The sequence below is a fragment of the Miniopterus schreibersii genome, assembly GCF_964146895.1.
Source record: "Miniopterus schreibersii genome assembly, chromosome: 10".
Lineage (NCBI taxonomy): Eukaryota > Metazoa > Chordata > Mammalia > Chiroptera > Miniopteridae > Miniopterus > Miniopterus schreibersii.
The window spans coordinates 1,074,524-1,352,205 of NC_138110.1; the positions used below are offsets into that span (position 1 = coordinate 1,074,524).

At 55.4% G+C, this 277,682-nt stretch overlaps 10 protein-coding genes and 1 pseudogene across 23 annotated transcripts; 3 read left to right on the top strand and 8 right to left on the bottom strand.

The window, feature by feature from the left end:
- Nucleotides 1–22,651: 22,651 nt before the first annotated feature.
- Nucleotides 22,652–23,317, top strand: BHLHE23 (basic helix-loop-helix family member e23; the record flags this gene model as incomplete). The annotated part of the gene is made up of 1 exon (XM_081149082.1): nt 22,652–23,317. Exon 1 carries the CDS (start codon nt 22,655–22,657, stop codon nt 23,315–23,317), a length of 663 nt encoding a protein of 220 aa, XP_081005208.1. The 5' UTR covers nt 22,652–22,654.
- A 19,688-nt stretch (nt 23,318–43,005) lies between these two features.
- Nucleotides 43,006–57,662, bottom strand: SLC17A9 (solute carrier family 17 member 9). Its single transcript, XM_081149873.1, has 13 exons — nt 57,483–57,662; nt 53,013–53,210; nt 52,512–52,651; nt 50,797–50,896; nt 49,494–49,624; nt 48,936–49,032; nt 48,683–48,779; nt 48,018–48,105; nt 47,293–47,327; nt 46,797–46,912; nt 46,076–46,131; nt 45,879–45,908; nt 43,006–44,235 (listed from the first exon to the last, which is right to left on the bottom strand). Exons 1-13 carry the CDS (start codon nt 57,539–57,541, stop codon nt 44,072–44,074), a joined length of 1,311 nt encoding a protein of 436 aa, XP_081005999.1. The 5' UTR covers nt 57,542–57,662; the 3' UTR covers nt 43,006–44,071.
- A 5,636-nt stretch (nt 57,663–63,298) lies between these two features.
- Nucleotides 63,299–69,644, bottom strand: GID8 (GID complex subunit 8 homolog). 4 transcript variants are annotated; one of them, XM_081149778.1, is made up of 5 exons: nt 69,380–69,644; nt 66,832–66,961; nt 65,462–65,658; nt 64,961–65,158; nt 63,299–64,191 (listed from the first exon to the last, which is right to left on the bottom strand). In XM_081149778.1, exons 2-5 carry the CDS (start codon nt 66,947–66,949, stop codon nt 64,018–64,020), a joined length of 687 nt encoding a protein of 228 aa, XP_081005904.1. In that variant the 5' UTR covers nt 66,950–66,961; nt 69,380–69,644; the 3' UTR covers nt 63,299–64,017. The 4 variants fall into 4 exon arrangements, with proteins under 4 accessions (XP_081005904.1, XP_081005905.1, XP_081005903.1 ...); XM_081149779.1 differs by having other exon boundaries at nt 68,780–69,390; XM_081149777.1 differs by having other exon boundaries at nt 68,852–69,389.
- Nucleotides 69,645–69,767: 123 nt separating this feature from the next.
- DIDO1 (death inducer-obliterator 1) lies at nt 69,768–128,849 on the top strand. 7 transcript variants are annotated; one of them, XM_081149771.1, is made up of 17 exons: nt 69,768–69,857; nt 89,494–89,662; nt 91,052–91,164; nt 92,004–92,826; nt 93,461–93,782; nt 95,833–96,045; nt 97,329–97,542; nt 106,333–106,792; nt 106,890–107,049; nt 108,018–108,134; nt 108,244–108,348; nt 108,470–108,602; nt 109,061–109,589; nt 109,998–110,151; nt 110,778–110,867; nt 111,531–111,726; nt 118,828–128,847. In XM_081149771.1, exons 4-17 carry the CDS (start codon nt 92,006–92,008, stop codon nt 122,052–122,054), a joined length of 6,741 nt encoding a protein of 2,246 aa, XP_081005897.1. In that variant the 5' UTR covers nt 69,768–69,857; nt 89,494–89,662; nt 91,052–91,164; nt 92,004–92,005; the 3' UTR covers nt 122,055–128,847. The 7 variants fall into 7 exon arrangements, with proteins under 7 accessions (XP_081005897.1, XP_081005902.1, XP_081005898.1 ...); XM_081149772.1 differs by having other exon boundaries at nt 69,771–69,883; XM_081149770.1 differs by lacking the exon at nt 69,768–69,857 and adding an exon at nt 79,158–79,308.
- On the bottom strand, nt 94,056–95,816 carry LOC308562509 (large ribosomal subunit protein uL15 pseudogene; annotated as a pseudogene). The gene is made up of 2 exons: nt 95,784–95,816; nt 94,056–94,658 (listed from the first exon to the last, which is right to left on the bottom strand). The product of its transcript is annotated as a large ribosomal subunit protein uL15 pseudogene (transcript).
- A 499-nt stretch (nt 128,850–129,348) lies between the features above and the next one.
- TCFL5 (transcription factor like 5) lies at nt 129,349–141,149 on the top strand. 2 transcript variants are annotated; one of them, XM_081150332.1, is made up of 6 exons: nt 129,349–130,012; nt 131,434–131,620; nt 132,070–132,232; nt 133,650–133,893; nt 135,735–135,876; nt 140,375–141,149. In XM_081150332.1, exons 1-6 carry the CDS (start codon nt 129,360–129,362, stop codon nt 140,495–140,497), a joined length of 1,512 nt encoding a protein of 503 aa, XP_081006458.1. In that variant the 5' UTR covers nt 129,349–129,359; the 3' UTR covers nt 140,498–141,149. The 2 variants fall into 2 exon arrangements, with proteins under 2 accessions (XP_081006458.1, XP_081006459.1); XM_081150333.1 differs by having other exon boundaries at nt 133,653–133,893.
- A 201-nt stretch (nt 141,150–141,350) lies between these two features.
- Nucleotides 141,351–162,409, bottom strand: COL9A3 (collagen type IX alpha 3 chain). 2 transcript variants are annotated; one of them, XM_081150329.1, is made up of 32 exons: nt 162,263–162,409; nt 161,663–161,731; nt 160,439–160,474; nt 159,735–159,806; nt 159,042–159,095; nt 158,001–158,036; nt 157,709–157,732; nt 157,411–157,464; nt 157,023–157,076; nt 156,692–156,733; nt 155,518–155,574; nt 155,123–155,176; nt 154,462–154,515; nt 154,123–154,176; nt 153,675–153,728; nt 153,220–153,273; nt 152,484–152,537; nt 151,467–151,520; nt 151,316–151,369; nt 151,069–151,113; nt 150,908–150,961; nt 150,773–150,826; nt 150,240–150,293; nt 150,045–150,116; nt 149,058–149,093; nt 148,529–148,573; nt 146,939–146,971; nt 146,619–146,765; nt 146,470–146,524; nt 145,875–146,057; nt 142,801–142,878; nt 141,351–141,942 (listed from the first exon to the last, which is right to left on the bottom strand). In XM_081150329.1, the coding sequence occupies exons 1-32, from the start codon at nt 162,338–162,340 to the stop codon at nt 141,752–141,754; spliced, it is 2,055 nt and encodes a 684-aa protein (XP_081006455.1). In that variant the 5' UTR covers nt 162,341–162,409; the 3' UTR covers nt 141,351–141,751. The 2 variants fall into 2 exon arrangements, with proteins under 2 accessions (XP_081006455.1, XP_081006456.1); XM_081150330.1 differs by lacking the exon at nt 153,675–153,728.
- Nucleotides 162,410–165,365: 2,956 nt separating this feature from the next.
- Nucleotides 165,366–173,042, bottom strand: OGFR (opioid growth factor receptor). Its single transcript, XM_081150331.1, has 7 exons — nt 172,878–173,042; nt 170,276–170,344; nt 169,683–169,761; nt 168,713–168,791; nt 167,839–167,905; nt 167,128–167,276; nt 165,366–166,620 (listed from the first exon to the last, which is right to left on the bottom strand). Exons 1-7 carry the CDS (start codon nt 173,001–173,003, stop codon nt 165,636–165,638), a joined length of 1,554 nt encoding a protein of 517 aa, XP_081006457.1. The 5' UTR covers nt 173,004–173,042; the 3' UTR covers nt 165,366–165,635.
- Nucleotides 173,043–173,995: 953 nt separating this feature from the next.
- Nucleotides 173,996–181,081, bottom strand: MRGBP (MRG domain binding protein). Of its 2 annotated transcripts, none has more exons than XM_081149203.1 (5): nt 180,867–181,059; nt 180,607–180,728; nt 178,850–178,931; nt 178,482–178,556; nt 173,996–177,433 (listed from the first exon to the last, which is right to left on the bottom strand). In XM_081149203.1, the coding sequence occupies exons 1-5, from the start codon at nt 181,012–181,014 to the stop codon at nt 177,186–177,188; spliced, it is 675 nt and encodes a 224-aa protein (XP_081005329.1). In that variant the 5' UTR covers nt 181,015–181,059; the 3' UTR covers nt 173,996–177,185. The 2 variants fall into 2 exon arrangements, with proteins under 2 accessions (XP_081005329.1, XP_081005330.1); XM_081149204.1 differs by having other exon boundaries at nt 174,004–177,891; nt 180,867–181,081.
- An 18,386-nt stretch (nt 181,082–199,467) lies between these two features.
- NTSR1 (neurotensin receptor 1) lies at nt 199,468–222,349 on the bottom strand (the record flags this gene model as incomplete). Its single annotated transcript, XM_081149435.1, has 4 exons — nt 199,468–199,726; nt 200,737–200,827; nt 202,880–203,081; nt 221,657–222,349. The coding sequence occupies 4 exons, from the start codon at nt 222,347–222,349 to the stop codon at nt 199,477–199,479; spliced, it is 1,236 nt and encodes a 411-aa protein (XP_081005561.1). The 3' UTR covers nt 199,468–199,476.
- Nucleotides 222,350–258,254: 35,905 nt separating this feature from the next.
- SLCO4A1 (solute carrier organic anion transporter family member 4A1) lies at nt 258,255–270,482 on the bottom strand. Its single transcript, XM_081149236.1, has 11 exons — nt 269,622–270,482; nt 269,181–269,271; nt 267,778–267,899; nt 267,315–267,426; nt 263,604–263,758; nt 262,169–262,364; nt 261,919–262,084; nt 261,645–261,817; nt 261,320–261,384; nt 260,807–260,955; nt 258,255–259,137 (listed from the first exon to the last, which is right to left on the bottom strand). The coding sequence occupies exons 1-11, from the start codon at nt 270,433–270,435 to the stop codon at nt 258,973–258,975; spliced, it is 2,208 nt and encodes a 735-aa protein (XP_081005362.1). The 5' UTR covers nt 270,436–270,482; the 3' UTR covers nt 258,255–258,972.
- Nucleotides 270,483–277,682: the final 7,200 nt, after the last annotated feature.

The following is a 277,682-nucleotide window of genomic DNA, read 5'->3' on the forward strand; positions in this document are numbered from 1 at the left end:
CTCAGAACATGGATGGTGGGTGTTAGGAACAGAGGACCGCAAACCATCCCCTCTGGCTTTAGGATTAGTTTGCTGTGGCCTCAAGGTTCCCCGCTCTCTTTGAAATAACAGGGAGCACATGTTGGTTTTGATGATCACAGAGTGCATGTTGTTGGTTCTTCCTCCTTGTTTGTGATTTCTTTTTCTAAAGTGGGAAAGACTGAGAAAATGCTTGAGGCTTTCTTTGGCCTTTGAGTTCCTCTGAAGTAAAACTGCCAACCTTGCTTTTGCAGGTGGGGCAAATAAGTAACGAGTTGTTTTAATTTTGCTTTGAGTCAGGTGTTCTCAAATGCCTGCCCCAACCTCAGGAACTGGCCAGCCACCCCGAGATGTGGCCAATCTCCCCTGCTGGAATTTAAATGGCTGGTTTGGGGGCCTCCCCTGCGGGAAACCAGGGGCCCAAACCTTCCCTCCCAACTTGAAATGGACATAGGGCCTACCTAGTGTTGCCCAGCGGTTGAGCGTCGACCTAGGAACCAAGAGGTCATGGTTCGATTCCTGGTCAGGGCACATTCAATTGCCAGTGAGGGGCGTGCTGGAGGCAGCAATCAATGATGTTTCTCTCTCATCAGTCGTTCTCTCTCTCTATCCCTCTCCCTTCATCTCTGTCTAAAAATCAATAAAACATATTTTTTTAAAAATGAGCATAGGAACACCACAGTTCAGGTGAGTGCTGCACATCACCAAGTCCCCCCTCAGGCGGGACCAGAGCTGCGGGGGCCTCTCCACTATATCTGGGCTGCCCCCACTCTGGTGGTGCCCCCTGGCCCCTGACCCTCAGCCCCCAGACAGGACCTCCAGCAGCTGGGAGAGCAGGCCCACCCCCAGCTCTCCTGGCCCAGGGGTGCCTGCTCGCCAGTCCCTGGCTCCCAGCTGCCAGGGGCCCTTAGGTGGTCCGGGCTCAGAGTCTCTGGCAAAGGAAAGCCGAGCTGGGGAGCCCTGGCCGCAGGAGAGCGCGTGGCCTGAGGTGATCAGCAGCAACATTGTCATCATTACGCTGCTAATTAATTCCCCGCTCACTGGTTTCCTGTGGCTCATTTGTGCTCGGGCTGATTTGATTAAACTCATCTCTATGCTAATAAACCTGTTTCCATTTGTCGTAGTGGCTGAAGGAAAAGGGTTCGATATTTACATATTTTGCCATTTATCAGAGAAATCAGAGCATCTGAAATAACCTCTCTCCTGTTTGCAGGTTGGTGGAAAGGATCCAGGTCAGGCACTTCCTGTGGGCAGCGCCTCCTCTGGTGGCCCAAGCCCTGCCCAGTGTGGCGGTGGCCCCCGCACGGCTCCTGGGCAGGGCCTCCGCCTCCCTCCCTCTGTGGGGAGTCGTGTGCCCACACCCATCTCTGCTGACAAGTAGTGCATTTCTGGGAACAGGGAAACCCCGGCTTTCACATGCCCCCAACCCTGGGCACCGTGTCACAGGGACCAGAGCTAATTTCCCTTAAACCAGCCTCCTCTTGGCTTCGACCTCATTGCCTCCAGCTTCCTTCGAAATGTAAATTGCTTACCCAGCTAAATTTTCTGTTTTGTTACGAGGGGATGGCTCTGCCTCCTGGGACTCTACATCTCATCCTGAGCTCAGTGTCAGGCCCATCAATAGCCACAGCTCACAGGCTTCCTCCTCAAGTCTATACTTTGGGGTTCCAGGTGCCTGGGCGCATCTGTTCTGCCCACCTGCCTGAACCCCAGCTCTCAGGAATAGGAGGAACCAGGCATTTTCAAATCATTTTCTCAAGGGACCGGGCGGAGGAAGGGTGTCCTTCTCTGTCCCCTTGGGCCATTGCTGTCAGGAGCAAGAGAAGAGAAGAGGAAGGAAGGGGGAAGGAGAGATCAGGAATTAGGTGAGGAGACTCAAGGTCCGGCTGAGGCTGATGAGGAGACTTCTGTTTCCAGAGGCACCGGGCAGAGCGGGTTGGGGAGGCCCCGGGGCGCCGGGCGGCGGGGCGGGGACTCCTCGTCTTCAGCACCGTGGGGAGTGCCGCCGCGGGAGCCCCCGGGCGCCAGCACCGCGGGCAGCGGGGGCCGCGGGGCCTGCGGGGGCCGAGGCGGGCCGCCTTCCCCAGGTGAGGTCAGGCGGGGACTCTGACACGGGCCCTGCTGAGTGATGACAGCTGGGCTCCCATGGGGTTAGCGGGAGCCTCTTGGGGCCGGGCGTTTTAATCAGCCTCTAACCAGCAGCTTTGGAAAGCCCTGTGCTCCTGACCAGGAGCAGAGCCCGCTGCCCGTAGAAGCTGGGTGTGGGTGCCCGGCAGCTCCGCTGGGTGCCAGGGGGCCTGGCCTGCTTCTGGACCCCACATCAGGCTCTGAGTCCCAGGAGCCAGAAGAGGCGTGGTTGTAGCTGAGTGAGGAGGTTTCCTCCCTATCTTATCGCTGTGGTTTCCACGCCTGGCCGCCCACCATGGCCATCCAGTGAGTTTTGTGAATCCCAACAGTTACATCCAGCATGGCGTGACTGACTCCAGGCTCTGAGCCTGGGACACATCTCATCTTCCCTCCTAGGGTCACCTTAAGAAGAAATCAGCTCAAACACCAGCTCTCCCCAGGAAGAAGGGACTTGCTTGACTTGCTGTGCCAGGCCCCAAATGGGTCCACCCCTTACTGCCCTCTGGGCTCCTCCCACCCTCCCTCAGCCTCCTTTCAGCAATGCCAGGTGCTCCATCAGTAGTCCAACCCCACCTCCCCCCACCTCCTGACCCCTAAGACACTCCCCAGTGAGTTCCAGGAGGGAGGAGGCGTGCAGATCACTTTGGGGCAGGGAAGGGTTAAGGAGCTGGTGCTGCCCTGACTACCCTGGCCACTGTTCTGCAGAAATGTTCCCTTTCCTGTTTCTTCCCATGTCGCCACCCCAGGAGGCCTGGGCGTCTAGGCTCCAGAAAAGTAGATGGTTTCAGTGGCCAGGAAGTGGGGCCCAGATCCTGACAGCTGGGCATCTGCCCTTATCCTGGGCACTGCAGGCTGCTCACTGCCTTGCCCCTCCTTAGCCTTTGCACCCAGCTGACAGGGGAGCTGCAGGGGAAGGGGGGCTGGGCTGTCACCCCTTGATGCTCCTTTGCTGCATCTCCATCTGGGATCTGCCCAGCCCCCACTCCTGGCTGTGGATGCTAGCATCACTCTCCCCTGCACAGGGGGTGCAGGAGGGGACAGGTGAGGAAACAGACATAGGGAGGGATGTGGATGGAAGACAGAGTCAGCACCAGGACCGGCTGATGCCTCTGTCCTGGGCCCCACACCCTGCCCAGCTCCACAGCCCCTAGGGATCAGCTCCCAGCTGGTCAAGGGTGCCGATCAACACTTCACTTTGTGCCTGGAGGGCCTGCCACCCACCCCCCCAAAACGTCAGCCAGTAAGTCCAAGGAATAAATAAGTGGAGTGAGAGAATGGATGGGTGGATGAGTGGGGACAAAGGCCAGGAAGCGGGCATTAGACACGAGATTCAGCGTGAACACAGAGCTGCCTGCCCCTTCACCATGCCCAGGATCTTCCAAATTGGAGCCCAGTGCCAGGAGCAGGGGATAGCCGGACACCCTAGAGTTCCCTGCTATCCCCAGCAGCCATGCTCCCCTCCACTTGAGCTCCCCCACAGTATCCCCACATCCTCACCACCATCGACACAAGTGGTCATTCCCTTGTGTGTCACCCCTCACTCTCCTTAAGTTCTGAGAGAAGCATCCCCTTCAAAGCAGGGGCCACTTGTCTGCTAGGTTGGGGGAGCCTGAGAACAAGCCTGCCCCCTCACAGCACACAGAGCTGTCTCCCCACCATCCCAGGGCCCACCTGGTCCTCTCTGGTGGGTGATATACCAGCTCTGCGGGCCTCTCAGGACAGTGGAAGCCAATGTCTCACATAAACCCCAGAACCCTAAATTCCGTATGTGTGGTCATGCTTTGTCCACAGGGTCATGGCCCCATTAGGTCAAAACCCTCCCCTACCTAAAGGACATCCGGGGGCCATGAGTTCCCAAAGCAAAATGAAGGATGTGTCCACCTGCACTGGAGCAGGCAGGCCTTGGCCTGGGCAGTGCTGGCAAATCGGCGAGAGAGCTACACGCCCCACGTATCAGAGAGCATCTCGAGGGTCAAGATTTCACTCGTGTTCAACATGCTACAATAATGTGTAGCATAATCCAACCAACTTGAAAAAAAAAAAAGCTAAAAATGGCCTTGTAGCTGAGCAGGCCTCATTTCACACGAGATAACAGAGCAGTGCTGGGGGATGAGTGGCTCCATGTTCCCCGCCAGTCTGTGGCCATGTGGCTCACCACCTGTGGTCCCCTGGGGGGCTGCTCCTGCAATAGTGACCTAAGGGCTACGAGAGCCTGACAGCGGCAGAAAGCAGTGAGGTAGCGACCGTCCTCTTGCCCACGAGGTCTGAGGTCCAGGAACTGCCCAGGTGCTGCCACCTCAGGGGACAGCAGGGGACAGGACAGCACTATGAATGCAGCCATCTTGGCTGAGCCACCCTACCCGCCCCCCCGGTGCACAGCTGTGCCCAGCTCAGGCCTGTGAAAGCGCAGCTGCTTCAGAGTCATGAGCAGCAACTCCCCAAAATGTATCAGCAAGAGAGGACAAGAAACAAAAGGACAACAGAGGAGAAACATCCTCTCAGGGATGAGAGGACCCTGCCCAGCAAAATGCAGCAGCCGGTGCCCACCGCCAGCGGCTCCTCTCTGGAGGAATGGGGGCGTCAGGAGGCAAAGCTGACTGGGCCAGGGCCTACAACAGAGTCTGAGGTCTGGGGGACCTGCCCCAGCCTAATCCCAGAGACTCACAGCACAGGTCTACCCCAGACAAGGACCCAGGCAGAGAGAGAGGAGCCCGGGGGTGGGGGTCCAGGAGCAGGGAAGCAGCAGGGCATCGGGGCAGTCAAAGGACCAAACCGAACAGGAGCTAGGCCACGGGCTGAACGCTGACATAAGGAGAGCCCTCAGCTGTCCCCGTCCATGCGGTTCAGGCAACGGCCGCTGGCTCACCGTCCAGGTGGTCTGCAACCTCACTGCTGGCAAGGCCCAAAGAAAACCCCCCGGACTCCACAGGATGTGCAGACAGGGTGGAGCAGCTGCTGGAGAAGCCGGGTGCCTCTGCAGTGACCCCTGAGCCAGCCGCCACCTGGAGAAAGTGCACTGGGGCCAGCTCCAGGTCTATTTCGGTCCATCCAAGCCGTGCCTGCGCCGAGTTATTTTAGCATCTCTGACGATGGCGCGGGACTTGTTTTTAACTATGAAAAGCCGAGCCTGCGATGAACAATGGCTTCTAAAATTATTTCCATTCTGACAGTTTGGGGAAGAGCTGATTCCTTGGCAGAAGACACGAAGATCCTCACTTTCTCATCTTCGCTTCAAGCCCACGCCGATCTCCCGGAGAACACCCACGGTGGCCGCAACGGCGCCAGGCAGGCGGTGCCCCTCCACAGGCTGAGCCAAGGGCAGGGCAGGAGGCAGTGCAGCAGCGGGCCAGCGGGCCACTCCTGCGGGGGAGGGGGCACTCACCCACCTGCAGGAGAGGGGTGGGCAAGGCCACAGAGGGCGGGAAGAGGGTGAACACACCCACAGACGGCAGGAAGAGGCCCCTAGTAACAGACAGAAACCTGGGTCAGACTTCAAAGCTGCCCCACCACCTCCCTGGCCCCTTGGGGCCTGCGGAGCCCAGGGCCAGGGAGGGGCATGTCCTTCTCCTGCAGACCCTCCGCATCTGGGAGCTGAAGTGGGCGCTTATTGCCACTCGCAAGTTACTCCCTACTACTTATCTGTACTGATGCCCTTGAGACGCTTTTTCTAAATGACTGTTTTAATTCTCATAAATTGCTTGCGCCTCTCCTGGTGACGGCAGCCCTGCTTCTTGGGGTGGGCGCCATAAGTACGGGGCACAGACAGAGGGCTGAGGGTCGGTTTCTGAACCAAATCCGACCCAGACACTGTTTCTGGACAGAACCTGCTGAGGAAACGCCTCAGGTCCCACATTTGGGGAAACACATGAAAGTACTTAAACCTGTCTCTCCTAAGCTCTGTTCCAGAGCCAAGAAGGGAGCTGAGGGCCCACGTGAGCACATTTGACAAGATAAACAACACATGGGGGGTGTCAGCCCCTTGGCAGGAAATCCACACGGAAAATGCAATGGGAATGTCTCCTTGCCAGGGGCCTGGGGCCTGCCCGGGGTTTCTCCCCATCCTTGCAGGAAGACTCGGGGGTGACAGTGGATTTCCCCTAGAGGTACCTATCTCCCTAGGGTGGGCTGGCTTCCAGAAGCTTCCTGCCCAGGCCCCACCCCCCAAGAGTGAGGCTGCAGTGACCTCCAGCTCTCGCCCACCAGCTCCAGCCTGTCTTCTCGGTTCTGCAGGGCTGCACCGTCCTGGGCTGCTGACCCACACAGGACAGGATGTCAAAGCCAGGGTGCAGCCTGCAGTCTCAGAGCCCAGCTCCACAGCTGAGGCCCTAGGTGTGTGGTCTCTGTGTGGAGTTCTGCCTAACCAGCACCACCCCACCTGCCCTCTCTAATGACCAGTGGTCAAGCCTGGGTGTCTTAATCTCTATGGTCACCTTGTCTTCATGCACCTGACTCTGGTCCTCCGTGGGGCAGGCACCTCGGCCTCAGCTGAGGTGGCTCAGGTTAAGGTGCGCCCACCCAGCATTCTGCCTGCCCTGTCTGTCTGGGCCCTGGATCCTGCGCCTGGCCCTCCACCTGTTCAAGAATTTCCACCTGCAACTAGGCTGCCTCCTCCTCAAAGAGCCTACGATGGGAGATGAGGTGAAGGGAGAAAGAGGGGGGATGTTAATCACAGTGGAGGAAACTCCACACTTTGCCTCTCCCTGGTGGGAGGGGCCGGGTCCTGGCAGTTGCCAGAGGACAGAGGATTTGGGCTTAGAGCCACCAGCCAGGAAGGCACCTGTTTCTGAACGAGTTCCCAGGCAGCCCAGGGAGGGACATGGGCACACATGGTGGACATCTGGGATGGGCGTTCAGCTGCAGACGAGGCTGCTCTCCCTAGGGACACAGCCTCGCCCTGCGGGAGGAGGGTCAGTTGTCCATCAATGGGCTGTGATCAGCTCAGCCGTTTATCCAATATCAGTTCTCTTAGGTCAGGAGTCACTTTCTGCCCAAAGCTTTCTAAGCCTCGGCGCCCCCCCCCCCCCGCCAGGTGCCATCAGAAAAGCAGTCCCACTTTGTACCACCTGCCCAGGACCCTCTGTGACCTCAGGTGACCTCACTGAGTCCTCTTAGAACCAGTCCCCCCCGAAGGATGCAGGTGCCAAATGGGGTTGCTGGGTCCAGGCTTTCCCCCTCCAGGGTACAGTGACGAAGAAAGTCCCTGGCCAAGTGGGTGATGGAGGCCATGTAGGGGTTGGAGATGGAGCTGAAGACCTCACAAACCAACGAGAGCAACAGCGCCTGGGGTCTTCATGCCTCCCACCCACCCTTCCCAGGACACTGCCAGCACAGCCTGGGGTCAAACCAGCAACTGAGTCTGAGCCTCAGCTGCCAAATGAGCCAGATGGCACATAAGCAACAAGACAAGGTGCCTCCCAGGCGGCTGAGACGAGGAGAGTGACTGGGACCACAGGCCCTTGCCCATCTCAGCCCCATCAAATCAGGGACATTTGGAGGCCCTGCTGAGCCAGCACTCCTGGCACCCTGGCTACTAATCCACCCTTAAAACCTGGACCCGAGAACCAGGTCAGGGTGGGACACTGCTGACAGCGAGGGAGAGAGAGGCCCAGGATGGTGAGGTCCACCCACTGCAGGGAGGGCCAAGCCACATTCATCCTCAGAGTGGGCGGCCACCCACTCCACCCCACCCGTGCCAGCCACTGCCTGCCTACCTCCTGCCCCACCCCCAGGCCCCCTGCCTCTGCTGGAGCTGCTGGAACTTCTCCCTGGGGTGCTGCAGCCCTCGGCGGAGGATCAGCCCGTCTGCCCCGTGGGGAGTTGAGTAACTGCAGTTTGGACGTGGTTTCCTCCTTTATCTGGGATTTTCTTTTCTTTCTTTGGCAGATGAATTCCTCGAATTGGAGAGAAGGTCACTTGCATTTAAGATGCCAGATTAACCACAGGTGGGGGTGGGAGGGACTCAAAAAAGAAATGACAGGGAGGTTGGACTAAAGTGTTCCCACTTGAGAGAACACAGGAAATACTGGGGGGGGGGCAGTGACAGCCAGGCCCCTCGCCCCCTGGGGGCTCTGAGTCCTGGCTCAGACCAAAGGGCCAGAGCTGCTGGTCGGAGCCCTGGAGAGAAAGGTGCCCTGTGTGTGAAGGAGGAGGCGCTGAATGGAGGAATGAATGAACAGGTGAACCCTGGAGTGAGGGAATGAGCGCCTGGGGCGCAGTGGGGTCATGCCCCGCTGGTCCCATCAGCAGCTGCCCCCCCAGGCACTGGGGTATCAACAGCCAGATAGATACCCGCAGCTCCCCCAAAGACGGGCTGAGAGCCACACTGGTCATGAAAGTGGGCCTGCCCTGTGGACAGGCCCCCTAATGGCCGTGCCCCACCTGCTGCCCCCCGCAGGGAACCGGCCTCCAGCCTTTGGGGGAAACGTGGAAACCCCCGAAATGCGGGGCCCCCCTACAGCGAGGCCCACCCGCCCCGCCCGCTGAGCGCCGACCCGGGCTGCCCTCTGCTGGCCACGCCGGCTCAGCGCACGCCGGGCGCGAGGAGACGGCGCTGAAGGCGGCTCCGGAGGAGTCGGCTCCCTTCCGCTCCTCCGCGCCCGTTGCTGTGGCGACGGGGGCGGGGGCGGAGGGCGGCCCGGAGCGGCTGGGAAGCGGGAAGGAGCCTCCGCCGGCCGCCCGCGAGCCAAATTCCTCAGCTCTGCCTCCCAGCGCAGCCCGCGTGACCCCGCAGCCGGGGAGGGCGGGGCAGCCAGAGCTGGGCTCCCTCCCTCCTCTCCCCGCCCCCTCCCTCCCCTCCTCGCCCCGCCCCTCCCTCCCCTCCTCCTCCCCTCCTCTCCCCGCCCCCTCTCCCTCCTCGCCCCGCCCCTCCCTCCCCTCCTCTCCCCGCCCCCTCCCCCTCCCCTCCTCTCCCCGCCCCCTCCCTCTCCCCTCCTCTCCCCGCCCCTCCCCCTCCCTGCCCCGCCCCGCCCCTCCTCGCCCCGCCCCGCCCCTCCCTCCCCTCCTCTCCCCGCCCCTCCCCCGCCCCGCCCCTCGCCCCGCCCCTCCCCCTCCCCTCCTCTCCCCGCCCCTCCCCCTCCCCTCCTCTCCCCGCCCCCTCCTCCTCCCCTCCTCTCCCCGCCCCTCCCCCTCCCTGCCCCGCCCCGCCCCTCCTCGCCCCGCCCCTCCCTCCCCTCCTCGCCCCGCCCCGCCCCCGCCCCGCCCCCTCGCCCCGCCCCTCCCTCCCCTCCTCGCCCCGCCCCCGCCCCGCCCCGCCCCCGCCCCTCCTCGCTCCGCCCCCTCCCTCCCCTCCCCACCCGCCCCGCCCCCTCCCCTCCTCTCCCCGCCCCTTCCCCGCCCCCTCCCCTCCTCTCCCCGCCCCCTCCCTCCCCTCCTCTCTCCGCCCCCGCCCCGCCCCTTCCCCGCCTCTCCCCGCCCCTTCCCCTCCTCTCCCCGCCCCCTCCTCGCCCCGCCCCCTCCCAGCCCCGCCCCTTCCCCTCCCCTCCCCGCCCCCTCCCTCCCCTCCTCTCCCCACCCCTTCCCCCTTCCCCCTCCTACCCCCAGGCTGGCTGCCACCCCGAGACACCACCAGCCCGGCTGTGCTTGGGACACAGCGGCAACACGCCCCCCTCGCCGGGTGGTGCTCCCTGAAGCTCTTGCAGGCCACATCCCCTCCATCTGGACCTGGAGGACTGCAATGATCACCCGCAGCCGCCACTCGGGGGAGGGCCCGGGACTCAGCCAAAAGCAAAGTCTGGGGAGGTGGACACAGAACACCCTGAATTCCAAGCCAGGCACCCAGCCTCCTCCTGAGGCTGCTTTCAGGATACACATTGGGGAGGGTGGCAGTGACCCAGCCTGGACAGGAGCAGCTGCCGCACTGTTTGAAGCCCAGACCCCAGTGGGGTGTGGGCAGCACCATTAATATACATGCAGCTCATGGCCTTGGGGAGGGATGTCACCACACACACTGGGCCGACCTGCAGCCTTCAGGACATTACTGCCACCAAACCCACCTGTCACAGAGCAGGGGTGGGTGGCCGAGCTTGGGGCTGGTGTCCAGGTGGCCCAGGAAGTCCTTGACCCTGGTGCCACCCAGAGGGTCAGCATCCACCAGGTGTTTCTTCAACAGGAGAGGGCACCTGGCTCTCCAGTTATCATGTAAGCAGACGGGAGTTTCTGGCACTAAATAAAGGTATTTTTGTAAATTAATACATCATATTCTCTCCTGCAACAGAATGGTTTGTCCCTGGAGGTATCAGGTTAGACATGACATAGAGTATAATGTGTCATTTGCATATGCAGATATGTCTAATTATTCAACTCACAATTAAAGGCTTGTGTGTCAGCAAATGAGACTAATTAGATACATTTATCGGTGATAATCAGCTCTTTACAAACAAAATAGATCTCCCTTCGCTTCCTTCTCAGGGAAATTGTACAGGAGGGCTGGCTGGTTGCTGAGGGAGGGGCCTGCTTGGAGGTGACAAGGGGGGGCCCGCAGCGCTCTCTGCCCCATCTGGCCTGGAGCACAGACCCACCCACTGCACTGTCCTGGCCACAGAAGGTATCCACGGGATGCGGTGCAAACACAGGCGGAGAGTAGAGGTTCCCAGGTTTGCAAAGCTGTGGGGCGGAGAGGACAGCCTCTGGGCCAGAGAAGGTCAGGAGAAATCCAGAGAAATGCAGGTCCAGGGAGGGCTCTGTCCCCTGGAAGGAAAGGCAGGTGTGTCCTCACAGGGAAGCAGTGGCCTGCAGGGGTGTAATGCGCATGGTGTCCTGGGTTCTGGAGCCTCACTCTGGGTGGTGTCACAGGCCCTGGCTTTGATGCCTGAGCTCTTTCTGGACTCCTGGGACCATCCCTTCGAGGCGCCAACAAAACACACAGGGCCTGCAACACTGGGACCAAAGACCCCTGGCCCCCTGCTTCCAGCCCTCACATTGGGGGGTACATCAAGCAACAACCACCTGCATCATTACAGGGCAGACCAAAGCTGCCCCACCCTAAATCACAGTCACTGCACACCTCCACCCCACCTGCTCAGACGCCCTCCTCCCTCCCTCCCACTCCCAGCCAACTGTCTTCCTACTGTGCCAGGCCCCATCTGGGGACACTGATACCTAGGAACACAGTAAATAAACAGAACAGGGCCCAGGACAGGAGAGCTGCCCTTTGGGCCAGAGTTCAGGTGTGAAGGTCCAGTGTCAGGTGGGGTGTCCACGCCCAGCGTGGGGCACCACCACTTGCAGGTTCCTGGGAATGGAGAGACTGCATGCTGACAGACGAGAAACTCAATAAGCACTCACTTCCTTCCCCTTCCCAACACCTCTTCATAGTCATCCATTTTGGAACAATTAAAGCCTTTCTTTGGAAAAGACATGGCACCCAATTTCCTTGGCTGAGCAGCTTTTAAGCAGCGAATTAGCAGTTGTGAGAACAAGTCATCCCAACGGTTCCTGCAATGATGAAGGCGTGACCACCACAACCATCCTGCCCATCCTGCCTGAGCCCTGAAGGTTTGTCTCCTTCCTCTGCCCCTTTGGGGGATGGAGGAGAGAAAGGCCGAATGAGTCAGGGGCAGGGAGAGGAGGGATCTGCAGGTGGAAGGGCAGCAGGGCCTGTGCCCCCTGGAGCCCCTCCCCAGGTGGCCACATGAGTTCTCCCTCGTTGAAAATTGCCCAGGCTCAAAGCTCATCTGAGGCTGCTTCAGATTTGACGCTACCTCAGCAGGTTCCTCTGGAGTTGATGGAAACCTAGTTAGGCAGCAGTGTGGCACCAAATGTCCTAATTACCCCAATGCTGAGGGACGGGAGTGTCTTCACTGCTGGAGCTCCCAGGCCCCCTGGTCTTGCACCCTTCTTGTTTCCCAAGCCGACCTGTGGTCATGTCAAAGATGATGCCTGTCAGAAGCCCTAATTGCTTTCAGAACCCCTGATTAATTAAGCATCACGAAAGGCACTTACAGAAGAGCCAGAGTCCTCCCTGCCCTTGCTCTGTGCCCTGGACTGGAGGCAAATCCCATCACAGACCACATCACTCAGCAAATGGGACAGTGCCAAGCACCTAAGCCCTGACCAGGTCAGGAGCTCGGCCTCCAGGAGCTCCACCTGCCAAGATGCATGGAGAAGCAGCCAATCAATCTTGGGCTTCCTATGAGACATGGGCTTCCTACCCTCACATGTGCCCACGCACAGGCACAGGCACATGCACAGCACTCTCAGTTCATGGGTTCAGTAACCCCTCCCAGTATATCTTGACTGAGACGTGCATCTCCACTTGGACACCTGGACACAGACCCAATGGCCCTCCCCTTCCTGGGACATTACCCTGCAGCTGTCCCCTCAATGTTACCTCTCCCAGGGACTCTCACATCAGCCAACCCCCCATTACAGATGGCCACCCAGCTGAGGCCCCAGTTCCATGTTCCCCACTTCCCTGCACACTCTCACACTACCTTGCCATGCCTGTGCCCTCACTGTGCCCCTGGAGTGGCTCCTGCCAAGAGGCAGCCATGGTCAGGAGCTGTGGGGCCCAGCACCTAGGCCAGAGTTCTGCCCTGGGCAGCCTGAGCCAGGTGAACTCAGCCCTGACCTTAGGGTAGTTATGAGAAATAATAATCGGATGGTTTCTTCATCTTAAAATGGGCAGTAAGATTAGGACTCTGAGAGCACTGGCCTGTGATGGTGATGAAGGATGATGGTGGTGATGGCAGTGAGGATGATGATGATGGTGATGGAGATGGTGATGGTGGTGGTGATGGTGGTGTTGGTGTTGGTGATGGTGGTGATAGTGGTGGTGGTGGTGCTGGTGGTGGTGGTGGTGGTGATGGTGGTGACGGTGGTGGTGACGGTGGTGATGGTGGTGGTGGTGGTGGTGGTGGTGATGATGGTGATGATGGTGATGGTGGTGGTGGTGATGGTGATGGTGATGATGGCGATGGTGGTGACGGTGGTGGTGATGGTGGTGATGGTGATGGTGGTGGTGATGGTGATGGTGATGGCGATGGCGATGATGGCGACGGTGGTGACGGTGGTGGTGACGGTGATGACGGTGGTGACGGTGATGATGGTGAGGGTGATGGTGATGATGGTGAGGGTGACAGTGATGGTGATGATGATAGTAATGGTGATGATGATGATGGCGGAGACATTTCCATTTGTCAGGTCCAGTTGGGAGGACAGAGCCCAGGCCTGAGTGTTTAATTAGGATACAGTGTCAGTGGTGCTGAAAGAGCTATGGAGAAAAAAGGGGGGTGGAGGGTGGGAGAAAAGAGGAGCCACAGAGCGTTGGGGGGCAGGAACACTGGCTTCAGCGATGAGTGGCCTCATTCCAGGCGAGCTCAACGGCCCTCCCGTGGGCCCGAGCTCCTGGTGGTGGCCATGCCTGGACTCCTCGTCTTGGCTCAGGAGAGGCTACCACAGATGTGGAGGAGGCGGGTGTACCTCAGCAGGAAGGCAACCTAAGCTGCCCTGTTGGCCTGCTCCCTGTGTTCTTGTCCTCCTTGGAGGGCAGTGCCAGGAGCCCTGGGAGTCCTGGCTTGGCTCACAGGGTAAGATGGCCTCTGGGGGAAGTGTCTTCTTTTCAGGGTCCCTTTGGAAGCCATGAACATGGAGGGGCTGGCAGACAGCTGGAAGGAAGCCCACGTGGAACAACCCCCAGGTCGAGAATGAGAGAGTGAAGGGCTGGCCCAAGGAAGGAGTGGACCAGAGAGGCAGGGCTTGGTCAGGCTTCAGAGCCTGTGCGATCAGTCATGTCGTCTGGATTGGACCTTCCATTTGTCCACAGAGGAAGCCACAGGGCTGGGAAGATCTGTGACCCAGGAGAGGGGCAGAGAAACAGTACGAGCCACACGTACTAGTTGTTGCTGCTGGTCCAGCTCAGGCTCCCTGCCTGGCACAGCCCCTTCCCTAAGGGCCAGGACAGAGGACATCACAGATCTGGAACCAGCTCACAGCCTCATGTGGCCATGTGCACCTGTGCTGTGTCCTGCTTGCGGGTGTGCATGTGTCCTGCTTGTGACCCACAGGCATGTCCCTCGGGAGAGCACACTCTGTCTGCACAGGTCAGGTTGCTGCCTGTCTGCCCTCAAGGGGCTTGCTCTGGGTTTGGGGCTGTCAGCCTTTTTCCAGCTTCAATGTGCTTTGTTTCTTTTTCTTGTTTCATTTCTAATTGTGGGATTTACTCTCACCTGAGGATATTTTTTCCACTGCTTTTCAGAGAGAGTGGAAGGGAGAGAGAGAAAGAGAAACATCGATGTGAGAGAGACACATCGATTGGTTGCCTCCTGCATGGGCCTCGACTGGGGCTGGGGATCGAGCCTGCAACCGAGGTACATGCCCTTGGCTGGAATCGAACCCAGGACCCTTCAGTCCACAGGCTGACACTCTAACTACTGAGCCAAACCAGCCAGGGTAATGTGGGACTTTACTCTCAAAACAAAAGATGCTCAAAATCATGCCAATCACAATTGCATAAAACCCAGTATTCTACCCCAAACCACACCCCACATTCCTTGCTTTTGGATTTCATGTCTGAGCTTTATTTATGCCTACTTGAGTCCACATGCAGAAATGTCAGCTGTCCTGACAGAGTGCACGGTGCCTTCTGGCTCTGAATGAATTTTGTCTGATTCCTGAGCCCCATGTGGGGCACATGGCGGAGAAGGACCAGATGTAGCTGTAACTGGCTCCACTGTGGGACCATCCTTGCCTGGGATTGGGGTGAGCCAACCCCATGGGGCAAGGGAGTGGCCCATCCAGCCTCCCCGCTCCTCCTGCCGCAGTTACACAGAGAGATGGGGGTAGGGGGAGAACATTGTTTCGCTTATTTCCTGCCAGTGACTACATCCAAATGTACAATTTATAAACCACATTTGCACTGTCCACTGCCACTTGCAGTGATTGTGCTGTGATTATTGAACACTTCATAAATAATAACGTGACATTTTATGCTTGGGTGTCTGATTAACTGGCCATTCTTAGTAGACTGGGTCTGTGGGCAGCTGAGGTTGCTGAAGACAGGCCGGTTCCACATGCCCTCAGGGACCAGGAGTCAGGGCCCCCAATTAAGTGCCACTCAGACATGGGGAGCCTCCCCAGGCCACCATCTGAGTCCCTGAAGTGCCCACCTGGCCACACTGTGTCCCAGCCTGCTGAGTGGACACCGTGGATGGCCCCAGGAGCCACCAGAGGAAGCAGGTGGGCCTCAGCCTCCCTATCTCACAGCGCGAGCCCTTCCTACACACCCCTTCCCCAGGAGACAGCAGGCCTGCCCCTTACCCGTGTGAGAACTTCCGTTCGTGATCAGGAACACAAGGTCCGCTCTGCCTGAACCAGCTGCCCAGAAGATGCAAACCTGAACGCCTCAGCAGTGCCTGTCCCCGTGTCCCCCTGGGCCTGCACGGGCCCCACTGCCCAGCTGCCAGCAGCCCAGGTGGGGAGCCCCACACAATCTTTACTGAGAGGACAACAAGCCAAGCCAGGTGGCCTCACATCTGATCACTGCCCCTCATTCTGGAGTCTTGGTGACAATGCATGGAACCTTCACACGCACTGGGCACCTGCCACGAGCCAACATGTACAAAGGAGTTCATTCTCCAGGTCCACCCTGGGAGGCCGGACCACTGCCCCCACCACGCAGACAAGAGGCCCAGGCTCAGCAAGGGGTTGTCAGGGGACCGGGGAGCATGGGCAGGACAGAGCTGGATGGCCCAGGCTCAGCTGTCCCTAGGGCTGGTGAGCCCCCTTCTCTTCTGCCACACCCAGCCCACCAATGCCGGTGCAGTCCCTCCTCCAGCCTCTTCATTGTCCCAGGTCCCTTCCCACCGGCCCTGTTCCAGGCAGAGCGACTAGCACCCCCACCACCCTGTCAGTAATCACCAAACCCCACACCCAGCTCAAGGGTCACCTCCTATGGGCGCCCCCTGGCCACCCAACTTGCCCGGCTTCTTCCCAGCACTAGTTATATTGCCAATGTGCCTCTGGTCACAGGAGGACTCTTGCTGACCATTGGGGGCTGTGACGCTAAGGACAGGTGAACAGGGCAGCAGATGCTGGGTGACTTGGCTCTATAAGCATGTGGCCTTAGTAACGTACAAGGAGCGGTGGCTGTGCCCAAACCAGCTGGGAGGTCTCAGACAGGACCATGTGACTCAGCCTGCGAGCCCAATGCCCCTGAGGGGCCACCAGCAGAGGGCACCCACGCCATTCAGGAAGCCAGTGCTCAGCTGCTGAGGGCTCTGCCTGGGTGGCAAGTGAAGCCTTTCCTGGGGGCCCGGCCTCCGAACCTGAGGGTTAAATGTTGGCAGAGGCCACGCAGCTTTGGGAGAGCAGGGCCAGTGGTAAATGCTGCCCCAGGAACTCACACCTCCCTTGGTTTTCCCAGGCTATGGGGCTAGATGGCAGATTGGGGACCACAGCCCATACCTCCAGTCCAACGCTCCCTCCCCTCGCCATGGAGCCCCCAAACCTGCGACAGGTCACGCAAGCACCTGTGTTCATGTCCCTAGCAACCCAGGCTGCTTCCAACACAGCGTATGCTCAACAGTTGGAGGTCTCACCGTAAAATGGCGAGAAGGCCTCTTTGGTGAGAGGCCTGCACTTGATTAAGGGAGTAGCGATTTATTTTCTTCCCTCACTGGCCCCGACCATGAAATATTTATTTCTCTTTGCCGCACCTCAGTGCCGAGCAGCTTTAGACCAGCGCCCCTCGGGACGACCTCAACAAGAGCAGGGGGACAGCTGTGGCAGGCGTGTGCCCAGGCAGCCCCGCCCACAAAGCTCGGCACCCTGCCCCCGCACTGTGTCCTGCGGATGTGTCGGGGACAGAATGTGTCCTGTGGCCCCCGTGTCCAGCCCAGGCCGAGAGGTGACTGTGGGGGAAGGCAGGGCTGGTGTGTGCACAGGCGTGTGCAGGCCTGGACCTGCAAAAGGAGACTAGAGACTCGAAAGGCTTGGGGTGGGGGGATCTGAAGCGTTCGGAGCCTTCACCAGAGATGGTAGAAATCATCACAAGCGAAGAAACAGCCAGGTCTCCACGGGGCTCCTGCCCGGGGCTCCCCGTGATGGCAGTGGGGCAGCCCCTTGTGCTGAGCAAGTGCCCTATCTATTATGAGAATTGAGCTTCTTAAAAATGCAGAAGTCAATCTTCTTAAAGATTGTTATTGATTTTTAGAGAGAGAGAAACATCGATGTGAGAGCAAAACACCTGACCAGCTGCCCCCCCACGCATCCCACGAGGGATCAGGCCAGAGATCAGGCCCGACTCCCTCCCCATCTGAGGACTTTGTAACAAGGAGACAAGGAAGGACAAGAAAAATGGAAATTCTGCCATCAGAAACGGTGCCTTCATTTCATGCCACATTAGCACAGCCTGGAGGCAGAGCTGGAGAGTGGGCTGCGGGGGCTGCGGGGTGCCCTCCGCCAGTTGCGGCCCCAATTCCACAATTTCGGATTAATTCAATCTCCACAGGGCGACCAGCAACCCAACACCACGCCTCCCCAAACCTCCATGACTGTCTCTCTTAAAAGGGGAAGCAGGAATGGGGGGTGCACATGCAGGGGCACATCGGGAAATTAGGAAAAGCAAGGAACACACATCCTCCTGCCTCAGAGAAGAGGCCGAAGAGCCGACAATGCCCGTTAGTGTCACCAGGCAGTAGCTTGGTAAATTCCTGTATTAATAACTGCTGGGGGGGGGGGGGGCTGGAATCCTCCGTCCTGAGGGGAGAGGTCCGGGCTGACTGGTGCTGATGGTTTGATTTTAGGGGAGAATGTTGAGACTGCTCAAAAGGCACGTTGTACGGACACAAAAGGTCATGTGCTATAGGTTCCACTTATATGAAACGTCTCAACCAGGCAAACCCAGAGATAGAGAGTGGATGGGTGGGTGCCAGGGGCTGGGGCTGGGTAGTGATTGCTAGTGGGGGCGCATCTCCTTTGGGGGTGATGGGAAGGTTCTGGAAATGCAAGGGGTGGTGGTTGCACAATGCGTGGACGTGCTCAATGCCGCTGAATTGCACACTTTAAAATGAGTGGCTTGTGCAGAATGTGAATTATATTTCAATAAAGCCGCTAACACACACAAGCCATGTGCGGGAGACAGAGAGTGAGGAGCCATCCTTCCAGGGGGACCTGCGGGCGGGCGCCTGTGCTCCACCTGCGTGGAAGCCTGGCAGGTGGCTGGATTTCTTCCTTTTGTTTAAAGATTCCACAGACATTACTGCTTAAAAGACCCTCTCCTGACCAGGCCACTCTGAGCACCCTGGGACCAGGCCTCCAACCTGGGCTTCTGGGTCCTACAGGGTCCAGTTCTGGCCAGAACCCCCACCCGGCGTTCTGGCCAGGGGACCTGGGCTGACCACACCCCCTGCTCAAGGGCTAATGGGTTAATTCTTAGTAATTTCAGCACAAGAGGCCCTGCATTTTATTTTGCACTGGGCCCCTCAAATTCTAAGCAAGTCTTGCCTCCTCCCAGCAGGGAAATTAAGGCCAACCTCACTCCTGGAGTTCACAGAGCAGCAGCAGCAGCGAGGCCGGCTGTGAGCAAGACAGTTTTAAATCCATGTGTAACTCGGGGGATCCAGAAAGAGGAACCTACTAACGGCTGCATCGAATCTCTCATTGGCTGAAGCTTTAGCTACAGGAAAATGGGGGTTTCTTCCCATGGGGCCCTGACAGCTGGTGACACTATGATGACACCATGTGGATGCTGGCCAATGCCCCTGCAGCATGGGGACGCGAGAGCCCCAGCCGGGTTCCAGGGGTACCCTCCCCTTGAGTCTCATCAGGAGGCGCGTGTATGTTTGCGTGCGTGCAGTGGCACTAATTAACGTCTCCACGCTGAGCTAATTTTCACATCATTCTAGAGCCACGCCTTAGGCAAAACACGAGAAATAATTCTGTTGTCCACCTGTTTTTAAAAGTTGCTCACATTTGCCTAATCTGGAAACTGGGGTGGAGTCGGCCGTAACTGTCTTCCATGCCCACCAGGTGGAGCCACTGTGGTGAGCTGCCAGGGGACCCTCTGACCCAAGGCCACGTGGCCTGCGGCATCTCCTCCCCGCAGCCCTGCAGCCTACGCTTTGGAAGGTTGCGGTCATCTTTTATACACGTGTGCAGCCCTCATGTTCCCAGTCTTGGCTGGTCTTTCCCTCCTAATTGAGCAGAACTTGGGTCGACAGTAAAAGTGTTTGTCTGGTTGACACTGTCCCTTTCACTAGGATGGACCAGGGAAAGGGCAGTCACAACGGAAGAGTGCTGAGTGCCAGCTGGATGGGTGCCAAAGAATGTGGCATTGAGCCCAGGCACTGAGTGGGGCTCAGCCCAACCCCATCCCCAAGGAGGCATAGCAGGGCAGGGAGCAGGGGAGTTTGCTGCCCAGGGGACAGGAAGTTACAGGAGTGGTGGGGCCCATGCCAACCAAGGTGTATACCACCTCCGGTCTCTGCTAGGTCTGACCAGGAGATGGAGACGAACCTGTGCAGCTCTGCCCCCCAGAGAGCGGGAGGGATAGAAGCAAGATGACAGCCCTATGCTCAAACAAGATATCACCCAATGCAACCTCCACCAGGAAGCCTTTCAGGAACTAGCCCAGCTAAGCGCCTCTCCACCCTCCCACTACTCTCCCCTGGAGGGATGCTGCTGCCTTCCAGACTGGCCTAAGGGGCCTGCAGGGTGTGAAGGAGGGAGAGGAGAAACCCTCAGGTAGACTGGGGCAGCTTTAGGGACCAGCCTTCATGGCAGCCTCGGCACAGGCCCAGACCTGACGCTCACTGGACTACATTGGCCTGGCCTCTTGGTGGAAGGTGGAGGAGGTTCTGATGTCAGGATGTGTGTCCCTGAATGGGGTGCCAACCACCCACACCACAAGGGCCAAGAGTGGAGAATGTGACTCAGGACAGAATTTCCAGGCCAACACAGCACAGAAGCTGGGAGGGAAATAAGGTGCCTGCTTCTTCTGGGGGAGCTGTGCTGGTAAGATGTTTGCCTGCATCATTCTGGGGTCACACCTGCCTGAGAGTAAAGTCAGCACAGAACAAAGCAGAGCTGAAAGTTGGAGAATAGCAAGTCCTCGTACCATCATCCAGGCACCTAGATCCAGCTGTGACTGAAGCCATCTTTGGTTCACATAACAGAAAACTCTAAAGGTGCCTTTTCTCCTAAACCAGTTTGACTTAGGATTCCTTCAGTCGAAAGTGATCCCAGCAGGTCGTGGCTCAAAGGGAAGCCAGACAGACATGGAGTCGGCACAGGGAAGCTGAAGTCACCATTGAGTCACTGCTCTGCACACAGATCTCTGGGTCCTGGTGCCCTCACCCTGCTCACTCTCTGCTGCCCAAACCCACAGAAATGGAGGAGGGGAGGTGGGTCCTGTCAGAGGCTGATCCTTGTGTTTGGGGGTCTGGCAGGAGCAGGAGAACTCCTTTGTCCGCCTGACCTTGATCAATAGCAAACACCCACTTATGGAACAAGTGGGCCATCAGTCTCCCTGCCTCCAGCACGGGCGTTTCTCCTCCTGACCCTCAAGACTCCTCCAGCCAACAAACTTGCTAACCAACGTCACTCACATCTTAACAGTGCCGTAAGCCATTGCTTACTGCCTGAGATATTTCCTTTTTAAGGTTTATATGTATTAATATTTAATCTCAACCAAGCACAAAATCATCTGTGCAAGATTGTGGGAGCCGAGGGAATAAGAATCGGTAACAGACAGGTTCCATCTGCTAATCAATGTGTCTCCAGGGTCCGGGGGCTGCTCCAAGCACGCACAGGTGGCACAGAATCTCCCAGCCAGCCAGCAGGTGGCGGCATCTGACCAAAAACAATGGTGCTGCGGCTCCATTTTCAGGATCTGTACCAGGCTCCCCAGCACCAGCAGGTGGGTCCCCCGTTCCACCAATCCCTGCACACATCCCTGCCTCCGCCCTCTGTGAGCTGCTGAAGGGTCTTGGTTACCTGGCTGTTGGGAAACTGGCCCATCTTTGCTAGATGACCAGGCCCCACCCCCACACTGAGGACATGAGGCCCTGGGCTGGGACCCAGATATTGGCTTTAATTTAATCTCCCAGATGATGGGAACCTACAACCACCGCTGGGACTCTGCTCCAGGCCATGTATTGGAAACCAATCTTATCTGACTCCATCTGACATTCCCACATCAGGCAAATGCCCGTCAGGCGCCTCCCTGGTCTTCAAATGCGCACCCTCAAGCATACCCTTCCCCTACACCCCCAACCCCACAGTCCTGAGTCCTCCAGGTAGGAGGTCATCGGACCCCAGCCCCCCACAAGCCCCAATTCATGTAGGCCTCAGGGTAGTGTGGAGCTGATCCGCTGTCACCCCCACAACTCTGCCAGGCCTGGAGGGACAGTCAAGAGGAAGTGCCCCACGTCCCCTGACCGCGGCATGGAGGATGCTTCCCCGGGCGCCTTCGGGGACGGCCTGCCCTCCGCACCTGGCTGTGCTGCGCTGGGCGCCCAGGGCCCGGGGCGCTCCACACGCGTGCGGCTCGGGGGTCCGGATGTCCTCTGTGCCCTGCATCCCCTGCTACGGCCCTGCCAGTGCCAGAGGCGGCCCCTGCAAGAGGGACCGAAGGCCAGGCGGACTGAAGCGGGGTCCCTGTGGGACGAGACCGTTTACGGTGGCCACCCCGAGGGGCATCAGGAGGGATGCAGCCGAGGCGGGAAAAGCTCTCTTGGGTCTTGCGGCCCCCACTCCATCTCCAGTGAAGCCTCCAGCCCCCGGTCCCTGCGCCCCCCACTCCTGCCTGTGGGTCTGCACCAGTGGAGCCGGCTCCGGAAGCGGCGGCCACCGGTCCGCTCCGACGGGGCAGCGAAGCCCCAGCGGGCGCCCCCGCCCTGAAAACAGGAGTGAGGTGAGTGGGCGATGCAGCCCGCCCCACGGCCCAGCCCCAGGCGCTGCAGCGAGGAGCAGGGAGGGGGGAAGGGAAGAAGGAAGAGGGAGGAGGGGAGGGGAGGGGAGGGGGAGAAGGGGAGGGGAAGAGGGAGGAGGGGGAGGGGAAGAGGGAGGAGGGGGAGGGGAGGGGGAAGGGGGAGGAGGAGGAGGAGGGAGGGGAAGGAGAAGGGGAGGAGGAGGGAGGGGAAGGGGAAGAGGAGGAGGAGGGAGGGGAAGGGGGAGGAGGAAGGGGAGGAGGGAGGGGGAGGGAGGGGGAAGGGGAGGAGGAGGGAGGGGAGGGGGAAGGGGAAGGGGGAGGAGGAGGAGGAGGGAGGGGAAGGGGAAGGGGAGGAGGAGGGAGGGGAGGGGGAAGGGGAAGGGGAGGAGGAGGGAGGGGAGGGGGAAGGGGAAGGGGAAGAAGGAGGGGAGAGGGAGGGGGCGGGGAGGGAGGGCCCGGGGGTGGAGGCGGGGAAGGAGGGCCGGGAGGCGGGGCTGAGGATGGCCAGGGCGCGGCGAGCGCGGAGGCTCGGGGACGCCGAGAGCAGGACGTCCGCGGAGCCCGGTGCAGCACCGCCGCCCTGGCAGCCGCTGACCCGGTTGAGTTTCGGGGGCGGCGGCCCTCGGGCGCCGCGGCGCGGCCATGGCCGAGCTCAAGGCGCTGTCGGGGGGCGCGCGCCTGGCGCTGAGCCCCGGCTACGCGGCGGCCGCCGGCCTCGCCCGCGGGGCGGCCCAGGGGCCCCAGGCCGGCCTTGGCTGCCAGGCACCCGACCTGGGCGGCGACCGCCCCGCAGCGCCCGCGTCCCGCACCCCCGCCCCGGCGGCCGCGAGCAGCGGCGAGCAGAGTGCGGACGAAGACGACGCCCTCGAGCAGCGGCGGCGCGGGGCGCGGGGCGCGGCGGACGCGCGGCGGCCCCGGGAGCAGCGCTCGCTGCGGCTCAGCATCAACGCGCGCGAGCGGCGGCGCATGCACGACCTGAACGACGCGCTGGACGGGCTGCGCGCCGTCATCCCCTACGCGCACAGCCCGTCGGTGCGCAAGCTCTCCAAGATCGCCACGCTCCTGCTCGCCAAGAACTACATCCTCATGCAGGCGCAGGCCCTGGACGAAATGCGGCGCCTCGTGGCCTATCTCCACCAGGGCCGAGGCCTGGCCGCGCCGGTGGCCGCCACGCCCCTGACGCCCTTCAGCCAGGCCGCCGCCTACCCCTTCCCTGCGGGTGCCTCGCTGCCCTGCCCGGACAAGTGCGCCGCCTTCCCCGGGACGCCTTCGGCGCTTTGTAAACACTGTAACGGGAAGCCGTAAGGGCCCCTCGCCCCCGCTTCCACACGCGTCCTCCATCTCACACGGCCCACGACGACTGCGTCCCCCGCCCCGATCGGACCCCGACCTCGCTTCCAGCCCGTGCGCGCCGAACAGCCTGGGCCCACGGGAAACGCAAAGCCCGTCGGACCGGGAACTGAGCTGCGAGTGGGGCACTGGATTCCACTCCGGGCGTCCGAAGCGTCCATTGGGTACTTTCCCAACGCCCCCAGCCATGAAGCCTGGGGACGCGGCGCAGGTGGCCAGCAGTACTCTTCGGGCCGCCGCTTCTCATCCTCGAAACGAAATCCAGGGCTACAGCGGAGTGGGGACTGGCGCGACCCCAGGCGGGTGGTCCCCGGCAACAGCCTGTCGGCCGCTGTTCCGAACTGCCTGGCTCTGGGTGGGCGCGATACAGCCAAGGGGACGGGCGGCGCCTGGCACCTCCCGCTTCTGCCGGCTCCACGACCCTGCGCCCCCACAACCCATGCGCCCGGGCTTGGCCCCGCAACTGCCGTTTGCAAAGGAGCTGGACTTCGGACGCAAGAAGAGCTGGGCAGTGGCTTTTCGGCTTTCCCAAGTCTGAGTTTATGTTCATTTTCTGGCCTAACTAGAGGTGCTAACCTCCAGAGGTGAGTGGACACCAAGACACGCTGCCTCCAAGTCTGCGCAATTTGCCCCCTAAACAGTTTCTGCAGTTGGACGGAGACTGCCTTGCGCCCCTCTACTTCAGGCGGCTGCATAGAGGAGTTCGCACCGCCTGAGCCCCCCTTGGCCATAGGGTGCGAAAGGAGGGCTGGTCTAGCCCCCTAGCCCCAGAGACCGAGCAAAGCCCCCTCCTCGCCACCCCCACCCCCACCCCCTGCACTTTTGGGGAAGAGGCTGGGCCACGGGTGAGCACGCTGATGGGAGCCCTGACCGTGGGAATGGTGAGGAGCCTCTGTCTCTTATGTCCGTGTGCAGATCAGAATTCTGCCACCATCGGGGTTCACGCACCCCGCACAGCCCCCCCCCCCAGTGCCCTGGGGACTGAGCCCTCTGCCCAGTTTGTGCCCAGGCTTCTCTGCTACAATATCTGGCTTTATTAACCCAATTTTCTCGGCTGTGGTTAATACTATGCTAATGGGAGAGGACTGCCGCCCTACAAAGCCTATCTGTAGCATTTAGCTTTAATTAATACAAAAGCCCTTTTATATTTGCAAAATGAGGTGTGTGGTTGAGTCGTATTCATAAAGATGTATGTTTAATACTGGTTTCTGCTCATTTCCAGTTTCATTTTTCCGTTGTCTTTTACCCTAACAGACTAGTTTATTAGTTTTGCACATTCATAGAGCTGAGTTTTGGAAACTAAGTTTCAAATCTTCTCTGGGCAGCTAAGGGCAGGACAACTGCAAACCCCAGGTCATTCATGCTGGGAGTCATTTCTAAGTGATCCTGACCAACTTCACGAGCTACCTACAGTCTGAAACAGAGCTGCTTTTTCTGGTTGAGACTACACGTGTACTACATCGTTTGTACTCAGAATAAAGTATTTGATTTCCACTTATTTGTTTGAATATGATTGAATCTTAATATCAAAGTAGTGTTCATTTGTGACAACTCATAATTTTAGTTTTTAGATAGTGTGTCCACTTGGGCCACGTGTTTGAAATCAGAGCCTGAAGCATCTCTGAGATGTGGACACTAATTTATGTGAAATAATAAGAAAAGGTGAAGGAAAAAATCTCTTGGGTGAAAAATAATTTTTAAAGAGAACCATTTAACTAGTCATAAACCCTTTAAATAACTTTGTTTAAGTAAAAGTTAAAATGTTTTGAATTGCAAAGCTGTTTATCTACTGTCCCCCAATGTCAGGATGCCTTTCACTTGGGTTGAGGGGATCATTTCTCAACAGTGTCACTAATCAAGCAAGCTGGTCCCTTAAAATATCACTGCAAACTTCGCATTCTGAGACAGCCTCAGCACAAAGGCACTCGGACCACTGGGGAACTTCCTCAGCACAAAGGCCTGGCCCTCCATGGTCCAAGTGCCCCAAATACGACCACGCAGAGGTGCGTGTTTCAAGCTGAGACCCTCTGGCAACATTGGCTGGGGGCCCCGGCCATCTGCTCGAGGGCTGTACCCCTGCAGGGGCAGTGGCCACGGCTGTGGGTCAGCTTGAAGGGACCCACCGTGTACCTGCCCACCCAAGCCCACACTTCTCCATCACTGTGGAAGGAGTGGCAGAGAGAGCTTCACGTGCGACCTGAATTTGAAACAGCCTTTTTGAGTCGCTCATTCTTAGATCCATCTCATGTAAGGCAGGTGCACCTGCTGCGATGAGGACATGTCCCTGGGACCGAGATATTCACACAGCCCTTTAAACCAGCGCTGTCCCCTACAAAGAGAGTGCCTGCCATGTGTGGAATTTTACATTTTCTAATGGTAAATAGAACGAATTAAGTAAAAAATTGAATTTCAACTATTCATTTGAATGATAACTTTTATTTATCGCAACATATGTGAAATGGTATCATTTCAACATGTCATCGGTATTTTTAAATTATTAGGGAGGTAATTTACTCTATTTTCACACAAGGTCTTCAAAATCCAGTGTGTCTTGCACTTTAGAACCAGCCCCATGGAGGTACCCAGTGGCCACATGTGGCTCATGGCCACAGCAGCGGACATTGCAGCTCTAGCCTGAAAATGCAAATATATGAAGTTATGGTCTTTCCTTTGCTTTAATAAAAATTAACTGATTCCAGGAATAAATTCTAGAGCTGGACAAATAGGGAGGGCATGTGCTGTTACTCTCGAGCCCTGGCTTGCCGAGTAGCCAGGGCTGGGCAGTGGCAGGAGCCACATCCGTTTCCTCCCCAGCAGTGGTGGTCGTATGTCCACTGGTGGTCGTGTGTCCACCGTGTGCCATCCAACATTATGCTGGCCAGCCACACTCGAGCCTGGGTGCCAGAGTAGGACCACTCTGGGTCCTTCTACTCTGGCAAGGGGCTGTCTTGAAGCCAACGTGGCTTCCTCCTCAGTTAGGCACCTGGATGAAGGGCTTGGCCACAGGGGCTGCTGCTTGCGCACCGAAGACCAAGCCTCGCTCAAGCCCAGGTTATGAGTTAGTGGGTGCTTGGGGCAGGCAACCTGTAGGCGCCCCTTGGTAGGTCAGGAGAGGCAGCAGCCCGACCACAGCCCTGCACCCCATCTTCATTCACTGATGGACATGCCTGCTGGCCCCAGGGCACCCCAGCTTGCCAGGTGGAAATGGAGTACACAGATTACTAAACAAGGTGGTTAAGCTAACGACTGAACCAGGACAGGCATGGCCACCCTTCCCCCTCTCTTCAAAACAGCCCACTGCAGGTGGATATCTCCCACACACCTGGGGTTTGATGCCTTGTGGTCAGGGTGGCCTCTCCACCTGCTACTCTGCCTGCACAAAACCACACTGTTTGCTGAGAGTCTCCATCTGCTGGTGAGGTTTGGTTCTGATGCTGCCCTGGAACCTTAACACTCAGAGATTTGTGTTTCCTCCAGGTGGGAAATTCGCTCCCCCAAAACCACATCCCTGGTTTTCTGTAATAGGATTTGGCATCCAAACTCGGGACAGGGGCAGAACTCAATCCAAACCTTGCTCTGCCCCCAGGGGTGCCCACAGCGTGTCATCCAGCCAGCCTGCACTGGATCAAGTGGACCAACCACATTGCCTCCAATGGTTTGCTCTTCTTGGTTTCACCCCCAAGACAGGGTTTTCTCTGCACTTACGCAGATGTCAGCAGCATCCTTGGGGAACTTGGTTTTGTCTTATAAGGAAGCTAATGAGTGTCCTAGTCCAGATGCTTGCTTTTCCAAACATGTGTCTCCTTCCCTTGCAGGTTGGAGACGTTAAAAGAAGAGGCACCTGCTGGTAAAGAGAAAGCCCTGTTTTCCTAAAAGGACAGGTGAGGTGCACAGCAGCCTGGCTCCACCCTCAGCCCACGGAGCGCATGGTGGCTGGAAACCAAGCAGAGGCTCCTGAGCCCGGGTTAATCGGGCTGAGTGATTACAGCAATTTATCATGTGAATTTGCTTGTGATATGTTTTTAGTCTTTGATAGCTTTTAGCATCCCATTTGAAGGGATGGAAGTAGAGGGATTTACAATGTATTAAATTACTTCTGCAATTACCTCTATGGCCTCCTAACTCTGGATGTTATGCTACAGTTTCCCAAAGGAAGTCTGCTACATAAAATTAGAAAGGTAATACGTATTTGCAAACGTAACCCTAAAGGGGCAGACCCCATGTTGCCATACACGCAGACAGCAAAGTGGTTCATGCTGGTCCCAATGTGGGTGCCCAGGGCTTACATCTTCATATGTGTGAAGGCCGCATCGAAGTACAGCTCTGAGGGCGCAGGCGGCCAGAATTGTTCGGCACGGCCACGGGCACGGCAGCCTGGTAAGACGTGGGCAGGGGCGTCTCCGAATGAGCCAGGTTTCTGTTCTCCCACGGCCGTCTCGTGGTCAGGATGCACGGGCTCCGGTGGCCTCTGTCCCCTACGACTCTTGGGGTCTCCTGAGGTACCTCCCATCCAGTGCTGCCCCCGGGGACAGGAGCAGGATCCCAGCTTGAGGGTTTCGCAGAGCAGCTGCCCTGAGCGTTAGGACGCTGAGCCCGCCCAGCAGCCAGGCTTCACCTCCAAGCCCGTGTGGTCTGAAGCGGTGACCCCACAGTCAGTCGCTCTCCCAGAGGCCTGATGCGGCCTGACAGGAGCCTGGTTTCCCCTGTTTCACATGGACGGCCCTTGTGGCCTTAATGAGGCCATGGCAGTCTGGAAACTTGGCCGCGAAGCCTGAGACACGAACGGGCCGCAGTGCTCTCTGGGGGCCGTGAGGCATCTGACAGGACGCATGTTTGTTGCCGTCGTTGCTCTGTATTTCCACTGGCTCTCTGCACCCGCCGGAAGCCACGTGTCCCCAGCCCTCACAGCGCTTTCCTGCTTTTTGACCACAGCTGGCACCGAAGTTACAGAATCTCTGGGAACGACGGGTCTCTACCTCTCATGCAGGGGACAGAGCCTTCCGTCACACCCCAGAGAGCACTGGGCAGGGGTTCGGGGCCCATCCCAGCCTGCACCTGCCCAGGGGTTCAGCCGACCAGCGAGACAGCTCAGGTGACCAAGCCTGTGGAGTGGAGGGCGGCCAGGTCTCTTCTGCCCAGTCCCCCAGGTGTCTGGAGGGTTTCGTGTAAAGCAAAGTGGTAGGGGGCCTGCTCGGGAGTGGAAACACCCACGAGTTTTAGTGGCGGGGATTCACAAACCCGCCATCTGTGAGTCAGTTGGTGCCATGGGGCCGGGGGAACCAAATGTTGATGGGAAAAACCACCTCTCCAGCATGTCACCCACTGGCCCAGTGTGGCAGGGCCAGCTACCTAGCGGCCCTTCTGGTCTCAACTACTTGGGAATTCCATGAAGACACCTTCATTACAAACATCACGGAGAAGTAGGGAGATGTTTAGTTTATATTCGGGAGTCTGGGTTGCCAAAGTAAATAAAAAGCTGCTTGCCAACTGCCTGCGCTCGGACAGAACTGCATCTTACCTCCTTGAATCTCCTTCCCGCTGGGGGTCAGCAGCCACCCAGAGTGAGTGCCGTCCCCCAGGGCTCCCCTCAGCTCCTCCCACCGCCTCAGCCACTGGCTGTCTCCTCCCCAGCTCTGTCTCTCTCTGTCCCTGTCTGTCTCCCTCTGTTCCCCTCTATGTCCCCCTCTATCTCCCTCTCTCTGTTCCTGTCTGTCTCCCCCTCTGTCCCCCTCTGTCCCTCTCTGTCCCTCTCTGTCCCACCACCACAGCTGCTTTTGAGACGAAAAGCGAGTCTGTAGTGCTCCCCTCTCTGGGTGACCCTCTTCCCCTGACCATCACACATGCTCCTTAAAAGATGTCAGCTGTAGGGGGGTCACTGTCCCCATGTGCTGCTGTTTGAGGTCAGGCCTGGCTGGTCTGTGAAGGAAGACTGATTCAGGAGAGCCACTGACCGGCACCGTCAGCCCAGCCAGAGCCAGGCCGACCCTGGGCGAGAACAGACATGGGCCACCGCTCTCTCTGCCGAGAGTGTCACCTGCACTCACGTGTGTGTGAGCACATATGTGCACATATGCACATGAGCATGTGTGTGCATGTGTGTGTGTGTGTGTCACGCTGTATACAGTTTCCTTCCCTGAGCAGGTTCCCAGGTCCTCGGCCACAGTGGGGACAGGGAACAGCCCAGCATCCGCAGGAGCCCCGCTGCAGCCCTTTCTCCCTCACCCCACCCCTGCTCCAAGATCGCTCTGAACCCCTCCCCTCTGTCTTCAGCCTGGCTGGCCTTGGTATTTGACTGAAGTTGGTGGGATGACTTCCCTCCATTTAAAACCTGGAGATCTGGCCAGTTTGGCTCAGTGGTTGGAGTGTCGGCCTGCAGACTGAAAGGTCCCGGGTTCGATTCCGACCAAGGGCACGTACCTTGGTTGCAGGCTCGATCCCTGGCCCGGGTCAGGGCACGTGCGGGAGGCAGCCAATGGATGTGTGTCTCTCACATCGATGTTTCTCGCTCTCTCCCTCTCCCTTCCACTCTCTGAAAAGCAGTGGAAAAAATATCCTTAGGTGAGGATTAAAATTAATAATAATAAAATAAATAAAAACCTGGACAGTCTGGGTAAACAGCTGACTTGGTTTCCAGGGTGAAGTCCCAAACCCTTTGGGAAAGCAGAGGTGGGCCAGCAGGATAAACGGTTGGTGGGGCCCCCTCTGCTCCCTCAACCTTCTGTGGGCCCTGCCTCCCCCGGGACCCCCTCCACCTCAGCCCAAGGCCGAACCCTGCCCATGACGCAGGCCCGTGCTGCCTGAGCTGCTCCGAGGTGACGAGACCGCTCCAGGCAGACGACGGGCAGCACTCGGGGGGATTCCCTTGGTCTCGGGGGTGTCCTGACAGAGAGCTACAGGAAGCAAGGACAACAAATGTGGCCGGAGTTGGGAGTGACTCTGCAGAGGGGGGACAAGAGCTGGACAGGAGGAGAGGGAGGGTCCAATTTCTGAGCTGTGGTCATTTCCTGGCTCCCAACTTCTCTCCCCAAAAATGCCTTCCCAGTCTGGCCAGCGTAACAGTAAACCCGGAGCCCATCTGGTTTCTGAGGGGCAGGGGGAGGCCCTTCCTGCAGCAGACACATCTCCAGAAGACCCGGGAGCTGGCAGAGTGGCAGGACCCTTGGCCAGTAACTGAACACGTAGGACAGGGGTACAGATGGGGTTGGCGCCCCTAATCAGTGTGTTGTTGGGGGTTTTGCTCTCATTTTCTGCTTAATAAGGCTGATTTAAAAGTAGTATTAAGGAGACACGCCTCCCCTAAACCTGTTAGTTATCCAGACAGGTGTCTCTCTGCCACCGCAGGGGACACGTGGTTAATACAGTGTCGGAAAGAGCTTCGCTGACAGACGGGGACATGGGTGAACTTTCACAGAAGCCGACTTCATCGGGCAGCCTCATTGCCGCCCTCACAACTGCTAAGGGATCATTTCAAACGGACCCTTGGCTTTCAACCGCTGCCCCTTCCACCCACCACATAGGTGAACGGAGAATGTTTCCAAAATAATTACAAATGAACAAGGCCAGAGGCGCCTCCAGCCCCGACTGGCCTTCCACGGAGCGCTGGGGCCCAGGCGGAGCAGGCTGCTCTGAGCGGTGGGCGGGCGCGGGCTCGAGGCTGCGCCCTTTCCTCCCCGGGGGACCGTGATGATGGGCAGCGGGCACGGAGCCATCCTGAGGCAACGTGCAAGGTCCCAGATGAGCTCCGGCTCTGCAGCTGCTTCATCCACGTCAGCCGTTCTCCAGCCCTGACAAGGTCAGTGGGCTCTTTGTGGGTCACCACAAAGTTGGTGGCATTTTGCTAAAGATCACTGGTCTCCCTCAGGCCGCCCAGAGAGCCTGCCGGTGGAGAAGATGCAGGGGTAGCCAGACATCCTTTCACGATGTGACTGCTTCCTCTGTTTTTATTGCGGTAAAACATACTTAACATAAAACTTACTGTTTTCGCCATTTTTAAATGTACAATTCAGCAGCATTAAGTACTTTCACAGTATTGTGCAGCCATCTATTTCCAGGACTTTGTTACCTCCCAAAATCTGACTTTTAGGTTGGGCTGTTGGGGAATAACTTACCCACTGTCCAGAGCGCGCGCTTGACCGCGCCAGCCCAGGAGGCCGAGCGCGGCGGCCCGCGGCCAGCCCCGCCGTCTGCAGTCTTGCCCTCGCCTGCTGGCCTAACCCACGAACAAGGATCCATCATCTCCCCTGTGCTTTTGCCTTTTCCAACACACCTTCTAAGGGGACCCATTGCGTATGGAGCGTGTTGAGTTTGGCCTCTCAGCATTAACCTGGGACTCGGGCGGAGGAGCTACGGACAGACAACCCTGTCATGAAAAGCTGTCCAAGAACCTCGCAGCGAAAAAGGAAACGCTCACGGCAAACGAGAAAGGCCTCGGACTAGTGGAGGCCACCAGGCGCAGCTGGTGGGAGGAGCGAGGCTGGCACACAGCCTGCAGCCAGTTCATCTTCTGTGTGAAACTGAGATGAGAGAGACGTTTTCCTCCTGGGTCCTGTCTCCGCTCTTTCTCCTGTTTTGCTTTCTTTCTTTTTTATCTTCAACCGAGGGTGTGCCTGTTGATTTTTAGAGAAAGGGGAAGGGGTGGGGGGAGAGAGAATCAATTGGTTGCCTTCCATCTGAGCCCTGACCCGGACTCGAACCTGCAACCTGGGCATGTGCCCTGACTGGAAATCGAACCCGAGACCTTTCTGTGTACGGGACTATGCTCAACCACCTGAGCCACCCGGCCAGGGCTTGCTTTGCTTTCCTGATAGAGGAAAAGCATGGGGATGTTTTTAACAAGAAAGTGAGTTTCAAGGCTGTTGCTGGGGAAGCCACTGATGTCACAGGCACACAGCCACCTAGAAGTGCCTGATCAGAGACCCGTGCACCATTCCACTCAGCCCCTGCACCCATGCTGGCCGCAGCCGCCAGCGGAGCCGTCTCCATGGCCAGGGACGTTCCTGATCCCCTAGTAGCAGCTCCAGGATCTGCCTGGTGCTGAGGGGACACCACAGACAAGGCTGTGATTACAGTTCCTCATGGGGCAACCCTGAGTAAATCTTTGTAATTTTCATTTTACAGAGATTAATATAGATCTGTGCCCTGTTGTTGGCTCCCACTTTAATCCAAAATCGCTCATTAAGGGGAGACCAACAGACGTCGGTGGGCGAGGCCTGTGGGCTGAACTGCAGACTGGAGGCCCCAGAGCTTGGTCCAGATGGACGGAGGTCTGAAACCTTGACCTGCTTCTCTGCACATCATATATATTAAAGCCACCAAAATTCCAGGGATGGCAAGGCCCACAGATACTCTCCCAGATGCCTCTGAATCCAGAGCCTGCCTGGAGGCCTGGAGAGGACAAGATGACCCTGGCTCCTCCTGTCTGCTCCACATGGAAGCAGCCACTCTCAGGTTCTGCTGCAGCCGCAGGGTCCTGGGGCCGGGCCTGGCAGTGCCCACTGGCAAATCCCTCCTGGAAACCACTGGGCTTCCCCACTGCCTGGCAGACACCCCCAGCTGGTGTCGCTAGATTAAAAAAAAACAAAACAGCAAGTAATCTTTAGTCAGGCTCTGTCCCAAATATTGCAGCGGGCATACTTGTCCTGAAAATGGGTTTGTTGTTTGTCTGAAATTCACATTTAACTCAGCATCCTGTGTCACTGTTTGCTGATCCTGCCACCATCCCCAGCCCTGCATCCCTAGCCCCAAACTCCCCAAGTCACTTGACTACAGTCATGTGGCTGCAAACACCGCCCTGGCAACCCTTCCTCCAAAGACCCAGTGGGTATCCGGGTGGCAGGGCTGACTGTAGGACTTGCAGTCCCAAACCAGAAATGAAAATACAGGCCCTCATCCAGAATGACTAAGTCACCGGAAGGTGACAGCACAGCATTAAAACAAGGCAGGCCCTTCTGAGCCCAGGGCCTTGGGCAACTGCTCAAGCCACAGCCCGTGAAGCTGGGTAGGAGGGATGGGGTGTAGCCTGCACCCCAACCAGGCTGCACACCACACCGGCTGGGACAGACAGGAAACTACGGCGACGAGAAAGCTGAACTTGGTGGACACAAAGTGTCGAGGGCACCCACCGTGCCTGTCTTGGCAGGTTCCATTTCCCCGTGGGCCCAACAAGTCTTCTTTGCGAGTGTATCTCCCAGAGGGGCACAGGAGAGGGTCCACCTCGTGGAGACCAGGCACAGGCTCGGGAGCAGGGGGAATGGCTTCAGGTTGCAGGCCCACCCGCGGGCCCTGGTTCCAGCTTCCTGACACTGTCACGTGCTCCCGTCCCTGCACTGGGGAAACGCGGCCGCCCACCTGTCCTCCCTGCAAGGACTCAGTCAGTGCAGGTAGCCTGGGGTCCAGTGACCAGCGACGGTCCGGATGCATGCTGGGAGCTGGTCCGTGTGAGAGAGAAACTGTGTCCTGCCGCCCAGAACAGGATTATCAGTGGGAAAGTCATGCACATTGGTTTCTGGGAACCCGATCCTTCCCATACTGTCAAGGGACCAAAGCAGGTCATCTGTAGGAGGTACCACATCCGTTCAGAGCCCAAAGGTGGCAGATATGTGTGTTCCCCGGAAGCAGAGTCTTAACACCCATTCCACAGACCAGGACACTGAGGCTCAGAACAGTTGACAGCTCATCCAGACCTCTGGCCCCTGCCAGACAGGCGGAGGCCAGGCTCCGGGTCCGAGGTCTGAGTGTCTTTCCAGTTCCAAGTGCTACGTGGTCGTGAGGCTCCAGCACTCCCCCTCAGAGTGTTCCAGCACAGCTTCTGCTTCATTTCAGAACAATGGAAACTTAAATACCACAGAGGAAATGTTATTATTGCAGTTTTTGTATGGGACCCAGAATGGCCACTCCTGTGATAGAAAGTCATCACTGGTGTTACACCCATCCATTCATCAGCACGAGCATTTATTAGAGATGATGTCGGGGGACTGATAGAGCCTGTGCACCTGCGTGCTCCTCTCTTGAGTGCTGGGGCAGGGCACTGAGGGATGGAGGCTGGGATGACAGGGGGACCCTGTTGGGGACCCGGTGAGATGCCTTGCTGAAAGCTGGGAAGGGCAGTCATACCCACTCACCGAGGGCCTCTTACATCTGGGCTCAACCGGACACTGAAAATGGGGCAAAGGGACAGATATGGCCCAGAGGCCAGAGTTCACTGCCCTCGAGGACAGTCGGCAAAGCCCAGCAGAGGGAGGAAATCAACCTGCTCTAGAGAAGGAGGTTCCTTATATGGGACCCTCGTGAGGACACTGACATCTGACTGCCAAGACTGAGACTGGATGCATCGGAACTCACGGAAACGAATATCTAAAAGTTGGACTTAGCCCCTGGGTTGTTTGTGGGGACACTTTTATATGTAGGAGCGGAGCCTTTTAATGACTATCTTTTAATCCCTTTGAGTAAACCATCCCAGAGTGGTGGTTTTAGACATAGCTGAGGTTAGGCTTGTGCTGATTCCCGCAGGTGTCCTGCCCAGCTGTTCTCAGCTGGGATCCCCCACTCCCCACCCCTACCCTAACTCCCCACCCCCGGGTCCCCTCGCCCTCTCAGTCTGAGGAGAGGTCTGCCTTCACATGGGGCCTGGGCCGACCTCTCCCTCTGCCCAGGAGGGGATGTGGCCTCTGTGGGTCCCCATCGGTCTCTCGGATGTGTCCACGGCCTGTGGGGGCAGAGTTTGCTAGGAAGCAGATTCCAGTAACGGAAGCAAAGAGCTGTGGCTGCTGCTGTCCTCTGTGTAAGCTACCAGCCCGCCATGAGTACTGATGGGACATGCTTTGTGACGAGGCTCCGCTCAGGGCCTGCTGCAGAGCAGCGCTGCTCAGAGATCTCTCCCGCTTTGTTGAGTGTCAGGACTCACAGTGGCGACAGATGGACGCTCGCCTTCAAACCTTTGTGCCTGCCGCCCACACAAAGGAGCCCGGGCTGTTTTTCCCATCGCAGGCTTGCCTCAGGGCTTCTTCTAAATCCCATTCAACAAGCACTCTGGCTTTTTATCAGTCAAATGCCTTAAGCACTTTGTCAACTTGGACATCTGGCCACACATTTAAAAAAATTTTATTTGCTAAAATATTTAATAGTGTGGCAGGGGTTTCGCTTGGAGACTCGAGCACCCACTGCACAAATGGACACCACAGAGCCACTGATGCCACACTTGCCACACTGTCCTGGGCAGAGCAGGCCCCTGCTGGCTGAGGAGCTAGAATCTGCTCCACTCTGCTGGAGGAATAGCTGCCGTCACCCTCCCTGTACCGTGAGCAACCTCAGGCCAAGGGAGGATCTGGGGATGCCAAAGACAGTTGTCATTGGAAGCAGGGACTCAGCAGAGCCTTGTGCGTGCATGCCCACAGCAGTGCTGTTTGACAGCTATGCCGTGCTGTTCAGCTCCAAAAAGTAGCCAAAAGGTGGAATCAACCCAAAAGTCATCAGCTGATGACTGATCGACACACTGGGGTCCGTCCACACACTGAAATATTACTCAGCCGTGTAAAGGAGTGAAGCACTGGCCCTCGCCACACAGTGGGGAACTTGAAAACATGATCAGAGAGGGTGGGTCACTGGTGAAGGCCTTGAGCCTGAGCCTGGTCCCCAGCTCCTGTCCAGGCTTTGATGAGCACCCTCCATATGAAGAGGGAGACAGCGGCCTGCCAGGTGCAGTGAGGACCCTGGGGACAGCCTCCCAGGTGACCCATGGCAGGTTGGCTAGGATACCTCTGCATCCCTGGATCCATCCCCAACCCTCATGCCAGAACTTTCTGGGGAGCTGGAGGAGTGAGAGTCAGGAGATTCCAGACCTTTCATGCAGCCTACGAACCCCAACAGACAGTCACTCTTGCACAGGTGCCCAGAGCCTGGAGAGTGGGGCGTCCACCTGCAGCCCCACACACTCAGCCCCACACACTTGGTACAACTGGTCCTAGAGCCTCGAGTGCCCTTTACCCATCTCTTCCTGTATCACTCACCAGATACCAGTTGGATGCCACCTCCCCCAGGAAGCCACCCTGACTTCCCCTGGCCCAGGCCAGCCCCATTTCTCAGTCCCACAAGCCACCTAAGACTGCTTCCTGAGCTGGGCAGGACCAAGTCAGGGTGATGCCTGGAGTCAGCACCTCAGACAGGGCCCAGGGCCACAGAGCCGGGCAAGGACGCTAGAGGGGGTGATGGGGTTATAACCCCAACTCCCAGTGGAGATGACAGCCAGATGTGACTTACTGGCCCGCGGAGGGGGTGACCCCCACTTGGCCAGGCCAGAGGGAGAGACAGGGAGGCCAGCCAGGGAGTGCGGGCGGCACAGCCAGGCAAGCCCATGCCACCCAGCAAGAGGCGGTGTCGGTCAGCTCTTAAAGGCAACATTTGTTTCTTCTCAAGGGGACTGATCCTTCTTCCCTGCCCTCTGCATGAGTTTTCGTGTCCCTACAGAGGCACCAAGTCGACACAAAACACGCCCTCCTGGCGCCCGCCTTCCCGCTCCTGTGTGGCTGTGTCTCACCCGCATCGCCCCCACCCGCCTGCCTCAGCGCCCGTGCCCCATCCCAGGGACCCTGAGCAACGCCAGGACCCGAGCCGGTGGTCTGAATGCTGTTGTTCCTCTTACCTTTAGATGTTCAGCAGCATGAATATTCTTATTTTTTATTAAAACTAATTTGGAGTTCTGGCTCTCTAAGGGGCTTCTAATCACCAAAAAGCGCCTACGGCAAGAGCTGACTGACAGGCCTATGTGGCCACTTCTAAAGAACAAATTGGCCATTGGCAGAGCCATAGACAAAGGGAAATGCCAGGGGCTGGTTATTTATGAGCTATTAAGGAAATGCTATTAGCATCTGCTTCCCACGTGGGCAGAAACACCTGTCAGACATCAGGAGATGGCAGAACGCACACATTTAATAGTTACTTTGTTTAAAAAGTCATTAAAATTGAATGTCAGCGAAAACTTAGGAAAACATTTGCTCTTCAAACACCTTTGAATCTTGCTGGTGAGCATGAGACATGGCCGCTCTGCCCGGACAAAGATATGAGTTTGTAAAGAGGGAGGTGACACCCCAGACAGAGTGAGTAGCAAGGGAGGAAAGGCCTGGGCTGGGTAGAGGTGGCAGTCCCCGCCTCGGGGGCAGCTGGGCTGGACTGGGCTTCACCAAGGCCCTCTCCGCTCTCCATTTTTCTGCAAATAAACTGAATGGTCTCACTAAGCCTGGAGAGCGGCCTGTCCCTAAGGCTTAGTCAGGGGCTAGGCCAGCCACCTAGACTACGCCCACCCGCCAGGCAGCATCCCACTGCGTGCTGACTGCAGAACTGGCCGCCCTCTGCCCAGTGTGCATCTTGCCGAGAACTGCTTGGAAGCTGCCAATTAGGGCCGATTCTGGAGACAGTCCTTGCTGGGTACCGGCAGGCCAGATGGGGCTAGAGCAGGGTGATAATTAGGGAGTCAGATCAGGGCCGGCCCCTCTGAGGGGTCACCTGCTTCCCAAGTCCCTCTGCTCCCAAATAATAAATGGTTCCAGGGACAGAAGTTGGCCCGAGGCCACATGCTGCCTAATTTTAAGACTCAGTAGGGATGAAATATTGAAGATGAGGAGGGTCTGCACTAGGGGTGGCGGCAGGAAGCCCCGTTGCGGGCAAAGGCATCACCCATCCCACTGGATGGAGGGGAAGTACCGGGCGGGCCAGACACACATCTCTGATCGTCACTGGACAGAGGGGAGGACAGAGCCAGGGCTTCAAACTCAGGCCAGGCACGGGTAGAAACGGGGGAGCCACATTATTATGGTTGAATTTTCCCCCCCAAAATTTGTATGTTGAAGTCCCAACCCCCAGGACCTCACAATGTGACTGCATTTGGAAATATGGCTTTATAGAAGTGATTGAAATGAGGCCAGTAGGGTGGGCCCTGGTCCACTATGACTGTGTCCTTATAAGAAGAGGAGATTAGGACACAGACATGCACAGAGAGATGAACACGTGAGGACACAGTACGGCTCATCTGCAAGACCAGGAGAGAGGCCTTAGGAGGAACCAACCTGCCAACACCTTAACCTCAGGCTTCCAGCCTCCAGCACTGGGAGAGAATTTATTTCTGCAGTTTAAACTGTCTCATCTCCAGCAGTCCATCCGGCAGCCGTAGGAGGCTGAGATGCCACCATCAAACCCACCCATCCTGACAGCACATGGCTGGTGCACATGGAGGTGCCTACTTCTGTTTAAAATGCTCATATGGGCAGGTGAAATAGAAGACAGGAGGGAGAGGGGATCAAAACTATGCAATGTCCCCGCTGGGTGTGGCAGGCTTTGGGTGGGGTAGAATGCAGGCTCACACATGGGGACCCCACCCCCAGGCCCCCGTTCCAAGCCTGGATGCTGAAGGTCCTCCGGGCCAGAGGGAGGGGAGCACTTGAACCACACAGGTGTGCAAGCTGGCAGGTAATGCTACACAGTAAATGGTTTGATGGGACAGGTTGTATTTCAAGCTGCACGTCCCTGGCACGTTCAGTGGCATCTCTGCCGTTGACACTGTCCTGGCTCTTTCCTAAAGTAGCTCCCAGGTCCCCTGTGCAGCTGGGCAGAGGCAGGACGCTGTATTTGAGCAGGTAGGGAGTTGGTTTCAGTGAAATTCTCTCCGAGTGACAACCACAAGCCAGGAATAGATAGCTGCGAAGTGGTCGGGGACCCTCTGAAGGTGGTGCTGACCAGAGCCAGTTGCTCCTGCTGACATGCTGGCGTAGCCACCGCCCAGCACTTCACTCCAAGTGCCCCCGCTACCAAGGGGTCCTTCCTGGGGCTGTTCTCCCCAAGCTAACAACCCCTGTTCTCCCTCCAGCCTGTCCCAGACTGACTCAAACACCTACTCCGGCACCCACCTGGTCGGGGTGCCCCTCTCATTAAGCCCTTGATCCTGAAGGAATCTTCTCACCAGCTCTGATCCATTGCTGTTCTGCCTAACAGATCACCTAAAGGCTGTTCTTTCCTGTCTGCCTGTCTGTGTATTCTTTCAGCTGGTCTCTGTAGGCCAAGCATTTGGGGAGGACTCACCCGGCATTCTGTCTCGGGGTCCCTTGTGCAGTGAGCAGATGGCCTCTCCCTGGCTTCGTGCACCTGGGCTCCTCATGTCTCCCTAGAGGCTTGACTGGGCTTCCTCACAGTCTGGCATTGGGGTGCCCAGGATAGCCAGGTGGAAGCTAACCTGCCCCAGGAGTGATATTCTGGTCTCCGAGCAGTCACAAGCCCACCCAGATTCAGGGGGAGACCAGTCTCCACCTCTCAAGGGGAAGAATTTGGGGACCAGGACCTCAGTATCCTCTGCAGATGTGCTTCTGGGGCATGCCTGCAGGCCTCCTCCCCACCAGCTTCTTTCAAAGTTGGGAGCTTCTTTTGAATTCCAAAGGCCAAAGGGCCAAGATTGGCTTTAATTAAAATGCACATCCTTTAATTAAAGGCTTTATAACACAGGAAGGACATCCACTGAAATACAACCTGTGACACACTCATTTCCCTGCTCTTAATTACTAATTAATGAAGCTATTTCAATTAATAGCTTCCTCACCTTTTTGACGGCCCTGTGCTGGGGTGGATCCAGCAATCACCAGCAGCCACCGCATTGAATATTCATGCTGCAACTTCAACGCTTTTCAATTAAACATAATAAAGTGAATCCTGGTCAAAAGTGTACCCAACGCACAGCCCACGTCCCCCTTTGCAGGAACCAGCTGGATGGGACTCTGCTGCAGACAGGGGGTCAGACCCTGTCCATGGTCCAGAGAGGCATCCCAGCCAAGGGCATCTGCACCCCCAGGTGGTCCCTGCATGTCCTACCAGCTCTGGGGAACAAGCGCCCAAGGGGACAGAAAAGCAGAAGTCCTCAGGGGGCAGCTGGGGACACCCAGGGCACTGCAGTCCCAGAGCTGAAAGACAAAGCCAGAAATGGGGGGGGAGGGCAGGGAGGGCAGCCCAGAAAGATGGAAGGGCCATTAACATGCTAATTACGAATATTAAGTGGTCGTTAAAGAGCCTCAGTTAAAGTAAGGACAGAAAAGTGTCACAGTGACTAGGAGGGTACAACCCTACATGTGAGCAGGAGATTGGGGGAGGCCACCCAGGAGGTCTGCATGGGGCTATAGGGGTCTGGGGACAGGACCTCGGGGGAGCCTGGACCAGGTACAGTCCTGGTGCTGGAGGGTCATCGGCAAGAAGCAGCTCTGAACACAGCCACCCCTTTCTGGCTGCCTTGGGGGACAGCCCCACCCCTGAGGACCCACCCTGGGGAGGGGAAAAAGGAGACCACCCCAGGCCCCGCCCTTCCTCTGTCCCTCTCCTTATTTAGGTGTCTAGCCACGCGCCCTCCCTCCCCACACAACCTGGCCATGACTCCACCATCGCCTGAGAGGTGCCCCGAGCCTCGACCACCTCCTCCCTGTTGCCTTCCTGCGGGGCTAGGGGGCATCAGCTCCCACTAACTTGGGCAGCTCCCAAAGGTCCTGGGAGGAGTCTGGGGCCTGGGGCCAGAGCAGGAGTGGTTTCAGCCCTGTTGGATGGCGCCCTCTGTTGGTCAGCTGCAGGGTGACAGCCTTGCCCTCCAGAGGCGCCTCCAGGTGTGTTCACCAGCACAGGGCCCCAGGCGGCAGGGCCCCTCATTCCAGACCTGAGGGACAGGCAGGGTTTGGGTTTGGTGTTGGGACCCTGCTGCTTTATCTGACATCAACGCCTGCACTCAGGGTCCCCACTGACTGCTGGGATCCTGCCAGGGCTGCCAGAGGTGGGGGTATGTCTGAGCCTGACTGCACCAGATTGTACACAGGTAGGCGGGGCCAGCGGGTGGGGCTGTCCTCCACCGATGGAACACCCCTCTGTTACCAGCACCCTCCCCACTGGCAAACACTCCCCCAGACTCCACAGAGCCCTGGCCCAGGGTCTAAGATCAGCCTGGAGAGGGTTAGGGAGACCCCATCCAGCTGCAGGGTGACATTCTGGACCAAACTGGCCTTGAGGGCAGGAGGCTGGGCCTGTCTGCTGTGCTGGCCCTATACCCCTAAACCCCATATGCAGCTTCTTCCCTCTGTCCTGTGAGGAAGTGACAGAAGTGGACCAGACGTGGGGACAGGAGGCCTGGGACCACAGTTTCTACATATGCCTTTGGTTCCCCTTCCGCATAGAGCCCACCAATCACCTCTGGGGTCCTGAACCCCTCCAGGGGCTCTGGGTTCCCATGGGGAGGGCTGCCTCTCTCAAAGAGTTTAGTTTGTTGTGGATTAAAAACAAAAATGTTGATTGCACACCCAGGTTCACAGCTGTGCAATTCACAAAAGCCACGAGGCGGGAGGACCCAAGTTTCCTTGCGTAAGTGATAGGCACAATGCGGGCCATCTTCAGCCATAGGAAGGAAGGAAGCCCTGACACCTGCGACAACATGGATGGACCTAGAGAACATCGTGCTCAGTGACGTGAACCAGTCACAAGAAGACCACTTATAGGAGGTGCTTAGAGTTGTCAAAATCAGAGAGTAGAATGGTGGGTGCCAGTGCCTGGGGGGTGAGTGTTTAATGGGGACAGAGCCATTTTGGGAAGATGAAAGGTCTGGTGGTGGCCGCACAGCAGTGAGAATGCACCAGAGCACTGAGCTGCACACTCACACAGGGTCGCGATGGTGGCCCTTATGTCGTGTGTCCTGGGGAGTTTCCTAGACTGGGCTCCAGACTCAGGACAGCAGGTCACAGAAGTGGAAGCACTTGAGGTTGTCAAGGAAACCTCCGGTGGAGCAAACAAAAGGCCTTCATGGGAAATTAACATTCTTACTGCACCTCTGCAAACAGGCCAAGCCAGACTCATTTCGTGATCAAGAATCTTCCCTTCAGCCCGGCTGGGCATGGCTCAGTGGTCGGGGTTCGATTCCCGGTCAGGGCACATGCCCGGGTTGTGGGTTCGATCCCCAGTTGGGGGCGTGCAGGAGGCAGCCGATCAATGACTCTCTCATCATTGATGTTTCTATCTCTTTCTCTCTCCCTCTCCTTTCCTCCCTCTGAAATCAATAAAGATATATCTTAAAAAAAAAAAAAGAATCTTCCTTTCAGCCTGGCCAGTGTGGCTCAGTGGTTGAGCATGGACCTATGAAACAGAAGGTTACCAGTTCAATTCCCGGTCAGGGTTGGGGGCTCCATCCCCAGTGGGGGTATGCAGGAGGCAGCCAGTTGATATCTCTCTCCCGTCGATGTTTCTATCTCTCTATCCCTCTCCCTTTCTCTCTAAATATCAATAAAAACATTTTTAAAAAATTTCAAAAAGAATCTTCCTTTCAGATTCTTTCTGATCAAAAGTGGGGAGACTGTGGGGGAAGTTTGTGCTGAATTAGAAACCACGAGACGTCCCCGCAGGGCCTGGGGCCTGGGTTGTGTGACTGCGGCCGGGGCTGCTGGGGTCTGGGGGAGCTGGTAGCAGTGTCTCCTATTCCCATGCACGGACGAGCAGGCCCGGCCCAGTGCTGACATTCAGTGCCCTGTCTTTAACTGTCTGCTCCTGGGATTTTCCTTTGACCTATTTGTAACATTTAACTGGTTTCCTCTTGAATGAGTTCAATAAATCTTTTTTATTTTATTTTATTTTATTTTATTTATTTTATTGATTGAGAGAGAGGAAGGGAGAGGGAGAGAGAAATATCAATGAGTCATGGATCAGCTGCCTCCTGCATGCCCCCTGCTGGGGATCGAGCCCGCACCCCAGGCGTGTACCCCGACCAGGAACCCAACTGCCATCTCCTAGATCCTAGGTTGATGTTCAACCGCTGAGCCACACCAGCCAGGCTGAGTTCAATAATCTTTAACAAGTATTTATGTTTTAAAAAATATGCTTGTAAAGTAATAGTCTTCTTTTAAATAAATTAAGTCATCATTTAAGTATGGCTTTGGTATGGTTTCCCACATTTTTGTATATTTTTTCTTTCCACATACATCTGGCGACACCTATTATTCATGAGACAATGGCTCCTCTGTCATAAAGGGAAGGCAGGGTCATCTGGTTCTACGGAACGTCTGAGGCAGGCAGAGGTGCCCAGGCTCCCCTCACAGTGGTCACCAGGTGCCAGGGGAGCAGAGCACATTGCTAGTGTCCAGGGATCCATGGGAGGGGGATGCCATGGATGGGGTCCCCCCAAATGGCCAAAGGGCTGGTGCTCACTGCCCACCCCACCCAACAGCCTTCCTCTAGAGCTGTGATCCTTGCCAGGGGCAGCTGCCCTAGGGACACTTGGTGATAGCAAGAGACAGTGTTGGGGGCCAGGGACACTGCTGAACACCCCACAATGCATAGCAATGAATTCCCACCACAGAGGATGATCCAGCCCCAAGTGCTGAGACAAAGCAAAGCAGGTTTTGTGTGGACTGCAGTCCAGGCCCTCTGCGACAGGCACCATTCACAAGCAAGCCTGTGGCAGGGTCATGTCTGACTCTACACTAACTCTAGTCACCCATGAGAGTCCCACCAATGCTGAGAGGGGCACAGTGCCCCACTGGCAGAGGGGAAACTGAGGCACAGCCAGGGCCGGGCACCTGCACTGGCCCCACCTTCCCGCTCCACCAAGGCTCACTCTCCTCAGTCACAAGCCTAGAGTCAAGAGCAAGAGGCTCTTAAATGGAGCCCCTTGCACCGAGGCTGATGGTGCGGGTCCTTGGGGGACTTGGGGTCGGGCAGCTAGAGGTCCTCGTGGCTGGGGCTCAGGTCCACCCTCTGGGCCTTTCCAAACATCAGGAAGGTGCACAGCCCCAGGCTGCTGATGGCGGCCACCAGGTTGAACAAGGACGTCCAGGAGCCCGTGGTCTCGATCAGGTAACCACCCAGGCCCACGCCCACAACACCTGTACCCAAGAGAGGTGACAGGCAGGCTCAGTGACAGGCAGTCCCCGGAACAATTTGGAGGAGAGCAACTGGGGTGGGGATCCCTGGAGGAGAGGCCCGGTGGGGGCCTGAGAGAGAGAAGCCAAATTCAGTTGTCTGAGGGCCAGCCTCAGTCTCAGAGGGGCAGCGAGCTCAAGCCATCCAGGAAATCACCCATCCCAGGTCCCTCTGCGTCCTTCACAGGGCACAGGGCAGCAGGAGGGGCTGGGCTAAGGAATGAGCTGTCATTGTCATCCAGGCACTTTAACCTGTGGGGACCAGGAACCTTGGGGATTTGGCTCATCTCTATGGGTAGGGGCTGGGGGGGAAGGTGAACACTACAGTGGGGGATGGAGGAAGATGAACACTACAGTGAGGGTATGGGGGGAGGTGAACACTACAGTGGGGGGCTGGGGGGAAGGAGAACACTACAGTGGGGGGATGGGGGAGGTGAACACTACAGTGGGGGATGGGGAAGGTGGATACTACAGTGGGGGGATGGGGAGGTGGATACTACAGTGGGGGGATGGGGGGAAGGAGAACACTACAGTGAGGGGATGGGGGAGGTGAACACTACAGTGGGGGATGGGGGAGGTGAACACTACAGTGAGGGGATGGGGGAGGTGAACACTACAGTGGGGGATGGAGGGAGATGAACACTACAGTGAGGGGATGGGGGGAGGTGAACACTACAGTGGGGGGCTGGGGGAGGTGAACACTACAGTGAGGGGATGGGGGAGGTGAACACTACAGTGAGGGGATGGGGGAGGTGAACACTACAGTGGGGGATGGAGGGAGATGAACACTACAGTGAGGGGATGGGGGGAGGTGAACACTACAGTGGGGGGCTGGGGGAGGTGAACACTACAGTGGGGGATGGAGGGAGATGAACACTACAGTGAGGGGATGGGGGGAGGTGAACACTACAGTGGGGGGCTGGGGGAGGTGAACACTACAGTGGGGGATGGAGGGAGATGAACACTACAGTGAGGGGATGGGGGGAGGTGAACACTACAGTGGGGGGCTGGGGGAGGTGAACACTACAGTGAGGGGATGGGGGAGGTGAACACTACAGTGGGGGGATGGGGGAGGTGAAACCACAGTGGGGGATGGGGGACATGAACACTACAGTGGGGGGATGGGGGACGTGAACACTACAGTGGGGGATGGGGGGAGGTGAACACTACAGTGGGGGATGGAGGGAGATGAACACTACAGTGAGGGGATGGGGGGAGGTGAACACTACAGTGGGGGGCTGGGGGAGGTGAACACTACAGTGGGGGATGGAGGGAGATGAACACTACAGTGAGGGGATGGGGGGAGGTGAACACTACAGTGGGGGGCTGGGGGAGGTGAACACTACAGTGAGGGGATGGGGGAGGTGAACACTACAGTGGGGGGATGGGGGAGGTGAAACCACAGTGGGGGATGGGGGGAGGTGAACACTATGGAAAGCAGTTCTATTCTCTCCCTGGTCTAACTCTGAGGTCTGGGGTACTGTTGGACCCCCCTGAAGGGTGCCACACCCCACCCTGCAGCCCGAGGGTAGTGGGAGGAAACAGGGGCAGGGCAGCCAGGAGGCACCGAAGGCACCTCAGGCAGGGGGTCCCAGCTGGCCTCTCACCTGCCAACGCCCCAGCTGTGTTGGCCACACCTGTGAACGAGAAGGAGGGCGCTCAGAGGAGTCCCACTGTGCCCCTCCCGTGGCATCCCACCTGGGAGCAGCCCCTGAGGGCTTGGGGCGGGCATCAGGAGGCTGGGCGAGCAGTGCCCAGGCTGGGGGCAGATGCTTTGTATTCACAAAGGGGCTGGGGTCCTCACCAAAGAGAACGCCAGCGCAGGATGGGGCCAGGTCCTGGATGTTAACAGAAATGCCACTGTGGGGAAGAGGAAAGACATGGGCAAGTGACCACAGGGCAGCGGCCGCCCCACAAAACCATCAGTCCTCTGAGCACGTGGAGCCGAGACCATCAAGGGGGTGCTTGGGGCCCAGCCCAACCAGGGTGCTTTGGCTACACTTGGGCCATCTGAGCCAAACCCCTGCTCTCCCATGTTGGTGGTGACACAGTGCAGGGACCCACTGCCAGGATGAAACAACCAGGAAGGCAAGCTTGTCAAATGCTGTCCACACATTTGAAAAACGACCTTTAATGGCCAATTTCCAAAACAACTCCCCGTGAAGTTTCTCTGATGGGGGAGGTGAAACCACAACCGGGTTGATGCTGGGCACTGGGGAGGACTGGGAACCCCAGGATGGACATGGACAGAACTGGCTCCTCAAGGTTGACACAGAAGAAGCTACTTGGAGATTGGTGCCTCCTCTCCCAGCCCCTCCCCCAGCACGGTATTTGTTTCTCCAAATGGCCCAGGTCCAAGCTGGCTGATAGCCAGACAACCCTTTACCTCCATGGCTCATGTGTGGGGACACCTACCCCTTGCCCGCCCTCCACACACCCCGAGCTCTGAGAACCCAGAACTTGCAGTGCCAGAGGCGCCCAACGGCAGATGGGCTGCTCTGGTGGGCAGGACATGGGGCCCTTACCTGTGGTTGAAGGTCTGCAGGCCGATGGAGGCCGATGCAAAGAGCACAGACTTACAGAAGCTCGAGGTGTGACCCAAACACAGGGCAAAAACACTGGATAGGCCCAGGCCCATCACCTGCGGACAGACACTGGTGTCGGGTGAAGCTGTGCCAACAAGGGTCAGGGGGAAAGCCCTCCCATGCCTGGACCTCCCTAGAGGACGTGTGGAACAGGCTCCAGGATAAGCCATCCCTGCTGGTCAAACCTAATGTGGACAGACTCCATTAAATGTGAGCAAACCCAGGCCCAGAAATGGACGCTGGGGCTCAGAGGGACACAGAGAGCCACATACACAGCTCAGAGAAGGGCGCCGAACCGGCCTGCAGTACCACCCAGGGCACCCTCCAACTGTGCTGTTACACCAGCTCAATTCTGGGTCAGGTGCTTTGGGGACACAACCCTCGGGTCCCAGGAACAAACAAATGTCCAGAGACAGCCATCCCACAACCTCCCTACCTGCATGAACTTCCGCACAGTGATGGTTCTGTAACCTGGACAGAGAGGACACCAGGACGTGTTCCCATTGGCCCGTTTGCATTGATACCTCCCCCCCCGCCCCCCCCATGGCACACACAGAGGGGAACCCCCAGTAGTGCTGCAGGAGGGAGCAGGGGAGAGTAGGGCCGGGCTCCAGGCTCAAGCTGTGGTGTTCTGTGTTGTGGGAGAGGCATGTGCACATATGTGAGTGCTTGTGTGTGCATCTACTCTGAGGTTCACCTGCACTCACAGGGGCCGAGGCTGAGGTTGGGCAGACCCATGGAAGGAAGCCATCCAGACAGTGACAAGTGTGCACTCTCATCCTGGCTCACACCTGACCCCACCAGGTGCCCTTTCCATCTTTGAAGAAGGTCAGGGGCTGCATCCAGCCCTTGGAAGGTAACACCACAGTCACAGGGGGGCTCAGATTCTCTCACTGCACCCCAAGCCCACCCTTAATGGGGAAGCTGAGGCTGGGGAGTCACCTGCTGAGTCAGGCCGGGAGCCAGGCTCCCATGGGCCCACCCTGTGCTGGCTCTGAGGGGCCGAGAGTCTCACTCTCCCAGCTTGGTCCTGGGGGGGGGGGGGGGGCATGGCCTTTTCCCATTGCTGTGGCTGCCCTCCCAGGAGGGGTGCCTCCCAGCCTCCCATGGTGAGGTGAGGCTCGGGCATGGCTCCCAGCCGTCCCTGTCCCCAGGGCTCACCCTGACTGATAAGGTGGTCGGAGAGAAACCCGCTGAACAGACTGGCTGGAATTGCCACCAGCCAGGGCACCACGTTGAAGACCCAGCCCTGCAGGGAGGGAGGGGGATCTCAGAGGAAGCCAGGACAGCCCCCACATGCACCCCCACCCTGGGGGTCAGGCCTCCTTAACCCTAACCCATACCCACAGTGCTGGGCCCCCAGCACAGTCTCCCCTGGGGTAAAGTCTCCCAGGGCAGAGTGGGGGTAGAGAGGGACGTAGTCCCGGCCTAGGAGTGTGTACAGCTCAGGGGGTCCTGGCCACCAGAACCGGGAGGGTGGCCAGTTTGCCTGGGTGTAGTGAGCCTAGCTGACCAGCAAGTGACATCCTTGTTCACATCAGGCCTCTGCCTGGCACCTCCTCAGGAATGACCATCATAGACGGCCAGCCAGGCCCAGGCCGGGGCTCTGTGCAGGTTCACAGCCCTAGGTGTGAGTGAGCCAGTGTGGGGGGTCAAGGCACAGGCCAAGGCACTGGCCCTGAGTGTGGGGGAGTCATCTCGGGGCCATAGGCCGGCAGGGTGTCAGGACCGCATAGACCTGGGGCGGCAGGGGCCCATCTGCACATCCGGCGTAGCGCTGGCCATGTGTGGGCCTCACCCTGCAGGAATCCGGGCCGCACACCCACCTCAGAGCTCGGGAAGGTCTCCTTGAAGAAGGTGGGCAGCCAGGACAGCAGTGTGAAAAAGGAGCTGGCTGCCGCGAGCTGGGAGAGGACAGCCGCCCTGTGGGGACAGGTGCCACTCAGGCCCAGGGTCCCAGCCCAGGGGCAGACAGAGGGCCTGGGAGACCCTGGCTCTGTGATTAGTCAGTGCTGGAGACATGCAGGGTCCCCAGCCCCCACCCTGTCCCACAAGGTGACCCCCGTGCATCCGGCTCACCAGACAGAAGGCTTCCGGAAGAGCTGTCTCCAGGGGACCCTGGTGTGCCTGGCCATGGGCAGGCCTTGCGCCAAAACACCCAAGGCCAGAATGAGATCTGGAGGGAGCAAGGAGTGCCCCTGTGAAAGCTACTCAGAATCAAGGAACTGCTGCTCGGAGGCACTGGCGACTGGGGGCAGCTCCCTTAGTCCACCCTCCCCTCTGTGGCCAGTGCCTTTGTGAGTCCACGTTTGTGTCTGAACAAGCTTTCCTGATTCCCCTGACCCCCAGCCCCGAGTCCTCCCAGCCCCTCTTCCGTCGTCTGACATGTGACCTCCCTGCCTCTGCCTTGGCCCTGGTGGACCCCTCAGCACAGAACGTGGTGGTAGCCATGGCCCAGGGTCCAACACGGGCGTGTTTTCTGAGGCTCTAGTCTGGGGCCGAGCAGCAGCCCCTAGTCCCCTGAGCTGGGGCTGCTCTGTGACTTTCATGTTGGGTGGCAGCAGGAGGGGCCCAGCGCCAGGCCCTCGCCCCCCTGGCGGCTGCATTTGTGGGCTGCGCCTCCCCGGCCGTGGTTACCTTGTTCGCTCAGCAGGTACCTGTACACGTAACACACCCAAAGCAGGGTGAGGCCGCCAGAGAGGTAGAAGACGCTCTGCCAGCCGTACCAGTTCAAGAGCAGGGAGCCCACTGCCCCGGTCACAAGCGTCCTGGAACAACAGAGGACCATGGCCCTGACCCTCAGCTTCACCCAGGCAAGGAGGCGCCTGGACAATCACACCCTGTGCGAGCTGAGTTCTTGAAAAACTAGATGTGCCCTCTCCCAGCCCACTGGTTAAAGACTGCAGTGTTCAGGAGACACTCTGACGAGATCAGGTACTTTGAGGGTGGTATGGCCATAGACTCAGGAGACACTCTGGATGACACTTGGCCACAATGCACTCAGGCACAGTCACGTGGCTTAGACATGGCACAGGGGCCCTGTGTTGCTTGAATGTCTTGAATTGTAGGCCTTCAAGGGAGCCTACAATTTGGGTGTGGGTCTTTCTAAACTAAAATCCCAATACCCCTGGGACCCTCGCCTCCCTACACGTCACCAGGTGGTTTGTTCAGGGTCTGCTTCCCCACTGCCCCCATCTGCCAAGGTTTGGCCAGGAAACAACAAAGGAGAAAAAACCTGGGCCCAGGATTGAGGCCACTGGGCCTGCCGGGGTCACTTCCTCTCTGAGGCTCCATTTTCCTGCCCCTGCCACAGGCCTAGGACACCAAGATGAAGTGGGATTTCAGATAGATAGAAATATTTCCTAGTGTCCCATATTGCTTCTCTGAATGCCATACTGCAGTGGGTGCCCTGGGTTCTTATTTGGGCAGCTCCAGCCCACCCATGGGCACCCCTCACTCCTCTGAATTCTTGCCTAGACCTTGGAGCAGTGGAGTGAGGGCCCTGAGCCCGGAGGTCATGAAGCCCAGTCAGGACATGGAGATGTCCTTCCACATGGAGCAGCAGGGTGGCCAAGGGAGGAAGGGCACAGGGTTATCATGCCCCAAACGTGACACGTGCTGTCCAGGCCAAGGGCAGGCCGCCTCCCCCATAGGAATATGTGCGCCGCCCCCCGCCCCAGCTCCACCAGCACAGATGACGGGAGCTTGGTGAAGTGCTGCTGCCTGGCTCACATGCCAGAGCCCAGAGCTCACTCACCTGCCCCCAGCACCTTTGCACAGTGATCGGGAGTGGCAGCCGAAGCCTCCATGGAGCACAGAACCAGCTGGACCCATGTCACCCTGAGCAGCAGATGCACTCACGTGGCCTGTCCCACCACCTATGGGGCTCTGCCAGGGACACATACTTTGTCTCCCCTGGGCCCCTGAGGCTGAGACTCACCCAAACTGGGAGCCGGCCCCCACAGTGCTGTAGGTGAAGGCTCGCTCGCTCTCACGGACCTTCTGGGACAGCAGGCTGGTCAGCGCAGGGAAGTAAACCCCTGGAATAAGCAGAGAACACAGAAGCTCCCAGGTGCTGGGTCCTGGGTCAGCAGGTCCAGTGAGGACAGCCAGTTGACAGTAAGAGCCAGGCCAGAAAGCTCCCCATCAGTGATTATTCAACCTTGGGGTGTCCTTCATGCTCACATCACCCCAAGGGACCAGCAGCGACACTTAGCTAAGGAGACGCTCAGCTTGGGTGAGAGGTGCCAGCGGGAAAGATTTCTACCACCGTCACTGGACCTTGAGAGCCCCACTAGCTCTATAGTCCTGGCACACACGTGTGACATGTCTGATCACACACACTGATCACACTAGCACACGCTTTCTCTCACACATTCGGTGCACATACAATGTGAGACCTGAACGGCCCTGTGGAACCACAGTGCTGGGTCCTGGATGTGATGCTGCCCTGTAGCTACTTGAGGTGTCACCACAGGGAAGTAGGGAGAGAGCATAGAACTTCCTGTATGTTTCTTTGCAACTTGCTGGGAATCTACAATTATTTCAAACACTAGTTTTTAAAAAACTGCATTGGGGACTTCAGCTCTTGCCTGTTATGATGTAAGAGGCTAAGGACCAGAATAAGATTTGGTCCCTGCTTTCCCCTCAGGGCCCTGGCCCTGCCCACACAGAGTGCCTTCACCCAGGGTGACAGTTGCCCCTGGAGCCCGGTCTGTCCCCCATAGTAGGCCATAGAGAAGTCCTTTTGCCTCTCAGGAGGATGGGAGAAACAGCCTGAACTGTGGGTCACTCAGAGGGGTGCCTACAGCCCAGCCCTGAGACCTTCATCAACAGGACTGTGAGTACCAGCCACAGGCCACATGGGGACCATGTGGAGTGGGTTCATAGGAGCACAGAGGCTAGTCCACCAGGACCACCCATGGGCCGGACTGGTGGGGCTGGTCAGAAAATAGGCACAGGCCAATTCCAGGAGCACAAGGTTTCCCAGGGCCCATGTCCTGCCCCAGGATAGGAGTGGGTCACCAGGGGTCACTTCTGGATCAGGGAGGGAGATGTGGTGAGGAAGAGGTCAGAACCCATGTGCTCAGATTGCCTCCAGGAGATGGACACTGTTAGGTGCCAGGCTGGGGCAGGTGGAAGCTCACAGGCTGTCGGTTCCCTGGAGCGGAGGCTGGATACCACCTGGGGCCACTGAGGTCTTTGGGGGCTCCCTCCAGAAGCCTAATGCAACCAGAACATGGGACCCTGAGTCCCCACCATGCCCGTCAGCTGTATAAAGCTGACGGTTATCACACAGCAACCTGGTTGCTGCCCGGGTCCCTGGAGTAGCCTTTTTGGCAGGAGGATGTCTGACGTTAGAATGTTGCCAGACTGTGAAATGTTTCTAGAAATGAAAATTGCTAGGTGCCAAGGCATCATGAGGCCAAGCTGCCCACCCATCACACAAAGGAGCACAGAGGAGCACATATGCATGCACAGTGCACTGCCTGCATGAACACATACATGTGCACACAGGAGCATGTGCATGCACAATGGACTGCCTGTGTGAATATGCACACGTGCACATACACACATGCACACACATATGTGCACATACCTCCCGTGACAGTTGACTGCCGGCAGTGTGAGGGAAGCCCTCTGAGGTGTGCCTACCTTGAAGCAAGCCGGTGAGGATGCGCGAGAAGGTCATGAAGACCAGGTGGGCACTGCCCAGGTGGGCCAGCAGCGGGGTGGCAGCGGTGATGAAGCCCCAGGCAGAGGCTGACAGCAGGATGACCTTCTCACCCCCGATCCTGGAGGGGACAAGAGGGCGGTGATGGTGGAGCCTTGTGGCCAGGCTGAGCTGCAGGATCAGAGATCCTGCCTAGGAGACACCCGGGTGGGGGGCCTGGGCCATCCGTCTGGCGCTACACCCCTTTGCGGAGGAAATCAAAGGTGAGAACACAGGGTCCAATCAGTCCGTCCATCCCCACACCCCAGAGCCCTCACTAGGATTCCAAGCACCCGACGGGGAGCTGTGCACCTCCAAGTCCCCCTGGACCTCAGGTTTCCCAGCCCTGGCTTCTTCTGGGGGGCCTCTCCCCACAGGAATTTCCCAGGAGGCCCTCCCCCAAGAGCTCCCCAGTCCAGTGTGGGGAGTGGGGAAGCGGTTACCGGTCCCCCAGGTGGCCGCCCACGATCTGAGTCAGGCAGTAGCCCCAGAAAAAGCTGCTGAGCACGATGCCGGCTTCCTTCTTGTTCCAGCCGAAGTCCTTGCTCATGGAGACGGTGCAGATGGGCATGCTGACGCGGGCACAGTACAGAAGGCATGTGCCCAGCAGCAGTGTCCCCGTCCATGCCTGGCACTCGGGCCTGCAGGAGAGGAGGAGCCAGTCAGGCCCTGGAGGGGCAGAGTCTGAGGGAGGCACCTGGCCACCTCACCAACGTCTAAATGCTACCTGTTGATTCCCAGGAGAGCAGATAGATTCTAGGAACACTGCTGACAGCAGAGGCTTAGAGCCACCGCATGGCCACTGTAGGGTGGCTTCAGTAAACTGTGGTTGGGGTGCTGCTGTCCAGGACTGGCAGCTGTGGACCAAGGGGACCCAGGAAGGCAGTCAGATGGAAACTAATGGCTGGTAACCCATCAAGGGGCAGCAGGCTGGGCAAAAGGACACCTGCTGTGAGGACCCAGTGTCCGTGGGAGCCCTGTAGGTCCTGGGACACTGGAGAAGCTGCAAACACCTGAACGCACTGTGGACTTTGGTTTGTAACTGTGTGTCAACACTAGCTCGCTGACCTCAGGTGGGTCCAGGGGGACCGAGTGGAACAAGTAGACAGAACCTTCCCAGCAATTCTGTAAACCTATGATTGTTCTGAAAGAGGAGGCTTCCTTTGTGTGGGTGGGAGGTGGGGGTTGGGGAGGAGGCTCCCTGCTCATTGGCATGTCTTTGTGCTGTGGGGACATCCTGAGAGTGGGGGTGGCAGCTGGGGGTTTGGGATCCTGCCTGCACCTGGGCTCGCTCACCTGCCTGGACTCAGGGCAGGTGGCCAGGTCCTCTTCAGGGTGAGAGACTGCAGGAAGCTTGGGCTGTGGGATGGGCCTGGCTGGGTGGATGAAGGGGGCAAAGGCATTAGTGCAGTAGAGCCTTGAGGAGGTCACGGGAGGAGAGGGTCAAGGGTGAGAGGCCAAAATGCTGGATCGACAGCCCATGTGGACATCAGAGTCATTCAGGGAAATGACAGGGCTCAGCAAGGAGAAGGTGGGGGCCATGAGCCAGGAACCAAAACAGTTAGGTCGTCCAGAAGTGAGGTCAACAGGAGCCTCAGGGGTAGTCGTTAGAGCAGAGTAGGGAAGGATGCCTATGAGGAGGGACACTGGACTGTCCGCTCACTCCCCAAACGCCCATTCAGACCTCTGTCTGAACCTGGCAGAAGGCTGTTGGGGGCTGTCTGGCTGTCTGCCAGAGACCAAGTGGGGTTCACGCGGCAGACACAGCGACTCGATCTATGGTAGACACCGGGCAGGTTTCCCACCTGCGGACCCCTTCCAGGCTCAAGCTGTGAGGATGACTCAGGAGGACAGTCCAGGGTGAGACCAGGACCACCCCAGGAGGTCCAGAGCCCATACCCGGCTGTGGATGAGGCAGAGGGGACGTGGGACCTGGGACAGGTTGCCTGGCTTCCTCGAGCCTCAGTTTCTCCATGAAGAAGAGCCCATGACCCCGCCTCCTTCACGGTCCGGTAAACAGCAGGGCGACCCAAAAGTACCCAGCGTCCCAACGGGCCACTGTGGCTGTCTGGGGAGAGGCATGGCAACTGTGTCCCTCACCTCCGCTGCATGGGTCCACTGCACTTCTCGGCAGTGGGAGAGCGAGACGGGAGGGTGCAACCCCCCAAGTCTCCATAGGTGCACACCCTCCCCGCTGCTGCCCCTCAGAGGCTGCTGTGCCCCACCAGCAGACAGCTAATTCCAGGTTCCAGACCACCACGGGAGTGTTTTGGGGTGAATGGAGTCTAAGTTCCAAACAACTGACCTACTGTCCCCAGCAGGTCCATGCTTGCAGACCAGGCCCTGTCTGGAGCTGGGAAGCTCCTACTGGCTGTGCAGTCTTGTGCACGAACTCTCTAGGAGGAGACTTGGGGACTGCTGGGGCCCCTGCATGACTCGGGGAACCGTCTCTTCCCTGGGCCTGTTTCCTCATGGGTACAGTGAAAAGATTGCACTGGATCTTGGATTTCAAGCTGGGTCTGTAGGTGCTCAGCGAGGTGCCATGGGTGGGGCTCCAGGGCACCCTCTGTCACTACCTGCTTCACATACTGGGACTTCCTACCTGAGCCCGGGAAACAGGGTCCTGTGCTGAAAGTGCCCACAGTTCTGTGATCTGGGAGCCCTGCTTGGCCACGCCTCTGCGAAAGCCAGGGCAGGTGCTGTACTTGGAATCAGTCCAGTGACCCCTCAGCATCTCCTGGGAAGGGACCCTCGCCCTCATGTCCCAGCCCTACTTCCTGGTTCTTAAAATGCTACTCAGAAGCCAAGACAACAAGAGCAGCCTCACGGTGGCAGACAGGACAGATCTGGGGGCCTCCCCTGCCTGAGAGGACAAAGTGGAGGGGGGACCCCACTGACGCTCCCTCTGGTGTTCACAGAAGGAAGGGTGTGAGGTGGTGGGGCAGACTAGGCATCCAAAAGCCCGAGCTCCCAGAAGTGCTTCTCCCTGCCCAGCTGCATCTCTGTCATGGGACCCGGAGGTTCAGGGGCTGGGAGTTCCCGAGGCTCTGAAGAGTAGGCTGAGCTGAGGTGTTGGCATGGGTGCTCCCCCGGGAGTTGTGTGAGGCAAGGTGCTGTCTCCTTTCCCCTGGGCCCTGGAGGTCCCCACAGCCCCATTTCTAAGCTAGCAGACAGTGGCAGGTAGGTGGGCAAAGGGATGTCCTTCACAGCCCCTGGGGACGCAGTACAAGGAAGTCTGGCTGGAGGAGGTGACCCAGACCCAGAATGCTCAATCCCTAGGGCAGGATTGGTCGGAGAGGCTGGAGCTTCACCTTGCCCCCTTTGACCTGCCCACCAGCTCATCAAGAGGCCTGTGCCCCCAGCTCATCAAGATGCCTCCGGTGAAGAAACTAGAACAGTGTGCTTCCTGAAATGGGCCTTGTGCAAGCAGCATCCACAGCTGAGCAAACGTGTGGTCACATGGCCCCTTGATTCAGAAAAGGGAACTGTGCAGGCGCCGAGGGCCAGGAGGGCAGCAAGCCCGAGAGGACATGTGGGTCCAAGGCTGCTGGTCACTCCCACACCTGGGGTGTGGTTGGAGAGCAGCCCTGCCTCCTGGGTGGCCGTGAGCACAGATGTGGCAGTCCAGGCAGAGGGCACGCAAAGCCCACGGCAGTGAACAGCAGCACTTATTCTTACTATCTGTTCAGGGCTGCGAACAGCCTGCTCTCCGCTGAGCACACTCCACCCAGAACCCCACAGGCCCCTCCAGGATACCTGCCTGCCTGTCAGTCCTGGGACCCAAGTGCTGCTTTTACACCCAGCAGCGGGAAGTGGTTACGGCAGAGCCAGCCCAGGCTATTAAACCGTCATCTGAGAGGGAAGTTTGCAGAATATTTCCTAGCCCTGGGCCACAACCCTCTGCCCACCTGGCTCAAGCCCAGAGCTAGGCCCCACCTCAATAACTAGCAGGGTGCAGAGGGAGGAAGTGAGGGAGAGGCACCTCTAACAGTCCCTAATCTAACCTGAAGAGAAGCCAGGGCTGTGACTGTGATGTTGTGGTCACACTCACACTGTGGCCAGCCCCTCTCCTCCCTGCTCCCTGTGCCCTGTCCCCAGGGAGCCACCTGGCTTTGGACAGCTTCTTATGATCGTCAGCCTCTCCTACTTCCCCAATAACTTTGCCTTCATCTTGACCCCAACACTGGGGGACTGTCCCTTAGGGCCTGCCTGCAACCCTGTGCTGGGGGGCAGGAACAGGAAGGTGCCATTATCCAGCTGGCAACAGAGATGCCCCAGGTTCCCTGGGGACTCAAAGCTGGAGGAGGAGAAGCTCTGGAATTTCAGGGCCTGACGGGGCCCAGGTCCGGCTGGCTTGTCCTCAGCGCCCAGAACCAGAGCAAGCACTGAGCATCAGAGGCCTGGGGGCTTCCCTGGGGGCTCCCATCTCCTTCCTGTCTACATGGTAGTGGAGACAGATATGAAAAAGAGTGGGTGACCTGCCTGGGCCCTTCCGCCCCCACTGCCAACCCCTCCCCCAACACCCTGCAGGGGCCTTGCCCACCTGGCATGAGGTGGCAGGACTCAGCCACCTGGCTGCAGGCTCCAGCGTGTGCCCCTGTGACCAATCCCTGTTTGCCCTGAGGGGGTGACTCTGAACTGCTTCTCTGTGCTTTCAGGTGTGGTCCTACTGTGTGGTCCTACCTGGCAGGGTCAGTTCTAGGACCTCAGAAGCCTGGAGAGGACTCAAGTGGCAATTGCCAGCCCTGGGGCTGGATGGAACGAAGGAGGGTCTGGGCTGGTTGGAGGTACTTGTGTGCCCCTTCCTCCCAGGGTGGTGCCTGCCACCCAGGAGCAAAAGAGGCCCTGCAGCAGGATGTCTCTGACCAGGATGCACCCCGCCCCCACCCCGCCTGTGCCCGGTGCGGCCTCACCTGGACCACTGGGTATCCTCTGCTGCGTCCCTGCGGGCCTCGTCTGCGGGCGGCTGCATCGGCAGGATGGCAGGCTGTGGCACAGCAATTCTGTCAGAGCCCAGCTCCCACAGGCAGCGCCGCCCAAGTCCACGTGTCAGTCCCAGCGGCGCTTCCGTTCTGCCCTCCCAGCTCCCAGGACGTGTCACCCCAGATGGCCACTCAGTGGCGGGGTGGGGTGGGGTGGGTGGTGGTGGTGTACGACACAGCAGGCGGGGCGCCCCTCTGGGTCCCCGCCCCGCGGATGTCAGTACGCCTGGCCGCGCACACGCCTCGGCAGGGTCAGGCGCTCCATCCCCTCTGCTCCGAGCTCCCTCCACACACCACACCCCGCCCCCTGCCGGTGGCATGGGGCTACCTGCAGCTCCCCGGACAGATGGGGCTTTGGAGGGCCTGGGCCAGGTTGCCATCCTGGTCCCCAGGTGCTGGTCTTGGACACATTTCTGAGCCGGGGAGACTGCTCCCCATCTATAAATGGGGATGGCTGGTCCCTACCTCACAGGGCTGTGTGTCCATCAAATGAAAGTCAGTAGTAGTTTTACCTGGGCACAGGGACAGTAAGCTAAAGTGTAACCAATTTTTCAAATAGATCTTTGAGGGTGGACTCCAGCCTGTGACCTTGAACCAGGTGCCAGTGCTGAGCCAACCAGCTGAATCCACCCAGCAGATGCTTGCTGAAGGGGCCTGAGTTCTGCACAAAGGTGTTCTGGGCCTGAGCTGGAGCCAGGGCTGAGGCCCAGGGTCCTCACTTGAGAAGCCTCCGCAGTGGGTCTCATGCCCACGTGAGGTGCACAGCCAGGATGGAAAGGCTGGGACGATGGGGTGCACGGCAGTGACTGCTGTCCTGGTCACATCAGGCTTTTTCCAGGTGCTGCCACCTGCTCACACACGACCACCCACCTCAGTCTGTCCTCCACACAGCAGCCTAGGGACTAGGCTAAGTACTACCACACAGAGCCTTCCAGTGGCTTCTCCTACACTTGGAACAAGGCCTCAACTGTCCCAACACCAGAGTGGCTCTCCCAACCTTTCCTCCGTGTTTCTGTGCCTTGAACAGCGTGCCCACCTGGCATTCTTGCACCCTCTGTTCCAGGGCTTCACATGCCTGGCTCCATTCACACTTGCTGACCAGGTGGCTACTCTTCCATCCATGGGACAGAAGGATGGTGGTAGAGAGAGGTTTATTCCCCCAAGGCGCCCTAGCCTACAGCCAAGAATTTTGAGCTATTGCTAAACTCAGTTCCACCAGTATCCCATTCTGTGCCTGGTAATTTTCCTTTGTCCATTGCACCAGGCTCTGTGGTGGTCACTTTCTATAAAAACCCAGAACCACATTGTCGTGAACATGTTATTTGACTACTCAAAGTCCTTTTCCTGTTGGAACTGATGTTCTGGGTGGGGAGAGAGAACAGAGGAAGAATAAAGGGAAGCAGGGAAGGGTTGTTTCTGCAAATAGGCTAGGCTGGGTGGTATCCCCAAAAAGATGTGCATGAAGGCTGTTCAAGTGAAGGAGGAAGCATAGCGGTGGGGGTGGGAGGGGCAACCCGTCAGGTGCACAGGCCTGAAGGCACGCTCCACTGCAGGGGCCTGGTGGAGACGCGGAGGACAAGGCCACTGCAATACCCCGTGCTGGGGGGATGGGGACTCTGGCCAGGGCGGAGCAGTGGGCTGAGAGGAGCTGAGTGCATGGCTAGGGTGGGCAGGCTGTGAAAGAGGGCCCAAGATGAGCATCTGACACCTCCCAACACCGAGCTTGGCAGGGCTTCCTGTCCTAAGGCAGAAGGTTTGGCTGGCAGCCAGCACTGCTAGACAGTGTCACATTCCAAAGGGAGCCTAGAAACACTTGGCACTGGCCATGGCCAGGGTGGACACAGTCTCCAGACTCCTAGCTTATCCCGGGAGCTACCCCATACCCAGTGCCCTTGAGGTTCAGGTAGGGAATGAATGGGGATTGTGTATGGAGAGAATTACAGTAGAGGGTTAACACTTGGTGTGCAAGAGGGCAGAGGGTGGAGACGAGGCTTCCTAGCAAGGTGCTGGTTCTGCCTCCTTGTTTGGGGCCCTTCCCTTACTTTCCATGCTGCCTAGAGACAAGCTATAAAGGCTTATGGCTAATTCATGCCTTACTGTTCACATAACCACCTTTGAAGGCTCCAGGGCCACACACACTGCGGCTTTTTGTAAAATGTGGACCCAGCAGACCAGGGTCTGTGTCTCCCTCGGTGTCCTTCCCCCATCACCTCTCTCCCCTTTGTATTCCTCTTTATCTCCACCCCCCACCCCACAGATGCAGGGAAATTAGGACCATGATCCCAGACCACCCCCGCATCCCAGGGACCTCACACCTCTGGGCTGGGGTGTGGGCAGTCCACCCGTTGCAGAAGAGCAGGCCACAGCCATTTACCTTAAGGGCCATGCACACCCTGTGTTCTCCATCCACATGACGTCACCATGAGGGGGGGAAAGGCACCTCAATGGCATCCCAGGATCGGAGCACAACATCAAGCCAGGCAGGGCCCACATGCTGGCACTGAGCCCCTGCTGCTGTGTGTAGGCTTCATGGAGAACCATGGGCTGCCTCTTGCAAGGCGCGTGAAGAATGAATCACCACGTGGGACAGCGGTGGAGGCTCGCCTGCCCTCTGTACTCATCCTGGGTCCTGCCTTCTGCCTTCCACAGCTCCCTGCTCAGCACAGGGTCCTCACTTCTGTACTTCCCCACAAGGCACTGGGAGCTGTCACCCTAAGCCTCTGTCAGGTGTCCCACAGCTGCCTTCACTAGGAAAGGTGTGGTCGGCCCAGGGGGACATGGGCATGAGAACCACAATGAGAAGGATCTGGGGCTGGCTGCAGTCTCCCCCCTATTTGAATGTTTGGAAATTTCATAAGTAAAAATACTTACTTGGGATATTCCAATTCAGCTTAAAATCATATGGTGGGCAGGCCATATAGTGCTACTTCTTTCACAAAAATGAAACTTAGGTGCCAGAACTCTATAGAACAGACAACAGATTCCAAATGAGACACATGCAGACACGCACACACACACGCATTAATACACAGACACACGCAGATGAGACAAGATAAAGAGCTGCTCGGAGTGGGGACAGGGCAGCAGGCAAGCAGAGGCCGTGGAATTCCTTTCCTCCCAGCCTTTCCACTTACCCACCAAGTCTCAATAAAAGGTCATATAGCCCAGCGGGCGCAGCTCAGGGGTTGAGCGTTGACCTAGGATCTAGGTGATCAGGGTTCGATTCCTGGTCAGGGCACATGCCCAGGTTGCAGGCTCGATCCCCAGTCGGGAGTGCAGGAGGCAGCCGATCAATGACTCTCTCACCATTGATGTTTCTGTCTCTCTCTCTCCCTCTCCTTTCCTCTCTCTGAAATCAATAAAGATATATTTTTTTAAAAAAAGGTCATATAGTACTTTTTTTTTTTAATCCTTAACCGAGGATATTTTTTCCATTGCTTTTCAGAGTGGAAGGGGAGCAGAGAGAGAGAAACATCGACGTGAGAGAGAGGCATTGATTGGTTCCCTCCCTCACACACCTTGGATTGGGATCCAGCCTGTAATGGAGGTATGTGCCCTAGGCCGGAATTGAACCCAGGACCCTTCAGTTTGTGGGCCGATGCTCTAACCACTGAACCGAACCAGCTAGGGCCATATAGTGCTTAATTCTTATTCTTACTAGAATATCTTCGTGGAAGAAAGAGAACTTTCAGATGACCAGTCTGAGAAAAACGTGAAAACTTTTACTACAGAATTAAGAGGAGGCAGCAAAATCAATCTATTCTGCATTTTTGAAAAGGTACTGGGCGTGGACACACCCTCAGGAATAGAGTAGAACTGCAGGACCACTGCATAGAGTGCCGCGGCAAGCCAGGCCATGGGTTTATCCAGCTTACACGACCAATGCAACAACACAATCTACTGCAAATTTGAAAAAACCATATTGCTGAAACAAAAACACACCTTTTCATGTGAAAAGGTTGTAGAAAAGCACACAGGCAGTGTCAGAGGAACATGTGTCAAAAACTACACCTCTCCTGAGGACAGGCAGGTGGCCGGCGGTCGAGCCATGGGATGCCTGCTGTATCTCACTCAATGTTGTCGCAGCGGAGCAGACCACCATGTCCACCTGCTGCTTTTCATTCACACAAGACTTGCCAGCAACGAGCCAGGGGGAGTCCTGCCCCGTTATCCTGGATGTCACTGTCCTTAACATGAAAAGTGTTCAGCTCTTTCTGAGGCTGCCAGGTCCTCCACACTCCAGAGCTAAGTATACAGAAGCAAGAAAATAAAGACGGCACATGGCCTTAGGAAATCCATCCTCAGCATGTTTTCTCGACATGACTTCAGGGCAGGACGGGAAGAGCCACCTCTGTGTCCTTGAGGCCTCGCACAAGGGTCGTATGCCAGGCAGACTCCATCTCAAATCCCGGTAAATATGTGCCTTTTTCAGAATCAGGAACCTTCATTCAAATGGCAAGACACGTTAGCTCTCACTGGCTTTGCATTATCCCTGTGGTTCAGAAAGGCTCCAAACTAGGAGGATTCCTGCCAGGAACAGAGATCCAGAATGTTCTCCAACTCTATTTCAGGGCACCTCCACAAGAAAGCGTAAAAAAGAAGTAAACTACCTCTGAAAACATTACACGCCCATGCACATAATGGCGAGATCCATGAGACAGTGGAGCAGATCACTCTACATGGCTTAGCTTGGCTCAGAGACTGCGAAAGGCTGGCACACAGCAAAGTCTGCGAAGCCGCTCGTTTTGAAGGACATTCCAGTCCACTAGCAGGTCAAAGGACCAGATCTCTTAAAGGTACAGAAAGCAAGACCACCACCTGAGTTCTCTGTCTCACCAACGCCTGGCTTACACTGTCTACAGCGTCAGCTAATCAAACTCCTTACTTGATGAAACACCGTCGTCTTACAGCTCGTGACAAGCCCACTGGGGCTCCAGGAATCTCTGAGTGACTCTTACGCTCAGGACTTCCATTCACACCTCTGGCCCTCAGATACGAAGACGTCAGATTTGATGGTGTATGAGTCACACACATGAACCATCTTACATACACTAGTAAGAAAGGCGATTAGGAATATGCTGAGTTGCTGGTGCATATCTAAACTGTAATTCGGTCTCCACCTCTCCCCTAGTATCTGCCCTCTAGCTTCAGCTATGCTGAAGTATTAATGACCTGAATGTGCACCCCTCCCCCACCTGTGTTTACCCTCGTCTCAGAGGAAATGGCCCTAATAGCACATCTGAGGTGACTCGGATGGTCAGAACTGAAACACCATGGGTGGCATGTGGGCCAGGCAGAGGCTAGGATGTCCACGGTGACTGGGCATCTGGCCTCTGTATCTGTCTTACAGAACCACTGGGATGTCCACACTGACCACTGCTCCACCCACCAGAGACCTTTGCTCAGTCACAGGGCACTCACGTCTCACCAACTACACTGGCCTCCACTTCCAAGCTCCCCACCCCCAGGCAGCAAATGTGAGCACACAAAGGGGATGTCTACAGAACCAGCTGATACGAGATGATGAGACCCCGACAGGCTGAAGTGCAGGACCCCCTAGGTCGGCCACACTCCCCTAGCCAAGTCCTCCACCAAGTCAGGGCAAGGCAACCCCAGCACAGCGCCAGGTACAGTGGTCCTCCAGCTGCAGGACCAGACGATGGCACTGCCATCACCACAGGCTGGCAAGTAAGCCCCCAAAACAGGTTTGTTTGAGATGATGATTTAAACTTTTTAGAGGCCATTTTGGTCATTCTTAAAATCAAAGTGAAACTTTTATTTTCAATAGAACTGCCCAAAGAGATGGTTCGCTGATCTACCAGGAAAGAGTCTCTGACCACATACAGCAACAAAATATATATTTGAAAAATTAAAACACACACAGCCCACCCCTCACACACACACATGTCCCCCAAAGCCACACAGCCCAGACCAAAGGGAAAGCAAACCAAACTCGGTACCCTCATACACAAGAAGTCTTTGAGTTAGGATTTACAAATTTATATAGTCTTTGCCATGGAAAAACAAACAAAAACCCAGGAAAAGGGCAACTTGTACAGAGACGGGAATGAGGAGCACGAGTCATCCACCCACAAGCTCTCAGAAAGCAGGACAATGATCTGTGCTTCTCTTAGATTCTGGGGGACCTGGAGGGTCACTGGTGTCCCTAAGAGGACCACCCAGAGGCCAGGGAACCCTTCAGGAGCAGGATACGAGCGCCAGGCACCACTGCCACCATCTTCAGGACGGGCCAAAAGTGTGCAGTTGGTGCCAAGCTTCCGAAGACAAGGTGTCTTTCTCTGCGAGCTTTCCAGCACTTAAAAGAGCCATTTTCCCCTTTAAAAGGTGCTGGGTCCAAAAAGAAGTAAAGTGGGGGAAGGAGTCTCTACTGCAGTAAAAATCTCCCAGTCACAGCCGGACACGCCAGCAAGTCCCATGCGGTGACGCGCGGGGTCCCCGCACAGGTCTACTTGGGCTCCTCAATGACGCCTTTGCTGAGGTCTGTCATTTTGGGGTACTTTACTTTCTTCTGGTCCAGCTCATTCTGAGCCCAAAGGAGCAGCTTCAGTAACTTTGCCAGCTTGGGTGTTGACTCGCGGTTCTCGTAATCCAGGACAGCCTGGTTCACCTCGCTCCACACCTGGAAAAGATACGCTCAGTCAGCCCCACACAGGCAGCCAGGAGTCTGTTACAATGCATATCTTACCCTCTTAGAAACCAACTTCCCACGAGAGGCCTGTTACTATTGAGACACACATGAGGCCCTCTGAGGGATGCACATACACATTCCTGCCCAGAGGGAGCTCAGGGACTGGTCTGCAAATGTCACACCTGGCCTGGATGGCAGTTCAGTGCCATGAGCCATGATGGAGGAGACTTCCATAGAGGAAAGAGCAGACCGGGGGTGACAAGCTCCACCCTCGAAGCCTCAAGGGAACCTTTCAATGGCCTGAAAAAATTGCACTTTCAATAAACACAGTGGGCCCTCTGCATGCCTGGGTTTCACCTTCACCATGGATCCGAGGATGCGGAGGGCTGGTTAGATGCACCATCACACCATTTTACACAAGGGACGTGAGCCTCTGCAGATTCTGGTAGCCATGGGGCGGGGGGCGGGGGGGTGGGGGAGTATAAGGGGGTAGAGGTTCTGAGACCAATCCCCGCGGTACCGAGGAGCAAGTGTACAACAAGGAGGTTCCTGGGGAATCAAAGTCATACATGGTGCCCAGAAACCCCAGTGGTTCAGGGTCGCTGTGCTCTCGGGTACAGTCACAGAGCTCTCTACACCCAGCTCCACAAGATGAAGGACCGAACACCAGGAAGAACTGGTGCTGTCAAACCAGAGTCATAAGCCCAGACACAGCATGCCCCTCATTCTATACGGGAGTCACCCCATGCTGGTTCTTTACCTTCTGCCTCTGCATCATATTCAGAAGGTCTCCAAAGGGTGAGTCCTCAGGGTTATCAAAGGCCAGCAGGGCCAGCGTGCGCTCCATCTCCGTGAGGCACTCCCTGCTCTCCTCCCCCTGCTCAGCCAGCTGCGTCTGCGCGAACTCCAGTGCTGCCTCTGTCTCCCGCTGGCGGATCAGCTCAATCAAGTGCTGTTGCTAGTCAGGGGCCAAGACACACAGGCTTATACATTGCACCTGCGCCAGCAGCCCCAGTAGCACCACACTGCTCTCTAGTCAAAATGACATCTTAAAGGGCACTTTTCTAACATCTCTGACTAATTAAATTTGCATTTTTTAAAGCAAGAAACCGCTTCTGAAATACAAAGCAAGACAGCTAATTCAAACCCCTTCCCCACATAAATTAATGTTCTCTTAACACAGATTCACCTATCACTTCTGAATCATCACAAGTCACCTATCGAGGGTCCATAAAGGAGATGCCCCTCAACCAAAACTCACCTGCAGGTGGAAGTAAAGGTAGCGATTGGTGTCTAGCAGCTCTGGGTGGAGGCTGTTGATCAAGGCAATCGCCTCTTGAATCTGACCCTTCAGGATCATCTCGCGGATTTTAATTCGCTCGTCAAGGGTTTCTAGGTCCACACTAGGCTCGATCCCGGACTCCATTCGAAACTTCTCTGCAGCTTCCTTAAAGCCCTCTGGAAATGAAAACCAGCCTCACTGCTCAGAAAGTCAGCAAGACCATTAATGCATACTTTTTCAGGGCTGTAAGCCCCCTTGCCTTGAGTAAATAACCCCCAAGAGAACTGCACTTCCTTAGGGGTTAGGTATTAATATCTTGGTGAATTCCTAGTTATGCCCTTGAAATACAGAAAATGAAATCCGACATACTGGCACAGACTCCCTGAAGGTGGCTGTGACCCCAGGTCCAGCTGCAGAGCAGCTGCAGGTCTGGTCCAGGTGAGGCAACAATTCACACAGCCTCAAGGATCCAGCCACACCCTCCTGTCTGTGAGTCCACAGCCCTCCCCACTGAAGTAGCCCTTCTCTCTATACACACACACACACAGAGCTACAGGCTCACATTTCTGCCTCACCTGTCCAAAAAACTCAACAAAGACTACTAGTAGGGAGGGGACTACTCAGAACTACCAGAAAAGAGACTTATCCCTTAACCGTCTGGGCCTCCTACCATGCGCAGAATTGCCCTTTTTCTTCCCACTATCACGAGGACTGAGTGTCAGCTACAGACCACTTGTTTCCCTCATATGCTCTGCCCCCCCGCACCCTCATTTAAGCTGAGCACCTTCTAGAAACAGTCAAGTATAATTTACCAGACTGACCAGGAGAGATCAACAACTCGGGCTTTAAATGTACTTCAGAATATTCTTAATGATCCTGATTAACTGCAAAAATGTCAAAAGCCAAGAAACAGCTTTTTGCCTTCAGTAGGTCTCAGAGACCGGGCACAATGATCTCATCTCCAGAAGAGGATATTTTTAATGTGATAATATACAAATTTGATAGGTTAACATTGCATTTTTATAAAGCCAGAACAAACCTAACTGCACATGGATCCTCAGTGGTAAACTCTGAGTGTGTATACAAAAAAGGAGCATCTGGGCCCTGGCCGGTTGGGCTCAGTGGTTAGAGAGCCGTCCTGTGGACTGAAGGGTCCTGGGTTCAATTCTGGCCAAGGGCACGTGCCTTGGTTGCAGGCTCCATCCCCAGCCCCTGGTTGGGGTGCTTGCAGGAGGCAACCAATCGATGTTTCTCTCTCTGAAAAGCAATGAAAAAAATATCCCCGGGTGAGGATTAAAAAAAGAAAAGGTGGGGGGAGCATCTGTAGCATCCTGATTGCAGGCTGTTACCTGTGACCAGGTAGTTCATGATGAGGCGATTCATGTCTGCTCGCTGCACATGTAAGTTATTGAGTTTTTCCATCCACTCATCTTTTGTGATTTCATCAGGTTTCTCTGTGTAACTCATTCTGATTTATTTCTACGGGGAAAAAAACATTTTAGGGATTGGTGAAGAATTCTCTTAACAACTGTGATCATTTCAGAAATAAACACAGTGATGTAGTAAGAAGCAATGGAGGTGGAAAGATACTTTAAATCTCAAGAACAGCACATACAAAGGGCTTGCGACCTGAACTCAGGGTTAGGGACCAGGCAGAAGACTTGGTGTTCAGAAGGTAGGATGAATGCAAGAAAGAGCCAGGGGTCAAAGAACCAAGAGGTCAAGAGGTCATCTGGGGTCAGACTGAGTCAGGCTGACTGAGGAGGGAGTTTAGATATCTCCCCTAAGTGCAAAGGGCAGCTGCCAGAGGTATGAGCTAAATAATTATATGCTGTGACATATGTGCTCAAAAGGAGCTCACAATCGATCACCAGACTGATAAAGACTAAGAATGATACCACCAGCATCACAAAGACCAGTTGTTGTCCAGAGCTCACTGTTGTCAGAGCAGGCCGAACTTTGAAACATCTGGCAGCCCTTGTGAGGCCGAACATGTGTGCCTCTACAGCCCTGTGATTCCACTCCTGCTAGACCAGACCTTGAAAACTCACCACTGTCACCAGACAGACAAGCCTGTTCACAGAAACACTGTTCAAGATGACAGGAAATAGAAGCCACATGCCAACATCCATCAAACAGCAGCACGTACCTGCCACTGTGTTCCTGGGTCCACAACCCCAGGCCGCAAACCCTTGGGAGGGTTTGTTAGGATCCAGAACTTTTCAGACCACACAAAGCCTACACGGCATAGTCTACACTATATGACACGGCATCCTCACAAGGTCAGGTCAGCACTCCATAATCAAACATCATCTCTTCTGTGAAACGGGTATTTGTGCTGAGGGGAACAGAGGCCATTCAACAACCCCTGCCAGGTCAGGTTTCACCATCAAACAGGTTAAATACAAAAACAAACACTTGGTTTTCAGAGTTATTTGGATTTAGGTTGCCAAGATGGGATTTTGATCATGTGTTCACACAGCAGGATTTACTAAAGTGGTTAAAATAAATGAAGACAGTCACATGGACAACGCTTAGAAACCAGCTGATGAATACAGCAAGTTACAGCAGAGGCCTAAGTGTGGCAGATAGTTCAGTAAAGGACAAAAACAAGGCCAACCACGTAATGTGCTTCCGCAGTAAACACACATGAAATGGGAAACTCAGGAGGTGCTACTGAGGAAGGAGGGTGGGGCAGGTGCCAGCCCTGGGAGCACTATTCTTATCTTTCGTCACTGACATACACATTAGGGACACTATTTTATAGATAGCAAAGTACATGTTCAATACTTCAATAACTTTTTTAAAAATTAAAACAGGGAATGTGGGCTTTTGAGAATTGAGCAGGAAGATCAATAAGGAGCCACCCAAACAAGAGGGATCCAGGGCACAAGAGCTGGAGACACCCGTGGGCCTTGCTGCTGGACTGAATGTGGAGGGATCAGTGGAAAACTGGAGAGTTCAAGCTGAGCCCTTGAAGGACGGGGTCACAGAGGAGGAGGCAGGACTGGGACAGGAACAGGTTTGGGGAGCAGGGCCAGTTTGGGCTGCCCATCAGACATGCAGCTGGGGAACTCCAGAAGGTACCTGGATTACAGATCTCGAGCTCAGCGCTGGGAACATTAATTAGGGAAACCGCCAGAAAGTATGGACAGCCAAGGGTAGCACAGATCAACCAGGGAGAGAGCGTGGGGAGGGAAGCAAAGGGGCTCAAGACAAAATCCTGGGTTCGTGGGAGATGCCAACACTCAGAGCACCTGACACAAAATCAAGAGATGCTGTTCCTCAAATACACACCCATCCCTCGTGGCCGCTGCCACCTGCGTAACTCTGATCAAACTCTCCTTCCCACACGGGACAAAAAGGCACCTGTCTCTGAGTTCCCACTGGGCAACCACACCGACTGTACCGCTCCCCAGGGGCTAGAGCGACTTCCGAGAGCGACCCCTTCGGAGAAGTCAGCAGCTAAACATCCAGCAGACAGAATTAAACATCCAACGCCGACGGGCAGCACTCGCTTCCCAAGCAGCAGTGTCAGTCCTCGCTGGGCCGGTGTCTGCCGGAAGCAGTTATAAACAACCTGGCAGAGACACACGTGCCGCGCGTCTCAGAATTCTGGTTCCGAACGCCGACCCGCCCCTGGCGGTGTTCTCCCGGTAGGACGACAGCGCCCTGGCAGCTCCGGCTGGAGCAACGGGCAGTTTGACTTGCAAACTCAGGAAGCGCCGCCGCCGCCGCCGCCGGAGAACAAGCCCCGACCTTACACCTGCTCGGACCTGCGACCCCCGAACACCCTGCGCGGGTCCGACCCCTTCTCCAGCCCCCGTCCCGCCGCGCCTCGCCGCGCTCCGCCGGGACTCTCGGCCTGACCGCCTGGGCCCGCCGCGGCCATCTTACCATGCGGATCCCGCCTCCCGCGCTGCGCAGTCTCCGCGGCCGCTCGGGGGGCCGGGCAGGGAGGAGGTGGCAGCGCCTGGCAGGCGGAGGCGGAGGCGGAGGCGGAGGCGGAGGCGGAGGCGGAGGCGGAGGCGGAGGCGGAGGCGGAGGCGGAGGCCACGGCGGAGGCGGGGGCGGGAACGGGAGGGCAGACGCACCGGCGGCCGCCCCCTCTGCCTCTTCCCGCGAGATCTCGAGATCTCAAGCAAGCAGCCAATCCAGTGCTCCCGCGACGGGGCGGAGCGCGGAGACCTCCCGGAAGCGCGGAACTACAGCTTCCGCCCTTGCGCAGAACGCTCTTCAAGGCTCCCTAGCTCTACGGGTTGGCGCGAGAGTCAAAAGGCATCGTCCGCCTTGGGGAAGATGGCCGTCGCGGAGGCGTCGTTTTGAGGGAACTTCGCGCGGGGAATGCGGCCGCTAGACTGAGTCCGTGGCGAAGGTGCCAGCGTCCCTTCCGTCGTTTGTGTGAGCCCGGAGGGCACGGGGCGGGGGCTGGGGACAGGCGCCGGGGTTCCTCGCCGCCTCGAGGCGGGGTTCCTCCCGACCTGTCGCACAGGCCCGGGAGGAGCCGCCCGTGCGCAGCCCGCAGGAGCTCCCCGTTCCGTGGGTGCGGCGGCCAGGGTTGCCGACCCTGTCGGGGAGCGCGCACCAGCTCGCTCCGGATGAGTCAGCTCCCGCCGGGCTGGGGCGGGCGCGCGCTGCGGCTGCGGCTGCGGCTGCGGCAGAGGCAGCGGCGGGGCCCCGAGCCGCGCGGGGGCGCACGGACACCTTGGCGGGGGGCTGCCCGTCGCTAGCCGTCTGCTCGGAAAGAATCAGACTCCGAGCAGGGCCGGGTTTCCGCGTCGCGGGAGAGGGAGGTGGAGCGATTTCAAGCGCTTCGGGGAAGGCAGCGGAGTGCAGCCCCGTCTTTCGACCCTTTGAAATGAGACGGCTCCCTGAGCTCGCAGTCGGGTTCCATGGCTTCGTGTGGTTGCTCGGAGGTGAACCGAGCGCACAAATGGTGTCGGACTCCTTAGAGAGTCCGATTCGGCAGATAGGTTCGACAGTGATGACCGGTCTTATTAGTCGAGTGAGCGAATCTGCAGGTCCCAGGTTTTGACACACATCTGTTTAAAACGCAGATGCACTTGCACCTTCGTTAGTAATCCTTTGTAACTACTTAACCCTGTAAACAATTTTAGGTGTCAACTTAATGGTGCGTGACGGGGGTGCAGAGTTTTAAAATTGTTTTCAAGTGTACACAAGCAAAAAGCTTGAATGCCAGTGGTGCCCTAAGGACATAGCGTATTCCTTTCTAAAGACTGTGGGTCATAGGCGAACAACCCCTCCCCATAGTAGCCAACCAGTTACTGAGTCTACAGGTTCTGTCTAGCGACTGGCTGCGTTATTGAGCCCAGCGTCTGCCCCTCCAAGGGGTCCTGCCAGCTCCGATCTGAAACCCACACTGTAGGCAGGCTGGTCTCTCCTTGCTCCGCCCTGTTCACATCCGTTGGAGACTCCACAGTTGCCTTTGCAAAATGAGCACAGCTGAAAACTCATCACTCCTGCCCTTTCCCTCTACTGCAGCCACCTGGCCTGTTGGAGGTTCTCTGGGCTCTCATGAGCAGGGCCTGTGTGTAGCTGGCTCCTGGGGGTGGGAAAGATAGCCCTAAACAGAACTGGAAGTAGTGTGTCCTTTATACTCACGTGGTATCCCAAAGTATCCCTTTATGGCTGTGGTACACAGTTCTGTCGCTGTCATCTGGTAGTGCTTAAGGAGAGCTGAAGCGCCCAGCACGTGGTGGGGGTTGCTGTGAAGGAGTAAGTCAACAGTGACGCCCAGATGTGCAGCCTGGTTGCTGGTGTTGGCACCAACGAAACAAGAACCATCGCCATGAGTGAGAGAGGAAAGGAAGGGGATGCATTGGGTGTGGGTTTCGTTGACTTTGAGGTGCCTAAAGCTCCAGAGAAAGATGGGGACTGAGAATCGATATTCAGAGAAAGTCCATAGAGAGGAGAGGGTGAAGTCTGGAATCCAGGAGAAGAGCAACATGTAGCCATTAGCCAAGGTTGCCTCATGAACAGAGAAGGAACAGCCAGAGCGGTTTGACAAGTCTTGGGGTTAGCAGCTCTCCTGGAGGCACGGAGCATAGAGTTTCTAGAAGATGTGATTAACAGTGTCAAATGCAGCAGGGTGGTCCAGTGTGACATTTCACCTAAAACTATCCACTTGGCAGTCATTGGTGCTGGAGCAAATTCAGTGACATAGCGGGGGTGGAAAACCATAGATTGCTGTGAGCTGAGAGGAGAATAGGGGTAAGGTGGAGACAGCTCACGTGCTGAACTCACTCAGAAGCCATTTGGGCCATGCAGTACGTGTGCATCCAGTGGAGATGTTAGGGGAACAGGTGAGTGGATGTTAGGGGAAAGGATAGAGGTAAAGGTAAGAACAGCCAGGTGTGGCTGAGGTCCCCTATGGAGCGTATGTGGAGTGCAGTAGAGGCCTTCTGGGCCAGAGCCCCGAAGACACCAGCATGCAGCGAGGAGTCGGGGGACCAGCAAGGAGGTGGGTGGGTGGGTGCAGGGCCACATTGGTCACCGTCTGGGGCAGTAACCAGGTTGACCCAGCCTGGTGGGATCACTAATGCTGAGCTTGTTTTGTTAACCCTCACACTAGGATATTTTTTCCATTGCTTTTTTGAGAGAGAGAATGGGGGGTGGGGAGAGACACTTGGATGTGAGAAAGACATCAATTGGTTGCCTTCCTCACGACTCCTCCACCCCCCCTCCCCCCCAACCAGGGCGGGGAAAACCTGCAACCCAGGTATGTGCCCCTGACTGGGAATTGAACCCAGGACCATTCTGTCTGTGGGCCGACACTCTAACCACTTAGCCAAACTGGCCAGGGCAACGCTCAGCTTCTTGACAGGAAAGAGGTGGGCCTGTGGAAGAGGAGCAGCCAGGTGCTCCCCAAACCCAGGTGGAGTCTCCATTGGACAGATTAGTGATTCTTTAAAGGGGGTGCTAATGGTTTATTAGTCTTAAAAGAGAGTTAAAGAGTTTTTAAAAGGGGAAAGTTTTCAGAATAAAATGCATAGTCCTCTCTCAAGTCCTAGGCTGTTCAACAGCTAGGTTATCAGCCAGGTTTTACAGAACCACAACATTTTTGTGGATGTTCCTGTCTTACTCTCAAAACCCAAAAGCATAAGTCAAACCTCTACATGCTGGAGTCTCTGCATCAAAGAGACTTGACTAAAACAGAACCTGATTCTTCAGATCAGGTGTAAACTGATGGGTCGCTGCTGTGCTGCATGGTGACCACAAGTTGGCAGTAAACACCCAGAAGTCAATTCCCATTGCCTTTGCTGTCACAGGTTGAGGGGAGTGAGGGAGGGAGCATTTTATTACTAGGTGGTTCTGTACATGCTTAATTGCCATGCAGCCTAGCTGAACTAAGTCCCCGGGAGACATGTTGAAAGGTGTTTGAACTGGTCACCCTCCCCCTGTATCTTCACCTGCATGTATTTCCCTTATGGATGATGCCACTAAGTCCCAAGACACCAGTTATGTCATAAGTTTCTTTGCATGAATAAAAGCAACAGTGATATTTTAATGTTTAACTCTCCTGCTGAGGTGGTAACATAAACTGTGTCCAGAATAGTGCCACCTGGAACAAATGGGGTAGCCTGAGGTGGGATGGACAGTCCTGCTGCTGCAGACCTGCAGGGGCACAAGCAGCACTCCTGTGCCCTTCAGACCCGGCTGGTGGAGGGTTTGAGATGCACACAGACTGGTTTGAGAGTTGACCTTTTTTCCCCAATTTAAATTATACACACACATGCGCATATATACATATAAATGCACATAATATGTATGTTCAAGGCCACATCTGCATATGCTTTAAGGGTTCTTTTTGCATGACTGGGATGCTATAATCGGATGTCCAGTCAGAGGTGGAACCACTGAGTGAAGATGAGACATTTTTCAGTTAATGTCCACGTTTTCCTGTTTTAAAACACTTGCAAAGTTTTGGGTTTTTTTCCACTTTAAAATCCTCTTACCTTCAAGCTTTAAATGTTTACGTTGTGTTGTAGCGAGAGGAATTTTGTGTCTGACAGGCTCCCAGGATTTTCCATTCCTCTGCACAGCCAGCCTCCCATCTTTGTGGACAGTTGGGTGCTCGTTTCTCCTTGGGTTCCTACACTTTGGAAGCAGTTGGTTCCATTTGGGACTCAAAAATACCCTGCTCCAGAAGGGTGATTTATGGGTATTGACTTTGTTGAAATGCAGAATGAAAACCTTTTGGGTATCCTTTTGAAATCCCTAATACCTCAGCTCTGTTATTCTTGGTGTTTCTGCCAGATATACCTTTCTTGTTTTAGAGAGCCAGGCTAAAGCAGGAATGAATTTATACAGTATTTCTACTCTGGACAAATCCACAAGGCCACTGTAAGACCTGACTTTAAAGTCTCACTTTTTACATATTTTCATTTTGGGGGAAAAAATCATCTCAAATTGTAGCCTGTATAATTGTAGGTGCACCCCTACCCCTATGGCCCCCTGAGGCCAGGGCTCATGGATGGAAGATAGGCAGCTGTCTTGTCTGAGTGACCACCCCTCACCGCCTGGAGGTTCCCACAGCTTTCCCTGCTCCCCAGCTGCATCAGCTTGGAGAGGCCTGTGAGCTTGGTTTCCCCTTTCTGTTACACACACTGATTAGCCTGTGAGGCAAGCTGCTGTGCTCTTCTTAAACTGCTTTTCTGTCTCTGCCTGTGAATGGCACTGATTTTCCTAGCTTTCTTATTTGCTGTGTTCCTTTAGAGACTGTTGAGATGACACCAACCAGAAAAGAAATGCAGTTTTTAATGCCTTGTACTTAATAAAGTTGACTTTATTTACTTTTCACTGAACTCATAGGGAAACTTAGACATCTCAGTTACAGGAACCATCCAAAAGGTAAGTGACCAGCACTGTCGTGGGTGCATGAGCTCATCTTGTCTCAGTAGCAGGGCTAGAACTGGACTCCAGCTGGGAGGTACAGATACTCAGCTTTGGTTTCTGTCTGAGATCTCTGGAGAGGGCGGAGATGCTGAGAACTCCCGATTTAGTGCCCTGACTTCTATGCAGTTTTTGTACCTTGTTTAGATACTGAAGTGGCCCAGGGGCCATGTCCTGTTGCTTTTCTAATGAAGTCCGTCATCGAAAGGTTGTTCAGGTGATGACACCACCCCTGATGCAGCAGCAGCTGCAGTCAGTGTAGAAAAGTTCCTTGGTATGCGCACTCTGCTTCCCTCCTCCCGCCCACCTTCCCTTTCCTGGTCTTACACATTTATTTGGCTTGAAAGAAGTTTGGTGTGGCTCTTGTTTGCTCCTTTGAACACATAGCTCTGTCACACCTGTTAACATAAGAAACATTCAAACCTGTGAAGAACCTTTGTGAGTTTATTTGAACCAAACTGTCCACACATGCCTGGAAGCAAAATCTCAACAGATTGAGATAATGCTCCAGAGAATGGCAGTTTTGCACCTTGCTTTATAGGTTACAATCAAAGGAGGATACTTAAGTGGGTTACGTGAAATCTGTTGGTGTTAGTTAACAGTCAACAATTAACATGATAACAATGATAATGAGGGGATTTGTGGTCTCAGCAATGTGCTTTGAGGGCCCAGGAAAAAAAGGGGAAATTACTTTGTTTTGCAAAGGTATGTTAATCTGGTATGTTATCTCATGCAAAAAGGCTACTAGGGGCTTAGTAAGGTGAAGATTTTCCTTTGTTACAGGAAAATACTGTCTTAGGACATGGCTATCCATCCTCGATTGCTTTTAAAGTTTTAATTTTAGACCATCCTTTGTGGTTACTTTAGGTCTCTGTGAATTTTCGAGGCCACCATGCAGGCCTTCCTGGAGCTTGTCAGGTTTAGCATGTGGCCCCTTTTTGTCCGCATATCCCACAGCCCACTTTCTATAGGTCTTCAGTATTGGACACAAAGTTTAACTCCTACCTTTTCCTTACATTACTTTTGCTTTTCCCTGACTTACCTACCAACCTCGGCTCTTGAGCACTCTGCTTATTAGATGAGACAGCTGGTAGCTTGGGAACAGCCCCCAGCACCTACTCCACTTAGTGATGGGGGCACAGCAGTGGAACTTGCCCTGCTGTGGACAGAGGTCTGGGTAGCAGTCGCAGCCTGCTGTCCTTTTTACACGAAAGCCACAACCCAGTGCTTTGTGCCCTTTTGCTTTTATTGTGAAACCTTACAGCTGTTAAACAAACATTTAACCTTTTAAAAGCAAAAGGGTTTATTAGGCTATTGGTAGCAAAAAAAAAAAAAGACAGTCACTCTTGGGGCACCAGTCTAAGCCACCCGCAGCCTGGCTAAGAGGAAAAGACAAAGATGCCTATCTGTCTGGTGTTTTTATGGGTTTGTTTTTTTTAATCTTCACCACAGGATATGTATATTTTTAATATATCTTTATTGATTTCAGAGAGAGGAAGGGAGAGTGAGAGAGAGAAACATCAATGATGAGTCATTGATCGGCTGCCTCCAGCCCCTGAGTGGGGATCGAGCCTGCAACTCAGGCATGTGCCCTGACCCGGAATTGAACAGCATTCTCCTGGATCCTAGGTCGATGCTCAACTGCTAAGCCATGCCCAGCCAGGCTAGGATATTTTTTCCATTGCTTTTCAGAGTGGAAGGGAGGGAGAGAAAGAGAAACATCGATTGGTTGCCTCCCGCTGGTGTCAGGGATGGGTATCGAGCCTGCAGCCGAGGTATGGGTCCTTGGCCAAAATCGAACCCGACCCTTCAGTCCTGGGGCCAACGCTCTAACCACTGAGCCAAATCTGCTAGGGCTGCCCTGGGTTTTGCTAGCATTTTTATACATTAGGTGGGGGGAGAAAAATGTGAGCCTCTGATAGTACTTATGTTTGCTACAAACAGCAGGGGTGGGGAGGGGTAGTGGGAGCAGGACAATTTCTGGGGTTCGCTGGTGGCTAGCTGTTGGATAATCACAGAAATAGCCACTTGGAAATTCTAAATTCTGACAGGAATGTAAGCAGACTTTTGTCCGAGTTGGTCCACAGCTATAAGTTAGCTGGCCTTATGTACAATATAAAAGTGGTGAAAGTCAGTTTAAAAAAAAAGTGATTAAGTTTTTGTTGGCTATAAAAGAAACAACACTAGATTTATCTGTTCCTAGGAATTTATATTTTCGCTCTGGAGGATGGTGGGGATGTATTTTATAGTATTTTCATTCACGTATTTAATTCCACAAATGGTTAAGAGCACAGCCTCTGGTTATCAGGCACCCTGGGGCCCTGAAATAGGCTTGATTGCAAAAGAAGATGTCTGTGTTGTAAATGAGAGGGGTGGATGTGCTTGCGCCCCTTCCCTCCCCATCATCCAGCCTGGGGCAGCCGGAGAATGACTGGGAAACACAGTGCTGAAGTTCTCCACCAAAATGTGCCACTGCTTTCTGTCCACCAAGCCTTGGGCCAGGGTGAGCGTGAGGTCTGAGCCCTATAGCCCATGACCCTTGCACCAAAGGACATTGGCTGCCATGGCTATTCTGGAAGAATCGTGTGGGTTTTCCCAAATTGCTGATGGAATTCAGGGAAGCGGAGCGAAGGGGTCCGACCTTGGCCTTTCCCACCCCCTTGGGGTGGTTGCTGGGCTGCTCTGTGTCACTGACTTCCAAATGAGAGTAACAATAAAACTACTTGTGGCCGCCTCCTTTTAAGTTGTCTTTGGAAAGGGGTGAAACCTCCGAGGGAGAAGGGAGGGTTGGGACTGGAGCACCTGGCCTCTCAAGGTTGCACTTGACCTTGAGGGTGTTCTGCTTTAGGGTTTTCATTTGAGAACTGTATTCTGCCCAGGACCCTGCTTTCCAACGGGCTTTAATTCTGGGGTAAGAAGAGGCTGAACACCAGGAAGCAGTTTGTTGAAAGATTGATGGGTCCCAGGTCATGTTTTACTGCTCTGATAGACTTGAGGTTAAGGACCTGATGTCTACATGTATTGGTGATGTGCTGATCATTTTTTTCCCACAAAGCCTCAACCCCATTGAGGCATGGAATCCTATTACGCTTCCTGTCCCCTCTGGCCCTCCGAGCCGCTCCTTTTGTCAGGAGTTGGGGTTTTTGTCATGTATTGGGGTATTTAGGGAAGAATTTGAGATAACTGGAGACTTCTTTTTAAATTTGGGTTAGTTATTAAAATAAGTTTGTTAGGAGGAAGTATTCCTTAGTTGGTAGAGTTCAACGAAAAAATACCTAATCTAAATTCCAGAAATGCCTCTTTCACCAGTGAGAAACAGCTCCCATGAGGAGTTGCAACAAGTGGGCTGGAATTACCTGAAGAGGTCAGAGCAGGAGGCCTGACTACTCCAACAGGAGGGGTGCCTCTCAGCCTGCAGACTCTGTCAGCCTGCTCTGCTGGGAGAGATCTAATGGAGGGATGGGGAACAGTCCAGGGGCTGTGAGGGTCCACCTGAACTGCAGTGACAAACGGGGCTTCCTGCTGTTCCTCTCCTTTCCTTCTGTCCCCTTGGTTTCCCACTGAGCTTCCTCAGGCTTCCTCCTAGTCCACCTGTCTTTAGTGCCTTTCACCCCTCCAAGCACCCAGCCTGTTACTGCACCCCAGAATTAAAATCTCAGCTTGCAGACATTGCTGCTGGTTTTGCTTCATTTAAGGATCCTCAGCTGAAGAGGCTAAGCAGGCAGGGTTTCCCATTTAGGGGCCCTTTGTAGGGAGGCCTCATGTGATCCCTAGTGCCCCAGCATACCAGCCCCATCTTACAGAAAACTTGCCAACATCAGTCACCATGCTTATTCAAGCCGGTTTAAACTCGATCTGCCTGGTCTCTAACCTTCCAGTACACCTATCTGGGAGCCAAACTGAAGACACAAGATGGAAGGGTGTAGGGCCCATCCCTGCAAGATTCCACGAAGGTTGTCCTAGCAGAATCACCAGCAGAAACTAGTTGGGTTTCTCCTTTGTAGAAAACTGACAGGCCTTACGGTCTTTAGAGGGGTCTATTTAAAAGCACCCCTGCCCAAGGGCCCTGGTTCTCGTGCGATCAGAGGCACAGCTTTAATGCACACAGGGAACGTTTCCACTTTTTGCCAAGGGGTTCCTGCTTACAAGGAACGTGGAAGTGGGGCTGTAGGGGCAAGTGATGGGGACAGAGGCCAAGGAGTTACTGCCCTCGGGACCAATGCTCAGTGTCCACGGTGCCCCGAGGCAGCAGGGATTCCCCTCGGAGGGTCGGCTGAGTATTTGGGGACAGGCAGATGGCTGGGGTGTCACTAGTTAGCATTAAGTGGGGGGGGTCCACGAGGAAGGTTTCATATCTGCCAGAGCCCTTTCTCTTTCTGCACAGTAACTGTCTCACCTTTCCCTCCAGCCCTGTGGGCAGGTGTGCCCGGGGTGCGTGCGTGGGCGACGGTTCGCTGTGCACCTTGACGCAGTGGGCTGCGGGCTTCAGTCCAGGAGAAACTGAAAACGCAGGCTGGTGGGAAAGGAGCCCCGCGCCTTGCTGCTATACCCTCAGGAGCCCGCCGACTGGAACCCCGCCAGGCGGGGGCAGGCCCACCGGGGTCTCGCAGCCTGGGATCCGGTTGCCCCACTTCCGCCCCCAGCTTTGGCCTTTTGGGCGAGGCGCCCAGAGCGCATGCGCGTGGGGTGGAGCCTAGACCTGTGCTTCCGTTCGCCACACGGGGGCGCCGTTCGGGGTGCGGGCATCCTCTAGCCCCACGGCGTCTCGGTGGCCCGCGTTCTCCCTGCGCTGAGAGCGGCGGGCGGGCCCTCTAGCCCCAGCATCTCGGTCCCGGGCGCCGACCCCGCCTGCCCGCTAGTTCCGCGGCTCTCTGAGGAAATGGCTGCGAGGCCCTAGAGGCCTGGGAGCGGAGGTGAGTGGCGTTCGGGCGCCGGGTGGAGGGACTGGTCGCCGCAGGGCCGCGCTCGGGGGAGGAAGGGGTGGCGGAGGCAGCGGCGCCCGAGCCCGCCCGCCCAGACCTGCGGTGTCCGTGCAGGGCCGCCCGCCCGCCGGGGAGAGAAGATGGCGGCGGCGGCGGGGGAGGGGCGGGGGTCTGGAGCGGCCCGCGGGCTGAGGGCGCCCGGCCCGGTGGGAGCGCACTGAAGGGAAAGAGCGAACGCTGCCCTGGGACCCAGACGAGTTCCAGGTGCGGCGGGCTGACACGGAGAGGCGCCTGGTTCCTGTGGCCGTGGAACTGGTGGGATTGCTTGCTTGTGTTTAAACCAGTTTGCCCCCTAGACGTCTCGGGTGGCGAAGTTCCGCTCCAGGGCCCGCTCAGGTGTGCGTTCGGCTGGTTTTGACTGGCACCGACCCTTGCGAGGGTGACGCCGCGACGGCGCGGTGTGTGGTCGGTAGGGGCCGGTTTCGCTTCCTCAGCGTCCGCGCCCCGCGGGGAAGCGGTGGCGGTCAGCGCTTGTTGTGTGGCCCGTCGGCTGGGTGTCCGGCCGTACTCGTGTCGCCATGTACCGCCGGGACTTTCGCCTCTGACCCTCGGATCCGTTCCTCTCCCCCACGCCCGTGTCCACTGCTCCGGCCGGGCCGCGAGACAGGAAGTCAGGGTTTCTGCCTCGGCGGTGGCGGCTCCGGTGACTGCAGCGCGGCGCCTTAGCTGTAGCTGTTGAAGATACTGTTAATTCTTGCTTGGACCGTCGGTAACAAGGTTCTTGTCATTTGCAGGCTGATGGGGCGAGATTTTTTATTTATTTTTTTAATCCTCACCCGAGGATATTTTTTCCTTTTTTTTTTCCCCAGCAAGAGTGGAAGGGAGAGAGAGAGAGAGAAACATGGATTGGTTGCCTTCCGCACGTGCCCCGACCGCGGCCGGGGATCGAGCCTGAAACCGAGGTGCGTGCCCTTGGCCGCAATCGAACCCGACTCTAACCGCTGAGCCACACCGGCCAGGGCGTTGGAATGAGATTTGAGCCTCGTGTGCTTAGGGGCGTCTTGTAGGAGGAAAAAGGAGGGTCTTAAGGTTTTTTCAGTGTTTTCACATAACTTGTACCTGTAGGGTGGTGCCGAGGGAAGCCGAGCCTCTGATTGGCAGCGATAACCGCTGGCGATGGGCATGAGCGACAGCCCGTTTTAAGAGGAGGGAGCTTGCCCAGGATCTAGAGCTGAGTTCTATGGTTTTCCCGGAGCAACACAGGCCCTGACTGAAACGTGCTTCCAAGAAAGGTGCTTTTGGCTGTGCGCTTTGAGGAAATAAGACCTCTGACCTTCAGAACGGTTCCTTGACTTACTCAGTGAGTGCTCATTGCGCCCGGTGTGCCAAGCACCAAGGCAGAAGCGGTGACCAGAAAGTTGGCCTTCCCAGTCCTGTAGACAAGTGTATGGGGACGTGAGGTCATCCCAGCTCCTTCATTGAGGGCCCTATGGCACGTATGTAGATGGACTTCTCTGTGACTGCTCCACGTTGTAAATAGGTAGCCATCTTAAGTGCCCCCCAGGGAAGACCCTTCCCCATTGGGAAACTTATTGCCTAATGCATTTCCTCAGCACTGTTTCCTGCTTACCTGTGTTCACCATGAGTTTAGGAATTATATGTATCTTTTGTTTACTTCTGATTTTCCCAGAGCCTTTCCTTAGTACTCTGATTAAATTCACGCTATATCAGGCAAAGCGAGGTCTGTTCTCATAAGAAAAAAGGGCACAAATAAAAAGGTGTGTAATTGGCCGTTCCCCTCTCCCCCTTACTATTTGCTAGTACCTATGGTTACCAATTTCTTTCCTGGCAAAGGGTGGCATTCACAGTGTATGTGCTGTGAGCATCACAATAGCTTGTTGCAGATGTGTCAGTGGGGCTTGGATGGGCATGCTCAATGCTTCAGGTGGGCCTTGGTCGATGAGTTTGCCTTCAAGTGATGTGAGGGGTTTGGAGTGGGCACTTTGGCTCCCAGTGGAGCTTGTGGACCCTGCTGTTACCACTGTGAATCTGTCTTGCTGTGACCATGGGGTGCCTAATTTACTAGGAGTCCTGACCCTGCAGCCCAGGGACCAGTTCTGTTAGTACATGTTGGCAAGGTATTCCAGGTCCTGATTTTTTTTTTTTTTTTTTTTTTAATACGTCTGTCCCATGATACCAAGTGACTTCATTTGGCTCTTGCAGAGCAAAGATTGTGTTCACAGGCCAGCTTTCTGTTGTCCTTGGGTCTCTGCAGTGTGCACTGTGTCCCATGGATGCCTGATTTCTCATACACCTGGTAGACTCAGCAAGTCCACTAAGAAAGTTTTTCCTAACAGTCTCACTTTTGCATTTTTCTTACAGTGAAAACCTAATATTATCCTTTTTATGGCCAGCATCATGTGACCTGTGCTAATTCATCACAAAGGTCTGTGATTGACAGCTAGTGGAAATGAACCAGTTAGGAAGGAGGGAAGGCTAGAAACCTTCAGAATTGAGCTCACTTGGTCCCAGTGCCCACACTGAGACCAGAGTAGTCTCTCGCTCAGTCCTCATTTTTTGAGTAGTAAATGTGAGGGTAAATTGTTATATGAAGTTGAATAGGTAATTGTACGTATTGTAATAAGAATGTTTGTAGCCATGGCTATAAAACATACTTCATCAGCAGGTAGTGGTTACCTTGTGTATAATTTGTGAGGCAGGTATTTCTCTCTTTGGGCATCAAACTTAGATGCTGTGGTTTTGTTTTTCAAATGCTGATACAGACACTTATGTGGTACCTAATATACCTTTGTAAGACTAAACGGGGGCTTTTTTCCAATATAAAGGTAGCTTTACTATGGTTTGGATTATAAAGATAAATGCACATAAAGAAAATTAAAACAATATAAAAATTTAAGAAGAAAGCAAAAAACACCAGAAATGGCACCATGCAGAAGTCCACATCACAACTGTTCTGTTCCCATGTTGATGAAAGTGGATGTGTGCATGTGGTCAGGTGTGTTTGGGGAGCGTGGCTGCTGAGGGCAGACTTGTAACCTGCTCTACTCACTCGCTGTGAGGGTCCCTTTCCCGGGCAGTGGCTGGAGGGCTGGTTATCCTCTCGTTGCAGTCTTTAAAAATCTCGTTATTGGAGTGTTTTGTTTCAAACCAGTCTCCTGATGATGGACATCAGAGCACTTTGGAAACCCCAGCACTGTCCAGTTACCTTCCAGGTCAGAATGAAGCAGCCCACCTGGCCCAGGGGAAAGGGATGTGGCTGGGGTCGGGACTCCATCCCTGTGCTCAGCACATTCAGGGCTCTTAGCAAATACTCATCAAATAGACACTCCTAAGGGGGTTTGTTTCCCCTCTGACATCCACCATTCTTGGCATGTTTGCCTGCTCTGAGCACTGACTGGTTTTGAGATGGTTAAGTTTCAGATATCCTTTTAGGAAACTGTGAGATCACAACTATCCCAATTTCTCGGGCAGGAAGGTACAGCTCAGAGAGAGATGACTTGCAGTTAGGTGTGCAGCTTGGGGTTGAAGCCGGGGATATCCTTATGTAAAAGCCATTGAGCCCTCCAGGCCCCTCAATCTGCTTATCAGAGGATTTAGCCCATTTGTCAATGGGGGGGGGGGCTGCTTGCTGCCTTTGTCAGGACCAGGAATGCTGAGTGGTCCCCCAGAGATTCTGCTGCCATGCCCAGCAGGGTGGGGTGGGGGGGGGATGGAGACATGGGGCTAGGTATACACTAGCCTTGGACTCTTTGGATTTGTTGATTTTAATTTTAAGTTTTCCCTTTAGTTGTAAGACAGCCCCTCTGGGCACACCTTCCCACCCATGCAGCACTGAGATGAGTGTGAAGTCACCTCCACGACACATTCAGCTTTGCGTTGGTCCTTGAAAATTGACAGAAAATACTGTTATTTCTTCCTTAACACCTTTATTTAGAACTTCCCAGTACCCCAAAACCAGACATTGGCCTGTGCTAGTCTGGAGGAAAGGAAGGAAGATTCCAGCTGAAATACACAGTTAATTCTTAACTTGTCTCCAAGGTCCTTAAGCATTATTTCTGCCCCTTGGCCTGTGTGCGAGACCCTAAGACCTGTTGGGGATGCAGCTCTGCTCAGGAGACAAAGGCCTGAGTGTAGACTTATTGTTTCTCCAGCCATGTTCTCTGAACTTTGGGGCAGTCAGTGTGAGTGCTACAGCTTCCCCCTAGAATCAGGCCCTTCTCTGCACTCATGTGAAACTGGTTGAGGAAAGTCGCGAGCATCCAGAAAAGTCCAGTGCTGAAGCAGTGCTATCTCAGCCTTGCAGTCTTTCTGGCTAGAAGGTCACCATGCTGCTTGTGGTCCATCAGGCAGCAGTCCTTAAGGTTCCCCCTAGTGTCAAGTCTTCTCTGTCAGCCATTCCCGAAGGGTCTGAAGTAGGACCTGGCACACTGGAAATTAGTGGGACCCAGAGAACTTTTGTTTAAGTTATATCTGTTGATATTTACCATATTTGGCATTTACAATAGAGACATTTATATATACTTATTGTAAAATAATAAACCCTTGCATATTAACATGAATAACATTTTGTAGAAACTGTTTTCCAAGACAGAACCAATTTAATGAGAAAGGTGCCATTGTTTTACCTTTTTGCAAGTCTCTTTTACATCTGGCTTAACTGGCAATAGCTGGACTCTCACATCTGCTTCTAGAATGCTACCATATACTCCTGAGAGAGTGACCCATGAAAAAGGCAACAGTATCTTAGTGTTGTGCAAATAGTTCGACCTTGGGGACCTCGAAAGGGCCTGTGGGCCACACTGAGAACCTCTGCTCTAGATTATGGTTAGAAGTGCTTATTGTTGAGAAGTGCACATTTTAAGGAATAGTTGACTCTAGACTTTTAACACCAGGGAAAATGAGTTCCTTTTAAGAAGACAGGCAGTGTCTTTGCATTTTTCTAAATTGGCACAACCACATAACTTGCTTTTTGGGAAAAGGCTGGTTTGTGGTCACAGGTGAAAGTGTTTCCAGGCACACCTCTCTGTGCCCTCCCCCCCTCAGCGGACCACCTGCTGGGGGAGAGGAACACTGCTTTTAGCTTTAGGGCTCTCCCGCCTTGTAGGTAAGATGCCTGAATGGGAGAGGCACTGTGGTTTTGTATGTTAAATGACACTTCACATTTGTTGTAGGACATCCTTTACTTATACACAGCCTCTGTAACAACACTTGGCTCCCGTGAAAATGGGGGTGAGAGTGGCTGTGGAATAATGCAAGTCTCTCGTGGCATGACTCCAGGAGACCACAGCAAGGCACAGGGATTTTACAGCAGTGCCCCCAGTCCAGCACAGATGTACTTGGCGCCCAAAGAGACAATGTGGATATAAAAGCAGTAGAGTGGCCAATGGGGTGGGGGTGGGGGCTGGATTCTTAACAGCTACAGGACCTGGGGACTTGGGGGAAGCAGTCCCCGAAGTTTCCAGCAGGGATAACTGGCACTTTATATCCTACTGTCCTGGGAAGTGACATATGTGCCTGGGCCTCTGTGAGCCCACACCTGAGAGGGAGCGCTTGTGCATGCACACACCGCACATCTGGGAAGGGAAGGGCTCTGTCCAGGAACCTGCCCCAGTACTGCATTGGGCCTTTAGCAGTAGCCAAACTTGTTCTACAGGGCAGATTTCTTAATGAGATCAAGAACCTGGACAGGTCAGAGGATCACTAAGGCCCAGTGGTGGCCTTGTCTTAGGAACACTGGTCTCCCAGGATGTAGGATTTGGACGATTCCTTGAACAATGTTTGAAACCATGTTTTCTTGTTCACTGAGAGGAAAGAGGCAGCTGGCTCTGTCCACTCAGGGTGCTGTGACAAAATATTGCAGACTAGGGCTTACACACAACACAGGTTTATTTCTCATTGCTCTGGAGGCTGCAGGCCCAAGATCTGGGTGTCATTGTGGATGCATCATGGTGAAGCCTCTTTGGTGGCAGATGCGGATCTCACTGTCTCCTCACAGGGTGGCAAGTTCTCTGGGGTCCTGTTTATCAGGGCAATGATCCCACTCATGGGGCTTCACCCTCGTGACCTAAGCACCTCCCGAAGGCCCCCACCTCCTTGTACCATTCATTGCCTTGAGCACTGTGTGTCCATGTGAATTTGGGGAAAGCGGCACAAACACGCAGACCACAGCAGGAACCCATTCAAGGTAGCACTTTAGGAGACTGTCTGGACCGTTAAATAGAGAGCAGTGAGACTTCAGTTGTATTAACTCATGTGGCTGTTCTGATTCCTGACTCATTTAGATAGTTGCCTGCCGAGGTCACAAGCCTGTGTTTTGCACCAGAACCAGGTAGAGAGAAACCAGAGCACCCACCTTTCCCCCATCCTGCAGAGGGTTCTGAACGATAAGGTTGGCTTTTGTCTCTGCACATCTGTGAAGCAAAAGTACCTGAGCAGGGTTGTTTCCGGATCTCTCTCTATACCTCTTGAGAAATTTGCTGTGTTCTGGACACCCTGGCTTCATCAAAATAGTTATAGTAATGACAGTGTTGTTTGTAAGTTGCAAAACTTGGAGCGAGCTCTCTGAAGAGTTAAATGTAATTTGTACAGTTGAGCCTCCTAGTTACTTTGTGGCCCAAACCTGTATGCTCATGTTCTGTGGATGAGCGAGTGTTGCAACTGCAGACCTATAGGGGTCGATGGCAGCAGAGCTGCCTGTGGACTGAGGGCAGCCACTACCAATGCCTGGAGAATGGTATGCTCTCAGGATATCCTGCATGGTTGGAATTTCTGAGCATATTCTCATTAGTGACTCCCCCATTAATATAAATTGAATTGTGAGAGTCAAAGAGTTAAATATTCTGATTCAGCAGAGTCCAAATTAGTGAGGTTATGATGTAGCTTTTGGATGTAATTTCTGACTGGCGGGTCAGAATTATTTCAAAATTAAATGGTTGGTTTTGAATATTGTCCTGGGGAATATGAGGTTTGGAGAAACATGGTTTTGCCACCAGGTAGGACATCCGCACTGGATGTGCTCTTTGAGAAGAAATGGTTGTGCTGTGAGAGTAGGAACCACGTTGTGGTTGGATAGCATATTGAAGGTGACTTAGGGCCATGGGTCTCGTCACTGTATTGAACTGCACCCCTCGAAACAGGCCTCCAGTGTGCTCTGTGGTGTGGGGCTGTCGGCTTCACCATGGTCATAGTCTCCCACCACTGATATTCGTAGTTTGTTTTGTAAGTAACGCGTTACATTTTAGAAGGGTACTTCTGGTTTTGTTTTTAAGAAATTCACTTCTGGCAGCTTAACATTTTGAAGAAGTGGAGAATGAAAGACAGAGTGAGGGTTGTTTTAGAACAGTTTTGTGGAAGGAAGTGTTGAGTCCCTCCTGATACTGAAGCCCAGGTGTGTGAGAGTGCTGGGCATGGATGTGGTGTGTTCTTAAGCCGATAGAAATGCCTTGTTACAGGAGCCTGTCCCTGGAGGTCCCCAAACCCTTCTGGGGACAAGAGGTCAAAACTCTTTACACTATGATAGTTGGCGTTGTCGGCCTTCCCCATTGAGTTGACATTTGCACCGGTGGTGGTGCAGAAGCAAATTGGGTTGGTGATACAAAACCCTACTGTGTGCTCTCCACCTCTACACTGGTCACTTAAAATGCACCAGCTTCCCTTCATGTCTTTGATGAAGCAGTAAAGATTATTTTATTCAATCTTAGCCATTAGTGTACATTTTCCTCATGCTCCCTGTGATAACGTGGCGAGGTGTGTTCTTATACTAATAGAAATGCCTTGTTACAGGAGTCTGTCCCCGGGTCCCTGGCAGGGTGCTCTTGGGACCTGAGCCATCTGTTCTTGAAAGGACAACTGAGAGGCTGCAGTTTTCAGACTGGTTTTTGGCAGGCATTTTCTTGAAGATGAAGGATGTGAGTCTCAAGGGAAAAACTGGCAGTATTTGTTGCTAACGATAAAATTCTAGCTTTCAAACAAGTATTAGAATTTTGAAAAGCTTCTATGTGCCATTGTGAGCTTGATGGCTTACCAGTGACAGTAGCCGTCTGAGGAGACAGGTGCCAGCATTAGCACGTGTGTGTCCTCCGTGTCATCTGATGGAACGTGCTGCACTTGGATTTGTGTGAACTAGTGATCCAGAATACCATATGGTTTCTGTTTCCCTGTTGCAGCTAATGTGACACTGCAACTCATCAAAGCTTGGTGTGGAGTAGCAAAGAACACCCACAGTTACCTGGAAACTTTCTTGTTTTAATTTTGGAAATAACCAGGTATTCCACAAAAACAGAAGCTCTTTGAGGTCTTCAGTTTTTAGGAGTGTAAAGAGGCCTTGGAACCCAAAAGTTGGAGAGTTGCCTTTCAAGGACCTTGAAGGTACTGGATCCCTTTCAGCCATTGGGGTTGCCCTGCCAGGTGCATACTCCATGGTTTAACAACAGTTGAGATTTTTAAACCTATGATTTCATAGCATCATTCCTACCTTGGCTTAGCAGGGGAGGGAGCAGTTTTCAATTGAGAAAAATCTTGCACTTAGAAATGTAGAAAGATAATTTTAAGTTCTTTCAGTACATTTGATGGTCGTCTGCGGTGTTTTTCACTTTACCAGTTTCAGGGATGCCTGCCTTTTTTCCTTGGGGAAAGTTGTTAATTACTATGATGTGAATGCAGGTTTTGCAACCCTTTTCCTCGTGGTGTAAAGGGTTATACACTTAATCTAAGTTGTGTTAGGAACTTAGCACTTAATTATGCGTGTTTTTTCTTTGGTCTTTGTATCCATGTTTTGTATCATGAGCTGAAATTTCATATTAGAGTTTCTGTGTTGAAGAAATTATGAAAAGAAGTCAATTTTGCGAATGTAAAAAAGTCCAAATAAATGAAACAAACTGACTAAAATGCGGTGTGTTTTGAATATGGACTTTATCTCATGCCACTCATTATAAGTTAAACTAGGTTTTTTTCTTTTCCGATGAAATTTTCAGCACTTAAATACAGACATATGTTTGTCTTTCAGAGTAACATAAATTGAAAGTTTTTTTTTCATTCCTGAGAATATCTTAAATTTTGTTCTTGGGGTTGTGGAATATACAAATAAGGTTTAGTTCCAGTTTCTTCTGAGAAGTAAAGTTTCTGAACCATTGAAGCCTTGTTTTGAGACGGGTTTGCCACATTCAAGAGATTTGGTGGCTGTGATGACAGATTTGGTTAATGGGGTGAAATGGTCACTGTCGCTTTAAAAGGAATGGGCATCAGAATGTTTGTCTTTGTTCTGAGGTCACTAAGGCTACCACAGTTACACAGAGGCAGTTGGAGTGAGGCTAGGAGAAAGCGAGGTAAGGTGGGTCCTCTGGGCTCTGGACGAGACTGAAATGTGTCAAAAGATCAGTGCTTAGGGCTCCTCAGGGAACAAAGGCAGGTTGGGTTTAGTGAGACTCAGACTAGGTGAGGCCCTTAGTTTGAAAGAGGGTGTAGGAGGAAAGATGTTTTTAATACACATAGGTGACTTGTAACATGTTGATGCTCAATCATAAAGTCTTTTAAAATCTTTCTCAGGTTTTTTAACTAAAATGATGGCATAGGTACAGTATTAAGAATTTTTAAATAATTACATTTATTTCATTTTGCTGTTCAGCCTTTTCACTTTTTTGTTGTTGTTGTTAGTCCTCACCAGAGGACTTTTTCCCATTGATCTTTAGAGAGAGTGGAAGGGGAGAGGAGAGAATCATAGATGTGAGAGAGGCACTTTGATTGGTTGTCTCCCACATGTGCCCTTGACTGGTAATCGAACCCACAACCCTTCCATGCACAACCGATGCTCTTAACCACTTAGCGCAACACTGTCCAGGGCCCTTTTCACATTTTGTTTCTCTGTTGGGTTTTATTGAACTGGGTTTGTTTCAGAAATTGGATCGTGATTGGGAAGCAGCTGATGCCTGATTACTGGTTGTGGAAACCTTCCATCTTATCCTGCCAGGACCTGTTCTGTTATTACCAGCTTCCTCCCTGCCTTTCTTGGTCCCTGTGTGATCACAATATTTTCTCTAAAAGTCCTTGAAGGAAGGGGACTGTTTTTCGTGTGGTTTTTGTTGCTTAATTTTTGGTTTTTAATGTAGTTTAATTTATAGTTACTCAAGATCTATAAACCATCTTCTTACTTTCTTCTAGGAGCTCACTCATGCGAGCGGTCTCACAATAATCTGCGTAGTTGTCAGTGAGCAGTAACTGGCGGCAGCAGTGTTTGAGGCCTGGCTGTTTGCTTGGACCAAGTGCTTGCAACGGCAAGGCTCTCTGTTGTATTCAGGACTTCCCAGAAGTGTCCAAGCTTTCAGGGCAGGTAACGTATCAGTAGTGTTAAATTTGAACAGCAAAACCTTCAGTTTGAAGTTGTGATTTATGTTTCTAAAGGGCATTATAAGTAAAGAAAGTGATATGATGTAACATTCATATCTGTTTGAAACATTCTAAACTTGAGCCGAAAAGTGTTTTAGGTGAATGTGGAATAATATGTTACTTCTTTTTACCTTTTCTAACCTTTTACTTGTGCGCATTCAATTGAAAAAGATAACTTTTACAGGTTTTTTTGGTGCCCATATTCAGCATACAAAAAATATAAAAGATTTCACAAGTAAAACACTTTAGTTCAAACTGGAAAAAATAACAATTTGATTCAGAGCATATATTTTCCTGTTGGTTGTTTTATTAGTGCATAGACCTTGAGGTAGTATGTTCTCTCTGTGGTGAAGTGTACTTTGCAGAGAATTCTTCCTGCGGAAAACTGTCCACACTGCATTGGGAATGGGGCTCATTTCCCAGCCCTGCAGGAGCTTTTGTGGGGCTCAGTCACAGACCTTCTGAGATGGAGGGACTGTGGCTACCTGCACATCAGTCCTCTCACACTGTGTCTTTGATAAAATTAAGACTGTTGTATGAAATGAGGGCTTGGCCTTTTTTTTTTTAAACAGCTGTTTGCTCTATGCTTTGCTGCTTTTTTTTTTTTTTTTTAATATACGTTTTTATTGATTTCAGGGAGAGGGAGAGATAGATAGAAACATCAATGATGAGAGAGTCATTGATCGGCTGCCTCTTGCACGCCCCACACTGGGGATCAAACCCACAACCCAGGCATGTGCCCTGACTGGGAATTGAACCGCAATCTCCTGGATCCTGGGTCAACGCTCAACTGCTGGGCCACGCCTAGCCCGGCTTGACTGTCTTTCAAGATGGCTGTCAGGTTTGCTGCAAGTTGATTTGCAAGAGTAGAACACTTATCCTAAAAGTCAGATTTCTAGGTTGGGATGGGCAAACAGTTGTAACTAGTGTGGTTAGTAACAGCTCTAACACATATACTGTGCAAGGGTCTCAGCCCTGTTTTGGGGGAGCATGAGTGGTGTTTCTCACATTTGAGCTCACAACATTATGACATCAGAACTGCTTCTTGAATGCAAGCAGTTAGTGTGACTTGCTCAAGGTCACCAGCCAGAGCACTCTGTGTTGGAAGCACTGTAAGCACCCCAGTTTAGTTCAGCTGGAACCAGAGAGGTGGCACACATGCTGATGTCACAGCCACTCTAGCAAGCTTCTGAGTGGTTGGAAGCATGAGGCCAAGTTCCACAGTGAAGAGTGTGCGAAGCTGGACAGGAAACGGAGTGACAGCACTTAGTGCGAAGTAGAAAGGAGTCGTGTTGCGTAAGGTTTTGAATTTTGTGTATCTTATGTTTTGAAGGTCTTCATTCTGTACCAGTCCTTCCCCTAGGATGGAACATGGCGTAAAGTCTGAATCATCACGAGCATTTACATGTGATTGAAGCCTGGACAGCTCGGAAAATAATTCTCAAGGTATGTACTGTATTCTTTGGGTTTTATCATTTCAAACAAGAGTCACGGTTTCACAAACATGACCCTTCAATAATCTATTAGTAGGAAAGAGAGAAAGGTAAAATAGGAAGAATAAGTACACATTAAAGCTTTTGCCAAGGTCAGTATTTCCTGTGTCCCAGTTATATGTTGCTACGTAACAACTATCCCCAGAACTCACCCTTCTGTATCTATTGAGTCGGTGCTCAGGAGCCTGAGCAGAACCCAGCTGGGCTGTGGTGCAGGTCCAGCACACATCCTCTCCATATATACTCTCCAGCCAGGTGGTGGACTTCTTGCGTGGCAGCTCAGGGCTCCGAAGCCCAGGACTGGCACAGCGTCCACTGTGCCCTGCGGGCAGAGTTGGCCTGATTTGGGGAGATGGCAGCCATCTCCTGTCCACTGCAGCAAACACTGTTCTGGTCTTGTCCTTATTGCCCAGGACTGAGGCCCATTTGATATTTACCCACTATCTGTTTTATTCGATCTTGTCCTAAGCAGTTAAATGGCAAAGTTGCAGATCTGCTAGCTGTTTTTTTCGTTCTTTCTAATATTAGATATGTAACAATTTGAGTTTTGTTCAAGAATCACCTCAAATGTCATGTATCACACTTTAGGAAACTGGTCAAAATGACTTGCTTTTAAGAGCCATCTTCACTGGTCGTGGATAGGAAGTCATTCCTTTCCTGAGTGGTCACGTGGGTGGTCTCCCTCCTGTGGGATGAAGGCCATGCTCCTCTAGCTCAGTGGCTCACTGCTCACTCACCAAGGAATGTGGCCTCGTTAACGTTGGTCATGGTTTGGTTGCATTTCCCCATTAGGTATGGATGAGAAAGGTGACCAGAGCAATGAGGAAGCCCCCAAGGTCATCAAACCCACCAGTAAAGAGTTTAGGAAAACGTGGGGGTTTCGAAGGACCACCATTGCTAAACGAGAGGGCACTGGGGACGCGGAGTTAGACTCTGTGGATCAGCAGCCCCAGCAGCAGCAGAGCCTTTCCTTGCGACGCAGTGGGAGGCAGCCGAAGCGGACTGAGAGGGTGGAGGAGTTTCTCACGACGGTCCGGCGTAGAGGGAGGAAGACTGTGCCTGTCTCCCCTGAGGACCCCAGTGAGCCAACCTCCTGCCCAGTCACAGATGTCGAAACTGCTTCTGAGGGGAGCGTCGAGAGCACCTCTGACAGTAAAAGTGGGCCCAAGGTTGGCCCCGCTGGCAGTAAGGGACTACCAGCCTCATCTGCAAAGGCCAAAGGAGGTGATGGTGAGGACGACACCTCTGATAGTGACAGTGATGGGTTGACCTTGAAAGAACTTCAGAATCGCCTGCGAAGAAAGCGAGAGCAAGAGCCAGCTGATCGGCCCCTGAAAGGTGTCCAGAGTCGCCTGAAGAAGAAGCGTCGGGAGGAGGACCTGACAGAAACTGTGGACATGGAGGTGGCCGATGCTGTGGAGAGCTCATCTCCCAGCCAGCAAGAGCCCGCAGCTGAGCAGGCAGCGAGCGATGACAGAGAGAGGAAGTCAGAAGGGCGGGCGGCCCAGGGGGTCAAAGAGGAGGACCCTGGAGGCTCGGTCAAGCACAAGCCTGAGTGTGAGGTGTACGACCCCAACGCTCTGTATTGCATATGTCGTCAGCCTCACAACAACAGGTAGGTTATGGGCGAGGAGAATGCTGGCTGCCCCGGGTTTCAGGGAAATCCACGTGAGAAAGCAGCTGGGGAGTCTTCCATCCGATTTGATTTAGGGTTACAGAGCTGGGCTGAATGAGCAACTTGTGCTGTTGAAAAAGATGAACAAGTCATTGTCAAAAAGGTACTCTGGAGCCACACACTGCATGCACTGTGGTTGCCACTGGCTGCTCAGGGCTCTTCACCACCTCGGTCACACCAGCCACATGCAGCCAGCAGTGTGTGTGCAAGGCAGCACAGACTGAAACATCGCTCTCATCCCAGAGCTTGCTCTCGGGTAGCGCTGCTCTGGTGGCATTAGGAACCACTGTCTGGTTCGTTGGGTGGGAGGGGGACGTTGCTCTTGTGGCGATGGTACTGAAGTATTGGGGGATGGTCAGGAGGCCTTTAGCTCACTTAAAACGCTCTACTCAAAACAAAATTACATGAACTTGCTTGATTGTTAAGAGAAGGGTATACCGTGTTCTTTATCCTGTCTCTCTACTTTTCTGTATGTTTGCATTTTTTTTAAGTGTTGAAACCAACTTGACTTACTAATATGTCTAAAATTGAGTCTTATCTTTATTTTCCATTCCTGGTTATTTTCTAATTTCAGGTTTATGATTTGCTGTGACCGATGTGAAGAATGGTTTCATGGCGATTGTGTGGGCATTTCTGAGGCTCGAGGGCGGCTCCTGGAGAGGAACGGGGAGGATTATATCTGCCCCAACTGCACCATCCTGCAGGTGCAGGACGAGCCTAACTCAGAAACCACTGACCAGCAGGAAGCGAGACTGCGACCTGCAGACGCCGACGGCACAGACTGTACAAGTATCGGGACCATAGAGCAGAAATCCAGCGAAGACCAAGGGATAAAGGGGAGAATTGAGAAGGCTGCGAACCCGAGTGGCAAGAAAAAACTGAAAATATTCCAGCCTGTGAGTATTCAGTGATGGAGGGTGACCTTACAGATCTGACTTCTGCCTGCAAGCATTGAGACCCAGAAGCTGCTTTCTTTTGGAAAATTTTAGGCTTCCCCAGAAGCAGCGTCGTGTCTGGTGAGGGTGGGCTGGTAGGAAAGTAGCCGTGGTCTGTACTTTGCAGGGCCCCCCTCGTGGGACTCTGTGTCCAGCTCCTGGACTGTTACTGTTGATTCAACATTTTCCTTAAATGGACTCATTTGTTAAAAATAAGCCTTTCCCTAAGTGTTATTAATGGAGCTGCATGTAACATACAGTCATCTTGGAGTTACTGAAGTGAGTGTGCTCTTGTCTCCCTGGGACACAGCACACGTGTGCCGCCCCCCCCCCCCCCCCAATACCCTTAATCCCCTCAGCACTTCTACTGAAGAACTTAGCCTTCACTATGACAGGCTGCTTTGGGCCCCTTCCCTTTCCCAGACTTTGTAGTAGCCAATCGCACCACATCAGTGATAGGAGCAGCTCCTGTCTTGTTTTTGGCAGCATGTACCTGTGTTGTCTCACTGACCAAGGTCCACTGTTTATCAGGGTTGACGGTGGAAGCTCTGGTTCCTCTTTGAGTGGTAATGCCTCATGCCAACTTTCCCAAAGGAACCTGGCTGATATTTGATGAAGTTGGTCATGTGATGATGCACACTGCCAGCATTACCTCTCCTCCTGGGTGCTTCCTGTGCTTGCCGATGGGCCATAGTTCATGTGGCCCCAAAGTTTCCAGGTCTTCCTTAGTCTGGATGGCTTATTGGTAGCCAAGATGCAAGAGAACAAGAACAAGTGGTCTTGAACCTGCCTCACTGGAGATGCTGAGGGTGGTGGTGGCGGCTCTCCAGTGGCTACCTGGGGTGATAAATGACCTCAGCCAGGATGACCCCCAGCCCAGTGTCTGTGGCTCCTATCACACCTGCCTGTGCCAGCTCTGTTTACTCTGTTCTCCTTCCCAGCTGGTTTTCAGGCCCCTTCAGAGCTGTGATTCTTTGTCATGTTTCCCAAGGATGTCAGCTTCTGCTGGAGAGCCATCTTGGGCTCTCATGATTGCTCTACTCAGGGCATGTTTCCACTCCCAGACTCCTGCGTCCCAGCCACCCTTGACCGGCTGCCCCTGGTGTGGTCAGCTGGAGGTGGCCATGTCAAAAGGTGTCTCTGCCTTAACACCTGCATTGTGTTTGGAAAGGGGGGGCGGCACTGGAGCATTTAGTATAGCACCAGCATGAGGTCTTTGCTGCTACTCAGTGGAAATGTGATACTGTTAACATCTGTAGTCATTAGAAAGCGTTAACAGAAATGTAAGCTTGTGGGAAAGTGATCTTAATTTCGTGTCTTTAGTGTGTTTGAGACTACTTATGTTTGAATTTAATCTTGAGTGAAACTTGGATTCAATGAAGGAAAAACAATTGTCTTTACTTAATGTGAGACGTAAGATTTTGCTCAAGTACGTCTGAGGGATGTGTTTGTGTGTTTGGTCTTGACCATCAGACCTACTCTAATGATGAACAGAGGCTCTGTCTCAGCTCGTGGTGCATCAGGTTCCTAGCTGTGCCACAACTGCAGACTTAGCTAAAAAGCACACTTCTTAGCTCAGTTTCCATGGGTCAGAAATGGGCCTGGCTAAGCCAGGCCCTCTGCTCAGGGTTGTCCTATGCTGTACTCCAGGAGGCCAGAATCTCAGGCTAGGTGGGTAAAGATCTACTTCCAGAAGCTTTCACTTCTATGAAGGTGTCCTATGCTGTTTTAGTGGCATGCTTATATTAAAAAGGTATTTGTTTATCTGAGATTCAAACCTAATTGGGTGTCCAGGATTTCACGTGCACCCTCACCCTTAGAGCCCAGCTACGGGTGGCCCTCACAGTAATTCATGTGCTTTGAGTAAACAAAAGATAAGTTTTTACTCACATTCAAAATCCTGTTAGCGTCTCTTGATTACAAAGTGTCTTCAGTACTAAAAATAGTGGTTTTACAAAGTACCTTAACTGCTGGAATTGCTAAGTCTGAAGTCATCTGTTCTGTTTTGCAGATTGCAGAGGCTCCTGCTGCTGCAAAGTGTATTGGGCCGGGGTGCTTGAGTGTGGCGCAGCCCGACTCTGTCTACTGCAGCAGTGACTGCATTCTGAAACACGCTGCCGCCACCATGAAGTTCCTGAGTGCGGGGAAGGAACCCAAACCCAAACCCAAAGAAAAGATCAAGACCAAACCAGAAAAGCTCATTCTTCCCAAATGTAGTGTTCAGGTAAGTTGACAACCCCTCATTTGAACAGTTGAAGTGTAAGCGTATCCATGTTCCAGGCTTGTTTGTAGCCTGTACGGGACAGCAGCATAGTAAGTCAGGTGCTGTCCCCTCCTATTTTCTGGTCTTTTTGTCAGAGTTACCAGTGAGCATATATTCTCACGTTTTCTTTTTTAATCCTCATCTGAGGATATTTTTTTCCATTACTTTTCAGAGAAAGCAGAAGGGGGTGGGGGGGTGGGGGGGACAGAGAGAAATAGACTGGTTGCCTTCTGCACGTGCCCTGACAGGACAGGGAGTGAACCCGAAACCAAGGTACTAACCTTTGACTGGGAATTGAGTCCATGACCTTTCTGTGTGAAGGCCAACACACCAGCCAGGGCTATTCTCACGTTTTCTTTTCTCTGCCTTCTAGCTGAGGGATTGACTTAATATGGATGCAGTAAAGCAAACCCAAGCAGCTGGCTGCTGTCCCTAAGCCAGCAATCTCCCAAGAAGTATTGGTGACTATTGGAACCAATTGGGAAGCGAAGTCACAGCCAGCCAACGGGTGGGGGGTGGGCTCTGAGGCAAGCCTGTCTTACTGTGAACCTGGCTCTCAGATGGCCTGGCTTTGAAACACGTGTGTGCTTCAGGAATCACAAGCACTTGCCTTCTACTTGAAGGCCCTCCTCAAGTTCACTCAGGTTGGCATGGCTGTGGGATGACTCCCATTGCACTTGTGACAAACAAGCCTAATGGAGAGTTTTCTTGGCGTATTTAAATGTGTATTTAGCCTTAAGATAGCCTAATGTTTAAGGCTGGTAATTTTGAGCCAGAACTGCTGTGCCCAGTAAGAGTGACCCTGCAGGATGCCTGATGGAGAGCACGGAGTGTGGGGACCCTGGACTTGTTGCCCAGAGTTGCCCTTCTCCCTGCAGTGTTGTGGGCACATTCTCACAGAAGCCATTCCCAGTTGGCTCTTGCCTCCTTTCACCACCTGTTCAGCGGGCTTGCTCTGTGTTACCCTTGCCACCTCGCACCTCAGCAGGATGACAGGTTATTCTGTGTTGGGCCTCACGTCTCTCAGAGGTTGAAGCCCATTCCTGCCATTACGGTGGAATGCTGAGGGGGCAGCTGGTGGCAAGTGCTGCTGAGGCCTGGTGCTGAGCAGGTGGGCCCAGGCGCACAGGGTGGGGAGGGGGCTTGAAGTGACCCTGAGCATGTCCTTACCTTCACTGAGAAGGGAAGTTAGCGAAGGTTGACTTTTGACCCCCTTAATGATTGGAGTTTTACTGATTATTCAGGCAGGCATTAAAGTCTCTTCTGTGCACAAGAGACCTGCTCCAGACAAGAGAGAGAACACTGTGAAGAAGGCAGTGGTGGCCCCTGCTCGGAGTGAGGTCCTTGTGAAGGAAACAACTTGCGAGAGCAGCACGCCGTCCTGGGCGAGCGACCACAATTACAATGCAGTAAAGCCAGAACAGACTGCTGCCCTGTGGCCGTCACTGTTGTATAAATGTATGTATCACCTAGGGGTGGCCTCCGGACCCTTTCCCGTCTTTCTGGACGGCCTTCCACTTGGGACTGTCCAGAACTAGGAGGTTTAGCCAAGCTTAGTGCTGCACCTCCAGGGATGGAAGCAAATACCCAGGAGCCCCATGGGCTCGCCCTTTGTCTGTTTTCCACAAAGCCCTACAAACCTCAGTGTTCAGTGTGGCACCTGGTGGTCGAGGTCTAATCTTTTTCATTATCAGGCACTGGTAAGTATTTGGTATTGTTGCCAAGAAAGCCCAATGAACAGGTACACTTGCCTGGCACTCCAAGTTCACCACCATCTATATGACAGGTACATTATATCACAGCCCTGTTAGCTGTACAGTTTTCCACACTGCCCTTTAGCATGTGTGGTCATCATTTCCTTTGTATGTTGGGAGCTCTTTTTGCAAATTAGTGTTGCACGGATAGTGACAACTGAAGTACAATTTCTGAGTGGAGAGAAATGTTTCATATTCAGTGCACATACTACACATCCACAGAAACACACACTCCAGGTCTGAAGGCAATGCACTGAGCTTCTTGTGTCCCAGGTAAGTGGGTAAGGTGTCTCCTAAAGCAGACTGCCACGAGTGGCTGGCCTCCGGACTTCTCTGGGCGCTGCTGGCCCTCCCCCAAATGAGGGATTCAAAGTATTGCCAATCAGTCTTTGAAATCCCAGATTTATGCAGCAGTTTTATTTGTTTATGCAGCAGTCTTTTATTTTTTCAGACTAACTTTCAAAAATTAAATTGATCTTAAGGGCACGTCGTATTTTATTACTAAGATGATTTTTACTTCGTTTTTATTTGTGCTGTCTTTCATACTGTTTTATACCTTTTTTTAAAAGCACCGAAAGGTTAACAAGCCCTGAATTCCAAGGTTATAGCAGTGTACTGCCTTCTCCCTTTAGTCCTCTGTCAATGATCACCGAGGGAAGGTGCTTGGAGGTTGGTGCTGTGGACTAGTGTAGTTAGAAAATGTGTAACTAAATACTCACTTTGAGAATGTAAATGGCCCAAGACCTAATTGCAAACTAATACTAGATTTTTTATTATTTTAGGAATAAGTTGTTAAATACAGTTAATCACTTGTATTAAAATGAGTTTGATACACTTTAGGTTGTTTAAGAATTTCATGCTAACCACACGTCTCAAATTTTCATTAAGTTGTAGCACCTCTACACAGTGGCACTTTTACAGAGGCCGTGAACATACTTAAAAACATGCATCACTTAAGCGTGAATGGGTTGTGGGTGGTGGCTCTGGAGTCCACTGTAACTGCTCTAAGTGGGTTACAGGCTGCAACAGACTCAGGAAACCCAGGCACAGCTGCCAAGGCCCTGGGGACTGATTTCCGTCTGTTGACTAGAGCTGGAAAGCTGCCCTGAGGTGCCATGTGCGAAGTTGTGGGGACTCGATGGCTCTCTCCCTGGACATGAATCCCACTGTGATCTTCAGGGAAGAGAGGAATGGGGGAGGGTCCACCAGGGGGCGATTCCTCTGCTCACAGACTGGGTTTTCTTGTCTCCACCTCTCTCCACATCAGCTCCTCCCTGAGACGGGCTTCAGTTGACAGAAAGTTGAAACTAATGGCTGACCCTTCTTCCTAGCACACTGACACCTCAAAATTAAAACTGATGGATATCCAGAATTGATCAAATGCATAGGGGACATTTTTTGAGCTAGTTACTTTTGATCATTTTTTTTTTGTTGTCCCCGAAATGTCATCTTCCCAAAAGATGATTGGGAGGGAACAGTAAGAGGGTCATTGGTAAAAATACCAACTTCAGCCCTGGTGAGTAGCCGTTGTGTCTCTACCTCTGACCAAGAGAGCATCCTTTCACAGTTGTGATAGTGGGACAGTGGCAGAGCGCAGTGCACACACAGAACCCTATGTCCCCACAAGGACCCCTGCCTGGGCCCCTGCAGAGTGGGCTTTTCTGGGTTGGGGTGGTGAGATTCAGGGTGCTGCTGATGCTGGGACACTGGCCTGGATACATGGACCCTCCTTCAGCCCAGAGAGCCAATATGCTGCTCCTGGCCGCACCCTGGGCTTCTCTCTTTCCCAGTCCCTGGTGCTGACCTTGGGTTGTGGATACAGAGACAATTGTCAGTGAACATGGTGGGGGGCCTTCTGTTAAACTGCGTAGAAGCTCTTTCCTCCTCCTCATGAAAGTATCAGTAGGTCCTTCGTGTTCTCAGGATAATGCGATTAACATAGACTCATTCCTGATTAATTTTTTAAATTGCTTTTGAGGTTTTCTGTACTTGTGGAAACAATTGTTTTTTAAATTTCTCCCCCAAATCAGTCATGTTTGTGCTTTTATAGTTTTATTTTTTTTCTTCATTTCCACTATTGATTCACTTCCCATTACTGTTAAGGCACAGAGAGAGATTAACTTTTTTTTTATTCTTTTCCCTAAAATGCCCCATTATTAGAAAGAATGTGGACATGGAATTGTGGTATTCATAGTCATAGGCATAGTTTCTAGTATTTTGGACTCCTTAAATGGCTCATCAGATGACTTAAAACACTGGGGATCTGAACAAATTTTGACTGAAATGTGAGATTTCTACAGTTTCATCTAGCTTTGAGTATTAAAATGGAAAACCCTAAGAGAACCAGGACACCCGAGTCTGGATGGTTTGTTGAACATGTTGCCCAGATACAGCCTTGCCCCCCCCCCCCCCCCACTCCATTTGTGGCCACGCAGATCGTCCATGAGCTGTGGAGAAGTGGATGGAGAACACGGACTCTCACGAGGGTGACTAATGGTGTGGGCTCCAGGAGCACATTTCACAAATCATCAGAGGAAACAAGTTTCCTGTAATATGTGGGGATCCTAGAACCCAAGCATATTTTGTAGACATTTAAGGCGGGGGTGGGGGGGTCTTGTGTTTTATCAGCTGCGTGAGCCATTCTTACCTGTCTCTTCCAAGATTGTCAATTTGCAATAAAATGTGGCTGGGGGTAAACCAGACTTCGTACGTACGAACCAACCCCCAACCCCCACCCCACCCCAATTAGAGGAAAAACCAAAGCTTGTACTAATGAAGGATTTAGTTTGACAAATTTTTAATGCTCTCCATACAGGTGTAATTTTCTTGGTTGTCAGTGACATTCTTTTGGTATTTTAAAGTGTTGTACTTTTCACAACATTAAAATAGCCAACTGTTTAGGAAATTAGGTTGGGGAATGGTTTCACATGTACATAAACATTTGAGATGAAACACCTCAGCAGCACCCTGTGCTGCAGCCCCTGGGGAGAGAGGGAGGGCTAGAAGTTTTCAGCTCAGGATAGGTCCTGCTTCCTTCACCTACTCTTCAGTGACCTTCATGTGACCTTGTGGAGCTCTGGGTCTACTCTGATACAGTTTGAAGATTAATGCTCTGGAAAGTCCCTCTGGTGGCATCATCAGTGTCAGAGTCCAAGGTCCCCTCTCAAGATGCTGCAGGTCTTCCACTGCGCTGCACAAGTTTCGGGTGTATGTGTATCGAGTTGTAAAATAATAATCTTGATCTTTGTGCATGGCACAAAACCATGCACGTAGTTATGTTCTTAGCTTCTGAGAATTAAAGAAGTGAACTTAGAAGACGGATAAGAAGTTTTGCCACTTTCATTTGTTTAAATGAAAGTTAGAGCAACTCTCATTGCGCAGGTGGACCCGGAGGAGCTCGGCAGGAAGAGAGCCAAGGTAACTTGCTGCCTAGCTGCTGCATATGCACGGCCACCCGCCCAGCCATCCAGGTGCCCAGCCACCTGGGTGCCACCCATGTGACCCTTTGTGACCTGGAGTTCATGGGGAGGGTCTAAGGCCCCTAGCCCCCATCGTGTTGGTTGAAGTAGTAAACAATTTGGGCACAAATGTTGGTGAGACTGTAACCTTACTGAAGTGAAGAGACTGCCTGGCGACAGTCAGTGCTAGATGGTGGGAAAGCAGCAGCTGTGCTTCCCAGGCCACTGCACTGGGAGTGTCTGCCCTTCCCCTTGAGTGACATGCCGGCTCCCACGAGGCCTTAATCACATTTTTCTAGTGCTCGTGATGGTGACTAATTGGGCCGGTCCTTTCGTATGCCACCTACTAACCCAATGTGAATTTTCAAAACACTTAAAACGGAGAAGGGCATTGACCTCCAGAGATCAGAACTTGGGTTTTGCAAGTTTCTTATGGAGAGTTCCATGTACCTCTCCATTTGCGGTGTAAATCACCCAAGTACGACATCCAACAGGTTATAAGTTTTGTGAGGCCCAGGCCGCAGCTGTTCAGACCTCGTTAGAGGTGTCCCTGTGGCCCAGAGCCTCCAGTCCACAGCGTGTGGAGGCGCTGTCCTGGGCGTTGCTGTTCTCTAACAAGTGAAGCCGTGCTGTCGAGTAACTCCAAATACTGAAGCAAGTGGACGAGAGCAGGGCGCTTTCTCGCCGCTGTTACCTTGATTCTTCACCGGGAAGGAGGAGTAGGAGACAGCTGCAGTGAGAAACTCCATTCATTGTACACGGGTCCTACCGAGCTGAACAGAACTGATGTCCCAATGAACAGAATTCACACCCACACTTTCTCCAGTGTCCTTGTTACAGTGATCCCTTACAGTGTCTGACTGCTGAGCAGATGTGGGACCCAGTGGGTGGTGATGGTGTGGAGTCCTCCAGTCAGTGGGCAGCTCCAGGGAGGGGACAACCCTGCAAGGGCCTCCAGTCACTCCTCTGCACCTGCCATGTGGTTGGTTCACTGACACACCACTTGCTCACTTGATTTCTTTGGCTTTTATAGCAAATCATTAAGCAGGCCCACCTCAGGCATCGGTGTGACTCATATTTGGGATTTTTTTTGAGTAAACTGGCACATAGGATAGGACAAGGTGGAAAGCAATATGCAATTCCTCTGAGGGCTTCTCAGCAGGTGCTGTGCCTGTGCAGGGTTGTCCTGTGACACCCGTACGTAGGTGTGGGTGTTGTGGGCTGTGCTGGCTGGGTGTACCCCCATATTTACTCCCAGTCCTGCTATAACTTCTTTGAGCATCTGCACAACCTACACCCGGGACACGGCAGCAGTACTGGTGGAGACCTGTGTCCTCCAGTCTTCACTGAGGGCCACCAGTGCCACCCAGTGGCCAGCGATGCGGTAGCATCAAGGCACCACAGCCTGCCTTGCTGTGTGACAAGGCCCCTCACTTTATGCTTACTGGGAAATGAGCCAATTGGAGAGTTGCTGATTGCGGGTCCCTGGGAACGCTAGCCTACTTAGTTCTACACTAGGCCTCGTCCCAACCTTCTGTTCCCATTGCCAACGTGGCCAGCAGGCAGAAACAGCCTGGAGCAGTGGCCAGGCCCATAGGGCAGCTTTGTCTCCTACAGTGCTAAGGTGTTGCAGGCTCCCCAAGTCAGCCTGGCCTGGAGCTCAGCAACAAACAGGCCCTGGGTGTGGGAGCTAAAGGCACCTTAGCTGCCAGGATGGCCCAGGCTGACACCCGTGGCACCTCTGCCCGCACTGCAGTGACTGCCGGTGCTGCCAGCTATGCCACTGCAGATGAGCAGGGAGTTGAGCAGCTCATGGGGGCGTCTGTTTCCTCTGAAGCCACCCCAGCATGGGATGTGCTGCTGCTTTTCTAGAATGGGTTCTTGTTACCAAGTTATTCCCTACCCTTCCAAAAAGGTATACCCAAGAAGTGAATTTTGGGCGAAGGTTTTACAAATTCGATTTTAGCTCTACTCAATAGTGTTTCTGTCATTGTGAGAACATTCCAGCACTGCTCCGGGGCCACTGTCCAGAATGTCCCAAATCCAGCTTTTAGTGGGGCCACATGTGCCAGCGTGTAGCAGTTGCTACATGGAAGTTTTTGCGTGTTTGTCTCTTCAAAGTAGAAGAGGGGCATGGCCAACTTGCTGTTGGAGTGCACCAGTTTCAGACAATAAATTGTACCAACTTATACCCTGGGAGGGCAGATAAGGGATAGTGAAGGTTGACTTTTAAGAGGCAAAGGCAACTACTACTATGAAGTAGTATGCTGGTTAAGGAAAGTCATCCCCTGCTTTTTAAATAGATTGGTGTGTGTACTGTTACCGCTCTTAGGTAACAGGTCATATTAATAGTGTGTTGAGAATGTCCTAAATGTAACCTCTTGATAGGCTTTCCCTAAATGAGGGAAAAAACACCAGTTTGTTAGGCGTCCTCTCAAGGTTTTTGGAAGTACCGTAGGCCAGCTCTTTAGAGTTATTTAAAAGTGCGCTACTAAAATACTCAGCAAGGTTTGTGTTTGTAAAAAGCAGTGACTGAACTGGTTTCAGGTCCTAGTTTTAATCGTCAGCAGTTCATTCCTCCATGACTGCCAATGGTTGGCTTCCTTGCCTGGTGCTCAGTCACCTCCCTCTGCCAGCCCAGCGCCTTGACACTCAGGCAGCACTGGCTCCTCGCTGTGCACCAGCCCCTCCCCCTGCCGCTTCCCCTGCAGTGAAGGTGCTGCAGACCTCAGCCACATCCGGAGCTGGTAAAAATGAATTCCCAAGTGCTGACCTACAGTAACTCCTTAGGTATGCGGACTTGATCTGATGAAGTAATACATGTAGAAATGGTGCTTTTTCTTTGTACCTGATGTCCCCTTTCTCACTTTGTCAGACTTTTGGAGTGTGCTTTATTTAGAAACTCAGCTCCCAAAAGAATGAAGCCTTTAGACATGTGCCTTGGTGGCAGTGGACATGGGTAATGACAAGCAGGGTGGGTGGAGAAGCTGGCTAGCTTAGGCCTGGGGACCCCAGTGAGCTTGGGGGTCTGGTGCACAGGCCACCTTAGGCAGGGGTGGGCAGGGGATATAAGGGCTTTGAGAGGAAATAGATTTAAAGTCAGAATTGATGGACACAAAGGACTAACACTGTCCTAACTTTTGGGTCCAGTGCTGCTGCTGTGCACAAACTAAAATTGGGTGATTTCATTCATACTACTAAGTAGAAGAAACTTGAGGTCCCTGCGTGATTTTGGGAAAGCTCATTGCTGAACTGGCCTCTCACCTGCTGCTGCAGAAGGGACATCCCCGAGGGTGTCGGCTCTGGCCCTCTGCCAAGGTGGCCACGGCTAGTGGTTGTGTCTGTGCAGGGCCCTGGAGCTGTGAACACCCTGGGAGGGCCGCATCTGTAAACAGGGTCTCACCCCTCTCACCAGATTTCGAACTTTCTCCCTGGTTTGCTGTTAGGATGAGCCCTGGTGGCTGGCTGGTGATTGATTTTTAACCCCTGGGTAAAATTGATGGGTCACTGTAGCATATACTGACACTCCGCCCCCACTGGGTATCTGGGAGTCTGAGAGCTCACTGCTGCACAGGTAGTTTGAGAGAAACCCACACCTATGGAGGTACCTTCTCTGTCGGTTCCATGTGTGATCTGGTTAGTGTCCTGGCTCAATCATTGGGCCCACCTGTTCCCACCATTCTGTGCCGCATGTGGAACAAGGCCCATCTGTAGGCATACCAGCTGACTGGTCAGCCGCACGCCCCTGGGACAGGGACTGCAGCACCTGTCTTAGAATTGTCTTCTTTACCTAAGACCTTAATTCTGAGGGCCTGACAGGATTAATACAATCAGTCCTTTAGCGTGCTCTCTATTTATTAATCCTCACCTGAGGATATTTTTTTTCCACTGCTTTTCAGAGGGGGGGAGGGAAGGAGGGGGGGAGAGAGAAAGAGATACATCAGTGTGAGAGAGAGACATCAACTGGTTGTCTTCCACCTGTGCCCTGACGGGGCTGGGGAACAAACCCACAACCCAAGTGTATGTGCGCTTGACTGAAAAACCGGAGACCCTTCAGTGTGCAGGCTGGTGTTCTAACCATTTAGCCACACCAGCCAGGGCTGCCATGCTCTCTTTTTAAAGAAAAAGTACTATCAAAATTTTTGTACAAGTTGAAGGGTTTTGATGATGATTTTAGCTTTTTACAATTCCTGTTTGGGTTAACAGTGCTAATTTATGGTCTTAACCATAAATTGACTACAACTCTCAGTTGTAAATCGGAATGTTTGTTTATATCAGCATAATCTGTTCTTGTCACCTCAGTATAAGAGTGATTGGTTTTCCTCATGTTACAGGTTTCTGCTAACTTTCTGTGTTAACAGCATCATATTGACTTGTACAAAAGAATGATGAACGCCTGTGGGTGACCCCCCTCTTGCTAGTCCTTGTGGGCTGGGAGGGTTCTGTGACCATCCTGAAGAGATTTTTTTAAAGTCATGTTTACAAAGAAATTGCACTTGAATTCTTAGTGAAAGTGCTCTTCTGAATCAACCTGTTTTTGATGTGAGATTTGCCCTTCTGTTTTCAAGCTTAGCTAATGATTTCAGTCAAACTTTTGATTAGAGTTTGTTGGTTGAAGTAACAGGTTCAATGTGATAATACAGTAAAGCATTTATTCCTGAAATAAAGTGCTTTGGTCATGATCATAAATATTGGCAAAGGCCTAAATTACACTCCTTTTCTGAATTTGATAATGACTTTAAAAACCCTTTTCCCTAATGTCTCATACAATAAGGCCCTGTAAGCTCCCCCCCCCCCCTTAGTTTTCATATTTAGTATGGTTTTAAGGTAAATACTTCTTCTGGTATGTTTTCTTTGTATTGGTTTCAGGTGTACGGCTTAGTGGTTACACAATCATGTACTTTACCTAGTGTTCCCAGTACCCCAAATGGGGCCTGGTAAGCTTTCGCTAGTTTGAGGCTGAGTGTGCTTTTCACGTCACACGACGGCGCACGTACATGCCCTCCTGCCTCAGTAATGCTGTGTGTCCTTTGCAGCCACGAAGGAGGACCAGGAAGTGGAGAACACAGTGGCTGCAGTGCCGAAGAAAGCGGCTGCTCTGGGCCCCGCCGTGGGCAGCAGACAGCCTTCAGCCCGGAATCTCCTTCCAAAGAAATCACCTCCTTTCTCAAATGTGGCTAAACAGGCCATCAAGAAGTTGCCCTCAGGCTTCAAGGGCACCATACCCAAGAGGCCATGGCCTTCAGCTGCTCCCTCGGGCAGTGGTCCCGCCACTAAGCAGGCAGGGCTGGTGCCTGGTACCACCACATCTGCTTCCAAAAAGCTGCCAGGCTCTACTGCCTCAGTGGGAACCACCAGGAAGCCCATGGTGACCTCTGTCCCCTTGGCCTCTCCAGCCTCGGGACGCCTGGGGACTTCAGGCACCGCCCCATCACAGCCAAATTCACAGATTCGGCAAAATATAAGGCGCTCCTTGAAGGAGATTTTGTGGAAAAGGTGGGCTGTTCTGCTTGGTTATCTATTAAAGTGGATTTCTGCTGTTGAAGGCCTAACTGCAAGTGCAGAGCTTTACACACAGTTCTGTCCCTTCCAGAGCCAGTGACAGCGATGACCTCATGATGACAGAGAATGAGGTCGGGAAGGTTGCTCTCCACATCGAGAAAGAGATGTTCAACCTGTTCCATGTCACTGACAATCGCTACAAGAGCAAATACCGCAGCATCATGTTCAACCTCAAGGACCCCAAGAACCAGGTGTGTGCCTGTGGTTCAGGGCTGGGCTTCCTGCTGAGAGGGCACTCGTGCTCTGGGCTCTAGCTGAGTGTCACATGATTAAAGCTAACTGGCATTTTTGTTCCCTTTGCTGCTGGCTATAAGTGTGGGGAAAATAGTGATGCTTCCGTCCTTCCTTCCCTCCCTCAGCTGCAGCTCTGAAACTCACTGGCTCCCTGAAGTCCGTCTTTAGCTCTCCAGATTTGTCTCTTCTAAACCTCGCTGTAAAATTGCTTTCTCATCATTTCATTGGCTCCAGAATAAAAGTTCAAATCCTTTATGGTAGTATGTGGGTATCTCCATATTTGGGATGTTTCAGACAACCTTTTTGGCCTTACTGTCATTCCCCATTAGCTGAACGAGCCTGTCCGCATGGGTTTCCTTAGATTAACTCTGCTGCGCACACTGTTGGGACAGGTGCTGTGCACACCTGGGCTGGGGGCACTCAGTGCTCACAGCAGCCGTGGGTGGGAAGTGGTTTTCCCACAGATTGGAGTGGGCTGGCTGCCAGCCTGGTGTGGGCCCTGCTGCCTGCGCTGGGCTCATAATTGCCCGCCTCTTCTCACCCTCTTGAACTCCCACCTTTGCCCAGAAGCAGGGTGAATGGGAAGTTCTGATTTCCCATCTTGCCTATTAACACCCTGGCAGAAGAGGTCTCTTCTCACCTTTATTCCTAACACCACATTCTGGAGTTGATCTAATTTTTCTCTGAGGTCTCTTTAGCAGTTGGTGCAGCATGGGCCTTGGGTCAGCTCTGTGGCCCCAGTGCCGATGTTTTCTGGGCGCTTAGGGGGATGCACACCTTGAGACCCCTGCTGCGCTGTGTCTGGTTGGGCCTGTGTCACCTGCCTCTGGGCAGGGACTTCACCTACTGCTTTTCTCCAGCCTCTTCTTGGATATTACAGTCACTCAACTGTTTGAACCAGTGAATGAAAGATGTTTGTTCACAGGGTCTCTTCCATCGTGTTCTGCGTGAAGAAATCTCTTTGGCCAAACTTGTAAGAATGAAGCCAGAAGAACTTGTGTCTAAAGAGCTTTCCACATGGAAAGAGAGGCCGACAAAACCTGTGAGTGCTGGGGAGTTGCTGCCAGAGGCATGAGCGGCTGGACTTCCCCAGAAGTAAATGTCACACTATGGCAGGAGGAAGCCCTCTAAGGCTGTGTCTTTTCTCCTAGATGATGGAGTCCAGAGTGAGATTGCATCAGGAAAGTAAAAAGACTGCCGTCAGGCAGGAGGCCATTCCGGACATGGAAGACTCACCCCCCGTGTCAGACTCGGATGTAAGCATTGTGATTCCCAGGGTTATGCAGTCACTTTGTCTCCAGGGCTTGTACTTGGGTTCCTATTTTGATTCCGACTGGAAAGCAGTGACCCACGCAGTGTCCCTTCGTTTCCTCTCAGGAGCAGGAATCGGTACGCGCTGTCCCTGAGAAAAGCGCTGTGCCTCCTCTGGATGTCTTCAGCAGCATGTTGAAGGACACAACTGGCCAGCACCGTGCCCACCTCTTTGATCTGAACTGCAAGATTTGTACAGGTGAGCAGGTGGGGGAGGCTTTTGTTTAAAGTGACTGACCCTTCTATGGCAATTGCATTGGGCCCAAGTTTAAAAAGTGACACAGGCCTGGCCACCATGGCTCAGCGGTTGAGCATCGACCTAGGATCCAAGAGATTGCAGATCCAAGAGGGCACCTGCCCGGGTTGCGGGCTTGATCCCTGGTGGGGGCGTGCAGGAGGCAGCTAATCAATGACTCTCATTATTGATGTTTCTCTCTCTCCCTCTCAGTCTCCCTTCTTCTCTCTGAAATCAATAAAGATATATTTTAAAAATAAAATAATAAAGTGATATGGCCAGGGGATGGTCTTTGGGAGCTTGTGAAGTCTGCTCCTGCCTTTAGAGCACCTTTATCCTTGAAAAATGGCTGTCTACTCAGGCAGGTTGTGCCCTCAAGGGCGTCAAGACTCTCACCAAGGCCTTTCTCCTGTGTGCTTCAGGTCAGGTTCCATCATCAGAAGATGAACCAGCTCCGAAAAGACAAAAATTGTCAGCTCTTGCTAAGAAAGAAGAGTCAAAGTCCAAGTCTGACAGCTCTGCCTCTGAGCCAGTTCTTAGCCCAGCGGATGAGGTGGTGCCAGAAACTCCACCCGAAAACACCTCTGAGCCAGACCCAGAGAGCGTGTCCCAGACTCCCTGGGAGAGGAAATACTTTCCCGGGGCTCCAGGAGATGGCCACATTGAGCCCTCCGCCCTGGAAGGTCCTTCCTGCCCAACCTCCTGTGGGGGCCCGGTGCTCACCACTGTCACCATGTCTGGCCGAGACCCCAGGACCGCACAGAGCGTGGCAAGCACAGTCATGACCCCCGCAGCAGCCGTCCCAGACAGCACCCTACTGGTGGAGCCACAACAAGACAACCTAAAGCCTGCTGCGACCCCTGTGCTAGTGCCCAAGTCCATACTAGCCAAGCCATCCTCATCTCCTGAGCCCAGATACTTGCTGTCAGTCCCACCATCCCCAAGCATCAGGTGCGGTCCCCATATGTATTTTACTTGTAGATTAACAGGAGGATCAGGAAGAGCGATTCATTGCTCAGCTCTGCAATTACCCAGAAACACACGGTTACTCTGGAGGGGGTGTAAAGTGTTTTACATGGCCCACATTTAGGGCACCTAACACCATTTAGAAGTATAGAAGTATAAATCTTGACAACGTAAATTTGAATTTATGGCATCTGGTTTTATGGCCTATTCAATTTGTTTTTCTTTGACCAGAATGTCTATTTATAATGATTAAAGTAGTTAATTTGAAAAAGTAAGCTACTGAAACTTGCCCTAACTCACTTTTGCTTTTGTAAATATGTAAAGTCTTAACACACTTTAGACATTCTTTGTGCAAAGAAAGCTTTACTTCTCTTCTCTGGTTTTGTTTTACAGCACTGCAGAATCTCGGTCCCCTCCGGAAGGAGATACAACCCTCTTTCTGTCTCGAGTCAGCACCATTTGGAAAGGATTTATTAACATGCAGAGTGTAGCAAAGTTTGTCACTAAGGCTTACCCCGTCTCTGGATGTTTTGATTACCTCAGTGAGGTTAGAGCTGAGTGAGAGAGAGAGAGAGAGAGAGAGTGTGTGTGTGTGTGTGTGTGTGTGTGTGTGCGCGCGCGCGCACCCCCCTCACAGCAGCTCTGATCCTCTGGGACAGTCTGCCATCGGAGCATCTGAGAGCATCTGGGTGTGTGAGCACCTCTGAAGTTACAATGGGGACTGATGGACATAGCAGGGATAAGTCCACAGGTTGAGCAGTTTGGACAGAAAATTCTAAAGAGAAATTGGGCCTCCTGGCTTCTATAAAGAAGCTGAGCTGGTCTTCCTCCCCCCTTGAGCATTTACCCTGAGTATTTGACCTGCCTTGTGCACAGTGGCACACAGTGAAAAGAGCCCTAGCACTACGGCCTTAGCCAGGGCCAAGCGGCATTTCTGGAGACACTGCGTCAGTACTGCAGTCTTTTGCAAAGATCATGGGGGTGTTTGGCACGAGGCTATCATCACCCCCTACCTGGGTTTGGTAACTCGTAACCCTGCAGTATTTGGTACAATTATTACCCTTTTCTTTGGAATTGTGGTTTCTTGACTTGCTAGGTTGGTACCATGAAATGACTGCATCAGTCTCTGAATGCTGGTCTTACTGTCACTTAAGCAAAGTGCATTTTGTTTAGGACCTGCCTGACACGATTCATATCGGTGGACGGATCGCGCCAAGGACGGTGTGGGATTATATCGGCAAACTCAAATCCTCTGTGTCCAAGGTACTGCTCACTATCTGCACCAAGGAAGAAGGTGCTGGTTAAGCACAGCTCTGCCCTCACTTCTCATCCTGACTGGTTAATACATATGTGAAATGTCAGCCTATAGCTTCCTAGATATTTCCAGGTGAACGTTTGAAATGAAGGTTGGAGCTGGATAAGCCTGAGTGTGTGTAAGTGCTATGTGCCAGGGCTTAGATTCTGACTGACACAGTGCAGTGTGCACATGGCAGGGCTACTGCTAGTGAGCAGTTGTCCTCTTTCCTGCTGTCCTTGCTAATGGAGGCATTGATGGGCTTTGCTTGCTGTGCACCCCTGAGATTAGCCACAGCCATGTCTGCATGGACAATGCTCTTGGGTCGAGGCTGTCGTGTTCTCCAGTTCACAGGGTTGAGACCCTCCGATCTAGCTTGGCCCACACGTTGGAGAGGCATGGGCAGCTTCAGTAGCTCATTAGCCCTGCACGTGGATTGTCTTGTGGGTGGTACGAGAACTCCACAGGTGGGTGCTATTTCAAGGACCTGAGGTTGTAAGCCCAGAAGCTGCTCTATCACTAACAGGACAACAGGACTGAAATCAGAGTCAGAACTGCGCGTCCCTCTCTTTCAGACCAATGCTGTTTTCGAGCACTGCAGGCCAATGCCCCCTGTCCTGTTTGTGTTGCAGGAGCTGTGCCTGATCCGCTTCCATCCCGCCACAGAGGAGGAGGAGGTGGCCTATATCTCTCTCTACTCCTATTTTAGCAGCCGCGGCCGCTTTGGTGTCGTCGCTAACAACAGCAGGCACATCAAGGACCTCTACCTGATCCCGCTGAGTGCTGAGGACCCTGTTCCGTCCAAGCTCTTGCCCTTTGAGGGACCAGGTAAGCACCTCTGATCACACATGTCCCCTTCCCCTGACACTGAGTCCTACTGAGCTTTCACAGGTGGTCACACCGCCTCCCCACACACTCTGTAGGAGCAGGAACTAGTAGTCACTTGAAGCAACATTTAGCTAGAGAACACAGCTCTAGGCTATTGGGGGCAGCACTAGAAGTATCCTTATTGGCACAAATTATCTTAGGAAAGTTTTATGAAGGGAAAAGCCCACAGCATCCCACCAACCTTTCACTTTTGCGGCCTTGTTCAGTGACAGATCAGGTGCCCAGGAGCTGGGAGGAGAGGTGGAGGGAGAGGCAATACTTCACGGCGCTGGTCTCTTCCGCCTCCCATGGGGTTTCTGTGGACACTGGTTCAGGCGGTGAACAGGTGCCACTCAGAGGCTCTCTCCTCTGTCAGGGAGTCATTTCCAGGATACACAAGATATGATCGTGAAGGAGAATCATTTCTAGAAATAATTACTTTTAAATCTGCTCAAATTTTAATAAGTTCTTTTATCTTTTGCAAAATACTTTGTTTGCTCCTTCCTTATAAAGTGCTGTTTTTAAAGGATTATTTACAAATTAACTTTTTCAAATGTTAAGACTTGTTAAGGGGCGGAGGGTGATTCCAAGGGGACATGGTCTGTGAGGGTTCAGTTCTTTGTACCCTGAGAAGAAGCTGGCAAAAGGTGCCTAAATTGATGCGCCTCCTTGGCCGTGAAGTCCCCAAGGATTAACAGTGCCAAGAAGATGACGAGACTAACATGTGGCGAATGCTCTTTGAAGGGCTTTGTTCTAGAGGCGTTGGCTGCCTAGATCTTGGCACCTCTGTCCCTTCGTCCTGTCAACCAGGCCTTTGCAGGCACTGCCATAGCAGCCGTATGCTGCACTCACACCGCACCTACACTAGCTGTGCCCCCTGGCTGCTGCTTCCACGCCCACAGGTGCGCCCAGTCCTGGCTGGAGCACGTGGGTAACACAAGGTGGCTCGGTATGCCCTGACTTCAGAATTGTGCCCACAGAGGGGTTGCTGGTGTCAGTGATCCCGGGTTCAGTATTTACTGGTACAGTACCTTGAGCTATCTTCATGCCAAATGCATTTTAAAAGCCAGGTACTTCAGGGTGCCCTTTCATACAAAGAAATGCCACCTGGTGGGTGGAAGTTCTTGATGAGCAGCTCTATGAAGCAGCTGGCAAGCTCCCTGATGGCCATGAAGGGAATCGTCCTCAGTCCCTGAAGGTGAGAGGAAGAAGCTGACTTCTCAGACACCTATGAGAAGCCTCCGGTCAGTGACGAGTGCGACGCTGTGCAGGGTCCATTGAGCATGAGATTGGGTAATACGGATAGTCCTCCAAGCATAGATCCCTTTTTGTTTACAGAGATGTGGGTTAGCAGGTCCCGGGTCTAAATCTCTTTAAACAGCATTATGTGCTGTCAGCCTGCTTTGTGCTCCTGCTGCCCCATCTGCAGACTCACTTGTTAGAGGAGCCTGGGTGACGCCCACCTGGCAGAGGGAGAGGAGAGCACTGCACTGGGTGGGGGCGCTGACCACCAGACACACTGGGGATGAGCTGAGTGGACCTCATACTCCTGGGGCTCAGACACTCCCTAAAGGGACACCCAAAAAACCCTCAGCTTTTCATCCACAATAAAGAATAAGTAGTGACAAGGCTTTTAGAAACTAATCAATCATTTATTGCCCATAAGCTCTTAAAGATTTAAGGGCATCTAAATGCAAGCCTGTTTAAATTAGTATGTTATTTTTTATTCTGATATCATTGTCTGGTCTATACATTAATATCCATGTATATATTTTATAAATTCACATCACCTAAAACCCTGACTCCAGGCAGGGTCTCTACCTGCCTGCTTCACGTGCTTATAGTGTGACTTGGCACACTCCAGATGCAGTGTCCGTGTGTCCTGGTTTCAAGTATGTGTCACCAATGTGTGTGGGTGTGGGTGCGTATGTATGTGCACTTGCAGTTGGAAGGCTGGGTGGGGATGTTTCTCCTATCTTGGTGGTTCCTGTCCTCACCCAGCTAGCCTGCGCAGCATCCTTTGAAGGCACAGGCCCAGTCTCAGGATGGTGGGGACATCCTCAGCAGAGCAGCCAGCAGGTGTGAACATGTGCCACCTGGCAAGCACTGGCCCCATGGCCTGAAGGAAGCACCCTTAACCCCACTGAAGCCCTGTGCTGTCAAAGTTGTCACTCACCTGAGGTCACACCCAGCAAATGTCAAGCCAGGGTGGCTGTCCCAAGGTCTTGCACCCTGTCCCTCTCAGCTCTCTTTAGGGCGTGAAGCACAGGCCTCGGTGGGGCCCCCCTCTGTGGGGGTGGAGAGGTCATTGCAGAGAGGAACTGACTCAAACACACCACAAATAGGAGAGTGCAGGTGTCCTCCATCCCCCTGACATCAGGAGCCCAGTAGATTGACTGAGCTCTTGCTGTCTACACTTGAGAAGCAAGTGAAGACTGTGATGGCGCCAACACTGAGTCTGACCCGGTGAGCCTGTACTGGCCACTTTCACGTGGTCAGGACTTCACGTCTCAGCCATACTCTGGACAGCAGACACGGGAGCTGTGCCCACAGCCCCATCTCAGCCACCCACCCAGGCCCATGAGCATTTCAGAACACAGCCTGCTCAGGTTACAGGATGCTTTTGTCCTTGCATACTTTTGACTTGTCCACAGAAATGCCAGGTGGTCTTGTGTGACACTGGCGTTTTCATAATGTGGCAGCATTATTTCAGAGGACAGCTGGGAAGCTTGGGTCCCTCTGATCAAGCTGAGCATCGTCCACTGTGGACGTTACCTCAGCTCTGCCACTGTCCCTGATGGCTGTACCACTGTGGACACAGGTCAGGCGGTCTGCACATCTTGGGGCTTATTTGTGGAAGGAGGACTGATCCATTGGACACTTGTCTTGCATGGTTTCCCATGGGGCCCCAGCAGGACTGGACCTAGGCTGGGACTCCCGCTATGTCCTGAGTTACAGGCAGGGCTCAGGTTCCCCATTCACAGTGGCTGTCGTGGAACCTGTTGTAGGCATTCACTGACAGAGGGCAGGACTGCCTGCTGGGTGCTCCACAGAGAGGGCCTTTTCTTAGTCACATCCATAGTGTCACTGCTTTCTAAATTAGCGGGAAATTCTGTGACTTAAATGTCAGGTAAGCATTTTTCTGTGTGTGTATCTAGCCGTGCACTGTGATCCAAGCCAAATGTAGTATTGAATGTATTAGTTTCTCCTTTGAAATCAATAAAAAGTATTTTATGGAAACTTGTCATTGTTTGTTTGAATCTGAACCCTGTAGTAGCTCTTAGTGCCTGTCGTAGGTGCACTGGTGGAGAGCAGAGTTCCCATCTTTGCTTTTTATAAGCCCACATGACTTACCTGGTCCCGCAGTCAAGCCCAGGGCATACAGGCCGAGCTGCTTGGGCCACCTGGATGGCGACGGACGACACTCCTTGAGGCATGCTGAGCCCAGGGGCTTTGTACAGGTCATATGAATTCTACGTGTGCGTGAGTGTGTGTGGGTGCGTGTGGACTTGGGCCGGTACCCTGCCACCCCTGTATGTGCCTAGTCTTTCCTACCCAGTCACACTAAGAACTGTCACCTTGTAACTCCCATACCTTTTCTGTCCAGCAAGTGGAGAAATTGTGTTGGGACAAATTCAGACCATGAGAGGATTTTCATTTTTAATAATGGAGAGGGGTGCGTTCCAGACAAATTTAGGGGTAAAAAGCAACACTTTGATAGTTTGGGGGTTGAGTCAGTTATTACAACTAAACTTCGTCCGTGATGTGTTGGGTTGGAGGTGTGGGGGGCCCCAGGGCTGCTTCCTTCCCAGCCACTTCACCTCCCTTCCCATCCTGTGGCTGACACACCTGGACACAGATCCTGGTTGGTTCTGTTCTCAGGAAGTCAGGTGGCACTCACCTCTTCAGATGTCCCTGGGCTTCTCTGTTTCCTCTGTGCAGGTGGGTGGTCTGATGGTGACACTGAGCTGAGGCTGCCCCTCCTGTGACCACTTGGGGGACAGGTCTGTGGAGCTAAACAAGCTTATTTCCATCCACATAGTACAGTCCTAAGGTCACGCTTGTTCTGGCCCTGCAGAGGGGTCCCCGGCTGCCAGGACTCCTTGTATGGAAATGCAAGATGGCCCAGTAAGCAAGCCCCCAATCCCCAGTGTTTGTTTTCGTCTGATTTAGGAACTTAAGCCTCAGTAACCCTCAAGAGGGAGGTGGGTAAGAGCATCCTGCTTCTAACAATGGAGACGGGAATTTTGCAAACAAGATGGATCCCTGTGCCCTGGGCTGGAGCCCTCGGTCTCCTCACTGCAGCCAGCGTGGTCCCTGCACTGCACCTTCTCAGCACCCACTCCCCTCTCCAACAGTGGGGTGAGCGGGAGGGGCCTGGGCCTGGAGGAACATTCGGGGTGGGGGAAAGCTGGCTTGCCACCTCCCAGCAGTGGGTGACCTCCCCTTACAGACACCTGTCTCAGTAAAGATTGCCCCTAAGGCCCAGCATAGATCAGTGAACTTAATTTTTGTTCCATGAATGTTATTTCCAAGGTGCTAGTTACATTTCAAACATTCATACAGCCGTAACATGAACATTTGAATCAGATAAGATTTGATGGCTTCAAAATGAGGGTATACATTTTGAGAGCTCAGTTAAAATATAACATCTTGTGGAAGATTAGTGGGGAAATTAAAAACTAACACCCACCCAAATCTGGAGCTGTTAGGTGTGTGCAGGCGAGGTGGCAGAGGGCTGGGAGCAGAGTATCTGCTGCTGAGATGCCCGTCTCCAGGTAGCTTCCTGTCTTCAAATGTAAATATTAATATAACCATAACATTACCCTTGAGTATGACAACAGAGGTTGAAGTCTAAACAGTTTTGCTGAGGCTGGGATTTATTATTTTCTTTGCACATTAAGCCATTAGATGATTTAGTTGGTGTGGTGCACGTCACAGAGCCGGAGACTCTGTGTCTTCCCATCACAAAGCTTATTGACCTGGAGCTTCATTGGTGCCACAAGCCTGCTGTTGGCACTTTAGAAGTTGTGCTGTTCCCAGTGAGGTCACATAGCCCCTCTGTGCTGGGGCCCAGCCCCACACTGAGGCTCCCAGCCCTTGCCCACACCCACCACCCACGGGGTCAAGCACAGTCCTTTACTCTGTCAGGTTCTTTAGAGACAGGAAGCTTACAGGGCTGTCCCCTAGTGGGTTCCATGAGTGCCCCTCATGGGACCCTGCTCTGCAGGCTCTGAGGCCATTGTTGATCATTCTCTGGTCCAGACAGGCCAAAATAGCCCTTTTTAAGTCTACCATACCCCAAAAACTGGGTTTGAGTAAGCTATGAAACATTCAGTAAATAGCTACTACAGTGAGAGAAGTACTATTTAAATTAAAGCAACCATAATTCATGTTAATTATAAAGCAGACTTGATAATTACCCTTCTCATCTGATCCTCTAGTCTGCCTGACCTTCCAGCCCCTGTTCCCTCTGCCCAGCTCATTTTCCCTGATACACAGCTGTTCTCAGGGCAGGGAAAGGATGTTCTGGAAGCCATTTCCCGCAAAGGTGGTGGTGATATCCTGGAGTTAAGGTGTAGGTCTTCAGTGGGCACCTCAGCTCACAGGGAAGCCTGAGCAGCAAAGGGCCCTTGGGACACTGGGAGGGAGGGTGGCAATTTATTCCCAGTCTAGCAGTGCTTGGTCACCCAGCCCTGGCATGTCTGCTCTGGCCAGAGGGGACCTCCACTGCCCTTGTGGGCTCAGTCTGTCAGCTCATATCTGTTGGGATTTAGGAAGATTAAGAGCTACATAATGAAGTGATCTGTAGTCATACTTAAAATTACACAATAGGAAAAATAATTTTTTTTTTTAGTAACAATGTAACATGAATATTTATATGCCACAGTACAATTATCTATAAATTGGATTTGTACATTTTGATTAATTTTAAATATCTTCTATCATGAAACAAACTTTCTGTGTGGCGGTTCTCCCTAAATTGCTGCTCTGTGACTTGGACTTTTGTTTTCCTGTGGTAGTCAGGATTTACTCTGACTGGGGGGGTGTCATTACCAAAATATTAGCATTCCTGAAGTAATGTACCAAAACTTACAGTGTTTGGAATAATCTTTCTTAAGAAGGAATGAGTTTTAACAACTGCTGTGCCCTAATGCTCCGGGGTGTGTGCTCTGCCGCTAGTTTGCTGAATGCCTCAGTGCTTTATTTAAGCACCGCGTCCTGTGTTCACAAAGACTGAGCATTCGGCAACTCCCCCCCCCCCCCCACTATATTCTTACTGAGCGTTTGTTATTATTATTATTATTAGTTTGTTTAAAATATTACAGATGTCCCTGTTTCTCCACCATGACCCTTGGCAACTCTTGATCAATTAATGCTTGTGGAGTATCTCAACCTGAAAGAATATTTATTTTAGCCATTGTGGTCAGCAGCATTTTCCCCATTAATTGTGATTTTTACACCGGTCACCGGTGACCTTATTAATGGAGTAGCTGCGTTGATCACTGTAATTTTATTGACCATCATTGAGTTATAGAACTGGTCCCTAGTCCAACTTTTAATATTAGTGTATTTAGCTTAACGTAAGTATTGCAACTCCTAAGTTAAAGGCCAGAGGGGCTGGTACTTCCCTGGTGTACAGCAAGAGCCAAGGCTTGTTCAGCAGCCACCTTCATTCATTCACACCCCGTTCATTGTGGTTGGTTAATGATGGTGATGTCTGCACAGGCCGCCCCATCTCCTCTGCTACACTGTTGCTTGAGTATTATGAATAATTTTAAATCTGTAACGTAAATTCTGACAATTGGGGTGAATTTACTTGTGAGTGGGCCCTTGGTTTGGGGTTTGAGACGGAGGGGTAAAGTGCTCCCCCGTAGACAGCTCACCCGCGAGTTCTCTGTCTTTTGCAGCAAATTCTTCAAACACCTGATTTTATCTTGCACAGAATTCCTGCCTCCTGCCTATGAAAACATTCCCCACTACCACACGTAATAAAGCTCACCTCTGAAGGACAGAGCAGAATTTAGATTCTAAAATTTGCACAAATGTTTTGTTTTTTAGGTCTCGAGTCACCGCGTCCAAACATAATCCTTGGGCTAGTCATCTGTCAAAAAATAAAGCGTCCTTCAAATGCTGGAGAATTAGACAAGATAGAGGAGAAGCGGACCCGGCTGCAGGCACCAGAGGAAATGGATGTGCTGCCTTATCCCAAAGTGCCTCAGGCCTCGCAGGCTGAGAAGAGACTCCCCAAGTATCAGCTCAGTTCTGGGGACACGGCCGTCAGCACCACACCGCCGGGGTCTCCTCCACCCCCACCCCCTCTGCCAGAACCACCAGCTTCATCATCAGTGCTGAAGATACTGTCATCACTCAAGCCTGGAGCCACCAGCACCTTCACGGCACCAACAGCACCAACAGCAGTTACTTCCTCCTCTGCCTCGAAGTCAGCTTCGCCGCTGGAGCACATCCTGCAGACGCTGTTTGGAAAGAAGAGGTCCTTTGACCCCCCGGCCGTGGAGCCCGTGGAGCCTGCCTCTGCCTCTGCCTCTGCCTCTCCCTCTCCCTCTCCCTCTGCCTCTGCCTCTGCCTCCTGCCCAGACACCAAGGCTGAGGGCAGGCTGCCGGCAGCTCCTCTGCTGGATCCTATTGTCCAGCAGTTTGGTCAGCTCTCCAAAGAGAAAGTTCTGGAGGAAGAGGAAGACGACAGACCCTATGACCCTGAAGAAGAGTATGGTCCTGACAGGGCCTTCGAGACACAGCTCGCGGGCCGAGGAAAGCGGCATGATGTGGAAAAGGCCTCTGAGACCAACGAGCGGGAGGAGGTGGCCTATGACCCAGAAGACGAGACGATTTTAGAAGAAGCCAAAGTGACCATCGACGACCTGCCCAATAGGATGTGTGCAGATGTTAAAGGGAGTTCCACAGAGAGGCCGGCCGGGTTTGCTGCCGACATCTCTGCTCCCTCTCTGGCTGAGCAGCAGAAGATGATAGAGGAGCTCAACAAGCAGATCGAGGAGCAGAAGAGACAAGTGCAGGAGCAGGAAGAGGCTCTCAGGCAGCAGCGGGCTGCCGTGGGGGTCTCCATGGCACACTTCTCAGTGTCCGACGCGCTGATGTCGCCGCCTCCAAAGTCTTCACTGCCCAAGACCGAGCTGTTCCCGCAAGAGCAGCAAGCTGCCAACAGGCCAGCCATGCCCCCCCCCAGTCAGGGGCCAGGCCCTGGCTCTGACCCACGACAGAGTCGGGACCCCCGGCAGGCCCGGCGGCTAGCCGCGGAGAGTGGTGAGAGCGAGAGCTGCTCCAGGGCCCCGGCCAGCAGCGCACAGGGGGCCCTGCCCACCAGAGAAGCACCTAGCGGGGCTGCTACTAGTCAGGGGCCTGCACCCGCCCTGGAGGAAAAGGAGTCGACCCCTCCACCCTGGGCTCCCAGTGAGAAGGCCACCCTGCCAGCCAAGCAGGATGGCCCCACTAGTGAGCCCTCAGAGAGCCAGTGCCCACTGCCTACTGACAGCGGCCCTCCCCTGGTAGGTGGCCCTGGCCAGGCCCGGCCCGCCCGAAAGGTGCTGCTGCCCACACCACCCAGCACTGCCTTTCCGCCCAACTTCCCTGTGCCGGGCGAAGGGCAGAATTTCAGTGCTCCCGCAGGAAGGGACCCTTTTTCAAGCCCAGCGTTTGCATCTCAGGACAAATCCTTCGGCTCATCCCCATACGATGATCCGAGAAATGCCCTGTTTGCTGAAAAAAGTGACCGTTCGGCTGTTGAAACTGAAGAGAACAGAGACCCACAGTGCAGAGCTGGCGAGGGGGCCACCCTGTTCCCCCCACCTGGACAGAAAGGGGCCCCTCTTCCCCCATTCCAGGGCCAGCGTGAGCCCACACCCCGCTCTTTCGGAACATCAGGACTTCATGGCCCCAGTTTCCCGGGACCACGGGGGCCAGCGCCTCCATTTTCAGAAGACTGTATCATTTCTAACAGTGATGGGCCAAGAGGGCCTCCACCGGCCAGATTCGGGGCCCAGAAGGGGCCCATCCCTTCTTTATTCTCAGGGCCACATGGGCCACCTCCCTACGGGGACAGCAGGGGCCCCTCACCCTCTCACCCTGGTGGGCCCAGAGGAGCAGCACAACCTCAGTTTGAAGAACGCAAGGATCCACATGGGGAAAAGAGGGAATTCCAGGACACCCCACACAATGACATGGGTGGGCCTCCTGCCCAGTTTGAAGGGCCGGAACAAGGCCCATCGATGGGAAGCAGAGGCGCAGGCCCCTTCCAGTTTGGAGGCCCGCGGAGGCCTCTGCTGGCCCCATTTAAAGGGCCCCGGGGAGGCCCTCCTCCCTCTCAGTTTGGGGGTCAGAGAGGACCACCCCCTGGCCATTTTGTGGGCCCAAGAGGGCCGCATCCTAGTCAGTTTGAAACCACCCGGGGTCCCCATCCCAATCAGTTTGATGGGCCGAGAGGCCAGGCACCAAATTTCATGCCAGGACCCAGGGGAATTCAGCCTCAGCAGTTTGAAGAGCAAAGAGTGAACTCACCACCCAGATTTTCGAATCAGAGGGCCCCAACACCCCTTCAGTTTGGTGGGCCAAGGGGGTCTGTGCCTTTTCCTGACAAAAGTGAGCCCCCCCCTCCCCGGTTCCACTTCCAGGGCCAGGCGCCTCAGGTGATGAAGCCAGTGCCCAGGCCCTTGCTGGAGCTGCCTAGCCACCCACCCCAGCACCGCAAGGACCGGTGGGACGAGGCCAGCCCAGCACCCAACCTGCCTTCTGGGGCTCCTGGACCAGCCCCTGAGGCTGAGGCGCAGTGGGCCCCATCCAAAGGCCCAGAGTACAGAAACCAGACATGTCCCAAAGAGAAGCCGCTGGATGAGCCTGAGGCCCAGCCCGAGAGCCGGCAGGGCCGCACCTTCGAGGACCGCAGGCGAGAGCGGGAACATGGGAAGCCCTGGGAGCGAGAGCGCAGCAGAAACTGGAGCCGGGAGCGGGACTGGGACCGGGGCCGGGAGTGGGACAGACACCGAGAGAAGGATTCCTGCCGAGAGCGTAATGCAAACAGGGACCGAGAGCGGGAGTGGGACCGGAACCGGGAGCGGAGCCGGAACAGGGACAGGGACAGGGACCGGAGGCGGGACCGTGACAGGTCTCGCAGTAGAGACCGGGACCGTGACAAGGCTCGGGAGCGAGAGCGAGGCCGAGACCGCAAGGACCGCAGCAAAAGCAAGGAGAGCACTCGGGACCCAAAGTCCGAGGCCCCAGCCCCGAGGGCCACCGACCCCGCTGCCCATACCTAGGCCCGATCTCAGTTTGGCACCTTCCTTTTACAAGCCAAGTTCATAAAATGTATTGAACAAATCGTTTTTGAAATAGCTATGAACTTAGATGAAGAATAGAATATTCTGGACTTCAAAAATTACTGTAATTTTGTGTATAATGGTTTCTTACAAAATTTCACATCTTTACAATTCTGATGCTTTTTTTAAGAAAACTAAGAACTCAATATTTCCATTTAGAATTACTGAAATGGGAAAGTCTACAAAAGCATATTGCTTTTTCAGATTATAAAGTTATCTTTTCCAATAACTTGACTATGGTAAATTTTAAGGGGATTTCTGTGGACCTTAGAGCCATACCCTTGCTGACATCTCATCTGTATTTCTAGGTTTCCCGGCTCTCCCAGGGTGGTGTGCTGTCACAGGTGATGCCCGGAGTGCACACTGGAGCCCTGGAACCAGCCCTCTGGAGTTGAGAAACATAAAACTTGCTAATGTGTTTTCCTGTCTTCCCAGAGAAATTTGAATTACAAACCTGAACCAGGAAACAACACGTTTTTTAGTTTTGCTCAAATTTTTTAATATATCACCTTATACTTTTTTCCCCCGAAAACATGATTAAAAGCGACATCTGTCTGAGTACAAATTGTTGCATTTTAAATAACAATTTATTGAAAAAGGTTTCAATTTTTACCAGCCCAAAGGTAAGAAAATAAACCAATTAAGTGTACTTTAAAAGGGGGAGGGTTTCTTTGATTTCAATAATCAGGAACATTTTTTTGTTGAACTTCACCTTCTGCACAGTTCTTCTTACATCCCAGGAAAAGTGCACTCACTCTAAACCGTTTTATTTGTCAGGGGGTAAATTTTAAAGTTTGTCTTTGAAAACGGAACAATATTTGTATAAAGTCTGAGGACAATAGTGATATTAGTTCAGGAACTACGAACTAGAAAGCTTTCACTGTGAGACACAGCACACTGCTTCTCGCCATGTATTTTTCAAGTTCTGAAGTGTGAGAGAAAACCTTGCTAATTTATTTGACTGTACAAATACACTTTGATAATTTTTTTATATTTTCATAAACTTACTTTTGCAAATGTAAAATTAGAGCGTCTCCTTTGTTCTTTGGAGTCTGTTGTTCAGTGTGCATTGCTGCGGACTTCTTGCCCACGCGGCCAAGCTGGGAGCCGTCGAGGACCAGTGGTCTGGGAGGACTGGTGCAATAAACCAGTGTCTGTAGGTTGAGTTCCATTAAAGTGGTGTCGAGTTCCAACATCCAGTATGATGTGAAGGCTTTTTACATATAAAACAAGTTTTTCTAATTTAAATACACAAATGTAAAAATCAAGTGTGTTTCTTTAGGTTTACTTGATAGAATTTTCTGTAAATTGTATTTTATATTGCAAAGTATCATATCACTGTCCATTAAAACATGGAACTTTGTAGGTTTTGTTACTTGAAGTAGAATAAACATCTACAGAGGCTTTCTGGCTGTGACCGTGTCCTCTCCGCTTTGGAAAGTTGGGGCTGGACGGAGACGCCTTGGCCACCCATTTCTTGCCAGTTAATGTGGCATAAGGGGGGTACCCTTTGGCCTGCAGATGCTGCCTCGAGCTCGGGAGCAAGCCCACTTTGTGACCAGCTGGTGGCCAGAGGCACCGGCCTCAGAGAACTCGCTGTCGTGCAGCAAATGTCGACCTTGAGCTGGGTGAACTCACCCGCAGCTGTGTGTGCGGGTCTTGGACTGTCAGGGCAGGAGCCTGAGGCGGCCCTGGGAAAACCCAGCAGGTGCGTGGTCAGAGGATAACAGGTGATGGGACAGCTACAAATGAGGCCGTGCCCTTGAACCTCAGCTAATGGACAGCTACACATAGTTGACCTTAGTCTGATGACCCTTGTGCTAGAATTTAGCTTCTCCACAACCTTGGGCGTCCACAACCTTCTGTGAGCAGAGACACTGAGGGGTTTCCTCGGGCAGGGCTGGCAGCCCCATTGGGTGAAGAGTCAGGACCACTTCCCAGCTGAGTGCACAGCAAACTGGTGGGGTGCCCTGAACCCGAATGCAGTGTGGGGGGTGGGGTTCCACAAGGGGACCCCGTCATGGGGCAGTCCCCACCGCCCACAGATCACTGTCCCAGGAAATTGCCAGACAACTCACCAAGGCCCACGAGGGTAACCCTAAGGGGCAAGCCCTGACCTTGGAGAAGACCCCTAGTAGCTGAGTTTCTGCCAAGTGGTAAAGCCGGATTCTGGCTGTCAGGGCACTTTCCCGAACACCAAGAAGTCCCCAGTCCTGCGTGACTCCTCCCACAGTTGGTCTCCTGCATTCAGCCGGAAGCCAGTCTTGTAGACACTCTGCTACACCCTCCAGCATCCTGCCGTCGGACACCCTGGCTGTCCGCCAGCTGTGATCCCACTGCATCAGACAGGTACTGGTGCTGTTCGGAAACTGGCTCTCTGGGAAACTGACTGGTGAAGAGCCCAGGCCCCAGCAGCTGTGTCTGCTTGTTGGGGAAGCCCTGGGGGGCTGCTACTCCCTGTCACTCCTGGTCCCCGTGCTTCAGCCACTTAGGCTGCTATGAAGGAGGCTGTTCCACCAGAAAGCTCGAGGTGCTGGGGCCTCCACTCCTCCCATCTCCTACCACAACAGCACAGGGACAGGCGGACAGGATGCCTGCGTAGGGGACACAGCTCACAGCGGGGACTGCGCTATGGCCGTGCTCTTAGGGGCCTGAGCCAGAACAGACAGCCTGCAGGGCACGCCTGCCACATCTGTTCCTCTGTCTAAAATGGGTGGGGAATGTCCAGCCCGTATGCCGCCCTCAAAATCATTTGGTCTGGCCCTGCCACGGCAACCACAGTTCCAGTCATCACATTAGAGGTGAGTTAAATGTTCGAGCAAATATAGCAGGCTAATTTTTTTAAAAATATGTCTATTGATTTCATAGAGACGAAGAGGGAGAGAGAGATAGAAACATCAATGATGAGGGTCACTGATCGGCTGTCTCCTGCACGCCCCCACTGCCTCCTGCACGCCCCCCACTGAGGATTAAGCCTGAAACCTGGGCATGTGCCCTGACTGGGAATCGAACCTCGATCTCCTGAATCATAGGTCAATGCTCAACTGCTGAGCCATGCCGGCCAGGCTAACAGGCTAATTTTTAAGTTTATCATTTAGTATGGCCCTTGAATGATGTTATTCATTCGAAAAAATGTTCCCCACCCTTGGTCTAAAACTTCAGGTCGGCCAGGCTGTGTCACATAGCCACCCCTCCTGCAAGTGAAGAAATCAGGGGTGTTAGTGAAAAACAGGAGAAATTAAGCCATAATGGGGACCACCACAGTGTCACCCACTGTGTGCCAGAAAACTGACCATCACAAGTGGCGGTGAGGACTCAGTCTGGACCACACCTGTAGGCAGCTACCAGTGTCCTTTCAGTGACTTGTCAGGTGAGATGCCATGCAACCCAGCAGTCTCCATCCACGATCGGTGGGCAGTACTAGCCCAGATCATAGGTATTGCCCCGGCCAGGCCCCCATAGGGCCCAGCATGCAGATGCACAGAACCTCTGTGGTGTGATGTCTCGAGGGGAGAGGGCAGTTAAGGAAAATCGCTTAAAGAGGCTCGTTAGGGAGGAGTAATTTTTAAAAGGTTGAAAAACTGCTCTAAACCAAGACTCTCGTTGACAAGTTCGTAAGCAAATATTTATCATGATTTATTCAAAATTGCCCAAACGGGTACCCACCCAAATACTCTTGGACCAATGAAGAGGAGGGTACTATGGCCCAGGGACAGAAAGGAGCAGGTGCGGAGAGGGCAAGTCTCAGATGCATACTCCAAGGGAAAGGCGCCACACAGAAGCCGCCAGCCTCAGGATCCCCTCACGGGACGAGCGGGATAAGGCAAGCACTCTGCCTCCCACCTCGAAGGCGCTCACGGTCAGGATGGCAGACCTACACCTGGCCCAGAATTGAGGGCTGAAAGGGGATCTGCTCCACCCAGGTGAGTCACTATGGGCGTGACCCACCTCAGCCCTCAGGGACTAACCAGCCAAGCATCTCCTCTTCTCTTCTGGCCTCCGCATCTAAGGCAGCAAGTCTCAGTGATCACCTTAGCCTGGAAGATGCAGGATTCTGAGAACAGTGACCCAGCTGTGACACAGCCACTGGGCCCCGGATGGTGGCCCTGGTGCCCTCTGAGCCATAATTTCCAAACAAAGACAGTAACAAAGTCATCTCCCACCTCACATGACACACCATCCAGAAACCATGCAGCTGCCCCACCCTGCAAACTCTGGGAAAAAGGCCAGCTGCTCTTGACGCCTCTTATGTTAGATGACAAGAGGAAAGGGAAGCCAAAGTAAGTGGTTATAAAAACGCAAGCATGTTCGTGTCAAAGTCAGAAGAGACACTTAGAGCTATGACAGTTCTTATTTCTGCAGCTGGTCCTGTGGCCAGTGCTCCCTCGGCTGCTCCACAGCCTGGTGAGAGACCCACAGATTCCTTCCTGACTGGTCTCTGCTGTAGGAGGTCCTGCCTGAATTACATCATTGTCACTCTCCACCAACTGTAATCACAGGATGTGAGTGCTCAAGAGCAGGCCAGTTCTCTGCACCTGGACCTGCTCTGCCTGGGAAGTGGCAACCCCACCCCCTTACCGTCAGGCCTTCCCTTCCCCAAGCCGGCACAATCTCCCATCTTTGCCCTTGAGGAAGCACTCCTCCCATTGGAATGAACCCTCTAGAACCTAAACTTGCAGGAACAGAAAGCACAGATTTTGCTAGTGAATCAGCAGGGGTAATAGTGATAGGAGCCACCCCAACACCCCTCAATTCCCAGGTCCCTGAATCTTGGCTTTGGAGCCAGAGCACCATATACTGGTTGCTAACTTAGAGCATATACCTCGTCCTGAAGACATGCTTGGCCCTGTGTGGTGTTACACCTAGCCAGCTCTGTAATTGGGTCTACATAAGGCCGTGAGGCATACCTATCAGAATGGCCACAATCCAGAGCGCTGACAACACCAAGTGCTGGCGAGGCCGCGGAGCAGCAGGAAGGCTCGGTCACTGCTGGTGGGAACGCAGATGGTGCAGCCACTTTGGAAGGCAGTTTGGTGGTTTCTCACAAAACTAAATACTCGTAGAATCCAGCTGTCATGCTCCCTGGTGTTTACCCAAAGGAGCTGAAAGCTGGTGTCCCCACAAAAACCTGCACATGGATGTTTATAGTTTTATTTACAATCATCCACACTTGGAAGCCACCAAGACATCCTTCAGCAGGTGGATGGCCAAGTCAACTGTGGTCCATCCAGACAGTGGAATATTACTCAGCAATAAAAAGAAATCAGCTGTCAAGTCATAGAAAGATGTGGAGGAACCTCACAGGCATATGACTAAGTGAAAGAAGCCCATCTGAAAAGCTATACACTGTGTGACTCCAACTATATGACATTCTGGGAAAAACAAAGCTATGGAGACAGCAGACAGATCCCTGATGGTCAGGGGTTGGGGGAAGGGATGAACAAGTGGAGCACTGAGGACTTTTAGCGCAGTGAAAGTGCTGTGTGATATCCAACACACACGTCCCATACCTGTTAAACTTCTGTTAAATTCCCACCTACGTGTATTTTTGAGGGATTGCAATGGTGTTGCATTTTAATTTCAGTGCACACGTGTGCATTGCTGGCATACAGGAACACAGTGGACACCTGCATGACCTCATATTCTGCGACCTTGCTGAACTCGTGTAGCAGCTCTTATAGCTCCCAGAGGCTTCCTGCACAGATGGGCCGGCAGTCCGCAGGTAAAGGCTGGCGTGCACTTCCCTTCCACCTGAAAGCCTGTCTCCTCCCTGCGTTGTTGTGCGTAGTGGACCGTCCGTACAATGCTGAGCAGACATGGTGACTGTGGGCATCTTGGCTTTTTCCCTCATCTGGGGGGGACATTTGCTCTTTACCACTAAGTATGACATTAGCTTGTAGTTATTTTTCCCATGTGCCTTTGGTTGGCAGAGTTTCTAGCATTAATGGATGTTGGATTGGTCAAACATGGTTTTGGATTTTTTTTTGCATTTTTGAGGTAATTGCATACCTCTTCTTTTTGGTCTGCTAATACCGAGATTTCCATTTGGTTGACTCTTAAATGTACACAAAGCTTGCATCATAACCTGCACATGGACGTGACGTGTTATTTCTTCGTGTTAATCTTGTTTGGGTTCAGTTGGCTAAGATTTTGTTAAAAAATTTTGAGTGCTAGCCCTGGCCAGGTGGCTCAGTTGGTTGGAGTGTCATCCCATACACCAAAAGGCTGCAGGTTCCACCCCCTGTTGGGGCGCAGACAGGAGGCAAACGATTGCACTTTGATGTTTCTCTCTCTCTCAAAAGTCAATAAAAATATATATCCAAGGGTGAAGATTGAAAAATAGGTTTGCCTACTCATTCCTGGGGCTGTTGCTCTGTAGTTTTACTTTCCTGTGATGTCTGTCTGGTCTTGATCTGGGGTTGCGCTGGTTGCACAGAAATGTCCAGCACTCATCACGTGGGGTTCGCAGGGCGGAAGGCGGTGGGCTGGTGGTCCACGGGTGTCCAGACCCCTGGAGCGACCTCCCTGCGGGGAGTGGGTGCTCCCAAGGGCAGGGCCGGGCGGCGCTGCCCTCCTCCTGGAAAGCCCGCTGCTCCCCTCGGGGTCCCCCTCGCATCTGGCCTCGGTCCATGGAAGCTGTTCCCCTTTTCCTTTTCTGGCTCGGTTGGGGCCTGGGCTGCCGGCTGTGCGAAGGCGCCTCGCGGCGGGCGGGTGCCTGTCGCGCTCCCCGCTCGCCCGGCTCGGCCGCCGCCGGGGCGACGGGTGCGGCGCGCTGAGCACCGGCCGCCCGCCGGGCCGCGCGCTGGGCAAAGCCGTCGGAGCCTCCCGGCCCGTGGGCGCGCTTGCCAGCCCCGGGAGAGGCCGCGCGCGGGCCGTCAGACTCCTCGCCCAGCAGACTGCCGGTCGCGCCTGCGCCCGGGGCGCGGCTTCACCTGCCCACTGTTGGGGCGCGTGGAGCCGTGTCTGGCCCGCGTGCTGAGAAGGGGGCCCCGCGGCCCCCGCGGCCCCCGCGGCCCCCGGGAACGGGGTGGAACGTGCGCGGCGACCGCCAGGCCAGCGGGCGGCCGGCCCCGCCCCGCGTGCGCGCGCAGCCGGGGCCGGGACGCCGGGAGAGGGGCGGGGCAGCGGGCGGTTGGAGGGCGGGGCTGCGCAGGCGCGCTGGGCCGGCGGTTTCCGGCGCGCCGTCCGCCTGAGCGCGTCCGTCGCCGGCCCGCCCGCCGCGCGCCCCCCGCCGTTGGCGCCGGCATGTCGGGCCCCGGGCCGCGGGAGCCGCCGCAGGCGCAGGCGGGCGGGCCGGGGGGCCCGGAGGGCGCGGACGCGGCGCTGGGCGAGGCGGGGCTGAGCTTCACGACCACCGACCTGAGCCTGGTGGAGATGACGGAGGTCGAGTACACTCAGCTGCAGCACATCCTCTACTCGCACATGGAGGCGGCGGCCGAGGGCGAGCTCGAGACGCGCCTCAACTCGGCCTTCCTGGCGGCGGGGGGCGCGGCGGCGGCGGCGGGGGGCGCGGCGGCGGCGGGCGGGGGCGCGGCGCCCGTGTACCCGCTGCTGTGCCCGCCGACGCTGGCCGACGGCGGCTTCGCGGGCGCCAACCCGTGCCTGGGCCACATCGACTTCCAGGAGCTGCGCATGATGCTGCTGAGCGAGGCGGGCGCGCCCCCCGCCGCCGCCGAGAAGACGCCGGGCGCCGACGGCCCGGGCCCCGGCGCAGCGCGGCCCAAGGCGCCGGACGCCGCCGGCAAGGAGAACGCGGCCGCGGCGGAGGGCGCCGCCGAGGCGCGGGCCAAGTCGGCCGTGCGCGTCCGCCTGGAGGACCGCTTCAACAGCATCCCGGCCGAGCCGCCGCCCGCGCCGCGCGGCGCCGAGCCCCCCGAGCCCGGCGTGGCGCTCAACAAGTGGGTCCCGGGCCGTGGCGGCGGACGGGAGGCTGGGCCCGCTGCCCGGGCGTGGAGGAAGGGAGGGGTCCTGTGCAGAGGCCACCGGCCCCCCGAGCCTGCCACCTGCCCGGCTGGGTCTGGGCGCAGAGGAAGGGGGTCCTGTGCCGAGGCCACCGGCCCCCCGAGCCTGCCACCTGCCCGGCTGGGTCTGGGCGCAGAGGAAGGGGGTCCTGTGCCGAGGCCACCGGCCTCCCCGAGCCCGGCATCTGCCCGCCTGGGTCTGGGCGCAGAGGAAGGGGGTCCTGTGCCGAGGTCACCGGCCTCCCCGAGCCCGGCATCTGCCCGCCTGGGTCTGGGCGCAGAGGAAAGGGGTCCTGTGCCGAGGTCAGCGGCCTCCCCGAGCCCGGCATCTGCCCGCCTGGGTCTGGGCGCAGAGGAAAGGGGTCCTGTGCCGAGGTCACCGGCCTCCCCGAGCCCGGCATCTGCCCGCCTGGGTCTGGGCGCAGAGGAAAGGGGTCCTGTGCCGAGGTCACCGGCCTCCCCGAGCCCGGCATCTGCCCGCCTGGGTCTGGGCGCAGAGGAAAGGGGTCCTGTGCCGAGGTCACCGGCCTCCCCGAGCCCGGCATCTGCCCGCCTGGGTCTGGGCGCAGAGGAAAGGGGTCCTGTGCCGAGGTCACCGGCCTCCCCGAGCCCGGCATCTGCCCGCCTGGGTCTGGGCGCAGAGGAAAGGGGTCCTGTGCCGAGGACACCGGTTCCCTCCTGGCGCCACCCAGCAGGGCCCCCCTGCATCTGGGTGTGGGAGGCCTGCAGTGAGGCTTTGAGTAGAAAAGGCGGCTTCCCTGCCCGGGATGGTTTGGCTCTGTGGTTAGAGTGTCGGCCCACGGACTGAAGGGTCCCGGGTTCGACTCCGGCCCAGGGCCTGTACGTGGATTGCAGACTGGACCCCTGGCCGCGACCTGGGCGCAGGGCCTGCGGGAGGCAACCCATCGACGTGTCTCTCTCACGTCGATGTTCCTCTCTCTCTTCCTTCCGCTCTCTGAAAAGCAGTGGAAAAAATATCCTCTGGTGAGGATTTAAAAAAATGCAGCTTTCACCTGCAGCCGGATTGCCAGATCTGTAGCCATCTCCCAGCCCCTCTGCTCCAGTGACCCCCTCAGCTTGCTATCCATGCCCACCTTGTAGTGTCCCCCATTTTATACATAGTTGTGATTTCTGAGGATGGCTCTCAAAGGAGATTGGTGTCAAGGGCCTGGTGGGGAGGGAGGTATAACTAAAAGATGGCACACAGTCCCTCTTCTCCTGTGAGGAAGGTTGGAGCTTGTCCACTACACCACCAGTTGATAGTTGCTTTATAGAGATTTTTGTGATGGTAAATGGTGTTTCAGGAAGCTTTCCTGCTACATCTTTATGTGTTTCTGGGTTCTCTTTTGTCTCGGCAGTTTGGTGACTCTTATTCGACATCCATCTGAGTTAATGAGTGTTCCTCTTCATCAGCAACAAAACAAATGCACAACGTTAGTGAAAAATAAGACAGCTGCTGCTGCCACTGCCCTGCAGCTCACCTACCCCCTGTTCACAGCGAATGCCTGCTCCTCTGGAGGAGGCCCCGGCCTCTCACAGACACAGGTACAGAAAGTGGCTTGTGTTAATTTCTTTACTTAGGTCCTAAGGACTTTTTTCTTTCGTTGAGCTTATTAACCTTTTACAATTGAGAGCATGTGTGGCCCTGTTGGTTGGAGCATTGTTCCGTACACCAGAAGGTGGTGGGTTCAATTCCTGGTCAGGGCACTTGCCCAAGTTGTGGGTATGATCCCTGGTCAGGGCGCATGTGGGGGGTGACTGATGGAAGTTTGCCTTTCACATTGATGTTTCTCTCTCTGCCTCTCTCTAAAAATCAATTTAAAAAAACCCCATAAAATCAAGAGCATTTATGCTGTTTGGGAATTTTACAAAGTTATCAGTGCACCTAAGCTCTTCGTGTTGTGTATCAATAGCTTTGACTTCACTTCTATTACTGCATTTGTGCAGGACAAAGTTGCATATTGGTCAAGTTCCCATTGCTTCATCTTTTCCAGAGTTCTAGTAACTCCTGCTCTATGCTTGAGGCTGCCAAGCATCAGGATATCGGATTGCCGAGAGCGTTTTCTTTCTGTTATCAACAAGAAATTGAATCCACGAAGCAAACTTTAGGTAGTAGAAACAAAGCTTTGCCTGAGCAGGTTTGGATTAAAGTGGGAGGTAAGCCACCAAGTGGAAGGGAACAGGTATTTCTGCGCGATCTTTGCCACCCAGTCCTTGTGGCCTTGCCCTGGAAAGGGGGGAGGTGGTTTAGGAACATGAATGGTCTTGGAAATGCCTGTATCTCAGGGCTCCTTCCATCCCTCCTCCCCATCACCTCACTTTGAGCATTCTTCTGAACTACAGACATCATATTTAACACTTGGTATGGGAACATTGAGTTTGGGGCTGCCTTTTCTTAATAGTAAATACCCTAACACAAAAATGATAGACTGACATAAATTTTCAGGTACCTTCAAGTTCCCAAAGCACATAGGTTTCTGTTTGTTTGTTTTTTCTTATTTAATACCCTGTGAGTAAGGCAGGCACCTGAACTCTGCTAAAAGCCTTAGGAGACTGTACAGATGGCCAGAGGCCTGAGGTGGGAGCAAGGGGCCATATGGTGGTTCAGAAAGTTTTACAAATAAAGACACTGCTGAAGGCAGACTCTGCTTTCCTCAGATGTTAACTCTCAAGCCCTTTCTCCCTGGAAACAAATTATTTTTCAAGTTTCCCCCCAGAATAATGTGGCTTACGCTAAGCTTTCCAAGAGCTAATGAACACAGGACGGGGTGGAGGGCTACTGCTTTCTCCCATGGCAATAATTAATTTTTTCCTTGTTTTTATGTTTTCTGCAAAAGTATATGTTAACATTTGTCAGATATGAAGGTTAACATTAAAATAGTCCCTGTACTGATTGCTGAGCTTAAGGAATAAAACATTGCCAATGCCTGTGAATTCCTTCTGTTCCCCTTGAAAAGTCAACATTCTGAAACATCCTAAGTGATTCTTTTGAACGTGGCTTTGTGTGGCTTCTGGGGTGCACGTCACCACGCACACCAGTTAGGTGTTTGCTGTCCTGTGTCTGGTGGAAATGTGATGTGTTTCTATAGCTCTGATGTGAGTGCTCCTCCTGTGGGGAGAATCGCTTGTAAGGTGAGGGTGTGTTGCATGCTAAGCCACCTAGCTTTTGATCTCTTCTGAGAATTGCAGGTAGAATATCACTTGTCGTATTAGAATAACTTCAGCTTTTTTCCCCCACTCTAATATCGGAAAAATCCAAAAACTTCTTGGTTTTTCTCTTCATTGGTTGCAGTTAACTAGCCTGTTGATTAACAAGGGGGCATTGACAGGGTTCTGTTGTCAACACTCAGCGTGTTGTAGTTTAGTTATAGATTTATGCCCAGTCTGGTGTTTGGAACTAGGAGCTTCGAGGTGACTGCTCACACAGAATTGCCGAGGTCTTCAGGTCTCTGCTTCTTACCCACTAGTGTTTATGTCTTGGATTGAAGATGCCAACACGTGCATTCGGCATCGATGAAGACAAGTTAAGAAGAATAAACAGTTAAAGTCCCGCCTTTTTCTTTTTTTTGCAAAGAAGAAGCGCTGTGCAAACAAGCAATGAACAAGAGGAACAGGAGTAGGATGCGCCAGTTGGACACAAGTGTGGAGCGAAGAGCCCTCGGGGAGATTCAGAATGTGGGCGAAGGCGCCACCACCGCCCAGGGCTCCTGGCAGGCTGCGGAGTCATCGCAGTCCCACCTTGGGGAGCAGTCCCAGAGCGTTCCGGGCGGAAGGTCACAGCGCAGGGAGAGGCACAACCGCATGGAGAGGGACAGAAGGTAACATACTCGCTCGGGACTGAGTGTAGGGTCACCTGTGGACACTTACCTTAGACACATTAGTAATAATGGGCCCCTTGTTATATAAACAAGTAGTTGTGTCCATGTTCAAAGGGAGAGGAAGTTGGCACAAGTCAACGTGGACTTTGCTTTTCTGGGTGGATCGGGGTCCCCAACACCCCTAGACCCTCCTTATGAGGATGGCTCATGGCTTTGATTTAGTATGGAGAAAAGACATGGCAAAATTTGCAGTGTCTCTAGGGCAGAAGGCAGGGGATCAGGTGGGGACTCCCAAGGGTCTTGCCATGGAAGTCACCAGCAGCACTTCACTCCTAGCCCCGAGTTCTGGGACGTGTGAACTGCTGCCAGCAGACTCTGTCCCCGAGATTTTGTTGGGGCCGTTCATGTGGGCGTCCCCTACTGGCACACAGCCAGGTTCCAGACCCAGAAGGGAAGCACGTGTTTCACACAAACCACAGTGTTTGTACAAACTGCTTAGGCACAGGGAGCCTCTCTTAACTAACAGTGGTGGGACCCTGCCTCCCCTCCCTCCACCTGAAATCTGAGTTCCCAGGTGTCAGCCTGGCCAGCCTTCCTTCCTCAGGAGTGGGGCGGCTTGCTGACCAACTCCCCTGCAGCTTCTGTCGCCAGTTTGTCCTGGTTCCTTTAAGAATGTTGGGGAAGGAGGGGGTTAAAACTGTTAAGTCGTTTTTCTGTAGAGATATTTGTGTGATTCTGTGTAGAATCAGGGTGGTTAACGTTTTTCTTTTGCAGCTGGGCTTTTACATGATGTTTCCTAACACATTAGCTAACCGAGTCATTTATTGAGCATATGCGCCAGTTTCTGTTGTAGGCTCAGGAAGTGCAGCCTGGACAAGTACTCAACTCTGAAGCCCCAGGGTTGAGCTGAGGCAGGTTACCTCTCTCTAAAGACATATAGTGCAGCCAGCCAGATAACCGTGAAATGTGATGCACACACACCCACTGAGCTCACTGGTGACAAAGGGCATCTTTCCTGCTTACATTTATTTAATAAACATTCACTGAATACCTGTTGTGTGAAAACCTTACCTGTCCACAGTGAAAGTTCCCTCTTGTCTCGCGTTTCTGTCTATAAAATAGAGATACTGCCTACCAACATAGATTAGGGCTGGAATTAAGCGAGCTGATGTGGGGTGGAGAGCATTGTGTACGTGCCAGCTGTGTTTACAAAGTCTGAAGTCCTGCATGTTCAGTGGGAGGTGAGGACTGAGGGCCGTGTGGTGAATGTTGTTCATTGTCAGCTCCGACTCTGAACATCACTACCCCAGTGTGTGAAAGTCACAGATGGCCTAATCATGACCCCAGCTATGATTTAAATTGACTCTAAGAATCTTAGACCAGGTTTCCAGACATTAACAGGCTAGTGTCTGTGGTCCTTTTTGAACCAGGCCTCTTGGGGAAGTGAAGCTGAGGTACTTGTCCTGGGCACGCAGAGGGCAGGTTACTAACTTGAGGAAGAGGGTGACCTGCCCAGGAAAACCACACAACACTTTGCTTCCAGTTTCAGGGGCTTGGGTCCCTCCTTGCTAGACCAAGGTCCCTGAGGCGAGGTCTAGACTCTAGACCCTTGAACCTGGCCCCTGAGAAGTAAATAGGGAAGCTCCCCGGGGAGGGCACCCGAGGCAGGAGCAGCCTCTAGTGAAGCCTGGCCGAGGGCAGCCATGGGCACTAGGTCCTGGGAGGACAGAGGGCTCTGCCCACTCTGCGCCGGGCCCCTGAGCTCTGACCCTTTGCATGGCAGGAATGCTTGCCTTGCTCCGTATCTGCTTCAGATTCTGTTACTTTGCATTTTGTTGTAGGCGCAGAATACGCATTTGCTGTGATGAGTTGAATCTTTTGGTCCCGTTCTGCAACGCCGAGACGGATAAGGCCACAACCCTGCAGTGGACTACCGCGTTCCTGAAGTACATTCAGGAGCGCCATGGAGATTCTCTTAAGAAGGTGAGCATGGAGGCCAGGTTGAGTCTCAGGAGTTTGTCAGCTTATCAGTGTTCTCATCACTGAGCAAAGCTAGCACAGCCGGGACTGCTCACTCCACGACCAAGTAGAAACAGCCCAGTGTCATGAGTTGTGACAGACTGAGCGCCAGCTGTGTGCAATGGGCAGGACTGGGTGAGAAGGGCTCTCCGAGACTGGAGGAGGTGGTTGTTTTACCCTCAGAAAACCCAAAGGGATGAAGCAAGAATAGCCACACACACAAAAAAAAAGACAGATAAATGTCAAATAAATGGTCTGGACTTCAGTGTCTCAGAAGGCAGAGGAAAGAGACACTTGTGTAGGCTGGGTCACTAGGTTGATGTCGGGCTCTGGGGCCAGCATGGCCTTCACTGTCTGTCTGGTTCCCAGTGAGTGAGCTTGGCTTCGGTGGTACCAAGTGCTTGGTATGGGTCTCGTCTGCCCCTTCCTTGGTTCAGAGGAGAGAATGGAGGGGGTGACACCTGTGGCTTCTGTGCTTCACCGGGAACCTCGGACCTCAGCTCGGGTGCTGGCTGCAGAGCTGGTGGTCAGGGTGACTGGTGATGAGGCTTTAGGGAAGTGAGCCCGAGCTCCCTGCGCAAGCTGTTGTGTGGTCGCAGCACGTGTCTGATTAGAGAGCTAAGCTGAGGTTGGTGTGGTAAATGTGGAACCTTTTCAAAACAAGCCTTCTGCCCTGGCTGGGTGGCTCAGTTGGTTGGGCGACATCCCATACACCAAAAGGTTGCAGGTTTGATTCCCAGTCAGGGCACATCCACAGGTTGCAGGTTTGATCCAAGGTTGCGGCTTGTATGGAAGGCAACTGATGTTTCTCGCTCTCCCCCCCTTCCTCTCTCACAAATAAAAAAACAGCCCTAGTGGGTTTTGCACAGTGATTAGAGTGTTGGCCTGCAGACTGAAGGGTCTTGGGTTGAATTCCAGCCAAGGGCACGTACCTGGGCTACAGGCTCAATCCCTGGCCCAGTTGGGGCTTGTGCCGAAAACAACCAATCGATGTGTCTTACGTCAATGCCCCCCCCAACCCCCTGCCCACTGTCTGAAAAGCAATGGGAAAAATATCCTCAGGTGAGGATTAAAATAATAAAATCAATAAAAAACATATCCTCAGGTGAGGACCTACAAGCTCAGCTAGGCTGTACTGAGAGTTGCTTTTCCCCTTGTCTGTGTCCCGTGAGCTTCACACTCCTCCACCTTCCTGATTTTTATTGTCTGTTTAATTGCGTTTTCAATTGATGCTTCTGTCGGATTTCCTCTAATGGGATCATTTATGGTTGTTTGTCATGTGATTACTCTAATGCTATTTGTTAGAGGTAGACTACTAGGTTACTTTAATAAAATAAAGCTTTTACATTTTTAAAATGACTTAATGTTTGGTTCTGTGTACGTATTAGAAAATTATTGATAGAATTCATTAAAGTACGATGAAGACGTTACAACAGCAAACACCTTGTTAACTATGCACACACACACTCTGAGATTAGATAGGTTAGTAACTTATGGGCATTATATTTTATGGATATTATGCTTCCTGGATATTTCTTTTTTTGTAATCCTCGCTTGATATTTATTCCGTTGCTTTTCAGAGAGAGTAGAAGGGAGGGATGGAGGGGGGAAGGAGAGAGAGAGAGAGAAACATTGATGTGAGAGACACACATTGATTGGTTGCCTCCCACACGTGCCCAGCCCAGGGCAGGGATCGAACCTGCAGCCGAGGAACATGCCCTTGACCAGAATGGAACTCTCAACCCTTAGGTGCGTGGGCTGATGCTCTAACCACGGAGCCACACCACCCAGGGCAATGTCGTGGATATTTCTGAAATTTCATTACATTGAACTTGTAGATTGTTTCTGTGTTGGATCATAGGACCCATGGAGAAATGGGCTGAAGTGACGTCAGTTAGCAATTTGGGTGAATTAGGGTTCAAACAGCCTAAACACACGTGGGCGTCAGTGTTTCTCAGTAACTTGCCCTCCCACTTGCAGAATATAGTACATGAGAGTCTGAAGTGATTTTCCTTAGTTATTTTAGTACACTTTTAAAAAATTTTTTATATCTTTTATTGATTTGAGAGAGAGGAAAGGAGAGGGAGAGATAGAAACATCAATGATGAGAGAGTCATTGATTGACTGCCTCCTGCACGCCCCCGACTGGGAATCGAGCCCGCAACCTGGGCATGTGCCCTGACTGGGAATTGAACCCCGATCGCCTGGATCCTAGGTCGCCGCTCAACTGCTGAGCCACGCCCAGCCGGGCAGTACACATTTTATTCCACAAACCTTTCCTGCTCTAAGCAGGCTTCTGCTCAGTCAGACTTTTGAGTAAGACGGAGGCTGGCCATCCCCAGCATCTTGAGGAGGGGACACTGCCATGTGGATCCTGCCGCAGCAGGAGTCTGAAGCCTGGTGTCCACAGCCTGGAAGGGCCAGGCCAGAGCGACACAATCTGATTGATGCTTTGCTGTGTGAGGAACCTGGACTCTGGGAAGGAGAGGTCGGGGCAGGAGTGAAGGTGAAGATCCTGGTCAGGGGGCCACAGAGCAGCTCACCGAGACTGCCGGGCACCACAGTGGGAGCCAGAGGCTTGTGCTCGCTGGGATGTGGGACATGCTTGAGGAGGGTGGGATCAGGGAGCACTCAGGGTTCTGGATTGAGCCACTGAGTGGACCGGGAGGAACGGTGGGCAGGCGGAACCCACACTGTTTCAGACGTGCGGGTGTTCAGTGCCCAGGACGACTGGCGGGTCTGGAGCGAGTGGGTTCTTGTCAGCAAGTAGGTACTTGGCTTTTTGTCATTTTTCTGATGAGCCTACAGCGCAGCAAATGCCTTGCATGTTACTGAGCTGACACTCACATTTGCTGGACGACTTCAAAGACAGTTTCCAACGTGACCTTTCCCCACTGAATGGCTCCGCTGTGTGTCCTCCCTCACCCCAGGCCGTGTCATGCCTTGCATTGATTGTAGTTCTCTGATGTTTAATATTCATGTGTCCCCAAAATGTTTTTTAAATGACTCAGCTGTTTTTTCTAAACTGATGGCTAGCCATGGATTTTGCATTTGGTTATGTCCTTTGGTCTCTAACTGCAATGGTCTCTCCAGTTAGTCATTGCATCGAGGTGTCTGGAGAATTCTGCATTTAGATGGCTCACGTTTATTTATGGCAGTTTTAAACGTGATGCAATTTCAGACTCAAATGACAAGAGTAGGACTGAGAGCCCCTCGTGTGCCTTCCCAGCTTCACCCAGAGCTGCTGGTTGTTGGGGTTTTGCCCTATTTACTCTGCCCTGCACAATGTCTCTGTATTTTTCTGAACCATTTGATAGTGAGTTGCAGACAAGCCACCACTTTGCATCTGATACTTCTGTGTGTGTTTCAACTAGAACACAGTGGTCAGAGGCAGGACGTTTAGCACAAACAGTGTTGCCTGTAGTTCAGAGCAATGTTCATACTTTGCCTGTTGTGCTGGGGGTGTCCCTACTCAGAATCCAGTCCAGGGTCACTGGGCTCCCAAGGCTGTGACTCATCCCTGCCCCTCTGCTGTGCCCTCTCTGATTCCACCTGCAGAGTGTTTAATGGGGACAGAGTGTCAGTTTGGAGTAATGAAAAACTTGGAAGGTGGCATGGTTAACATTGTGAATGTACTTAATATCTGAATTGCACACTTACCAATGGTTAAAATGGCAAATTTTATATTATATATATTTTGCCACAATAAAAAATATACAACCCCAGATTTAATTGTGTAAGAATGCTATGCTTAAAAAAAGTATGGAAATTCATATGGTTACACAACAGTGTGAATGTACTTAATGCATCTGAATTGCACACTTACAGGTGGTTACAATGATAAAGTTCATGCTGTCTATATTTTACCACAATAAAATAACAAATGTAAATATGGCTGCTTTTTAAGCTTTAAGATGGCTTTACGATCTGGCCAGGCATTTTGAGAAGCTGTTGGAAAACTAGATAAAAATACATGTCTGCCCTGGCTGGTGTGGCTCAGTAGTTGGAACATCGGCCCGAGCACCAAAGGGTTGTGAGTTCGATTTCCGATCAAGGGAGAGTACCTGGGCTGCAGGCTCGATCCCCAGCCTTGGTCGGGTGCTTGTGGGAGGTGACCAGCTGATGTGTCTCTGTCACATTGCTTTTTCTCTTTCTCTTTCCCCCTTCCCTCCCCCCCTCTCTCCTTTCCACTCTTTCTAAAAATCAGTGGAAAAGATATCCTCCGGTGAGGATTAACAGCAGCAAAACCATGTCAGTGTTACTATATGAGAAAAGCGTTTGAATCCCTATTTTCCTCATAGATAGACTCCTTACAAGATGTGACGTAAGTTTGTGAATGGCACCCAAATTTAACTGTATGTTTTGAAGTAGTTTAGCTCTTACTTTCAACCTTTTGAGTTTTTGAATACAGTAGTTTTCATGTCTATGAATTGGTACACTAATGATCTTTTCTCAACTTTAGGAATTTGAGAGTGTGTTTTGTGGTAAAACTGGCAGGAGGCTAAAGTTGACCAGACCAGACTCCCTGGTGACATGTCCCTCGCAGGAGAGTCTACAGAGCAGCCCTGCCATGGAGATCAAGTGAGCGGACTGGACACTGATTCCTGGGAAGCAAACAGCCTCCACCCGGCCCATCAGTGTGTCCACAGCCCCAGAGCTTTGCGCCGACCATCAACTCTCAAGGGACATGACTCAAGTTGGGACTCCAGTGGGGACTTTGAAAGCACATTTTGTAAAAATACTTATCTAGAACAAAATATAAAACAAAATATTTGTCCATTAATGTCCCCTTAGACCATTGGGGATGCAGACATCGTGACAATTTGTAAGTAATTTTTCAATTATCTGCCTGATTCCATCATGTTTTCTTAACATGATAACTTAAAAAATTAACACCCTTTGTAATTTCTTTAGTCTTACAAGGTACACTGCTTTTTGCTTATTTTATTACATTTAAAGATGCCCCCTTAGCAATTGGAAAAGTCAGAATGTCCTTCACTAGAAGTAGTTTGGAAATTTATTTCATTGTTTATCGCTTCCCCTGGCCACGACCCGTCTCACGGACGGCAGTGCGGAACACAGCCCGTTGGACCCTTTTGCTAGAAAATTCCCAGAGACATCTGTTGAAGCTCCTTTGGTCCGTAGGTGAGATGTTGTCAAAGTGGCTGCTCGGTGGCCTCACTTTCACACCGAGAGTCGTTACTTTCTGTGTAATAAACTGTATTGTTTGGAACTGAGTTTTTCAAACAAGTGGCTTTATTTATCACAACAGGTAATACCGATAGGGTTAGTGCAATACAAAGTCACCTCTAATAAATACTGTTGGTCGGAGACAGTTAGAAGTTTGTACACCAGAGAAGCAGGTGGGCACAAGAGAAGCAGGTGTGGAAGGCACGGTAATGAAATCCTTTATTTTTTTGTTACATTGTGGCCAGTCATGAATCTGAAAATTTATCATTTTATTGGGATTATACTTTAGTCTTTACATAAATGCCATGTGAACAAGTTGCTAAATTTTCTCTAGTGGGCTTGTACAAACTGTGTGCATATCCGTGTCCTTCCCGGTGATACGGCACAGGGCCCATGGCCGAGGTCTGACGTTACAGCTGGGCCGGCTGCTGTAGACACAAGACAGGACTTCCCAGCAGCTGCTGAAGGATGCTCGCGGGGACCAGGTGCCCGGGCACCACCATCGAGGATGCAGGGGACAGGCCAGCAAGGCCTTGCTGGATGTCCAGTGCAGTGTGTCATCCCCTTGGTAAGGGGTGCTGCTGGTCCCCGGTGTCCCTCCAGAACCCACTGCTGCAGTCGTCATCTCTCTTACTTCCTAGGTGGTGGTTTAGGAGCTTCTAGGACCTGACTTTTCTCCGCCCCCGCCCATCACAGCTCCTTGGCAGGCTGAGGTGTCACAGATGCCAGGGGTTCCCTGAGCACCAACAGTGCCAGGAAGGCCAGGGTCTCCGGGCAGCCCGGGCTCGCCATGGGCCCCGTCTTGGCCATCTTTGCCAACGCCAGGCACGCCTTGCGGTCCTTGAGATGAGGAAGGTAAGTGTAGACATGGTGAGACCCAACAGCAGTGGCACTTCCATCTGTCCCACAGGCCACCCCACCCTCTGTGTTACTGGCTTTTCTCCTAACTCTGGAGGCCAACGGAGGACAGCCCAGGCTTGCAGAACTGAAGGGCACAGCCCGGGGGGCGGGGAGGACAGTGTCTCAGAGGCTCAGACTCGAGAGGAGTGAATTGTTGTGGAAGGAGTGAGTGGTGAGGATGCTCGGGGAGGGATGGACAGGGGGAGCCAACAAGGACCCTCTACCTGGGTGGGCACCTGAGTGGGGATGGCAGGTGGAGGCAGGTCAGCAGAGGAGAAGCCAGGAGCCTGGGGTGCGGCCTCTAGGGCCAGGAGCGGAGACGCGTGGGGGGAGTCCCTGCTTCCTCGTGGTGTGGACTCCCAGGATGTGAGTGCAGAAGACAGTGACCCCAGACAGTCCCCCATAACTATGGTTGGGGTGGGGCATGGCGAGGCTGGCCTTTGCTGGGGACATCTCTTACATTTGACATTAAAATTTAAACATTCAGGATTCTTGTGGGTCAATTAAGAGAAAATTCTGTTAGAATTTACCTGAAATGGATACTAGTGGCTTTAGTTAAATGGAATGTAACCAAGTCTACTTAACTAAAGCAGACGGGGACATGTTTACTGGCCAACCGTTCACGTGTTGAAGTGGCTGTCAGAACAGTCACCAACCTTGCCTCTGAGAAGGCTCCGGCAGAGAAAAGTCCTTTCATCAGATACTGAGACGCCTTCACCCAGCACTGCCCTGTGCAGAGTTAGGGAGCTGGGAAAAGGTGCCCAGAAACAGAAGCGGTTAAAGACAGTGGCCTCGTACCTTGGAGCCCCTGGTCTCCATCGGGCCCGTCCAGACCCACGCCAGCCGAGCCTTTGTCTCCTCTGTCCCCCTGGTTTCCTGTCAAAGGGATTTGACAAGTGTGTGTTTAGACTATGGAAGGCTTTGGGGCAGCATCGCAAACCACCCGGTGCCTGAGACCTGGCTCTCCACTGACGTGAGCCACACACACTGGCCCACGCAGCACTCGGCTCTGACATGCGAACCCAGCCGTGTGAGTGGCCACCTCTCATGGTGTTTCCGTTTTGTTCAGAAATACTTCTGCCTGTCACACAGCCGAGTGTCCCTATTTTCAACGTGGCGTCTGGCCCACGAGCTGCGCAGAGGTATTTTTAAATATCCCTCTAATTGTGAGATCCCAGCCTCCCACCTCCCGCTGGCTCTGGCCTTCGTGCCATCGAGGTCTCCCGACAGGAGGCCCATCTGTCAGCCTGCGCTTCGTGTGCAGTTAGACACGCAACTTGTTCTGCAGTCACGTTCCTGGTAAGTGGGGCCTCGTGTCGATACAGTGACCCTCAGGCAGGCAGCTTGGTGAGGGGGGCTGTCCGCCTGATGGTAAGAGACCAACCCCAGCCCCCCCAGTGGAGTTTGTCAGTAAACCTTCCAATCTTGTCACCTCTGCATTGGTGAGCAGCGGGGGCCCTCGTTACACACAGGCCATCAGCACTGCTGGTGGGAACGGCCTCCCTGTAGGGCAAGTTGAGTCCTGCCGTGTCACTGACCTGTGTCCCCCGGGGGTGGTTGGGCGGTGAGCTCAGTGTGACAGTGGCTTCCACCTGAGGACTATTCCCAGTTAATGTCACAGTCACCCTCAGGCACCCATCCTCGTGCTGGTTCTGAGGGGCGATGCCATCTGCCAGCCTGCCCTGGACAAAGGCCCATCGGGCAGGAAGCGGGAAGATGCGGCCCGACCCACGTGACTGTGTGGAGGCCTTCACGTTAGTGCTGTCACACTTTCTCTGAGAGAACCAGCAAAGGTGGTGAATTCTACTTTTGAATGTTATTTTCAAAAGTCATAAAGCATTTGGGTCCCTGTGTAAAGAAAGCCCTGTCTGGTCTGACGCCCAGAGACACTGGCACAGTCTCCAAACACCATGGAGGGTTTGGGCGTTAATTCGGGTCCATTGTCGCCCCAGGACAAGAAAAGGAACTTGACATGTTTGTCCTCTAGTGTTGAAATTGCTCAACCTCTAAGTCATCTTTCAGAAGCAAAATTATTTGATCAATAAGTTGGAAGCAACTGGAATCCTGAGTTTTAAGTTCTTAACTTGGGCCATGAGGGTACCAGACTGGCTGCAGGCCACCTGTGCTGGCAGAATTAGCATTTAAGACAAAATAAGTGTTAAAGGCCATTTGGGAAAAGGTTAGTGTCCAGTAGCTCCCAAGGCTGGTGCCCGCAAGTCCCGGGGCCCCTTTTGTGTCTGGGCACCGAGCGCCCTGTGATGTCCAGTGATGGGACCACCGCATGGGGTCACAGCAGGGTGCATCTGGGATTTCACCTCCTTTCTAAATTTTGTTTCCTAGTAAGTTTTTGCCTTTATTTTTAATCCTCACCAAGGATATTTTTCCATTGCCTTTCAGAGAGAGTGGAAGGGAGAGGGAGACATCAATGGGAGAGACACATTGACTGGTTGCTTCCCCCACGTGCCCCAGCTGGGGCTGGGGATCAAGCCTGCCACCGAGGTATGTGCCCTTGGCTGGAATCAAACCCGGGACCCTTCAGTCTGCAAGATGACACTCTATCCACTGAGCCAAACCAACCAGGGCAAAAGTTTCGCCTTTTGCAACAGTGACGTTTGTATTTTCATGAAGATGCATGCTATGAAGTATAAAGGGGCCCTGCCTATTCACCCCCCACATTTTAGCAACCCCTGCTCCCCAAAAAGTTGTTCTGGTATTGGAGAAAAACACTTTTTAAAAACGTAGCTGGGCGAAGGACCTGAATAGACGCTTCTCCAAAGAGGACACACAGATGCCAAGAGACACATGAGAAAATGCTCCACATCGCTGATCATCAGAGATGCAAATTAAACCCACAATGAGGTGTCACCTCACACCTGTCAGAATGGCTCCATGCTGGCAAGGGTGTGGGGAAGGGGAACCCCGTGCACTGCTGTGGGAATGCAGACTGGGGCAGCCACTGTGGAAAACAGTGTGGAGGTTCCTCAAAAAATTAAAAATGGAGCTGCCGTTTGACCCAGGGATCCCACTCCTAGGAATATATCCTAAGAATCCCGAAACACTAATCAGGAAGAATATATGCTCCCCTATGTCCATAGCAGCGCAGTTTACAATAGCTCAGATCTGGAAACAGCCCAAGTGCCCATCAGTAGATGAGTGGATAAAAGCTGTGGGACATTCACACCATGGACACTACGTAGCTGTGAAGAAGAAGAATCTCGTGCCCTTTGGGACAGTGTGGAGGGACCTGGGGAGTATGATGCTAAGTGAAATAAGCCAGGCAGCGAAAGACAAACATCACATGATCTCGCTTATACGTGGAATCTAAAGAACTTAATAAACTGATGAACAGAATAGATTCAATGACATGGAAGCGTAGATGAGACTGACGAATGTCAGAGGGAGGGAGGAGGGCGGGTGGGTGGAGGGGGAGAGAGTAACCGAAGAATTTATATGCAGATATGCACAACCCAAGGACACGGACAATGGTGGGGAGAGGGACTGGGGAGGGGATGGGACGGGGTGGAACAGGTCACTGGGGAGAAAAAGGGACATCTGTAATATTTTAAACAAAAAAAAAATTTTTTTAAATGTAGCAATGGAGGAATAAAGAATTCACTGAGCTGGGCCCGAGATGGTTTCTAGCTACAGCTCAGCCCTTCAGAGCGTTGTCGGGGGTGGACAGAGGAAGGGGAGCGTGTTGGGGACCCCGAGGCCAGTCAAGGCCAGAACATCCACTGGCGCGTGTCCAGGTAACTTCGGGTCCCAGAGTCCCCCCGGGTCTTCCCTCCCTTGTCCCCAGAGGGGACATCTCTGTGGAGGGGAGGAAGGTCTGGGGTTCCACTTGGAGCTGTGGCGGGGCTGCCTGTACTCACCTCTGGGTCCGGGGTCTCCCAGCTCTCCGGTGGGACCACGATATCCAGGGGGGCCCCGAGCACCGGGGTGACCAATGGAGCCTGGGGGCCCAGGGGGACCTGGGGGGCCAGCCAGTCCAGGCCGACCGATGGATCCCGGAGCTAATGGCTTCCGCAGGTGAGCAGCTAACTGTGCGATTTGTTCTTTGGGAACAAAGACGGAGCAGTGATTGAGGGGTCACCACAGTGTCCTGTGTAAAGCATGGAGCAGCTACACTGCCTCTCAGAAGGAAATTTATCAACTGAAAATGGCTTTTGCTGCTTGGAGCTGTGACAAATGCCATCCGCTTTCTTCCCCGTGCCTGAGAGCTAATCACTGGCTGGAAGGACAGTCTTGTTTTCTTTGAGCTCCTTAAACATCCCACGGGTTGGAGTGGCCGGGTAGCCACTTGGTCCGTCAAAGCAAAAGGGCACAGCTACGTGTCCCTTGTAACTTTTGTTCAGGGGGCACTCAGAACACGCCGTGTGCCAGGCATGGTGTGCCCTGCAGGGGGCCCCCGAGAACCGTGGGGGTCAGTGAGGGGTGGGGTGGGGTGGGGAGGCGGCCGGCACTTACCACTGACCATGCCCCCACACAGCTCCCTGATGCGTTGCTCACTGGCTGCCTTCCCCTGAAATTCACCCCAAAGGTGGTCAGTCCGTGGGGGCACGCTGGCATCTCACTGAGGCCCCCGACTACCACACCCTGAGAGGAAGGACACATACTGGGACTCCAGGTTTCCCGGTGATGCCAGGCATGCCTTGTATACCCTGGAAGCCCACGGGCCCGGGGGGGCCCGGGACGCCCTCTACGCCACTGGTGCCGTTGGGACCCTGGATGCCTTTTGGGCCCAGCTCCCCTCGATTGCCGGGCTGGGGAGAGACAGCAGGAACTGGTGGGTTGGGGCAGCCACCCCACAGCTGCCACCCAACTTCCGAAAGGAACAAGCATTTATGACGTGCAGCTGGCCTGGGGCCCTGCGGTGGCCCAGGAGGCCAGTGGGTTTCTTTGCAGTTTGTCATTGGACCGTCGGGCAGCCACTCACCTCTCCTTTGGGTCCAACAGGTCCACTGGGTCCCTGCAAGAGAGAAGTTGAGCATTTTAATGACTCACCTGTTATTATTTGGGTGGGAACTAGTTGCCAAGGAATTGACCCGGCACGTTATTAGTGAGGAAATAAAGTCAGATCAGCCACGAAACTGCTGTGTGATTGGCGAAATGTTACTCCCTCTATTCTAGGTTCAGTTTGAGGGAGGGAGAAAGAAACATCTATGTAAGAGGGAAACATCAACTGGCTGCCTCCCATGTGCCCCAGCTGGGGATTGAACCCACAGCCTGGGCACGTACCCTGATTAGGAATCAGACCTGTGACCCTTCAGTGCTCAGCATAACGCTCCAACCAACTGAGCCACACTGGCCAGGGCCAGGTTCAGTTTTTATATCACTCAGATTGTATTATATCTACTGATGTTTCCTGAACTTCATTCCCTAGAGGTGTGTTGGTCGCTGTACAGTACCTTCTCACATACACCCTCACTTGTTCCCACTCTGTTTCTATTGTCACCCAGGTGCCCAGGCCTCTGTGCCTCAAGCCCTTTCCCCAGCTGAGTCCTCAGGCGGCCGCCTACCTAGGTGTAACTGGGTACACAGTTCCAACCAGATATCCAAATGGCCGTCTAGGTGACAGCCCAGACTCCATGGTCTGCGCCCCTTGAGGCCAGAAGGGAGACCAGGAGCAAGGCTTTCAGCTCACACAGCCTGAGCACAGCTGGGGAGGGGGAGCTTTCCCAGCTTGAAGGCACTGCCCACCTGTCGGATGAATGGGCGTTGGGTTCCCAGGGCCCCATGTGTCAAGGTTGTCTAGGAATTCACCACAATGAACATACACACACACCTGAGACTATCTGGGCTGGAGATGTAAAAAGTTTGCACTGGGGTGCTGGCTGGTGTGGCTCAGTTGGTTGGAGTGTTGTCCTGTGCACCAAAAGGTTGCAGGTTTGATTCCCAGTCAGGGCACATGCCCGGTTCCGGGCTCTATCTCCAGTAGGGGGCATGAAGGAGGCGGCCGATGGATCCCTGTTTTGCTCTCACATCACATCAATGTTTCTCTCCCTCTCCCTTCCTCTCTCTCTAAAAACCAATACAAAACCTTAGGGGAAAAAAAGTTTGCACTGGGCGTGAGGCTCGACCAGAGACACAAGGATGCCGAATGAGCCACTTCAGTCTCACCCAGAGGAAAGGCTCAGTGCAGAACTAGGAACCCTGGCCTGTGGGAGCCAGCGAGACCCTTTAAGCTCTAGGACGCTCCTGCGGTCACTTCCAGGACATGAGTCTGTTGATGAGCGGAGGGCTTGACTGTAGCCCTAACCTCCACTCTAGCTCAGCAGAAGGGGAGTTTTCTTTTGTTAAAACTCAGCTGCGACTAGTTCACTCCAAAGGCCACATTTGGAGCCCCTTGTAGGCAGCATCACTGCAGGAGGACAGGCCTGTGGTCACCTCTCCCCCCAGGTCAGCAGAGGATGGGCAGTGGCCTGCCTTGCTGACCCAGCTCGGCGTTTCTCATCCTTCCTCGACCACAGCTGTGGCCAGACTGTTCCGGTTGTTACAACAGTGAGGCCGACGTGAGCACACTCACCAGTTCGCCTTTGTCCCCGGGAAGACCATCGGAACCAGCGATACCCTGAAAGGACACCCGAAGTTAAAGGGCTGTTCGCACTGAAGCTGCTCCCACACCTCAGGGGCCTGGGGCCCGAGAGCCAGGCAGACACCAGCTGTTGACATGAAGAGGCTTTTCTCCCCAGGAGATTGTTCTAGGTCCCGGGCCTGGAGGTGGGAGCACCAGCGGGGCCTCAGGCTCCAGGGAGGAAAGTGCTGCCTGGAAAAGGGGGCTGATCCCAGACCTGCCCCTGTCCCTGTCCCAGACCAGCAGGGAACACACCCTCCCCAAGGGTCCCAGGAGGCAGCCAGTGATGTGGGGGTGGGGCTGGCCACCCTGTCCTAGGTCTGGCTCTGAGGCTGGGTGCCCAGAGCTGTCGTCACCGCTGGGAGGGAGCGAGAAGCGTGTGAGAGCAAAAGACAAAGACAGGGGAGGGAAATGAAGCCAGTTGCTGCGGGGAGTTCAGAGCCGGGGAGCTCGCATCTGGCCCTATTGCCCAGCAGCTCACCTGGTCTCCCTTAGGGCCTGTGGCTCCTCCCGGGCCCTGCGCAGAGAGAGGGCTCAGCATTAGAATCAGGGAGCCGAAGGTGTGTGCTCCCTCCCTGGTCGATCGCTCAGTCCCAAGGCCAGGCTCAGGTGCATCTCCCCTGGGTGTCTCAGAATCTTCCTGTGGAACCGCCTGTCGCTTAGGGGTTCCGCAGCATCGCACTACTGTTTAACAGGTGTCTCTAAACCTGGAAGGTGCAGGGACCTTCACACCCGCAGTCCTGGGCTGACTTCAGTGTTGGGATTGCTGACTCAAAGGCGCCAGAACTTGTGACATTGAGGCCCTCTGGGAACTTTGAGGCTTTCCCTGAAGCATTAACATACAAATGGTCCATGTGCTCAGTCAGCAGTGTGAGAACCAAGGGCACCAAGTGGGAGCCTGCCCATGACTGTGGCGACTGCAGGCGAGGGTGTGTGCAGGCTCACAGCTGGCCTCAACCTCCACCCACTCAGAGGCCCTGGTGTTGTTGGACCTCCCGACCTCTGGAACTTTCCCCTGGAGGCTCATGAAGGGCCTGTTATCCCCACCACAAGCCAGTGGTTTCCATGTCTCCCCTCCCCCCAACACATCTCAGATAATGGCTCCTGGGCCTCCCGGCTGCAGCAATGTCTGGAGGCAGGTGAGGCCTTCCTAAGGCCTTGAGTACACGTCTGAAGAGCCCACAGAGTGGAGCAGGGGTGGGCAGCCGAGGCCAGCCTCCTCCCAGAGGTCCTTCAGGCACCTGGTCACCTGGGGGCCACCAGCCAGCCTAGGGACATCTGTGCCCCCACTGTCATGGACAACAGGGACCCCCACAGTGAACCGACTGGCTGTCACAAGACCACTAGGAAAGTCTGGAAAAGTTAGATGCAGTGACAGCCACAGCAGTTTAAAGGATGCTTATTGTAGAGCAAAGGGTCACTGTTCCCAGTGAATGATCAGGACACCCTTGCTGGGACAGCCACTCACCCGGTCGCCCACGCCGCCACGGAGGCCTTGGGGGCCAGGCAGGCCGGGGTCCCCCATGCTGCCCTTCCAGCCCTACAGACAAAAAACAGCTGGTCAGCACCCATAGGGAGCCCAGCAGGACCCCTCCCCGCCCAGCTGGCCCACCTGGGCTCACTGGGCACAAACCCTGGCCCCAGACCCCCAGACCTCACCCACCTGGAAGCCTCGGATGCCAGGGGCCCCAGCAGGGCCTTGTGGGCCAAGAGCCCCCTGAAATCAGAAGGAAAGTGAGTCCAGCTCTGCCTCCCAGGGGCTGGGAAGACACAGGAGCTGGGCCCCGGCCATCAGGCCCAATTGTGGAGGGACAGAGGTGGGGGTGTCCTAGGAGGTAGTTGGGCAGTCCCAGAGGCCAGGTCAGTCACACCCTGGGACCTCACACATCAGCCAGCCTTGGTGCCCAGGCCTCTGGGCACTGTGGCTGGGTCATCGTTTTCTCCACACGTGGTGGTAACCCACGGCTTGGAGCTCTTCCACAGCACCTCCCGGGGCTGAGGCTTGGTGTCATGGCTTTGTTCCCTCAGCACGGACGTCTCAAGGGCAGGACAGCTCAGACCCGGCCCTCACCACCTCCTGGGACTCATGGGCTCAGCCCCTTGGTGCATCCCAAACACCACCACAGCCCACACAGAAACGGGGTCATGTGGTGGTGGCTCCACACCAGTCCCTACCCACGCTCGTTCCCCACTCACCGCTGAGCCCCTGTGGCCGGCCTCGCCTCGCTCCCCGGGCACGCCTACGTCTCCCTGCGAATGGGGACGGGGAGGGGGGAGGGTGTCAGCAGGGTCTGTGCTCTCGGGGTGGGCGTGAGGGCTGTGGATACTCACCGGGATGCCAGGCTCTCCTAGGGGGCCGGCCTCGCCCAGCTCTCCGGCTCTGCCCTGCACAGAGGGGAACCCTGAGTGCATGGTCACAGCCCTCTTTTCAAGACCCTGGGCTGGCCTCCCCTCCCCTCCCAGCCCCCCACCCCGAGAAAGAAGCCACTTACCAGTTCTCCCTTCTCACCCTTGGACCCCGCTCTTCCGGGGAGACCCTGCAGGACAGGGGTCAGGGGTCATAACTGCCAAGTCCACAGGAGAGCACATGGGCCAGAGGCAGAGCACCCCCAAAGGGTGAGGGGCTCCTTTTTGCAGAGGCCCCTGTGTGAGCCCGTCAGGGACTCACAGGAGACAACCCTGTCCTGGGAGCACCCACTGCACAGTCCCCAGGCCCTGTTGGGAGCCCCACGCACTCACCGGCAGCCCGTTGGGGCCTTTCTCTCCTGGGGCACCATTGCGACCAGCCTCTCCCTGTGGAAAATTTGGAGGTGATGGGGTGCTGAGGCCTAGGGGGCTGAACTCCCCGCAGATCCCTCCTCCCCTGCAGGCTAACTGGCCAAGTACCAACCTTTTCGCCATCCAGTCCTGGCACGCCATCCCGGCCATCCTTGCCCGGCATGCCCTGGGGATAGGCAATGGGATGAGGCATGGCAGGTGGCATGCCCCCCACTACCCCCCCTTCCTAGTCCCGTCGCCCTCCAGGCCATCTGCTTGGGTAGTTCCCATCTCCCCGCACTGACTGTGCCTCCTGGGCCAGCGGACGTGAACCGGTCTCACAGCTCAGTGGCCACAGGTTAGTAACCTGTGCCGCCCTCAGACTACCCAGGTGTGGGGTGTGGCAGGTGCGGGTGGAGAGGACACGCCCTGATCTCATCAAGCACCTGCGGGACCACTTGCCACCCTCCACCTCTGCTCAGACTCCTCACAGTCCCTAGAGGAGTCCTGTCTTACAGATGGAGAAACTGAGGCTTGGGAGCCAGGATTTGGGCGCAAGCCTGTCTGATCCCACACTCTTGACTAATTTGGAACTGAAGGCGCAGCCAAGTCCTGGGAAGGTGGCTGGGCGGCAGCGTCTCTCTCGTTCACCGCCCTCAGCCCGGTCTCCCCACCCCCTATTCAGAGGGGAACACCAGGATCTGTCCTCTGGGACGGGGGGGGAGGGGCCCAGAGGGTCTGGGTTGAGTGTGGACACATAGCAGGGACAAGGGGGCATGGGTACAGAGAGTGGGTGTCCCACACCTGTGTTTGCTGGTCCTACCCACCCACATCTCATGTGTCTCCAATTACAGACAAGCTCAACCAAACACCCTCTCCTTGGTTGGATGGACACAGAATTTGAGGCTCCATGAAAATGAAAATGAGACTGTTCAGCCACTACTACGTGTTTCCAGAGGATGACAGGGGAGCGTTAACCCAGTGAGGGCCACATGCGCCTGGAGCCTGGGGGATACAGGTGCAGGACACAGGTGTGGATGACAGCAAGTGTTGTGTTGGCCGAGAGCAACAGCAATGCAAGGGCAGGACAGCTGGCTCCATGTAGGGACACCAGTGTCTGCCCTGTGCTGTGGCTGCTGCAGGGACTTACTGGCTCTCCAACCAGCCCCGCCACTCCAGGGACTCCTTTGGGACCAGGTCTGCCCTAGAAGACAGGAGAGTCACTGTAGTTGGAACAGTGAGGAACGTCCCTCCCAGGTTATCTCACTAGTTCCTCAGCGGCCTCGAGGGGGCTGTATACCTGGCCCCCAGGTGTTGTTCTTGGGCGGGGGGGACAGCTGCACTGGCCAATCCCAGTGCAGGGCCCTGTGTTTGGGCCCTGTGGACACTGCAGCATTGGGAGGCCAGGCTCAGTCCAGGAAAGAACTGGTTAGCGTCTGCAGGCAAGTGCCAGTTTGGGGACTGTCATTCACCTCTCCCCTTTACTTATGTTTGCTTAACTCAAGACTCATTTGCTCTGTGCCATTTCATTTCCCAGCTGTACAACCCTGGCACAAGCCCAAGCACTACAGCCCAGGGACTCTCCATGAACGTGCATCCGTGGCCAGCATTTGCACCCAGGAGTCTGGTCCTATGGCCCAGCCCAATTGCTCCAGGGGAATGAAGGAGTTTGTCAGATGACAGCAGCTTCAAGAAGCCTCTGGGGAAATGAGGTGGAGGGCTCCCAGGCAGGCCAGGCCCCCACGTGCCCAGTGGGTCACCCCCATTCACCCCCAGGAAAGGGCAGCCACCCTGTGTCCCCAGCACGTGCTGTCCGTGTGCCCTCCCCATCACCGCAGGTCAGGCTCTTTCAGGGAAAGACCCAGAGGAGCAAGTTTCTCACTTACAAGGTCACCCTTGGGGCCACGGAACCCCTCTGGGCCCCTCTCGCCTCTGTCACCCTGAAATGACAAGGGGGGACAGGGACAGAGTTCACAACTCAAGCAGGTAGGAGAGTTAGACTGAGGTGTGACTGGCCGGGGTCAGCCCAGAAGTGGTCAAAGGCGGTAGCACCGATGCTGCTGAGGGTCGCAGAGGCCAGAAGGATGCTAACCACACCTCACTCTATGTTCAGAAAGACAGAGTGCAAATCTTTCACGAAGGACAGATAGAGTCCTTTGGTAAACTAGCCCCTAGGTGTGTAATGGGTACCTGCCCAGGTGTGTCCACACAACTGAACGGCTCAGCCCCGGGAAGGGCCAGCACAGCCCATAGGGCTGGGGAGGCGTCTCAGTGGGAAGGGAGGAGGGAACAGAGAGCCTGGGCCTGCATGGGCTGCCCTCCACCCCAGACTCACACATACCGCTTTCCCAGGGGCTCCTGGGATCCCGGGGGGTCCTCGGAACCCGATGGGACCCTGTGGAGAAGAGGGGGCATCTGGGCCTCACTTCTGAGCCCGGCCAGCATCCCACAGAGGACCCTGCTCCATCTGGAGAGGTCGTGCCTCAAGCACCACACCCCCAGCACCCCTGCAGGCCCCTCCTTAGTTAGCCGGCCAGGGGTCCCCAAACCCCCCCCATTTGCCAATGCCTGCCTCCTGTCCCATCCCCCTGCACCTGGGCACAGAAGCCTTCACAGCCCCAGCTTTGGGGACAACTGAGGGAAGGGAGGCCCAGAGCAAGCCTTGGCAAGTCACAAGGCCCACCTGTGGCCACTGGTGAGTCTGGAGGTGGCCCCCCAACCACCTGGGCTGATGTTGGGCTGGCCTACAACCCCCCACGGTGTGGGCAGGTGGGCACTGGTGGACTTACCCGGTCCCCGGGGGGCCCGAGCGGCCCTGGCAGTCCTCGGAGCCCCCGAGGGCCCTATTGGGAGAGAGTTGGAGATGCAGGGCCCAGGCCACAGCCCCCTAGGATTGCATGCCCCACCCTGGGAGCCACTGAGGGGCCCTGGTGGCTTCCCTAGAAGCCCTCAGTTCAGGCCCTGGAGGAGGCGGGACCATAAACCCCTGGGATTAGCAGCCTGAGATGCAGGGCCCCAGACATGTTCCTGTTGTGGGTGTTGGTGGACAGTCCCCTGCAGCCTCAAGCTGTCCAAGGGGCTCCCATCCGGCATTGTCGTCACCCCTGCCCAGCCCCTCTCCAACTCACCTGCAGTCCCACTGTGCCAGGGATGCCAGCGGGCCCAGGGGGGCCAGGGTCACCCTGTAGGGAAGGCAGAGAAAGTGATGGTACCAGAGTGGGGTCAGCCCTAAGCTCTCGCAGCCCCTTCCCATGCCTGCCAGCCCCGCCCCCCACACTGGCCCTCCTCCAGAGAAGTGGAGCCATATCCCGTGGCTTCTGTTCCATCCAGGTTCCCCGCTGTTCCCAGGTACTTCCTCCTGGCTGGGGTGGGTCTCCACTGCTACCCACATGGCAATCTGGCCACTCCCGCCATACTGGAGGGCACCCAGCCCCACTCCCAGCCTGTGGGCGAAGAAGGACAGATGTCCTCCATGGGCAGAGGGTAGCAGGGACTGCTAAGGGACACGTCAAGCTAAAGCCAACCTTCTCTGGCCACCAGTGGGGCCCGCCCAAGCTGGCTGGGGTGGGAGTGGGTCTATCCAGAGATCCTGTCCCAAATCACCTGGTTCTGGGCAGCCAGGCCCGCTGGGGAGGTGTGCATAGTGCCACTCAATCAGGGCACACCCTGGATGCCACCAGCACCCAATCATTCACCTCACCACACTGCCACAGTCCCAGCCATCCTGCCCCAAGTGCCCTCCACGCCAGCTGTCAGCACCTGAGCGGGCACCCACCATCACCCAAGTACCTTCTCGCCACTCTTGCCGACTTCTCCTTGCTCCCCTTTGTAGCCGGTGGGTCCCTGAAAGCCAGTGGTGGGTGACGAGTCACAGCCTGACCCCCAAGCAGCCCTGAACCAAGGGCCCATGGAGAGCCAGCCCAGGCGGGGACAGGCCTGGTCATAAGGGCGCGGCTGCACAGGGGAAGGGGGGTGGGGGGCTGACCATGCCAGCTCTCTCAGCGACCATGGGTCAGCAGGGTTGATGCGGGAGACAGAGCAAGGCCTCCAGACAGGGTGGGAGGCCAGCCCCGCCTTCTGGACCCCCATCTTCCCCCATCTCAGCCCACGTAGGGGCTAGGCTACCTCCTGTGGGGTATGATGGTGGGCTTGGATCTGAGTCATCCCGTGGCCACACTACTCACCTTGAACCCTGGCATTCCTGGGGGGCCAGGGGGCCCTGGGGGGCAGATGGCTGGGCACTGTTGGAAAACAGAGTGGTCAGAGCCCTCCCAGACAACAAGGTCCCATGGCAGCTCTGAGCAGGGCTCCAACACCGAGCTCAGCACGCAGGGGCCCTGAGAGGGGCCATTGCGAATGTGAAGGCCCACACAGGGCTTATTCAGGGTTGGCTGCAGGCTCTGAGGAGCTGGACCGCGGCTGCCAGGCCCCGGGGCCTCCTCCTCGCAGCCCGGCTCCAATTTCTCAGCCTCAGTGCGGGCGCCGCAGGTTCAAGGCAAGCTATTCAGTGAGTGTCTGCTGGCCTCACAAAGGAGCCTTCATCTGAGGCCTGGCCCCCGCAGGGAACGTTGGGGCGCACAAATGTGCTTCAGGAGGAAGCATGTGTTCCTTGGGCACAGACTGGATGCTCCATGTTGGGGGGGGCCGGGGGGAAGTGTGAGGCTTCTAGATCATTCCATGGCTGATCTGGCATGGAGCCGGGGCCCTGGATCTCGGCCCCAGTGTCTGGGCAGACCCATCAGGGGCTCAGCCATTGTCTTCATTCTGGAAGATGCCCCCTCCCTCTGGGACACAGGTTGGTGTGAGAACAGCTGGCAGACAGCACCAGAGGGTGAGCCAGCTCCCCCAGTTTTCCTGTCAGGAGCACAAGCTGCTCCTGGCAAAGGCCAGATAATAACCTGGTCCAGCTGCACTGGGCGGAGACACAGATCTGGCCGCCCCAGCCTCAGTCTCCCCTTTTACACAAGTGATGAGGCTCAAAGGCCAAGATAACAGTGAGTCCCAGACTCTAGTCCAGAACCTTCTGCAATGGCACATTCTGTCTGCAGCACCCAGTGCCACTGACCTTGGCCAGGTGCAGCCCAGGGCCTTAGAAGTGTGGCTGAGCCGAGGAGCTGGACTGTTTGCAATTGGATTTTGCCTAATTTGTATTCTCACTGCTGTGTGTGGCCCGTGCAGGGCTGGACTGGTGGCAGGGTGGGGTGGGGAGGGCATGGGGCGGCTGTACCTGGACCCCTTCCTGCCTTCCTGCAGGGAGGGAACAGGCTGATTTCTCAGTCGGGTCTCTGAGGCAGGTGTTCGAGCCAGAGCCCCCTCCCACCAAGACAGGCACCCCAGCGCCCTTCACAAACTGCGCACCTGAAGGTCAGTAGCGCCTTCGGGGAGGACCCCTGGGTGACCCTGGAACAGAGATGGCTAACTGTGACACTGCCCACCCACCCTTCTCCACCCTCCCCACACCCACCACCCAGCAGGGGCCTGGGACCTTTCCCCCCATTTGGCCAGAGCTGAGAGCTGCTGGCCTGTCTGCAGGGCACATGACAATGACAGAAACCACCTGCCTCGGGCCAGAGTCCTGACTGTCACCAAGTCTCTGCTTCAGTCCTGGAGCGTGGGCGTGGGGGAAGGGGAGGGGCACTTGAGGACTGAGGAGCCAAGCCCATCACATAGCCCTCTGCCCAGTACTTACAGGGGGTCCAGGAGGTCCCGGAGGGCCAGGCAGGCCTGGGAGTCCAGAGGGCCCCTGGAGGATATTATGACTTAGGTGGCGCAAGACCAGCCCCCGCCTGAGGTGAGGTGACCAGCTACTCCCAGAGAGAAACCTCTCCAGATTGTGTCCTTGGGGGGCTGTACCCAGCTCTGCCTACCTCCCCCTGCCCCCCTACCTGGGCCTTGTTCTAGTGTCTTTGGTCCTGAGGTCGGGCTTCCATCGAAAGAGGGAAGGGGGGAGGGGAGGAGGGGGAAGGGAGGGAAAAGGGGGGGTGGGAGGTTGGGAAGCCCCCAGTGGTTGGATGTGGGAGTCCTGGCAAGCAAGACTCCTGTTCCCAGCAGTGGGAAGGTCTGGGGCAGCCACTCACCGGGGGGCCCCGGAGGCCGAGTCCTCCTGGGAGCCCGCTGATTCCTGCCTCTCCCTGGGGGTAAAGAAGTGAGAGGTAGGAGTCTGCACCCAAGGGCTCCGGGAAGCCAGGGGAGTTTAGAACCCACTCCAGGACCCCCACATAGGGCCAATCTGCCCTCTCTGAAGAGACGGAGACTCTATGCGGGTGGTCCCCCACAGAAGCCCCACCCCAGCCCTGGTTGGGGACCTGGCAGCCAGGTTGGCTCTGGGGTGGTGCACATGCTTGGCTGGGGGCCATGAGGGTTGTTGGTACTCACAGGGGGTCCAGGGAGGCCTTTGCCCTGCAAAGCCAAGCATGGGGTCAGAGCTTGCTGGGGACAGGATGGATGTGCCCAGCACCCCACTCATCCCCCAGCCAACCCGATGGGTGTGCGGAAGAGCGCCTCAGGGAGTTTCGGTGCAGGAGAGCCCCCCACCCCCCGCCACCCTTCCACCTTGGGGAGGGAGGACCCAGCCCAGAGGGGCTGCAGAGGAGAGGGCCTGGGGACCTCACCCTGGTTGGACCCTCCAGCTCCTCAGACTCCCACCAGGAGGAGAGAGAGTACTTACCCCAAGCCCCGGTGGCCCCGGGGGCCCCAGACTTCCCTGCGGAAAAAAATCAGGTATCAGGGTTGGTCTGGGCCCAGTTACCTCCTCCTCTGTAAACGTGTTCCCCTCCCTCCCAAATCCATCTTATGGCTCCTCTGAGGAGGGACCCCATTTTACAGAAGACTGGGAGGGGGGATCTCTGATACCCGAGTAGCCTGGGATTGTCCTTCAGGAAGCCCTCAGTTAACCAGCCTCAGAGGTCCCTGAGACCTCCGAGCCCAGAACCTCGGGTATCCAGGCCCTGTGTGCCCACGTGGCCACACCAGTCCTATAGCCCAGCGTCCGGAAGACATAGTACTTGCCCTGAAGGCCACTCTCCTCCTGTGTCCCCACCCACCCGAGGCTCCCTGCAGAGCCTGGAGCTCACCTACCCCTCCCTCCATCCACCTGGGCACTAAAGGACCCACTGGCCACAGCTGCCACTCTTGCCCTTGTTCCCACACTCCTGCAACCAAGTCTACAAAGCAGGGCTGTGCTCTCGTGTCCCTCACATGGCCTCCTGGCCCTCTACATCCCAGGGCTGGGTGGACAGTCACTTTCATAAGGGGGAAGGGGACAGTCTCTTCCTGAAGAGGCCGGTCAGTCAGGGAGTGGGCTTCAGGAAATGATGGTCAGGCTTAGGGCACGGTATTGGTGACCATGGGCCTCTTGGGTGGGCAGAGGGACAGGAGTGGGGGTTCACCCACAGAGAAGGGCACAAGGGGTCAGTCACCCTCCAATCCTATCAGCCTCCCCAACACGGTCTGAATGCAGGACAACTCTGACTAGAGGTGGTTGTGGAATGGGGAGGGCACCACGGGGGCCTGTCCACTTGCCACCCTGTGTCCCCCTGCCCTTCTGCACCCCCTGTAAGTTGGGGCCCCACCATCCCAGTCATGGCAGCTGCCCACAGAGCCTCCAGCCCCAAGGCCCTGTGGGCGGAGGGTGCTCAACTTGGCCACCCTGGCTCTGTCCTCTCCCCTGAGCTGAACTGAAGCTGCTTCGCATGGTGCTGGCACTTACCCGTTCTCCAGGGGCGCCCTTGGGTCCAGGCGGTCCTTCCCTACCGGTCAGACCCTGGGGAGGGAGGTGAAGAGCTTGAGGGGTCACAAAGAAAGGAAGTGCCCCCTCCTGTGTTCAGGGGACCAACAAGCCACGGGCCTTCCCTAACTAAACTGAGTCCAGAGGGGCCAAGAAGACCCTCAGCCTGGTGATTTCCTGTCCTGGCTGCCCACTGTCCACCTGGGCGTCCAGAGCCACTGGGGAGCCACGGAGGCAGCCAGTGGGAAGCCAGTGCTCGGAGCTCATGTTGGAGTTGGCAGGAGAGTCCGCTTCTCAGACCTGTCCAGTCCTCAGAAGCCCTGTGGTCTTGGGGCAAGGCCGTGGGCCCCTGATGCACGGCTGGGGCTCAAGAGGCCTGGGTAATGGGTGTTTGTTCCCAGATAAGCAAGAGCTGGTGGGACTTTCACCTATACTGCCAGACTGGGCTCTGGGATAAAGGCCAAGGGGACTCTGGTGGGACATCGGGACTCTGGCTGTCTTGTTTGAACAGGCCCAACTGGAGAGAAGCAATTAACCCTGACTCCTGTGCTGGGGAGGAAACCGCCAGGCCTGGAGGGGAATGGGGGCTCAGGGGGTAAGGAGAGGGAGTTCATGGGAGGGGGCTCACAGGAGTGGGGAGGGGAGGGCGCCCTGGGGCAGCCCAGGCATACTCACATCCACGCCAGGCAGCCCCGGCAGCCCGGCCTCTCCTGGTTTCCCCGGCTTCCCTGCAGCCCCTTTCGGTCCCTATGGGGGAAGGGCAGAGGTGTGAGGAAGGGTCCAGCGGAGAGCCTGGGCCTTCATTAAGAAATCAAATGTTTTCCAGCCAGGTCACCACCCCGCAATCCAAGAGGGACCCCCGTCCACTGAGGCCCTGTGTCCTACAGATTTTACTCAGCTGGGGTCACCTGCCTGCCCCTCACTGGCCCCAGGAGGGCTTCCCTCTCCAGCTGCCCCCCACCTTGGTTACATCTGCAGGACATCACCTGGACACTTCAGCCTCCCCAGCCAAGGGCTGGCTGTTCCTCTGTGGGACCCCCAGTGAGCCCGGGACCCTCAATTCCTGGGCCTGCAAAGCTCTGTGAGGGCTCAATTGCGGGACCTCTGGAGGGCCACCCTGCAGGGCTGTGTTCCTGGCCTGCCCAGGCACTGGCCCAAGAAAGCGTCAAAGCCAGAACTTCCCCAAGGATGCGCAGAGTCCTACATACACTCCCACCTCCTTCCTGGCTCAGCCCCTGCTCAGCCTCTGAGGCCTCTCCTTGGTGACCCAGGGCCCAGTGTGGTGGGAAAGGGTGTCAATGGCCCCTCTGTTTTAGGCCCATCCTCCCCTCCAGACTGAAAGGAGCCACCCTTCCCCCCACCACAGCCAGGACACTCACCGGGGGCCCAGGCAGACCCGGAGGACCAGCTTCTCCCTGTCAAGGGGGAGACACCTTTATGTGACCAAGGGTCCCCCAAAGACCCCGCCCCAGGGGAACAGCTGGGCCCCAGAGGCCCTGCCCCAGAAGACAAGATGGGAGCCCCTCACCCCCTCATCCACATCCAGGGGCACCTCCCCTCTAGGGCCAGGCATGGAGGCAAGCACTGGGGAGAAGGGTTAGCTGGACAGGCTGGGGCTCAGCCCTGACATGACCTACACAGCTTTTGGGGATCACTTTAAGGGCTCTGGGATACAACTCCCAGAAGTGAGGGGAATGCATCAGGAAGCCCTAGCCCTCCACTGGCCAGAAAAACGTCAGAAAGTGGTGTGGGTGACTGAGAGGCTTCCTGCCTCCACCTAGTCAGAGGGGGCAGCTCCAGACCTATAGAGGCCCAGGAAGGCAGCCCAGGACTCCCCGCCACGGTCCCTAGGCCTAAAATCATTTAACCGAGTCTTCCAGGCCAGGTTTGACCTGAAAGTGTCCTCAGAAGGAATGATAGGTTTGGCCTGGGAGCCCTGGGGTGCCAGGTGCCCAGCCTGCTGGGAGAGGCATGGGGTCCAGGTTGAGGCGGAGGCTCAGGGCCACCTATGGCCAAGCAGGGCCTTGAGGACTCAGAGGAAGGCTGAGGACTGGTCATGGGGGCTTCACTTGTGGATAACATGGGTGAGGAGATGCTTTGGAAGGGGTCCTGCCTTTCGTGGAGGTGGCTGGATGCGGGGCCTTCACCCCAGATGGCCTTTGGGGGGCAGGCTGCAGGATTCCAGCTGCCTTCCTCTTGCTGGTCTGGGCACCTATTGGTGGTGAAGTGCAGGGCAAGGTGGCCCCCAGCAGCCCAACAAGACCCACGCAGAGGGCCCGGCTTTGTACCTCCATGCCAACCCCTAGAATACAGGAGCACAGGCCCCCCAGAGACCCAGACACACACCTCAGTGCCCACATTTTCAGTGCAAATACCATGCACTCTGGGGATGCGGTCCCCGTGGGTTGTGTCCCGAGTAGGAACAAGGATTGTCTCTGTCCCATTTCACACCCCCGAGGATGCTGGCTCGCCATGCGCCGTCACCCGGCCCTGGGAACGGGGATTCCCATTTTCTCTTCACCAGGCCTGGGCTTTGGGGAGGCTGGGGCTAGAGCTGGAACCCCACAGAACCCTCCCAGGCCCTTACCATGCCCCAAACTCACATCAATGCCATCCTTGCCAGGCTTCCCAGGTGGCCCTTGGGGACCAGGGGGGCCCCGAGGCCCCACTTTCTGAAATGGAGAAATGTTATTAGGCACTTGGGACACTTTCCCCCTCCCCCTCAAGATGGGTACCCTGTTGGCCCTCTGGTCAGCCTGACCCTTCTTCCTGGGTCCAGCAGCACTGGGGCCTGTCACAGGGCCCATGACCCTGGTTGGCCTCAGAGACAAACCCCCACCCTCCAGCCATGTCTGCTGCCTCATTTGTGCAGCCAGGAGGGGCTGTGCCCACTCCACAGGGAGCCTTGGGGAACAAAGGCCACATTGTGTGTCTTTGGTGGTGGCGGCAGCCCTGGCGGTGGCTGAACCCCAGCCTAGAGAGAACCAGGCAGCCTCCTGGGCTCATCCTGAGTGGGGGCTCAGCCTGGTGGCTGCGACAAGCCTGTCCTCATCCCAGGCTCATTCGATGTTTGACGGCTGGCCAGGGTGGCTGAGGTGGGGGGTCGTCCCCAGGTTGCACTGCTCAATGTCTGACATCAGAGCCCTAGACCCCCACCCCAGTTCACCAGTGCAAGCCCAGTTCTCCTGCAGCCCTGTGCTCACCTGTGCCTTGGTCACGGTCACGGTCACGGCCAGGAGCTGCCCGAGCAAGAGAAGGGCCAGAGTGAGGGCTCTGGCCATGGTTGCAAGAACTCTGAGTGGCTCGCTGGTGGCGGCAGCCAGGCTGAGGCTCTGAGGGTTGGGGCTTGGAGGGCGGGGCGGGGGTGGGCAGAGCGCCAGTTCCCGCCCCTCGGGCTGCGCACAAGCCCCCCATTCAGCAGGGCCCACCTGGGTGGGCGGGGGTTTGCATGTCGCCTGAGCCTCCCTCTCCAGCCGTGGGGAGGAAAAGGGGGAAGCAACCGGTGGCATTTTTTTGGTCAGCCTCTGAGTTAAAATTATCCTGGACTGGTGAGTTACACACATACACCTTTTAGCAAAAAAGAAAGACGCTCTTTTCTCCCCTGCTCCTCCCCCAGGGTGTGGAGACTCCCTCACTGAAGGGCTCCTTTGGGCAAGGGGCAGCTTTAGTCTGAGAAATGGGGCCCAGAAGCTGCCTACACTTGCCCCAGCCCTGAGTGGAATCCAGACTGCCCAAGACCCAGGAAGACCCTCTGAGAGGTTGAGGGTCCTGTCCCAGGGCCCAGACTGGCCCTCCACAGCCCGGTTCCTGCTATGGGCCCCACAATGGGCGAAAGTCTAGGGCCATGCCTGCTGGGCTGGGAACACCTCCCACCCCAGGGCCCTTACCCCAAACTTCATACTGGTCCATCCACATGAGCCACTGCTGGCAAAAACCAGACTGTCCCCTGGCACCCCTCACCCCAAGACTCTGGCAGAGGGGAAGGAGTCCTGGGGCCGGAGTGAAGCAGTGATGAGCAGGGACTCTAAGGCTGCAACAGGTGATCCATTTCTCACACGCCCTTGCCAGCTCAGGGGTCTCTGGATTTGGGCAAACTCTGATGATTCACCCTGGGAAGGGAAGGGGTAGCACCTGGGGCCAGGAGGCCTCCATGGCCACCCTAGAGGCCTCTCCAACATCCAGGTCACCTATAGGCCAACCCCCAGGAATCTGAACCTTCAGGGGTCATGGCACACCGTGTTGGCTTCATTTCCACAGGTGGGAACTCATGACTTTTGAGATTACTTGAATTTAAATGGGTGGATGAACCAGAAAGGGGAGCCTCAGGGAAGCACCTAGCTCCAAAGGACCTAGCTTGACTATTGGTCAGACGGCAGCTGGTCACACCCTCAAATGAGAGGGAGGGGTGTGAATTATAGCTGGAAGAGCCAAGAGGAGCTGGAAAAGTCTGAGCCATCCTAGAATGTCCTCAGAGACAGTAGCAGAGCTGGGGGAAAGCCACCCACCCCCACCCAAGCCGAGGCAGAGTCTGAGGAGCAAGATTGGCCCCCCACCAGCTCCCCTCCTCAGTCCCTCCCACTTGGCCCCACAGCTCCCAGAAGAGGACCAGCTGGCCATCGCCTCCATCCAGGAGCCACCTGGTATCTGGCATCCTATCCACCTCCCACAACAAACCCACCCCCAGCTCCCAGCAGACCCTTCCATCCTGCTGCTGGGAAACACCCTCCCTCTGGAGAGCTGCCTGTCTCCAAGCCCAAACAGCTGCAGTGGCCTGGGACTGGGGGACAGGGGCCAAAGCTTGGGGGTCAGTGTACTGGAGCTGCCTGCCTGTCCCTAGGTCCCCACTGCTGGGCACAGACCCTGCCCCCCAATGGGGTTTCCTTCTGGTTTCAAGCTCCTCCCTCTGAACTTGAGCCCACCATGCTCTCGCCCAGGTACCCTGACCACTGGGGTCCATGACTCTGTTTGATGCCTCACACAGACATCAGGGTTCAGTTTCTGCTGTGGTGCAAATGGTGAAGGACATTTTCCTCTCCCACTCCAGCGCTGGTGAGTTAACTCAGGGTCTCTCTCTCCAAAATGACTTCCTTTCCCCCCTCCCAAGACTGGAGCGAATCATGCTTTTCCTGAAAAGGAACCAGATCCACGCACTCTGCTCCCTCCTCCTCCCCCAGGAGAGTTGTGAGCTCATCACTTCATTTGTGCAATGGCAAGTGTGTGGCCCTTTGCACAGTGCCCTCATGCCAGCGTCGGCAAGGGAGGGCTCCTGGTCCAGGGGGACGAAGCCCGGTTGAGAGTTAACCCTTTCCTGTGGGGAAGGGTTGCTAGGAGGGGGTGCTCTGTACCCACAACAGGTTGGAGGGGCTAAGGGGGTCCTGGGAGACTGTGCCTTGGGGCGGAGGCTCAACAGGGGCTGTGGCTGGCAGGGCAGGGACAGAGCCAGAGAACACTGCTGAGTTTGCTCCCAAAACACATCACTGAGCCCAGAATCGGGGCAGGCAAAGGCATGGTCTAGACCCTGGGCACACCTGAACTCTGCCCCCTGGCCCACTCAAGGGGACTATGTATGAGTTCCCAGACTTGCTTTTTTTTTTTAATCTTCACTCGAGGATATTTTTTCCATTGCTTTTCAGAGAGAGTGGAAGGGGGAGAGAAACGATGTGAGAGAGACATTGATTGGTTTGCCTTTTGCACTTGCCCTGCCAGGGCCAGGGATTGAGCCTGCAACTGAGGTGTGTGCGCTTGACTGGAATCGGAAGGAACCTGAGACCCTTCGGTCCATGGACCAACGCTCTAACCACTGAGCCAAATTGGCTAGGGCCCCAGACTTACTTTTTTTTTTTTAAAGTTGGGAATTCTTTTTAAAAAATATATCTTTATTGATTTCAGAAAGAAAGGGAAAGAGAAACATCAATGATGAGTAGTCATTGATCGGCTGCCTCCTGCATGCCCTGGACTGGGGATCAAGCCCTGACCAGGTATTGAACCCCGATTGCCTGAATCCTAGGTTGATGCTCAACTGCTGAGCCACGCCCAGCCGGGTCCCAGACTTACTCTTGAACTGATGACAAAAGGCAGTCAAGGAACCAACTGTCCAGCCCCAGGGGCTCTGGGAGACTATGTGGTCAGGGTGCGTTGGGCAGACCACGTGTGCCTGAGGGCTGCACCTCTGCTGTGTGTCCATATGAACTACATGTGGGCAAAGTGGTGACACAGGCAGGCCAGAGTCCTGAGAGCAGCATCGCTCATGAAATCAGCCCCAACCCATTCTGGCCACCCACAGGACCACTGTCCATGCCAAAACACTCTAAGTAAAATGAGTTTATTCAGAAAAAGCCTTGGCACCAGACTAAGAAAGTGAGCCCCACTCCCACCCCCAGACCCTTAAGGGCCAATTTACAAAGACGAGGTCAACCGCATACAGAGGGAAGGAGGGAAGGAGGGAGGCAGCAGAGGAGGTCAGGTAAGGATTCTGGAGTCCTTGGCCTTCCCCCGGGGACCTGTGCTTCCAGCAGCTGCAGTGACCACCAGGGCGAGGCCAGCACTGCTGGGCGCTGGGAACAGGGCTCCCGCAGCTCAGGGCCGGGCCCCTCCGCTGGGAGTTTGGGGTGTGGCAGCCAGCCCCGCCCCCTCCGCAGGCCCCGCCCCCTCGCCCGAGGCAGGCGCGGCGGCGGCGGCGGGGCTCCCGGAGGCGCCCTCCTCCGGCGCCCCGCCGCCTTCTGCCTCGCCCTCCGCCCCATTCTCGCCCCCTCCGGCCTCGGGGCGCCCTGCGGGGGCAAGCGCCTGGTCCACCTTTCTCCGCTTCCTCACCTCGTCGGCCACCTCGGCCCCTGGGGGCCGGGGGCCGGGCTGCTCGGTCTCCCCAGGGTCCTGGCTATCCATTTCCTGGGTCCCCGCCCCGACGCTGCCCTGGCTCAGGGCGCAGCCCTCCAGGTTGAGGGCGATTATCTCCACCTCCGAGGCGCTCTGGGGGCCCGCATCCCCCGGGGCCCGCTCCGGCCGGTTCTCCTCCAGCTTCCTCTTCTTGCTCTCCTTGGGGCTCGAAGGCTCGGGCCCCTCCACCCCCTGGCCCCCCGCCGCCTCTCCCGGGTCCCCCTCCGGGGCTCCCCCCTCCCGGGGCTCAGGGCTTGGCCGCCGGGGCCCCTCGGCCACGCTGTCCCCGCCCTCGCCCTTCCCGGGCCCGCAGGCGCGCCCCGGGGCGCCGGCAGCGAGGGGGTCCCCCGGGCCCTCCTCCTCCTCGGCCCGCGCGGGGCCCTCGGGCAGGGGCGCGCGCGGCGGGGAGCGCGCCCGGCGCCTGCGCAGCTTGTCCCGCGGCGCCCAGACGAAGCCGCTGCGCGGCCGGAAGTGCTCCCAGGCGAAGCGCAGCAGCGCGCGGCGCTGGCGCGCGCAGCGCACGGTGAACAGGAAGTAGTCGAGCGCGCTCTGCCGCACGCCCGGCAGCTGCCCGCGCACCAGCGTCTCCTCCAGGAAGAAGCGCACCAGCGGCGCCTGGTAGCGCTCCAGGCCCAGCTCGCCCAGCGACTTGAGGATGCGCGTGATGCGCAGGTTGTTGTGGCTGTGCCTGCGGGCGGGTGAGCGAGGGCGCTGGCGCGGCTTCCGGCGCAGGCCCGCCCCTCCCACGGCCCGCCGGGGGCTGGGCCCGCGGGGACTGGGCGGTGCCCGCCACCCTCCAGGAGGGTGACTGTCCCCTTGGGGCCACGGAACACCACCGCCCCCGCGTGGCCGGAGGGCTCGGAGGCGGCTCCAGCAGGCTGCGCCGGGCGGACCCACCCGCGCCGCCTCCCGACTGTGCGCAGCAGGCCCCGGAGGCTGTGCCGCGAAGCTGGCCGGCCCACTGGGCCGCCCGACCCACGGCACGCGGCTAGTCGGGCGGAGCTAAGAAGCTACACTGACCAGTGGGGCTTCAGGCTCTCGCGCCCTATCACGGTCGGGACCACCGCACCCTGCAAGCAAGGAGGGCGCTCGGAGCCTCAGTCGCTCGCCCTCCTCCCCGAAGCCTTCCTGAAACCTAGCACAGCCCCTCCTCAGCCTGAGACCTGGCCGCCGGCTGCCGCGGTGGGGTCCTCACCAGTTGAGGTTCTGGAAGCGCTTCTGGTAGCTCTGTGCTCGGCGTACCTTGCCGGTGTCTCGGTCCTCGAGCTCTATCCCGTAGAACCCCAGCATGAGCTCATAGGCCTGGACAAACCGCTCCCTGGCCTCCTTGGAGCTTTTAAATGCCTGGAAAGCAGCCAGAGGAGAGTGGAGAGCTCAGGGGCCGTCCCCGGCACAGATGTCTGGCTGGCTGATGCCTCCCTTGGGCCTGATTCATCTAGAGGCTTAGACTCAGACTTTTAGGGTAAAGTGATCGGGTGAAGGAGACCTGAGACTCTTTAATATAACTGTCTCTTTACTCTGAGTTGCTACAAGGTCACTAGAGCTTGAAGCGTCCCCTTTAGTCCTGAGAGGAATTCCTTGAGCTGCTGGGGAGAGCTCAGGGGACTCCCAGGGCTGGCATGGAGCAGGAGATGCCCACCATCTCCTAGGAGCACATTATACCTCCTGAAATTCTCCGTAACTCCCCCACCAGTCCCTCTGGAATGGGTCCTGCTCCAGCCCCAACCAGGAGTGACAAATGCTAGCCCCTGCCCCAGATTCCCGGCAGCAAAGAGTCTGATTTCTCTAGAGGTCTGCGGGATGCACCTGGGCAGAGGCGAGGACAACTTGAGGAAAGATAACTGGGGGGGTCTTCCTGCTCCTCCCCTGCAAGTGGCTCCCCAGGGGCACAGAGGTCTTGGCTCACCTCAATCTCCCGCTGCGTGAGGGGCTTGGCGTGCCAGTTCACCCCCGGCTCCCGCAGAGGAAACAGCCTATGGGAGAAGAGACAGCACAGGTCCCATCAGGGGTAGACTCGGCTCCCAGCCATGAGGGCACATGCTGGCTGGGTGGCCTGGGGTGGCTCACCACCCTCTGGGCTCACTACTCAACCCTAAGAGGGTCTGGCTAGACACACAAATGCCACAGGCTCTCACAATAAAGACAAGGGGTGAGGGGGCAGGAGAGCTCCAGGGTGGCCCACAGGGCCCTCAGCATGGGCTCAGCAGCAAGGGTGACCAGCGAGCCATTTCGCCCAGGGCGGCTGGCTGTCTTTCTTGTTCTTAGTTCTTTCTCTCATCATTGACGCTGAGAGTTATTCCCGTGTTATCCTGTGCCCAGGAGAGGCCCCCTGCGAGCTGTTCTCAAAGAAACACTCTGTTTGTGGAGCAATGTCAAAGGTCACCTCAAGCCTTGGTTAGAACCCCGCAACGGGGCCAACAGAGCTGCTGGCTGAGTGCCTGCTGCCCTTCCTGTCCCCCATGTATAGCCTCAGCTCCCAGCCAGCCACAGAGACTGTTCACCGCAAAATAACCCAAGCCTCAGGACAGGCAGGGTCTTTCCCTCAACCGCAGAGCCTGCAGTGCCCAACAATAAGCACCGAATTCGGCTTTGGAAATGGCCCAGTATGTTCCCTAAGGGGATTCCAGAAAGAGGCTGCCTAAGCCAGGCCCTCCAGCCCCTCCCCAGAGCCCCAGCCCCCCAGCTCTACCCCTCCTCCCGGAGAATCTTCCCCAGGAGGCCCAGCCCCTCTCCAGATGCCTAGCTCCACCTCCCAGAGCCCTGCCCCACCCTCTGCTCACCACTGGATGTAGGAATGGTTGTCCTCCAAGAGGTCATAGTCGTCCCTCCAGTTCTGAAGAATATCTTCAATGAAACAGCCTAGGAGCCCCATGGGGATAAGTCAGTGTAGAGCTATTCAAAGCCCAGTCCCCACTAACCCCCTTTCTTGAAGACCCTGGGGCTCCGCAGCTTTGAGTTGTACATTTCATGTGATTGTAACCCCCCAACTTCGGACCTTGGCCCCTTTGCAACCTGGAAACGGGGACCCCCCATTGCTGACTGAGAACAGACCCCAGAGAGACAACTATACCCAAGGGAGGGGCAAGTGGTCTGGTCCCAGACCTACATCTGTCTTTGCAGGGGAGAGGTCCTCACTGTCCCCCAAGCCATGGCTTGTTAGCAGGGCTCTGCTCTAACAGAACCTGCAGCCAAGCCCCACCCATACCCTGGCTTCCTACTGGGCAGCCACTGTTTCTGCAAAGGGTCAGTGAATATCTGAGGCTGTGTGGCCACATGACCTCTGCAGCAATTATGCCATGTCCTAAGGAAAACAGTCACAGACCACAGGTTCCAATAAAACTTCACTCATGGACACTGAAATTTGAATTTCATATAACTTTTAAGTCACAAATATTATTCTACCTTAAATTTTCACAAGTATTTAAAAATGTAAAAACCACTTACTCATTAGTTGACATATGTGACTTTCCCACTACAGCAGAAGAGCTGAGTAGTTGTAGAGACCTTGGGGCCTGCAAAGCCACCCCTATTTACTGCCTGGCCCAAAACAGCAAGTTTGCCTGTGGGGTCTAAGCTGCAGGCTGGAGCCCGGGCGTCCCCTCAGTAGCCTCCAGGGGGCGCTGTGGGGCTACCTGAAAACCACAGGACACACATGCAGCAGTCCCAGCCCAGGTCCCTGAAGACCCAGAGGCAGAGAGGACAGGAGACACCCCAGCAGGTCGGGGCTGCAGGCGGCGACTAGGCACCCACCATTGGGCAGGAACCGGATCTCGTTTCTGTAGAAACTCAGGTTCGGCATGTCCCCGTTGCTGTCCCGTTCTATCAAATCCTAAGGAGTGAAGAGCCAGAGTGCAGGTGGGGCACATCATTAGACAAAGGCCGCCTCCCTGTGCCCCTCAGACTCGGGCGTTCCTGGGGGGATCTGCTCCCAGCTGGAAGACCTCCGGACATCCTGAATGCCGGCAAAGACCCCGTGTGCCCAACCCCAGCCCTCACTCCTCAGGGTCACCACCTGCCTCTCACCACTTCCTCCCTCACCAACATGGGCCAGTGCCCGGAGGTCCCCTTCACCTGCACCCAGAGGGAGCCCAAGGGTTGCCTGAGACCCATGGGTGCAGAGGGCAGGGGCTGAGGACACGAGGAAGCTACTGCAGTGGGTGAGTGGTGGGGGGCTTTGGGTGGATGTGCCGAGCTGGCACTGTGACCGCCCTGTAAAGGCAAAGAGGCTGAGGCTCCGGGCAGGGAACGGAGGGACACACTGTCCCACCGGCCTTGTAGGGTGGAAGGCAGGAGGGTCTTATCCCAGGCGGGTAAGGGAGCGGGTGCCGCAGGCAGCTACGTACCGGGTAGTGGTGCCGGTACCTGCGCGTGTCCCGCACGGCCCTCCAGTTTCGGGACCCTGTCGGCCTAGACTGGGAAGAGAAGAGAAAGGGTGAGACCCCATGGAAGACCCCCTCCCTCCTCGAGGCCCGCCAGCAAGCAGGACCCACCCCTGTGAGCCCCATTCTGGCGAGGGGAGCAAGGACCTGTGCCAGGTGTCAACCAAACCAGAGGGGCCTTGAGTGCATGGTGTGAGGCCTGCCCCCTGCTCAGCTCTCAGGACCCCCAGGCCTATGTGAACATTCTTGGGGGGCAGCCATCCAAGCTCCAGCTTCACTTCCTCCTCTGTGTGTGTCGGCTACCCCACTTAACTGGTTGTATCTCCCCAGGCAACCCCGCCTTCCCTAGCACTTCCTCCTTGCCCTGTGCTATAAGTTGTCACCAGGCTTGTGTCCCCAAGGACAGCGGCCTTGCCACTTATAGCCCAAGGAGGGGCCCCAAATGCCTGATGAAGGAACGAATGACCAAGGTCCAGGGAGCCAGTCCTATCTCTCCCAACCCCGCCGCTCAGTGACTAGAACCCTCATCTGGCCACCAGCCCCGCTGGAGGTGAGGGTGGGGGCTTCTCTGTAACAAGTCCTCACTGCCCTCCCAACCCTGGCAGCTCTGTCTCTACTGGCCAAACACCCTGGGGTCCCAGGAAGAATGGGAGGTTAACTGGTGAGTAGGATGCTAGGTAAATGCAGTCCGACCCACCTTGTTACAAGGGCAGGGGGCATAGGGTGGGGTTGAGCCCGGCTGTCTGAGGCGGGGAGAGGATGAGGGGCCAGGGCAGAAACAGGTCATCCTGGGGAGACACCTGGGTCCCAGGACCTGGGAGGAGCGAAGGCACGCTGGAAGGGGTCAGGAGGCCAGGCCTACCACTGCATCCCCTGGCTCCACCCCATCCCCAATCCCTAAGACCCCTCAATGACCTTGGCTCCAGCCATGGCCTGGAGCTGCTCCTCTGCCCTAAACCAGAGCCAGCTGGTGAAGTTCTCTCCTATAGGCCAAGGCCAAGGAACAAAACAAACTCAGCAGGGACAGGTCCCACTTCTCCATCAGTTTCTGTTTCTCCTGCCCCTGGGCTAGTGGGGCAACACTGCAGGGCAGCACTGCAAGGCAGCAGGAGCCCCATGGGAGTCCTCCGGGGAAGGGATCAGAGGATCACGGGCATCTCACAGGGTGGACAAGGCGCCAGGGCAGGCTTTCAGGAGCCTGGCCTATGGAACTGTGGGAGGACAGTGTCCTCTCACTTAATCTTGCCACACCTGCCAGTACCTGCTCGGGGACAGAAACTGATTCCCACCCTGTGACTCCAGGCCCGGGACCCTGACCACTGCCCGGCTGGCCTCCTCAAGAAACCTGTTCCTGCCCGAAACACTGGGTGTGCTGAGGCCACTGGTCTTGCAGGCTGGTCTAGGGACCTCTCGGGGTTCCTCTCACTGACCACTTCAAGGCATTGAGATAAACCTGAAAACCAGGGCTCTCATCTGCTATGGGGAGAATCCATCCCAGAAACCACACAGGAGGGTTCAAGATTCTCCAGACATGCAGTCAAAATACCTCCATCCAAAAGCAACTGGGACACAGGGTGACGGCTATCATTCCCGGCACCATCCCTCCATGACTCCTGGGACCCCAGCTGGAACAATGGCACCCATACCCCAGTGAGTGCTGTCAAGTAACCCCTAACAACAAGCAACCAGTGGCAAGAGAAGTAACTGGTGGCAACAAAAGTAACAGTGCTAGCAAATAACCAATGGTAACTAGAAGTAACCACTGGGCATGGCCAGTGGTCCTGGCTGCAGCCTCCAAGGCCACCTCCAAGAGGGTGGAAGGCCAGCCCCAGCCCAAGAGGGTGGGTGCTGCCCCCAGTGAGGAACAGCAGGGGTAGTCAGGCCGGGGGGCTGGCGGCCCCGGCATGGAGGGGAGTCTTGGGTGGTGGGGAACAGGGCAGGTGCTCCCTGAGAGGCAACCAGGAGGCTGAGCGGCGGCGGCGGTGGAGGCGCGGCGCAGAGGGGTGGGCCAGGGGCCAGGGGTCAAGGGTGTGTCAGGGGCATCCCTTTCAGGAAACGCAGATTTGGCCCTGGGGCATCGGTCTTAGGGTGGCCCTGGCTCTCTATGCGGGGTCCCCTGGCTGGGCCCCTGCGGGGGGGGGGGAAGCAGGGGCAGATCTCGGGGTGTTCGTAAGATAATGAGGGGGGCACGAAGAGGCCCAGGGTCGGGAACAGGGTGCAGCTGGAGAGGGAGTCGAACCCCAAGCCGGGGCTCTGGGGTGCGGGGCGCGCGGGGCTCGGGGCGCGGGGTTGCGGGGCGCGGGGTTGCGGGGCGCGCGGCGCGGGGGCGGGGGTGCGGGGCGCGCGGCGCGGGGGCGGGGGCGCGGGCGCGGGGCGGGGGCGCGGGGCGCGGGGTCGGGGGCGCGGGGCGCGGGGTCGGGGGCGCGGGCGCGGGGTCGGGGGCGCGGGGCGCGCGGCGCGGGGGCGGGGGCGCGGGGCGCGGGGCGCGGGGGCGCGGGGCGCGCGGCGCGGGGGCGGGGGCGCGGGGCGCGGGGGCGCGGGGCGCGCGGCGCGGGGGCGGGGGCACCTGCGGCGCGCCGGGCGGGGTCTCCTCTTCCTCCGGCTCCGCGTCCCCCGGGCCGCCCTCCTCGCCGCCCTCCTCGCCGTCCTCCTCGTCGCCCTCCCAGGTCGAGTCGCCGTCCGGATCGTCCATGCTCGGTGGCGCCGGGACCGCGCTCCGCCGGAAGCGAAAGCGAACCGGGAGGAAGCGCGGGGGCGGGGCGGGCGGGGCGGGCCCGGGGCTGCGGGCGCCGCGCGCCCCAGGGTGCCCGCCCCCGGAAGGACGTGCCCTGGACTCCGCCTTCCCGAGGCACCCCGCCCGAGAATTTCAACCCCCTCGCCCAGGACGCCCACCCTAGAGGATGTCCCCCACCCCAAGATGCCAGTCTGGGGGTTCTGCAGGGAGGATCCCCCTGAAGGGTGGCCCCGGAGGTTGTCCACAGAGGGTGTCTGCCCCCAGAACCGCTCCCAGATCACCCCCACCCCGAGGATTTCCCCCAAGCTTCTCCCCTTCGAGAATGCTCCCCCTGGAGGGCCTCAGATGTCCCCTGGAGTTCGCGGCCCCCCAGGGAATGTCCTTGGAGGAGGGTCCCAGGAGTGTGCGCCTGGAAGTTGCCGCCACGCCGGGTGTCCCTGCAGGATGCCCTCCCCATATCAGCTGTGCTGCAGCCTCATCAGAGGCTTGTTTGGGGAGCCATCGCTTCCCAGCTCCCTCAGACTGCGGGCGAACTCATGTCCTTGGGGCGGCAGGATGGAGATCCTGTGTCCCCCACAGGCCAGCGGGAGCCCCGCGGCACCAACACCAGGAGGCAGAAATGACTGGGGCCACCAAGGAAGTTCACCGCAGGCCCACACCAGTTTCTGATCCCCTCGGGGCTGGGAGGTGGCAGATTGGGGACGCCTGAAAATTGCCTGCAGCTGCAAATTTCCCAGTGACTGTGGATCCCTTATGCAACCTCTGCCTCTGACATCTGCTTGGTGACACCAGCTCCAGCAAGGTGGGTGACACCCTCAAAATGAAAATTGGGAGTGGCCACCTCAGGTAGAACCATTTTCGGTAACTATTATACTATACCACTTTATTATTGCAAAAAAAATAGCTAAGACCCAAGTCTGGCTTTTAGGTTTGGCCATGAGGAGAGCTGCCTGTGGGTGGTGGGGGTCGAGAGGAGAAGGCCACAGCCCAGCCCCGCAGGGACACCGACTTCTCCTGGCCCCGAAAACCAGCAAACAGGCTTCAGGCTGCCTGTGCCTGGGAATGGTGACACTCCTTGTACTGTGCAGCTGGTGACACTGAGAGTGGGACAGAGCCTTCCAATTTTGGCTTCGAGCACAGCAAAGGGCCTGCCTCAGTGCTGGTGCCAAGGGCTCCTGACATGTCTACCTTCATTAACTCTCCGGGCATGTTCCCACCTGGTTGGAACCTGTGTACACACACCTGGCTTTCTAAAAAGACAGTGGTGACTCCCCCAAAGGTATGGAGCTCTGGGCATTTCTGCAAATTGATGGCCAAGGTAGATTTCCCAGGGAGTGGGGTCAGCCCACTGAGGACTTCGGTCACGGGCCTGACCTCGTTAGCCAGTTTGCCTCTGGCTTGGCGCCCTTGGCCATGATACCCAGGTAGATGGGGGGGTGCCTCTGATGGAGGTGCTGGGGATGTGGGTCATTCACGGTTTGGCTGATCTGGGAGCTCTAGGGTTGGCAGGCTCCTCTGGGAGCCCTTCAGGAGAGTACCCTGGCTTCACCACCCCAGCCTGTCAAACAGCCTGCCCACTGCTGCCTCTTGCCAGGGCCAGAACTGCAGACCTTTTCCTGTTCTTAAGACACTGCCCAACTGCTTCTTTATTCATAATAGTCACACCCAATCACCCCATTAGATGCTTTTGTGTGCAGTTTGCACAGAGCTCATCTCAGAGGGGGTGGTAATCCTGGACCCCCGATTCTGCTGTTGGAACAAGCTGGGGCTCTGAAGATGCCCACTGTGGGCTCAGCACTCCAGGCAGCTCGCTACCCGGGCTGCACGAGGTGGCGGAGAGCATAGCGCCAGCATCACATCACAGGCCCTCGCACGTGCTGCTCCATGTGCTTGGCCACACACCAGCAGTGGGCAGCGCCTGGAGGTGGCGCAGCTCCTGCCAGGGCTCTTGTAGAAGTTTCGCTGGGGCAGGATCAGGTTAGACCTGCTCTAACACTTTCCTCAGGCAAAAATGGTTGTGGCCATGTTATTTGGCCAAAGTCCGCCCATCTGTACTCAACCAGCCACACAGGAGTACCGCTGCACCCGGCTGTGGCACAGGATGTATTCAAAAACTGTTGGGAGCCCACTGTCCCTCAGGATCCCCCATGAGGGCTGGGCCAGAGCAGGGAGCACTGAGACCACAGCTGCCTGGTTCCCACCCGCCTGCCACGCAGGAAAGGTACTCAGGTCCAAGAGTCCTTGGCACAAAATGCTGCTCACTGCAGAGGCTTCTAGTCTGAGGTCAACGCAGTGAGTTGCATGAGGACCGAGTTTGTTCCTGTTCTGCAGCTCTAGGCCTTTGAGACTCTGTGTCCATTCCTATCAGCCCATCCTTGATGTTTTCTTGTTAAGACAGTTTCTGTGTTACATGGTGAGCATACCTAAGACCCATGCCACGGACTGGACTCTCGGCTAGGAAACATCACGTGCCACAGATGCCTGTGAGCCTGACCTGCATAGACCACACGCAGCAGACTGAACTGGACCCTCGCTCATGGAAGCTGAGATCCCGTGACCTTAGCTGGTGAGGGCTGAGGAGCCCAGGAGACCTCGGGCAGCTGTGTCTGCCCAGGGTAGGGGTGCCCTGCCAGTGCTGAGGACTGCAGCCCCCATGGATGCCAGGGCACGGGGAGTGGAGCCAGCTGCTCACCTGCCCACCCTCCTCCTGGAAGTGCAGTGAAATGTTAAACAGTTGAAACGAGGCAGATTTATTGACTAGTCGTTTGCAGCACATTCTGAGGTCCCTGAAGACGCTGTTTCGTATGCGAGTTTCCCAGGGAGCCTGATGGAGGGAGCCCCCCTCCCACTCTTAGTGCCACCCCAGGGCTATCTGCATTCTGGAGGACTCTCCCAGTCAGGTTTCTCTCTTGTGCATTACGACTCCAGGACCTGGCAGAGTGGGCACCGAGTGAGGGTGGTGGACACTGGCAGAGGGAGGGAGGCCAAGGGGGAGGGGGGCATGTCCTCCCCGCATCAGTTCTAGAACTCTGTAAGGCATACCTCTGCTCTCTTCCCTTGAAGAGTCATTGCCTGCTCTGCTGTAAGGAAAGGTAACAGCCACCCATGAGTCTGTGCAGCTGGGGAAGTGTGTTCTGTGCAGATCTCAAGGGACTCTATCATAGGAGAAAGGCCAGTGGCAGGAGTGTGAAGGGAAGGGCAGCCTCCAACTCCACCCCAGGCTTTGTCTAGAGTCCTGCTCCGTGTGGCAGGGTGCTCTGACCGCACACCCCTATGGCGCCTCCAAGCCTTGGAGTGCCAACTTCTGCTATGGTTCCGGCATAGGGTGGATGCTGAGAGCAGCTGCTCAGGGTCAGCAGACGGCACAAGATGCTCTGTGCAGAGAACTGTTGGCCTGCTGGGGAGGCGGGGTGCCAACAATGTCTTCAAGGCTCTGGAGTGACTGGTTTGGTGCAGGCCAGCCTCCAACTGACACTGGGCAGCCTCTCAGCACCGGGTCCTGGCCTTGCCTGGGGGCCTGCAGCAAGTTCTGACCTGCTCCCAGGTGGTGGGAAGGCTCCCAGGTGGATGGGAATTGGTGTCCTCGTTTGTCAGGATGAGGTTGGCTTGGTGGCTGGCCAGGAGGCCTGCCTCTCCATCACTTGGTGGACCTCTACTGTGCACAGTGCAATCGCAGCCCTGGTCACGTGCAGATGTCCAGCGGGAAGGAGGCGCCAGCTCTGCCTCCTTTGCTCTCCCAGCACGCACCCAAGGACCTGTCACATTTACAGGTCACCACTCCGCACCTATTATGAGTTTGTACCTACAATGTATCAAGTGAGTCAAGTATACATCTAAGTGTATGCTTCAGTTATCAATCTTGGAAAAATAAAAACTCCCTACTGTAGCCAAAATAACTTATTTTGGTATGAAAACCACACAAGTCCAGGTTGCTTTTCTGTGCTTTAATGTTCTGCAGTCCTTCGGCCTGGCCATCAGCCCCCGTCAGGCCTCCCCTCCACTCAGTCTGCTTGTAAGTTACTCAATAATACAAAAATAACCACAAATTCTCTGTGTCTGGCATATAAAAACTGAGCAAAAATTATCTCAGCGGTCATTACCTTAAAACAAAACATCTCGGAAAAAATACAACACAGGTTTTTAACTTCTGCAGTATTTTGTTTTCATATAAAACACTAGTAAAATAGGCTCCTTAGAAATTAAATAGTGAAATATCAACCACATTATATACATTGTTACAGTACAAGTGAATGAGGCCAAATACCCAGTTCTGTTTCTCAGGTGCTGATGGAAGGTCCACCATGTGTGGCTCAGTGGCCTTTCTCCTGAGGTCACAGTCACTTGAGCAAGAGTGGCGGACAGATGGACCAGCAGGAAGACTGGTGCTCCTGGGAAGGCAGGGACAACAGGTGTTATGGCTCGTTCCTCCAGGTCTGTCACACAGGCTGTAGCTCAGGCCACTGATGCCAAGAGCAGCAGAATGGACCACAAAGTGAACTCTCAACCTGAGCCAGTGATCCTGGTTTCAGGTCTGTCAAGCCCCAGATGGTGAGTGGGTGCAGCAGAGCCCCTGGGACCCTTGGGCATGCAGCAGGGGTTGAGCACCTGGCCCCTGACGACCTGATTACCAAGGCTGCCCACCCTTTTTAGAGGAGCATCTAAGTTCGGCGCCGCTTGGCGGCACTGGGGCTGGAGGGGTTGCTGTTGGCTGTCAGGACCTTGTCGGTGACCCGGCTGCGCTTGCGCTTGTCTGCCCCTTCCTTGGCCCCCAAGTCTGAGGAGTTCTTGTCTCTGTCTTTGCTGGACTTTTCGGTTGCTTTCCCCAAGCTTCCTGAAGATGAAAAAACTGGGAGACAAAATCATTTGGCTGAAAACAGAATATCCAGAATTTTATTTCATCTTCTGGTTCAGTTAAAAAAATCTGTATCTACACACATGATGCTCTGAACCCACAAGCTTCTCCTGAGCTGGGGATGCCCACCAGCCCACAGAGCACCTGGTCCGCTAGAGGACATGCCCACCTTGGGGGCCTTGGGCAACACGTGCTCAGGCTATAAGACCTGCCCTGGCTGCCACTCAAGCCTGTGCCACAAGGTGGAGCTGGCTTTGCTACCTAGGGTTTGTCCTGTACTGAGACCTCGAGCACTGCACACTGGGTCCACTTGACTGGGCCCACCGGTGCCCGGGGCCACCCTGTGGTTTGTTCATGGTGTCGGCTACATGCACAACGTCCACGCCTGGCGAGGCTCCTGCCCGAGCAGATAGAGGCTGCCTCTCAACTGCTGGACCAGACAGAGCAACTGTGGCTGCAACGGGCTAGAAATACAGGCCTGGTACCTGTGCTGCGCCCTGCAGGGAGGCCCTGCTAGGGGTGGGTGCTGTGTCCCCCCAGAAGACGGGGCCCCAGAAGAGGGACAGGATGAGCTCCAAACTTACCATCATCGGCCCCATTGTGGGGGTCCATGTCTTCTTTCATTTCCTCCTTCATTTCCTCTTCAATGATCACTTTTCCTGTGGAGATGACAGCTGATATTTACTGAGAGCCCACACTGCTGGGTGGCTACACATGGCCCAACCTGGGGGTGGCTAAGGCTGGGACTGTTCCGGATGTGGGTGGCACGTGACGGCCTCGGCCACTTAAAGAAGCTGTTTTTGAACACACCCTCCTCAATCCAGGTGGGCCGAGCATCAAAGGCTAGAGACCCACACTTCTCCCCGAGGCTCAAGCCCTTCACCCTGTCACCCTACACTCGGCCCACCTCCTGCCTTTCCTAATTCCCAAACCTACCCTCCCTGAGTCTCACCTTCACGGACTTCTTGAATGATTTCTTCTGGAAGGACAAAGTTCCTCTCTGGATTCGGGAATGGAAGAATCTCAGACTCATGCTGATAGCAAATACGGAGTTTTATTTTTTTAAGGAAAAAAAAAGAAAAAAAAAGATGTGATCTTAGCAAGTGACTAAAAACATGTAAGAGCTGATTCAGGGGCATCCAATGAGCGCACAGTGCCATCCTGGGGGGCTGCCGAGGTGGGTGCGAAGGGGTGAAGGTAGCTCGTTCCCCTGCTTGCACAGTCAATAGACCCAGGGAGGGCTACAGTGCCAGCAAGGGCAGAGTGAGGATGGGGAAGAATGCTGGATGTCACGCTTCAGGGGCACACACCTCAGGGGCAGAGTGGTAACAGCTGTCACACACTCAGAGAGCAGTGGCAGCCCAGCAGCCTGGAAACACAGAGTGTGGGCTGGAAAACCCACCCCACAGAAAGCAGGTAAGGAAAGCAAAGACCCTAGGCACCACTGATGGCTTGTAATGGTTCACCTGTCCTGCACGTCACGTGTGCCAGAAGGGATGGAGACGCTGGATAAACAGAATACCGGACAAGGGAAGGTGAGTTGGTGGGAGGGGATTCAGGAAACCAGCTCTTTCCCTCCATTCCATGTGGGAGCGATGTTGCCAGGTGGCCAGCCATTACTATGCTGATCAGCATCTCCAGCTGTGACAAACCCTAGAGCTCCAGGGTTCCCACTGGTCACTCTATGGGTAAGGTCCAGGGACTTGTGCTAACAAGTCCCCAGAGCGGTGCTGGGGTCTAGGAAGTGACATTCCTGAGGTCTTGGCCAGGACTGAAAGAGTGACAGACCATGAGAGGAAGAGGAAGAGGCCTACTGTCCTGAGCTCAAAGCCCTGGGTGTACCCCGTAGCCTCCTGGGGAGTGTCATGTGGGCCCCCCGAGTGAGTGTCTGTCTCAGAGCTGCCTGCCTATCTCCCTGAGGTGACCAGGGGACCCTGCTGCACCTATCTCTGTGTCCCACTTCTGGCCCCCACCAGCCTGAAGTCAGGGTTCAGAAAGTGCCTGGGGACCAGGTGACCCCACACATGACAGATGTGGGAGCTTTGCTGAGCCACTGAACAAGTACGTCCCGGAGAGTAGGCCTGCCATGGGCCCACACATGAGGCCACCCTAGGAGGACCCTTCTAGTGCGCAGCTAGTCCTTGAAGGGCCTGTGCACACCAACAGCAGCAGGGCCAGGGCACAGCAGCCACCTAGATCCCATCTACTCACAAGGAGCCGCAAACGACTTGCCCAAGGTCAACGGGAAGCAAGGGACAGCACAGCATCTGGACAGAGGCTCAGCCTCCGGACCCAGCACAGGTCCCACCCCCACCCCAAGCGCGCGCCCTGCCCTGACCCGCCGGTCCTCCGCAGGGAACGCCCGTCCCCCCGGCTCCTGGTCACCTAGGTAACCGGGCCAGCTGGAGCCCACGAGGACGCCGGCCCGGTGCTCGCGGGCCGTCAGATTCACCGTCCTGCCCGGGGCACTCCCGGGGCCTCCGTAGGGCGGACGACGGCATGAAGGCCCCTCCCTCGGGCTGGCTCTGCGTGACCTCCCTGGAGACCGTCCCCGGTCACCCGCCGCAGGGGTTCTGCACAGGCGGCAGCCGCCACCGCCAGGTGTCTTTCTGCAAAGCACTCGGAGGCGCCTCGTTAAGCGCAGGGTCCTCCCGAGGACAGGCCCAGGAGGCACGGCGGGGGCGCCGCGGGGGCTGGGGCCCAGCTCACCAGCGCCTGCATGTCGTACATGGTGCTCAGGTGGTCCCAGATGACCTTGGACGGCACCTGCCGGCCGATGTTCTGGCTGAACTTGTCCCTGATGCAGATCATGTGGAAGTGCCGGTTCACGCCTGCGGGGGAGGGGGCGGGCGTGAGGCGGCGGCGAGCGGGCGGGCGCGGGCGCGGGGAGCGGAGGGGCGCCGGGGAGGCCCCGCCCCGCGCCCGGCCGTTGCCCGCTCGCCCCCGCAGGGCCGCGGCGCGGCGCTCACCGACGGGCTTGTGGCCCAGCATGGCGTGGAAGAGGCACACCTCCACCTCGGGGCTCCACACCACGGTCTCCTCGGCGGGGCTAGCGGCCGCCTCGCCCGGCCCCTTGTCGCCCGCCGCGCCCCCGCCACCCACCTCCGCCTCCCCCATGGCCCGGCCGCGCTGCCAGGAGCCGCGGGCGGAGCGGCGGGCGCGGGCTCCGCGCAGGCGCACTCGCCGGGCTGCGTGCTCCGCGGGCTCGCGCTCGGGCTCGCGCGCGGCGCCGGCGCAGGCGCAGCAGAGGGTCGGCCCGGCGCGCGCCCGCGGCCCCGCCCCGCCCCCCGGCGGTGGGGCCCCCTGGCGGTGCGGCCGCGCAGCGCAGCGCGGTCAGACCCCGCGGACCTCCGGAAACGGAGTGGATTTGGTGAGGGCGGGAGACGCTCTAAATTAGGGTGTGGCGATCGCTGCGCGACTCGGGAAACTGTCGAACGCCAATAGCCGAATTGAAAGTTGCGCCTCAGTCAAGCAGTTAAGAAAGAACAGGCCGCAGTCAGTTCTGCGAGTGGGGCTTTCAAAGGCTTCTGTCGCCTGTGGCTCAGCTCCGGCCTGAGCGCTACGCTAAGCGGCTTCTCGCCCCGGGGAGCGACCGAGGCGCAGCCGCCGGGACCGCGGGCCTCGGGAGTAACCGGCAGGTGGGCGCCTGGGCGTGTTCACCCGGGCTGCGGCCGGGGCGGGCCCGGGCGGGCCCCCGCGCCTGTGAGCAGCGGGACCGCACCGGGGCGGGGCCGCGCGGGGCGGCGGAGGGTTCCCGGCTGGTCAGCGCCAACCCGCGGCAGGGGCGAGGCGGGGCGGGGGCGGGGCGGAGTCTTGCTCGGGGCGGGGGCGGAGTCTTGCTCGGGGTGGGGGCGGAGTCTGGGGTGGGGCGGGGGCGGAGTCTTGCTCGGGGGGGGCGGGGGGCGGAGTCTTGCTGGGGCGGGGGCGGAGTCTTGCTCGGGGCGGGGGCGGAGTCTTGCTCGGGGGGGCGGGGCGGGGCGGAGTCTTGCTCGGGGCGGGGCGGAGTCTTGCTCGGGGGGGGCGGGGCGGGGCGGAGTCTTGCTCGGGGCCGGGGCGGGGCGGAGTCTTGCTCGGGAGCGGGGCGGGGCGGGGGCGGAGTCTTGCTCGGGGCGGGGCGGGGGCGGAGTCTTGCTCGGGGCCGGGGCGGGGCGGGGCGGAGTCTTGCTCGGGGCGGGGCGGGGGCGGAGTCTTGCTCGGGAGCGGGGCGGGGGCGGAGTCTTGCTCGGGGGCGGGGCGGGGTGGGGCGGAGTCTTGCTCGGGGGCGGGGCCGGGGGGGCCCGGGCCCGGAGGCAGCCAGGCGCGGAGCTCCAAGCAGCGCCCCATCCAGGACGCCCCGGCCGCGCCCACCCTCCCGGGTCCGTCCCCTTTCAAGGCCGCGCCTCCCGCGCTGCCCCAGCTGCGAATCCGCCGCCGCGCGCCCTTCACCTCCCACGGTGGCGGACTCTCGGGATGGGCTGCGGGTCCCGGCAGGGCCTGCGTCGGGCAGGCTGCCGAGCCCTTCGGGCCTAAGTCTCCTTCGTGCCCTGGCGCCTGGGAGGCGCGTTCCCTGCCCGCTCGGCGCCCGGACGCGCCGCGGGCTTCCCAGTGAACCGCGGCAGCCACGCCGCTGAGCGCGGCCCCTTGGTGGGCGCGGGCTCTGGTCGGCCTCGCCGGCTGGGCAGCCGGTGGACTCAAAGCGGGCCTAGCTGTCTGGGGCCTGAGTATCGGCTTCCCATCTGTGAATGGGGGGCTGGTGGCGCAGTCCCCACAATTCCGGGGGGGAGGTGGCCCGGAAAGGGCCTGCAGAGGCCCAGGCCGCCCGCTGTCACGTGAACCCCGAGGTGGCCGGGCGTTCTGGTCCGGCTCGGCCGATGCTCCTCTGCGCTGACCCAGAGCGGGGTTTGACCGGCGGAGACGCCGCGGCCGGAGCGGGCCCGCGCGCTGACCATAGGCTCTCCCCCAGGAAGCGCGCCCCGGGGGCGGCCGCTCCATTATCAATCCCTTTCCTGTGCCCTGGACACCTTGGGGTCCCTGCTCCCCGGCCACACTCACTTTCCGCTCACTCCCACCCCGTCCTTGCCTGTTTCCAGCGGAGAGCCTCCTCCCTTGGGTGCCCGTGACCCGCCCAACACCGCGGGCTGTGGCGGCCGGACCCGCTCCGACGCCAGGGCGCTTGCAGCCCGTGCACCCCACCTCTAGGGGGCGCCTCCCACTCAATGTTTGGACCCAAACCAGGGCTCCCCAGAAACGTGCGGGCAGGGACCAAACGAAGGCTTGTTCCCTTGTACCCTGGCCCACTCGGAGGTTGCCCGTCACCGCACCTTGAAAAGGAAGTACAGTTCTTCAGAAGGGGCGCATGAGGAAGCGCTGCGATGACCTTGGGGACGTTTGTCTGGCCGGGGGGTGCAACCCTGGTCAGCTCCATTGATCCTCACAGCTCCCTGTCCTGATACTATTATTGTCTCGACTACAACACCTGCAGGGCTAAGCCTGGCCCAGGGTAGGTGGGGAGCCCCCGGACGCTGGGCTCAGCTGCTGGTCACCTCTGACTGCTGTGGGGGTTGGCTTCTTTATGGGATTGCCAGATTTAACATCAGTCAAATTCGAATTTCAGATAAACAACAAATTTGTTTTAAAAGTGTATCTTTATTGATTTCAGAGAGAGGAAGGGAGGAGAGAGAGAGAGAAACATCAGTGATGAGAGAGTCATTGATCGGCTGCCTCCTGCAGGTCCCCCAACTGGGGATTGAGCCCGCAACCCCGGCCATGTGCCCTGAGTGGGAATCGAACTGCAATCTCCTGGATCCTGGGTCAATGCTCAACCGCTGAGCCACGCCCGGCCGGGTGATAAACAATTTTACAGTACAAGTATTTCCCAAACATTGCATAGGATATGTTTATAGCAAAAACTATTCACTGCTTAAAGTTCAGGTTTAACTAGGCATCGTGTATTTTATCTGATGACCCTGCTTCCAAATTTGCCTGAATTACTGTCTGGTCAGCAGCTTGATTTGTCCCAAGATGTGGGGCCTCCAGGTCCACAGTGTCCCACCTGCCTCTTGCTGAACTGAGCTGTGTGAGTGAGGGACAGGGCGGCCCAGTCACCACTGGACACTCATTGGGATTTGTAGAGGGAGGGAGTGACTCAGCTGTGATGGCCAAAGGGAGACCTCAGCCCTGGCTCTCCTGGGCTGATTTTGTGGGTGCAGAAGACCCCCCTAAGGGTGCACAAGAATCTATTTCACCATCTCCTGCCTCAAAGGACAGAGTCTGTGTGTTTCCGTCATGAAAAGCAGTGCTATGCTAGAATCATGTCCATGTGTACACCTCCTGTGCTTGCGGGACTGGGACTGGCCAAGAAGAGGAGGGTGCAAGCGGTGGTAGGCCCGTGTCCTCCCAGCGCGGCGTGCCTGTGGGCCTGGGCTGCGCCTGGTGGCTCCTGCGCAGCTCCTGCTCTGCTGAGTCAATCCGGGCCAGGGCACTGTTGTAAGCAGTCCTCCAGGGGGCATGAGGTGAGGATCACGTTGGGAGATGTGCCCAACTGCCTCCCACGCAGTTCTCAAGCTGCCCCGTGGTGGGCAGGGGAGCCAGGCTGAGCTGCTTTGCATTACCTTTTCACCTTCCGGTGTCCTTGTTGTGGGATAAGTGGCCCCCAAGCCCTTGGGCACAGCCTTTGTCATTAGGGCCAGGCCCTGCTGGAAGGACCTTTGTCCAGCTGGCACATGGCAGCTGTGAGAGCCAATGGCCTCATTGGGCGACAGCAGGGACCGAGTGGAGAGGAGGGTCTCCCGCTTGTTCTGTACCAATGGCCATTGTTACCCCCTCATGCTGGGGAAACGGAGGCACAGGCTGGGTAACTGGTCCACCATGCTAAGTGGGGCTCCAGGCTTTGTATTCTGCCCATGTGACCCTGCACATGGGTACCACTCATTTTTCCCTGCCAGAAGTAACCCACTCCTCCTTCCTCCCCTCCTCCCTCCCCTCCCATGACCCCTTTTCTAGGAGGGGTGTCACTGCTGAAGTTGGTGGAGATTGGGGTGAGGTGCTGGAGCCTGCCCGACAAGGGGGCCCTGCTGAAGGCAGGATGCTCTGTCCTCAGTGAGGGAGCCGCTCTCAGGTGTGACCATACAGGCAATGTGGTCACAACGATGGGGACTTACTCTCCTTGGCTCAGTGTGGCCCAGGTCCAGGGGTAAAGAAGGAGACCCTTGGTCTCCAGAGGCTGTTTTTTTTTTTATGTTGGCTTTGAAGACCCCTCTCCCCCAAGGGCCAATTCCCACAATGCCTCTGCCCCACGGGCACTCTCCCCCACTTGCCACCCCCCTCCATTCTATTTTCTAAAGATGAGGGCTTTTATGTTCCCATCTGATGGCAGGTGTAATGCATCATTTCCCACTGTTATTCTCATCTCCTTGGATCTCTCACAGCCCTGGGACGATTATGACTTCAAAATGCTGCAGACAGTGGTTTGACAGTCGCAAAATGCTGTGGAGGTTTTGCCTGGGTTACTAATCATTTCAGCTCTCAGGTCGGTTTCAAGAGGACTAACAAGGGATGAATTTATTTTGAAAAGATGGAATCTTTCCCCATTAATTCAGCTTCCAAAGGCCAGCTCTGCTTTCTTGCACACTTACAGCAAAAGGAAATGGTTCTTTGGGTCGGTGTGGACAATAGCGAATGCTTTCTGTAAAGGGCAGTGATTCTCTTTATAGGTAGGAAAAGTCATTCTGAAATAAAATTCCTCCTGCCCTGCACTTTCCCTGAATCAGGCTCTGCAGCATCTGTAGTGTACTGCATGTCTCATCCATCCATCCATCCACCCACCCACCCACCCATCCATCAATCCACCCATCCGCCCATCTATCCATCCATCCATCCATCCATCCATCCATCCATCCATCCACCCATCCATCCACTCACCCATCCGCCCATCCATCCATCCATCCATCCACCCACTCACCCATCCGTCCATCCATCCATCCATCCATCCATCCATCCATCCATCCACCCGCCCATCCATCCATCCATCATCCATCCATCCATACATCCACTCATCTACTATGCATCATCCATCCATCCATACATCTACTCATCTACTATGCATCCATCCATCCATCCATCCATCCGCCCATCCGCCCATCCATCCATCCATCCATCCATCCATCCATCCATCCATCCATCCATCCATCCATCCCCCATCATCCATCTACCATCCACTCACCTATCCACTTATCATCCATCCACTGACCCACCTATTCATCCACTCATTTATCCATCCATCCATCCATCCATCCATCCATCCATCCATCTATCCATCCACCACCATCCATCCATCTATCCGCCCATCCATCCATCCATCCATCCACCCACCCACCTATCCATCCATTCATCCATCCATCCATCCATCCATCCATTCATCTATCATCCGTCTATTCACTTATCCATCTATCCATCCATCCACCCACCCACCCACCTATCCATCCAGAGCAGCTGAAGGCTTGGCAGGGGTGGCCACTAGAACAGGTGTGTGCAGTGGGCAGCAGCCAAGCTGCCAGTGGTGGGAGGAAGGGGCGGCAAGGCATGGGCCACACTGGGCTGGAGTTTGTGCCCCTGTGCTCTGCCTCTTTTGTCCACTCATTGCTGGCCATGCTGTCCCAGGCTGGTCCCTCTGTACAGCTTCTTCCTCGAGAGCTGCACTCAGAATGCCATGGAGAGCAGGGCCATGCTGGTTTAGGAGCTCAGAGCTGTCCTCTTCCTTCAGACAGGGAGCTAGGGCCCCTGACCCACCTAACCAACTTAGATCCAGGATGCAGCCTGCTCAGGACAAGGCAGGTGATGGTCTCAGAACTCCCAGCATCAGATGGCACCTGCAGGTGGGCACTGGGCATTCCTGGCACTGGCTGAGCCAGCTCCCCAGTCCCATGGATGGTGACCAAGTATTACTGGGCCATGGGAGGGGCTGAGCTCAGGGCTCATGGGCGAGTTTATCTTCCTCTACACGTACGCACAGTCACACATGCAGGGATAGTAACACAAAGCTTTCTTAATAGCAAAAGGCTGAAAAGCACATGGGCCTGCATTAATAGGGCAGCAGGTCCAGTGCAGCAGCGAAGTGGCACAGCAGGTAATGTACCAGTTTTCCACTGCCAAGCAACAAGTTGCCACAATGTAGCAATTTCAAACTGCAAGCTCTATTGTCTCACTGTGTAGGTCAGAGGGCCGACCCCACCCTGTGCGGCAGGTCCTCTGCTCAGGGTCACACACTGAAATCGAGGTGTCAGTGAGCGCCTGTTGGGAGGCCCAGGGAAGAAGCCCCTGCCTGCTCATTCCCTCTGTGCTCAGGACCCAGATCCTCGTGGCTGTAGGGCTGAAGCACTGTCCTTGCTGCCCGTGGCGCGGAGCTGTCCCCAGCTTCTTGGGCTCGGGCTCTTAGCTCTACCTTCAAAGACAGTGAAGGCAGGTGGGGTCCTTCTCAAACCTCAAGTCTCTCTGACCCGCCCCCGCCCCCCCCAGAGATGCCGGAGAAATTTCTGTACTTTTAACTGTTCATGTGACTTCATAGGGCCACTTGGTAATCCAGGACACCCTTCCTACCTTAGCACATGGCCTTAATCACATCTGCAACATGCCTTTGCCCTGTCACATAACATGACATGTATCCCAGGCTCCGGGTAGTGGGGCGTGGACATCTGGCTCCAGACACTAAGCCACCTTCCTGAGAATGGGCAGCTCTGTGGGCCTGATGCGGAAGGACCCAGAGCTGTGTGCACACCAAGGGAGGGCCCAAGGCTAACAGAAGGGCTGCCACCCACCCTTGTCCCCCTGCTTGTGGCTTGTCCCTCCCCAGGACAGAACACCCTCCCAGCTGCTTCTGGGGAGGACCTGGGTGGTGGGGAGGGCCGATGACGTTTCTGGCATCAGCTTTGCCCCTCTTTTGTGTTGCTACTTATTTGAAATTACATATATTAGAAAATGATATATTTTCAAAACACAAAAAAATGAAAAGACAAGGTAGAAAATCAAGTCTGGGTCAGGACTCACACAGCCTTGTGCACTGGGAAGCTACTTTGGGCTCCCCAGTAAGTAATTATTGGAAAGCCACTTAAAGCCATGCAGGGGCACTTGACTTCAAAGAACCCTGGACTCAGCCTGGTGTTTGTGGGGTGCTGGCAGCGAGGCTGTCCTTGCTCCTTGAGTTATGTGCGGAGATGGGTTCTGCATGGGCCAGAGGAGACGACACCACACCTGCTGGCCAGCACCTGGGCGCCGGGAGCCACGCCCCAGTGCGTCCTCGGGACAGTCGGTGTGGAGCTGGGTTTGCCTTTTCAGGAGCGTCAGTGTCTCAGGTACGCAGTCCCTCTCTCGGGGGCACATGGGCTCTTCTCTGAGAAGGTGCCTCGTCTATGGGTGAGTGAGAAAGTCAAGAATAGGCTATGCCACAGCTTCAAACTGAAACAAGCAGGTAGCGTGAGGCAGGACATGGTGCCTGCACACAGTGGCGCTCCGAGTCACGCAGAGTTGAGGTATCGGGGAAACGTCACAAAAAACAAAAACAGAGTTCTCAGAGCTTCTTCCAGCCTGCAGCTTCCCTTGGGTCTGATTCTCGGCTTTCCTCACAGCGTGGCCCCCCCAGGCCAGCCTTCACTGGCACCCAGACGGAACTGCCCGGCGCCGAGCTGGAGGAGCGGGCGCGCAGGGCTTGCCCGGGGGCAGAGGAGCAGCCCAGAGCAGCTGGCGTGGCAACCGCGCAGCAGGAAGCAGGCAGGCCCCACGACCCGGGAGCGGGGAGGGGGGACAGAGCGTAAGAGGCCCCGCCAACCAGTTTCTCAGAAGAGGTCAGATTGATCGCCCAAATCCCAGTTTTGGGGTAACATCTGACTCCGTCCACAAGTGTCTGCAATGCTGGGGGAGGAGGGGAAGAGGCTGCATTATTTGACAAGAGTTGAGAGAACAGAATTTGAAGATATTAAATCAGGTTACAAAATAGGTTTATATTTTGATAAAGATCCTTACATCTGAATGAGAGTGGTGGCCTCTTCAAAGTCCAATGAAGTCACATGGGAATTGGAAAGGATCTAACAGAACGCTCAAGTCCAGCGCAGACTAAAGGCAGCAAGAAGGGGCAGCGGGAGGAGCCAGAGGGCGTCCTCTCCGGGTTTACCCGCCACCCCGACACGGGGCAGGGGAGAGGGGGTCATCACAGAGGACATCAGGCCACGTCCTGACCATCCTGCACGGTTCCTGACCCAGGCGACGGAGCAGGAGAAGGAGGGGGAGGAGGGGGAGGAGGGGGAGGGAGAGGGAGATGCTGGGAGAGGGGACAGGGTGAGGGTGGGGATTGGGGTGAGGATGGGGATGAGGGTGGGGATTGGGGTGAGGATGGGGGTGAGGGTGGGGATGAGGATGGGGATTGGGGTGAGGATGGGGGTGAGGGTGGGGATGAGGGTGGGGATTGGGGTGAGGATGGGGGTGAGGGTGGGGATGAGGATGGGGATTGGGGTGAGGGTGGGGATGAGGATGGGGATTGGGGTGAGGATGGGGGTGAGGGTGGGGATGAGGATGGGGATTGGGGTGAGGGTGGGGATGAGGATGGGGATTGGGGTGAGGATGGGGGTGAGGGTGGGGATGAGGATGGGGATTGGGGTGAGGGTGGGGATGAGGATGGGGATTGGGGTGAGGGTGGGGATGAGGATGGGGATTGGGGTGAGGATGGGGGTGAGGGTGGGGATGAGGGTGGGGATTGGGGTGAGGGTGAGGATGAGGATGGGGATTGGGGTGAGGATGGGGCGAGGGTGGGGATGAGGATGGGGATGAGGGTGGGGATTGGGGTGAGGGTGGGGATGAGGATGGGGATTGGGGTGAGGATGGGGCGAGGGTGGGGATGAGGATGGGGATTGGGGTGAGGATGGGGCGAGGGTGGGGATGAGGATGGGGATGAGGGTGGGGACTGGGGTGAGGGTGGGGATGAGGATGGGGATGAGGGTGGGGATTGGGGTGAGGGTGGGGATGAGGATGGGGATGGGGATTGGGGTGAGGGTGGGGAGTGGGATGAGGACGGGTTTGGGGGTGAGGACCGGGATGGGTATGAGGATGTGGATGGAGATGGGCATGGGGACAGGGACTGGGACGGGGATGGGGATCGGGGAGGATGGGGCGAAGGAGAGGGAGACGGAGGAGGCGGCGGCCGGGGAATTGCCGTGGAGTGCAGCCTTCTACGGTTCCCTGGTCCCTGGGAGCAGCTGCAGCCTCTTTCTCCCTGTGCTCCGCTGCCCTATTCTTAGGCCTCTTCTTTCCTCCACCATGGATCTCACTTTGCTTGGGGTCTACCCTGAGCACAATACAGTGGGGAAAGAATCTCTGCCCCTTTCTGTTCCAAATTCATTGTTATTCTTCCTGTGTCAACCAAAGCTTCATGGAGTCACCACCGTGGGGAAGCCTCTGCTGCCTCAGCCCTGGGGCCCGGCGGGTGCAGGCGCCCCACGCGTGCAGTTCCAGCTTCCCCTCCTTCCTCTGCACACTGGGCTCCCAGGCTACACTGTCTCTGTGTGAACATGGGCCGTCGGCATTTACCAACATGGACCTGCCTACTTTCTCATAAAAAGAAAAAAAGAAAACCAAAAACCAAAAACAGGGGAGTTATAGAAGGTCAGCAAAGAGTGGGTTTGGATGGGTGAGTGGGTATTGTGGCAACAAGGCTTCCCCTTTGGCATGTTTTTGTTTTGTTTTGAATATGTCTTTATTGATTTCAGAGAGAGGAGGGGAGAGGGAGAGGGAGAGGAACACCAATGATGAGAGTCATGGGTCGGCTGCCTCCAGCACGCCCCCGACGGGATCGCGCCCACAACCCAGGCACGTGCCCTGACCGGGAATCGAACCGCGATCTCCGGGATCCTAGGTTGATGCTCAACCGCTGAGCCACAGCAGCCGGGCTCCTTTGGCATGTTTAATTGTGATGTTTAAGGGACATCCTTGCAGTTTAAGATGATGCTTAAAATTCTCTCCTAACAATGACTTGAGCCCTGCCGGTCAGTGGGAGAAGAGCAGAACCTGTAGGGTCTTGTTCGGAACTGACATTTCTCTGTTGTAACTTTGTTCCTGTTTATTTATTTATTTACTTATTTAAATGTTTTTATTGATTTCAGAGAGAGAAAGGGAGAGGGAGAGAGAGAGAAACATCAATGATGAGAGAGCCATTGATCAGCTGCACACTCCCTACTGGGAATGGAGCCCACAACCCAGGTATGTGCCCTGGCCCCGGATTGAACAGTGATCTCCTGGTTCATGGGTGGACCATCAACCACTGAGCCATACTGGCCAGACATTTCTGTTTATTTTTAAATTTTCTTTTTGTTTCACTGGAAAGGAAAGATGATGCTCAGTTTTAAACCTTAAAAGTGTACAAGTTGCTTTGTTACAATAAAACTAAATGTGTACACACACACACACACACACCTGTCCACAAAGGTAGCTGAGAAAGAAAAGAGTTTACTCCTGCTGAGCATTGGCCCAGGAGGCGACATGCACCAGAACTATGGAGAGGTCGCAGACACGGGGAACCACAGCCTTCTCTAGAGCCAGGAAGAGACCTCCGGGGCCCACCTGCCACCCAGGCGAACGTAGCTCGCCCTCCAGCGGGAAGCCTCACAGCACCTCTGGTCGCATTTCGTCCACCCTACCCTGGCACTTGGGGTGAGCATCTGTGTTGGCCAACTGACTTTATCCAAAGGAAAAACAAACTCATGGCTTTGTGATGGGAGGCAGTTAGGGGTGAGGTCCCCTCGGAAGTCAGGCTGGGAGAGGACACCTCACTCCTGATGATGACGCGCCACCGGGGGCTCCGGTCCGTGAGAAAGCCAGTCCAGGCAAGAGTCTCGTTTAGCTTTGGAAAGATTTATGTGCCCCTCCTTTGAGAGAGAATGGGCAGTCGCACATTTTCTAAAGTAAATGCTGAAAGAAAAGGGGAGGGGAGGCCTCACTGTCTCTCTTTGCACCAGGGACAATTCATTGTTTTCCAGTCTCGTCTGCACAGGGGCCAGCAGCGAGGCATCCGGCAGGCCTGGCTGCAGCCTTGAAGAGCTGGCACTGAGCACTCGGGGCTGGGACAGGTGCCGCCGGGAGGCTGGGTGCTCAGGGCACAGGGTGGTCCTGGTTTCAGGCCCACCGGGCTGCCTGCCGCCATGGAGCCTCAGTGCCCCGTGAAACGGTTGTGTGGATGGTTCCTTTCTCTGGGGCTACAGCAAGGAAGAAGTTGCAGGAGGTTGGTGAGCACAGAGGGTGCACACAGAAATGCAGCTATAGGCCATCACCTGGCCACCGCCACCTTGGCCAGGGAGCAGGGTCACTGGGCAAATTGAACGCCTTACAAGGAAGTTGGGCACCGTGGGGATTGCAGATGGGATGCTGCTCAGGGGAGTGGATGGAGCAGGGGCTGTGGCAGGTTTTGGGAGCAGCAGGGATAGGACTCCTGATAGTTCAGGGTCCATCGAGGTCACTCTTGTGAGGTGACTCAGAGGGACAGTCGCTGCCTGGCCATGAAAGAATCTGCCTCTTGAGCTTCTTGGTGCCCTGAGTGGGTGAGGCCAGGGCCACTCTGCCTATGGGAAAGGGGTCAGGACCCCAGGGTGGAAGGTGGACTTAAAAAATTTATTTCCTACCTGCCCCCATGGAGGCTGGATGGATTCCCACACTAGCGAGGGGCTGGGAGGACAAACTTTGTGGGGACACTGGCCCCCTTGTTCCCTCCCTCATTTGAAAACTAAAGACAATGGGAGGCATCTCCTGGGGCTGCTGGGATGCTCAGAAGGGACCAGTCCATGCAGGGCCCCAGAACCACTGGGTAAGCCCAGCTTCCCAGGCTCCCCCCAGGAGGCCTGAGAGCCAGAGCCAGCCTGATGTTTGCGGGTAGGCCTCCCAGCCTGATCCCCCATGTGCTGCTCCTTCCTGGCCTGGCACACGCAGTAGGTGCTCACTGAATGTGCCCAGTGATGCTGACAAGCACAGAGTGAGCCAGGGTCTGTGCCATCAGATGGGAGAGTCCTCCCCTGGGACAAGTGGCAGGGCTCTGCTCTGGTTAGGAACTGGGTGCTGTGGGGGCATCACTGCTCGGTGGCCTCTCAGAGGCCATGGGAATTGTCACTTTCTAATGCAGATGGATGATGGGGCCGCTCAGAGGAGCCCGGCTGCCGGGAGGGAGAAACAATTAGATGATGAAGGGTAATCTGGGCCCCAGAGTGGTGAATAATGCAGACAAGCAGCCAGCAGCCTGGCTGCTGTGCTGGTCCTGCTCTGTCCAACACCAGGGTCCCATCGGCAGGACTGGGCTGACTCTGGGACGAGGGCTCTCGGAGGCCTGCAGTGCCGGCCCCCTGCCCACATGTCCCCGAGGAGCCATGTCGTCCTGCCAGGCCCTGGGTCCAGTGGGCCCACCTGTCCTCCCACCCAGTCAGTTCTGGTCTGGCCACACGGTGTCACCTAAGTGAAGTGTGATCCTCCCTGCCCTGCCTGTGCCCGTGTCTGCCTGTGCATGTGCCAGTCAGGAATTGCTGTGTCTGTACAGCAGCAGCTGGTGGTGCCCACAGCATGGGCAGGATGCAGGCCGATTTGCCGGCATGGCTGTCTCTGCGAGGGACCAGTGAAGACTTCCCTCTGGACCACACACCCTTTTGTGTTATTTAAAATTTTCACAAGAAAATGGATCCTTTCATAATAAAAGAAAAGGGTTTTGCATCTTGAAAGGTAGTGTGCACACAGCAGGCTGGACAGGCTGGAGCACCGGGTTGGGGGCCAGACCCAGGGCTCCTCTGCAGCCCGCCCCGGCCTCTGCCCGGCTCCCACTCTGCCCCCTAGTTCCAATCCTCTCCCGACCCGGAGGCTGAGCTGACACTCCTGAAGAGGAAAGAGCAGGTGGGGTGTGGACTGTGGCACACAGTTGGGGTGGCACATGGCGAGAAGCTCATCATCAAGCTGACAGGATGCCACTATCGTTACCTGCTTGGCTGGAAACCCCAGTGCAGGCTTCGGGCACTGGGGCATTCCCATGGCAGCCTGAGGTGTCCCCCAGGAGGCAAGACTGCGTCCCTTGTCTGCTCGCAGGAACACTTGCCAGAAGGTTCTGTGCATGGTCAACTGGCTGCAAGTCCTGTCAGCTGATGTGCCTGGGGCATCACTGCTTGGAGGGAGAGTGCTGAGCTGTGCAGGTGACCCCAGACCTGAGGACGTGAGTGTCATTCCAGGGGACACCACAGCAGGCTGGGTTTGTCTCTGCGGCTATAAAGCTGTAGCAGTTAGTCAGGGGCCTAGGCCTGTGTTTCCCTAGCACAAGTTCCATCCAGCTCCAGGCGGGCCCGGGGCGGGGCAACTCCCACCCCAGCGAGAGCTGGTGGAAGAGGGGGACAGCTGTGGCCCGTTCATTCCGTGTTCAAGAGTTTGCTATTACCAGGCCCCGTGTAGTCAAACATAAGCAAGTTGTGGTAGGAGTTTGACTGCTTGGCTGCATTGCCCTCAAACACAGTCACTTGGGGTTTGAATTTTCTCATTTCTCCCCATACACTGGCCCCATGAAGACATCCCCAATGTCTCTGGGGCCAGGGGAGCGAGAACCCTGCCCGGGAAGTGGGTGAGACGTCATGTGGTTGGCACTGGGGACTCCATCCGGCAGGTTCTAGACCCAGCCACTGCCAGACAGCCCCGGGTGTGAGTAGTGAGGCCTGATCTGCGGAGGACGGCAGGGCCTGAGCTGCGGTGTGCTCCCAGCCCTGGGAACTGGCTCTGGCTCTGGGCCTGGCTGAGGGTTCCCCACATGCCTCCCTTCATCTTAAAGGGAAAAGGGTGGGATTGGAGAGGTCGAGAAGTCAAGAGGGTGGTGTCCAGGTGTCCAGTGGTCTGCTGATGCCTCGTGAGCTGGACCACAAGCTGAGGACTGGCCATCTCTCAGAGTCAAGGAATGAGGACCAGTGGGGTGGGAGGCCGGAGCACGCGGGTGTGTTCATGCACATGTATGTGTACACGCGTGTGCATGCGTGTATATATGTGCAGTGTGTGTGTGCACGTGTGTGCACACCAGGAAGCCCTCCCCACGTGGAGCAGCAGCTCCTGCCCAGGCTCCTGGTTCTGCCACTCTTCAGTCCCCGACTCTGGCCCTTGGCCTTCCCCTGCCTCCATTACCTCCACGAAGCAGACTCATTTCATTCATAAATTCAGCCTGGACCTGTTTTCCATGGTGTTTTGATAAAAATTAGAATTCAAATCATAATTGTGGGGAGTGGGAGGAGGGATGGGGTGGGAGGGAGTGGGGTTTGAGGATGGGGTGAGGGTAGAGGGGCAGGAGGGAGCTTTCCTGTGCCCAGGCTCCTGCATCAAGCCAATGGCTGTTTTCCTTTATTCCTTCCAGTGCATTTTCAAGTGTACAGAGTGCTCCCTTCAGCCCTCCTCCCATTGCTCAGCGAAGGCAGTGGAGCCAGAGGTGCCCTCCCTTCCAAGAGTGGATAAATTCCATCCTGTCCACCTGCTGGAACAGAGACCCAAGCTCAGAAAACCTGCAAGATGTGTGGGGGCTCTTCCAAGCTTCAGCCTCATGATACAAGGGCACTGAGTTGTGGCTAGGGTTTGGGATTCCTGCCACTGTCCCCAAATTTCTCTCTCCATGACTCCACCACTAGAATTTCATTCCTTTGGATATTTTTGTAAAATGTCAGTACATCTTGGAGCCTGCAGTGAGTAAACAGGAGTCCTGAGCCTTCCCTGCTGATGGGGTGGGGGTGGTGACTCCAACATGCAGAAGCTAGGAGCATTGAAAGCCTCAGGCTTCATCCCTGTGCCAATCAGAACGGGGTAGTGAGTCAGTTTTGCCAGAGCCAGGCCCCAAGGAGCCCCTGGCAGGTGAATAAATGAATGATGAATGGATGGATGGGTGGACAGGAGGGTGGGAAGGGTTAGGGCGGTGGTTCCTGCACTCAGTGGGCCTAGGACTCTGCGGCACAAGTTGCCACAGGTGCCGGGTCCCAGGCCACCAGAGCGTCTGCTCCCATGGGGTGGGTGAAGGCCTGGGATGCTGGTCTGTACCACGTGCTGGTGGTTCTCATGCCAGCCAGCCCCAGCCCAGCTTAGACTTCCAGAGGCTCGAGGGGGAGGACAGAGAGATCTCTTAGGGCCCCCAGGCTGGAGAGATGCTTTCCTTCTGGCCCCCAAGGCTGGGGCCTTGGGGACCCTGCTGCGGTGAGATGCAGGCCAAGCAGGGCAAATGGGAAAGGGGAGAGAGAAGGTGAGGACACACAAATGCAGAAGGCACCTCCCGTGGGCAGGTGTCCAGGCTGCCTGCTGGTGGGAGGCTGCAGACAGCAGCAGCTGTGTGAAAGGACAAGGTTAGCCGCTGCCCCCCATCCCGAGACCCCCCCTGCTGATCCCTAGGGAAAAGCCAGCTTCGCTCCCTCAGTACCATCAGCTGGGGCCATGGAAACCAGAGTCAAAGGTAACAGGATCCCACACCCCCCTCCTTAGTCTCCTCTGTGCCCAGACCACAGATCAAGAAACTGAGGCTCAGGAGGGGCCAGTGTGGACTCAGGGCTCCCCAGCCCTAGGCTCACAGGAGGCTGCTCCTGTACAAGCCCCTCCTTCTCCATGGCTTCCTGAAGCCCTGGAGGCTGGGCAGGACCTGAGCTGGGGGATCCTGGCCCCCAGCCTCCAGCCTCTGGGAAACATGACCAAAGCCCACATGTCTTGGTTAAAGGGCCCCAGTGGAGGGCTGTCTGCTGCACCAGCAAATACTTGTTGAATGAATGAATGGATGAGTGAACGGATGGACGCAGGTCCAGGGCCCCTCGACATTGGGTCCGTCACAGGGGGCAACCATCTCCTTTATTGAGACTCAGGGGGTTTTGTCAACACCTGGACAGTGTGATGAGAGTGGGAAGTGACAAGACTACTGACCCAGTCACAGGGGACACTGGACTCCCAAACCGGACCCGCACACAACACATGGAACCCTGGAGTAACAATATGGCAAGGCCAGGAGCTGACATGGCACAAGGAAGGCTGGACATGGCACAGACAGAGCCACAGGGACTACAACAGTGAAGTGGACATGGGGTTGCAGCCATAGACACTCCCAGGTCTGGGGTGGCAGGGTGTCTCCATCCCGTGTCCACTCTGCCCCACCTCAGAGAACTGTCTCTCTGTCCACTTCAGGCTGGGTCCTTCAGGACACTCACATCCAACCCTGGCCAAGGACTTGCTTGTGGGACTGACTCCCCGGCCCTGTTCTTGGTGGACTGAGGGTCCTGTGGCTCAGTGAAGGATTTCGTGGGGTTCAGGTCACACGCTGACACGCAGCAGTGGCTGGGTCCGAAGTGGCCGCGATACAGCAGTATCCTGCTCACTGTTTGTCGGGGGGAAGACTGAGTCCAGAGACTCTGGGCAGGACGAGGTCCCCGAGGCCCAAGTCCTCGCTGCCCATGCAGGCTGCCTGCCTGTCTGCCCACCTCCCTTCTGAGCAAACAGGTCCCCATTCCCAGGGAGAAACTACTAAAGGGCTTGTGTCTTGCTCTCCGGGATCTTTCTGTCCCTCGAGGCCCTGGCTGGTCTACGGGTGCTCCCCCACCTTTTCTTGGCTCAGGGGACCTTCTCGGGGGGAGGCTGGCATGTCCTGTTTGGAGACTGGCTCCTACAAATCAAGGAGGCTCCTGTTTTTCTGAGTGCCAGGAGCAGGGGTTGGGGCCGCTGCCTGCCGGCTAGTGACAAACACGTCTGGGCCTCCCTGGCTGCCGGCCAGCGGGCTGCCTGGACCCGTCTGCACCTGTGGCTGCCAGAGACCCGTCAGCTCCCTGTTGCCTCTGGGTGCTGGGCTGCTGGAGCTCAAAGAGCATGTCCCTGTCCGAGCCTGGGCGACCTGAGTGATGTGGGAGGCCAGGCCCCGCTGACCCACCTGAGAGGCCAGATGGAGACACTGAGGCTGATCCCCAATCACCTCCAACCCAACATAGTGTCCCTGTAGAGCCCTGCTGCTGCCTTGGCAGGGACAAGAAGGAGGGAGAGGAAGAGGGGAGGGGGAGGGAAGGGGGAGGGAGGGGGAAGGGAGGGGAGGGAGGGGAAGAGGGAGGGGGAAGGGAGGGGAGGAGGGGAGGAGGGAGAGGAGGAGGGAGAGGAGGAGGGAAGGGGAGGGAAGGGGAGGGAGGGGGAAGGGAGGGGAGGGAGGGGAGGAGGGAGGGGGAAGGGAGGGGAGGAGGGGAGAAGGGAGAGGAGGAGGGGGAGGGGGAGGGGGAGGGGGAGGGGAGGGAGGGGAGGAGGGAGGGGGAGGGAGGAGAGGAGGGAGAGGAAGAGGGGAGGGGGAGGGAGGGGAGGAGGGAGAGGAGGGAGGGGGAGGGGGGAGAGGAGGGAGAGGAGGAGGGAGGGGGAGGGAGGAGAGGAGGGAGAGGAGGAGGGGGAGGGGGAGGGGAGGGGGAGGGAGTGGAGGAGGGAGGGGAGGGAGGGGAGGAGGGAGAGGAGGAGGGAGAGGAGAAGGGAAGGGGAGGGAAGGGGGAGAGAGGGGAGGAGGGAGGGGGAGGGGGAGGACGAGGGGAGGGGGATGGAGGGGAGGAGGGAGAGGAGAAGGGAAGGGGAGGGAAGGGGGAGGGAGGGGAGGAGGGAGGGGAGGAGGGGGGAGGAGGGAAGGGGAGGGAAGAGGGAGGGAGGGGAGGAGGGAGGGGGAAGGGAGGGGAGGAGGGAGGGGAAGAGGGAGGGGGAGGGAGGGGAGGAGGGAAGGGGAGGGAAGGGGGAGGGAGGGGAGGAGGGAGGGGAAAGGGAGGGGAGGAGGGAGGGGAAGAGGGAGGGGAGGAGGGAAGGGGAGGGAGGCGGAGAAGGGGGAGGAAGAGAACTGGGAGGAGTGTGGCAGTGCCAGGCTCACCTTCCTTGTCCTTTAGGGCAAATCTGAGCATTGCAGGAAGTCACCCTGGGAAAGTCAGGATCACCCTGGGCCAGACGTGCTCCAAGGCTGGACCAGAGGCAAAGGTCAGGGGTCCTCTCCTCACCCACTAGGGGCCCCAGGACAGCACTGTCTTGCTAGCCTGGCTTCTCCCATCTTGTGGTCACTGCTTCCCCTCGGCCCAGCCCCAGCCCCAGCCCCAGCCCCAGCCCCAGCCCCAGCCCCAGCCCCAGCCCCAGCCCCAGCCCCAGCCCCAGCCCCAGCCCCAGCCCAGGCTTTTCACTTCTCTTCTCTGAATATCCATTAGTCTGTGAATAAGAATGCCCTTTGCTCAACATGAATTTCTCCTCACTAAAGGCTCTTTTTGGGTCTCAGAGAGAAACAATCTCTCTGGCTTTGAAAGAGTCTAGAGGGAGGGATGGGGAGGGAGGGAGAGGGGCAAGAGAGAAGCTGGAAGAAATGGGGCCTCTGGGTGTGAGGTCTCAAGCCTCACAGGCCAATGCAAAGGCCTTCAGCTGACCCTCACTCCAGCTCCAGGTAGTGGGTGTAGAGGTGGAGGCCAATCCGCAGGCCAGCCTCCTCCCTGTCCCCAGACCCCTCCAAGCACTCTCCCTGAGCCCTCCCAGCCCCCTCCCAGCCCCCTCCCAGGCCCCTCCAGGCCCCTCCCTGGCTCCTCCCTGGCATTGACCTCACAGCCCTCCCCAGCCCTAGTACACTGTTTCCCTGGTGCCGTTGCTGGAGCAGGTATGGTTGCTGGACACGCTGTTGGTCTTTCTGGGGAAGGCAGGTCTCTTCCCTCTGTGTGTCCACAGGGGACAGAGGCAGGCCAGGGTGGCCAGAAAGGCCTGGCGGAAGTTGGCAGAGACGAGGTTGTACAGAATGGGGTTGACGGTGGAGCTGACATAGAAGAGGGCGTTGGTCAGCATGTAGAAGTAGTGATAGAAATCGTAGAGGAACCTGGGGTGGGAGGGGATGCTCAGACTGTGTGTAGTGACAACTCATGGCCCACCCCCCAGCGGATGTGGTGGCTTGGGACAATTTAAAAAAGACATAATTTTTTGATCTAAGGACATTTCATAATAAATTCCAGGTTTGGGAGTCTGAGAAGTTGGAATTTCTGACTGCAGCCTCGCCTGGCACCTATCAGCCAAGCTGAGTTACAAGCAGGGTGTGGTTTCATTTTGTCCCAGTTCTCACCTCTCCCTGCAGCGACCCTGCCTGCCCCTCCGTGTGCAGAATCCCAGGCCCCAGGGCGGCAAGGCTCAGTGGGTCCTGGCCTGCCGAACAGCCGAGACAGGGACCATCCTCCAGATCTTCTGGGTAGCTATGCCCCTCACCACTGGCCCGTTCGCCTCCACCCGCAGGGATCTCACTCCCGCACCAGACTGCTTGCTTCGCCACCAGGCACCCCTGAGTTTCAGCAACTCTTCACTTGGGCTTCCCTGTAACTTCTCATCTGCCCTAGATTTGTCCTCCTGACAGTTCCCTTCACTTTGAAGAACCGGGGGCCCCTGGACCTGGCAGACCTGTGTGCAGAAAGGAGCTCACAGGGCCTGAGGCTGCCTCAGAGAGGCCCGCTGTGAAGTGTCACAGCATGGACGTGTCTCTCTCTCAGTCCCTGGCATCCTCCCACTCTGTCCTCCCACCAGCTGCCACCTCTCCTCCCACATCCACACCCAGTGGTGCCAGCCCTTCCTTGCAGCTCTACGGACGTCTCCAACCCGGTCTCAACATGGACTCTCCTAGGACCCGCTTTCCTTTCCTGCCGCCACCTGTCCCTCCACCGAGCAGCTTTTCAGCGTCTGTCCCTCCACGGCCTCCTGTCCTCCCACGTCCTGGTCACAGCTGCACTCAGGAGCCCACTGGGGGACACCTGACCCACACCCCTGCCCTGAGCTGCTCCTCTCAGGGCTCTGCTCCCCACCTGTTTGGGGGGCACACTCCCCGCCCCGCCTCCTGGTACTCACGTGGTCCACTGCTCATCTGAAATGTAGCAGAACATGAGGCGCCGCACATGGTAGGGCAGCCAGCAGACCACGAAGGCGATGACCACAGCGCCTGGGGCAGAGACACACACAGGCCTCAGACGTGCCGTGTTCATGGGCCCGAAGACTTAACTCTGTGAAGACGTCAATTCCACCCAAAGTGGTGCCAGGTTCAGTGCGATCGCTATCAAAACCCCAGCGGCATTTCTTGTAGAAACAGAAAAATTCATCCTAAAATTCCTATGGAATCGCAAAGGACTCGAATAGCCAGGACAGTCCTGAGAAAGAACAAAGCTGGAGGACCCAACTTCCCAGCTTCAAAACCTACCACGAAGCTAGAGTGAGCAAAACCAAGTGGTCCCGACAGAAACGGACAAGCAGACCGACGGCAGAGAGCAGAGCCCAGAAGTAAACTTTCCCATACGTGCCCAAGTGATTGCGACCAGTGTCAAGACCGTTCAAGGGGAAAGGAAAGTTTTTGCAACAAATGGTGCTGGGAAAACTGGACATCCACACGCAAAGCGGTAGAGTTGACCCTACCTCACACAAAAATTACACAAAAGTATACAAAATACACAAAAGTTAACTGGAAATGGATCCAGGACCTAAATGTAAGAGCAAAGAGTATAAAACTCTCAGAAGAAAATGAGGGCACAGACTTCATGACACGACTGGGCAGTGACTTCTTGGATGTGCCACCAAAGGCCCGGGCAAGAGAAGAAAAAGTGGATGATTTGTACTTCAAAATTCAAAACTGTGTCAAGGGACACAGTCCAGAGTGAAAAGATGAGAATAGAAATGGGAGAACATATTTGCAAATCACATATCTGCTAAGGGGTTAATATACAGAACTTCTAAAACTCAACAACAAAGCAACATAAAACCCACTTCAAAAAGGGCAACAGCTCTAGTCAGGTGGCTCGATGAATCGAGCTCCATCCTGCGCACAGCAGGGTTGCGGGTTCAATTCCTGGTCAGGACACACGCCCAGGCTAGGGGTCGATCCCCAGGGGGGTGTGGGAGGCAACCAGTCGATGCTTCTCTCTCTCCCCTTCTCCCTTCCTTTCTCTCTAAAAAAATCAATAAAAAACATATCCTCAGGTGAGGATTAAAAATATATATATAAGTGAGCAACACAGAACTTGAATAGACATTTTACCAAAGATGACATGCAAATGGTCAATAAGCACATGAAAAGATGCTCAGCATCACCAATCATCAGGAAAATGAAAATCAAACCACAATGAGATGCCACCTCACACCCATTAGAATGGCTGCTACCACCCCCCCAAAAAAAAACCCCCAGGAAAATAATTTTTGGCTAGGATGTGGAGAAATTGAAAACCCTACCTACCGTTGGTGGGAGTATAAATTGGTACAGCCACTATGGCAAACAGTATGATCAGTCTTCCAAAAATTAAAAATAGAGTGACCTCCAGCAATTCCACTGGTGACACATGCTCCATGGATGGACCTTGAGGACCTTATTCTCAGTGACATAATCCAGCCACAAAGGATAAGTCCATGATTCAGCACCAGCCAGCTTTCTCACCAGGTCCCCCCACCCCAGGGCCTTTGCACGGCTGTGCCCTCAGACTGCAGCTCTGTTGCCAAGATTAGCTCCTGGCCCTGCTGGTCTCAGGGGGACGTCACTTCCTCAGAGAGCCCCTCCTGGCTGCCGGGTCCTGGCTTTTTCTTCTTCCTGCTCATCGCTGTCTGAACACGTGTGATGTGCGTGTTTGCTTCCTCTGGTGCCGCCTGTGCTCCGCTGGAAGGTAGAGGGGACCCCTGATTCTGCTGCCGGGGCTTGGCCCTAGGAGTGAGCTGTCTGACCCAGAGTCAGCACTGGGGAGGCTTGTTGAGTGGCTGTGCGAACAAATGAGTGAGTGAGTGAGTGATGAGTGTGAGGCTGGCTGGCTGGCTGGCTGAATGGGCGGGGGCGAGCGAATGGCTGCGTGGATGGATGCGGCAAAGAGCAGCACAGACCCGGTGGAGGGAGCACTCTGAGTCTCGGTCCTGACATGCTCTACCCTACAGGTCTTTCAACTTTGCCCCATGTGGGGGTGTGGTACCCACAGCTGGCCCCTGGCCACCCATACCCCTCAGGGGCCTAGTGGTTACATACGTAAAACCCGGACTCCGTGGCGCAGGGCCTGGATCCGGCCCGGCTCGATGGACATGCTGAACGAGCTGTGCTTGTCCCCAGCCGTGCGCGCCTGGCCCTGCTCAGCTGCCTGGTGGACCATCACCGTCAGCTGGTTGGCAATGACGGTGTTGAGGATGGAGATGACCACCATGGGGAACACGAAAGACATGAAGGTGTTGATCTGCGGAGGGAAGGAGGAGACAGCCTATCAGACCCGCCCGCTGGGGGTCAAGGGCTCAGAATGTGGGGGACACTTGTTCTACCAGGGTGACTGGCAGACACAGGCCCCCATCCCCAGACTTGAGGCTGCCTGCTCCCAGCTCCTGCCTTGGAGAAGGTTTGCAGCCTCTCCGGCACCTCAGGGAGCCCCCTAGCAGCATGGAGGCAAACTCTGGGGCGACCTGGCTGTGGCAGAGGGACAGGCCCTGTGTTCCCGGGTCTGGATGCAGAGCGTCCATGGTTACTGCCCGAGCACTGGGCTGCCCCACCCGACCTCCGTCCAGGCTGGCCAAGCCCTGCACGCTTCGCCGTCTGCGGTCAGTTTGCGTCTAGACACAAACCCTTCCCCAGTCCCCCCAGCGTATTGAAAAGTGCTTCTTATCAGCACCTCTCACCTCCACGTCACTCTGCATCTGGGGAAACTGAGTCTCAAAGAGGCCGAGGGGCTTGCCAAGGTTGCCAGCTCAGAAGTAGCTGGACCTGGACTTGACCAGGCCCTTCGATGGCACCAGGCTGAGAGTGGCCTTTGCAGCAGCCACCTGCTCAGCCTTCTGGAATGGGGGGCGGCTGGGTCTTCCCCTGGGGCTGGTGCTGCTACTCACAACTGGAAGAGTGGATGGCTGAGCAGCGATGGGCCGCGGATAAGCGGGGATGAGTGAGGAGGCACTCAGATTCCAGGAGGCTTTCGGCTGTGCCTGGAGAGACTGCCTGCATTGGCCGTGGCCTGGGGAGTCCCAGGGTGTCTGCACTTGGGGTTCCCCTCCTGCCGCCTCCTCACCTGGGTTTGCCTGAAGCCCTGAGAGCAGAGCCTCCTCAACAATATGACACCAGGGTGAGGACAACCACAGCTCTGTCCTGCAAATGTGGACAATGGCCACAAAACCCTAGGCAGCCACCAAGAAGAGCCAGAGATTCCAAGTGTTGGCAGAGTCTGTCCTGCTCTCTTCAGGGCACTGGTAGCGGCCTCCAAAGGTCCTGCCCAGACCCCACCCGGGCCTCAGCTTGTCTCCAGTTCCATTTGCACAGGTTTCCCTAAACCAGAGAACAAACACGCCAGAGAGGGCTGCCCAGTCCCTTGCAAGGATGGTCTTTTCCATACTGGTGGCCCCAGCACCCACCACTGTTTGTTCACCTGCCAGGCACCTGCAGTCCTGCATCTCCCGAGTTAGGGTGCAGGTCTGGACACTGGAGGCAGTCCCCTCCCTCTGTTTTGCTGCTTTCTGTTTGGAGAGTCCACTTTCCACAGGACAGTGAGGTGGGCCAAGGGGCAGCTCTGGGAAGGCTTCTAGGGCTCCCAGCCAGGCAGGAAGCTGGATGGAGGTGCAGGGGGATGCTGGGCCTGGGCCCAGAGGATGTACCAATTCCCTGTGAGTCACCGCAGCCAGGTGTAATTTAAACAGAACAAACATATCCAACACAGATTTTAAACGTCAAAACACTTAAAATACCACACCTCACTGAGTGCAGGGGGCATAGAGAGCTGCCTCTGGGGGCCGGGCAGGGCTGTGGGGTCTGGCCTGAGATCCCCAGGGGCTCCCCCAGCGGAAGTCCAGGCCCTTGATCCTGAGGTCCTGGTGGGGGCGGGCAGAGAAGGCCCCGGTCCTGCAGGCCCACCTGACCAGACGTTGGGCCCTGGGCTTAGAGAGGGTGCTCAAGCCAGCGCAGGCTTCCAGGGGGTGGGAGGTGCCTTCCCGTGGCTTCCCCCACCCCTCAGCCTGGTGATAAGACAGTGCAGTAGGGAGGTGCCTGACTCTCGGGGTCTGACTTCTCTTGCCAAAGCTCACAGCATGGACGGAGGCTAATGCTGTGCCCCTTTTCTGCACTCTACCTCCACTTCTGGGAAGAGAGGAGCAGCCTACTCCCCACCCGGCAACAAGCACGGAGGAATGCGTCCGATCAGCCATGTGCGAGGTGACCACAGGAGGGAAAAGAGGCTCCACAGAGGGGGAGCCGTGGCCCCTGGGCAGATGTGGGGAACGGAGAGCTATGCTTGGTGTATGCATTTGTCCCAATAAAACATGAGAGTGACTTGGGAATAGACAGGCTAATTCTAAAATTCAAATGGAAAAACATACACCATAATCTAAGGCAAACCAGGACAGTTCTGGAGAGGCGAAGTGATGGGTCAGTGTGGATGGGGGGGCGCCGGCTTTACCAGCTCTGAGAGCATACTGAAGAGAGCCTTTGGTGAGGACAGCTTGGCACAGAGATGAGTGGATAGGGCAGGAGAGACCAGAATGTTACCGCATGTGGTAAAGACAGCATCTAAGTGGGCAGAGAAGGTGGGTGACCATCTGCAAAGCCAGGAGGCTGCACCCTCAGGCCTGCTGTCTCTGCCCAGCAGCATCCACTGCCCCTCCCAGGGCCTCCCCTGTGCTCCCCTGGAACTGCCCACCCCCTCTCCAGGCTGGCCAGTCAGCACATTCGAAGACCTGGGCAGGCAGCCCTCATTGGAGAAGTGCAGGCCAGTGCAATCCTACACCAATCACCGTCCAATGAGGGCTGGCCACAGCCTTTTGTTCAGGGCCTGCTGAGGGAGAAAGTGCTTTTGTGGCTGCTGGCCCCATTTTCCCACCTTGTGGGAAGGATCTGCCTAAGAATGAAGCCAGCACAGGCAACAGGAGAGCACTGTGATATCGGTTCAGCTCCTTGATCCAGCTATGCCTGCAGCCCTCACTCCTGTACTTAGTTTTCCTTGAGCAAAATAAATATTCCTCCCCCCCCTTTAGACAACCCAAATTAGTTCCTGGAACTTGGACCCTAACTCATATACCAAAAAACAATAATAATTAAAAAAAAAATCCAGGTGGAGCAAAGATTGAAACAGAAATAAAGGCCACAAGACTGCTAGAGGAAATCATGGAAGTTTGACTTTTCACTCTATATATTAAACTGTTGGAATTTAAAAAATAGTAACTCAGGCACTGTTGTAAAATTCTGCTGTAAAATTTTCTATAAAATTTAATGATAGAACATACATTGTTTCAGCCCAAGGAGAAAATTTTCTTGCTCTGCAAATTGTCCTATGGCTAGTTCCCTGCCCAGTCCCTGCCCCCCAGCATTTGTAGTTTTGTGAGGGGGACAGAGTAAGATGGCAAACCATAAGAAGAAAGTGTGTGTCGGGGGCAGCTGGAAGGGGCAGGTCTGCCGGAGGGGAGGGCTGACCCCGGACAGTGGCATGTCTGCAGACGGGAGTGGCAGGCCTGGCACTGAAGAGCGGGACTCAGATGCAGACGGCCTGGCCCAGGCCCTGGCCCTCTGGTTGGCTAGGGGATCCTGCTGAGATGGTCGCTGTCCCACTCCACCCTCCTGAAGACCACGCACTGGTGTACACGGCTGTTTCTCTCTAATTAATTCCAGTGTGTTTATGCAAAAAGACAGACCCCGGATTGAAGCCACTTCACAGTTCATCCACCAGACTGCGGTGAGTGGGAAGGTGCTAAATACCACTTTAGATGTTTGCAAGCTCCAGTGGCTCAGTGGCACAGGGTCTGAGAGAAATGGCTTCCTGTCCAAAGCCTCCCACGTGGAGAGGCTGGAGCCCCCAGCTGGTTTGGCAGGGAACCCCCCAGCAGGTGACCGGCCCCAGCCTGGCCCAGGTTCCCAGGGGCGACCTCCTTTAACCTCCAGGGCAGACTCCGGACAGAACAGGAGCCTCCTCAGACCCACCAAGTGCTGAAATGAAGTGGGTTCCCGGGTTCAGGGCAGAACGATGGCCCGTCACCCACGGTCGTTCCGCACAGCCTTCATGAAGGGCGCCTCCGGGGCGCGCCGTTCAGGCTGGTGGATAAGCTGCGATGCACCCACGCCTTGGGGCACCCTGCCGACACCGAGAGTAAGCCCAACAGTGTGGGCCGAGGTCACGGTTTAGTGAAAAGAGAGCGAGGGCAGAGCAGCTAGTGTGCCACTAAAGTAAGGGGACAGTTTATGCCCAGGACGGCTCTGAGAGGAATGAAGATGCCGACAACGGCTAATGCAGGGAGGGGAGTGGGAGCGGGGTGATTCCTACAGGCCCTCTTGAATCCAGGGCACCCGGCGGAGAGCCCTGGCTCGCCTCTCCTGGGCATGTGCCCTGTGACGGGAGCCAGGGGTCCTTGTCTCACATTACATGACCACCACACCGGCCACCTTGCCGCCCTGGGACTGGGGCGGTGCCGGAAGGGGCTGGAGCTCGTGGGCCTACTTCTTTTCAGAGGGACACCGATCTGAGAGAGCAGAGAGGTCTCTCCTGGAGCAGCCCAGAGTTTCTCAGGGCCAACATCATCCAAGGTGACGTTTTGCCCTTGGTTGTCCCTCATCTAATGGGCACCTAGATGCTCTAGATGCTGCTGGGACCCAAGTTCAAAGGTCTGTTGCCCAGTAGGACACACAGGGTCCATAGTGACAAGGGTCTGGAAAACCAGGCAGACCAGCACTGGGCAGTGTGCCAAGGGCCCCATGTCTGAGGAGAAGTCCAGGGTGTGGCTCAGGGGTGGGACTCTCCCACGTCCCTGGAACTGTGGGCACACAGAGGACTGGGCGCCAGGACCAAGTGTGTGACTTGGAGGGGCTGAGTCATCTTACTGCCTGAAAGGCCACCACAGGGAGGGGGACCCAGTGGATTCTGTACAGCTTAGGGCTTAGCTTAGCTGCTTCCAGCCACAAGCCTCAGCCCTGCACCACCTTTAGGTGGTTCTAACATGCAGATTTTGACTCAACATAATAAAGGACATTTAGTGCCTCTAAACCCCACTCTCTAGTTGGTACACAGCCTTTAGATAACCGTTAACAAGCCAGATGCCATGCTCAGAGCTCTGCGTGCCACCTCAATCGAACACGCGTGTCCGATCTACGAGGCAGAAGCTATTGGCACCATCACTTTATAGAAGAAAAGATGCAGACCCAGCTCTGAGCCCAGACCGTCTGACCCACTGGGAGCCCTTGATTTGCAGGCCTCGGGCAGGTCCACAGCGGAGAGCGGAGAACAGGAGGAGCGCACCGAGCACAGGCAACAGCCAGACGAGGGCTTCGCTGGGTGTGTGCCACCCCCAGCTCCCAGAGGGGACGCCTTTTTGGGGGTAACTGCAAATTTTTGAGAAGAAATTCTAGTCCTTTGTGACCTCTCAGGGCTGAATCTCTGTCCATCTCTCTCTCCTTCCTTTGACTAGCCCTTTGCTCTGCCCTGGCCCTGTGCTCCTCTCTGGTTTTGAATTTCTGGGAGAGGCTGGAGCAGAGCCACTGTTGACTCAGAGAAGAGAGAATGCTGGAGCCCAGGAGCCCCCGGAGCCCTGGGTTCAGCACCACGGACAGCGACCAGCAGCGCAGATGGGGCCGCCGGGAGGGAGCATTGTGGGTGCAGGGACCTGGGATGGGTAGTGACCAAGCCAGCCAGGGGCAGAGGACACCCCACCTATCCCCAGACCCTTCCTGTCCTCTGATGAGGGGCACCCCATAACCTCTGCAGGAATCCTCTGCCCCCACCCCGCTCCAGGCCCTGGACAAAGGAGTCTCCCCGCACCAGAGCCAGAGGCCACCCGCAGCCTGAGAGGGAACCAGGCAGAACAGGAGCCCTTTGGAGCCACATTCTGTCTGCGAGGCAGCCCTGGCACCAGCCCGGCTCCTGGGAGACCCCCAGTCACATTAGGGAGATGGCCTCCCGACCTGCCCCTACACCTGTGCTGGGGGAGGTGTCCTCCTGAAGGGGGTAGGATGGAACCCCTTCCCTTGGCAGCACACAGGATAGGCACTGGGGGCCTGGCCTTGGCCAAAAGATTGGGGGGGCTTGTTATCTGTTCTGGGGGTGCATAGCTTTTGGTCATGCCAGCACCTCTCCAAACTGCACAGAACCCATCTGCATAGAGTGGCAACCACGGAGCGCGTGGGCCTGTGCCGTGTTCTCAAATATCTACTTGCTAAAAAGCCACTAGAATTTTCAGATCAGTGGGACATCTGCCCAGCAGTAACAAAGGGAGTTTTTAAAATCCTTGGCAGGGACAGGTGTCAGAGCAGTGAGCAGGTAGGTAGATGCTGGACCCCAGAGCATGGCACCCACCTCCATGCCTGACAGAATTAGGGTGAGAAAGAGACTTAGTGGTCACCTAACACACGGAGACCACAGCCTACATGGGGCACCCAGCTCTCCGTCCCCACCCGCACCTTACATTGTGACAGTTTTCCTGCTCGTGACAAAGTCTTTCTGCTGCTTACCCCAACACTCAAATACGAGCTGACTGGATCAGGCTTGCTAAGTCTTTTGTTTGCACTTTGCTAAGGTGTCGGCACTGACTGAGTTTGAGGGATTAAAGTGGTGCCAACTCCCTCAGTACAGCGTGTTCTGGAAGCTTTGCCTCTGCCCCATCGGCAGCTGAGCCACAGAGAGTGTGCTCTGCTCTGCACCAGGGAAGCTGCAGCCCCGGCTGCACAGGCGCTGGGAGAGGCTTTCCAGGCAGTAGTTCAAAATCCCTCAGTGGCTCATGGGCCAGTGAAGTCCTGCAAGTCTGGGACACTCAGAGCTGTCGGCAAGAGTCCCAGGCAGGCACTGACTGCGTACAGGGAGCATCTCCACGCCGGGCTGGTGCGCACAGTGGTCAGAGCTTTGGCTCACGCACTGAAATGTCGAGGCTTTAATTCCCAGCCAAGGGCGCGGACCTTGGTTGCAGGTTCCCTGTCCCAGTTCGGGTGTGCACGGGAGGCAACCAATCAATGCGTCTCTCCCATTCATGCTTCTCTCTCTCTCTTCTCCTCTTCCCTCCCTTCCACTCTCTCCAAAATTCAACGGAAAAAATATCCATGGGTAAGGTTTAAAAAAAAAAGGAAAGCCAGGCCCCCTCCTGGGCTTCCCCCAGAATGGCTGTCCCACCTGCAGCCGAAGCCCAGTTGGGCCAGGGACTTGCCCCGCTCTGCGCAGCCTGACCCCAGCATGTGCCCGTCATCGCTGGCAGCTGAGTCTCCTTCCCCACAATTTCATTGTTTTCCTGCCATATAATTGTGTGCGCAGTTCCGCAAATATCCTGTTCCCTCCAGATTTCAATTTACTGCCCACTGGCAGAGTCAGTCCCTGGGCTCCCGTGACGTCTGGCTCTGTACCCAGCCTCTCGGCTCCTTTCAATAGAATTAGTGCCCCATCCCTGCTCTAGGTGAATCTGATTATGGTGGACCCAGAGCCCAGGGGCGATGGAGGAGGGCTGGGAGCAGGGCCACCTGTGTTCCCTGGGAGCCCCAAGGAGAAGCCAACAATTGGCTGTTTCTTCCCAAGTTGACCAGCCCTGGGCTTGGAGGGACCTTCTGCTCTGGGCTTAACCCCCAGGGTGTGACGCTTTGTGTTCCTTCAGCAGGCCCCCTCCTGGGCTTCCTCCCAGAATGGCTGAGATTAGGAGCAAACCTGACTTAGAAACGAAGGGTCCTGCGCCCCCGCCCCCACTCAGCCCCACTGTGTGTGCAAGCCTGGCTGTGATTCTCTCTTAGGACAAGATCAATTGGTAAGGAAAGGACAGGCGAGTGCAGGGGAACGACCCATGTGGTGCCGGCATAGTCCCAAAGCACGACAACCATGTTGACTGGAGGCCATTCTTCTCTCCATCCCTATTCCTCTTTTCGATCGGCTCACGTGGGACACAGGCCCAGTGGACATGAGACTGCCGTGCTCCCGCACATGCGTGTGGGAAGGGTCGCTGAGGGTGAAGGAAGGGCCTCCATTGCCACGTTTCTAGACCTGGAATGAGCAGCAAGGCAGCCAAGGTTTGGGTCTTGTCAAGGGACCTGGGCACGGCCCCTCCTTAGGCCGGGCTTGTTTCCTGCTCATGGGGGCACCTGGAAGACCCTGTCTGTCCACAAGAGGAAGGCAGCCTCGCAGACCTGCTCCTGGCCCTGGGCTCTGGTTCTTGCCCGTTGCCCAGGCCCTGGCTGCCTGTTCAGACTCGGGAGGGTGGGGAGGCTGTTCCCGGGAGCCAGGCACTTTGCCCTGTCACAGAACCATTTCTTCTGCACCCTTCCTCCACCCACAAAAGGAATTTAATCTCCCTCCTAATAACGGTTTGTCACAAAAACATAATTGGTTCATTGGTTGGACTCTCGGAGCTGGAAGCCCGTCCCACTGGAGTTTTTGTTGGTGAGAGCTGTCTGGCTGAACCAGTGGCAGCCTTTGAGGAAAGCAAATGAGGCATTCATTCCCTCCCTGCCTGCCGCCCGCCTCTTCTGCTGCCAGTCACAGGAATTTGCAGAACTGACTGGGGTTGGCCAGGGAGGCAAGATCATGTGGGGACAGGCTGACTTCTCTGGCACAGACGGGCAGGCTGCCCTGAGTGCCTGGCGCTGCCCCTCTGCCTGGGCCCAGGGTCCAGGTGTCCCCTAAGCACCCGGGAGAGGGTGGAGAGGGTCGTCTGCTTTTTCTTTTAGATCAGATGGTACATGTTTGTTCTCCGGCTGCTGCCCCCACCCCCAGCCCCACCCCCAGTTAGCTGCCTGGGGACAGAGTCTGGCACCCCACTGTCACTCAAATACTGGTGAATGAACGAATGAATGACTGGCTGCTCTAACAAAGTACCAGGGATGGAGTGGCTTAAAAACAACAGAAATCTAATTCCCACAGCTCTGGAAGGAAGGCCCAGATCAGGGTGCTGGCAGGGACAGATTCTGGTGGGGGCACCTTCCTGTGTTCTAATGGGGCAGAAAGAGGGCCAGGGGGCTCTCTGGCCTCATCACAGGGACCCCACTCTCATGACCTCACTGCCTCCCGAAGGTCCCGCCTCCTACACCATCACACTGGGGTTAGATTTCAACACATGCATTTGGGGGACACAAACATTCAGTCCACAGCATTTGGCAAATGGAAGGGTGTGCTGTCCCATAACAGGGCACCCTAACCTGGGAAAGCCTGGGCGGGCTCTGGGAGACCACCCAAAGCCACGAAATCCCCCGAGTCCATGGCCATACAGCCCAATGCACATAGCACAGCAGCATAAATGAGATTAAAAATCCTCCAGCAGTTATGTGACAAAAGCAGACACAGTGTACACAGTGGGCTGCGAGGGTGAAGGGCAGTGACCGAGCAATCACAGGCGGGCTGCCGCAAGGCCTCCCTGAGGTGGTGTGTTAATCACACACTCATCACAGCCACGACCCTCCCACGCTGGCTGCTCACCAGCCTGAACTGTCTTCTCACCAGCTGGGACCTAAGTCAGGCAGCAGGCAGTGTCCTCTCCTTTTCCCTCTCTGCCCCCCCCCCCAGAAGCCAGACCACCTGCAGCGCCCTCCCCAGCTGCCCTGAGCGTGTCTATTGCAGCTGAGCTTTCTAGAACTCTCTTCCCGACCTCGAAAGCTGGAGTGGATCCCGGACTGAGTCCCCTGGGGGGGGCGCCAACGCCCCAGCCCACAGAGGAGTGAGGCTCTGCCAGAGGGCCCACTGCTTCAGGAGGTTGCAGCAGCTCCAGTACCCCCAGTTGGCATTAGTTTCTGTCCCCAGAGCTGCAACTCTGAAGGACTATCCTGTGGAGGAGCCTCGGGTGGCAGTGCCAGGACTGCGATGGTGTTTCCCCGCTATGATGGGTAATCAAGATTCATTTGCTTTGATGGGTCTTCTCCGATGTGTCCACACAGTTTATGACATTTAAATCGTTGGAATCTGCAAGTCCAATGCTGGATGAATATTCATGGCCCCGAGATAACCATGTGCAGTTCTTTCTGTGGCTCCCGGGACACGCCTGCCTGGTGCCACTCCTCTCTGCCAGGATGTGACAATGCCCATGGTGGGGTCTCACTAGAGAATGTTCTGCAACTTCAAAGCTGCCAACTGCCAGAGGCCCCTTTCACCCAGATGTCAGCAATGCCCTCAGGCCTAGGCCACCCCACTGTGACTCCAGCAGGAGGAGAGAAGGCGGGGAAGGGCAGGAGAGAAAATGAACCCAGGAACAAAAGAGTGGAAGTGGGGACGAGGGGAGTTGTCTTATACCAGAGGTGGCTGTGTGGGGCTCCGGCTCCTTGCCCACCCCTCAGCTCCACGCTGGCCTTCAGGAGGCTCCTGCAGACAGAGGTCTTGCACTGGGTCTAGGGACACAGGCTCCCTGTGGGCTGTCTGTGTGGATTCCCAAGACACAGGGGCCACTTGCTGTAAAATCTTTAGGGCCGGAGACGATAACTGTCCCAAGGGCCACGAGTTCCGGCCCAAGGCTCTCCCTCCAGCCGTGTTGGACACGTGTTCTTGTCAGATCCAGGGCCAGCTGCCCGTCTGTGCTGCCTGCACAACTGTTCCACCACCAGCCGGGGGCTCAGAGCCACTGCCCAGTGGCAGTCACAAGGACATTTCTCAGAGCCACAGCTGCTGATGCCGGCAGCCTCACCGAGCACAGAAGTTGGCTCCAGACACACCTGCTGGAAGGGCCCGTCTCAGGGAAGGAAGCACAGCCCTGGGCGACGACAGCCTGTTCATTTTTGGTGGCAGAGGCCAGTGGTTCGTGCCTCGCTCCCACACGTGGACCCACCAGTTCCTGGCAAACTCCTGGCTGGGCTTCACTGAGATCTGTCCCCCAGATCTGCCGGCCCCCAGCCCTTGCTTCTGCCCCTGCGTCGAGGTTTGGGGCTCTGTGAATGGACTAGGTGCCAAGCGGCCAGGGTAGAATGTAGGGGTCATTGCAGAGCCCCCACACACAGTTACAGTTCATGGGGCCGTGGGTGCAGGCGCAGGCTCTGCCCGTGACTGGGCCTCAGTTGGTTTTGGAGAGAACGTTTCCAATCCAGGAGCACCTGGAGCCCTTCAGCCCTGCAGGCACAGGTGGGGCTAAGCCCACTCCTTCCCCTGCTCTCCGCCCAGCGTGGCAGCCACCCCCAGCCACCAGTGTCACGATGTCCTGAGGGGATGCAGAGGGGCAGACGGACGCAGGCACAGCCAGCTGGCTTCCAAGCCACACTCAGTGTGGACGGTGTAACATTCACCTGCCGGGGAGACTCGCGAGGTCAGAGCCTTGCTGTGCCCGCAGCCTCCCGCAGCCTCCCGCGAGGGGCAGCCGTGATCCCTGCTTTTGCGCTTCGGGCGTCCTGCTATCTGTGGGTGATGGCACTACCCGGCCCTAACCAGTAAAGCAGGAAGAAAACCGTCCATGCGTGCGCAGGGTTTCCGTGTTGAAAGGCCTGCCCAGCACGGGAGCTGTGGGGTCTCCTGGAACCACGTGTAGGCGGTGGGGACACTGGCCGTATCTTACAGGTGGGACATGGGTGCAGAGTGAGGGGTCTCACGGGCCTGTCTTCCACCCCTGGGGCCGGGCCCCACCCTGGTTTTTGTCCTAAAGAGCCGGTCCTCCTGGCTCCACCCTCTGGCAGGGCCTTTTCCCCAGGGCAGGAGAAATGAAAGCGAGTTTAATTTATTGGCAATGAAAGTGGAAGTTCCCAGACAGCTGTGGCCGGGCCTCCGTGTCCTGGAAATCGGAGCCTCCCTGGAGATCTGTGTCTGATTTCTGGCACATCTGTGTTTGGGTTTAATTGTGGCTCCTGCATCATGACCCCAGCTCTCAATTTTGGGAAGAGTTGATCCATGGGTGCACGTATATTTTGTGAATTAGTTTAAAAGATCAGGGAAGGATTCCATTAAAGCTCAGCAGGGGGTCCCCCAGAAATAGCTAAAATCGGTTCTAAACTCTTTAAATGCCCCCTCGGCTGGGGGGAGGTGGCCAGGGGCTCAAGTCCCAGGGCTGCTGACCTGCTGAGTCTGGGTGGAACATGGCAGGTCCCAGGCCAAAGGAGAGCTCCTTTTGGCCCCAGTCTTGTCAGACCCAGGGCTGGGACAGGGCTTTGTGACCATGGCCCCCAGGCCACTAGTATGTACACTCGAGAGGCCCGTGGAGCTCCCTGAGGCCTTCATGACAAAAGATGTTTGGGGTTAGAGCGTTTTCAGGACCGAGCACCTGCCCTGGGGATTAAATGGGAGCTTTCTGAGTGTTTCCAGTGTAGCACCCGGTTCACACAAATGGGGGTACTTTTAACACATTAGATGGCACCCTTTAAACAAGCTGTCAGGAAAATGAGCTGCAGGAAGTGGAACGGGGTTGACCTTGTCTCAGCGCCCCGCAGTCATCCGATTCTAGTCTGTAGGCCAGTTGGATGGGTGGGGACCCCAGAAGCACCTCCTGGACCAGGAAAGCTTTTTCAGCTGGGGCACAGCCCGACCCCAGATCACCACCCAAGTGCCCATTTGGCAGCTCACTGCGGCTGCCTGGTGTTTTCCCCAACCTTACGGACCTCTGAGGGAGCAGCGGGCCTGGGAGACCTGCACCCTCCAAGTCCTGGGCCTGGACAAGGCTGTGCCCTCATCTGCCCCTCTTCCAACTCTCTGGAGGCTAGAGGTGGAACAGATGTCCCCTGGTGTGGCTCAAGTCCCCTGAGAGGACAGTCCACCTCTAAAAAATGGGCCTTAAGGCTGGGCAGAATCAGGGAGCCAGGCATTGTGCTAGCCTGTGGGGAGAGAGGGGCCTTTGGGTAGCCTCTCTCCTTCTTGCCTCCTGCAAAAGCCACATGGGTTTGGGACCACCAGGACTCGGCTGCTGAGCCCTTGCTCACAGGTTCTGTCCTGCCTCCTGCCCTGGACGTTGGTTGTGTGCTTGGTCTGCTGTCACGGGAAGGTGGGCAGACCACCTGGAGGCCACTGGAGCAAGCTCATCGGAAGTCCAAGTGCTCTTCCGTGGGCTAGTCCTGCCTCCCCAGGCCCATTGCCAGAGAGGGAAATAAACGGGCGAAGTTACAGGGCTCCCACACTGAGGACAGTCCAGAGAAGGGTCTCCAGGCGGTGTGTTCGAGAGGGTCCCGGGCTGGACCCCTGCCTCTCTTTGGTGCTTCTCCCCTTGAAAGTCTCCTGCAAGCAGCTGGTGTCGATGGGAGTGGCAGGTGAGCCCAGATCCGGAGGTCCTGGGAGAGGGGTCAGCACAGATGCCACTGCTTCTCCCTCAGCCTGGGATATAAATACTGACCCCTGACAGCTGCTTCCGATCCTGCGCATCCTGTTGGGCGTGGAGCCCAGGCTGACTGACTTACAACCAAGCGAGTCTTTGATTTTGGCTCCAGACCATGTCCTAGATGGCTCGACATATGGGTCTCCCAAGTGACAAGACCCAGATGAACTTCCACTGTCTCCTGACACTCGGGAGCCAGAGGCTTTGTGGTTCAATTCCCAAACAGCCCCAGGACTCTCCGAAGCTGGGGGGGGGCTGGAAGAGGCGTGTTTTTAAAGAAAGGAACCGTTGTTGAGTTGCAAGGGCACAGAACTCTCTGAAGAATGCTCTTAACCACTGAATGTGTCAAGGGAGAGTGATTGGAATTTACAATCCATTCTCCTTTCAACAGACAATGAACTAAAAATGTTTTAGCGTAAATAAAGTGGCTCTCCCCTAACCTCAGTCTAAGCTTTACCCAAACACAGTGCCGCCTTCAGCCTTGTTTCTCAGGTGACTGTTTCCTGTTATGTATCCTTTTGCAAGGTTGTTTTAATAATTCTTCTGCACCAGTCCTTTACCATCAACGACCTTGACGCATTTGAAATGGGTAGTGTTCAAGTCCACAGGAGACTCCACCTGGTGTCCTGGACTGTGTCTCCTGTACAAGCAGCTATACGACTGTGAAGAGTGTATCAAGCAGGGGTTTTCAGACCCTGGACGAGCCGCAGTGAGAGACGCGGCCCCACAGTCACCCGCTTCGCTTCGTGGGGACATTTCTGTGATTGTGACATGAGGAGCTTGGGTCTGGGCAGGGCAAGGCTATTGCAGCTGAGAAGGCAGAGATGGGAGCTGGGGGCAGCTGGGTAGCTTGAAGCACCTGAGGGGGAGACCTGCAGGACAGAGCCTGTGACGGGCCTGCCTGGGGACTGTGGGCGCAGATGAAACCGAAACCATAGAAGGCTTGGGCAGGGGAGCCTGGCATCCTGACAGCTGGAGGGGAGTGGCCTCGTTAACACCTGAGTGTCCTGCTGAGATGCCAAAAGTGCTCACCTTAGGAGGACCACACCCTAGGGGAAGGTCCACGCTACACCTCCCCCAAGTAAGCCTAAGACTAACCAACAAAATCTGCAGAGGGGATGGGGTTGGGATTGGAGTCCTCCCAAGTTAGAAGGGCCCCGCTTCCCACCGGGCTGCACTAATGAGGTGTGAAACTGAGTCTGCCCAAGCTCGAGAGATCGATCTGCACTGAGCAGCGGGCTAGAGTGAGAATGTCCACCCCTCAGAGAAAGATAACAGCATCTGGAGTCCCTTCCATGTGTCCCTTACAGTGTCTAGTATGAATAAGTTGAGTAGATATGCAAGGAAGTAGGAAAGCGGGCCCACCAGGGAAAACACAAAGGGATTTATGTATGTGTAGGCTCTGCATGCTGAAAACTGCTGGTGGAACGAATGAAGGGGCCCCGAATGAATGGAGCGAGGCGCTGGGCTCAGGGGTCCCAGGCTTTGTGCTGGGTGCAGGTCTCCCCACACTGGCCTAGAGCTGAGCACGACCTTGGAACTGCTGCAGGCTTTCCATACACACCAATGAATAAGAGATTCTAAAATACATGTAGAAACAAAGGACCTGGAACAGCCGAGACAGTTTTAGGAAAGAAAAATGAAGTTGGGGAGTTCATACCACTCGAGAGGCTAGAGTGATGGCAGTCAAGGCAGCGCAGGGCTGGGGCAGTGCAGGCACTCAGATGGGAGGGACAGGTGACTTTGGACACAGGAGATCAGTGGATTTTTGATTAAAGTACCAAAAACTTCAATGGAGAGATATCTTTTCAGGAGGGCACTGCCCAGCCAGGTACCTATGTGCAAAGAAGCACTCGTATCTCACCCTATCTCACCCCATAGAAAATTAACTCAAAATGGACCATAAACCTAAATATAAGACATAAAATGATAAAGATTCTCGAAGACAACAGGGAGGAGAATCTTCGTGACCTGCACAGAGGGACCCAGCAACCTGGCTCCTATGTGTCTGCTCGGGACAGACGGAAAGGAACCTTCACACCGTCCTGCACGTGGCCATCTACAGCTCAAGCCGGAGGCAAATATTCGTCAACCGGTGATGGAGGGGAGTGAACAGGTGGATGGATGGGGTGCCCTCGGAGGGCTGTCCAGGGAGGAGGTCGCTGGCCACAGCCCAGAAACACCGAGAAGGTGATCGGTGGCCTGATTTTATTGGGACCAGTTTTCCTCCGCTTTGTGGAGAGAGGTCTTGCCTGGCTGCCTCTGCCCCCGCAGAACCACGTCAGGCTCTTAACGGCCTGGTGTTCACGACGCCGCCTTGGGCTGACCTGCCAGCGGGCTTTGAGCAGGTGAGTGTGGCTCATGGGCTCCTCCAGGGAGAAGGGCACCCCACCCAGGCTGGCCCACCCCTCCTGAAGTCCCCCCCCCCAGTGAGGGCACTTCGTTGGCAATGAATCTGAAAGAGGTTTCCTGCGGTGGCAAATGAGGGGGCCGGGCCCCAAGGAGAGGCCCTGGTCCCGGGAATGGCAGGAATGAGGCCAGGAGACATGACCAGCCCTCAGCCGCTGCTCACACAGGCCTCCGGAGCCCCTGCCTGGCCAAGTGGCATCTGAACAGGACTCTCACACTCCCCAGGCTTTGCGGGTCTCAGCCCTCCTGGCCATCTGCTGCACTGTGTGACCTGACATGGGCCCTGCCCCACAGGAAGCCAGTGACACAAGAATCTGTGACAGAGGGACCTGTGACACTCCCCAGGTCAGAGTTTGGGACAGACAGAGGGGCAGGGGAGCCAGCAGGACTCAAACCACCCAGGCAGGGCCACATGTGCCCGGTGGGAGAGGGCGGGGGCAGCCCTGCCCCTCCGAGGGACTTCCTCACGGGTCGAGCATGGGACTACTCACTCACAGAGTGTCCTCCACTCCTAAGTCACCCCTGTGGCTAACAGTTCGTTTGGAAGGATTGGGGTCAGAGGGGGACTGGACAGGAAACTTGGCAGTCTCCCTGCTGACCGGGGTGCGGGGTCCAGCGCCGGGGCCTTTGCTGGCCTGGGGCTGCCCTGCCCCCTCACCAGCTCTGCTCATCCTGCGGTCACCCCCAGCCCCGGCTCAGGAAGCGCCCTGCTGTATTCATGACTCTTCAAAGTTGCTCAGAAATCTTATCACCAAACCGCCTCATTTCTAAATATGATGTTTGCAAGCGCCCGGGAGGGACTCACAGACGTGACTCTGGAAGAGGTCCCTTGTGGAAAGGGACCACTAACTGGCCAGCACCTCCAAACACAGAGGACGAGAGGGAGATGCTCGGGCGCTGGCACTCAGTCCCTCTCTAGCCATTTGTCCCTTTAAAAACAGTGGAAGGCCCTGGCCGGTTTGGCTCAGTGGTTAGAGCATCAGCCTGAGGACTGAAGGGTCCGGGGTTCGATTCCAGCCAAGCACATGTACCTCAGTGGCAGGCTCGGTCCCGGGCCCTGGTCTGGGGAGCGTGCAGGAGGCAACCAATCCTTGTGTCTCTCTCACATCGATGTTTTTCTCTCTTGGTTCCACTCTCTCTGAAAAGCAGTAGAAAAAATATCCTCAGGTGAGGCTTGAAAAACAAAACAAAAAAAACAACCAAAAACCAAACAAACAAAAAATGGTGGAAGTTTGCCCAGACCTGTCAAGTTGCCAGGAAGCCCGAGCTGTGTCCCTGCAAGAACCTCGTTCCTGCACAGGAGCAGAACCACGCAGGACGTGGGACAGCCGGAGCCCCATGGGAGAGGGATGCGCGTCTCCGCTAAGCACCCAGCAGCGTGCAGCTGAGGCCCTTCAAGAGAAACGGCAGCTCTGCCCTCCCAGGGCCTGGGAACCAGCAAGTCTTTGGCAAATGCAGATGCAGAAACAAGGCCAGCCCACCGTCCACGCTCAGGAGACCGTGCCGAGTGGGCCAGGGGCCAGAACACACCCCAGACATTTGGTGTCACGGCTGCTGGCACAGGACTCAGAGGAATGGCCTCAGGAGGTGGAGTGATGCCCATCAGGTGCGTGTTCTGTGGGACTTACCGGGGGCCGTGGGGGTCAGAAGAGGGGGCTTTACGGGGGCTGTGCTTCCTCTGCTCCTGTTCTGATGCTGACAAACCCAGATGGCTGCTGCCCGAGCCTTGGGGTCTGAGTGGAGACATCTCCTGGGTGGGCAGCAAGTTGTCCTGAACCTGCCACCTTTGGAGGCAGGTGGTGTGGCTGCTGCCCCCCGACTCCTAATGCAGGCTGGGAGAGGCCCCTGGGCACAGCGGGTCCAAGACAGGGGCTTCAGGAAATAAATGGCACTTCAGAAAAGGGGAAAGGCGCCCGCCGTGATCAGTGCGCCCAGCGCCCTCTGCCCCAGCGCAGGGAGGCGGCGGAGGGCAGCCTCGCTCTCCCTCTGCTGCCTGTGGCTACCTGGGGAAGGGGCTCTCCACACAGGGCACCTGTAGCCACAAGCCCTCAGCGCGGGTAACGGGGACCCGAAGCTTAATTGTGCCCACGAAGCCACAGCCCAGGGACTGACGTACAGACAGACGACAGTGCCTGCCACTCTGCCAACCCTATGCCACCGAGTCTGGGTTTCAGATGCAGCAGCACAAGTCTGGGAGCAGGTGTGGCTCTGGCGTGAGACCACAGCCGGACAGGGACAGCGCCGCTCCGCCCCCTCCTCCAGCCCCGCCCTGCCCCTCCATCCCTTGGCCTCCCTATCTCGCCCTGCACCGCCATGACTGCCCATGTCCTAGGGCCACAATGCCACTCCAAGTGGCACTTCTGCCAGGACCTCCTCCTTGGATGCCTTCCCCTGGCGGCCCCTGCCTGACCCCCACCTTGCCAGGTCCCTCCTCCAAGCCGATTGCCAGGTTGGGACCCGGCCTGGGTCCCTATGGCCCTTTGCTCAGACCCTGGGAGAGCAGCTGGCCCACTCCCACCTGCCACCACGCCCAGACTCCTCGGAATCTGTCCAGCAAAGACAACATCACCACCGCTAATGCCAGCGCCTCCGAGCGGTTCTGCGGGCAGCAGCTGCCAGCACTTCCACAGCTCTCTCCTGAGCCCTTTGCCCGATTGCCCATAGGTGAGGAAACCAAGGCTAAACCAGATCAGCTGGCTTCCCAAGCATGGGGTGGGAGGGCAGCCGGCGGGCACCGGGCAGCCTGTGGGCATCATGGCAGAGGAGACAGACCCGGCTTCTGGGGACACGATGCTTTTTGAGAAGCCTGTGCAGGGGACTCTCTTCAGGAAGATGAGGCACCAGCACTCAGGGAACCCGGAGGCAGCTGAGGCCCACCGAGGCCCCCGGGAGGTCATGACCTGAGGTTCCCGCCCCCTTTAATAGGGGGGATGAGATAAAGGGCTGGGACCTGACAGCCCTGGAGTGAAGGGCGGGAAGAAGGGGGGTCAGGCGGCTGCTGAGCCCCGGCCCCTCCCTCGGCTCCCCCCAGTTTCCCAGGAGTAACGTTTCTCAGGGATGTTTCTCCAGCTCCCTGCACCCAGAGGGTACACACACGGGAAGCTACTTTGGGGGTGAAGGAAAGAGACACACTGGGCTTTCCTGAGTGGGTGCCTGGCAGGCTTGCCCTGAGAGACCCCCGTGTCTTCCCAGCCCTCTCCCCTGAAGAGGCACTCACCTGGATGATGACCTTGATGGCAGCCATTCCTACGACAGGCGTGCACACCAGGCTGGCGGGGTGCTGCCCGTCAGCCCCGCGGTTCTGCTGGCCCATGGTGAAGAGCATGGGCACAGCCAGCAGGCCGGCCGTGATCCAGATGGCGCTGATGAACTTCTTGGTGCGGCTGCGAGACATGAGGGTCTTGGCCTTGAAGGGGTGGCAGATGGCGAGGTAGCGCTCCACGCTCAGGCTCGCCACGTTGAGGGCCGTGGCGTAGGTGCAGGCGTCCCGGAGGAAGTAGTAGCCCCGGCAGACAGCGTCTCCGAAGGCCCAGGGGTGGTGCACCCAGATGAAGTTGTACAGCTCCACCGGCATGGCCAGCAGCAGGATGAGCAGGTCGGACAGCGCCAGGCTGCCCAGGTGGTAGTGCACCGTGCCCTGCAGGCTCCGCAGTGACTTCTTGCGCGCCAGCGTGAACGCCGTCACCGAGTTGCCCACTGTGCCAACCACAAAGAGTGCCAGGTACACGGCAGTCACCAGAGCCTTGGAGTAGATGTCCGTGTCCACATCCAGGTCGCTGCCGGGCCAGGCTCGCTCAGGCTCTGAGGTGTTGTCTGAGTTCGGGGCCAGCAGCGCCTCCTCCAGCCCCGATGGTGGCAGCGGGAAGGGGTGGGCACCCCGGGAGCGGGGCGCTGAGCTATTAAGGCGCATGGTGGGTGCGCTGGGCTGGGCGCAGTGCTGGTTGGAGTCCGGAGCTCTGTCTAGTGCCTCTGGTGGAAATCCGGAGGGATTGGGCGTGTCTCAGGCAGGGACGGTGGAAGGAGCCAGAGGGAGGGCAAGGGGGTGCGCTTCCAGCCGGGGAAAGCCCCACCAGACTGAGCCCCCTGGAGCGCTAGGGACTTGTGCTCACCCGGGGCTCCAGGCTCCGCTCCTCCTCTGACTCCTGGCTCCCGACTGCAGGTTCCTTCGGCTCTGCTCCTACCCTGGCTTCTCCAGACCCTGCAGTTCCTGCCCTTCCCGGCCGGCTTGGGCTGTGGGGCGAGCCTGTGGCACAGAGTGGTGCACACTCACGGCTGCCTTGCCGCTCTCACTACCTCGCTCACGCTCTCCGCGCATGCACACCCCGCACATCTACCCCCACACACACCCTGACGGGCTCCCCACCGAGACTGAGCGGCGGCGCCAAGGGGGGGCTCCCAGCCTAGGGGGGCGCTGGAAGGGGTTAGGAGGCGGCCCTGAAGGATCCCAGGGGCAATAAGGCTGCAGAGAGTGCCCCAGGGAACTGGATTCCGGTGGGTTGGTAGGGATGTTGTTGGCTGTTTCCAGGCACCCTCCCCCAGGCAACACGCCCTCCTCTCTCCGCCTTTCCAACTTTCACGCCCCCAGGAAGGGAGCTGCCTCCTCCCCGCTCCTTCAACTCCAGCTTGCTCAGCAGGGGAAGGGGACAAGGGGGGGCTTCCTGAGGGGATGGCTGGGCCACCTCTCCTTCTGGGGTGCCTGTCTAGTTTCGTGTGAGAAGCTGGGTGCCTGGGGCTCTGGCACAACTAGGTGGGGTGGATGAGGGGGGCAGAAAGCAGGGAACAAAGCAACACCCCTCTGCATGCAAGCTGGGGTCCTGCACCAGGTGCCCCGGGGTGGCCGCTGTGGGTGGGAGTGGGCACTGTGGCTGCCTTATCACTACCTGGATTTGGTCATCAGAAGTCACCCTGAGAGTCTGTGCTGGGTGGGGTTTGGGAGGGGTGGTCTGGAGTCACAGCCTCAGGGCCTGTCCCTGTCCCTGTGTGGCTGGCTGGCTGTACCTGCTGTACTGGGAATAGGAAACCAGTAGGCTGAGGACAGTGTGTGTGTGTCAGGGGTGGCAGTTAAGTTAAGGGTGTGAGGCCCAGGAAGCCCCCCTCAGCTCAGAGGAAAGTTTAGTCTAATAAGCTGGCTGAAGGCCAGCCTGGGTCAATATGTATTCCTGTTTTCAGCTGGCTTGGGCTTGCCTGTTCCACCAAAACCTATGTTCTCACCAGGGAGTCCTAGCACACGATATTACGTGCTAAGCATTTAGCTTTCAAAGCAAACACCAGTGTCCCTCTGCCAGAGGCCAATACAGCTGGTTCAGACCACACGTGCTCAAACTGGGCCCTGCTGCTTGACTGGGCCAGTGTTTCTGCCTCTGTGCCTCAGTTTTGTCCTGAATGGGCAGGTGCTCCTGGAGCCAGGCTGTTACTGAAGCTGGCCGTGTGGGCACACAGTAGGTGCTTGGCGAGCAGCTGTGCATCAAACGCTATTGAGCTACCCGTGTGGCACCTTCAGGGGGTTGCAGGTGAAGTGCCCTGGCCAACAGAGGTTGCTTTAAAGCCCCACCGGTTAGACCATGTTTGCTCTCTGGTAGACAAACCCACCAGTCAAGAGATCACGGGGTTGGGACCTGAGTGTCCAAGCCACAAAAGGACGTAACGATGCCATCTTGAGACCCAAGGTGCTCGTTGCATCCCTGCCATCCCAAGACTCATGGTAACATCGGGTCTTGCCAGCAACGGTGCCTTCTGCCCTCCTCTATTGGTAGCCCCTCAGGGGAAGGCACCAGCTGGTAGCCACCAGGGCCTGTCCCTTTGCTGGCCATTAGCTGTAGCTGCTCAGGACGATGCCCGGCTGCCTCATCTCACTGGTTTTCAAATCCCTGACCTTTCTGCTAAGCCGGCTTTCTTTTCAAAGGTTTCTCTTTGAGCCAGCCTAGGAGCTTAGAAAAATCACAAAGGCAATTTAGCACAAATATTATGACAAGGCATTTGTTTAATACCACCCAGGAAATGTCATTTGGGGGCCTGTTTTACTAAGTGGGTGGCAGGCCCTGGTCCGGGCTCCCTGGCAGCTGGCTGGGGACTGCCCTTCGGTGCACCGAGGAGCACGCACAGCACAGGCCAAGCCACTAGCTCTAGGTTCTTTGCCCTTGGGGAGGGCTGCCCCGGGGGTGTGTCCGTTGGTGACCGGCATACAATTGGCACTCTGAGGGCTTTAGGGGAGCGAGCTCTATGGCCAGCTAGAGAGCCTTGGGGGGCTGCTGCCCAACCTGACACTCCAAATGCTGAGTGAAGCAGGAGCTGGCCTACCTGGTGGGCAGCAAGGGCCAAGATCTGTTCACGAAGGCCTGATTCCCTGGGTGAAGCAGGGATTTCGGCTGAAGGGGATGCTGGGATGGTGCCCGCTTTCTTGGGGTCTCTAATGTGGCGTCCTGGCTGCTGAGCAGGGTATTATCTGTGCCCTGGGGGCCAAAGGGAAGATGCCTGGGTGGCCTGGCCAGGGCTGGGTCCCGTCATTTCCTACATTATACCAGCCCCTGCTGCTGCCTGCTGCACAGTTGGGTTTGTGGACTTTTGTTTGTTAACCTTCACCCCACGATATGTTTTCCATTGATTTTTAGAAAGAGTGGGAGAGAAGGAGGGAGAGAGAGAGGAACATCGATGTGAGAGAGGCACATCGATTGGCTGCCTCCTGCGTGTGTCCTGACTAGGGCGGGGGATGGAATCTGCAACCCAGGCACTGCCCCTGACCGGGAATCGAACCCGAGACCCTGTGGTGTGCTGGCTGAGCTCCAACCACTAAGCCGCACCTGCTGGGGCTCCATGGACTTTTCTGAACTAGGAGGAGAGAAGACCACGGAACCCACGGCCAGAATGTGCCATGCCCACTGTGATTCCCAGCAGGTTTCCAGATGAGAGGGAATCACCGCGAAGCGGGGGACAGAGGGCCTACCCCGCCCCCGTGTGGCCCCAGCCCCACAGCTGTGGGGGTGGCTGCAGGGCAAGGGGCAGTGGTCTGGGAGAGGTTTCCCTTCTCTGGCTACAAGAATTCACTTCTTGGAGTCACAGGGTCATGGGGCCCCTCTTTTTCCTCTGGTCCCCTCACCTCCACTGGGCAGCTCTTGCTAGCAAGAGGGCTTCTTCCTAAGTTTTAAAAATAAGTTCCCAGCCACACCTGTACCATTATCTATTTACTTATTGCTGCCTAACAAAGTGCCCCAAATCGAGCGGCTGCGGACGACAAACGTCATTATCATCATCACCATGGTGTTCATTGCCGGCTGCAGGAGGGCGGGGTGCGGGTTTCCTGAGACGCTCAGCGTGATATGCATAATTTGTAGCATTTGGCTGGAGACTCTCCCACCGGCGGCCTGGAACTTGTGCATGTTTCAGGATGTACAGAATTCCAAGGAGGATTTAAAAATAGATCAACACATGTACAAACGTAAGCAGAGTTCGAGCATCGCGGGCAGAGGGGCAGGCGGGGCCTCCCTCCCCCGGCCCTGCAGCGCTCAGGGGTATGGGGGCTGCTGGCGCCTCTGAGGCCCAGCCCAGTCCCGGGGAGCCTGGGTTATCCCGTCCTCACCCCTCATGTTCTCAGGTTGCCCCTCAGCAGTTAGCCGTCCTCCTGGAAACGTGAGCCACATTCACTGGGGGGAACCAGAGGACAGCCAAGGCGTGGCTGCCCGAGAGGGACAGGCCACCACAGGGCTCAGGGTGGGCGCTGGCTAGCCGTAGCTTGAGCCCTACATCCGCCATCCCCCGACCGTGGGCTCCGGGTAAATAAACAGGATAAGCTTCAGTTTCCTCATCTGTAAAATGCAGACGACACGGCTCTATGTTGTTAGGTTGTGCGAGCACCATGAGACAGGTGCCTGACCTCGTGCCCCACGGTCACCGCCCAATAAATGCCAGGCTTAACAGTGGGCTTGCTGTGCTATGAGCTAGAGACCCAGGCAGGGAAGAGCGGGTGGCAAGTCCCGATCCCTCCTCAGGGCCTACCGTCTGTCTGCTGTCTGTCCGTCTGTCCCACATTACCGAGTGTGGTCACCACGAGGTGTCGCTGAGACACCCTCCAGAAGCCTTCCACTGCAAGGGAGCGTTTCAGGATGGAGAGCGTGGGGTGTGAGGGGAGGAGGGCTGGGGGCCCTGCTGACCTGGGGGCATGCGGCAGTGGGTAAGGATGGACGGAGAGGCCAGAGGGCTCAGCTCCTGGGACCCCGGAGTGCAGGCAGAGGCTTTATTCTGTGTGTTGCAGGGTCCATTCGGAGGCTGGTCCCTCTGGGAACCCTGCTCTCCAAAGCACTTGGTGAGGTGGCCCGGAGGAGGGGACAGACCACGGGAGGGGGGGGCATTGCCACAGCTGTCACTTCTCCCCCAACAGAAGCAGAGCCCCTCTCCTAACCATCCAGACCACCTCACCACACTTCTCCCCACTTGCTGAGCAGAACCACTTAGGAGGTGGCAGCTGTTGGCACTTCTTGCAGAAGGGGATGGGACAAGCTGGGGGTCCTGGGGATCCAGCAAAGAGACTTGCAAGGAAAGCTGGTGTTTTGGAGGAGATAGGCGTGTTAGACAGTCATCTCTTAAGGAGGAAGAGAATCCGGTATCCAAAACAGCTTCAGGGCAGCCCCGTTTCCTAGGACTTACTCTTGGGGAGGTTGTGCTACGACACTCATTTCTGGCCGATCCACAGGAGGTGGTTGTCAGGATTTCTTTTGAAGTTGCACAGGGACTTCTCTGCACCAGGTTGGAAACTGACAAAGTAACACCCCCTCCCCAGGCCGTGGCCTCCCTCCGGGCCCCTCCCGCACCCCACCCAGGTCCTGCTGGAAGAAGGCATTTTCTTTTGCAGATTTGCTCTTGGACAACAGACAAACACACAAGCAGCACGCCCAGCACAGAAGGACACAGTTCCATCTGCTCAATTTCCTAAGAGAAGCAGTGTTTTGTCAGCGCTCACCCTGGGAAGCCCAGCCTTCATGCCTCTTATAAATGTGCTGGTTTGCGGTTAAATTTCCCAGGCATGCTAGGGAACACACTGGGCACTGGCAGCCGAAGGTCACACTCAGCGGGCATTACCCTTCCCTTACTGTCCAGAGAGGTGGGGATGGCAGGTTCTAGGATTTGATAGGATGTCCCCTCTCTACACTGGTCCAGGGTGGCGCTGTCCCATCGACCTGGAGTGAGGCTGCGAAGGCGGGGAGAGGGGGCTCGGGCTGTGGAGAGTCCCTTCCCGCCCTGGAGCCTCCTCCCATGCCCCCCAGGGCTTGCCCAGAAAGGCAGGAAGGGGCAGCTGGGTGTCAGTATCTGCTTCCTTGGCCCTTGGCCTTCTTCCCTCCCAGGGGGAGGGTGGAGTTTGCAATGACTCGTGATGGTTCAGCGCCTTCTCCAGAGACCCGGACCCTCTCCTGTCTGCAACCAGGAGCTCTCGTTGCCTAGAAATATTTAAATAGAAAAATCTCTCTCGTCTTCTAGCGACTCCATAGGAGCTTCCAAAATAAAACTTGAACAGGGGCCTCTTGTCATTCTCGACTTGGAGCTCTGTTGTTCAGGGTGACATCCACAGGAATCAAAGCCAGGTGCCAAAGGGGCCAGGGCAGGTGCCCAGGGGAGGGAGGAGGGGCTCAGATGGGCTCCTCTGGAACTGCTGACCTCGAGCAGTCCCTCGTCGTTCGGGCCCTGTGAGTGTCCAGCGGGCTGTATTCTCTTGGTGAGTGAGCGCAAGGTGGGCAAAAAGCCACCCTTCCTTGGGGGGCTTAACGCAGGGCGGAGGTGACACAGGCCACACTCGTCCCTGCTTGCGGGTGTCCCTGAGGGCCCTCGGAGGATGACTGGCCTCTCAGGACGAGTGTGGACCTTCCCTCCACCCGGACCCGGAAAGCCCTTCTGGAGGGCAGGGTAGGGGGCGCAGCCCACCTGCGGGCAGCCCGATGTCAGTGCAGCGGGGGCGGCTGGGGTTTGCCGGGGCAGCCATGCGATCTGGTTTTTAGGAATATCGCCACTGGGGGAAAGAGCGTCAGCCTAAGGAAAACGTTCCTGCGACAAGTGAGCGGGAGGAGAGTAGTGAGGTTCTGCTGCCGCAAGCAAACGGGACCGGCTGGGTCCTAGGCCGGGTCATCCTCACTGCGGGAGCGGGGGCGCTGGGTGCCGGGTGCCGCCATCGTTCTGGGCATTGTCACAGCGTGGGCTCCTTGACCCCGCCCGCCCGCCGCACGCACACAGTACGTTAAAGATGCGTCATGTGTAAGGGGTGCGGCGGCTGAGAGACACGACGCATCTGTCCTTCTGCTTCCCGGCTGGATGTCGCTGAGTGAATAACCTTGGAGCCAACATCCTTAGTGGCCTCAGGTCTCAGCCTGGCTCCTGCAATCTTTTCCAAATGCCACTTTTGTTTAACAGGCTGACAGGCTGGTCCTCTGGACGGGAAGTCTGTTGCTCCTTTGTTAGTCTTCACAACAGGCCAAACAGTGCTGCTCTGCCCAGAACAGTTGGCACCAACCCCAGGGGACATCTGTTGGTTTTGCTTCTACAGACCTGAGGCGAAGGCGTCCCCCCATCTGGCCCAAGCCTGCCCCTTCTGCTGGGTCATGAGGTCTCTGTTCCCGCGAGTCCATCCTCGTGGCCTGAGAAGGACTGGCCTCACCTCTCCCACCCCCAATAATCAGAGCCGCAGTTCCCACAGCCCAGCAATGGGTCTGGGGATGAATGTGTCACCCACGGTGGACCCTTGGTGTCCATCCCACCCTTTGGGAAGGGCTGGCCCTGTCCTGGTTACTGAGCTGGTCCCAGGCAGAGCTGGGGATGGGCAGAGGGACAGAGCCCTGACAACATCACTCTACCCCTGACTCTGCGGTCCCTGGAGCTTGCCCACCCACACTGCTCTTCCTCAAGCTGGTTTGACCGCAGTTCCCATCGGCGGCACTCACGGGCCGTGACTGTGGGCACTTCAGGCATCCTCAGTCCTTTGTGCATGAAGATAGGAACAGCAGGCGACGCGGAGAGCAAGCCTGCGGTTTGTTTTTCTGTAACCAGTTGGGAAATGATAACTGTGTCATGCACGGATAGATTCTTGTCTTCTCGGAAATTTCAAGGCTCAATGATGACATAGCTCCTGAGACGCTCCGGTCTCCCAGGAACCTTGCAGAGATAATCTGCTCCTTCCCGTGACAGCCGAGGGTGGGCTCCGCAGCAGCAAGCGTCTGTCTCAGGCTGATGTGCCTGCAAGTTGAGCTCCTCAGACGGAAAGCAATTTTCTGAGAAAACAACTCCGGGCCTCCGTGCTACTCCTGCAGAAACACCACGGAGCCTGCCCGTGGAGTGGAAGGTGTCTGCGTCCCCCCAGGCCAGTTCCTCCTGCCAGGACCTGTGGGGCGGGCTGGCCGCTCTCCTGAGCCCTGGGAAACAGCCTGCTGCCAACATTTCAGTCTGTTCTCTACTCGCCGGTGGGTCAATGAGGGGCGTTTGACCTTTTCAAATACGTGTATATATTCCTCGCCCTAGGGTGCTTTTGTTAATTGTTTTAGAGAGAGGGGAACATGGATGTGAGAGGGAAATATCAACTGATTGCCTCATGTAAGCATCCTGGACAGGGCTCAAAACCCCAGCCTAGGCAAGTGCCCTGGCTGGGAATCGAACCCACAGCGTTTTGGTGCACAGATGACTCAACCAACTGGGCCACCCGGCCAGGGCTTCACATAATAATTAAAACTCATGTTGGGGGAGGTTGAGTGGCGAGGGAGTGGGTTCAGGCCACTTGTGGCTGGGGGCTGTGGGATTGGGCGGTGGGCACACGGGCTTGGGCGCCTTCTCTCTCGGCTGGTCACCGTGACACTTTCTGCAGCAAAGTTAACAAAACCAAGTGGGGTGAAAATAAGACCGCGTTTATGGAAGTGCTTTCTCTCCTGTGAAGTTGCAAACCAGCAGGGTGTCCTCTTCACTGTTAGAAACTAAACCTTGGACAGTCATGCGGATAGCCTTCAGAGTAGGGCAACGTTCGTTCCCCAGCAGCTTCCCTCACGGCTTGGAAGTGAGCCGTGAATCCAAGATCATAACACCGGGTAACAGGAGCAGGGAGGGCCGAACAGGGCCCCTGGGTGACGGGTGGGGGGGCTGGGGTGGAGGGATTGCGGTTCACTTGCTCCCTGAGAAGCTCCCTGAGCTCTATCCCCGTGGACAATGGGGCAGGATGCTGACCTGCGCCCAGGGTCATGGTGGGAACTGATGAGACCCTGGAGTGTCCTGGGAGCTGTGCTGTTGCCATCTGTCTCCCTAATGTCCCCTGAACGACATGGGACAGGGAGCCCCATGCCAGCGTGCATGGGGAGGAGACCAGGACTCAGCAATGGGGCAGATAGGTGAGGCTGGGTGGGAGGCGGCTGATGAGACGGGCACTGGGCACAGTGCAGGTGGGTCTCTGGACATGTGGACCCCGCCTTGTTGTGTCCCATTGTGGGGACTCCTATCAGTGGTAGATGGTTCACCAGGCCCCATTCACCTTCCATACGGGTGCCCAGCAAAGGCATACGGGAGTGGGGAGACATCAGCAGAGGGCCGGAGGGGCGAGGCCTCTGTCCCACAGTGAGCATGGCTACTCCAGCAGTGCCCAGGAAATCCCACCTTCCTCACCCTGCAAGGTGTCCTCACCCAACCAGTGAGGGCCAGGTTGATGGACACAGGCCTCACTGAGTACTAATGGTCAGGAGTGCCCCTGCTTGGGACACAACCGGGTCCCTTTATTGGCCTCCAAGACTTTCCTAGGCTTGGGGATGGCCTTCTGGTGCGTCCCAGGGTCCAAGACCACCAGGAAGTCATTGGAAGGAAGCTGGCCCCATGGGAGGGGAAAGTGTGGGATGAAGACCCATCTCCAGTGACCTGGCTCTGCTGGGTCTGGGCAGGGGTTCCCTCTGCCTGTCCATGCCAGAGGCCCTGTCTGTCTGTCCCCACAGCTGAGCAGGTATCCCTGGTACCTGGGATGGTGTCTGCACTGTTCCAACTTCTCCACAAACTCTGATGCTTCACAGATGAAGGATGAAGGATGGAAAGAGAAAGGTGAGTGTGCATGTCCTGGTAGCCCAGGTGGCCGATCCAGGCCTGTCCTCGTTCCAGGAGGGGGGCCGAGGTTTGGGGAGATGGGCTTGGTGCCCTGAGGGCTGGGCTCTGTCCACTCGTGGGAAGGGGCCCCTGGCCGCCTGCTGGCTGGAAGGACGAGGTCCCAGGTATTTGTTGATGGGAAGTTAACTTTTAGTGACTTTTTAAAAAAATGTATCTTTATTGTTGAAAGTATTACAGGTGTCCCATTTCCTCCCCAATTGACCCCCTTCACTTTGCTCCCCGCCCCAGGCCTTCACCCCATTATTGTCTGTGTTCATGGGTTGTGCATATATGCATATAACTTCTTTGGTTAATCTCTTCCCACCTTCCACCCCCCTTCCTTCTTCCCTCTGAAATATGATCATTTATTGCATGCTTCAGTGTCTCTGGGTCTATTTTGTTTTTCAGATTCTTTTGTTCATTAGCTTCTTCTTAAAGAAGACCCTTCAACATTTCCTGTAGTGCTGGTCTGGTGGTGGTGAACTCCTTTAGCTTTTCCTTGTCTGAGAAGCTCTTTATCTGACCTTCAAATCTTGGTTGTAGTTCCATGTTTTTCATCACTTTGAATATTTCTTGCCACTCCCTTCTGCCCCGCAAGATTTCTGTTGAGAAATCAACTGACAGTCGTATGGGTGCTCCCTTGTAGGTAACTAACTGCTTTTCTCTTGCTGCTTTTAAGATTCTCTCTTTGTCTTTAACCTTTGGCATTTTAATTATGATGTGTCTTGCTGTGGGCCTCTTTGGGTTCCTCTTGTTTGGGACCCTCTGTGCTTCCTGGACTTGTAAGTCTATTTTCTTTTCCTAGGTAGGGGAAGTTTTCTGTCATTATTTTTTCAAATAGGTTTTCAATTTCTTGCTCTCTTTCTTCCTCTTCTGGCACCCCAATAATACGGATGTTGGGCCTCTTGAAGTTGTCCCAGAGACTCTGTATACTGTCTTCATATTTCTGGATTCTTTTTTCTTTTTGCTCTTCTGGCTGGGTGTTTTTTGTTTCCTCATGTTCCAAATTGCTGATTTGATTCTCAGTGTCCTCTACTGTTGATTCCCTGTAAATTATTCTTCATTTCAATTCGTGTAGCCTTCATTTCAAACTGGTACTTTATTATGTCATTGATTTTCTCAGTTGTTTTTGTAATAATATGCTGGAGCATCCTTATAAACAAAATTCTGAACTCTGTATCTGTTAGCTTGCTTAGTTCTATTTCATTTAGTTCCTTTTCTGGAGATTTCTTCTGTTCTTTTCTTTGTGACATGTTTCTTTGCCTCCGCATTTTGGCTGCTTCCAGGTGTTTGATTCTATGTATTAGGTGGAGCTGCTGTCTCCTGGAATTGGTAGAGTGGCTTTGTGTAGTAGGTGTCCTGTAGGACCCAGTGGCTCAGCCTCCCCAGTCACCTGAGCTGGGCCTTCTAGGTGCTCCCCTGTGTGGGCTGTGTGCACTGTCCTGTTGTAGTTGAGCCTTTGTTGCTGTTGGTGTCACTGGGAGGAATTGACCCCCAGGCCAATCAGCTGTGAGGACCAGCTGCAGCTACAGCCAAAGAGCTGCTGTGCTGCTGTGCTGGAGACACCCCTATGGATCAGGATTTACTTCAGTGGAGCTTTGGTGTTCACCAAGTATGCCCCTTGAGTGTGTCACTCGTGGATGTGGTAGAGTTGTAATCCAGAGTGGTCGAGTCTCACCACCAGGTGCACTGTCTCTGGGGCCTCCTGGGACGTGCAAAGTCAGCCTCTGCCAGAGCCTTGCCCAGGGCCACCCAGCCTGAGCTACCCAACAAACCGTAGTTGGCTGCTACTTGTGCTGGGCTTGGCGTTGTCCAGGAGAGGCCAAGCTATGAACCAGTGGAGGCCGCTACTAGGGCCAGGCCTGGGGCCACTTATCAGGCAGTATGGGCCAGGCTGCTGTTTGTTTGAGAGATTTTAGGAAAGTCCTAAGCATGAGGCTTGAGAGGCCACTTGCACAGAAAAGCCATTGGAAACGGCTTGGATGAGCCTGCAGGTGGGGAGGGGTGGGTTCTCCGGGAATCACGGGGCGGGGCCAAAGGTGTGAGTCAGAGGCTGGCGATTCAAATATGGAGCCTGCCTGCCGGCTGTGTGTGGGGAGGACTCGCCAAAGGAGCAATGGCCTCTGCCAGCCCTTCTGCCTGGGAGGAAGCTGCCCCTCCACCTCTTGTCTGGATTCCAGGCAGGTTAGTTCCTCCTGAAGTGTCCCAGGTCCTTTCAGGCTGCTGCCCGGCGCTGGGCTCAGAGGGAACGTCCGAGTGAGTCCGTGCACGGGCCCTTTCAGAGGAACTTCCTGGGGCTCCCGCAGCCTCCGAGACCCTCAGCCACAGTCCCCGCTGGTTTCACAGCCCCAAGTTGTGGGGACGTCTCTTCCCGGCCCTGGAGCCCTGGGCTGGGGGCCTGCTGTGGGGCTGGGACCTCTCCTCCTCTGGGAAACCTCCACCACCGAGATGTCCCTCTGGGTTTACCCGAGGCACTGGGTGTGGGCCTGTGGCCGCATCTCCACCCCTCCTACTGGTCTCGGTGCTTCTTCAGTTCCCTGGTTGTAGGGCTTCTGTTCAGCTGGATCTCAGGAGGTTCTGAGTGATGGTGGTTCTGTATTTTAGTTGTCATTTTGATGTGGTTGCAGGAGGTGGCGGGTGTAGCTGTTACCTACGCTGCTAGCTTGTTTCCTCTCCTAATGAGCTTTTTTGGTGAATTGGATTTTCTTTTTCTTTTTTAATTTATTATTTTTTTAAAATTTTATTTTCGTTTAAAATATTACAGATGTCCCTTTTTCTCCCCAATGACCTGTTCCACCCCATTCCTTTCCCCTCCCCCGTCCCTCTCCCCACCATTGTCCGTGTCCTTGGGCTGTGCATATATGCATATAAATTCTTTGGTTACTCTCTCCCCCTCCACCCACCCACCCTCTTCCATCCCTCTGATATTCGTCAGTCTCATCTATGCTTCTATGTCATTGAATCTATTCTGTTCATCAGTTTATTAAGTTCTTTAGATTCCACGTATAAGCGAGATCATGTGATATTTGTCTTTCGCTGCCTGGCTTATTTCACTTAGCATAATATTCTCCAGGTCCATCCATACTGTCCCAAAGGGTACGAGCTTCTTCTTCTTTACAGCTGCGTAGTATTCCATGGTGTAAATGTCCCACAGCTTTTTATCCACTCATCTACTGATGAGCACTTGGGCTGTTTCCAGATCTTAGCTATTGTAAACTGTGCTGCTATGAACATCTGGGTACATATATCCTTTCTGATGAGTGTTTCAGGATTCTTAGGATACATTCCTAGGAGTGGAATCACTGGGTCAAATGGCAGCTCTATTTCTAATTTTTTGAGGAACCTCCATACTGTTTTCCACAGTGGCTGCTCCAGTCTGCATTCCCACCAGCAGTGCACTAGGGTTCCCCTTTCTCCACACCCTCGCCAGCACATGTCGTTTGTTGATTTGTTGATAGAACCATTCTGACAGGTGTGAAGTGATACCTCATTGTGGTTTTAATTTGCATCTCTGATGATTAATTTGCATTTTCTCATGTGTCTCTTGGCCATCCGTATGTCCTCTTTGGAGAAGGGTCTATTCAAGTCCTTTGCCCATTTCTTAATTGGGTTGTTTGTCTTCCTCTTGTTGAGTAGTATGAGTTCTTTGTATACTTTGGAAATTAGCCCCTTATCAGATGCATCCTTGGCAAATATGTTTTCCCAGACCGTGGGGTTCCTTTGTATGTTGAGGCTGTTTTCTTTTGCTGTGCAGAAGCTTTTTAGTTTGATGTAGTCCCATATGTTTATTTTTTCCTTTGTTTCTCTTGCCCTAGCAGATGTATCAGTGAAAAGTCCACTACGTGGGATGTCTATGACTTTACTGCCTATGTTTTCTTCCAGGATTTTTATGGTTTCGTGACTTATATTTAAGTCTTTTATCCATTTTGAGTTTATTTTTGTGTATGGTGAAAGTTGGTGGTCTAGTTTCATTCTTTTGCATGTATCTGTCCAATTTTCCCAGCACCACTTATTGAGGAGACTGTCTTTACTCCATTGGATGCACTTGCCTCCTTTGTCAAATATTAACTGACCATAATGTCATGGGTCTATTTCTGGGGTCTCTGTTCTGGTCCATTGATCTATATGCCTGTTGTACCAATACCAGGCTGTTTTGATTACAGTGGCTTTGTAATACAGTTTGAAGTCTGGTAATGTGATCCCTCCCACTCTGTTCTTTTTTCTCAAGATGGCTGCAGCTATTCGGGGTCTTTTTTGGTTCCATATAAATTTTCGAAATGTTTGTTCTAGGTCTGTGAAATATGCTGTTGGTATTTTCATAGGAATTGCATTAAATTTATAAATTGCTTTGGGTAGTATGGACATTTTAATGATATTGATTCTTCCAATCCATGAGCATGGTATCTTCTTCCACTTGTTTAAATCTTCCTGTATTTATTTTTTCAGTGTCACATAGTTTTCTGAGTAGAGGTCTTTTACATCCTTGGTTAAGTTTATTCCTAGGTATCTTATCTTTTTAGTTGCAATGGTAAATGGTATTGCTTTTTTAGTTTCTCTCTGAAAGTTCATTGTTGGTGTATAAGAATGCCATTGATTTCCGGATGTTGATTTTGTATCCAGCTACCTTGCCAAATTCGTTTATCAAATCTAGTAGCACTTTGATGGAGTCTCTAGGGTTTTCTATATACAGTATCATGTCATCTGCAAATAATGACAGTTTTACTTCCTCCTTTCCAATTTGGATGCCTTTTATGTTCTCCTCATGTCTGATGGCCGTGGCGAGGACTTCCAGTACTATGTGGAATAAGAGAGTGAAAGTGGACATCCCTGTCTTGCTCCTGTTTTTAAGGGGAAATGGTTTTAGTTTCTGCCCATTGAGTATGATGTTGGCTGTAGGTCTGTTGTATATGGCCTTTATTATGTTGAGGTATGATCCCTCTATTCCCACTTTGCTGAGAGTTTTTATCAGAAATGGGTGCTGGATTTTGTCGAATGCTTTTTCTGCGTCTATTAATATGATCATATGATTTTTGTCCTTCATTTTGTTTATGTGATGTATCACATTTATTGATTTGCGGATGTTGTACCAGCCTCGCATCCCTGGAATAAATCCCACTTGGTCATGATGTATGATCTTTTTAATGTGTTGCTGGATCCGGTTTGCTAGTATCTTAGTGAGGATTTTAGTATCTATGTTCATCAGGGATATTGGCCTGTAATTTTCTTTCTTTGTAGTGCCTTTATCTGGTTTTGGGATTAGGGTGATGCTGGCCTCATAAAAAGAGTTTGGGAGTTTTCCCTCCTCTTGAATTTTCTGGAATAGTTTGAATAGAATAGGTGTTAATTCTTCTTTGAATGTTTGGTAAAACTCGCCTGTAAATCCATCTGGTCCAGGACTTTTGTTTGCTGGGAGTCTTTTGATTACTGCTTCAATTTCATCAGTTGATATCTGCCTATTCAGGTTTTCTGCCTCTTCTTGATTCAGCTGTGGAAGGTTGTATGCTTCTAGGAATTTGTCCATTTCCCCCATGTTTTCCAATTTGTTGGCATATAGTTCCTCATAGTATTTTCTTACAATCCTTTGTATTTCTGTTGGGTCAGTTGTTATATCGCTTCTTTCATTTCTGATTTTATTTATTTGGGCCCTCTCTCTTTGCTTCTTATTGAGCCTGGCTAAAGGTGCATCAATCTTATTTACCTTTTCAAAGAACCAGCTCTTGGTTTCATTGATTTTTTGTATTGTTTTTTTAGTCTCTATGTCATTAATCTCTGCTCTGATTTTTATTATTTCCTTCCTTCTACTTCCTCGGGGCTTTTCTTGCTGTTCTCGTTCTAGTTCTTTTAGTTGTTGTGTTAGATGGTTCATTAGATCTCTTTCTTGTTTCTTGAGATAGGCCTGTAATGCTATGAATTTTCCTCTCAGGACTGCTTTTGCCGTGTCCCATAGATTTTGGGTTGTTGTCTGTTCATTTTCGTTGCTTTCCATGAAGTGTTTGATTTCTCCCTTGATCTCATTGGTAACCCATTCATTGTTTAATAACATGCTATTTAGCCTCCATGTGTTTGAATATTTTTGAGTTTTTTTATAGTGGTTGATTTCTAGTTTCATGGCATTGTGATCCGAGAAGATGCTTGGTATGGTTTCAATCTTCTTATATTTGTGGAGATTTGCCTTGTGCCCTAACATGTGGTCTATTTTTGAGAATGTTCCCTGTGCACTTGAGAAGAATGTGTATTCTGCTGCGTTGGGATGAAATGTTCTGTAAACGTCAATTAAATCCATTAGGTCTAATGAGTCATTTAAGGTCTGCCTTTCCCTGTTGATTTTTTGTCTTGATGATCTGTCCAATGCTGACAGTGGGGTGTTGAAGTCCCCCACTATGATTGTGTTGCTGTCAATCTCCCCTTTAAAGTCCACCAAGAAATTTTTTATATATTTAGGTGCTCCTGTATTGGGGGCATAAATGTTCATAAGGGTTATTTCCTCCTGTTGGATTGATCCCTTTAGTATTATGTAGTGACCATCTTTGTCTCTTGTTATGGTCTTTATTTTGAAGTCTGTTTTGTCAGAAATAAGAATTGCTACTCCAGCTTTCTTTTCCTTTCCATTTGCATGGAATATTTTACTCCATCCCTTCACTTTTAGCCTGTGTGAGTCTTTTGCTCTCAGGTGGGCCTCTTGTAGACAGCATATATTTGGGTCCTGTTTTCTTATCCATTCAGCTACCCTTTGTGTGAATTGGATTTTCAAGCTTCCCCTCAGATGTGCTTTCATGCTGATAGGTGCTCATTGAACTATTTGAAGGAATTAATGAATTTCTCAGAAAATAATAGTCTTCCCTCCCTGCCAGCCTGGTGCCCCAGCCACCCTCAGGGCCCTGGAAGCCACCTCTCCCCCTCCATTTGGAACCCGTGTTTCCCAGCTATTGGCATCATGTCAGGGTCCTTCCTGGTGGAGGCTCTGGCCCTGGGGGAGTGTCGCTCCCAGGGTTGCAGCCCCCCCAGTGCAGGTGCAGGGAGGCGGGCGTCGCCCTTCCGTGTCCAGGCATCCTCCCAGGTGCCTGTGGCCCAAGATGTGGCTTAGCCTCCACCCTTCCCTTGAGGTACGGCATCTGGCTGGAGAGGCGACACACCTCCAGAGTCTCAAAGAGGGGTTTGGGAGCCCTCCTTTCTTCAGGGTGCCCTTGGTTCTGGGAGCTGCCTCCTGACCGGCCGCTGCCTGGCTCACAGGGGCAGAGTAAGTACCCCCTTGGGGATGGTGGAAGAGCGTTACACCAAACCCCCACCGCACATTGTCCTAAGGGCCCCACGTGGCCACCACGCTGTTTCCCTTGCTTCCCCGCTGCCTCCTCCCCCGGCCCCGCCCACTCAGTAGGTGTCAGCATGTACCCTTGCACAGGCTGAGGACCGCCGGGGCCTGGGGACTTCCTTGCGTTACTCACAGCTTTGTGGGAGTGAGTGGGTGGCAGCGCCGGGCCTGGCATCTTGACCATGCCTGGCTCGTGTTTGTTGACTGACCACATGCACTAGGCATACCGCGTCCCCTGTGGCTGCCCCGCCCTCGGCCCTCCTCGCAGCCCCTGGAGGGTCGCGAGGCTGAGTCGGAGGCTGGTCCGAATTAGGAGCGGTGCCCTCTCGACCTGCCTTTCCTCGGTGGCCCTAGATACGCCAACACCCTGCACCATCCACAGCTGCCCTGGGCGAATAGCTGATGCTAATTCAGATGAAAGGGTCGATGACTGCTAAGGCTTAATGTACTCCCTTTTCTTTATCTCTTGCAACAGGAGATTTTAAAAAAAAAGAAAAAGAAAAAGAAAAATCTGACTGTGGAATGATGGCCAGCTGGCCGGGAAGGCCTGTTGGGGTCACAGCTCCTGGAGCCCCAAAATGGAGTTTGCTCTGCAGGCGGTGCCTTCTGCCCCTCCTGCTCGGGCGAAGCCAGCACCTGTCTCCACCGCCCTCCACCCCCGCCCCTCGGAGACAATTGTCTTCACTCCGAAGCTGTGGAGCGTGTGGTCCCGTCACAGCTGGGACACTGACTGAATAATAAACTCTGGTGTCTGTGTTGTCTTCTTGGCTGCGTGGGGAGAATGGCTCTGAGCTGGGAGCTTGGCCGAAGCATCATTTAGACGTCACCTGTCGTCCTGAGTGGAAAGCTCCTCGTGGGGCTGGATTCACACGGAGCACAGCTCAGCGGGCATCTGGTTCCCTGTGCACAAAGACCGCTGCCCAGACCCAGGGAACTGGGAGTGCCACCCGGCTCTCAGAGCCCAGAAGCCCCACCCACAGGGCGTGGGGCCCACATAGGCTGCTTGTGAGACTTCCTGGGTTCACTCTTTCTCCTCAAGACAACCCGTCCTCCCACCTCCTGGGCTGTGCATCCCCCCTGGCCCCCCGTCCCCCCCCAGACCATCCGAGCGTAACGATCTTGCTAAGACAGAAGGCTGGTTACTCAGGCCCAACCTGCGTGCCCTGGCCTAACCTCTCGCTACCCTGTCACTGCCCCGTCTCTCCCTGGATGTTTGGTGCTGCGGGACCCCTCAGCGGCTCATGCTGCTGCTCGGTGATTTTCTGGGAAAAGTGGGGGACGTTGCTGTCCCCCTTGTGCTTGTTGAGAAGATGCAGTCATTCGCTGCAAACTGAATTCTCGCTGGGCCTTTGGGGTGAGGGGCGGAGAAGTGGGGCCAATTAGGTTGCTAATTAGTGACTTCCCGGTGAGTAATTGCCTGGCACTTACTCGGGCTCCCCATTGCTCTCCTCTCCTTGCTCTTGTGGAAATCGGTGGCTCCAGGGAGGTGCTGAGAACAGGCTGGGGCTGGCGGTGTGATTGCCTGGGGGCTCAGGAAACGTGAGGGTGGGTGGGAAGGGACAAGACAAACAGTGACTTGAACTTGGTAACAACCAGCTGCCTGGGGTGCTCTTTAAATTCAGGTGGCAGGAACCCACCCTCCCAGAGATGCTCAGCCAGGGGTGAGCGCAGCAAGCTGTGCCCTCGAAGCAAGTTCCCACATGGCCTGGCACAGATGTAGGACCCCAACCCTGAGAGGTGCCAGCGCAGTGGACAGACTTTCTGTGGAGACTCAAGGTTCTGCGAAGAGGCAGCGTGGCCTGGCGGGGGTGGTTGGGTTTGATTTTATATGTCAACCTGCACGACCACGAGGGCCCAGACTGAACATTACCCCGGGGGTGTCTCGGAGGCTAGCATGTGAGTGGGCGGCGCAGTGAAAAGACGGCCCTCCCTGGTGTGGTGGGCCTTGTCCAGCTCGCTGATGGCCTGGCTGGGACAGAAGCAGAGGAAGGAGGATTTGTCCCCTGCCTGTCCGCCTGAGCTGGGCCCTCAGCCTTCTCCTGCCCTCGATCTGAGGCTCGCACCCCACTCCCCTGGTCTCCAGTACACAGACAGCAGACTGTGGGACTTCTCAGACTCCCCAGTCATGGGCCGGTCATCACAATCAAGCTCTCTCCACACACACACACACACACACACACACACACGTGCGCTATGGGTTCTGTTTCTCTGGAGAACCCTGACTGGTGCATTCAGCTCTCTGTGCCTCGGTTTCCTACCTCTTAAGCAAGGATGATGGTTATTTTAATTATTTAGTGAACACGTATGCTGTGTTTACTGTTGTCCAAGACCCCTCTGGTCTTCATAAACCCCAGTGAAGTCAGTACTGTGGTATCCTCCCCATGATGGAGGTGGGGAAACCAAGGCACACAGAGCATAAGTGAAACCCAGGACCATACATACCTGACCCCACGGGGTCTGCCCGGGCCTGTGAAACTCACTCTACCTCTGGGTCCGAGGGTACAGCTGCACACCGTTACTAGGCTGCAGCAGCAGTGTGTCCGATATTGCAGTGACAGTGTGTCCGATATTGCAGTGACAGTGTTTCCGATATTGCAGTGACAATGTGTCTGTCATTGCAGTGACAGTGTGTCCGATATCGCAGTGACAGTGTGTCTGATATCGCAGTGACAGTGTTTCCGATATTGCAGTGACAATGTGTCTGTCATTGCAGTGACAGTGTGTCCGATATCGCAGTGACAGTGTGTCTGTCATTGCAGTGACAGTGTGTCCGATATTGCAGTGACAGTGTGTCCGATATCGCAGTGACAGTGTGTCCGATATCGCAGTGACAGTGTTTCCGATATTGCAGTGACAATGTGTCTGTCATTGCAGTGACAGTGTGTCCGATATTGCAGTGACAGTGTGTCCGATATTGCAGTGACAGTGTGTCCGATATTGCAGTGACAGTGTGTCTGTCATTGCAGTGACAGTGTGTCCGATATTGCAGTGACAGTGTGTCCGATATCGCAGTGACAGTGTGTCCGATATCGCAGTGACAGTGTGTCCGATATTGCAGTGACAGTGTGTCCGATATTGCAGTGACAGTGTGTCTGTCATTGCAGTGACAGTGTGTCCGATATTGCAGTGACAGTGTGTCCGATATTGCAGTGACAGTGTGTCCGATATCGCAGTGACAGTGTGTCTGATATCGCAGTGACAGTGTTTCCGATATTGCAGTGACAATGTGTCTGTCATTGCAGTGACAGTGTGTCCGATATTGCAGTGACAGTGTGTCCGATATTGCAGTGACAGTGTGTCTGATATCGCAGTGACAGTGTGTCCGATATCGCAGTGACAGTGTGTCCGATATTGCAGTGACAGTGTGTCCGATATCGCAGTGACAGTGTGTCCGATATCACAGTGACAGTGTGTCCGATATCGCAGTGACAATGTGTCCGATATTGCAGTGACAGTGTGTCCGATATTGCAGACAGTGTGTTCGATATCGCAGTGACAATGTGTCCGATATCGCAGTGACAATGTGTCCGATATTGCAGTGACAGTGTGTCTGTCATTGCAGAGACAGTGTGTCTGTCATTGCAGAGACAGTGTGTCCGATATTGCAGTGACAGTGTGTCCGATATTGCAGTGACAGTGTGTCCGATATTGCAGTGACAGTGTGTCTGTCATTGCAGAGACAGTGTGTCCGATATTGCAGTGACAGTGTGTCCGATATTGCAGAGACAGTGTGTCCGATATCGCAGTGACAATGTGTCCGATATTGCAGTGACAGTGTGTCTGTCATTGCAGTGACAGTGTGTCTGTCATTGCAGAGACAGTGTGTCCGATATTGCAGAGACAGTGTGTCCGATATTGCAGTGACAGTGTGTTCGATATCGCAGTGACAATGTGTCCGATATCGCAGTGACAATGTGTCCGATATTGCAGTGACAGTGTGTCTGTCATTGCAGTGACAGTGTGTCCGATATCGCAGTGACAGTGTGTCCGATATCGCAGTGACAATGTGTCCGATATTGCAGTGACAGTGTGTCTGTCATTGCAGTGACAGTGTGTCCGATATCGCAGTGACAGTGTGTCCGATATTGCAGTGACAGTGTGTTCGATATCGCAGTGACAGTGTGTCTGATATCGCAGTGACAGTGTGTCCGATATCGCAGTGACAGTGTGTTCGATATTGCAGTGACAGTGTGTCCGATATTGCAGTGACAGTGTGTCCGATATCGCAGTGACAGTGTGTCTGATATCGCAGTGACAGTGTGTCTGATATTGCAGTGACAGTGTGTCCGATATTGCAGTGACAGTGTGTCCGATATTGCAGTGACAGTGTGTCCGATATCGCAGTGACAGTGTGTCCGATATTGCAGTGACAGTGTGTTCGATATTGCAGTGACAGTGTGTCCGATATCGCAGTGACAGTGTGTCTGATATCGCAGTGACAGTGTTTCCGATATTGCAGTGACAATGTGTCTGTCATTGCAGTGACAGTGTGTCCGATATTGCAGTGACAGTGTGTCTGTCATTGCAGTGACAGTGTGTCCGATATTGCAGTGACAGTGTGTCCGATATTGCAGTGACAGTGTGTCCGATATCGCAGTGACAGAGTTTCCGATATTGCAGTGACAATGTGTCTGTCATTGCAGTGACAGTGTGTCCGATATTGCAGTGACAGTGTGTCCGATATTGCAGTGACAGTGTGTCCGATATCGCAGTGACAGTGTGTCTGATATCGCAGTGACAGTGTTTCCGATATTGCAGTGACAATGTGTCTGTCATTGCAGTGACAGTGTGTCCGATATTGCAGTGACAGTGTTTCCGATATCGCAGTGACAGTGTGTCCGATATCGCAGTGACAGTGTGTCCGATATTGCAGTGACAGTGTGTCCGATATTGCAGTGACAGTGTGTCCGATATTGCAGTGACAGTGTGTCTGATATCGCAGTGACAGTGTGTCCGATATCGCAGTGACAGTGTGTCCGATATTGCAGTGACAGTGTGTCCGATATCGCAGTGACAGTGTGTCCGATATCACAGTGACAGTGTGTCCGATATCGCAGTGACAATGTGTCCGATATTGCAGTGACAGTGTGTCCGATATTGCAGACAGTGTGTTCGATATCGCAGTGACAATGTGTCCGATATCGCAGTGACAATGTGTCCGATATTGCAGTGACAGTGTGTCTGTCATTGCAGAGACAGTGTGTCTGTCATTGCAGAGACAGTGTGTCCGATATTGCAGTGACAGTGTGTCCGATATTGCAGTGACAGTGTGTCTGTCATTGCAGAGACAGTGTGTCCGATATTGCAGTGACAGTGTGTCCGATATTGCAGAGACAGTGTGTCCGATATCGCAGTGACAATGTGTCCGATATTGCAGTGACAGTGTGTCTGTCATTGCAGTGACAGTGTGTCTGTCATTGCAGAGACAGTGTGTCCGATATTGCAGAGACAGTGTGTCCGATATTGCAGTGACAGTGTGTTCGATATCGCAGTGACAATGTGTCCGATATCGCAGTGACAATGTGTCCGATATTGCAGTGACAGTGTGTCTGTCATTGCAGTGACAGTGTGTCCGATATCGCAGTGACAATGTGTCCGATATTGCAGTGACAATGTGTCTGTCATTGCAGTGACAGTGTGTCCGATATCGCAGTGACAGTGTGTCCGATATCGCAGTGACAGTGTGTCCGATATTGCAGTGACAGTGTGTCCGATATTGCAGTGACAGTGTGTCTGTCATTGCAGTGACAGTGTGTCCGATATTGCAGTGACAGTGTGTCCGATATTGCAGTGACAGTGTGTCCGATATCGCAGTGACAGTGTGTCCGATATCGCAGTGACAGTGTGTCCGATATTGCAGTGACAGTGTGTCCGATATTGCAGTGACAGTGTGTCCGATATTGCAGTGACAGTGTGTCTGTCATTGCAGTGACAGTGTGTCCGATATTGCAGTGACAGTGTGTCCGATATTGCAGTGACAGTGTGTCCGATATCGCAGTGACAGTGTGTCCGATATCGCAGTGACAGTGTGTCCGATATTGCAGTGACAGTGTGTCCGATATTGCAGTGACAGTGTGTCTGTCATTGCAGTGACAGTGTTTCCGATATTGCAGTGACAATGTGTCTGTCATTGCAGTGACAGTGTGTCCGATATTGCAGTGACAGTGTGTCCGATATTGCAGTGACAGTGTGTCCGATATCGCAGTGACAGTGTGTCCGATATCGCAGTGACAGTGTGTCCGATATCGCAGTGACAGTGTGTCCGATATTGCAGTGACAGTGTGTCTGTCATTGCAGTGACAGTGTGTCCGATATTGCAGTGACAGTGTGTCCGATATTGCAGTGACAGTGTGTCCGATATCGCAGTGACAGTGTGTCCGATATCGCAGTGACAGTGTGTCCGATATTGCAGTGACAGTGTGTCCGATATTGCAGTGACAGTGTGTCTGTCATTGCAGTGACAGTGTGTCCGATATTGCAGTGACAGTGTGTCCGATATTGCAGTGACAGTGTGTCCGATATTGCAGTGACAGTGTGTCTGTCATTGCAGTGACAGTGTGTCCGATATCGCAGTGACAGTGTGTCTGATATCGCAGTGACAGTGTTTCCGATATTGCAGTGACAATGTGTCTGTCATTGCAGTGACAGTGTGTCCGATATTGCAGTGACAGTGTGTCCGATATTGCAGTGACAGTGTGTCCGATATTGCAGTGACAGTGTGTCTGTCATTGCAGTGACAGTGTGTCTGTCATTGCAGAGACAGTGTGTCCGATATTGCAGTGACAGTGTGTCCGATATCGCAGTGACAGTGTGTCCGATATCACAGTGACAGTGTGTCCGATATCGCAGTGACAATGTGTCCGATATTGCAGTGACAGTGTGTCCGATATTGCAGAGACAGTGTGTTCAATATTGCAGTGACAGTGTGTCCGATATTGCAGAGACAGTGTGTCCGATATCGCAGTGACAATGTGTCCGATATTGCAGTGACAGTGTGTCTGTCATTGCAGTGACAGTGTGTCTGTCATTGCAGAGACAGTGTGTCCGATATTGCAGTGACAGTGTGTCCGATATTGCAGAGACAGTGTGTCCGATATCGCAGTGACAATGTGTCCGATATTGCAGTGACAGTGTGTCTGTCATTGCAGTGACAGTGTGTCTGTCATTGCAGAGACAGTGTGTCCGATATTGCAGTGACAGTGTGTCCGATATCGCAGTGACAGTGTGTCTGATATCGCAGTGACAGTGTTTCCGATATTGCAGTGACAATGTGTCTGTCATTGCAGTGACAGTGTGTCCGATATTGCAGTGACAGTGTTTCCGATATCGCAGTGACAGTGTGTCCGATATCGCAGTGACAGTGTGTCCGATATTGCAGTGACAGTGTGTCCGATATTGCAGTGACAGTGTGTCCGATATTGCAGAGACAGTGTGTCCGATATCGCAGTGACAATGTGTCCGATATTGCAGTGACAGTGTGTCTGTCATTGCAGTGACAGTGTGTCTGTCATTGCAGAGACAGTGTGTCCGATATTGCAGAGACAGTGTGTCCGATATTGCAGTGACAGTGTGTTCGATATCGCAGTGACAATGTGTCCGATATCGCAGTGACAATGTGTCTGATATTGCAGTGACAGTGTGTCTGTCATTGCAGTGACAGTGTGTTCGATATCGCAGTGACAGTGTGTCCGATATCGCAGTGACAATGTGTCCGATATTGCAGTGACAGTGTGTCTGTCATTGCAGTGACAGTGTGTCCGATATCGCAGTGACAGTGTGTTCGATATCGCAGTGACAGTGTGTCTGATATCGCAGTGACAGTGTGTCCGATATCGCAGTGACAGTGTGTTCGATATTGCAGTGACAGTGTGTCCGATATTGCAGTGACAGTGTGTCCGATATCGCAGTGACAGTGTGTCTGATATCGCAGTGACAGTGTGTCCGATATCGCAGTGACAGTGTGTTCGATATTGCAGTGACAGTGTGTCCGATATTGCAGTGACAGTGTGTTCGATATTGCAGTGACAGTGTGTCCGATATCGCAGTGACAGTGTGTCCGATATCGCAGTGACAGTGTGTCCGATATTGCAGTGACAGTGTGTCCGATATTGCAGTGACAGTGTGTCCGATATCGCAGTGACAGTGTGTCCGATATCGCAGTGACAGTGTGTTCGATATCGCAGTGACAATGTGTCCGATATTGCAGTGACAATGTGTCTGTCATTGCAGTGACAGTGTGTCCGATATTGCAGTGACAGTGTGTCCGATATTGCAGTGACAGTGTGTCCGATATCGCAGTGACAGTGTGTCCGATATTGCAGTGACAGTGTGTCCGATATCGCAGTGACAGTGTGTCTGATATTGCAGTGACAGTGTGTCTGTCATTGCAGTGACAGTGTGTCTGTCATTGCAGTGACAGTGTGTCCGATATTGCAGTGACAGTGTGTCCGATATTGCAGTGACAGTGTGTCTGTCATTGCAGTGACAGTGTGTCCGATATTGCAGTGACAGTGTGTCCGATATTGCAGTGACAGTGTGTCCGATATTGCAGTGACAGTGTGTCTGTCATTGCAGTGACAGTGTGTCCGATATTGCAGTGACAATGTGTCCGATATTGCAGTGACAGTGTGTCCGATATTGCAGTGACAGTGTGTCCGATATCGCAGTGACAGTGTGTCCGATATTGCAGTGACAGTGTGTCCGATATTGCAGTGACAGTGTGTCCGATATTGCAGTGACAGTGTGTCCGATATCGCAGTGACAGTGTGTCCGATATCGCAGTGACAGTGTGTCCGATATCGCAGTGACAGTGTGTCTGATATCGCAGTGACAATGTGTTCGATATTGCAGTGACAGTGTGTCCGATATTGCAGTGACAGTGTGTCCGATATCGCAGTGACAGTGTGTCCGATATCGCAGTGACAGTGTGTCCGATATCGCAGTGACAGTGTGTCCGATATCGCAGTGACAGTGTGTCCGATATCGCAGTGACAGTGTGTTCGATATTGCAGTGACAGTGTGTCCGATATTGCAGTGACAGTGTGTCCGATATTGCAGTGACAGTGTGTCCGATATCGCAGTGACAGTGTGTCCGATATCGCAGTGACAGTGTGTCCGATATCGCAGTGACAGTGTGTCTGTCATTGCAGTGACAGTGTGTCCGATATTGCAGTGACAGTGTGTCCGATATTGCAGTGACAGTGTGTCCGATATCGCAGTGACAGTGTGTCCGATATCGCAGTGACAGTGTGTCTGTCATTGCAGTGACAGTGTGTCCGATATTGCAGTGACAGTGTGTCCGATATTGCAGTGACATTGTGTTCGATATTGCAGTGACAGTGTGTCCGATATCGCAGTGACAGTGTGTCTGATATCGCAGTGACAGTGTGTCTGTCATTGCAGTGACAGTGTGTCTGTCATTGCAGTGACAGTGTGTCCGATATCGCAGTGACAGTGTGTCTGATATCGCAGTGACAGTGTGTCCGATATTGCAGTGACAGTGTGTCTGTCATTGCAGTGACAGTGTGTCCGATATCGCAGTGACAGTGTGTCTGATATCGCAGTGACAGTGTGTCCGATATTGCAGTGACAGTGTGTCCGATATCGCAGTGACAGTGTGTCTGATATCGCAGTGACAGTGTGTCCGATATTGCAGTGACAGTGTGTCCGATATCGCAGTGACAGTGTGTCTGATATCGCAGTGACAGTGTGTCCGATATTGCAGTGACAGTGTGTCTGTCATTGCAGTGACAGTGTGTCCGATATTGCAGTGACAGTGTGTCCGATATTGCAGTGACAGTGTGTCCGATATCGCAGTGACAGTGTGTCCGATATTGCAGTGACAGTGTGTCTGTCATTGCAGTGACAGTGTGTCCGATATTGCAGTGACAGTGTGTCCGATATTGCAGTGACATTGTGTTCGATATTGCAGTGACAGTGTGTCCGATATCGCAGTGACAGTGTGTCTGATATCGCAGTGACAGTGTGTCTGTCATTGCAGTGACAGTGTGTCTGTCATTGCAGTGACAGTGTGTCCGATATCGCAGTGACAGTGTGTCTGATATCGCAGTGACAGTGTGTCTGATATTGCAGTGACAGTGTGTCCGATATCGCAGTGACAGTGTGTCTGATATCGCAGTGACAGTGTGTCCGATATTGCAGTGACAGTGTGTCCGATATCGCAGTGACAGTGTGTCTGATATCGCAGTGACAGTGTGTCCGATATTGCAGTGACAGTGTGTCTGTCATTGCAGTGACAGTGTGTCCGATATTGCAGTGACAGTGTGTCCGATATTGCAGTGACAGTGTGTCCGATATCGCAGTGACAGTGTGTCCGATATTGCAGTGACAGTGTGTCTGTCATTGCAGTGACAGTGTGTCCGATATTGCAGTGACAGTGTGTCCGATATTGCAGTGACATTGTGTTCGATATTGCAGTGACAGTGTGTCCGATATCGCAGTGACAGTGTGTCTGATATCGCAGTGACAGTGTGTCTGTCATTGCAGTGACAGTGTGTCTGTCATTGCAGTGACAGTGTGTCCGATATTGCAGTGACAGTGTGTCTGATATTGCAGTGACAGTGTGTCCGATATCGCAGTGACAATGTGTCTGATATTGCAGTGACAGTGTGTCTGTCATTGCAGTGACAGTGTGTCTGTCATTGCAGTGACAGTGTGTCCGATATTGCAGTGACAGTGTGTCCGATATTGCAGTGACATTGTGTTCGATATTGCAGTGACAGTGTGTCCGATATCGCAGTGACAGTGTGTCTGATATCGCAGTGACAGTGTGTCTGTCATTGCAGTGACAGTGTGTCTGTCATTGCAGTGACAGTGTGTCTGTCATTGCAGTGACAGTGTGTTCGATATTGCAGTGACAGTGTGTCCGATATCGCAGTGACAGTGTGTCTGATATCGCAGTGACAATGTGTCCGATATTGCAGTGACAATGTGTCTGTCATTGCAGTGACAGTGTGTCCGATATTGCAGTGACAGTGTGTCCGATATTGCAGTGACAGTGTGTCCGATATCGCAGTGACAGTGTGTCCGATATTGCAGTGACAGTGTGTCTGTCATTGCAGTGACAGTGTGTCCGATATTGCAGTGACAGTGTGTCCGATATTGCAGTGACATTGTGTTCGATATTGCAGTGACAGTGTGTCCGATATCGCAGTGACAGTGTGTCTGATATCGCAGTGACAGTGTGTCTGTCATTGCAGTGACAGTGTGTCTGTCATTGCAGTGACAGTGTGTCCGATATTGCAGTGACAGTGTGTCCGATATTGCAGTGACAGTGTGTCCGATATTGCAGTGACAGTGTGTCTGTCATTGCAGTGACAGTGTGTCCGATATCGCAGTGACAATGTGTCTGATATTGCAGTGACAGTGTGTCCGATATTGCAGTGACAGTGTGTCCGATATTGCAGTGACAATGTGTCTGATATTGCAGTGACAGTGTGTCTGATATTGCAGTGACAATGTGTCTGATATTGCAGTGACAGTGTGTCTGATATTGCAGTGACAGTGTGTCCGATATTGCAGTGACAGTGTGTCCGATATTGCAGTGACAGTGTGTCCGATATTGCAGTGACAATGTGTCTGATATTGCAGTGACAGTGTGTCTGTCATTGCAGTGACAGTGTGTCCGATATTGCAGTGACAGTGTGTCTGATATCGCAGTGACAGTGTGTCTGATATCGCAGTGACAGTGTGTCTGTCATTGCAGTGACAGTGTGTCTGTCATTGCAGTGACAGTGTGTCCGATATTGCAGTGACAGTGTGTCTGATATCGCAGTGACAGTGTGTCCGATATCGCAGTGACAGTGTGTCCGATATTGCAGTGACAGTGTGTCCGATATCGCAGTGACAGTGTGTTCGATATCGCAGTGACAATGTGTCCGATATTGCAGTGACAATGTGTCTGTCATTGCAGTGACAGTGTGTCCGATATTGCAGTGACAGTGTGTCCGATATTGCAGTGACAGTGTGTCCGATATCGCAGTGACAGTGTGTCCGATATTGCAGTGACAGTGTGTCCGATATCGCAGTGACAGTGTGTCTGATATTGCAGTGACAGTGTGTCTGTCATTGCAGTGACAGTGTGTCTGTCATTGCAGTGACAGTGTGTCCGATATTGCAGTGACAGTGTGTCCGATATTGCAGTGACAGTGTGTCTGTCATTGCAGTGACAGTGTGTCCGATATCGCAGTGACAGTGTGTCCGATATTGCAGTGACAGTGTGTCCGATATTGCAGTGACAGTGTGTCCGATATTGCAGTGACAGTGTGTCTGTCATTGCAGTGACAGTGTGTCCGATATTGCAGTGACAATGTGTCCGATATTGCAGTGACAGTGTGTCCGATATTGCAGTGACAGTGTGTCCGATATCGCAGTGACAGTGTGTCCGATATTGCAGTGACAGTGTGTCCGATATTGCAGTGACAGTGTGTCCGATATCGCAGTGACAGTGTGTCCGATATTGCAGTGACAGTGTGTCCGATATCGCAGTGACAGTGTGTCTGATATCGCAGTGACAGTGTGTTCGATATTGCAGTGACAATGTGTCTGATATTGCAGTGACAGTGTGTCTGTCATTGCAGTGACAGTGTGTCCGATATCGCAGTGACAGTGTGTCCGATATTGCAGTGACAGTGTGTCCGATATCGCAGTGACAGTGTGTCTGATATCGCAGTGACAGTGTGTCCGATATCGCAGTGACAGTGTGTTCGATATTGCAGTGACAGTGTGTCCGATATTGCAGTGACAGTGTGTTCGATATTGCAGTGACAGTGTGTCCGATATCGCAGTGACAGTGTGTCTGATATCGCAGTGACAGTGTGTCCGATATTGCAGTGACAGTGTGTCTGTCATTGCAGTGACAGTGTGTCCGATATTGCAGTGACAGTGTGTCCGATATTGCAGTGACAGTGTGTCCGATATCGCAGTGACAGTGTGTCCGATATTGCAGTGACAGTGTGTCTGTCATTGCAGTGACAGTGTGTCCGATATTGCAGTGACATTGTGTTCGATATTGCAGTGACAGTGTGTCCGATATCGCAGTGACAGTGTGTCTGATATCGCAGTGACAGTGTGTCTGTCATTGCAGTGACAGTGTGTCTGTCATTGCAGTGACAGTGTGTCTGTCATTGCAGTGACAGTGTGTCCGATATTGCAGTGACAGTGTGTCTGATATTGCAGTGACAGTGTGTCCGATATTGCAGTGACAATGTGTCTGATATTGCAGTGACAGTGTGTCTGTCATTGCAGTGACAGTGTGTCTGTCATTGCAGTGACAGTGTGTCCGATATTGCAGTGACAGTGTGTCCGATATTGCAGTGACATTGTGTTCGATATTGCAGTGACAGTGTGTCCGATATCGCAGTGACAGTGTGTCTGATATCGCAGTGACAGTGTGTCTGTCATTGCAGTGACAGTGTGTCTGTCATTGCAGTGACAGTGTGTCTGTCATTGCAGTGACAGTGTGTTCGATATTGCAGTGACAGTGTGTCCGATATCGCAGTGACAGTGTGTCTGATATCGCAGTGACAATGTGTCCGATATTGCAGTGACAATGTGTCTGTCATTGCAGTGACAGTGTGTCCGATATTGCAGTGACAGTGTGTCCGATATTGCAGTGACAGTGTGTCCGATATCGCAGTGACAGTGTGTCCGATATTGCAGTGACAGTGTGTCTGTCATTGCAGTGACAGTGTGTCCGATATTGCAGTGACAGTGTGTCCGATATTGCAGTGACATTGTGTTCGATATTGCAGTGACAGTGTGTCCGATATCGCAGTGACAGTGTGTCTGATATCGCAGTGACAGTGTGTCTGTCATTGCAGTGACAGTGTGTCTGTCATTGCAGTGACAGTGTGTCCGATATTGCAGTGACAGTGTGTCTGATATTGCAGTGACAGTGTGTCCGATATTGCAGTGACAATGTGTCTGATATTGCAGTGACAGTGTGTCTGTCATTGCAGTGACAGTGTGTCTGTCATTGCAGTGACAGTGTGTCCGATATTGCAGTGACAGTGTGTCCGATATTGCAGTGACAGTGTGTCTGATATTGCAGTGACAGTGTGTCCGATATTGCAGTGACAGTGTGTCCGATATTGCAGTGACAATGTGTCTGATATTGCAGTGACAGTGTGTCTGTCATTGCAGTGACAGTGTGTCCGATATTGCAGTGACAGTGTGTCCGATATTGCAGTGACAGTGTGTCCGATATTGCAGTGACAATGTGTCTGATATTGCAGTGACAGTGTGTCTGTCATTGCAGTGACAGTGTGTCTGTCATTGCAGTGACAGTGTGTCTGATATCGCAGTGACAGTGTGTCCGATATTGCAGTGACAGTGTGTCTGTCATTGCAGTGACAGTGTGTCCGATATCGCAGTGACAGTGTGTCCGATATTGCAGTGACAGTGTGTCCGATATTGCAGTGACAGTGTGTCCGATATTGCAGTGACAGTGTGTCTGTCATTGCAGTGACAGTGTGTCCGATATCGCAGTGACAATGTGTCTGATATTGCAGTGACAGTGTGTCCGATATTGCAGTGACAGTGTGTCCGATATCGCAGTGACAGTGTGTCCGATATTGCAGTGACAGTGTGTCCGATATTGCAGTGACAGTGTGTCCGATATTGCAGTGACAGTGTGTCTGTCATTGCAGTGACAGTGTGTCCGATATCGCAGTGACAATGTGTCTGATATTGCAGTGACAGTGTGTCCGATATTGCAGTGACAGTGTGTCCGATATTGCAGTGACAATGTGTCTGATATTGCAGTGACAGTGTGTCTGATATTGCAGTGACAATGTGTCTGATATTGCAGTGACAGTGTGTCCGATATTGCAGTGACAGTGTGTCCGATATTGCAGTGACAGTGTGTCCGATATTGCAGTGACAATGTGTCTGATATTGCAGTGACAGTGTGTCTGTCATTGCAGTGACAGTGTGTCCGATATTGCAGTGACAGTGTGTCTGATATCGCAGTGACAGTGTGTCTGATATTGCAGTGACAGTGTGTCTGTCATTGCAGTGACAGTGTGTCTGTCATTGCAGTGACAGTGTGTCCGATATTGCAGTGACAGTGTGTCTGATATCGCAGTGACAGTGTGTCTGATATTGCAGTGACAGTGTGTCTGTCATTGCAGTGACAGTGTGTCCGATATTGCAGTGACAGTGTGTCCGATATTGCAGTGACAATGTGTCTGATATTGCAGTGACAGTGTGTCTGATATTGCAGTGACAGTGTGTCCGATATTGCAGTGACAGTGTGTCCGATATTGCAGTGACAGTGTGTCCGATATTGCAGTGACAATGTGTCTGATATTGCAGTGACAGTGTGTCTGTCATTGCAGTGACAGTGTGTCCGATATTGCAGTGACAGTGTGTCTGATATCGCAGTGACAGTGTGTCTGATATTGCAGTGACAGTGTGTCTGTCATTGCAGTGACAGTGTGTCTGTCATTGCAGTGACAGTGTGTCCGATATTGCAGTGACAGTGTGTCTGATATCGCAGTGACAGTGTGTCTGATATTGCAGTGACAGTGTGTCTGTCATTGCAGTGACAGTGTGTCCGATATTGCAGTGACAGTGTGTCTGTCATTGCAGTGACAGTGTGTCTGATATTGCAGTGACAGTGTGTCTGTCATTGCAGTGACAGTGTGTCTGTCATTGCAGTGACAGTGTGTCCGATATCGCAGTGACAGTGTGTCCGATATTGCAGTGACAGTGTGTCTGTCATTGCAGTGACAGTGTGTCCGATATCGCAGTGACAGTGTGTCTGATATTGCAGTGACAGTGTGTCTGTCATTGCAGTGACAGTGTGTCTGTCATTGCAGTGACAGTGTGTCCGATATTGCAGTGACAGTGTGTCTGATATCGCAGTGACAGTGTGTCTGATATTGCAGTGACAGTGTGTCTGTCATTGCAGTGACAGTGTGTCTGTCATTGCAGTGACAGTGTGTCTGATATTGCAGTGACAATGTGTCCGATATTGCAGTGACAGTGTGTCCGATATCGCAGTGACAGTGTGTCCGATATTGCAGTGACAGTGTGTCTGTCATTGCAGTGACAGTGTGTCCGATATTGCAGTGACAGTGTGTCCGATATTGCAGTGACAGTGTGTCCGATATTGCAGTGACAGTGTGTCTGTCATTGCAGTGACAGTGTGTCCGATATCGCAGTGACAATGTGTCTGATATTGCAGTGACAGTGTGTCTGATATTGCAGTGACAGTGTGTCCGATATTGCAGTGACAATGTGTCTGATATTGCAGTGACAGTGTGTCCGATATTGCAGTGACAGTGTGTCCGATATCGCAGTGACAATGTGTCTGATATTGCAGTGACAGTGTGTCTGATATTGCAGTGACAGTGTGTCCGATATTGCAGTGACAGTGTGTCTGATATTGCAGTGACAGTGTGTCTGATATTGCAGTGACAATGTGTCTGATATTGCAGGAATAGTGAGCCTGCTTCTTCATCCACACCCTTGTCACGTTCCGGCCGCCTGCTGGAAGCCCCCGCAGGAGCCACGAGAAGTTTGCCTAGTCCCGCCGCGTGCAGCCAGCGCGGAGGGCCCGGCCTCGCCAGCTGCTCCCGAGAGCTTTCGGTCCCCCAGCACCATTCGGGATAAACGATCACATTATGAATTAAATGCAGCAGAATGTAATTACCAGGAGAGCCAGATGAGAATAAAATGCATTACACATAGAACAGTCATCAAATGGTTATCACATGTGCCTTTCTAATGTGCGGCCGATTAAAATAAATCCGAATGCGAATTATCTCAGGAGCAGTTGCTCCCGCCGTTCATCTCTGTGCCCCAAGGAGCCGGCACACAGGGTGCACCTCCAGCCCCGGGGTCTCACCAACCAGCCTTCAGCCTCGGGCTAGAGCGGGGCTACCTCCGGGCCTGGGACAACCAGATCCGTGTTGTCCAGGGCTGCCTCAGATGAACTGAGTCTTCCTCACCTGCACGGACACCTTTGATGACAGGGACAAACCTGAACCATGACGCTCAGTGAGCACAGCCAGAGTCGCATGGTTACACGGTGTCAGATTCCGTTCACAGGAAATGTCCAGAGACAGGAGGTGGACTCATGGTGGCTGGAAGGTTGGGAGGGGGGTGACCACAACGACAGCTGCACAATTGTGAATTCACTGAAACCCACTGAACAGAACACACGTGTCCTATGATTTACGTTTCAATAACGCTGTTTAAAAAGTGAGAGCTTTAAACAGCCCCAGCCCAGCGCAGACCCTGCTCAAGGGCAAAGATAGGAGTGAAGGAATCCGGAGTTCTGGCCTCTGCCGGTGCTGGGGTCCTACCCCATGAAGGGGATGGGGGTCCTCCGTCGGGGAGAGGGTGTCAAGGAACTAAGAGGGTCCCAGGTGCTACTTGTGGGTCAGTCCCAGTGACCCCCCAAACTGTCTATCCCTGGCCCTGTGCCCTCTGGCCAGGCCTGCGTTCCCTATCACTCAGCACAAGGCCTGGCCCAGGCAGGTGCTCCCTTGACTCTTCAGTGTCATCCACAGGGATACCGCTTCGTGCTCACGGCCCAACCTCACACCCTGCCCAGTTTCCGGCAAAGGGAGGTGGCTGGGTCAGGATTTGTGGAAGGGGCGGTGTCCAGCTCACAGTCGCAGAAACACCTCCCAGGGAGTGGAAGGAAGAGACCCTGTGGAAGCTTGCATTTGTCGGGGAGAGGACACCAGCTGGGCACCAGCACTAGGGTCCAGCCAGCTGGGAGGTAGTGCTGTGGCCTCCAGGGAGCCTGACACCCAGGGCATGTCTGTGCTTCCCCCTTGTGCCCAGTGGCTACAACTGCGGATCCCCCCCCCACTACCACCACCATCACTGGGAGGGGCGTGAGCTGGGCTGCTGGGCTCAGGGCTCACACCAGAGGTGGTGCCAGGGGAGCCCAGGTCCGGATGGAATCAGAAAACACCCAGCGAGCTTGGCGCCGCACTGGGGAAGGCAGGGCACGTCCGAGGAGGACACAGGTGCGATGAGACAGGAGGGTGTTTGCTCAGGGCACCAGCCCTGGACACCTGAGTGCCTGCTGGATGAACCCGTCTTTGTCATCAGCAACTGGGGTCAGGCAGTGCCTATACCTTGAGGCACTTCCAGCTGGCAGTGCCATGAAACAGCTGCTGAGAATTCTGATTGCCACGTCCTGACCCTCCAGCAGATGAAGCCTACAGGGTGCCCCTAAGGAGCCACAGGCGAGAGGACACCCAGGAGAGCTGGGGCATGCTCAGGGCCAAGTGGGACCTGGGGCCTGTAAAGGAAGACACCCCCAAAGACTGACTCTGCCCCGGGTCCCTGAGGCTATGGGGGCAGGAGACAGAGGGCATGTACCGGACTGAGGGTTCATGGGGCTGGCCTGCAGATGTTAGGGGAATGTAGGGGCCCATGAGCTGGCATCTCACTAGAGGGCATTGTGACAGCATCCTGGCTAAGTGGGGGACAGCAGGGGGGACGGGAGGGGAGACAGGAGGGGAAGCAGGAGCCGTGCAGGGGCAGCTGAACCACCCGGGCAGGTTGCTGAGCCCAGGTGTCTGCCCAGGGCTGGAGGAGAGAAACGATTTGAGAGGAGTTTGGGGGTGCAACAGGGGAATAAGGATCCAAACTGGCTGAGGTGCGGGGGTGTCACAGTGAGCAGGCCAGGGAGGCCGGGGGGCTGCAGGGGGTGGTCCTGGAGGCTGGGTGGGCTCTGCGGGGACCTCCAGGGCAGCCCAGCCACGGGGTGCGGGTGAGACTGTAGGGAGCACAAGATGCCAGGATGGAGCTCTGGGGCTTTCACCTGCCAAGCCCCTGACAAGGGTGACCCCTGCCTGGGTGGGGTCAAGGTGGCTAGGAGCCTCCTGGGAGGGCAGGAAACCACCCCTTGCTTCCGTCCCTCCAAATGACGTGGTGTTGGCAGTGAGCTCCCAGCACATACACAGACCCAGTAGGCGTGTCAGCGGTCATCGCCCAGCCTGGTCTCCACTTGTCAGAGCTGGGTGTTTAATAAAAGAGTAACCCTGTGCTAGGGCTTCTTTCATCTTGTTTTTTGAACCACACACGCACACACATGTGTGCACACTCACACACACACACACACACACACATACATGTGTGTACCCACACACTAGTGGACACACGTGTGCACACATGTGCACACAACATGTGTGCTCATACACTCTTCCTGCACCAGTAACAGTGAACAGAAGTGAGACCCAGGGTTGAGGACCCAGGTGGGTGCGGGACCCTGGAAGGAGACTCCTGTCATAAAGGGGGAGGGATCACTAGCGGGGTGAGGGGAGCACCCACCAGGAGGCAGCCCTCCGCAGACACAAAGACCCACACGAAGGGTGTGCCAAACCACCGAACTTTGCAAACTCACAGAAATAAAGCACACCAGTAGGGACATGTGTTTTAAATATTAAAATATATTTACACACACAATTTTGACTGAGGACACCAAGAAACAAACATCCCGTGAAAGTTCGACATCCTCAGGCGGTCCTGCTGAGCGAGCGCTCCACCCGCCACTCCATCAGGTAAAAAGATTTGAGAAGTAAGTGTTGATGCAGAATGTGGGTCCGTAAATACGTGCTCCCATCCCGCCGTGGGCAGTGCGGCGAGGACAGGAGGCAACAGCAGGTTTGAACAGGGAGAGTGCACCCGGGAAAGGGCATCGCTCGGGCCTCCGTCCAGCAGGACAGAGTAGTCAGAGGCCCCAGCCTCCCACCGGGCGGCTCCTCATTCATGAGAACTGAGCACCAGAGGTCGAGAGCAGCAGCTGGTCAGCTGCGGAGGCCGCCAGCTTCACGCGTCAGCACTGAGCCCCGAGTCAATGCCGTCCGGCCACGTCCACCAGGAAAGGCCACAGTGTGAAGGCCGGGACCAGGGAAGCGGAGGCTGCGCTCCGCCCACCGGGAGAGGGGTCAGAGGCAGGGTGGGCCCGGGACAGGGCCGCCTCCCACCTGGAGTGCATTCCCTCTTCCTTCTGCCTTCCAGCCTCAGACACGAGCAGCCCCCGCCGTGAGCCCCCGAGGAGCTCATGGATTTCTGAAGTGTCCTCGCACTGGGCCGGGAGAAGCTGGCCGGGGAGTGTTGAGTGCTGGCCCAGGTCCCAAGCGGGTGGGTGGGCGTCAGACATTGCTCTGGAGCTGGAGGTCTGAGGGGGCACCCTGGAGGTCCGTGGGGTGGTCGGAGGCCGAGGACTGGCTGGGCAGAGAGGCTTCCAGGCCGTGGGGAGACCCAGACAGGGACTTGTACAGGACGTATGCAGTGGCAAAGAACAGGAAACCCAGCACCTGGGGAGAAAGGAGCTGCTGGACCCCTGGAGCTGCCCATCCAGGGGTCCCCACCTGGCCCCGGTTCCTCTTGGGGCTCTGAGGATGCCTTGCTCTGGCAATAAGACCCCCTTTCCTGCATCGCCAGTCCCCAGCAGGGACACAATAGTATCAGCGAAGGAATTAGCCATTTGACTAAAAACAAAGGCACCAGATAAGGGGGAGCTGAACAGTGTCTCTCAAAGATATATCTAAGTACTGATCCCCAGAACCTGTGAAAGGGACATTTACTTGGAAACAGAGTCCTTGTAGATGTAATTAAGGAACTTGGGACGAGAGCATATTGGAGGGGTGGCCCCCAATCCAATGGCTGATGTCTAGTAAGAGAAAGGAGACAGGGTTTTGACACAAATACATGGAGGGGACCCTGTGTACATGGGGGCAGAGATGGGGTGATGAGTCTATAAGCTAAGGGTTACTGGCAGCCCCAGAAGCTGGGGGACAGGCCTGGGTTGCAGGGTTGGTTCCCTCAGAACGCCCAGAAGGAACCAACCCTGAGACACCTCGATCTTGATTCTGGCCTCCAGAACTAACAGTAAGTTCCTGTTGCTTTAAGCTGCCTTTGTTGTGTGGCCCTAACTCGGAGCTGGTCAGCACACAGGACCCACAGGCAGCCTTGAAAATGAGGGTGGAGCGTGTAGGCCGCCTCTATGCCCCTGTGTACCTCTGACGCACGGACGCTGGTTTTAGTGGAAACGCCCACCGTTTTTCCTGGAGCATCCCGTGGCTGTCGGGCCTGAAGCCACTTCGTCGCAAAGTGATTGAATGGAGTGGTGTTTAGGGGCACAGCTGTCTGCACCCCCTGCTGAAATTAGCACACGCTCATAAGCTGTTCCTAACCACGGGTTCAGGCTGGCTGGGCGGAGGGCACAGGTTATCACCTGGGCAGACAGGTGTCCCGGGGACCAGCCTGCTCCCCGGGGAGGGCATGTCTCTTTAAAATCAACCCGGGCTCTTCTCCAGAGCCCCACAAATCTCTGCTCACACTTGGCTATTTTTACGCTAATCCGCAGGGAGATAAACCAGGGCCAGCTAAGGCCGCCTGTCTTTGAGGCCCTTCAGGAAAAGCCTCCTGCCAGCGGAGACACTCTTCATGACCAACCCTAGGATTTCATGCTATTTGGAAGGTCCTGAGTCTTCTCCTCTAAAGGGAAGACACACAAAGCACCGGGTCTGGGCTTCACACGGGAGCACGTGCCGAGAGCTGCGGCAGGAGTTCCACGCACAGCACAAGGCACAGGCGGGCGGAGAGCTAGGAAGGCACCGCAGAGTCACGCTGCTCAGGAACCCAGCTCGCCGGCGGGCCTGAATGGTCCCGGGGCTGCCGGGTTTTACCCTCTGAAGCCTTAGCTGCCAGAGCCACAGGGCACACCGCCAGGCTGCGATGGCGAAGTCCCGGGAGGCCGGGGAGGGGCTGCTCCTGCCCTGTGGTACCTGCATGCGGGGCCCGTGACTTGGGCCTGCTCTCCCACAGTCACCTCCAGGGTCCCAGTGACAGCTCTAGATGGGGAATGATCTTCAGCCGCCGGGCTTCGCTGTTGGAAGGTGCAGTGGAGTGCCCAGACCCCCCACTGCCGGAAGATCCCAGGCTCCTCCCTCAGGGCTGTCCCCTAGCAGCGCGCCTGCCCACCTTGTACACCAGCCCCGCGACGAGCATGTACCGGCTCATGGCCTCGTTCTGGTACAGGAAGCAGGAGCCCTGCTGGCCGCACTGGTCCTGCCACAGCAGGCATGCCTTGTCGATCACCCAGCCAAAGGCGATGGGCCCCGGGATGCCCCCTGCAGAGACAGGCCCGCTCAGAACCCCAACATGCCCAGGCTCTCAGAAAGGGGACCTCAGCCACTGGTGTTCCCAAGGGGTGCAAAGGGGGCCTAAGTGTTCTTCTCTGGGGACTGGGCTTCAGGCCAGGACATTCCCCAAGACCTCCGACCCCCACAGAGCCCTCCTATTAGTGAGGAAGGCACCCTCTGGGCAAAAAAATGACCATGGGTCCCTCTAGTGGACAGTTCGGGAATGGCGTCCTTCCCCAGGTGGGCACAGCCTTGCGGGGATGTGCGCCAGTTGGGTGAGGAGACACCTGCCAGGTGCCCTTGTGCAGGGAGCACCCTGCCCAGCGGTCTGCGGCCCCCTCGCTGCAAGTACCTAGAGTCCTAACAACGATCCACTGGATTCCCAGCGCAAAGGATCTCTGCTGGTCACAGACGCACCTGAATAGGAAAAGCACAGCGTCAATGCCCAGGGAAGTGTGGCTGCCGCCAAGTCACACCCCCGAGCCCGTGGCCAAGTCCTGCTGCGCTCCTGGCCGCATCGCCACCTCCCCAGGTGGAGAGCACCTCAAAGAGGCGCGGTTCTTTCTTGCCACTGCTTTGGGGGACCCGGCAGGGACCCCACGGGCTCTGCAGAGCTCCACCTGAGTGTGCTGCAAGGGAAGGTTCCGGACCAGAGCGAAACCCAGGCCCGTGCTTACCGTAGAGTTGCCGTCAGTGCGGGAATGCTGCTGAGGAATGTAAAGATAATTACAACGAACATGGAAACCAGAAGGAAGGGCTTGCTCAGGCAAGCTGAGGCGCATTTCCCTGCGGTAGCATTGCCAAAACCAGAGGAAAGATTCTGAAGGACACACCTACAGTCTTGGTACACCTGAGGAGCGCAACAACAGCGCTGTTACAGGAGGAAGGGGCAGGGGCCCTCCCAGGGTCCAGGGCACGGACGGATGGGGCGCGGGCAGGGGCAGCACTCACCTTCTGGCCGCCCGGGCCAGGCGCGGCCACCCCCAGGCACCCCGCATGGCAGGGGGAGTAGTACAGGAGGCTGTCGGAGCCGCACACCGGGCTGTAGTGCTCCGGCCGGCAGCTGCAGGCGGCGTTGCAGGCGGCCGTCAGCTCCAGGCGGCCCTCGGCCAAGACGCTGCAGGTGGGAGATGCAGGCGGTGGGCGGAGGGCAGTGCCAGAGGCCTCGCCCATGAACCCTGACTGCCATGTGGGGCCTTACCTGCCATTGTAGTGGGTGGTCACACCTGCCATGGGCACATTGGGGCAGTGGGTGAAGAAGACCAGGATAGCCAGCAGGCTGGTCAGGGAGCAGGTCAGGCAGAACTTGATGATGCTCGAGCCACGGAGCTTCAGCTTGTTCACAAAGAAGCCGCCCAGGAAGGTGCCGCCCCCGCCCGCCGGCACCACCAGGTACCCTGTGGGAGAGGGTGGGGCTCAGCCAGGGGCTCGGGGGTGCCCTGATCCTGCTGTGTCTTACTATCCTGACCTCACAGATGGGGAAACAGAGGTGTGGAGCCATCCCTGCCCAGTGGCAGCGCTGGGCTTGATGTGTGCCAGGGCCTAACCAGAGCTCTCTGTTGCTGCCCTGCCACTGGGGAGGAGGAGAGGTCCATGGCACCTGCCCCCCACGGCCTCTGCCCAGTGGGGGGACATTTGAAGCCTGTGGCAGTGGCCATTCAACAGGAAGTTGAGGTTAGTTGGCATGGGCTCCCAGGATGGGAGTGGGGCTTCAAGGGGCAGTGGGCAACCTGAAAGCCCCCAGGACTCAGTGGGCCCATCTCTTCAGCACTGATCAAAGCCAGCTCTGCGGGTGGGAGAGGGGGCACCCCAGAGGACATGGCTGTTCCAGGAGGGGGCATCAGTGCAGGGACAGGGGGCCCCAGTGGGGAAGGGAGGCAGTTGTTGTGCGTGGGGGTCTGGAGATGTGGAGTAGGAGAGGCAAGGAGGGGAATCTTGGGGCATTAGGAAGAGAAAGGGGGTGGGGTTCCAAATCTGATGGCCCCCTCGCATGCCGGGGCTGGATTGGCCTGGGTGCTGCTCGGATGCTCCCCGTCTTGCACACATGGCATTGACCTCGTGCCCTGTGACCACCCCTCCCCTGCCAGGCGTGTGCTCAGCAAGGCCGAGACTGCCCCGCGGGAGGAGGGGTCTGAGGAGGGGCCACAGTCTTCTGGGAGGACTAACCTGCTCTGGCCACAGAGTACCTACAGCTGGGCAGGTCCAGCCGCATGATCCTCTGAGACCCTGGGACACTGGACGCCAGCTCAAGGTGATGACGCAGGCCAAGGCCCCGGGTGGTGGGGGGGGGGGCAGGAAAGCTGGAGCCCACCCTCACCCTCCCAGCTAGAGTGGGCTCCCACTAGGAGGGCAGCGTGGCTCCACGGGGCCCTGAGAGAGTGGTCAGCATGCCCTGCACACTGTGCCAGTGTGCCCAAAGCCTCGGGAAGGATGGTCCTGTTCATACTGTCCGATCTGTGAGCACACTGCCTTGTCCACAAGCCCCTGACTCTCGCTCTGGAGCTCTCCCTACCTGGGTTGGGCCACACGGGGAGCGCACTGTCTGCTCTTTCTAGAAGATGCTCTCAAAGACCCCTTGTTCATCTGAGAATTACCGAAAAGGCTGAGGACCCCCAAGATTCAGGGAGTTTTCTCACCAAACAAGGTGGCGGCTTCAGAGGTGCTCAGGCTGAACTGTGACTCGAGGAACTTGGGGCCAAATGTGGACATGCCGGAGATGAGCGTGGCCTCAGTGGCCCCAGCCAGGCAGAGCAGGATGAACGTGGGGTTCTTCAGGAGGAGCCAGATGGAACTGGGCAGGGGAGGGGCAATGGAGACCAGAGAGAAGAGGCAGAGGGTCAGAGTGGGCCACAGCCAGAGTGTAAGGAAGTCACAGTTCCTGAGGCCATGGCCCTTCCCACCTGAGTACATTGAGCCCCAGTTCTTTGAGGAACAGAGTGGGTTGTCAACGAGCTGGGAGGCACCCACATTTACTCCAGAGGAAACAGGAGAGTGTGTGAGGCTTGGCTGTGGTAGGCAGGGAACTGGCACCAGGATTCTGAGCTTGTGGCTGTAAAAACTGCTGTTGCTGATTACGGAAGCACCTTATCATTGCCTTGGCCAGAGTTCAGGCTTTGGTGTGAGGAGAGACCTTGAGTGACCCATGTCACTGTTTAATCACCTCTGGGGATAGCTGTCACCAAGTTCTGGACTGGATGAGTCCCCAGGACAGGGGAAGGGGGAGGGATGGGGCACTGAGGGTGAGGGTCCTTCTTAACCAGCAACCAGTGGGAAGGGGGACAGGAAGCCCTGTAGATGTGGAGGAAGCAACCCCTCCTAGGAGCCCTGGGTGGGCTTGGCTGGCTCCCCAGCTTTGCTTTGTGTGCCCCTGGGGTAAAGATAGGGGCCTGAGGACGGGTGTTGGTGCTGGTCCCATGGGACCTGGCCTGCTGATTCCCTGGTGGACCTGACTAGACCCCTCTCTGAGGACTACGTGGACTCAGAGCCCTGCATGGCCTGGGGCCACTCAGCCTCGGGATAGGCCGTGGGGTGGAGGGAGAGGCTGAGGCCAACTTCGCAGAATGATTATCAGGAGGTGGGGTGTGGGCTGTGAGCCGGAGATGCAGGCATCACCCTGAACCCCTCTGCGGAGGCATCCCCGGGTCACAGCGCGTTGGGCTCTGTGCCAGGCCACGCCTGCTCGAGGGGTGAGCACAAAGGCTCTGAGGGCCAGGCAGTGGGAGCAGTGTGGACCTGCACTGTCAGGAGTCGGCAGCGTGAGCACCTAGTGTGCTGTTCAAGCGTGTGAGACGCTCAGAGACTGGGAGGGTGTCACAAGTGCCCGGCCGCAGTGGCTCGGCTGGTTAAGCATCGTCCCAGGCCCTGAAAGGTCGCCAGCTCCATTCCCAGTCAGACACATGCTTGGGTTGCGGGTTTGATCTCCAATTGGGAAGCGTATGGAAGGCAACCACTCGATGTTTCTCTCTTTCTCTCTCTCTAAGCACGTCCTCAGGTGAAGATTAAAAAAAGTTCCCACCCTGGCTGGTTTGCTCAGGAGAGTATCCACCCTCAGGCTGAAGGGCCTCGGTTCGTTTTTGGCCCAGGGCACGTGCCTTGGTTGCAGGCTTAATTCCTGGCCCCAGTTGGGGGTGTGGGGGAGGCAACCCATCGATGTGTCTCTTTCACATGGATGTTTCTCTCTCTCCCTTCCCCTCTCTCTGAAAAGCAGTGGGAAAGATATCCTCAAGTGAAGGTTAAAAAAAAATTCGTGAGTGGAGCTGAATGACAGCAGTGAGGGGAGCAGAGCTTGAGATGGAAACAGAACTTACAGCCACGGCGGGTCTGGGACTAAAGCTGGCCCGGCCTCCGCGGCAGCCAGTGGCCCAGCTCGCGTGGCCTCACTCCGCACCTGGTCTCCCACCTTCCCGGTCCCCTCAGCCCCGGTGGGTGGCAGGGGTCTGGGCCCAGCACCGAGGTTACGACCCTGTCCCCAGAAGCGGTGAGGGGCTGGGGCTGGGACAACTTCACTCTCATACACTGACAACTAAGCAGATCCTGTAAGTGACTAACATGGGACTGATGTGGGACTGATGGCGTGGCTCTGAAATGGCTCTGTGTCCCCGTCATGGGCTCCCTGGGGCAGCTGAGGGCTGCTGCATGGAGAGCAGGGGACGCTGTGCCTGCCCGGCCCCAAGAGCCACAGAGCCCACGCCACCCTCACACCAGCACTTGTCAAAGCCACTTGGAACATGGTGACTCTCAGACGCCCTTCGTGGCGAGGACACAGGAGCCCTGAGTAAGGCTCTGAGCAGCAGGAGCGTGCAGGGCGGCCACAGTTCGCCTTGGTGCCCTGGCCCTCGGAGCAGGCGGCTGGGGGGCCGACGAGTGAAGGACACCCCCACTCATCTTTTCAGGCAGGAGTGACTTGCCCAGCTTAGCTCCGAGCAGCCCTCACAAGGCCTCCCAGGGGGGAACCTGATCCCTGCATGAGGGGCTTTCTCACTGAGAGTAGGAGGCCGAGGGCGAAATGCCAGCAGAGTGGCTGGTGGGTGGTGGCTCTGGGCTGTGAGACGCTCCAGAGACTTCTCCACTGGGCACAGGTCCTGTGTGTTCATTGGGAGGGACACCGGGTTGTGGCCAGTCCCTCACGGCCTTGTCCAGACCTGCCCAGGCTTCAGGGCTTTGGCTGGGCAGGAAGGTGACTCTCCCCAAGGGCAGGCAGACTTCATTTCTTCCTCTAGCCTGCAGGACACTTGACTGAAATTCTTGGGTTGAATTTGCTCAGAGACCAGTCATGACCTTAACAAAGGACACCTGTTCCAGGATTTTTTTACTACCAGCAACTCGGGAACTGAGCCTGGGCACACGCTTCTGACATCACCCACAGTCCCCTCGGCCACTGAGCACCAGGCTGTGGACGGGCTCAGCGCCCAGCACTGCCCAGCTCGGAGCGGGTGTCAGGAGACCATGCTCCCGCCCCTGGCCAGTGTCACCCTGCCCCACCTCGCCTGTGTGGAGGCACCCTCCGAATGGGTGGCTCTTTCGGGTGGTCTAACAGGAACTGGGAAGGGTAGAGCAAAGCCCTAAGTGGGGTGGAGATTGCCCACTCCTCCACCCTCCACACCAGCCCGGCTGCCCTGGAGGCTGCCCTTGGCCCTGCTGCCCCTTCGCCGTCCCAGACAGGCACTGGGCACACTCCTACCACTAACAGCCCCAGCCCTGTGGCCAGGTAGACGCTGCTGTTAATGGGCTCAGGATAATGCAGGGGTGGGTGGGCACTGGGTGAGGCCAAGCACTCGAGCTGGGAGAGAGCCCCATGGAAGGCCCAGTCCTGTGAAGAGGGGCACCGGGCAGCCAGGAGCCCCAGGCCGCATGTCCGGCTGAGAAGCCAGCAGCCCAGGGCTCTGTTTGTGAATGAGGGTAACCAAGCAAGACCACGTCCCCCACAGGGAGAGGGGACAGTGGACAAGATGCGCACATGGCTGGGGGGGGGGGGCAGGGGCAGTGCTTCGAGGGCATGGGGGGACCGTCCCTGGGACCCCGAGGCAGGAAGGGCGGCACCAGCCCGGCGCCTGTGGCTGTGTGCAGGGGGCACCTATTGAAATGGTTGGGGGATGCAACAGACTGAGGGCCTGAGCCCAGTTAGGGGAAACTCGTGGGGAATGGCCTGAGGGTCAGTTGTGTGTCCCTAGGGACCAGAGGTCATGGAGGGGGCTTAGGAGCTGTGCGCTCGCCATGTGGCCCGGAGTGTCACTTGGACACTTCTAGTTTGAGGCCAAGACTTAGTGTGTGTGAGACCCCCAGAGGGTCTTCAGGACACACGGGCATAGAGAGGCATGTGGCGGGTGACCCCCCCCCAAGTTCCTTACAGAGGCAGGTCTCTGATGGTTTTCCCGAAGTCGGGGCTGCCGGCTGCCGTGCCGCCGCTCTTCTTCAGCTGGTATGTTTCAGAGGCTCTCATGGCCACGTAACGCTGGGAGCCTGGAGGGACACAGACATCAGTGAGAGGCAGGGACCCAAGGCTCGCCTGGAGGCCCGCCCTTGTAGGATGGGGACCACTGTGGGACAGAGGGCGCAGGGATGACCCATGGTGACAGGGGTCAGACCGAGCCAGCAGCACAACCTGGGACCAGAGGGGAAAGAAAGGGTGCTGCCCACACCCCACTGAGGCAAGCCTCTTCCGTGGCCCCGGGGGGAGGGGATGCACGGCTGGCCAGCCCCGCCCTGCCGGGTGGACGACCTGCCGCACACGAACATCTGGACTCTCCTGTGCTTCTCAGCAGCCCACAGGCCCAAGAGGGGCTCGCACCCTGGGGGGGGGTGTACACCCACCTGGCAGCTGCCGTGGGTAGCCGAGGATGGGGACCGCAGTAAGGAAGGCAGCGGCCCCAACACCCAGGAAGCCCACCCACCAGGCACCGACCCACAGCGGGCTCTCAGTGGTCAGCTCGGTCCTGTGGGAAAAGACAGTGAGGTCAGAATCCAGGACACCTGAGCTGGCGTCCCTTGGCTTGCTGGCCCTTGCAGTCCAGCGGGAGGGTGTAGAGAGTGAGGGACACGGCCCCACCTACCTCCTGCACTGCACAGAACGTGCACATTTGACACCCAATTTAGTCAACCTGAGGCCACAGGTGGCATTTGTACCAGGTAGAGCACTAGAAACCTCGACGAGAGGCGCACCATCTGCAGAGAGAGTCCAAGGGGTAGCCAGCGGTGCCCGCTGTGCTTCTCAGAAGGCGACAGGAAAACCACACAGACGGGTGACCGCCATGGAGGCAAGGCCACGGCCAGAGCCCGTGAGATTGGGACGCCCTTCCTTCTCCCCTCCCTCTTGTCTCTCTGTCTCTCTCTGTCTTAATCGCTGTCTCTGTCTCTCTCCTGCTCAAATTTACAAAAACTAGTATCATGAACAAATATACAAGGAACAGAAGAAAAACACTTTGATGTAACAAGTACAGATCTGGGCTCTGATCCGGTTCCTGGCACAGAGCCCCTTAATTCTTTGCAATTTCCTGGGTGACAGCAGTGTCTTTTGTTTGAATGTGGCCACTCTTGGTGGGTCCCTCGAGAGCTTCTGAGGGGGGCTGGTCACCAGAAAGACCAGCCATGAGGTTAGCGAGTTGGAACTTTTAGCCCCATGCCCAACCTCCGGGGAGGTTGTTGACCATCAGTGGCCAATGAGTTAACCAACCACGCCTACGAAGTGAGGCCACAAAAACCCGACAGAAGGGAGCCCAGGAGTTCCTGGGGCTGCACCTGGAGGAGCTGGGAGGTTGGCACAGAGAGGGCACAGAGCTCCACCCCTTCCACCCCACACCCCACGCTCTCTACCATCTCCCTGTTCCGGAGCTGCTTCCTCTAGTGGGTAATGGGCCCTCCCGAGGTCTGCGAGCCACTCACGCAAATTACTGAGACGAGGAGAGGCTGTAGGAACCCCCGAGTTGTGCCCATTGAACAGAACTGTGGGTAACATGGCGTCTTTTCTGGGGTGGTCTTGTGAGACTGAGCCCTTAACCTGTGGCTCTGTGTGGATGCCGGGGAGTAAGTGTCAGCACCCAGTTGGATTTGGGACACCCAGCTGGTGGCCGGGGAATTGTTTGGTGTGAAAAAACCCACAGAAAACGACCTCAACCCACAGACGCTCCACCTCACACCCCGCCCTGGGGGAACGGAGCCTTCTTGCGTGGACAGTGTGGCGCTTTCTGTGCCACGAGGAGAGAAGCCCGCTCACTCACCGCTGGCCAATTTCCGTGTAGATGTTCAGCAGGGCGCCTCCGATCAGGTAGCCCGCCGCGGGGCCGAGGATGGCCGCCGTGTAGAAGATGGCTGCAAGGCAAGCAGGGCCGGTGGGCGGCTGGGGGACGCGGTGGCACTCAGAAGCCACACGGGCCACCTGGGGGAGGCCCTGCCCCACACCCGCACCTGTCTACCCTCTACCCGGGGACACCCCCTTAAATCAGGGTTTTCACCTCTGCAGCCTCTGTGTCTGAAATCTGGCCGGGGACAACTTTTTAAAGGGATTTTAAAATTTTTCTCTCAAAACCAACGGCACATGCCACCGGGACTCTCCCCTCACCTAGGAGCACTGGGCCCATGCGTGGTCGACAGGAAAATCACAAAAGCGGCTGGGCGCCGAGCAGGTGCCCCCATGCCCCCGGCCCGCCGGCCCCACTCACCGATGTAGACCGGTGAGTAGCTGGACTTGACGTTTTCGTCCAGGAAGGTGACACCCAGTGTGTAGAGCGGCGTGGCACCCGCGCCGTGCAGGAACTGGCCCAGCACGAAGACCAGCCGGTAGCCGGACAGGCTGGAGGCGCGGCCCCCGCACGCCACGCTGCGGTTGGCCGGGCACGTCCCGAGGCCCTCGTCCACCTCCACCTCGTAGGGGCCGGCGGTGAAGTGGGGCAGCGCGAACACCAGGGAGCCGGCCCCCATGACCAGCACGCCCCAGCCCAGCCAGCGGGGCTTGTGCCCGATGCCCCCGAAGTAGCCGACAAAGGCGAGGCAGAGGCAGGCGGCCAGGTCGTAGGCACTGGCGATGAGGCCGCTTTGGTAGCTGCGCAGGTCGTAGCGCCGCTCGATGGAGGTGATGACCGTGTTGATGAAGCCATTCACGGTCATGCCCTGCAGGAAGGAGGCCGCGCACAGGAAGACCAGGAAGGCCCGCGGAGTGTTGAGGGCCTGCAGGCATTCGGGGGCAAAGGCTCCCCACCCGCACTCCGAGCTCCGGGGCCCAGACGAGTAGCACGACGCGTGGGCCGTCCGGGGGCTGTGCTTCTGGGCCCTCGGCTCACACAGCGGCTGGCTGCAGGAGTCCAGGGGGCTGTGGGTGGTGGCGCACAGGGCGCCCAGGCTCAGGGGTGAGCCCAGAGACCCCCGCCTACTGGGGGGGACGCGGCCATACCCGTCATCCAGGGCCGAGGGCGGGCTGGGGAAGACCAGCTGCGGCGTGGAGGGGAAGGGCTTGTCCCCCATTCCGTGCTGGGGCATCTCAGCTCAGGCAGTGGGAGGGCCGGTGCTCCAGTGGCCGGTCTGTTCTGTGAGAATAAGTTCTGCTGAGCAAACTTGGGCCCACCCACAAACACGGTAACACCTCAGGAACATCCCGCACACCTGTCCCCTGGGGCGCGGACAGCTCTACCTGCCTGGTTGGTACCTGGTCTGGTGGGGCGACTCTCCCAGACCAGCCCTCTCCCCAAATCCAGGGCCCCACCTGGACCCGCATGCAGGTAGCACATCTTGGCCACGGCTGGGCTGGTGGCCGGGCACCTGCCTGGCCTGGTCGTAGGGCAGCACCTGCCTAACTGAGGCCTCAGCGTGGAGATGACACAGCAGGGCTGCTGGGCGCCCAAGGAGCCCCTGGACCAGCCTGGCCGCACTTTTCCAGCTCAGCTATGAGCTCTGGCATTTGCAGCTGCTGGCACCCAAGAGCCTCCCATGCTGAGCTTCAAGCTCAGCCCTCGCTCTACTTAAACTCTCCCTGCTAGCTTTCTGTGCCTTTAGTGTGAATAAGAAATTCACCTAAGTCCAGAGTTTGGGAGGCATGGGAAGTGAGGAAGGGGAGACGGCAGGGCATGGACCCCTGGCCCCTGATGTCCTTGCTGACAAACCGGGAACCCTGCAGGGTGACGGGAGCGGGGACCCAGGTGGAACCTCACCCAAGTCTGGGAGGTAGGTTTTGCATGAAGAGAGATTGGGCAGCACCAGCCCCCCAGCCTCCCGCAGCCCTTCCTGCGGCAGCACAGCGACCCCACAGCCTGGAGGGTGAGCTGCAGAGTCCTCCCGCCATGACCTCTGCCGGCCCGGGCCCTCCTGCACAGCCATCTCGCACAGCCACTGCCATGCTCCTCTGAGCAGCTGAAAGGTCTCACCTGCTTAGCTAATAACTTAAGCCTCACTCCAGGCTCCTCTCTGGCCTCCTGCAGGGCCAGCCGTGGGTGCGAATGCCACTGGGTCGGTAGCACAATAAACTGTGACGAGCCCCGCTGCACCTCACGGCGACATCACGCGCTCCCAGGCTGTGTGGGTGTCGCTTGTGCACCTGGCCACGGCCCACCTTACAGGTAAGGGAAGTGGCCGGCAGGGTCAGCAATGTGCCCAAGGCCACACAGCCGGCCCGTAGTAAACAGCACTGGTCACGCTGCCTGGCTTCAGAGCCATGTACCTGCGTCACAGCCGTCCTCGCAGGCATTTCGTGGGAAGGCCCGGGCTGGCTGAGCGGCATGTACACGCGGCCAGCCGTTTACTTTGGAAACCAGTGCTGCCAGGCTGTCCGTGGCTGTAGCTCAAGGCTGTGGGTAGAGAGCAAAACTTCCACCGGCCACTCCCTGGGGATGTTTTATTTATAGTGCCACTGCCCCTGCAAAGCCGGCAGGCCAGGCTCAGTCACGAGAGAGCAGAAGGCCTCAGGGCTGTCAGAGCTCCCGGGAGGGATGCACCTCACACCACTGCCCAAGCCAGAGGCCTCTCAGGTGACACGCAGCACACACGCTGGAGGCGAGCACTCAGGGTGCAGTGGGACAGCGTGGAGTGACCGGCTGGAGCCCTTGGCTAGGATTCCCTGACACCCACCGGCAACTGAAATATGGAGAAATACAGAAAAGGCATGATGCTACTTAAAATTCCAAGGCTCAGAAGCCACTCTATGTCTTTTTTCTTGGTGCAGGTACACACACACATGCATGCATGCACCAACATGTGCACATGAGCACACAACCATTTGCACATGTGCACACACAAACCACAGGGCACTGGACCTCATTCTGGGGCTGGAGCAAACTCCTGAGGGAAGGAGCCCAGCCAGGCCCAGGGGCCCGCAGTGCTCAGGGGCTGCTCAGCGACCTATGGGGGATGGAGGGTCAGTATTGTACCCCCGGAAATTACTCGTGGGTGCTTATTTCCAGTAAGTGATCTGCAAACCGAAGACCAAGATCTGGTTGCCATCAAACGCCTACCCACAGCAGCCCTCTCCACTGCTCCGCCCCCCTTTACCCCTTTACCCCTGTCGGTTCTGGGCTTGGCACACTTGGGCAGTGGGAGGCTCAGGTCTTCAGCCGTGCTACCTTTTATCACCAGGAATGGCCAAGAAAAAACAGAGAACTTCTGTTTGAAAACAAAGTCACCGCACCCTGGTTGGTGTGGCTCAGTGGTGAGTGTCAGACCGCACACCAGAGGGTCTTGGGTTTGATTCCCAGTCAAGGGCACATACCTGGGTTGCAGGTTGGATCCCCAGCCCTGGTTGGGGTGCATGTGGGAGGCAACCAATGGATGTGTCTTTCACATTGATGTTTTTCTCTCTCTCCCCCCCTCCACTCTCTCTTCTCGGGTGAGGGTTAAAATAAAAGGAAATGATGCATTGCAACACAAGTGGCGCACAGGCCCAACAGCTCCGAGCCCACGGTCAAGTTTTGCCTGAACTAAAATCTATGGATCTCTGACATAAACAGACAACGGTCAACCTAGGATCCTACAGATCACACACATGTATATCAACACGTGAAACCTTATTTTAGATGTTAGCCTGGCTCCCCACCTTTGGCTGGCGCACGCATATGATAAGAATTAAACGCCCCACTTTCATCCATCAGCCTCGGAGGCTTCCCCTGGTTCCAGCGATGCTGACACCCACAGCAGCCAAGGCGTAGAGGGCGCTCCCACCTCATCTGTGACCCCGCTTCCCCTCAGTCCCATGAGCGGGGGTGACAGTGCCTGTCAGCCGTCCACCACGACCACAGCCCTGCTCCAGGGCTCCTGCCTGGCGGGTGGCAGTTCTTTCTCTGGAAGGCTTCGGGCCTTACCAGTGCATCTGGATCAGAAAGAGGAGCTGTGCCTCAGTGACTCAGATGTTGAGGTACAAGGGAGGCTTGAACTGACACCCCGACAACGGAGCCATGGTGTCTGGAATCTGTCAGCAGTGGCCAGATCCTCAGAGAGTCCAGGGCTGTGTGACACCTGGAATTTCACGGCCAAAAGGTGGGTCCCACGTTCTGGGAACCGCAGGGAAAACTTCCAGTGTGGAGATATCACTGCGGCTGGCTGAGCCTCTCCTGAGGAGGCCGGTCCTTGGCTTCCACCTAACAGACGGTCCCCATGGCGCTGTACTCCACTGCCGTCTCAGCACAAGGAACAAGGTCTCCCTCTGGGTGCTCCAGCTTTGTGAACCCAGAGCCGGTGGTCTGCCTGGCACTCCCAGCCGCCTGTGGCCACCGGACCCAGGCACCTGCCCACCTCTGGACCATCCTCTCCCTGCTGCCCTGTGGCCTCCATTCCCCTGGGAGGACATCTGAGGCCAGAAGCCCTAATGGAGCCTTAGCTGGCTTCCTGGCCTGGCAAAGCAGGAGCACAGTCCCTCCTCAAGTGAGGGAGAGAGAGCAGCCCCCTCCTCCAGCTGCAGGGGCACTGCCCCCGGTCAGGTGGGAAGCGGGAGTCTCCCAGGGACAGTTAGTGGGTAGGGAGCCTGGGGCTTCGGTGGGGAGGGTGTGTGTGTGTGGCAGGAATGCTGTCTTAGGGTGAGACTGGCCCTGGCCCATCAGCTGCACCCGGAGGCGTCTGTGCCACCTGCTGGGAAGAAATCCAGGCTGACTCCCAGCTGCTCTGTGAGGAGTCAGTGGCCCGTGAGTGGCTCGCCGTAGCCCAGTCTGTGCGAACTGGGACCCCAGCTTCCATAGAGGGTGCCATGGTGTGGATGTGTCGTCTAGTCATCTCGCTCCTCTTATTTCCTTAGAAGCTTGTGCAGGTCCCGTTGCACGTGCTCACTTCACTTTCCAGTCAGAGGGTCTGTGCCAAGTGGAGCATGCATGAAGGACGCAGGGTTGCTGAGAGTGAAATTCCAAGTCTCAGGGGTGACCCCTGGGCCCTGGTCCTCAGGGAGGCCTTCACTTGGGAGCCCTCCCAGGCTCCATCCTGAGCCCTGTTGGGAACTTGGCCATTGGGGAGAATCACAGGTTTCATTTCTTCTTTCTCTTTATGTGCAAGCCTGTAAATTCCCTCCTGCTGCCTGATGGCTCTGAGGCTGCCAGCCACAACCTGCAGCACTGTGACATGTCCCACACCAACATGGCACCCCTGCCTGAGCCCCCGCACCCTCACTCCTCTGACCGTCCCCTCTCTCCCTAGAGCCCTCGGTCTTTGCCCTAGGACCCCTGGGACTCCCCAGGCAGCTGTCTTCTCTCTTACATCTATCCTGGTGTCTCTTCTAGGAGGGCAGCTTTCACTTCTTAAAGATGAGGCCCAAAGCTATTTATAGTGCAGACACCCAGATGGCAGGATTGGGGCAGCCACAGCAGTGCCTGGTAACCCTAATTTTCATACTTGGTGAGCATGGAAGCTGCTTTGCATGGAGGCCAACAATGAAGAATTGTCTAGAAGCCATCAGGAAGGGCCTGCCCGTAGGGAGTGGCCTATAGTCTCGGCCTGGACCTTCCTGTTCCCACCCTTCTTTCCAGCCCCAGCGTGTAGACGGTGGGGTGAGCCAGAAGGGGGGCTGAGGGAGCTTGCTCCTCCTTCCAACTCATAACATTTGATTAAAAATAATGAGCCATCCCCTCCCACTATAGGCGATGCAAAGGCAGAGAAGGGATGCAGAGTGGCTGCCTCAGAGCCAGGCATGGGTTCCAACTCAGGTCGGGCCTCTCTGAGCCTCAGTTTCCCTACTGGAACAGGGCATAACATCATAGGGAGGGAGCTCCCGAGGCGAAGGTCCCAGCCTCTCCACTCACATTGGGTCCAGGCCCCACTGGAGGCTCATGAGTCGCAGACTTATGGAGGGTCTTCATGGGAGTGGGGTGCTGGACAGAGCAGCTCTGTCCACATGGTGGGCCAGCCAGGCACAGGCTGGGTTCGGCCATTTCCAGGGGACCTCTTAGGCCCATGGGTGCAAATATCAGGCAACGGTGCCTGCTAAGAGGTAGGTGCCCACAAAAAGCAAGGGCCCCTAAGCAAGCCCAGGGAGCGGATGGGGCGCCATCTTCACCCTAGCCTATCCCAAGCCCTCTGTGGCTAAGACCAAGGGGTGATGCCTCAGGTAACCCCAAGGTTTGCCACATAAAAAGGTCACTGAGAAGAGGCAGTCCCCATGGGCAAGGTGCTCACATGGAGCCCAGCTCTCATGAGAGATGAGGACCTGTTGGGATCCTCCCAGCCTGGGGGGCCTGTGACTCTGGACACCATCCACAGAGCCAGCTGGGCCTCAGTCAGCAAGCCCTGCCCTGTGCTTGGTCCTCAGTGGGCCTCCCCTGGCCTCTCCCTAAGCAGCTTTTGCAGAACACACACGGTTTGTGAAAGCATCCACTTGTCCCAGAAACAGAGTCCGAGAGGTTAATTCTGTGTAATGCTGGAGGAGTCAGGGCTGCACCCTGGCCACTGAAGGGGAATGAGGGGTGTCCAAGGACAACAGGGTGAGGGCCAAGCCAGGGCCATCCCATGAAGGGACACAGCTGGGGTCCAGCATTCAGGCAGCCAGGCCAGTTTCCTCTGCCTCCTCCAGCAGGGCCTGGTCACCTGGGCTCGAGCTGGTGCCTCCATTCCTGGAGGAATCCCAGCAAACCTGTGCAGCTATCTGCCTTGCAGTTGGCCCCCACGCCCACCATGGTTGCGCCATGCCAGGCAAGCAGCTGGATGTCCTGGGACAAAAGCAGCCTTGAGGTTTTGAGGATTATTGTATGTCCCCTTCCAAAGTGGACAATGGGCTCAGCCACGCCTGAGCACAGGAGACCACATGACTCAAGAAGGAACATTTTTGTAGTCTGTGTGCACACCCCAGCTGGATGACACAGTGGAGGCAGGAGGATGGCCAGCGAGTCTTCGGGGCCCTCCCAGGGCCTGTTTCCCCTCCTGTCCACCAGCACCAGGCTCTGGTCTGGCTCCTGGCCCATCACCCATGAGGAGGCCCAAGGGACTCAAACTCGCCACAGTAGCAGCCACACCCCCAGAGTGTGAGTCCATGAAGCCATAAATTTATACTGCTCAGCAATGCCGACCTGGGGGAATGGATTCCCTAACACTCATGGAGACTTCTAGATAGAAGGCACTACGAGATGATGCTAAGCCCAATAAGTTAACTTAGATCCCACAAGCCAAGCAAACCTTTGCTGTTTAAAAGTTGATGTAGATGGAGAACCCACACTGCACCATGAGTTTGTTAAGGCCAAGGAGAGTCGGGTGCTCTAAGCTGAGCCCTCGGAATCAGGTGCTCTAATAGGGACAAGTCAGCCCCAAGACCCCCGTTCACTTGCCATCATCCTGCCCAACAGCAAGCATCCATGGCAATAGGGTGGGACTTGGTTGGGACCTGCCTGGCACCTGCTTCAGGAGCCACACCCAGGGAACCACGGGTTAGGTCATAGCCACCCAGGAGCAAAGCAGCCCCAGGAAGAATTTCCAGGTAGCACCTTGGGTCTGCACAGCAGGAAACAGGACAGGTGTCCATTCAGGGCAGTCAGGAGCGTGGGTACAACCCAGGCACCCCTCCTGCCTCCCTCCAGCAACTCTGGGGAAAGCCTGGCTGTCCAGGCCTGCTCCTGACAGCTGTCCTACCTGCCAAAGTCCCACAGCCAGACTCCTGTCCTCTTAGCTGAGGGCCCACCATTTGGGACAGTGCTCTGTGACAGGCCTGTCTCTCCCATCCCAGGAACAGAGCTAGAAATGTCTGGAGTCACACAAACCTGGATTCAAACGTCTCCACCTCAGGCTAGCTGTGTGACCGTAAGCAGGTCACTTAACCGCTCCCGGCCTCGGTTTATGCATCAGTAAAGTGGGAGTGACAGTGGCTGCCTCCTGCAGTGCCAGGATCAGTGGGACGATGCTTGGGGCAGTCAGCACAGGGTGGCACACTCAGTGCTCAGTGAACAGCGCCTGTGTCATTACTGATGCTGTTGGAGTCATAAATGCAGCCGGCTAAACCAGGGACTTCTGTCCTCTGAGGTCCACTTGCTCCACCCTCACAGCAGACCTCCCACGGCTCACCGAGCCTGCCACTCCCCAGAGCCAGTTTCTGTTCAGAGGAAATCCTCGCTCCAAACAGCACGGGGGGAGTGGAGGCCGGAACCTGGTGAAACTGTGGAAAACTACTGTGGTTCCTATAGGCCCCCTTGCCATATCTGACCCCCAGGAGGGAGTCCAGGCCTCGGGGGTCGCAGGGCCTGGGGGGTCTGGGGCCAACCGACCTCCACTCCGCCGCCCTGGGCGCTGACCCCACTGCCGCAGTGGGGTTTCTCCGCTCAGTTCGGCCTCTCAGGCTC

Coding starts and splice junctions, on each gene's coding strand:
- MRGBP (XM_081149203.1), bottom strand. CDS start 181,014: ATGGGGGAGGCGGAGGTGGGTGGCGGGGGCGCGGCGGGCGACAAGGGG. Junction 178,932..180,606: donor TGTACGACATGCAGGCGCTG/GTGAGCTGGGCC, acceptor ATTTGCTATCAG/CATGAGTCTGAGATTCTTCC. Junction 178,557..178,849: donor CATTCAAGAAGTCCGTGAAG/GTGAGACTCAGG, acceptor TCATCTCCACAG/GAAAAGTGATCATTGAAGAG.
- DIDO1 (XM_081149771.1), top strand. CDS start 92,006: ATGGATGAGAAAGGTGACCAGAGCAATGAGGAAGCCCCCAAGGTCATC. Junction 93,783..95,832: donor AACTGAAAATATTCCAGCCT/GTGAGTATTCAG, acceptor TCTGTTTTGCAG/ATTGCAGAGGCTCCTGCTGC. Junction 111,727..118,827: donor CTTGCCCTTTGAGGGACCAG/GTAAGCACCTCT, acceptor TTTGTTTTTTAG/GTCTCGAGTCACCGCGTCCA.
- COL9A3 (XM_081150329.1), bottom strand. CDS start 162,340: ATGGCCAGAGCCCTCACTCTGGCCCTTCTCTTGCTCGGGCAGCTCCTG. Junction 156,734..157,022: donor CGGGACCTCCTGGACCCCCT/GTAAGTACTGGG, acceptor TCTCTGTTCCAG/GGTCACCCAGGGGTCCTCCC. Junction 146,766..146,938: donor CTGTTGGACCCAAAGGAGAG/GTGAGTGGCTGC, acceptor GTCTCTCCCCAG/CCCGGCAATCGAGGGGAGCT.
- SLCO4A1 (XM_081149236.1), bottom strand. CDS start 270,435: ATGCCCCAGCACGGAATGGGGGACAAGCCCTTCCCCTCCACGCCGCAG. Junction 263,759..267,314: donor ACCATCAGAGACCTGCCTCT/GTAAGGAACTTG, acceptor TCCCCTGCCCAG/TTCCATCTGGCTCCTCCTGA. Junction 261,385..261,644: donor GCACTGACGGCAACTCTACG/GTAAGCACGGGC, acceptor TTTCCTATTCAG/GTGCGTCTGTGACCAGCAGA.
- OGFR (XM_081150331.1), bottom strand. CDS start 173,003: ATGGACGATCCGGACGGCGACTCGACCTGGGAGGGCGACGAGGAGGAC. Junction 167,906..168,712: donor AACCATTCCTACATCCAGTG/GTGAGCAGAGGG, acceptor CTTCTCCCATAG/GCTGTTTCCTCTGCGGGAGC. Junction 167,277..167,838: donor TCACGCAGCGGGAGATTGAG/GTGAGCCAAGAC, acceptor GCTGCTTTCCAG/GCATTTAAAAGCTCCAAGGA.
- GID8 (XM_081149778.1), bottom strand. CDS start 66,949: ATGAGTTACACAGAGAAACCTGATGAAATCACAAAAGATGAGTGGATG. Junction 65,159..65,461: donor ACCTTTACTTCCACCTGCAG/GTGAGTTTTGGT, acceptor GCCCCTGACTAG/CAACAGCACTTGATTGAGCT. Junction 64,192..64,960: donor ATATGATGCAGAGGCAGAAG/GTAAAGAACCAG, acceptor TATCTTTTCCAG/GTGTGGAGCGAGGTGAACCA.
- SLC17A9 (XM_081149873.1), bottom strand. CDS start 57,541: ATGCAGCCGCCCGCAGACGAGGCCCGCAGGGACGCAGCAGAGGATACC. Junction 50,897..52,511: donor CCTCACCGGCTTGCTTCAAG/GTAGGCACACCT, acceptor TGCTTATTCCAG/GGGTTTACTTCCCTGCGCTG. Junction 48,106..48,682: donor AGACCTTCCCGAGCTCTGAG/GTGGGTGTGCGG, acceptor CCCTCCCTGCAG/GGCTGGGTCTTCAACGTGGT.
- TCFL5 (XM_081150332.1), top strand. CDS start 129,360: ATGTCGGGCCCCGGGCCGCGGGAGCCGCCGCAGGCGCAGGCGGGCGGG. Junction 130,013..131,433: donor CCCGGCGTGGCGCTCAACAA/GTGGGTCCCGGG, acceptor TTGTCTCGGCAG/TTTGGTGACTCTTATTCGAC. Junction 133,894..135,734: donor CGCATGGAGAGGGACAGAAG/GTAACATACTCG, acceptor ATTTTGTTGTAG/GCGCAGAATACGCATTTGCT.